The sequence below is a fragment of the Anser cygnoides genome, chromosome 7, assembly GCF_040182565.1.
Source record: "Anser cygnoides isolate HZ-2024a breed goose chromosome 7, Taihu_goose_T2T_genome, whole genome shotgun sequence".
In the NCBI taxonomy this organism is placed as follows: Eukaryota; Metazoa; Chordata; class Aves; order Anseriformes; family Anatidae; genus Anser; species Anser cygnoides.
Window position 1 is genome coordinate 10,684,034 of NC_089879.1, and position 263,430 is coordinate 10,947,463.

Genomic DNA, 263,430 nt, shown 5'->3' on the forward strand with positions numbered 1-263,430 from the left:
CCTGGTCTACGAACATCCACAATTTTCATAAATCAGCCTCCAGTCCCTTGTCCTTTCCTCTCCCAATCAGTAGGAAACGCTAATTGGCACACACCGACCAGCACAGCGGACAAAGGAGGCAGCTATTCCCACCGAAATCAGCGGGAACACTTCTGTGCACTTCAAAGGGCAGAGAAGGATGTCCCAAGCAAGCACGTCCATTTTACAGTCTCATCGATGCCAATCTTTTGACCTGCGAGTGGAATCAGTGAATCAGAGCACGGACGGGCCCGCCGCCGGGCTGTGCTGGCCCAAGCCAGCGGTGTTGTCTTTGGCCGGCTCCACAAAGGCAGGAAGCGAGGGACCCGCGCGCAGCGGCTGCAGGTTGCTGCGGGCCTCGCACGGAGCGAGGGAGGCTCGGAGTGGAAGCGGGCTACCTGAGGGACCACCAGCTTCCTACCGCAGGTTGCCTCAGAGGAAAAAGGAAACAGCGCTGGAACAATGCAGCCGGGGGCTTTACGTAACTGTCCGAGAGGGGCCGTTACTGGAAGGTGAAGTTAGCTGCAGACCCCAGAGGGGCTGGGGTCCTGTGGCAGACAGGCCCGTGGTGCAGGAAGCTCGGGGCCGGCCGCACCAAGCCAGAGCGGAGAGGCGCAGCTGGCCGAAAGCTGCTTTCACACTCATTTTCCTTCTGACTCGTGACTTATTGGGTTCATCCGCGACTTTCCTCACAGTCCCTGGAGCAGGAGGCCGAAGAGAGCTCCCGGAATTTCAGAACAATTAAACACAACTAAACAAGTCCCCGCCGAGGCCGGGTCAGCAGGGTGCAGGCGTTCACCACAGACCCAACGCACAGCCCGGGGCGGGCAGGGCGCGGAGGCCACCCCGTAACGCCTACAAGGACCAGGCGGGGCCGGGGACGCGCACGCACACTGGGCGGCCAGGTCAACCTCGGGGCACTACCCCAGGGCCTTGCTGCCGGCATTTCTGCCCGCACCGCAAAGAACTACATTTCCCAGCATGCACTTCCCCAGACCCTCCCCGCGGAGGACTACGACTCCCAGCACACACTGAGGGTGAGGGCGCTCAGGCAGAGCGCGGCGCCGCGCGGTGCGCGCAGGGATTTGTAGTTCTCCGTGCGGCGGGGCCGCCATGCCGGAGGGGAAGGCTGCGTTCCGCGAGGTGCTGCCCAAGCAAGGTAGGGGCGGCGGGCGCGGCTCGGCTCGGCTCGGCCCGGCCCGGCCCGGCCCCAGCGCGCTGCCCGCCGCCGCTCACCGCCTGCCTGTCCCCACCCCGCAGGGCAGCTCTCGGCGGAGGACGTCCCCGCCATGGTGCTGTGCAAGCCCAAGGTGCTGCCCCTCAAGTCGGTGGCGCTGGAGAAGCTGGAGGAGCTGCAGCGGGCCGCGGCCGAGGCGGCCGGGAGGGCCCCCGGGGGGGCGCCGGGCACGCAGCGCTAGCGCCGGGAGCCGCCGAGCCCCCAGGTAGGGCCCGAGGGACAGGGGCTGGGGGGGGGGGGGGCGGCGAGCTGCGGCCTCCCGGGGCTCCTCGGCACTGGGGACAGGGCTGAAAGGGGGGCGGTGTCAAGTCTTACCCTTGGGACACTTCACTGTTAGGTATCCGGGGCATAGCCCTGTCCTACGCAAGCCCCTTCTGTTTTATAAACATTTTTTTAAGTTATTACCCTTAATTTAATCGCTTAGTCACTGCTCTTTTGCATATTCTAACTAGTAGTGTGATAGGTGTACACCTTAACCACACACCCGTCGGAGATTTGAGCAGTTCAGTTTTAAAAAGACGTTTTAAAAAAAAGAAGGCAGAAAGCAGAGCTTCACAAAAAATATTTTTAATATGTTTTTACCAGAGCGTTTCACTTTTCCAGTTACATAGAAAAAAAACATATCGACCGGTTTGGTACATGGTGGCTGGAACATCTAAAACCGACCTGCGTTTTGCCCCAGAACAGGTGAATTTGTCCCATGACCCAACTCCATTTTCTCGGGCTCTTTACAACAAAGAAATAGCTATTTTTTCCTCCCAAAGCACAGTTATTTCTTCAGCAGCAATGAACATGGGATCACAGCAGCTTAACTTGACCCTTCTATAAAGCTTTGTACAAACCAGTGATTTCATGACGAAGACACTGTCCTTGAAAGAAAGAGCGGCAGGCAAACATCGATGCAAACATGGAATGATTAGGTCAGAAACGTGGCACACTTATAAGAAGGTAGCTTATCTGAAGGCACCACCACAGCGGAGTGGCCAGTTGTTCTACTATATGCCCCCCCCCAAAAAAGTTCTTTCTGAAATTTATAAAACTATTTTTAAAAAAATGATTTGTACCCAAAAGATGTGTTTTTAAAAAAATATGAACTGTGCTAAGCAACTCTTAGAATTCTGGTATACAATATATGTGCGTACATATATACATACACACCAAAAAGCACGCGTGTCTGTATATATATAGATATCTCTCTCTTTTCCCTTTAAACTTCAGGCTTCAGGAGTCAGTTCCCACATTCAGTAGCTTTCTAGTTTAAGCCGGCCTCCATCTCCTTCGCTCACAAAACGCTTCCTGCCCCTGTAAGAAAGTACAAAGTATATTTTCAGGACGTTTACAGTAGCGTAATTTCTTTTTCTCATCTATCACTGTGAAGAATCTTCTCTTGATCTTGGGAGTCAAATACAAGGTGTAAAAGATTCAGCAAGATAAAGCTGACGATCACCCTTCAACTGCTGAAAATTCATCTGCATCTTACATCTCGGTTCATTTCTAGGAAGCTTTTCAAAATTTGCATTGTCAAGTACTTTCTGCTTTGCTTACCTTTTTATATTTATTTTTGTAATTCATACTTGCAAAAGATGCTGGCTTGAAAGCCTAGAATTGGCATTTTTCTACCCAAAACTGAAGTACGGGAGCCAAAAATGCCTCTCAGTATATTCATGAGAATTGAAGTATAATCAAGCTTTTGCTGCAGCGATGACTTTCAACCCTCCTACTCCCCAAGCCCACAAAACAGTTGGTATCAGGATACAGACTAACTCAGTATTAAGCCTGAAGTCCACATGTGGAGGCTGCTTTTAATAAAGTCACTAAACCTTCAAAACCTGATTGTTTTGCAAGCTGCCAAGATGCTTTAAGAAGGCTAACGGAACACCCAGACTGGAAAAGATCTAACAAGCAATATTCCCAATGTGTGAAATTGTGAATCATAGTTTTAACATCAAATTTAAATTTTTTACACACATTTCTCACAGGAAATGAAGCTGACCAGTAAGGAGAGAAAAGAATACTGATGCCCTGCAGTTCAAACAAACACTAACAAAACAAAAAGCACGATACAAAGCCCATGATGGGCAGATAGTAAAGGATCAGGTACGTGGGGCTTACGCCACATAAGTATGCCGGTTCCTTTTGAACAAAAAATTGGTTGTCTACTCCTAACTCTGTTAATGCTGTTTAGTACGTTTAAACTATTTTTCAAGCTTTTTTTTTTCCTTCCAGCTTTGCCTGCATGGATCGTTGACATCTGACTCTTGCGTCTCGGTGATGCACTGCTCTCTGCCCAGGAAATCAGCAAAGCTGAGAGGAGAGGCGGGCCTTTGTCCTCCGCAGAGCAGACAGGCATGGTGCCTGGGATTCAACAGAGGCCCTACTTTGCTCAAATATTTATCCCAGCCTCCAAATAAAAGGTTTCACATTAGTGCAGCTTTTTAATAAATGGTTTCCCAGTCCAACCCTTTCTGTTCTTCCATCTTTCCTAGTTTCGGGTTCCAATCTCTAGTACCCGAGTCATGAAGATCCTGCTTTCTGTTACCTACAGCGGGGATAAAAAGCAGGATCTCCAGTAAAACACGTACCTTGAAGGACAAAGGTCTCTCAGTGGTTTGGAGATGATTCCAGCCTGAAAGCATTCCTCTACAAACCGCTCCAGCACAGAATAGGAGTGTGGCACATCCAGGTTAATGTCGGGGATTTCACAGTAAACTCGTTCGTAGCCCTGCGGTGCAAGAACACAAATAATCACCTGGTTATTCTATGATTACATTATTTTAAAACACCCTTTTGCACTCAGAGAATGATTTTTATGTAATTTCACGTATCTTCAGAGTTTCAACAAACTGAAAGCAGAGCGCCTGCGAATTAGTGGCAAAGCAAGGTATAATACCAACCAATACCACGGTATTATGTAACTACCCATCTATATAAATACACTAGCTGAATTTTTAAGCTTCTTAAGAAGTCATGCATTCTGTACTATCTGGATTTCTGTGATAGCCAGGCTGCTTTTGCACGGGTAGTAACAGAAGGAAGAAAATATACTTCTTGATTGTGAAGTATACTGGATAAGAAAAGTAATTGTAAAAACATGTAGCTACATTACTACATGCTAAATGATTACTTTTTTTTAATCATTTAATTGCATAAAATCAGTTGAAAATCTTTGAGTGAGGATTCAAATATTCTGTACTCCACAGCTGTACAGAGAACTGCTGCTCAGGACTGCTTTGTACTCCTTCCAATACATGAGAAATATGTATGTGGAAAGTGACATGGTCTGTGTGAGATAATGGCATTATCAGTATGGGATACAGAGCGACTGTGGAGGGAGGGGAGGAAAAAAAGCAGAGTCAGCAATAGACTATAAATACTTATTAAAAGTGGGTAAAAACTAAGCAAGTTTTTTAAGACCTTGCCCAGTATTCTGTAAATGCCACACTTACTCTTTTCATTTGGTCCACGGTGATGACAGAAGATCTCCAGAGAGATTTCAACAAATCCAGCATCATTTTAAAGGTCTTCTCTCCAGTTGACTCCAAAACCATCACAATTGCCTAAAACAAATCATGTAAGCATTTTAACTAAAATGAAAATAGTGGTTCAAGTATACATGTAAGCACATGAAGTACAAAATGCAACGAACGCGGTACTGTGCATTTTCTGGGGAGACAAGTCCATTTGTTACAAGCAGGCACAATTCCAGTATATTATTATTTTAAAAGAAAGACTGATGAAAAGTTATTTGCACAAAGGTAAAAGGTATGAAAAAAACAGAAAGGACTAGACAGAGTGAAGAATATTTCCTGGTTTGAGAGGTACGTGGCTGTACCCATATAGTTGCTGCAGCACAGATGAATTTTGTATCTGTGATTTTTGTACCTAGGACTTCAGAGGAAAATGTACAACTTTACAATTTACCAGTCTCCACAAACCCCATCAACCAAGAGGTATCTGTTTTCCTGTCCTAAAAGGATTTTCTGAAAGGTGTCAATTTATTGAAAAGTAAATGTTGTAGCTTGTGGGCGTTTCGCCTTACTGGTAAACAACCACTTCCCAGTTTGGCAGGTAAGTACAATTCAGAACAGTCACCTTCCACATAAAATAAAGATCCTTCTCTCATATAGTCTGGTTCTAAAACATCTTAAAGCTATTTTACAGATGTACTAGAAGGAACAATTCCACCCTAAAGAGAAAACTTCATACCTTAACAGAAATAGGGAACACCCATTAGAATACTCAGATGTCTAAAATCTGTTGTAAGTACGCAATTAAAACAAATCAAAACCAATACAAACTACGGCTTTTTGCTGCTATGCCTCAGCAGAAAATAAGCTGACCTCTTATTTTTCAGAGATCTGTAATAATCTGAACACAACAAACAAAATTTAACTCTGGATCTTCCCAGAGGGACCAGCAACTTACTTCTTGCACAACATACACACAAATGAGCGCATAAACCATTAGCTTTACATGAAATAATTTAGTTATTTAAATAACATCAGAACTTGCAACCTCAGCTTCAAATTCCAGTTACGTTATATGCATGCCCGCATCAAAACAAAATCTCTTGGCTTTACTGGCAGTCCTCAAAGAGACTGATTTCTCCTTACTTCATACACAAGTTCATGGTGAAAATGGGGTACTTCCAGTTCCTGAAGGCAACGTTCAGCTTCCAGTACATCTCCGGAAAGCAAATACTCTTTCAGCAGCATATCAATCTATTGAATTTTAAAACAAAACAAAAACAACACTAATTAGATACAAGATCTAAAAGCTGTCAACTGTTTTGATGATGATCTGTTTTTTCATGCTCTATAATCAACCTGGCAGCAAGTTAGTTCCTGAAACTTGCAGCTAGTGTTTTTATAGATGTAATTAAATTGAGACCTGAAACACAACGTAAGCCAAATACCTGCCCATAGCGTAATACAGATATGCAAGCACATTGTGTTGCAAGATAGCTATGGAAATTTATCTTCTCCCCTGAGCCCGTCATCTGCTACACTCACAACCTAGAAATTACAATGTGACTGTTTCCTTTAAACCTCCCTGCTTCATAGCACAGACCACCAAGCTTCCCTGTTTCTGCCTCCTCCCTCATTTTTGAGTTATTACTGTGCTTTTAATCACTGATGCCAAAAAGATAGGTTTAGCCAGTTTCATGTTGGTTCCTCTATTACTTCACCATTTTGTACTGTAAACTCCTAAAAGGTAAGTGCTTAAAATTTTGCTTAAAGTCAGAATAAGTGTAATCTTGCAAGCAAGAATATTAACTAGTGTGTTCCCACCACTGACCACTACGGACATCCATTTCCATCCACAAAGTGATCTACATCAGTTTTTAAAACCTACTTTTTATAAAAAAAAATAAAAAACAACATTGGAGACATCATTTTGCTATGGGCTATATGCATCTCTTTGCTCCATCCCAAACAACGTAAGCTTAGACAAACAGTAAACTCTGGAGAGAAGTGTTGTAGAAATGAGTTACCTCTTTAACAAGGTGTTTCACAGACTGCTGACCACCTCCTGACCCCCACACGTTGTCTATACGCTTTCCACCCTTTGTCACACTCAGCAACACAGTGGCTCGGTCCAGAGCCGCTCTAGAAAGAGAGATTCAATTTTTAGTAAAGTTTCATAATAAATCTCTAAAAGACATCCGTAGCATCTACACCCTCACTCCCTGCCATTCTTCTCTGACCAAAGTGATCCTATCCCTGGGAAAAGGTCAGGTTCAGTAACTTCACATGGCCTTCTGGATGAAGAAACCAGCAAGAGAACCCTTCCTGTGCTCTCCTTCTGCCACCCTTACGCTTTTGGTTATGCTGTGCCCCAGACAGGGAACAATCCTGCACTGGTAGTACATCTGTGTCATCAATGCAGAACCTGAAACAGTCTCATAGAAAAGAACTTAATAGTTTCTTTTGTAGAGAGGAATTGTATCTGGGCTCCTCCAAAAATGCAGGTTAGCATGTGTATCTCAAAACAAGAGGCTTGAGTTGCTTCCATGCTGAAAAGTGGCTTTTGTACTGAAATGTTTTCTGTCTAAAGAATTGTCAAACCTTTGGAATTTAAGCCAATACAGCACTTCAGAAGGCAAATACGTAGTTGCAAAGATGTTGTGAACTAGGGAAGCTTGTCGGTTCATTGAGAAAAAACAATGGAAAAAAAAGCTCCAGTTAAGCACCATTAGAAGTTGTATGAGTTTAGCATCTCAGTAGCAAGCCTGAAAGCCACTTATGGGGAAAAAATTAAAAATGCATGCCTAGTTATTAAAATGCCCCTCTTTGCTCAGAGATTGCTCCTTCAAACTTCTTACCCTGAAACTGAAAACAATTCCATTTCTTGATAAATAAAATGTTACAGAGGAAGTCTAGGAAAGCACTACACAAACTTAAACCATTTTTGAGGCAAAACACTTGATCTTGTGTATTTCACCATGTATTTACAGCAGCTGTCCTGATGCTATTAGTCTTTAGTTGCATTAAAGCTTTTTCTCTATGTAAGACATAACCTTCTACAGTCACTTCTAGTTTCAGCTCGGGTTATCCCCCCCAAAACATAAGCCAGACAACAAACCTGACAAGTTGAACTCCAATGTATCAAATATAGTTTTAAGGCACTTTCATTATTTCTCTTCTGACCTCAGCAATTCTGGATTTTGTTGTTGCAGATGTGGGTTTTTGATAGTTTGAAATTAGAAAAGCCATTACAGAACCACATGGTTCATCCTGAAGCCCCGTATTCCTGATTTCCTTCTTAGGCATTTGGAATAGAAAAAACTGTTGCTACAGAAAGCAAGAAACTTACCGAGCTTGGATGCAATCCACAGTGCCTTTGTAGCCATCTATGTAAGTACTGCTTAAAATCCCATCTCCGACAGCTCTAGCAATAAACTGCCCCACCAACTATAAAAAAACAGAAGCATTTTTTAAATAAACCTTGAATTTCAAAACAGTTTTAAGTAGAAAGTTATGACACACATTTGGTTTTCAGATTTTATTTAAATGAGACAGCTCAAAGTAAAAAAAACCAGCCTGGGAAACTGGATAGGGGATTACATACAACAGGGTAATCTGTATCTATAGCTGTTTTTAAAACTGCAGAGCCTTGTTTCAATTTTCTTTATCAATTTTAGCCATAATTTAAAAGGAAAAGGTTTTGACTACTACCACAAAAATTTGCAGATATACCTGGGGTGCCCTGGGAGAATCCAACACCAATTCAGGTAGATCTTTAAGCAGTCTGTCAAATGATTTTTCCACATCAGTTTTGCTTACTACTGTCCCGCAAAGGTCGGAGATAAGCTTAGATGTCATTTCCCTGTGACTAGCCTTCCCCTCTAGCGCCAAGGAAACAGCCAGCACTGGCACGCTGTATTTCATTTCACCGAGGTTTAGATCCTTCAGCATCTCCTGAATAAGATTTGAAAAACAAAACAGATTAACATTTCATCATTTTAATATTAAATATATATTATCAACAAATATGTATACACACGTACGCTTCTGCGTATGTAATAAATATAACTGCTTAGCTATTTTTACTGCACATTTCTTGCCAACACTCATTTACAGCTGGCAGTTGGATTCCCTTGTACACTACAGGTTTGCCCCCTAAAGTAAATAAAGGCATGTGACATACCGAAACCTCGTTAGTATCTCCGTGTTCAAAATATTCCTGTATGATTGGTGTTAGAGTTTTTTCAAACGCTCTTTCATCCAGAGGTAGAACAACTGTTTCGTAGACACAGTTCTCCTATTTCGAAAGAAACAAAAGCATAAACTCTCCTGTAAACAGTAGTCACTTCTTAAATCTTCAGCAGCGTTAATAGTATCAAAAAACACCTTCTACATCCCTAATGCTTTAGTCTTTAGGTAGTAAATATTCTACCAGAAAACATCAGATTATGTCTGATTAAGTGTGGATAAGGCTGGCTAAATGTCACGTTTCTTATATTTTGAATTTACTGTTCAATGACAGAAAATAGTTCAAACTCTGTCACTGGATTTCTGCTGACACCACACGAACACAGAGATCAAGTACTATGTACTCAAGAGAGGGTGACAGAAACTCCTGCTAAAGCCCAGCTGAGTTATCTGTGCTGCAACAGAAGATTTAACTTCTAGCAGCCTTCCCTGCAATGGCACTTCTGTCCCTGACAGCACAACAACAAGCCTGCCTGTTTTCCCTCTTCCCTGGAGGGACTTTGTGATCAAACAGGTGATAGCATGACAGAGAAAGGCATTTTCAGAACATTTGTGAGTGAAGATATTCCCTAAAGAGAAAAAGGAATCACACAGCAGCTGCCTCCTGTATAATCTGGTCCTGAAGGGTTCTAGCACTGCCAGATCTCCCCACCGCAATTCAGTTCCTCACAGACTACAGAAGTAATACTCAGAGCAATACTAGAGATCAAAGCAATACTTGAAAAAAAAAAAAAAAAAAAAAAAAAAAAAAAAGCTTCCAACTAATATTTATCAAAAGAAGTTTTCCATGGTCAAGAATTCCAGCAGAAGGCCAAAAGCCTGTTTTCCTATCGCATCAGATTATGTTTACAAAAAGCTAAGTATGCAGGTATTCCTTGGAATATTAATTCTTTATAAAACTTCATTTTATGAAATCATCGTGTTCATTTTCAATAGCCACATCTGCTAATGTCAGTGTTGAATTGCAGGAAGAAATGATTCTGAAAACAGGTTCTGACATACCGAGATAGCATCGCCTCAGCAGCTATGGCTACAGCAAGCAACCTCTGCTCAAAGGATTCCTCCATCACTCTGGGGATGTTACACACACCTTACTTATAGTCTCACAAATGTATTCGTCACAGAGACCTCAGTAATCCCTGCCTGTAACCTGTGTTTCTCTTCCTCAGCGATTTAACTTGATACAGCACTATTTGCCCAACGAGCTTTCCATTTTTCTCCCCTGATAATATGGCTGTAAGGCACACTGTTCCACAATATATCCTAAACAAATACGAAGCAGATGCAAGAAATGGGTATGTTGGGAATATTAGGAAGAGAAATATAAGGAAGAGAAAAATCCCTAACGGATACTGTCACGGACTAAACTCCTACCTTAAAAATCAGTGTGGCATTTTTAACATGGTGCTTGCTTGCAATTTAAAGCAGCGTTGCAACATTCACCTCCATGGGAACAAGCAGTGAAAGAACACACCTGGGAAAACCATGCTGCCTCGTCAGACACAGAAGGAAGGCTTAGGTGTAAAATCTATAATGTTACACTGCCACACATCTACATCAGACACCTTTAGCTAGCCAATAATCCATTACTGAACATAAAAACGAGCATTTAGTACAGCCAGTCCAACACCCGCATCACTTGTGAGGTTAAACATTCATTAATATAAGCATCACAGCAATTGTAATTAATAAAGGAAATCAAAACAAGCATTGTGCAAGGAAATTATTTGCCCTACCTGGTCATCATCATAATTAGGATCCTTAATATCTACTTCTTCTACATCATACACTTGACCTGGTGTTCCCCAAACTCCTTTACCACCTGCTCCACCTGGCGAAATAGAGGACAGTAAGCAAGGACAGCCCGTTTACATGCAGTAATTTCACTTCAACCCAACATTCCTTCACTCGACTTGTGCTTGTGGCCACCTCCTGACTCCAGCCACATTTGTTGAAAAGGGCAGAAGTGTCTCTCTGACACGTTCCCACTTCAGCAACTAGTCTTTTCATTACTTCCCAGTAAGACACTAGAAGAATAAAACCGCGTAAGAATTACTGAAGTTTGAAACAACTGTACTTTTGAATATAGCCATGCTTTCAGTTTACATTAGTAACAGTCTTGTGGACCACCTCAACCCCAAATAGTTCAAGTTTGTCTTCAATTTACTATTAAAAGATACCGAACTCAAAGACCCAAGTTATTTAATGATACACAGAAATTTTTGACATAAGATTCCACCTACTATTAGCTCCTATCACCACCTACTAATTAAAAGAGCAAATGCCTGCACAGACTGTGGGCTATGAGTATGGTTCTCAATGACAACAAAATCCCTATGTTCTTGACAGAATCGTCATCACAGCGCTGTCTTCACTAAGCTACACCAACCTTTCTTTGGCAGACCCCTTCCCTTTCCGGACCGGGACCGCCTATCCAGGAGTTTCCCCTTTGGGCTCGTTGGAATGACAACTCCAGTCTTCTGTGTCTCTCCATTCTCGCTGACAGAGTCTCCTCGCCCAGAATCTCTAGAAGAATTTTTCCTCAACCGTCTCTTGGCTTTAGCGTTTATTTTGGCTTCAGTAATTGAAGTTGCAGGAATCCAATTTCCATTGATTTCAGTCTTTCGTTCGTCAGACCCACCATTTTCTTCATCACCGGAAAACGGAGCATCACTTAGATTCTCAAGTTCTTAAAAAGGAAACAAAGTGGAAATTTTGTTACTGTTTTAAACTGTTTTACGTTAAAATACCAAAACGTTGCATTTAAAATGGATTACAGCATTAATAGCACTCATATTCAACAGGCAAACGGTGGTGTTTTATTTAAATATATCCACACATCACAGTAATAAGGAGTTCCTTATCCCCCTCCACATACTATCCACAATCTAAACAGAGCATATGTCAAGAGACAGACAGCAAATGAATAAACCATTTATAAACAGGTAAACCGCAAAGAGTTCCACCCTTGTTAAACAATCTATCAGAATTCCTTAGCGCAGATCTAGGTGCCCAGTTATCACCCCACCCACTCATCGCCTGACTTGGAAACAAACAGAACTGCCAGTGCAGTAAATTCTGTACGAACTCAGCAATGTTAACAGAATAATCACCGAAGTGAAATTAATTTCCTACATCATCAAGCGACATTCCTCTCATTCAAGGAATTTCAAACAGAGCTTACCATCTGGAAAAACCAATGATTTACACTTGAAAGAATACAAGAATGAGATCACTGACTTCTGTTTTTAAAGGTATGAAAAAAGTGCAGTTTAATACAAAATTTGGAGAGGTTGGTAACAAAAACTCAGAATAAAGTATTTTGAAACAATGTGATCTCTCTTCTTTAGGGATTGTTCCTTACTGTGGGGTAGGTCAAGACTTTTTCTAAAAATTACCATGTTTTTTTCCCAGTACAATCATATGTAATAGGTAACTAGCCTTGTTTCCTTTTAAAACACCCTCTGTACAATGAAAAAAGCCCTCTCGCAACTTAAGGATCCAAAAATATCTCAGAGCATTGAGAGGTGCAATAATTTCACTGAATTTCACAATTTTCTGAAGTTAGATACAAATTTTAAATGTGCATTAAAGTCTTACATTTCAGAGAGTTAGACTCTCCCCCACATGAACTCTATGGTTCAGCAGAATGTTTTGTTTTCTGCAAAAGCCCCTGTAATATTTTCTTCCCTCTCTTCTTCCTTCTTTTCTTGCAGTCAGTTGAGTCTCACAGCCACAACCTACAGCCCCAACCCCAGGATGTACACTGATGAGGCACATAGAAGAAGCTGCTTTGCCAGCTGTGCCAAACCTGCTTTACAGAAAAGTTCGCAGCCCTAAACCCAGAACATGAAGAATATTTTAAACTTCTATTTGAACGTAGCCAAATACATTAGTTTACCATTCCAATACATTCTAATTCAAAACGTTCATTTGACAATAGTTCTCAGAACAGTATTTTTTTTCAATTCAAAACAAGCTCATGAAAATGTTTTGAAAGCAAAGTGCACTAATAAAATATTTCCAACCTCAAAGTATTTACTCATATCAAAGAGGACACTGCACTACAAAATGAAGAAATCCTGATGCAACTGCCTCCTTCATGATCAAAGAAACAACATTTAGATATTAGTGCTCACAGATGTGAATGCTATAGCTGAACAATAATGCAGTCATTCCCATATAAGCTTCATCTTTCCACTCATTACTCCCACAAAAGCATTCCCTTTATGCTTGCAGCAAGCTAAAAAAAGAAAAGCATCCATTACGTACAGAAAAGAATTCCCACAACAAGCATTCTCAGCTTTATAATATTTTAATACCACAATGAAAGATTTGCATAAAGCTAGCAGAGGGCAAAAAAGCAAAACTGAACAGGTTTCCTTCCTTCTATTCCCCAGGGAGATCTCGTCAGCAGAACCAGCTCGTCTCAGATAACTGAATTAAGATTCTGCACCATGCCCAGTCTCCCATGAATTTCTCCAGTTTAGACCTGCAACCAGGCTATACAGGATCTACACTCTTCAACGACCACTTATTTCTCCCTGTTTTCAAAGAAAATGGTCAACAAGTAATTAACACAAGTCAATCATGACTTTGACTACTAAGGAACGAGGTGGAGACTATAGTGTAGCCTCTACACAGTCCCAATCTCAGGTTCAAGTCCAAATTTAATCATCCCCAGGAAACGTCCAACCCATAAGACTCAGTATTTCACACTGCATTACTGATTTCTTACTACATTTTTTTTTATTTTTATGTAACACCATGTAAGTTCCATCTGTAGCCTCTTTCTCCACAATACTATGACCTACTGGCCCTCTGCTATTAGTCACCTAGTTAGGTTAAAAAAAAAAAAGATTAAAGTTAAACTAGCTTTGAACAATTTTATAAAATAAAACTCTTTCATTAGAAGTACACAAAAAATGACGTGGATCTTTTCAATGTCTCATTTTTACATCACATATACAAGCAGGAACAGCATCCTATAAACTTTAAGACTTTGCTTACCATATATTAAAAAGTTATCCAAATTGATCTAATTAACCTCCTATTAAGCCTAGCAGGCATAGTTGAAACCTGTGCTTTTATGGCACTACTACTAGACAAAAAGAACGTTCAGCAAATACTTACCTACCTACAAGTTTCATTTGACCAAATTAGATCAATTTAGCTATCTCACAGCTTCCCATCTATTATCCAAATGTCATTCTAAAATGCTGAGAAGCAATGCATCTTATGCAGTGAACTAATTCAGGCTTAAAGTAAGAGTTCATATGGAGAATGCTGCCACTTCCACTGCATTACATACCATCTATAATATATATATATATTTTTTCTGAAAAACATTAAAAACCTACAAAACCAATTGATATAACAAGGTTGGCGCAGATCATCACAACTTTGGAAGGTACATAAAACAACATGAAACTGCATTACTTTGACTAAGCATGATAAAATGTGCTTACAATATGGACAAAGCTGTCAATTTCAAGGCAGTTTCACACCTGCACTACCGAAAAATCAGATGACAGAGTCGAAAGTCACTATTTACTAACTTATGGGAGAAATGTTACATTCGTTACTATTTTCAGAGAAGCTTCAAAATAAACACAATCAAGCAGGATACTGTAACGTATACTTGAAAGAAATACACTTTTAAAAAAAACTTCAACACATATTCTGTAAATATGTGATGAAGTTTTTTTCTTAACGCAGTAGTGTTAAAAATTAACAGGCAATATGATTTACAACAGAGAACACTTTAGGTCAGCTAAGCAAATATAAGTAAAAGGTACTGAACCTATTACTTACCTGTTGTGTTAACATAAACGTGCTCCTTTTCTATTTCCATAGCTGCTTAACAGAACTGACTGTGAAATGTAAGGTCTCAAAGCTTTCCCTTCAGGGCCTAAACAGAAAAGGAGAAGCCCAGGTGAAGAAAAGCACTAGACTAAATCCGAAAGGAGTACAGAGCTGTAAAGGCTTCACTCACAAAATATGTTGAAGTTATACCTAACTACCAGTAGCCACTAAAAAACTCCTGAGAAGGTAGAAGATGTAACATGAGACAGCACCACCCTCAAACACATCTATCTAAGCCTTTATGTCTCAGCAGTTGTCAGTTTTGCTGCTTATATAGGAGGAACCAGGATAAAAACCGTTATGTTAAGGGTAGAAGCCCTCTGTATGCAGCCTTTTTAAGTTGATAAGTCACCTCTATCAACCTAGCACCGTCCACTTCTGCAGGGCAGTTATCTACACAAGCATGCAATATCAATGTAATAATTGCATCCATAAGAGAAGTGTTCTTCAGGTTGAACTATACTGATAAAATGGTACCACTTTATCAAGTTCAGACAAATCCTTAAAAAACAAGATATTTTTTGTTCCTCCCCTCAAGGACACAGTCTTTATATTTGAATGTATGTGTGTACGTACAACTGCCAAGCTTTCGTATGTTTCTGTGCCAATCAGCAAGGGGTAAGTTTGAACATTTCACCTTTTTTGTTACTCTCTCTTTTCCCAGCAGCTGCTGTTCCACAAACCACCACAGGTCACTGTGAAAGAGCTCATCCATCTTCCCCTTACATACACAAAATTAAAGCAGCCTCACAACTCCCCATACACTTTTTTTACCTCCGAGATTTTCACAAATCACTTTGTAGCGCTGTGACTATTACCGGCATGTGTCTGTCCCATGAGAATACTTTCTCATCTGTCGCTGCCCTGAAAACAGCTTACCGTTGAGTGGCAAGATTGTGACACCAAACGGCATCGCTCCCTTCCGCTTTTCTTCTTTCCTTGTTTTCCCCTCTTATGCCCGCTTTCCTACCACAGACCTATTAACTGCAAATGATTCATCACAGAGCGCTGACAGGAAAGGAACTAAAGGGTTAGGGCACAGAGTATCAAACTGCCGTGACCTTGTTATTTCCTAACGTCCATCCCAACAGTTAATTTAATGCAATACACAGTCCTCCCTGTCCCCACACCATTTTTAATCATTGAACATCCCGAATATCCCGCGTTGGAAGGGACCCACAAGGATCATCGAGTCCAACCCCTGGCACCACACAGGTCCACCCAAAAATTCAGACCATGGAATTTTTGCTTAACGTTTGCTTAATCCAGACACGTTTGCTTAATGCTTTAAGGCAACGTTTCTCCGAGTTACCTCAAGCAGTCATCCAGCAGCTCCCGAGCGTTCCCAGGTGCCGCTGGCCGCAAGCCTTGCTGCGTGGGTCCCGGTGCAATGGGTCTACACGAACCGGCCGGCGAGGGCAGCTGGATGCCTCCCAGCGGGACGTCCCATCAGCTGGCGCACCTCTTTGAAAAAAAAAGCAGACAAAAGCCCGTATTTAGCACCAGTTAAGAGAAAGGCATCACTTATAACAGAGCTCTAGGTTGTAGGTGGGATGACACGTTTCCGTTACAGAGCCCTGGCTGGAATTCCCCACACAGGGCAGCAGGACGCGCACCACCACACGGCGCTCACCTCAGCGGAGCCCCCCGGGGCCCGCCGGGCCGGGCGCCTCCCCTCAGCCCTCAGCCCGGAGCGGGACCGTTAGGGGCGGGGCGGGGCGGGGCGGGGCTGGGCTCGGCTCGGTTCGGCTCAGTTCGGCTCCGCTCGGCTCGGCCGGGCCCCGCCCCCCGGCCCCGCTTGTTTTGGTTTTCTTCCCCCCAGCGACACGGCCGCGAGCGGCGCCGCCGATTGGCTGGCTCCCGCCCGCCGCCTCGGCCAATCAGCGGGCGGGACTGGCTGGGGAGATGGGGGGGGGGGGGTTCGGCCCGCTGGGCAGAGAAGGGAGATGAGGGGGGCGAGACCATGTGGGGCGGGGGGAGCGGGACGGAGCCATTAGGGCGGGGAGAGGGGACGCTGCTGGGCACTGCGGCCTGTGCCTACACACTTACAGTCGTACACCACTACAGCCCTACACCCTTACAGTCCTACACCACTACAGCCCTACACCCCACAGCCCTACACCCCTACAGCCTTCACCCAGCCCTAAACCTGCACCTTCCTGCGTTATGTGCAGGTTTTACATGGAGGCAGCCTCTCACAGCCCGTCCCCCCCCAAGACCCACACAGGGCCCCGCTGGGGGGTTTCTGCCTTGTAGGTTTTTCAGCCTCCACAGAGAATCCCCCTCCGTTCATACCCTACGAGCTGGCTTTTACGCTGTTTTTACATAAATGCCCTATGAGCTGAGTTTTACGGGGTTGTTACATACTATTCCAGAGGAATTCTGCTCGAAATCGGTGTGGTTTTGAGTGAGTTAAAAGCCAGGCTTCCCTTGTGTAAGAGGCTCTGAATTCATTTGTTGGCCCAGCTCCACATGAATCATCAGAAGTAGGGTTAAGAATCAAAACAACAGTGATCTGGTAAAAGAGCGTGCGGCGTGATTGCTGTGTTTCTAGTGATAAACGCTGCTCCCACCGGGCAAATGACAGGAAGAAAATCTTTCTTGTTCCTGAAGGCTCCAGGTTCTAGGCATTTTTTTCCAGGCATTTTCAAGTCAGGACAGTTTCACATGCTCACACAAGGCTTTTTTCATAAGCAACCCAGAAGCAGCCTCCAACTATGTTGTTCCCCCCGTCAATCAAAAAATAATTTCTAGTTTGCTCTTTCACCCTAACCGAGTAGTGCATACCACTACAGCTCGGAAATCTGGAAAATAATTTCTATCCATTAGCCAAGATCAGGGAATTCAGCTTTCCCTGCAGCAAGACAGGAGAGGAACTTGAAAGAGATTGTGCAGGTAGGAGAAAGGAGGTGGCAGAGAAAGCATTCTGAGACAGCGACAAGAAGGTGCCACAAAACACATCAGTGCACCATGGCAATTGCTACTACCTGGTGTAAAGCATTGCAGAAAACTTGGGGGAGGATTTTTCTGGTTAAATTTTGAACTGGGTCACTTCCAAGAGACCCAAAAGGGTGATTAAAGCAAAAGAAGATGAACACTCCTGAACCAACCAGCACACCTCCAGACGAGAAAACAGCGTGGTTTTCCTTTCTTCTGCTGCATGTCACTATTAGCAGCCCAGTTATCAACCACTGAAAATCTCGTCTAGATTTGACTGTCCATACTTTCTGATTTCTACGACACTGTGACATGAAAACAACTGATGTGCATGCAAGATTATTTGTATTTTCCCACTGTTATCTACCAGCCTACTAAAAGATATCACCATTTTGCCTTCCTAGCCTCAAAACCTTAATATTGAACAGACAGAGCCAATCACATACGAATCTCTGAGCTGCAGAGAGCTGCTTGCTCCCTCCCTGCCTCCATCCCCCAGCTGTATTAATAGCCAACATACCTCCCAAATCCCCCTCGAAACAAGACGGCAGAAAACCCTCCCTCCTGCCCATGCATCGCTCAGACCAAACCCAGTTTTTCTTAGGAAAAAAAAAAAAAAAAAAAAGAAAACAGAACAAAAAAGCCTTTCTGAGCATCTGTGGGCAGCCCACAGCTGCGACGCGAGGTTACCTGTGCTAGGAGCTCTGCCACACCGTGTCACACCGTGTCACACCGTGTCACGCCGTGCCACACTGTGTCACGCTGCGTGGGGAGCCGCTGGGAGCCCCTGCTGCCCTCCACCTGGAGCAGAGTGCTGGAAGAGAGGCGAGCAGGTCACTTCCCAGCTCTCTTCCTCCCTTAGCGCCTGCTGGGTTGTTTTCAAACTCTCCCCTCCCTTTCTTGCTCGCTGGCCAAGCCCTCCCATAACACCCAGGGGAGGAAACCATTGGCTGAAGTTCCCCAAAACGCGTGGAGCAGCCCTTCCCCAGCCCGGGTCCGGAGCACACGCACCCGCGTGGGCGTGCTGCCGGCCTTTGCTTTTCATCCCGCCGTGGCTCGCGTTGGCCATCGGCCCTCCCGCGCCGCAGAGAGCAGCAGAAGGCTGAGAGGTTGCCTTTGGTTAAACGCATCGCAGGGCATTTTCTTTGCGCTCGCCACTGCGGATTTCTGAGAGTTTTACTTTCTGTTCTAAGTGTTTTCAAAAGGCAGCGTCTGCGATCTCTGAACCTCAGCGGTTCTGTTTGATCACAATCTAGTCTGTTGCAGTGTCACTTAAAATATAGATTTCTATCCATAACGCAGACAGCAAAAATGTATCTGCTAACTCAATCCGCTCTGTTCAGTTCCCTGTCTCTTGGCCTTCTGGTTTCTTTGCCTTCAATGCACTTTTTATTTTGTGTCTTCTGCATGGGCTTCAAGGTGCCTTCATAAAATGAACTGCAAGCACAGCACTCCCATTCCTCACCAGTCAGCGTCAGCTCTGGGTTGAAAGGCTGCTAAAGCACGCCTTCGCTTTTTTAGTGCTCAGTAATTAGATTTGCTTTTGAATATCCTCCTGCAGCCCCGTGTGTGAGCTGGGACAGGGCTGCCCTGCATCTGCAGCACCTGCTGGGGACGGGCACCTCTGGGAGGTGCAGGGGAATACGCTCACGTTTGTCTGAGTGTGGAAACTCAAGAGTCACTAGCTGAGATGTCTTTGGACAAACACTTTCCCAAACCACAGCTTGCCTGTGTATCGTGACTTGTGCACCCTGACAGTGCCCAAAACCCATCCCTGTTCGTGTTTCTGAGTGCACCCTCCTGGCATACACGCTAGGTTTGGGTTTGCATTGTAAAACTGTTTCAGGCATGTCTCCTCTGTGTTACAGTTGTCATCTGTTCATTCTTGCCTTAACAAAGATGATCATGCCTCTGAAAAGACACTTTACAAGTAAGGGCTGAACTTGTGAAATGTGCAGAAAAAGGGAGCCCTTGATTTGCCTGTAAAGACTTCCAGACAGTGAGTTCATTTAAAAGCTAACAACCAGAAACATGTAATACTGTCCTTACCTCAGCATAATTTTCCTTTTTTTACTGGTTTACTGTGGGAGAAAATCTTAGGGAGCCACTTATTACAACAAGGTGTGTTATTGTCTTGTAATTATTATTTGACAAGCTGAGGTCTTGTGATTAATAAATCACGTGCCCGCTTTCTGTGTGTGTATAATCACATGCTCCATATTTATATTGTCAGAGGGTTACAAAATATTTACCTATGTGCATAGGACTGGCAGGAACTTCTGGGCTACCATGTCCCATATCACAGGCACCATGTGATATAATCCTTCTCACAAACTTATCAAGTTCCGTCTTCAGAACAATTTAATATTTTGCATGCATGACTGCAACTGGCAGGCTGTTCCTCCCAGATTGTCAAATGGCTAGTAACAATCATCTGTTCAAAATGTCTGATGACTCCTTTTGCTCATTTATTATCTACCAGTACTGACCGTTAGTACCACTAGGTCTTCCCTTTCCCTTCCTGGGAGATACTTTCATGATGTATTGACAGAGGGAAATCCTCTTGCACTGCAAAATCAAGGAAAATAGCCTCTCGTTGAGTACACCTGTGCTTTCACTGCAGCCTGGGCTGTGCCTTTCCCATTGTATTCTAGGATTGCATTGCTTTCTTCACATTTCCACCACTCTGGCAACTCAGTTATTCTGTGATCAAAGTCTGAGCTGCCAGTTTGCTTGTAGGAAAGGGTTTGGTCATCTGTGCCTACGACCTTCCCTTTCTGCTGATTTCTCTCCTTGTAGCTGACTACTTTTTTTCTGTATAATACCTCAGGCCTCTTTTGTCCTGAGGTTGCTTCGTATTTTCTGTCATCAGCAATTTCACTAGTTCTCCAGCAACGTTTGTGCCAAGCTCATTTACAAGAGCACTTTGCCAGATCTCCAGGAGTGATGTTTAACACCCCCCGGTAACTTCCCTCTAGCCTGGCAGTCTTGCACTCTTCTCATGGCAGGTCTTTACTGAATTTACACCTTGTGCTAAAATCTCTTCTCCCTTTTTTTTTAGGACTTTCCACATTGCACCATAAGGACTGTGTAATTTAAGCCCAGATGGATGAGATCCACCCTAGTTCCCTCACTAAACAAATGCCTTACCTTACCCAAGAAAGATAAATGGGTTTGATAAACCCATTTAATCTCACGGCATTTACCTCCCTCTCTTTACCTATCCTTTCCTTCACACTTTGCTCAGAAGCTTTTCATATACTATTAAGCTGAAACGTTCGTGCCTGTTCTTGTCCAGATCGGTTCACTTCATACACGCAGGCCGTGTGCTCGCTCCGCTCCGGTCCCTGACTGGAGGAATCTGCTGAAGACGCTGGGGCCAGTTCTTCAGGAGCTCTGGCATGTGGATGAGCCCGTTCCTCTGCCTTCGGTGCAGGAGGGAGCCCGGAGATTTGCTTCTATCCTGGCTGTGAACATTTCCACGGCCCCATCCCATTCTCCTTCTCAGCTGCAGCCACGTGGTTAACATCCTCACCATCAGTGAAAGTTCATATGAACTCAGGTTTTGCACACACCTAACATGAATTAAACTCTATCCCAGTCTCACTGCAGAGTAACTGCACTTTTTCCTCCTTCCCTGTTTTCATCAACCATGTGAAACCAGGAAAAATGCTTTATTAATATCCTTTAGAAGACCAAACACTGCCTGACGTATGAGACATAGCTTTTATAACCAATCAGTTATTTTACCTTTTCAAAATGATTCCTTGTAATGACTGGTTATTCTCAATATTATTTCTGAGGCTGACATTCATTTAACTGCAGCATCTGCTTGCAAGTTTTTCCCCTTGCCTGGGTTTTATCCCCAGTGAAGTTATGCCTGATTAACTGGAGTTTTATTCCCAGTCCTGGAGTCTCATCCCAGTAACACTGAGACATGTAAATCCCCAAGCTCCTAAGAAAAGCTGATAATATTGATTAGTTACTGCTATTTGTTTAAATACACCTTAGAAATCTGTCAAGCTTGCCTTGATCACAGGGACATAATACTTTAAGCAGGATATTGTTTGTCATTAAAAAGCCTGAAGCATCTCAAGTCTTTCAGGAAAAAAAAAAAATAAAAATTGACAAAAGTGGATTTTTTTCTGGTATTTCCAGGGTAAATATCAGCAAAACAGAATGGAAGAGCAGAAGTAGATTTGTTGCCCTTTTTAGAGATTTTTTTTACCTTAAAAATATAACTGCAGGTGAGCTTTCGTGGTAGTTCACCCAAGAGGTATTTTACCTCAGCAGGGCCAGGAGACTGAGCCAAGCCTGGCAGCTGAGGCCGACCTGTCTCTCACCACATCTCCTCTCTCCCTTTCTCTTCGATCCCTCCTCCTTGTTCCCTCCATGCTGACACGCTATCCCAAAGTCCTGACACTGAACAGAAAGTCAGAGAAGGGACAGCGTACAAGGGCTTGACTCTTTCAGCTGAGTTGCTGCGAGGCACGTGGGTTTGGCACCCGGTGCGTCCCTCTCAGCACAGCTAGCTCGGCCAGCCAAGGAGAGGAACACTTTGGAAATGTATTTCTGATCTCCTGGCGGGTGCCTGAACGTATATCCTGGCTGCTCAGCAGCCTTGGACCACCTGGTCAGGAGGCAGCCTGCGCTGCCACACCTTTGCTGCAGTCAGCGCAGTGCTGATATAAGCAGAACCGCTTCTGGGTGCCTCCGGTTCCTGCAGAGCTCGTTCTGGGCCATCCAGCCTGAAGCGGCTCTGGAGAAGACAGCCATAAAGGAAAGTCCTTTTTATGGCCAGCAGGCTTCCAGGGAACATCCTGGCGACAGGGGCTGTGGTGGTGGCATTCACCGCACCACACCTCGCCCTGCAGGGCCTGCACTAGGGGCTGTGGCTGCTGGCTGCACCTCAGCAAGCCAGCCGGCGGCCCCAAGCACGAGAGCCCCTCGGTGTGAGGCTCCTTCGTGAGGAGCACAGCTCAAGCATGGCAGTGCTGCTCCCAGCCGGGCAACCCCTGACTGAGCTGTGCTGACCCTCGGGGGGCTCCCCCAGCTCTGCACCCCCAGGAGAAGGCCCGGCACAGAAAGGGAGAGGTGTGGCCTCGTGCTGGGGCATGAGCAGCGGTGGAGTCAGCAGTTCGGGGCCGAGTTCCCACCTCTGACGCCGACTTACTGCATGACCTAAGGCGAGTCACTTAGCTGCTTTCCTTCATTTCCTGACTCTGCTGAATGCCAGGGATAATAAGTAACTTTGTGAGTGCTGCGAAGCTTTGAAATCTTTAGATGAAAAGACGCTGTATAATTGCAAAGCATTTTTAATAATGCTAATCATTCGCTTCACTCTGCTTTGCCCGTCAGTCTCAGGCTGAAGCACTGCAGAAGTCACCAGCGTGCAGGCAGCGAGCATCAGGCTTGGCTGGAGCAGGGGATTTATTTCCCTGAGCTCAGCTCCATTCTGCCCTCACGCTGGGCCAAACGGGAATCTGCCCTGAGCCCGGGACCTGACAAAAAGCCCCCAGCTCCGAGCGGTGCCTGCTCCTGGCAGACAGGAGCTCTCTGGAAGGCAGGAGAATCTGGGGGAAGGGATTTAAACAGCTGTGTTGACAACACAGACAATAGGGATCTGATTCAAGCTGAGGGGGGCTACGTGAAAGGAGGCACGAAGCTGCAATCAAAGCAGCAGTGAAGAGGAAAGAGAGGGGAGAAAGGAAGATCGCTCAGGCCGAAATGTGCCCGGTTTGGGAGCAGCCGCAGCCACGTGTCCCAGAAGTGCCCGGCCAGCACGTCCTGCCCTGCATCCCGGGGAGGGCTTCTTGTACTCTGAATGCACCCTGCCAGGGGTGCCGGGGCCTTCTGGGGAGAGACCTGGAGTGGGGAAATCAACCCAGAGGTTTACAAAGGGAGCTCTTTGGTGACGCACTGCAGATAAAAAGAGATGAGGTTGTCGTCTCAGCTCGGCCTGCAGAGCTTGCATGTAACCATGAGGTTATTTTTATTTGACTCACTAACGCAACAGGAGCTGATGCCTGCAACTCGCTGCAGTCCAACGCCTCCTCTCCCCAACAGAGGAGACTCTGTGCGCTGCTGGCAACTCCTGTGATTTTATCCCAATTTTTAACCTTTGGGGACTGTATTGTAAAATCCCAGCTCCTTGAAAAAAGGGAACTGCAGCTTCCATTTATAAAGTTTGTGCTCAGTGTTGTGGGTGAAAGATTTTAAAATATGAAACCAGTGTGACTTAAATGCTCCAAAATACGGAAGTGAATAAAGATCCTAAAGTTCACTGGCTAATAATAATTAAAAAAAAAAAAAGTTGGGAAAAGAAGTAGTTGGTAGCTGGCAAATAATTTCTTCTTGGGAAATGGGGCAAGGCTCGGGCTGAGTGCTGGCTTTTCAGGACTTGGGGTTGCCCATATGCCTTTGAACTTTGTGGCCATTCATAAATCCTTACATAACAGCAGCCGCAACGCGCTGGAGCTCCAGAAATGCTGACATGAGAAAACTGGTGGGAAAAAGATTATTTTAGCAACCTATGATAATGCACATTGAAGCACTAATCTTTAAAGACCAAAGACCCAGAGCCCTAACAGCACAGATCCCCTCAGAAAGGAGTCTTTTTGCTCCAGGAACTCGTTTTGCACCACAGTAAATCTCTTGTAGGTAAAGAGGAATTCAAAGGCTCCACAAGATCATAGAAGGGCATTGAATGAGACTGAATACATCTTGGTCCCTTGCACTTCAGGAAAATGATTCTTCTTGTTTCAGTGGGTGGTCTTTGCTGAAAGCCTCCAGGACCAAATAACAGCAGATGTGAGTTTCAAAAACCTCATAAGCACTGCTCTGCTTTGTACTGCCTGCATCCTCAGGCATGTTCACACAATCACCAGCAATCAAGATACCACAGCAGAGCTAGTTAGTCTGTACCAGCTGACCCACACCAGCTCCTGGTGCACACACACCTCGCCTGCTCCTTCTGAGGTAACATCCACTTGCTTAGACCACCTGCAGGGTGGTTTAAGCAAACATAATTCATGTCCCACTTTGCTTGGTTGACAAAGAGTAACTCATGAAAGTGAGTTCATGTCATTCCTTGCCATGGCGTGAACATGCCCAGAGTGCAAAGAGATGGAGCAGCTCTGAGGAAGAACATGACTGAATGGTATTTCTGATGGGTTTCTTTCACTTCATGTTTCATGGTGTTTTTTTGTTTGTTTGTTTTTTTCTCATTTTACTGGGTTGCTTGAGCCCAGTGCTTTCTCACACTGCTAGGCACTGCTCACCTTCAACGCTGTTGTGAATGGGTATTTACTTAACATTAAGTCCCAGGTGGCTATTCAACCAGGCTCTCACTGCTACTTTTGAGATCAGAGTCTGCAGAGGAGGTTTGGGAAAAGACGTGCTGATGCCTGAAGAGTGGCAGCTCGTGAATGAGAGGCAGCATCTGCCTTTGCAGGAGGACAAAAGCAGAGCAGCAGGTGACACACAGCCTGCGAACGAGCAGCCACAGAGACATCAGCCTGCTGGTGGGAAGTATCCATGAACCTCGGGCCTACCAACGTCTTTCAGACCTCTTGGCTCCATTTCATGCTCAGCTTGGTGTTAGCCACACAAGGCACTGCCAGGTTTTTGTCCGCCCCTGCAGCAACAGGACCTGCACAAGAGGGAATGGCCGAAAGCTTTTTCCTATTCTGCTGCGCTACAGCTCCCCTCGCCCTCACACCCACACCCCAGCCTGACCTGTGAGAGAAGAGGAAAGAGAAGGCTTCTGGGATCATTTACAGCTTCCTGGCTGCCTTGTTGACCTGCTGGCCATCTAATATCTAGCATATTGTGCCTAACTGCGTTAATCTTTCCCAATTTCATTCAGATGGAAATAGGCCCTGGAGTAGCCCAGCCGGAGCAGTGCCGATCCCCATTAGCACCAGGACAGACCTGGGCTGCTCTTCCTGGCGGTCTCAGTGCGCTTCCACTCAGCCAGACCTGTGGTGGGCATGCCTGTGTAAGGTCTGCCTTGTTTCCCTGCACTTTTTGGCCGGGGCACCTCAGGTAGCACAGAAACCAGCCCCCTCAGCCAGCTCTCCAGCACAGCGGGTCCCTGTGTTAGGGCAGGTAACAGCAAACAGGGCAGATAAGGAGGTTAGAAACAGCTTGGGCACACACCGAAAAGTTATGACTTGTTATTGTAACGTTAGCAAAGTACATCTGATTGCCAACTGCTTAATGCTAAAGTCCAGGCAAGGCAGCACAAGCCTCGCTCTTGCACATACACACACACACACACGTGCGTGCACCCTGTGCCCTATAACGTGCCCACCTCTTGGGGCCAGGCGTGCTACGAAGCACTCGCTCATAGCACTGCTGCGGAACTGGTTTGAGCATCGCAGTAGTGATGCAAACAGGCAAATTTCTCCTAATTTCCCACCACAGGTGTGCAAAACATTGCCTGGCTACGCCCCCTGAGCTCAAGGTGAAAGTTTGCTGCCAAGAACACGTCGCTATCTGCCACAGATAACCCAGCTGCAATGCAAACACAGCCCAGCCAGAGAAGAAACCCACAAACAAAACAGGCTTCCTGTGTCCTCTTAAAGACACAAAGGCTGTGTTTGAGGAAGGTGGAACTAATAAGCATGTTCTCAAACAAGGCTCAGAAATAAGGGGAGGACAGCTTATAAACAGGATCCCTCATTTCCAAGGCACTAGGAAGAAACCGGGCTGGAAAAGCTGCCTCCCGTCGGGGCTGTGCTGCTGGTGCTCACTGTCTTACCTGAAGGAACATTGGCCAAGGCCCTGCCTGGCAATTATTTAAACATTTAACAGGCTCGATTCAGCCTGCCCTATGGAGCTTTCTAGTTCACAAAAAGCTTTTGGACATGCCCACTCATTTAGATTTGACCCAGTTAATTAAAAATTGATGTACGCTCCCATTTCGGTTTAAAAGAAGCTTACTTCAGGTAGCTAAATGCTGCTCCTGGCAGACAGCTGTTCAGCCAGCGTAAGCCCGAAGTCAGAGCTCACTGGCTTTAATCACCACAAGTATCTGGTTAGAAATCTCCCCCCGCAGTAGGCGGATGCAATTGTGTGCAGATGAACCCCAAAAGCATCCACAGCGTGCCAGGTGGGTCCTGCTGGCCCCGCAGCTCCCCTGCCTGCTTCCAGGCCCCGGGCAGGGCCCTCCAGAGCCTCTGTTATCAATAAAAGGGGACAGGTGGGAAGAGCTGGACACTGCTGGTTTCAGTACAGCCTCTGGGGAGCCGTGTTTCCACAGGGCTGGGAATTCATTAGGCCAGAGCGAGATGGCGCGCTGCATAAAGTTGCCACGCACTGTAGCTTGGCGGAGGGTGAGCAGCAGGGCCGTGAGAAACACCAGGGGATTCCTGCTGTCCACACCAGTATGGCCAGTATGACTATGTGTAGCCCTGTCCCTCTGGTGAAAAGGTTGATGCTTACGGGTTTTCCTTTTGTGTAAGGAAAAGGATGCTTTTTGTTTCACCGCTGCATTACTCAATTCCACTAAGGACAGCCCAGCTGGGGTAGGGAAGACCCCCAGGCTTTGCCCAGTCCCCACCTTCTCCACAGCGGGGGCACTTTTCCCCCAGGAATACATACTCACGCTCCCGTGGCCTCGTGGTGCGGCATTGCATCAGACACGCCGAACAGATGGGGAGTGCTCACTGTATTGACAGAGATAAGCGAGGGCTGGCGGAGTCGGAGGTAGGCAAGCAAGCAAAGGCAAACCTGTTCCTTCAGGCTGCCCTCGCTGCCACCTGCACAAACACGGCGGAGTCCCAGGCTGCACCGGCACGGCAGGCAGGGGAAGGGAGGCTGTGCCCCTGGCAGCATCCCAGCCCCTGCATCCCAGCCCCGTGGCCGCTCACAGCGAGGTGGCTCCTGCCCTCCGAGACCACCTCCGCACGGCGAGTGCAGCAGCGAGCCTGCCGCCAGCCCAGCCCCGCGTCTGTGCAGGCAGCGTGGCTCCAGCTCCCTTATTCTGGGAGGGTGCCCATGTTCGGATGGCCCTGACCTCCTCAGCTCTGCTAATCAAGGAGGACAGCCGGGTTACGGGCCAGATATCAAAGGGAGACCCGTCACAGCCTTGTGTCAAAAGGCTGAGCTGGTATTTGGGTGTGTGCTGCTGTTCATCTTTTGTTGTCTTTCACACCTGCGTTCCCCTTTCCGCCAAGAAAAGTGCACGTGACAAAATCTGGATGGGAAACTCATTACATTTTGAACTCCACAAGCTGGATTGTTTTTTTTTGTTGTTGTTGTTAGGGATATATGATGCCAAAATAACATGACATCGATTTTCCTGATTTTTAGAGCAAGATAGAGTTGTAGCTGTCATGAGATGGTATCGAAATCACGAGTTTGAAAGTTTCAGTACATCCGGGGCAGAAGAACTGAAACCATTTGTGCTTAAAATACATTACACGTGTGCCTCAGCTGCAAAACACTTACTTCAAAGAGACTAAAGTGCTGATTTAACAAATGGGAGAGTCAGAAAACCCGAGTGCCAGTCTTTTTGCCCATGACCCATTTCCACAGCTGTTCTGGGGCAGTGTGCTGAAAAGAGGAAAAATCGGCAAAGGGAGAGCAAGGGAGGGAAGGGAAACAGACAAACGGGGGATTTGAGGTGGAGACAAGGTGGGGAGGGGATGCTTAGCTTTGCTGGGGACAGTAATTCTGTATAGTACTCAGAAGGACGAGAAGGCAATCTGGATAGAGACAGAAAAGCCAGTGGGGACAGCCAGCTTGCCTAGTTCATTTGGAAATAAAAAGGGAAGTGAAGATAGATCTAGAGGGCCAAAAGCAGTAGTAACAATTAATAACAGTTACAGAGTGAAAGGCCAAGATGTGTTCACTTCACCTTCAGCACCAGATGACTGCAGTCACCCACAATCTGTGTGGCAGGAACTACCTGGTAAGAATCACAGCTTCCAGTAATTATATTGGAAAGCAAACATTTTGGCCTCCTGCTTTCATCTTACCTCCCAAACTATCTTTTATTCATTTTGGTTCTTAATCGATCCCCTGGGGAGCTAGAAGCATGTCATTGCTGGGACAACTGCCCACCACTGCTTATGCTTTTAATTCTCTTTATTAAAATCTTTCTTTTTAAGAAACACAAATTGAAACACTTTGCAATCAGTTACACAGATTAGTTAATATTGGTGACAGTTCCTACATAATTAAACAAGTACTAACAAATTCCAACTGTTTACAAGCCAAAACTTAAATTAACAAGATTATATAAGCTCAATAAATAATACATCTGGTCCAGTTCAAGTATAATTCAATAAATCACAGCCTTAATCCTTAGAGAATAGAAAAACCCTGAATATAACCAGCCTAACACTAATTTAGTGTTAAAGCCAATATGAAACTGTCTAATCTTATGGGGCAAATGTTTGTTTATTTTACGTTTTACTTCAAAAAAGTAAATTGCAGATTGATATTAAAGACTATTTGAGATCAATACAGATTTCGCAAAGATGAAAAGCATAGTCCCTATTCAAAAAGTGCAATCTTTGGTTGAGATGTGTTGAAATGGTTTGTATATATTAAGGAAGCTCTTTTTTAAATATCAATAATTTTTTGGCTAGACCTGAGCCTGCTTTGTGCTATATATATATATATACGTATATATATGTATTAATAAACAGCGTGGATTATAGTGATGATGAATTATGCCAACTAAAAAATAGTAAAGATTTTAAATATAAGAAACCAAAAGAAACAACACATTTTTACACACGCTGAGAAAGGAAAGTGTCTGCCTACAGTGTCCCTCTTCCTCAGCAGAATAGGTAGTAGAGAGAAGTTGAGGAGCTGAGTGCCTGCCAGCATTGCGTGATGGCCTCTTGAAGAGGGAAGGAGATTATCTCTGAGATCTCAAAGCGAATCAGGCTGAAAATTGATCACTGGGGTCGCTAGGCATTAGTTGAGAGTTGGGGTTGCTTTTAACTGCTTTAAAGCATTGCATTCTAGGGAGAAAAAGGACTTTCTCAGAAGGGAAACTGAGAAGAGAAACATTTGGCTGTACCCTGGATATTACAGACTGCTGCTGTGTCAGGACAGTGCCCCGAGGAACGGGGCAGCCAAACCACCTCTACAAACGCCTGGGTTAGGTCACATCTGCGGGGCTGGGCGCTGCACCTGCATCGCCCTCTTGTCATCTCCCTCCAGCAGAGGGAACTACGTAGGGCAGGGATCCCATCTTGCCTCTGGAGCCTCCTCCTTCTGCAGCTGCAAACAAGCGCCTGGACCACGACCCAAAGCAGGTATCTGGTGAGCCTTGGTCAGGATTCCAGCTTCTGAAGCCCTAAACAGGGACTGAAATGTAAGCGAGCACATCTCAGTCAGGGATTGAGGGATACTGAGCGCCGCTCTCTCAGGAAGGAGTTCTGCGTGCCTAATGCAGCTGGCTAGGAGAAAGGAGGAGGTTAAATATGCAAGCTATGAATAATGGGAGTGAGCCTGATTCAGAATTAGAGGAGGGGGGAAGTAGTTTGAGCTACCTCCTGTAAATCCCAAGATAACCCCCGGGCAAACACTCATTTTAATAATTCTGCTGCTGCCAGTCAAAAGCTCATCGTTGCCTATTGCTTTCTCTGTCTGCCTGTATCCACCTGCCGTCTGTTTTCTGAAGGTCTGATTTAAAGCTTTCTGGCCTGGGAAAGTCTTTGTTGTGGATTTGTGTTGTGCCCATAATAAAGGCAGTGGACCTGTAGCTTCTACTGCAATACAAACAAAGAATAATAACAGTGATACTTTTCTCATTTGAGGTTACCTGGGGATAAAGTTGCTGGAGGCACATGGCTTTGATATAGTCTCGGCTACGTCTCACATCCAATTAAGCTTAACCACATGGTCTAATAAGCTCCCATTAGGCCGGTGAGAGCCCCAGTTTGATAGCAGGGTTAGCTTCAAAGATTTGATGCTTGCATTTGGAGTGATTTCCTTCCCTTGTGCTCAGATTGTGCTGAAGGGCATGAAGGGAACTTCATATTCAGATGATACATGACCAGCTCGAGAGCTGTGCTTTGGAAGACGGTTGCACAATCTTTACTGCCATTTTCGTAATCTTATAGCTTGCTATATAAGCTCTTGCCCTAACAGCCCTGTGCTCAGATTTCACTGCAATGTGCAAAACAAACAGTCAAAGGCAAAGCCCAGCCCTTGAAGGAAAAATACCTTGTTTGCAATTTTATTTATTTTTTAACATAGGGGAAAACAAAAGAGCTATTTTAAATGACAGATGGACCCAAATCTTAAAATACTTGAAGTATGGACAAAGGAGGATTTATGCTGCAATGCTTTTCATTTCCCCTCTACTTTTGGATAGGCCACATCTGAATGTGGGATGCAAAGAATCCCTCAACTTGTAAGAAACAGGAATTCCAAATATGACATCTGAATCCACCTCTGGTAAAAACAGCAGAAAGCACAGACCATGAAATGGAAGAGGGCTTCAGGCAATAATGACAGGCACCTCTCAGACACCTTGCCTGGCCACAGGGCACTTCAGAAAGCGAACATGACTGCTGGCACAAGAAATAATGGAACAAATACTTTGGTGGAAGCAGTTTTGGCAATTTGGCCACTCTGCAATATTTTGCAACATTCTTAGGGATGGTAGGAACCTTCTGGGAAACTGTTTCCTCTGCGCAACATCTCAACAGGATATCTAGCACCAGCAACTGTTACAGAACGTACCGTGATGAATATTAGAGTAAGGCAAAGAACGGAAACATGTCTGCAAATCCCCATCTGTCTAAATTGCGTGGTGCATTTTATAAAAGCATAACTCTGGGATCAATTCTGGCAATGGTTTGCATACGTATTCACTTTACAACACAAAGCCCCATTGAAATGAACCAGAAACTCGTACAGTGCATTTCAAAGGGACTTTGCAAAATACTAAGCAACAACTGTGCAGAAACAATAGCTCATAATAATTTCAGAGCTGCTGGTGCATCCTGTGTTCTCAGCACAGCACTGTGAGCCATCAGTTGTTGAATTCACCTTAAAAATTCAGGGAAATAAAATACAAAAACAATATTAAAAGTCTGGCATCTCTCCATGAAAACCAGGAACATTCAACATTGCCAAGCTGAGGAAAAGCAGGTTTGAAAGAAAACAGAAAGACCCTAAAAGTCATTGAATAAAATGTCTAAAAGTGACGTGGTCCAAACACACAGCACTTCAAAAATCCTTTTGTGAGAGTTTCAAGTCTGCAAGACTCGAAGTTGGCACCCTTTAGAATTATCAAAAAGAAGAGTCTCAAACACAACAGTACCTGGAGAACATCCTGATCACACCATGGAAAATGCTGAAAACCAGAGCAGGTTAGCTGTCAGCACGCACATTTGAACTGCTCTCGCTGTGCTGGGTTCAGGCTCTAAGGTCCCTGGGCAGAGACTGCGGCTCCCTCTGCATTCATACAACACAGTCAGTGCTTAACAACACAAATACCTATCACTTCAGCAAGCTCTAAGACACACGGAGATGGATGCTGATGGGGTTTACATTATGCCATCTACGGATTAGTTTTAGCACAATGGCTTTAGATATCCTATGCAAATCCTGCTCACTGGGTTAATGAGTAAAATGGCTGAAGATATTTTAAGCAACATTAAAGCCTATTTATAGTCACATCTCCTTTCCTTCCAGCGTCCACTGGAGGATGCTGAGTGCTTCTAAATACTCCGCCTGACCTGATGTGTCACATCAGAATTAAAACTTGAAGAATCCCTGAGAATTCTGATTTAATCTAGGAAACCACTCCCAGCATGCAGAGTGTGAGAAAGAATTGCTCCACTTGTTACAGATATGCCAGTTTTGCTTCACCGTGGGAAACAGTTTCAGGCATTTTGGTTTTTAATGGCACTCTGGGCATAGATGCATGGAACATGCTCTTTATTTCCCCTCCTCTGTACAGTGCAAATTGACAGTTATATCAGAGAAATTAAAAAAAAAAAAATCAGCATTCACTCATTATAGCTCTTCCAGTTCATCCGCATCATAACTTTTTCTTTGCAAAATGAGGAACAATTCCAGTGTCATCCTGAAGCAGATGGCTGCCTTCTTCCTTCATTTTCAGGCTCTCTTCTGCAAGCTGTGATAGATATTTCTGCAATCAGATCAGAAACAAAGCATCTTTACCAAAACTGAAAATATTCAACACAGGATGCTTTACTCCTTTTCAGAACTCGTACACTCTCCTGGCACCTCACAATGGAAGAAAACACATAGAAGCCCCTCTTTGGTGAAAATTGAAGCCAGGAAAAATAGCTGTACCAGGCAAACTACCTTAATGAGATATTCTCTACTACATAGAGAGCCTCAAAAGTTGTGTGATTTACTCTGTGCCACAAGGGGAGTTGGTGAAAGAGCCAGGAGGACCACAGCTCCCCATCAGCGAGTGAAGCTAGACCTCACCTTTTCTCCTTACAAGCAAACTCGCTGCTCACTGCTCCTGTATGGTATAGCGCAGGAACTAATTCCACTGAGTCGACAAAAGTATTCTAGTGTAAGGCTGTTGTGTCAGAAAGTAGATGTGGTTTCTGAGTCATAAGTAAAAGCATATATATTACATTTTCAGCACATCCAGTTCAGACATATACCTTGTACACAAGAACATTTATATTAAGGGATGAATCAAATCAATAGCAATTAACAAAACTTAGCAGTCTGGCTAGAGTATTTACATTTATTGTACGGCTCTAAGACAAAGCATTTCACCATTATATACAGACAAGGCCAGTGAGGCCTCCAGCCTTTGGGAAGTGCTCTTAGTAGAGGTGCACATAAAATGGAAGATGAACTGATGTAGGTATGAAAATGGTGCTCAAAGTATTTATTCAAGGTCAACAGACCTAGAAATAGATGGAAGAAACTTCTTCATCAACAGCTAGTTTAGACAGACACCTGTATAATAATGTAGAGATGGTCTTATTACACATACCACATGCAAGAATAACTGCCCTGCACATTTTTATGAATGTAAACCTCTCTTTTCTAGCTTATTATTCCTTTGGGCTTGTTTCAAAAAGATGCTGGCATGCATGTCACTGGAAAACCTTATCTAGTTGCAAGATTCCTCCAGAGTTAAGTTCACTCTTGGTCATCCATGGAGAAGAGATGGAATGGGAAATGGGTGTAAAGAAATGAGGGGCTGTGTTAGGACTGCCAGGTTGTCTCACATAAATACAAGATTTGGATTTAAAAAGTACATCTGAAAGGGAATCAGTAAAGGCAGAGTAGGCATACCTGTAACAAAATGATGACTGCATCCCTGTTAACCTGAATAGAGAGATTTGGCAGTGGAAATTTTACAACTCTTAATTGTGGTCCCTGGGTACAAAATTCCATGTGGCAGAAGGCCAGAGTAAACGTTACAGGAATATACAGAGATATAGGATCCATAAAGATGGGGAGAAGTGATCCGTTCATCATGAACTGTAATAAATCACTAACGCTTGTCGTTGGATCAGATAACCCACACATTTTTGGTTTTTAATGATTGCCCACCAAAATAAGACTGAGATTTAGCCACCACCTTTAGTTGATGTTAATGTCAGCTATCACGACTAACATGAACACCAGTTTTGAAGCTCACAAAGCAGACATTCAAATTCATTTATAGGAAAATGAGAGTCAACAAAAATATATTTTTTTCTAAATACAAGTTTTGATGAATATTGCATAAAGCCTGCGGAAAACAGGATAAAATGCTGCACCGAGTTGCCAAAGGTAGCTTACACCAGATGAATCTGACAGCTTTGTGTGGTAGTTGTGGGAGGGAAGGACAAATGGTAGATCTTTTGGACATGGAAACTGTGGTGGATCTGTAAATATAAATACCACCTGGGAAATTATTTATTAAGCTGAAGAGAATGGAAAATTACAAAAAGTCTGCAAGGCGGATGAAGAAACTGAAAGGTTTTCCAGTGATTGGTGTTCTTCAAGGGATAACATGCTCAGGTGAAGGTGACTATTTTATTCATCACCTAAGTGAGGCTTTTGAAGAAAACTGTTAGACAAACTACTCAGTTTTGTGTTCACATCCGAACACACATTCTGGATGTGTCTCCAAATAGATCATGTGAAAGATGACGTGTAGCAAATAACTGCAAAAGACTCATAGTCATGAAAGAATTTGGGACAATGTTATTCCTCATGGAGGCACAACAACAGACAGACAGTGGGCAGCTGCAGCACCACAGCTTCAGATACAGTTACTGTCCCTAGTTCTCATATCGGTGGATACGCTCATTAAATTGCACCATCCTAGAAGACTGACATTTCTTGCAGAGTGCATAAATTAACAGTACTGCAATTAGAACAGTTCTAGAAATACAGAGCAATTATTTAAAATTTGCTGAGTTTCCATTTGAGAGGGCAAAAGTTGGATGGTTATTTATCAGACACTTACTTCCTCCATTTAATAAGATAAGAGGTACAGCTCTAGAGAACAATATGTTTTCATTACCATGTTTGACAGATTTAATTTTAACAGCTTTTGCGGTCTCTGTGCTTTATCTCAAGTCAGTGTTAGATATCTACCACAGTGCTCATGGGAAATGTCTTACAGGGGAGAAAATGTGTGGTGTGTTTGGTTTTTTTTTCATGCTGGTTCAGTTTTAATGGACATATTTTCTCTATGACTTTGACAAAATAACTTTGAAAATGAAAAAAATGCCTCTCCTTCCCATGAGGCTAGTTACCAAGGGCTGAAGTTGAAGGGCTGAAACTTTCTTGAAGCATGAGTTTTTTTGGGACAGACTTACACGGGACACATGGCCTGCACTGAGTGGTGCTACCTTTGGTGAATCCTTCTGGATTTTCTTGTACGAAGCAAAAAAAAGGCATGCAAACTGGGCACCAGTTCGTCAAGCTTACACTTGGAGAGTCTAACATTAGCAAGCATAGCAGCTCTGCAGGCACAGTCTGTGAAAGCCAGAGGCCTTTGTATGATTACAGCTGAGTAACTTCAGGAAAGTCAAGAAGAAAATTCTCCCAGAGAAATGATTTGACTCTGAGCGTGACTTACAAAAAACTGTTCTCAGAAAAGCTGATGTCTACTAGCCAGTTAGGGAGAGATGGGTGTTACTTGAAGAGAAGCAGTGCTCCAGGAAGTAAGACAGAAGGAATAGAAAAAGAAGGAGCAGCCTTGTTCTTTCATGCCTTTGACTGGGAGTGTGAGAATGTCAACAGCATTCTGATAAAAGCGTCTCCTGCAGTACATGTACCCTACACACAGGCATGGACTCAAGGGGATGTGAGATAAGGTCACCTCCTCCAAGGAGCTCTCAGCACTGGGCAGTTGATGCTCGTGCTGTTATGACTGATACTATCAACCATGCATCTGAGAAGTGATAAAGGTGGGGTCTTCTGATTTAATGGCAAGCACCCACGGTCTCTTTGTGCTATTATCAAGTGCTGAAACCACGCAAGTGATTACATGCTTCTGCAGATCCTTATAGAAATTATTCAGTAGCGGTGTTCTGCGTGGCTGAGCCCCTGTGCTGTTCTGCAGCATAGCAAGGTGATTTCAGCAGGTCACAGGAAATGCCTCGCAGAGCCTGTGCGTCACAGACTACTGCTTGCTGAAACATGCTGCAGAAATATATGCTCATGCAAAGTAGGAATGGCAACTTTATTAAACAAGTGGCATATTTAGTGCTCCTTAAACTAAGAAATAATAAAGGTTGTTGCTGGGCTCACTCCCAGTGATGCAAATGTCTGGGTCCTTCAAGAACAGACAGCTAAAGGTCTGAGTTCTTTCCTGTGCTGGTGACAAGGACCAAATATGGATTAGAAGATAAAATTGTCACCTGGCCCCAACTTATTTATGATCCAGAAGTAGATTGCAGAGATATGGCATGAGAAATTAGTGTGCTAACATTTGGAACTACTGAAAAGTTTTGTTTATCTAAACTTCACTTTGTCTGAATTCTATCTACAGCACAAAAATCAGTTTTTTGGTAGCATCATTATCTTATACACGGTCCACCCCACGAGCTAGCTATTAGCTAGTTTCAAGCATGTTTTTACCTGGAGATTTTTGTAGTGAACGGTACTTCTGCAGTGATTTGTCTTTGCTGTCTCTTCATTTGTGTAGAAGAGTCCACAGAGCTTGCAGTAAAAGCCAGTCCTAGGCACCACGAATTCCACACCTATTGAGAGATTCTGAATTACATTAAAATGTCAGTTGAAACCCTTCCCCTCCAGCATAAATTTGCTTTCAAAGAAAAAAAAAAAAAAAAAAAAGGTGCTGCTTAGTTAAATAACATGGTTATGAAGACTGATCCTGGATTCACTTCTCTGATTTACCTAATTTTGCAATACTGAGCTGCAGTCTAAAATCTTGTGCATTGCAAATGCACTTTGCACTTCTTCTTTCAGAAATATTATACATATGTAAAAATGTACCTTCTCTCACATAATATTGACTGGAAACTTCACTGTGTAACCTCACGGCTGGAAGAGCTATACTAGTTATTAGCAGCAAAATTCGCACTTGCATTATGCAAATTACTCTTAAAAGTGTACCTCTCCCAGGTGTTTTCCTCATGATCAGTGCGTACACAGTAAAGCCAATACTTCTGTTTACACTTAAAGTATAAAAAAAAAAAATACTTTTATAACAAATACTTTTAAATTGCTAAGTATTATTCATACCATATGTCTTAAGAGTTAAACTCTCTAACTCCTGGACAATTCCCTGAATGATCCTTCTACCCAAGTCTCACCAACTTCCTTATGAGGGCAAACATCCCTGCTGGGGCTCCCAGCAGGCTAGTTTATGCTTCTTCTTGATTACTGCAGAGATTCCCTGCATCAGTCAGGCTCAGGTTTGAGACAAAGAAGTCCACAGGAACTTATTTCATCAGTGACATTAACAGCTATTTTTTTAGCCATTCATGTGGAAAGAAATTAGCAATGGACTGTAATGAAGTCCGTTTCTTTCAACAGCTACCTCTCTGTTGTATACCCTGTTCCTTCACTCTCCTCACATCTGTTCTGAGAAATAAATATAGCAAGTAGCCTTAAAGTGACATCTTGTTGTAAGCTCTAGGAATTGCAGTGGGTGGCATCTCAGGCCAACCTCAGCCTGGGCGCCCAAACGTACCCAGGGGAATGCTGAGTTCGGTGAAGACGTCCTCCTGTTCCCAGCCTGGCGGAGAGTGCCTTCTTCTAGGCTCTACTTCTGGGTACTCGAGAGATCTCATTTCCAGGTACCTAGAATTTGCTTAACGAATGAATAAATGTATTGAATGAAAACACTTTATTAGTATAAAAAGACACTTGCTGACTTCTTGGAAACACATTCTGGATGGAGCTATGAATGAAGCAAAATGGATAAAATGCATTTCCATTGAAATAAGAGCCTACTCGGTACATCCCCTGCAGCTGACAGTCACTCCTATTTCACCCAGTAGGCCATTTTTTTCTATTTCTAACTTCATGTTTGTTATTGTTTTTCTTTTCATATTTTAATCTCTAAATAGATCCGTAATATTACACAAGCAATAAGCACAAGCATGGCCAGGCTGCAGCTCCGTAACCACCTACGGTATTGCACGGCCAGTGATGGAGCTGCGGGACCTGCTGAGAGCAGCTCCCAAACGGCCTCAGGAGCTGCATGGGCAGAGCAAACCCTCCTCAATAGGACCCCTACGGCACTGCTGCCATCTTCTTCCTGGAGCCACTCTTCTCCCATCCTCAGCTCCCCAAGGGATGATTTCTGCTTTATGACTCTGGGCCATTTGAAGATTTCAGTTCCTGGCCAGGGAGGGGCTGATTGGTCCCTGCTGATCAGCCTAAATGGACACAGGCAGGAGATGAAAGTATGGAAAACAGCGGGTTGGTTTGCTGAGGTGGATAAAGCTAGTTAAAAGAGCAGATGCTCTCCCTTCCCAACATGTGAACTTCTTTTATTAGAAAAAGACTTTATTTATTTATTTATTTTCCCACAGAGCATCAGAATTTCAGGTACACTGGTGTGATTCCTATTCTTCAGTTCTTACATCAAAGAACTGGTTCCCTTACCCTGACACCATTTCCACTGCGCTGCAAATTTTGCCCAGATAAGGGATGTATTTTCTCATAAAACAAAGGGATTTTTGCCCAAACCAAACCCTTCCTGCCTTTCAAGTCTGCAGTTCAGAGATCTGCAATTTCTGGCTATGAAAATGATATTTTCTTCATTGTTTTAAATACATCTATTACATGGTTTAAAAGAAAATAATATGAAATCCTGGCTGGTTGGCTTTCAAGTTAACTTTAAGACCATCCCAGGGCCTTTGTGGCAACTTTAGTCGCACTGGAGTTGATTTCTGGCCTTCTGAGCTGGCAGCTGCATTTGCAGAGAGCCTAGAGCCTTGCACTGCAGATCCCAGATACCAAGTCCATGGCAGAAACATAGGGCACACAAACTCCCCTGGAGTTTCCAGGCTCCGCTGGCAAGTTGGAAGCTGAGATGCTGAAAACGTCAAAGCAACTATGCTACTGGACCTGGATGCCTGTGAAGTGGGTGGCCAGGGGAGCCAATCTCACAGTCCCCAGTCACAGGGAGTTCACATGGGAGCATTATCTCTGAATACACGAAGCCTGGAAAGCTGTTTTCAGGACAGACAGGTAAGTATTGAAAACTGAGCAAGTTTCAGATCTGTTCTGGAGGAAGAAGTTAGTTCAAGATCAGACATTCACATTAAAGGTTCCAACATTTTCTGGTAGAAAATGGCACTCCTAAAACTTCCTGCAACTTCTGTTCACCAGGCTTTCTCCACCACATGAGCTCCAGCAGCAACCAAAAAAGAGCATTCCTGGCCTGCATGGTCTATGCTTTCCACTTCCACTCATTATGCACAACCCATCCTCTCGAGTTTCATTTGAAAGTGTGACAAGGAACTGAACTCAATTTCAGACACTCGGGATCTCTTTTTTCCCTGACAGTAAAATATTAATAGACAGCTATGATTACATTTATTGGCACCATCTCACAGCAGTCCTATCAGATATATTAAAGGCAGCATGCGTTAGATAACGGGAGATGATAAGGCAAGTCCTGACAAAAGGCACGCAGGGACTGAGAAGTAACAATTTGCAGATAATTTCCATGTTACTAATGCCACCGTACAGTGTGTAAGAATACCCACCTTGTCCAGGAGCCAGCTAGACACTACAGATACTTTTCTGTTGACCTTCAGAGGCTGTCACTCATTTCATTGACAATTCAAAATAAATTTAGCAGGGCACCGAAAGGGTTCAGCTAAACTCATGTGAACCTTGACATGACAATTATAGCAGCTTATGCCTTTCAGAAAGCTTGCAAGCTGCTTATCATATTTCCTTTACACTATTCAGCTAAGAGCCTCTAATGGTTTAGCTTGGCGAAAGGCACTGGAGTTCTTTTACTGAGCTGCTCCAAGGACAAGTCTTGATACTATTAGCAACATTTACTCTTGTTAGCAATAAATTTCAGTCTACTGTCAGAGAAAACATGCAAAGCTCTCTGCAGGCTGAAAAGGAAAAAAAAAAAAAAAAAAAAGAAACAGTAGTTACCCTCTGGACACTCTTGGCTTCCATGTCTTGTTTCTTCACTAGCATTTTTAACAAGCATTTCCATAACTTCTCTGCTCTCAGCTCCTTGTGATTCCATCTGCTTGTAATTATCTATAAATGTATCCGGGAGCTGGAGACCCTCTTCTTTCAGCTGAACAGAAGGTATATGGTGATCTTCAGGCTCTAAATGAGTGTCAGAGGTTTTATCATTTTTTTCTTCCTTCTGCTGCTGATCCTTAGCAGGTTGGTCTTCTTGCGACTCCTCTGGCTTCTGCTCAGGGTCCAGATTTAGGCTTGATGCTTCAGTTACAGCATCATCATTGTCATCCTCCTCCTCTTCATCCTGACAGACACTAGAAGCTACACTACCCTTTGCTGATCTGAAGTTTGTTTCTAAAGCTTTATGGGCAAATTTGTCTTCACTCCTGGTTAAGTGGCCATGATCATTTTTCAGTTCTAACATGGTTGTCATACAGGGACACATTTCTGAAGCAGCTTTACTTTTTTGATCAACAGGTACAATTTCTTCAAGCTCAGTTATATCAGGCTCCATAATTAAATCATCTTCTCCCACTTCATCTACTGTCACTAATTCCTCCATGTTAGCAGGATACCAGGTCTCGCCTTCTATCTCACTTCCACTCTCCCAGTCTTGGTCCTGTCACAAAGATGTAAAAAATTTGAGATCAGTGATTACAGATCAACACTGATAAACAGTGGGCTTTGAACTTCAGTAACAAGGAAAAGCTTTGATCTGACCACGTCTAACCCACTTTGAGGTTTAGTTTCAATGAATGACATGCATTGGTGCTATGATTTTAAACCTTATGCACGAGAACAAGTAATATTTTTATAACAATCATATAAACTTCACTTTTGGAAGATCCTGTAACTGCCTTCGTCATTAAAGTCTCCACTTCTTGCTTTTCTGTAGGCAGCAGAACAAGGCACAACATGTCATACTTTATTATGTGACTGACAGCTGTGGGATCCCCAAGGAAACTAACCTCGCCCTTTCTCTAACTCTGTCCCAGGGCAGACAGAAATAAGCACTACAGTGAGAATATACTGAACCCTAGTCTAGCCACTGTGGCTTTGACTTTGCTAGATTAGGTCCTTTAAAATTCCTACAATGACTGAGAAAACATGTCTATGTTTTGTAGTCATTTCCTTCCACCAGCAAGAGCCCTCTGCCAGGGACTGTGTTGACAGAGGTTGGCTTCGACTTTGAGAAAAATAAGTTTTACTGTTATACTCCAATGTTTATAATCTGAAGTACCTCATATACACAGTTGTAGACATTTAGGATGATCACAATTATAACATATTTGTTCTTTTCAATACATACTTGGTGCAGTTTAGATTTCAACTCTCAGAATCATCGTGAGCACATAATCTATTAATAATCTGTATTCTCCTCCTGTTTGGTCATTCCCACACTTCCCCTCCTAGAATCCTAAAACAGCAAGAAAACTCTGGGAGTTGACGCTGTTCTTGCCAGGAGATCAGTTTTCTGCAGCAACAGATATCAATAGCTTCCATATCTGACCATCAACCCATGACCCTACAGATATGAAGCTGGAGGAATTCCAAGGACATTGCTGTCTCCGACCGCGATGCTGCAGTAGGGGTGCTGTAAAGACACTATTTAATTAAAAACAGAAATAATTAAAGAGGCTACTATCCATAATCCGTCTAAGACCAATACTCTGAAAAGTTTTCATCATTAGTTCCCTCCTTCTCCACTGACTGACTGCATCTCCTATTTTTGGGCACAGTTCACAAAGTTACATGGTTCACTTGGGCATACATTACAGCTGTCAGTGCCAAGGGCTATGCATGTGAAGCAATGTACATGGGCAAAGAGCAACTAAAAAAAGAGTTCTGGAGACTTCAGGAAAAGGTCAAGATAAGGCAAAGTAATTTAGACACCCATTCTACAGCCCCTCTACACGCCCTTCCATGGGACTTTTAATATTTCAGTTGAACATGCTACCACACCTGGGGTTTCACTTATTTTATCATGGAAGCTGCCACCAACATGTCACCAACCTTCTCTTTTCTTGCGTTTTCCAGAATCTCTCCAGATTCTCTTCTTTGTTTATTAGTTGAAGGTGAGCTCTTCTCTGGACTTTGCTCCTCTTTTCCAAGCTAAAATAAATACAACATATACACATATAGCAATACACAGTGGTGCTCTATTATGTTTCTATTTTGGCTTTAGGGAAGCAAAGTCACTCACAAGGTCACATTCTTTATTTCTAAAGTTAATGCAAGTCAACTGGACTGTGGGAAAAGGCCCAAGAATTTGATTCCATTTGCAAAGCTGCACAAACAAGAATTACGAAAAAAAAAATTGAAACGAAATTAGAGATATGTAATTTATATCATAGAGTTAGCAAGAAGACAGGTTGGGGAGAATGTGAATTCATTAAAATTTCCAGTCTCTCCCCCCGTTCTCTACTCACATCTGTTATGTTGAGTCAGAGGTGGTAAGGAGAGCAGCAGTGTTAAAACCCTACAAAAGACCTTAACTGTTTTGTTTATTGACGCAGGATCCGTCAAGAGTGTGACTGTTTGCACTGTTCACACTTTGGAAGAACAAAACCACAGTATTACCTGGCACTTAGTCAAACAGGGGTGGAGCAAAAATATGAGCTCGAGAGCATTCAAACCTATTTCTTCCTTTTAAAACACATTATCAGCAGCAGTCCCTGGAGAAATGTGCCTTTTACAAAGCCAGTTTAAAATGAACAGAAAAATATGCAGAGGGGTGTGCAGCACTGATGATTCAGGAAGCTGTCTGACATTTCCGTAAGTGAAAGAAATCTCCCAAGGAACCATCCATCACGGTGAAATGTCGGCCCCAGGAGAAAGATGACAAAAGGCGGTTACAGAGACACATATCTATGGCATGAGCTAGTGCTGCCGACCGTTACAGAGACTCGCTGAGTTACAAGATCTAGACATCTCCACCAACCTTGCCCCCACACAAGAAGAACAAATGCAAGGTCAACTAAAAACAGCCAGAGACAGCCCTGGCAGCGCAGTCACTAGCCAGAGAGGGACCCCTGGTCAGCAAAGCAGCTCCGCAGCCGCCTGTGCCAGCGTCCCCGTGGGCGGATGGAGGCCGGGTATCACCAGGGGGCTGGGGGAGGCAGGGTGGCCGAGAGCCAGAAATAAGATCCCTACAGGGAGGGGATATGAGCATGGGCTGTTCTGAGACGAGCGAGGCATCCTGATCTGTTCCCTCTCTATTCTTTCCCAGCTGAGAATCAAACCCACAAACTCTGCCACTTCACCGACCGGCAGTATTTCTCCAGCGATCCCATAGCTTTACAGGTGAGCTGATCCAGTGGTTCTGCCACGGGAGGAGATTCCTGCCAGCACATTGAAGGGAGTGGTGTGAATTACCCCTGCCACAGCTGAGGGCAGGAACACAGATTTAACAAACACCAATTGCTTTACTGAGCTGACCGAAGGAAAACATTCCTCATGAGAAGTTCATTCCCCGTTTTTGCAGTATAGCAACTTGCAGCAACAGCAGCATAACAATATATACTGTGCATCCCTGCAACATACTACTTAATTCCCAGATAACTTGATCCACATCACACGCAGCAGGAAGGAGGTAATGGTGCTGAAAGAGCAGCTGGGGCGGGGGCAAGTCACAGATTTGGGAAAGAGAACAGTAGGCCAATTGCCCCTGCATGTGCAACCTGCATGCAGACAGCAGATACTCCTCTGGTTTTGTTTTAGTTGCCTGTAACTCCTCCCATCACTGGTTACCCAGAGGTTCTGTGCAGGACAGCAGAAGATGATGTGCAGATATTTAACACTGCAATGGTGTAATAGAGTTGCACAGATCTGGCCAAAGACATGGATGAGGTGACCTCCCAAGATCTCTTCTAGGGCTATATTCCCTAAGCTCATCATGGCAAAACACTGTATATCACCAGCACCACACCCAAAACAAGTGACCTAAAATATTTCAGAAAATACATCACATCATCATTTACCTTCTTCTTACATGCAGTTTTGCATCTCTATTTACCTTATTCTCCACGGGTTTGGTTTCCTTCAAGTCACCGCCTTCAGCAGCAGCATCTTCTTCTTGGTCTTTTTCCGCTTTCTTCACTTTATTCTTCTCGCTTTGTTTCTGCCTGGAGCCCTCAGAGGCTTTGCTATGCTTCTGTTCAGCCATCTCCTCCCTAGCAGCGTCCTCACTGTAAGAATGCCTGCGTTCCCTTAACTTTGCCTCTTCCTTTCTCTTAGATCTGCCAGGCAACTCCTGCAGCTGCCTCTGAAACTTGTCAGATTTTGACTTAGAGGCTTTTCGGTAATAGTCATCTTCCCTACTCTTGTAGCCAGATATAAGGTGAAGAGAGCCAGGAGAACCACTCCTTAAATATTTTTCTCTGTGCCCTCTGCCTCCTTCAATCCGTTCATCCAAATCAAACTTGTCCAGCTGTCGGGAATAATGTTTCCTCTCGTGTACCCACGTGTCAGTCCTATCCCTCTTCTCATCCCCATTCTCTCGCCATTCTCTGCTGTCTCTTTCCTCGTCCCGTCGGGAATACGGGGACTGATCCCACGACTCTCTTCCATTTCCCCAGTCGGTCCTGCCGGTCCCCATCGGGCTGTGGGGTGAACTGCAGGAAGTAAAGCTGGGAGTGTGGGATCGGGGTGACAAGGAACGGCTTATGGGGCTGCGAGAGCGGGGCCTTTCCGTGCCATACCTGCTGCAGAAGGAAAAGGCAGCTGTAACTGGCTGACCCACCGTGGTCCGCTGAGCTCTTGTGCACTGCAAACACACGGGGGCTACCCCTGCGTGCCTGAGACCTCAGGTCTGTCACAGACGTGTACTGCACAGCTGCAGACACAGCAAACAGGGGAAAAGGCAGTGCCGTATCCGCAGAGTTGAACCGAGCCCCCACAGATCTGCCAAAAATATGTTAATTCATTCTTTACAATATCTCACAGGGGTTTTTATGTTAAAAGCTTATCATATGTTAACACCCTTACAACGACCCTAGTGTTAGCATCCTTACTACTCACTGCTTTAGGTCATCTCTGAGACAAAAATGAAAATGATCACCTGTTTAAAATAGGTGTTTTAAGACTGAGTCCTCTCCATTTTTTAATTTTTTTTTTAATTTTAATTTTTATTTTTTTTTCTGGAAGGTCAAGAAAAGTACTAATGAAGTCAGTCAGATCAGGAATATACCAAAATAAACTTCCTCCTCTCTCCAGGTCTCACAGCAACCTCAGCCTTTATGCTTTTCACTCAAGGGTGAGGAGAGGGGAATGGCTTCATTTGTAAGTTCTTTGCATGCCAAGCCTATTTTCTGAGTCATTATCATCAGTAGTAATGAGTTAATTTATTTTCCTAACAGTCTGTTTCAATCTGGTCTCATTACATAGGTTCTGCACCTACTATCGTACCATTTTTACAGTGATTTGAAATGAAATCCAAAATAGGAAAGCAAATGAGATAAGAGAGGGAAGCACACAGACTATGCTTATTCTACCTGCTGGTTTTCAGACTTATCCAGGTCCCAGTTCCAAACTCTACAGAAACTTTACCTGTCTGCCTCACGCAGCAGGTCTCTCTCCCTCTGCGAGTGGATGTCCTGGATGATAGCAGCCACGTTCTTACCTGGTTTCTAAATAAGACAAAGACACTGTTTAGCATGTTACACCGCTCTCCAAGCTATTATACGTGATTTGTCCTTTCAGAAACAGCATTCATGCATCATTCCATTTCACCACTAATGAGAAATACTTGTTCAGTGGTCTGGTTACAGTCTTTTCTGCAACTGGTATCTCAATAAGCATGATCAAAGCAGTCAAATGATACAAACGGAAAATTTGCTCCGTTATGTTGTAGCACTGTCTCCTCATACTTGGCTTCTGGAAAGTCGGCTTTGAAAACTAGCTTGTACTTCCCTGATACACATTTGCTATGGAGTATTTTCTAGAAGTGGATGCAAGACAAACCAGACAGCTTTTCTAACACCTGAACTAAATAGATGCATCAGCCTGTCCCTGCCCACCTAGGAATGACCTGCCATTCTGGAGTATGGCTCTGAAAGACTATGTTTAGACACAAGAGCTTCAGAAAAGCTAAGTGCAAGAACAACGTGTGCAGGAAGTGCTGATTACTTGAGGTTCAAGATCATCTACAGAAGGTGCACTACTCCAGGCTGGAGCGTGTGCAATTCATCAAACACTTGGAGCATGCACAGCTGAGCAACATAATCATGCAGGAACTCAGAGCAGTTCGTAGTGGTAAATAGCTCATGCATATTCCCCCTTTCCTGATGTACTTTTGTTCGTCTGTTTGTTTTTAACAAAGAGAAGGGTCTTTTGCTCATGCAGGGAAAAACAATTCCATAACCTGAGAGATTGCCATTGGAACTGCTGAAAACCTTCCTGAAGTCTAGGCAAACTCCCACACTCTCCTGGGTAAGTCCAGTTCAGCCTCTGTGTGTAGCTGTGCAGTCCCCACCACCTCACTTCTTGGTGCCTCACAATACCACAGCAAAAAAGAGCACCCTGATTTATGGGCTTCTGACAATTCCTTCAAGCTTCCCATATCTATTAAACACATGCAGGATAGAAACTTTTCCAAAGGTCAAACCAGACCATCTGAGCTATTCTTTTTCCCTTAATGCTCATAAAAGGCCTCTTAACTTGGAACACTGCACTTATTTTATAAAATAACTTTGTGCTGTGTTGGATAATATGATATAAAGCTTTTCAGCTTTGCACCATTGGTTCCAGTCCAAGTCTTCATGAATGTTTTTCCCTTAGCATTACAGCAGAACATAAGTTCCTGCCACTACGCTCTCAAGAGTACTGATTTTTTTTGGAGATCGCTCAGGTGTCTACATCAAAGGTATCACACCCTGCAAAAAGTACAAGGACCAAATATTGCTCTGTTCTATGTAAATAATAATAATAACAACATAAATGACAATAGATCTTATTTCTAAGTGAGGTCATCCTCAAGAAAGAAAGAAAAACTAATCAGTGTGATGTTTATCCCTGCCATTGTTGCTCAGTATAGAGAATGTATTACGGTTCAAGCAAGCAACCAGGGAAAAGCACTGCCTCAAGCTTAATGCCTGTCTAAAAGGATGGCACCTCTTATTTTTGCTGACATGTGGTACCTTACAACAGGGCTGTGCTTTAGACCTTTGTTAAATCAAGCACTGTGGGGAGCCTGCTCAGAAGGAACCTTGGAAAGGATGTATGAAATAATGATATGAGAGAACAAGAGGAAATGTGATCTTCCCAAGGAATTACAATTTAGAACAACAGCAAACAGCTAAGTATAAACAATCTTTAACATACATTCATTAATTTCTCTCTCTTCATTTCTTTTTTCCATAATTTTAAAATGTTAACTAGAAATCAGCAATCAGCAAAGGTTTTTTGATGTATTCTCATGAACATGCTATGGAAACCCAGGAAATCTGATCGGGAATCTGATCTTACCTTCAGCTGCAATTCCTTGTATCTTTTAGACATCCTAATAAGTAACTTGTCATCATTTATCATAGCAGGTTTTTCTTTGTAGTACTGCACCATGGCTTGTGCTGCTTCACTGTAAGCCATTTCCAGAAAGGCCTAGCACAAATGGGGAGAGCTTTAAAATCTACTACAGAATTAAAAAACAAAGTATAAGACAGAAAAGGCAGCACAACAACTTTCATTTGGATTCTTCTCATGCAAAATATCCTGATAGTACAGAAGTGGGTAGCTCTCCAGCCCTGTAGCTGACATAGCAATTGTCAGGCCATTCATTGTTTTTAACAAAAAATAATAGCTTCAACCCAGCTATGAAAGCTGATAGGCAACTTTAGAAGCCACATTAAAAAAAAAAAAAAAAAAAAAAAAAAACAAGTGACTGGAATCCAATCTTTCTTGATACATGAAAAAAAACACCTTTTCCCCACTGCCTCACTGGTGCTTCTTCAGCTGCTGACAGGATGCAGAACTGCAATGCTGCAGCAGGCAGGCACTGCTCCTGAGACTGCCAGCTCTGTCTTGCAAAGTGCAAGGGAGCTAATCAAAAGCAGAATATCAGGGCATGACCGGCCAAAACAAAGTAAAAAAATATATATTTATTTTTTAAGAAAGAAGAGCAATGTTTTCTAGCACTTCAATTTGCATGAAAATTGCATTTGATGTGACTGTGATCTAACTGGCCAAGGAGAAAACTCCCAGCTGTGTACTGAGCACATTTTGTAACGTTACCATCCCACACACTGCTCACTGGCGTGGCTTCCACATCCAACTGCACTGTCTGCTATAGTTATGTGAGAGAAGATATCCCAGTCTTCCAAGTCTACCACTGGTAGACGTAATCTCGTGGATTCTAAAATCACCCTGAAGACAGAGCTCTACTGCAATACGGAGCAGATTACAAGGGAGAGAGGTGTTGGTGCCCCGTAAGGGCACAGCCTCCCTTTAGCACGTCAGTACGTCTTTGTGTCCATTTACATCACTGCTGGTGACTCCGCACGCACAGTACCTGGTTAGTGGATTTCATGAGGATATAGTTGGTGACCTTCCCAAATGGAAGGCCCAGGTTAATGACATCATTCTCTGTGCAGCTTCCCTCGGGGAGGTTGCAGATGTGAACAACTCGACCCAATGTAGATTTTCTCTGGGGAAACTGGAAAAAAACCCAACTCAAAACCAAGTTTTTATCTTAGATATTCCAGCTATTAGATTAGACCTTACATTTCTGAAAAAAAAGTAATATGAAATGTTCTGTTCTGCGTACCTGTTATAAAAGACAAATATCCTTATTTAAAGACATACTTTAACATCCAGGTTTAAACATTTCCCTTCCCATTCATATTTTTAACTGAAGTGTGACTTGCGATGGAGTCCCCATCTCTGGATATGACAAAGTCCAGAGATTACTAGAAGAAATGCTCTTCCAGTAGAAAGAATTCTCTTCTAGACAGAGTTCAAACAGGATTAGTGATGTTGCTGCAGAAGGTAAGTTGCCACCTCAAACCTCATAGAGTCAGCGACTTCACGTCCCTGGCGCATCGCAGCAGCAGAGAGCCAGGCTACATGCACAGGACACTGGACTTTACCCAGCACCAGAGAGAGTTTGGAGTACTCAGAGATGGAGGGAGTGTCTGCCACGGGGAGGTCTCAGACCCTCCAAAAAGCTCCCTGTGAGCCTGGTACCTGTCTGGTTCACCACCACAACCCCCACGGCTCTTCTGCCAAGTCGCACAGCCTTCCTTTGTCCTGCAGCTTTCTGTCCAGTGACAGCGCCTTCCCCACACGCATATATTGTTGCTGAGTAAAAGGCCCTTAACAAATAATTTGCCAGCAATGCACAAAAAAAATAATATTTTCAATGACTCAGTGAACACCTGCTGTCTGTGGTGCCTACAGATTGAAACAGATGCTCCCTGCAGTCCCCTCTGGATTGACAGATATTAGAAATCAGTTTAGGTGACTGCAGAGGAGTTCAGGATAGCACGGGCTGAATTCAAACCCTTCTTCTGCCCTCATGGAACGGATTGAGTTGGGGGTAAAAGCAACCCCATTCAATTTGCAGGAGGACACAACAGGTGTACCTCAGGCTGGAAAACCTACTATTTTCCCTTCCCATTACAACAACACCCAGTAGGAGGGACATTTCTCTTGGGAGTGTGCTGACCACTGGATGTGCAAAGAGGCAGAGGTCCCAAATTGGCTGGCACAGACGCACGCTACTTGTGCAGTGTCACTTCCCGAGGGTGGAAGTCTATTTTGGAGTGCTGGGGCAGTTCCCAAAGAGCTGCCCATCTCCCTGACATGGAAAGCAGGGTCTACGCTCCTTGTGCAAGCAGACATCAGTGTATACTGAGAGTAAAACATAATTTACCCCAGCTAATGATATGCAAACATTGCTCACACAGGATTACGTCCTCCCAGACTACTTCCCTGTTTATAACTTCTGCTGTTAGGGTTTTATTGAAGAAGTAACTCTACCTTCAGTTAAAATTGTGCCATTCAAGGGAAGATGCAAATCATGTAATCTTGTGGGATCAAGTTCACCAGAGCCATCACAAATGTTTGGCTTGTCAGCAACTTCACAAGTTACAGAGCTAATGTTATCTTATTTACACCTTCATCCCATTACCTTCCCTCCAGGCTTTACCACTTAACTGTTTGTGTATTTTTGCTGCAATAAGACCCTACATCATGCAGTGGTCTGCTCTTTAGCTTGTATCTCACAGAGACTGCCCAGGTGCATAAGGTAAATCAGACAAGTGCCACAGTCCAGCTGAAAAGTATTTTCTCTGGCAAAAAAATAAAGCAGACCTGACCCTGATAAAGATGGAGCAACTCAGTTCCACCTGAATAGAAAAGGAGTGATGGCTGAGTGCACCTGGCAAGGCAGCATGTAGCATGCAACAGGAGAATACAACCTACAACTAGCAGGGGAAAAAGAAACCTTCTGACAGCAAAGGAGCACCTCAAGTCACCTGGCACCTCCTGTTTGTTTTGTCAGATCTGTTAAGAGACTGTCTGTTAAGCAGATATAGGTCTAGAAAGATTTAGCTGTTCCCTACCTACGTGCCAGGGCCCAGGTTCAGACATGCACTCAGCAGTACATTAAATCAGATGACTGTGAGATGTTACCACCTCCCCCAAATTGGCAATGGCTTGAATTGAAATGCTACATCATAAATCTACTACAATTCATGATTAAGAAGTGGTCAGACACTCATACCAGGAGTGGATGGGCTGTACCGGGCAATAATCTTGACAGCTGATTGAAGTTAAATAGGATCCATTCATTAAGTGAACTGTAAAACACAGCCAGAAAAGGAATACACGCCTTCTATATCCACACCCGGGAAGTTAAAGTAGCTGTTGTGCATCAAGCGTGGAGTGTAAGACTTTAAGTTAACTTTCTTTGCAGCTGATGTCTACAGGGGTTTACTAACGGAGTTGGACAACTACTAAAAAACCAATTTGCTCAACATATAACTTGTTGAATAAATTATTTGATGTGTAACAGTGAAAAACACTTCAGTTTCCAATATTATTTCACCAAACGAATTTACTTATTTTTATTATATCTTTTTTTTTTTCCCCTGTTTTGGGGATTTCTTACTTTTCAAATTCTTTATCCCTTTCTTGAGCTTTTCATGAATCTTTTCTAAAGATAATAAGAAACTGGCAGTCCTGTCCCTCCACTGCTAATGGCTCTCCAGGGCTGAGGGAAGACTTGTTGCACTGTATTTGCCTTTTGAAGAGGGATAGAGTTATTTACAGACAGACAGCATGTATCAAGCTCTTCCAGAAATCTGAACACTTTGTTTATGATTACATGCAGGGTCAAGTATAATCTCCCACTGCTCAGTTAAATGGCAGCAGCTTAGTTGAAAATGAATACTGCTGTGCAAAGGTGTAGTAAATTATAAATCACCTGAGTTGTGGGGCGAATGACAGCTGGTAAACTCAAACTTAACACCTCTAATATAGCTCCCTGTCCACCTTATGAGCTTCTGAAGAAAAAGGGATTTACAGTGCCCAAGGAAAGTGAAGTTATTGGTTCTTATCTCTCTCCTAGTACTGCAGGTCATTCAGAAGAAGGACTTCTGCAGGCAGCTTAGATGACAAATAGTGACAGATTCTGAGGAGAAACGATACTGGTATTAGCAGTAATTTCATTTGTTGCGAGGTTGACAGACATGATGAAAAGGAACATTCCTCCACAGCCGCTGCTACTCCACCTCTGACCTTGGAGGCAGGCATCACAAGCAGCTCCACTCTTTGCTGCCCTGCACACATGGTGTCTGCGACGGGCAGAGGCTAAAATCTCTTCCAATAACTCCTGTCATAGCAAAACCCCACAGCAGAAAATTGATTGGATTAAACGAATCTGGGTGATGTTTCTGTAAGCAATGCCTGATGTGAGCTGGAGTGGCACAGGGACACAACTCAGCCTGGCTTTCTGGAGAGTCTGAGACCACATCAGGATATAAACACAAAAGCTAACAAGGTGAAAACCTGAACCCCTGGATTACTGCTGCTATTCAATGAATGTCCTAATATTAGTTTTTGATGTTTCCAACTCTAATCATAGCTTTCTTATATATTTTGAGCTTCACTGTAACCCTAACAACTTTGTATATTCATACTGCATATGATTTGCTTTTCTTGCCTTCTTTTAAAACCTTTTTTTATTTTTTTTATATATTTTTTTTCTTCTCCATTTTAAGAACTACTTAGAACTACTTCTAATGTTAGCTTTTTTTTTTTTTTCCCTGGCACTTTTTGCTTATTAGAATGGTTATTCAGTTGCACACTAGAGGAATACAACTGGGAACCCGTGATGAGTGCTGGGGTAACTAATAAACTGAAACCACAGAAGGTTGCACACTGAAGCAAACTTGCTGAAATGTTACCAGTGGCAGCAGATGATATAAATAGTACACTAAAATAAACTGAGAAAAAGCTAGTCCAGTACAATGAATTGAATTGGGACCCCTAGGTGAATAAGTGCTAGTGAAGCTGCAGCCACTGTTTTTGCCACCACTGCTACCTGGGAGAAGGAGCCCAGCAAGGAAGAGGCAGAGTGATTGCTACAGATAAATATCTGGAGAGGCTTCTCACTGGAATTGATACATAGAATAAGTAAAAAATAATCCTACTCTTCATTCCTAGCTGAAGCTGATTTTCCTGTGTCAAAAATGCTCAGAATATGGGTGAAAAAAATTATGGGATACACACAGAACAGTCCATCACCCTCCCCAGATCTGTCTATCAAGCAAACAACTTTTAGCACTGAGAAAAAAAATCTACAGTCGACTTCCGATTTGACCAAAATCAAAGGCATAAGAGAGCTGCTGGAAGGTTTAAATAACAGACTCAATGTTCACATCATTGCCTGAACTGACACATTTTAAATCCCAGTAAGTGGCTTCTACAAGAATCTCAGCAAGGAGATCAGTTTGCTTAGATACTCACTCTTACCCCTGATGGAAGAGAAGAAAATGTAGGACCTGGCTGGCCAAAGGATCTTGCTGACGTTGTGATAAAAGATGAGCCGACATTTGGAGGATAATCTAAATAATGGATTACACACATTTTGTGAAAATCTTGACTCATATTATCATCTTGACTCAGTAAGCAATGCCCCATTTACATAACAATTCATTTCATAGTTTCTACACCAAATTATACACTGCTTCACATTGTACTGTGAAAACAACTAATTGAACGAAAAATAAATTGACATTTTGAAAGATAATCTTGCCTTTTAAGTCTCTCTGTATACAACATCTAAAAACTATTTTCCTTGGAAACTTGTATCATATGTCATTTGAAATGTCCACTTTTCCCCAAACACTGACTTCCCCTTTCATTAAAAAAAAAAAAGTTTTAAAATTATTGCACATACAACCATTCACCTTCAATACTAGATGGATTGAAAACTGCTGCATTATTTGGTGATAAATGTAATGTTCCATCTGCTGAACTTAACACACACCGGATACCAGTGCTGGAAAAGAAAAAAACAACTTTAGGAGCATGCATGATGTGCCATAAATATTAAAGCATTATTATTAGACAGTAAATTCCTGGTGTAAAGCCACTGAAGTAAGGGATACTCTATTAGAAATTCAGTTGGAAGACTGTCTGTGAAACAATACTTACTTATCTGAAAAAGCCATACATTTTTGGATGTGAAGACTTCCCTTAATGTGCTGATCCCAGTCCTATGTTGAAACAAAGAGATGATGAGCACAGGAAAAATCCTGAAACAAATCTACAAGAAATTGCTTCTCCATTCCATTTACCTTATTCTAAAATCAATACTGAAATGCTGAAGATCAAAGTGTATGATACTGTATCCAAGTGCATTTTTATCCAATACATTTACTGATTTGTTATTTGTAGGTTAAATTACCTACCAGTTGCTTTACACATGGACAGCTTCTCTGTATTAGTTTTTAAATCTAGTATGTTTATTTCTATTAAATCAATTTATTATATCTGAAAAGCTTATCCTGAAAGGCTCTGAGCATCCTCAACTCCTGCAATGTCCATGAAGAGCGTACTCAGCACACAGAGCAGCCAAGATAGCGATTATTCGTTTCAGTAGATGAGCAATACTTGTAAGAGAAGTGCATTTAGTTATTTACACTTCTATGAACCAAATGAGGCAGTGCATTAAACACCAATGAACAGATCAACTAAAACTCATTGCAATGACATCTACCCACACTTATTAAATGTTAAAGAAAAAAAGAAATGCCCAGCATGCCCTAGATGGGGGATAGTTCAGACCAATCCTGTAGCTGCAGTAGCCATAGCAAACCCTCTTGCGAGCAGCTGCTCAAAGACTAAAAGAGAAACACGAAAAAGCAAATGCATTCAAATATCCCAAAGCCACAAGGCATGTACATATCAGCTACTATTTCATCTGCTGGCCACTGTTCCTGTTGTAATATTTTTGTCAGGCCACCATCAGCATGAAAACACATGCCTTTGCCATTAGGTGCTGGTCCTGCGATGTGATGGAAAAGGCCACAACAACTTGTGGAGCTGGGCTCACCAGGCAAAAACAACCTCAGGCAGAGCCCATGGGCAGCAGTGGGCTACGTACATAGCTGTCTCCAGAGCTGACCTATAACGTGATCTAGCACACAGGCTTGCTGGACAACCAGGAAGTCTCTGCTCAAGGGTCGGTTTGAATTGAAGGCTCCTCTGACAGTATAAACATGGCCAAGAAAAGCTGGCTGGGCCCATGACAGATAAGAACTGGCAGCACGGTCTGTACCTGAAATGCTGGGTAGCTTCTTGCTCCCAGGCCAAAGCCACTGGGACAATGAGATCTAAATTTTCCTTAGAGCTACTAGAAGGTGGAGGACATCCCAAAAGAGAAACTAGCAAAGTCATTTTATGAAAAAGTGCTATTTTGTTTAATCAAGTTTCCACATAGCTTTTATCAGGAAGGCTTTGGGATCAAAAACACAAAGAGAAAGAGAGCCAGACAAAACTGCAGATGTGCAATTACAGTACTGGGAGGAGAAGAGGGGAGCGAAGGGGGGAAATCAGGTTCAAGCTCCTCCTCCCCTTGAATTGCACCCATCAGAGATGAGCAACAACTTGAGCCTGGATCTGGCATTTCTCACGCCGGGACTATAATCTCCCAGTGACAGACTGCTGCGCACGCACATGTGCTCCCCCTCACATTTTCACAGTGAAATGCGGAACAAAAACAGTTCCTGAAACCCCAGTAATTTCCACAAAACAGATTTACGATGCTGCAAGCCAGGCCTATGAAACTCTGTCTGTATTCCTCTCCGGGTACCTCCACAGCGATTGAGGCTGACTTGGCTGACGGACACAGCTACGCCTAGAGCTGGACAGGCAGCCAGATAAATCACCAGACAGACACACAGACAGACAGGGCACCCCTTCAAACACCGCGTGTCCGAGCCATGCCCCTGCGTGCAATAAAACCACTCACCTTCAGATCAAAGATCTTCTTGTCGCAGAGGGCGCAGACATGGGGGAAGTGGAGGGGGGCCGCGCCGTGGAAGTCGTTCAGCTCGTGGGGCTGCAGCGGCCGCATGGGCAGCTCGGGCGCGCCGGCGCTCAGCTCCTCATTCTGCCTCACCCGGGGGCTGCCGAAGCTCTGCTTGCTATTGTTGAGCCTGCCGAACGCCGGGGCCGCGGCCGCGCTAAACTTTGTGTCAGGTGTCGGTTCTTCGGGGTTGTACAGCTCGTTTCTTATTTCATACGGCTGCTGGCTTGCTGATGGCCACATGCTGTCGCTGGGCAGGAGGTCAGGCTTGTTTTGGCCGGAGAAATTAGGGATATTTTCCCACTGGTTGCTTGTACCAGTGCCATGCAAGATGGGGCCGGGATCTCCCTTTGGATGAGCACTGGTGTGCGGGTCGCTGGGGAAGGACGGCGCCGCCCCGAAGGCCTCCTTCTGGAACCCCGCCGGCGCCTCGTGCTTCAGCGGGCCGGCAGCGCTGAACGGCACCTCATAGCGAGCCCCGGCTGCCGAGGGGAAGCCATGCTGGCCAGGCGGATCCCCCTCCGAGGTGTAGGCTTGTGGGGCGGCGACATTTTGCTTGTTGTACTCATAAAACCCCCCCGCTGCTGCGGCGGCTGCAGCGGAGGGTCCCGCCTTGTTGAGACCCACGACCACGGGCTGCTGGCCAGAGGTGGGAGCCATGACGCCTCCGAAGGGACTCATGACGATGGTGTTGGGGGCCTGGGCCTGCACGGGCCCCAGGCCGCCCCCCGGCGTGGCCAAGGCAGGGCTCTGTGCAGGGAAGGCGATGCCGCCGGAGGGGAACCTCGCGCTAGCGATGCCGGGCCCCGGCGGAGGGCCCCCGGCCGTGTGTCCCGGCGGGGCGTTCATCACGGAGGGGTGCCTCAGCTGGTTGAAGAGCGGCTGGGACATGGCCACTTTGGAGAGCACCTGGTTGAGGACGGTGGCGGCGGCCGGGTTGTTGGTGACGGCGGTCTGAGCCAACTTCAGCCGGTGCAGCGTGAGCTGCGCCTGGAGCTGGGCCAGCTGCAGGCTGGCCGGCGAGGGGAGCAGGGGGCTCGGGGTGCCGACGGAGAATGGGCTCTTCTCCAGGAGCTTGGCAGCGCTGCAAGGGGTCAGGACATGGGTTAGCTGAATTCACCCGAAATCGAGCTGCTCTTGCCTCCTGCTACAGCCTGGCATGGGGCAAGCAGTCACTCAGATTTACTCGTCTAAACCCAGGGAGAGCAAGGTGGTGGCTGGCAATGCAGCCATAACCCATCGTCTTTGCTTAAACCTCTGCTGCCAGGTCCGTTTCAATCAAAAAGTTATGAGGAAGACAAGTATATCAGAGATCTCTCTTGAAAACCCTCATTTCATTCCTCACTGACTCTCTGGATCAAACCTTCAGCTCACTTTAAGTATCCATGGGATTCACACCCATAATGCAAACCAGGAGCAGAGGCAACATAAGCTATCCCAGACCATCCCCGAAACTCTGTTCCCTCCCACCCCCCTGCCCTTTTCATGCAATTTTCAACCTCCCAGTGGTGTTTGTGGATTTTGTGGTGTTACTGTTATGCTCAGTAGGACCCAGCACCACCTCTTCCCACAGAGCAGGGAGAAGTGAAGAAAAGGACATCAGATGGGACATAAAGCCAACCCGATAAGTACTACACAGCTAGCAAAGCTGGTGGCATCAAGGAAGATGCAATACATAACACATTTTTTTAAAATTATTTACAACTCTCATTTAATTACATGGCAGCCTGTTCTGTAACAAAATACATAGCTTCCCTGTTGGGCAGATGGGAATGTACAGGAGGAAAAAAAACATATGATTTGCTGGAAAGTCAGAGCAGAAACAAATGTTGGGAATGTGAAGAAAAATCTTTGCATCAGAGCTTGTGCAGCTACTTCAAAAGCCATAAAATCAGAAATGGCAGCAACAAGGACTATGAACAAACCATCCTAAAGAGAATTCATAGTTCAACTGGAATGTAAGGCAAAATTTCTGCAGCGTCAGCTGGTGAAAATCAAGGTCTTTATACTTTCTAGAAATTACAGGTGCATTGAGTGTTGTCCCTTAAGCCTTGTACATAGGATAAATAAAATGATAACTAAATTGTTATGCTTGAATTCCAGAACTAAGAAAATAGGAGATGATACTTTCAGGCATACGGTGGTTCCTGGTGTTGGGAAACACCTTTGGGAGATCTCCCCAGCTCACACCACCACCAGCAACCCTCTCCCTGCCACATGAAACCCTGTCAACAGAAAACAGGAGAAAAAATCATCCCAAATGGGTAAAGACTAGCGAATTCATAAACAAGTAAAATGTTATAATGGAAAATATTAGGCAACACTAGCTTCCAGGCAGCTGTACCCACCCTGCTTTTACTGCCCCCCTGCATCCTTCTGGTATACTTCCAGCATCACCCGTGGCAGAGCCAGCCTGGTGTGTGTGTGCGCGTAAACTGTCCGGTGGCCACGCTCCCCCTGTAAGTCATGCTGCCTGCACTTGGATACCAGCAGCCATTTTCACACCCATACCAGAAAAAATGTTAGCCCTCACTTCTTACACCAGCAGGAGCCCCTGCTCACAGATGGCACAGCTACTCAACACATTACAAATGGCTGCTCATTCTGAAAATGAGAGCGGAGAGCACTCCAACAACAGGGATGTGGTCCAAAGCTCAATTAATTTATATTGTAAAAATGTATTGAGTTTCAATTTAGGCCTTTCAAAGCAGCAGGAGCTACGCATCAACCGCCATGCAACACTCACTGTTAATAATTGGCCAATTTGCTAAACTGCATGGATGAAGCTGTACTTAATGATAAATGTCTTGTCAGCATGCTACATTTGAAAACCACAAATTAGGAAAACATCTGCTTAAATCCAAAGTATGACTAAGAGAAAATGAATGGGTTTCATATTTAACATTTAACTTCCACTAGCAACTGCACGGCACATCTGTCTCCAAAAATACAAAACGCTGTTTGGATAAGTGCATCATTATGTCATGACGAGATTCCCTGCCAGCACAAGCTGACACCAGCGCGCTTCAGTGCTGAGGTGCCTTTTGTTTTCCTGCACGGTTTCCATCCCTCGCTCTCGGACTTGCATTTATAATACAGTTTGCTGTAAATTTGGTTATGGATGAAAGTCAGCGTGCAACTCCAGTCAAAACAACACAGAGGTTCGCAGAACCCCCAGCCTGCAAGCTGAGGACCCACAGAAGCTGCTGAGAAGCCCCACAGGGGCTCAGCGAGCGGAGGATCCCACACCAGCATGCGTGCTGGAATTAAGGCTGGGGAACGTGGCGCAGCCCTGTGCCCGGGCTGTGTCTTCTGTGCCTCCAGCATCTGGACCGTCCTGGTTTACGATGTGCTGCGCGGCACTCACCACAGTCAGAGCTACTGTTTCATTTTATAGCTGCTTGTACCTTTTGTACGTTAAGCAAGCTGTAAAATGTTTTCAAAAGTTTTATAGAGCATGCAAATAAGAACTGCCTGGTGGCCCTAAAAGAAAAAGAAGAGCCAGCATGTAATGTTGGCCGTGGATGAATGCTGTTCCCAGCAGCCTAATTGTGCCATGCTGCAAGCCCGTGCAGCAGTGTGCACATCCCAACAGCTGCAGCCACTTGCAAGCTCTCGCAGTTACCTGCGGGATGTGGGCACAGGTCCCTCCCAGGGGAACCACAACTCTTACACTGTTGCTGCAAGCCCTGAAGCTCCCTTAGAGTTGCTGTTCTCCTCGTATTTTGTCTGACTATATCTGCCTGCCTTGTATGTCCCCACAACCCACCCCAGCACATAAGCAGTGCCCTGCCACAGCACCTCCAGTTGGGAATGCCCAGCAGTTTGCTGCCTCCCCAGCCCTGAAATCATTTCTGGGCAGCGGGGGCAGGCAGAGCAGGGGTGCCCAGCACAGCTGCACAGCAGGACAGCCTCCAGCCAGCTCGGGCTGAAAGATTTAGGGCTGAGGAGCAGGGCAGCACCCACCCCACTGCCCATACCCGCTGGGTTCAGACCCTGCCCATGGGCTGGCGGTGGGGAGCCAGGGACTGCAAGGAGCTGCCTTACCTGGAGAAAAGCAAATGCTGTAAGGAGAAGCTGCAGCCCCTGAGCCATTTGCAGGGGGACAGAATTAGCGAGGAGGGTCATTCCCATGCACTGATAGGTTTGGGAACGGCAACAGCTTCAAAATTCAGCTGTCTGGTTTGCATTTCCAGATTTCAGGGTGCTTCAGGTTGCAGGCTTTATCCTCGCACAGTAGAAACTGAATATTTTATCATCTAATCAAGCCAAAGAATGAAGGGCATGGTCATGGGGCAGTGGGAAAAACAGATATGCAGATGGGAGGTTGGGAAGAGGGCTGTGTGTAAAGCATCTCTTAGAATAGCATCCACATTTAAAGATTTCTGTTCTGTTATGAAATACAGGCTGTAAGAGATATGCAGGAGAAGCATGCGGAGCTTTAAAAATCTTTCCCTTTCTGTTCTACAATCATTCTATTATATACTTGATAACATCACTTTGCAAATAATCCTGTTACATATTTACTAAACCATTGGAAACTGCAAGCATCAAGTGAAGATGGGGCTCAGCTAAGGCATTTTGTGGGGCCATCCACCTCTCATACACACACACGTCCCACCCCAGCTCGTCCTCAGGTTACCAAAATGCAGCCCTGGCTGCTCGTGGGGGGTCCTGCCGCAAGATGATTCAAAGCAGCTGAATGAACTTCTTGCTCTCCACTGAGTGCTCAGGGAATTAGCCCGCATCAGCCAAAGTTAGCTTGATCCCTTGCAAAACATTCCTGATTGTAAGGTCATACTGTAAAAAGTAAACAGGAGTTGTTCTCTTCGTTAATTTATTTAACATTAAGTGCACAGCTGGGCTACACAAGTGCCTCTGCTGCACAGCTAGGAAAGCCAGAGATGATCTTTCTTTTCTAAAATATCTCACAGCCAGGAGCACTGCTGTAAAGTTTCCACGAAGAAAGCCGTAAACCAGGCAAGTTTTCCCCCAGCTCTAGGAGCTAGGAGTTGAAGAGGTGCTTCACCTACTGCAGTATTCGTAACGAAATTGCAAATGTTGGCAAGACCCCATTGCTATAAATAAATTCTGCCCATCTGCTGCCCCTGTAATCCTTATTATGTTTTTAGCATCCAAGAACATTGAGCAACACACGGTGTCGGAGGTAAGGTATCTAGACTGCTGGATTATTTGAGTAATCCTGGCTACAGGAGTGATGAAAAGGCCGAGCACGAAACACATCTATTAGAACAGGCTGACAACCCACAGCTAGATTTCTATGATTTTCAAATGACAAAATTAAGGATGTTAAAGTGCTGCCTGGCACCTTCCAAAACAAAGGAATAATTTTTTAAAATACAAACTAATAAAGTTATGATCTTAGTTACAGCTATGTATTTAGGAAGTATTTAAACTGAGAAATATTTGAACTGCTGCATAGGGAATGAATTTGAATTCTTCAAAAAATGACTAATTCAGAGCTGTGCAGATTTTTTCTTGCGTTTGCCATGAAACTTGCACATCTAAGGTTTTGCATTCCTTCTGCCATGACACTTGCCTTTATGCATAATTATATCTACTTGTCAACATTTTTGATAGATATAGTTGTTAATATTTTTCACTGCGGAATAATTTGAAACATGTATTTTTTCTATTATTGTGTTGATTTCAGAATTAAAATGGTGCAGGATCTGAAGATATCTAACTGTTCTAAATGTATGCCTAATCTTCGTTAGCCTAGTATTAGATTTAAAGCACGTTTGCAACAGCATGCTGTTTTTCATCCATTCAAACTCTTTCCGAATCAATTTTTCTTACAGTTAGAAAACTGAATTTTTAATCTGGGACTCCTGGACACATCAAAGAGCACCATTTTCTAATTATTCAAACACAAAATCAATTATATTCTGTTATGCAGATGTGTGAACATCCCTTTCCTGCAATGTATCATTTATTCAAAACACACAGGGCTGCCTTCTTTAAACTCACCCAAAGCAATTGCTGCTGCACTAAAAGAGCAAAACAAAAAAACTTAAAAAAATCAATTGCTATATGTGTGAAGCTGAAAAATATTAGGGGCAAACCTAGCCTTCAATTAAAAAATGCACAATTTGACTTCTGTGATATTATATGTTTGTATCTGAGGACAGAATTTAGCCCCTTGAATTCAATGGAATTGCAAAGCAGTATTTCAAATGCCAGTAAAAGTAAAGACAAAGCTTAGCAATCTCAACAGCATATGTTAATTATTAAAATAACTAATTATTATAACAATATTTTATGTTGTTTTGTGGATCCCACTAAGAACACAGGGCTTAAGTTCATTTTTTTCTTGTTGAATAAAACCAACACATCAATAAAGTCTGGTACACTGGTTAAAAAGTGGACACGGGTACATTTTTCTATGCCGTCGATTGCATCTGGCTGATACTAAATTTCTCTCTCTGTGTCTCCATAAGAAGTTTTTTTTTGTTGTTTGTTTGTTTTTTAAGTGAAATTACTTTCTTGGTCATAAAAGCTTCAAAAATCTGCTGAAAGGAGAAAAACCCTCCACTTTTAGAATTTAAGTTCTGAAATCATCTGCAGCAGAATTTTTTTTTGCTGAGTTCCTGTTATAGTTGATTAAAAAAATATCGTGTTTCCCAGTAAGTTCAGCTAATGATAGGGAGCACTAAAACCCTAAGCTACTTTAATACGTTTATAAGCTACAAGTAAAACCCTTCTTATCCCAAATAATGACTTTTAAAGTCCTCCATTATACTGCTGAGGGACTAAAATAAAACTCTGGCCAATGTATACATGCACTGTGCCAAGAGAGTTTTGCATATGTTTGGCAGTGGTAAACTCTATTATCTGGACAAGCATCTGACCTAACAGTTAGCTGGAAGATGAAATGTAAAATGTTACCACAGAGCTGCTAAGCTCGAGGTTTACAAAGCTGGGAGTTAAGTGCCTGACTCCTACCAAGAGTCCTTTGGACTCGTTTGAAATTTTCACCCAAAACGTCCCCTGTGTTTGTTTATATGCAGAGAAGTCAGGCAGTTCCACTGGTAAAGGGACACGATACAGGGGCAAACACAGCAGCTACATCTTGAGTAATGGTTGTGATCATGGATGAGATCTTAAGAGGACGGCTAAACTAACTCCTGAGGTGGCATCAGGCTGAATTCAACGACTCTTGACGTGCTCATTCAATCTACTCTTGGGAACCTTCCTTGGAGGAGACCTCACAACCTCCAGGGACAATTCGTTGCCCGACTCCTCTTACTCTTAGGAAGCTCCTCTTAAAATCTACAGCAGCTCTCTGCTCAGTCATCCAACGCACACCAAGAAGGGTTTCTCCTGCTTTCCTGCAGCCACCGTCATGCCTTCCCTATGTCCACCCCAACTCCTTTCTTTGCACATCTCCCGTATTACACTCGTTTGCAATTCCCAGTGCAATTGCTTTCCCTCCTAACAGCACAGCACAGCTCGTTCCTGAAGAGCTGTTGCCCACGTGGGAACCAGAGATAGCTGTTTGGAGGGATCACTGAAACTTGGCTGGTCTTACTTTCCACACAGGGATGGCCAGCTCAGTCCTTTCTCCTTTTTACAGTCCAGTGGATTTTTCATATCAGCATTTCACATCACCCTCACCAATATTGCATCCAGGTTATGCCAGATCCGGTTTGTTGGGATTACTCTGGATTCCTGTGCTGCCTCTAGAGCACTTGTAAATCCTCTCCTCTTGGCAATAGCTGCAGATATAATGGGTGTTTTGTTCACCCAAGTCATTAATGAAAGTGTCAGACAGACTAAAGACAGTTCCCAAGAAGGGAACCCTGATGCGTTTTGCCTTCTTCTCTCCAAACACTAGTAATGAAGGGACCTCTCTTCCACCTGGCTGGTCTGCTGTGTGTGCTGAAGGTACCACATGGTATTCATGGCTTTTTTTTTTAAAAAAAAAAAAACAAAACAACTGCCCTATTTGCAGTTTCAAGAAAAAAAAAAAGCTGGATCTCTAGTGATTTCTTATTGACAACTCATGCTCTATATTTCTGGGAGAGACGTCTTCCATTACTGTTTAAAATCAACTATACATTCTGGTTTCTCTTCTGTTGGATTTAGACACTTTCAAATGCCAAAGCCAATGCCATAGACAACAATCCACACTCGCAACATGAGAACAAAACCAGGTGTCCTTGAATTTTGCAGTGTCCTTCATGCTTCCTCTCTCCTTTATTGCATACTGTTACTCGGTACACATTTCACCCTGAGAATGTGTCTTCTATTGTGTGGAAGTCCAGTTTGTATATTGGGCATATTTCTGCTTTCCTTCCTGCAACACATCTCTCCATAAATATTTAATTCAGGAAAGTTCAACAACTTTCAAATAAAAGACGTACGGAACTAGCACATCGACCACCTAAACCCAAGGTTACAGGGAAGGATTTTCAGAAGCCGGGCAAGTTATTGTTCCAGAACATTTAAATGGTGTCTGGTTTTGATGACATGCCACAGTAAGTCAAGGGCTCTGAGGATTAGTGTGCACACAGGAACACTGCTTTACATTTTAAACTTCTGTATTGGGCCATACAAATTCGCTTAGCTACACTGCAGCCGTCTATCTGCAAGCGCTTCCCAAGTAAACGTAATTCTTTGTGCATTGAACTCAAAGGAAATTTGTTTAAAAACTTCGTTTTAAATATGTGCTAAAAATTGTCAGAAATAGCTATAGTAGCAGATCGGTGCCCCCCGCAACACACTGCAAAGCTCTGACCTGGCACAGAAGCTGTGCCACAGCTTTATAAACTTTGCGGGCAAGCTGCACGGGTCTGGCAGGAACAGGCTGCCTTCGCCTGCCTCCCCAGTGCCTTTCCTGCAACAATCCTCATCTTCTAGGCTTCAAACACCCTCATGGTGCAAAGTCCCCAGGCCAGACGCTCACAGCAGTGCCCCCGTAAGAAGGGGAACTGGGGTTTCCCCATAACTTCAGCAGGCAGGTGCCTGTGCCGTGCCCGAGCCCCCATCGGCTCCCACCCAAGGAGAAGTGCAGAGCCTGGGGCTTGTTGGAGGGTGAGGCGCAGGGAAGCCTTTGGGGAGTGGAAAAGCAGGATAAAAAATGGTAACGCAGACCCACAGAGCTAGTGGAGAGGCCGGGACAGGGGTTAGTGTTGGCAGAAACGGGTTAACGGGGTGAGCGGCTCCAGCAGCACCCAAGCTAGGGGCAGCAGCGCCCGCTGCTTCCCCATGGCTCAGGGCTCCCAGCGGCGCTCCGAGCTGCCCTTGCAAGCAGGAGAAACGATCTGGAAAGCTCCTTGTAATTAAAGGGAAAAAATGAAAAATCAGCCTCAAAAAAAAAAAAAAATCAAGTCAGAAACTGTTCAAAGGCTTTTTACACAGGCACAAAGGACAAATGCCCAACAGGAAAATAGTCCTTGGCATATAGTACTTACTAGAAAAGATATTACAGTAATATCTCACCGTACCTTCTGCTAATGTGTTTTCCACAGGGTATTGTTAACCACTACAAAAATAATAAGTTTGGGCATATCAATATCTCACACTGCCTGGAGGCAAAGCAGTTTTCATTTGTATGTAGAAAGTAGGAAGCGTAATGTGGTAGGCAGATAATTTCTCATTTGAATAACCTGTATCTATTTCACAGTAATATAAGACAATATAAAAGCCCTTTTACAGAAGGAATGTCTTCGGTTTGTAGACAAGAAAATGACATATAACTGCTGAAATGCTGAAGTACTAAGAAGGGTTTTTACTTCAAAGTAATTTCATTTGTGTTCAGAGAAAGGATAGTCATTTGTGGGAAAAAATAAAATATTACGACTCACCTTTTCATGCATTTATTATATATTTTATATATATTATTCTAATGATATGTTTGAAAAGTTCAATGAAAAAAATTATTAGTAAATTATGTCTCTAATTAAGTCTCTGGAGCAGCGGTCAGCTCTCCTAATGAGAGCAGCACAGGCTACAGAAATCACACGCAAATCTGAGCTCTCCTGTTTGCACCGTAGGCCAGCCGAAAAGCGACAGCCTGCGACTAAAAGTCACACCGGAGCACTACAATCGCTTCGTAATTATTCTGTTACCACCACCTCCTCCAGAAGCTGTCTGAACACTGCGTGGCACTGAGCACCGCAGCACCAGGCTGCCCAAGGAGGAACGCTGCAAGAACTCTCATCTGAAGCGTCCAACGTGATTTACTTTACCACAGATATTTCCTTTCCTACTTAAAGGAGGAAATCTACAGTAATAAGGGAGGTTTTCATTTATTTACTAATCAGAATTCTGAATAGAAAAGCAGAACCTCTGCGGATTTCCTAAAATAAATATCACTCAGGTACATACTCGGGCCTATTTTGCAGTTTCCCAGTTTACAATTTTTAAAACACGTGTCAGAAATTCCTGTTGTTTATATACCCACAAGCATTACTGACACATATTCTTTATACACGAACCTTATGAAACACAGAGACACACACAGACCTAACTCAGCTGTTACTGAAGCGAGCTGCAAAGCCTTTCCTGATTTCGGAGTAGCCAGAGCAATGCTTCTGTGTCCCCTCTTGGTTATATTCAATTTGAACAAAACATCAAAGAATGCCCTCTTTTCATGAGCTCTTTGAAATCAGACTGTAATGCTAGGCCCTAATGTTCGTACTGTTACACGCAAGTAACACGCGGCACAGTTTGGCCTGCAAGCTTTCGTTATCTGTTTTGCACCGAACGTTGTTTGCCTTTTCTTTAACGCGTCCAAATTTCTGCGCTAAAGAAATTTTAATGTGAATCTTTTAATGTGAATCTTTATTTATTTTTCTTACATTAAAAAGCAACAGTTGGTATGAATCAGACCTGAGTGTGTTCCTTCTGGCAGAAAACAGCCTGTGCCAGAAGTGCTGGAACTCTCTGGCTTTGAGAAGTTTAATTTATTGTCCTGAATAATAAACTGCCATTCAATCAACCCTCTGAAAGAAAACATAAAACAGGCCAGCGCTTAAATCTTGAACAAGGACCAAAAGAGCTTTCCACAAAGGAAGCAAAATTGGGGTAGGCATCTTATATTAAATAACGTCAGTTATTGTATTCTCCCTTTTTGTCTGCCTTCAGCATTAATTAGGAGTAACTGACAGTCAATGTGCTTCGAGCGCTGCACGGTAAAATTGATTAGTATACTAGGACGGAAAATAGGAATCGGTTTTTGATGAAAAATATCAGGTTTCAGAGCACCGCATGTGGCAGCTGTGAGGAAAGAAAAAGTGTGAAGATATTAACCCGTCCACTACACTCAGCTGGTCATTTGCCCAGCTCCACTGACAAAACTGTCAATACAAACAGCCAGCCTCTGCTCTTTGGGTAAGCAGGGAATTATTCCCATTAGTGTGCTGATTTTGTCTATTTTTACTTCGCTGCATGTGCTCTGCTCAGTAGCTGCAGTCTGTATGACTAATCAGCCTGTATGACTAAGGTAAAACAGGTTCTAATTCATTCTGCTGGCCTGCACATGAGATGTCACACCTTGTGCTCACTGATGTATCTTTTAATCTCGTAACACTCAGGGGCTTGGACTCAGTTTTGTTTCCAGTCTGAAAAGATGCCCAAGAAAGTTGTGATCGCTACTCGCTAAATAAATAAGTAAATAAATAAATAAATGTGCTGATTTTCATTAAAATTATCTTATTCATCTCCAAGCTTTTATTTTTTGAAAATAAAAGCTGTCTTGATGTATGATGTAGCAATTAAAAATAATAATAATAATGCCATTAACAATATAGCTCTGATTCTTTCTTCTTTCTAATCCAAGGAACTCTGTCCGCAAACTAATGAACACATTTCCAAATTCAACCATCTTTAGAATACTTTGGTATTTTGACTTCCTTTAACTTTTGGAAATAACTTCTGCCCACTGGTCGTAAATGACATTAACGTAATTCTGCTTTTTGTCTACTCGCAGTGACTTTGAGGCTTATTACAGGGTGGTTAACCATGGAAAATCAATAGGATCCAATTCAGCATGGAATGTCTTTTAAAGGATAAAAGCTCTGGTGTTACGAAAAGCTAAGCAGTACGAGCTACTGCACGAAACAGATCAAATCATTAATTTGAAATCAAAGTTAGCCGTCGCAGCCAGAGCTACGTACGCCTGCCTGTTTCGCTTTGTTACGGAAGGCGCCGTGCTTTAAAACTGAGTTTTAAAGGTGACTACGAGCCCACGCTCGGCTTGGCAAATTAGCGTACATCTTACCTTTCTGCGACATGTAAGGCTGCGGGCGGCAGCGCGCGGGTGCGGAGGAAGCGGGGCCGGGAGCCGATGTCCGCGTTACGCACATGCCTCCCGATAACATCCCATTGACATTCTACCTGCTCCCTGCGTGCCGTCTAGTTACAAGCTTCCTTCCAGAAAGTCACAACTTTAGGAATGAAAAAAAAAAAAAAAAAAAAAGAAAAGGGAAAGCCAACCCAGCCCAAATGGAGGACTGGAAGGCGGTCACGTGGCTGCCGGGAACCATTCTTGTTGCATTACACGCAGCAAGTGTGGATGGCAAACAATATCAGTTGATGTTTATGCCATATGGTCCCGGTCTCTCCACATTTCAGCACCAAAACCCTGTTTCAGCACACTGTAAAGCCATGGGATCCTACCGGGGAGAGGGTCACAGTCTAATTAGGCGAACTGCGGAAAAAATGAGCTACGCTAACGAACAGTGAGAGGGACTGGCTGCTACAGCACAAGCCCTTGCTCCGGAAAGCAATGAGCGTTATCCAGATAAAGTTTTAACACGAAATTGCAATTTCTAAAGATGCACACTCCATACTTTGTGTTTTAACCCCCGAGCGATTTGCGGGAAGACTTGCTGCCTCCCAAGGGCAGCGGAGGCTTTGAGGAAAGGCAGTACTGGTCTTTGGGATAACGTTATTGCTAAAATCAGCTGTCTGCCTTCTCAGAAACAGCCAACAGAAACTCAGTAAAGGAAATTCATGGCTGAGTGCTAATCCGCTGCCCCCACCACACATGAAGGCTGACCTGTGCCACACGCTCCGCTGCGATTAAAGCCGGGCGAGAGGCAGCGCAGGACCTCACAGCCTTCCTGCGGGGCTGGGCAAGGCGGCTCGGCCGGTCCCTGCCCGCTGCCGTCCCTGCCACGTTAAACCAAAGCATTTCAAGAATGAGTTTTCACCTTTCTAAACCTAAATATTTCAGAGTTTACTTCTGGATGTCAAAATTACTGATCCTTCCCGTATTTCACGTTATTCAAGGATTAACAGAAAATGCAAAGATTGGATACAAAAAGCGCTATTGTTCTGCCTCTGCTTTTAACACACCACAGCACACACTTCGGTTAAGAAGCTAGAGGTGCGTAGCCCCTGTAGCCAGTCAGGCCTCCCTCTTTACGGCTGTTCAGCTAGCTGCTCAACTAACCTCGGACACGGCAAAAGCTTACTAAACTTGCTTGGTACAATTAATAGCATTAGTCTTGGGAACACTTAGCAGTCGCAGGGGCTTTCTGTACGGTCCATCTGCAGAAGAAACCACTGCAAGACTTCACACTTGCACGAAGGGACAAAGGGGAGCCCCCAGGGTTCTCTGTCCAGGCTTTCTAATTCCCTTTCTGTCCTCCCTTCTTCCTTCAGGTGCCACATCAGAGCGCTCTCCCCAGCTCTCCAGAGGAGAAAACTGCTGTACGAGTTTCTGGCCTTTCTCCAAATGAAAAAGCCATATCTTTAAGAGATGGCAAAGCCTGTGACTGAAGGGGGGAAGGCACCTAACAGGTGGTCCAAGGGTGTTCCTTCCCACATGCGACTCCCATCAGGAAGCAGCGGAAAATTCGAGGGAAGGAGAAGGAATTAGCAAAACCTACGGGGCTTTTCTAAAGCCTGCTGCATCTCCCCTCCACAACAGGCGCCCTCACGCTGTCCTCTGCATCTGTGTTACATTAAACAGAATGAGGAAACACAAACCAACTCGCACTCGAAGCTGAACTCTCCATTTCATGCAAACCGCAGGACAGCCACGTGAAACACATATGGCAAGCTCAGCCTGGGAACGGCGGCGAGACCTTTCCGGCCGGGCGCGGAGCTAATCCTTGCGCTGCCTGCATATGGCTCGGCACCGGGCCCTGCCCGGGTCAGCAGGAGGGCTTGCCTGTTTTCCACCCAGCCAGGGCAGCAAACAACGAAGGAGAGCGAGGCGAGTAACACGGGCGACTCGATTTCAGAAAACGCTGCCTAGCAGGCAGGCTGCACGCTCTCTGATCTCTCCAGAGAGGGCAAAGATTCACTCCCTCCTCTCTCTTAGTTTTCCCTAACCTGCATTTTCGTCTGTCATCGGGTACTTGTGTTTCGCTTCACACCCAGGGAAAGAACTTGCCCCAAACCAACAATGTTCCAGGCAATTGGGCACATCTCATTCCTGTGGCATGCCCTTGCCCCCTCTATCTGCTGAGCTGGGAGAAAAAGAACTAAAAAAAAAAAAAAGTAATTAAAAAAAAATATATATATAAATTTATTCTGGTCTTTCCCCTACAGAAAGACCAGAATAAATTAGGTAACATGCATTATAACACGCCTTTCCAGTCCCTTTGCTACCTTAACTAAAAGCAACCAAAAATAAACGTTACTTGTGGAAGCAAATCCCATTGAGAGAGAAATGTGAGACTGTGAAGTCCCTCAGCTGGTTACGTTTCAGCTGGGAGCCTCTCCATTGTTCTCAGATAGGAACAACGTGCTGGCCTCGATGCCCGCAGTGTGGGCACACGCATGGGCTCCCACCTGCCCAGCGCCCTCTGGTAAGGTGATAGCGTCCTTCCAGGCGCTGGGGAGACTAGAAAGGCTCACTGGCTGCCCCTGAATATTAGTGAAGGTATGGAAAAAAAAAAAAATCATTCAGACCATTTGTATCACGAAAAAAAATAATGCAAGAATGAAGTAATGCAGCTGAGAACAAATTTTAGCCGAGCAGATGGCACACATAGTGTGAAACCATCAAGTCAAAGGCAATAATACATCTGATGAAGAGCTGTGAGCACTGCAGTGCAGCTTTTCAGGAAATTTTGCTCTCTAACACTCTACTTAAGGGGTTGTTTTTGGCACAACTTTCTAATTCAGAGGTCAATCTCTTCATATAAATTCCTTAGCATAACCTCTAGACTCTGATATCTTAATGGATTTAAAAATCTCTCTTTTTTAAAAAAATTGAGCACACACACCAAAGAATCAAATTCTGCCCTTGTCTATGGAGTTTCTGGATCGCAGTATTAACGTTACACAAACCCATCAGTACGTCATTTGGAAAACATCCTGAAAAGTCAGATGCATCGATGTAAGCCAAGCGGGGTTGTGACGGATCGATTTGAATATTTAAACAGCAGAATTCAAAAAAAAAAAAAAATGGAAAGAGAACTCCAGATATGGGAGCATCCCCACTCAGAGAAGATTACTGAACAAACAACCCATCCCGAAGCCTGGATGGAGCACGAGCCTGCAAACCTCTTGGCATAAGCCGCCACCTCCGGGTTGGGTAGGAGGCAGCTTCCCTCTGGACTCCACACAAACGCGCTGTGTAGCCCTGCTTTCTGTCACACCCCAAGGAACGGGGTGCTGGCAAACACAACTGCGCTTGGATCCCCTGTAAGAATTTCTAACAATCAAATAAGCTCTTCTAAAGAAGCTTGTTAAATCCATCCCAAGTTTTAAAATTTAATATTAACGGAGCGGTATTTTCTTCCCTCAAGAAAGAAGACATAAAGAAACCGTCTTCGTATTTCATGCAGAAAATTTCACATACTTTTTTTTTGCTTTTACCAGTCACACTCCTCCTGAGCTCCTACTCTTCTCCATACAGCAATATTTGAAAAAGGTGATTAAAAAGCCAACCCAGCTACGATCTTCTTTGCAGCCAGCATCACAGCCCGATTTGGTCAGGACAGCAAACCGGCTTCCTTAACGGGACTGGAAACAGACTTCATTCACAGCTTGAGACAGACAGGAACACTGAAGGTCTGTCTTCTCATCTTATCTAATAAAGACTGAAAATACCCCACAGAAGTACTGTGACTCCAAAATTTTTGGGTGCTTAGACATCGACATTTTTGAAGGACCACAAGCAAAGCCACCCGGAATTCAGAAATACATTTCAAAATGACCAAGAAATCAATCAAACCTTGTCATGGTCTTCTATGTTTATGGGTGCGGCTGCTGTTGGGTAGATAATAAAACAGGCCCGTATCAGAACTGCTAACTTATTTTTAAGTTAGTTGCTTGGACGTCTGCAAAGAGGAAAGCTTCAGAGACTGGCAACAGCAGATAGCTGCTGATAAAAATTATCCAGGCTGCAGCGTGCTGCTGCTGCCAGGGTCAGCCACTGTTCTCCAGCCTCAGAGCTGTAAAATCCAGTTTAGTGAGGGTCGAGGCACCCCCTCAGCGTAACTGGATGAGACATCTGCGTCATCCTGCACTTCTAAGGGCTTGCTCCCATGTGCAGGCAGAGGATAGTTACCTGCTTTTATGCTCTTTTTCCTTCATGTTCTTTTTCCTTCTTTTCTCTCATTCCTACTGCTTTTTGTACTGCAGCCCATGGCGAATGCAGTGGTTCATTATCACACGGGGAAACAATCCTCTAGGGATGAGTGTGGCTCAGTACATGAGATTACCAGAGCCCAGCCCTTCGGTAGCTCTGTAGGGCGTGCAGAGCTACGCTAAAAAGGTCTTTTCCTGTCTTGTATGTCCGTGTCGGCGGGTGTGATGGAGACAGCCAGTCCCGAGTGCCATCTGCCACCCTACATGTGAGCATCACATTCTGCTGCCCCTCCGCATGCCTGGCTGGATTAGCTGATGTCAACAAGATAGTGTCACCCTTCCCTACAAGGGCACGCGCGGGGCCGCCAGCTCCGTACGCATGGAGGCCGGGGGGGGGGACCGGGGGCACGGGACGGGCAGAGCACACACTTCGGCTCTTGGGAGGCAATGCCAACCAACTTCTGACTTGAACCAGGATCTGGGAACGGGGCCAGCACCTTCCCCTGGGGCAGAGCAGTCAGACGCAGCGAGCGTCCTGGATAAAAACCCGTTGTGAGCAAGGTGAACGATGGCCCAGCGCCTGCGTGCTGCCGGCCTTCGGGGCTCCTCATCTCCCGTTCTCTCCAGGCTTTGCACAGCTGGTGGGCTGAGTGCTGTGGCTCTCGAGCTTCAGAAAGCAATGCTGGAAAGGAAAGGCTCAAAGAGCTGCCCAGCCTGGAGCATCTCGGGTTCTGTATGTGGTGCGTTTATCACAGGCACCGCGGAGGCAGTAGGGAACAAAAACAGAGCATAGCGGGTGCTTCCCCTGTCCCGGGCACAGCACCATCCCGCTGGGGAAGGCTGCAGGTCTGGAGCATGAGCGAGGACATGCTGACAGCCCTCCTGATCCAAGGAGGGAAGGGAACAAGGAACACCAGGTCTACAAACAGATCACACAGCGAGAGGAACGACATATTGAAAAAGAAGCCAAAGGCAGGCTCAAAGCTGCTCAGAGGTGGTAAGTCTGGGGCTGAGCAGAAAGTGAAAACGCCAACTAGAATGCAAGCAGGGTGACCGGTTAGAATGTGTGTTCTTCCTCCTGAAATGCCCACCTTAAGGGAAAAAACAACAACAACGAAAAAAAAAATGAAGTATTTTCACATAAAGCAGCAGAATACAAAGGTGAAATGCTGCATGAAAATCACAAGAATAAGGTTAAGGTTTAAATATCAATGCTAACACATAGGATGAGCCATTTTAATAACATCCCTACCCCGCTTCTGTGAAGGAAAACATGCTGATACAGGCTGGGAAATCTGAGCAGGAGCTCATGTGATGCAGACTTCTGACATTCCCCCAGACGTGACTAAGCTTAAACAAGTGGCATTATCTGGTGCGCTTGAAAGCAAGACAGGAACAACATGATCGTGCAGCTTTTTTTGGTACCACACAAAACGTTCCTGTCTGGATGGGGTTTGGGAAGTAAAGGATATTAGGAACAAGTCAAAATTTGCCTGTGGTTTTCATGATCTTGGCAGTCTGAACATAGAACGAGAGTGCTGAGAGTTAACATGAATGTAGAGAACAGCAGATCCATGAAAATGTCTATAATTGAGCTGACATGATACACCACTACAAAAATAACCATTACAGAAAACACAAACGTAGCTAGAAATAGAGCCTGAAGGGGCCACTCCTAGCCAATTTGGAAACTTTTACATCATTACAAATATAGTGATTCTTTAAGTCTGCTGCCTCTAAATGGAGAATTAAACTGTTGGTCATCACAAGTGCTATTTTCAGTCATAAAGCTGTACACATGAGTGTTATATTAACTAAATAAAAGAATAAAAGGCGATACAAAGTCATGATGTGAAGCTCAGATGCTGTGGCTCTGATGTGCGTGCAGAGCTCAGGAACACCGAGCTCAAGCAGCCCCCGTGCGAGCACAAGCGAAAGGCTCACAGCGCAATGCACACAGCTGCTGTACAGCAGTTTCTCTTATCCTTAGCATCTAGTTAGCTTTGTACTCCACTCACGGGGGCTTTGAAAAGAAAAGAAACCCTTGAGATGACAAATGAAGACTTCTGCTTTTGAAGAAATTTATCCAAAGGTTACCATGTAAAAACAGAAGGTCAGGTCTAAGCTCTGCGAATCAGAATAACTAATTTAACAACAAAGCAATGCCACCAGCTGACTCTTTACTGACAAGTCCTTCAAAAAAAACCCTCAGTTGTTTCATTACTAACTGCAATAGTAGTAACTACCTTCCCAAAAGTTGATTGCTTTTTTATTGCTGCCCTTCTAAAAAAGAAAAAATATCTATATATCTATATAGATACATAGAGATACATAGATTTTTTTTCAGAACATATGTCTGGCCTTAAAGAAAGCCTCTTCAAATACAAACTGATTCATCTTTCCATATAAAGACACTTAAACTTGTCGTTTCAAATCTTTCTTACCATTTAGCTCAGCAATTAATTGAGATGCTCACTGGCTGATACTGCCACCCAATGGCTTTTTGGTTTCTAACAGCTGGAAGAAAAAAAAAAAAGAACAGAAAATAATAATAATAATAAAAAAAAATCAGATGCTTATTATTGCTGTGGAACCAGTTCTGCCTCTGCTATGGGAACAGAAAGTGCCTGGGCAGGGCACTTCCACTAAAAAGATCTTATGAAAAATGAATATATATGAAACATTAAAATAGTCGTTTGAGGAAGATGGAAAAGTGGGAAGTTCTCAGAATTCCACCTGAATATTCGCACCAGCACCTCGAACAAGAAATACAGGCGAGTGACCCACTGGGTGCAACCTACAGGCTGCAGGCTGGGCACGGCCACGTGCTGCTGGGGATGCCCAGGGCCGAGCAGCAGCCTTCTCCTCCTCCGTGTGCCCGAGCTGCTGACCAGCAACCAGAGATGCCACCAGGCAATTTTCTTTCCCCGACATTCAAGAACCAAGCAAGATTTTCAGATGGAGAACCCGAGCGCTCAGTTTACCCAGCAGGAACACACTTATTCGCAGGTGTGGTGACAGGCCCTGGTGCCGCACGTGGGAAGCTGGGTGGCTAATGCCACCCCAACCTGCCAGGGGGCTGTGCGCCCGGCTCAGCTCAGCATTACCTGGCACACAGCAAACGCTGGCTGGCCCTCGCGAGGATTAGTGAGGGACAGGGATCAAATAGGTAACCTTGCAGCCTCTGAAAACGTATCTGTGTAGAGAATTCAAAAGGTTCCTCAACAAGAGAAGCAAAGGTGTTAAGAGAAAGACCAAGAAATACAAAATTTTGTCGCAGTTCATGCAGTGAAATCCACGAGAGATTTCTTTGCCTGCAGGATTAGTGCCTGTAACATAGCTCTGTCCACATGGATGCAATTACCTTCCTGCACAAGCCAGTTAGAGATAAATTAATTACTTAGAGGCTGAAAACACTGGCTCTGCTTCCAAGGATTTTATCACCAAGCCGAGAGTTCCCACTGTGAGTGCTTACGACAGCAGGAGGAAGGAAAAGGAGGCGCTTCCTGCAGAGGTGGGACCCCGAGCCCAGGGCACCCCGTGTCCTCCCAGCACAGCGGGTCCGTGCCGGGACCCAGCCTCCCAGCACGTGCTGGAGCCGTCTTTAGCCACGTCCCGGTGCCCGGGGGACACCACGTGTAACACACCCGTGGCAGAGAAAGCACAGTGCAAGGAAGGAGCTGGGTTTGTCACATCCAGCCTGGCACACGCTCACTGTTTTGTGTAACGAGGGTGTTGCCCTCTTCGTTTCCCTTTCCAGCCCTGAGCAGCGCTAAAAACATCTCCCTGCCTTGGGTCGAGACAGCCCCGTGTGTGTGGGCACTATTTCTGCTGGAATTGGGGGGGGGGGGGGCACCAGGGCTGCACCCACCAGGACAAACCCCAAACACCGACCTCAAACTGCTCCTGACTCAGCCAAGCACCAGCTCCATCAGCAGCACGGGCCAAAACCCCAAAGGCGGGCTGAAACCTGCAGGGAGCAGGACTGCAGCAAGGAAAACAAAGAATTAGGTTTTTCTCCAAAAGGTCACAGAGGGCGGTAGATATACGATGCTGTATTATTAAGTATGCTACAAGGCCCCACTGATTTTTTACTTTAATGTAATAATTTAATTCACAAAGCACTGTACTGTGTGGTAACCTGTTCTTTTTGTCCCTTTGTTGTTATCAAACAAACATCCTGCTTTGCTTTCTTAGTCTGCATCTGGTCATGATGAAAAACATTTTCATGAGCATTTGATGCGTCATAAGCAGTGGTAAAATAATTCCCTCCAATATAGCTGCAATTTATTTTCCACATAGAAAGCGTAAAAAATCACAAATTTTTGTAATACAGAATTACAAAGTACAAAATTGCAAATTTTTGTAATAGGAATTACAAAAAAATACGGTTAAAAATGCTGATTTTCCTTTTAGAAAAATTTTGTATATATTTTGTTCTGTATTCAGAGCAGTGTAAGACATAAACAAGGAAAACACCAAGAGAACAGGGAGCTACGACTGGTTTCTGCTGGGTGTGCATGCAAGGTGGGCATCTTTCTCCGCAGACAATTACTATGTGAATGGAGATGGAACAACCACTAGATGGGGATGTCCAACTTCAGAATGTTAGAAACCCAATAGGAGCCTCATGGTCAGCCTGTGCAATAAAACTTTCTCAAACTATCAAAACCAAAAAACCAAACAAAAAATAAAAAATAAAACCATTCTTGCATTCTCTCCATCTTTCTCTCGACCAAGCTAAGGACAGATGAACTGACTCATGAGGCCCTGGGCAACCTGATCCAGTGGTTGGCATCCCTGCCCATGGCAGGGGGTTGGAACTCGATGATCTTTAAGGTCCCTTCCAACCCAAGACATTCTATGATTCTACGAAGACAGGTGGAAAATGATATCAGGTCAATGTATGTATTCCCAAACTGATATTAAAATAGTTTCAATAAATATACAGAGCAGAGAGAATGCTGCTGCATCTCCCCCTGACCTCCTAGCAGTTTCTCACACTTCTGACCACCTATCTCCCTTCTCTGACAAGGCATCTTTTGGGCCTTCCCTTGCTTTTGGTCTTCCTCCCATCTGTCTGCCCTCTTCTCTACCCTGCCACCCTTACACATCCTCTCCTTTCCCATCCAGCATCTGGCTATCACATTTTGCTACTTCTCTATCCACAGCCTTTTCCTTTCAAGCTACAGCTAGAACTTAACCCGCATCACCTGTCTCAATTAATGGGACACCCATCCCTTCATATCGTTTGCATGGCCCCAACCCCTTCAACCCATAACAGAGTTGCAGCACATATGTCCCCCCCTCTTCTAATAGCTGAGTAATTCCCGGGGCGTGAAGGATACGATCTTAGTCCTCACCTTCAAACCCTTCACAGCATTGGCAACGCTCTTTTCTTTCTCACTTTATCAGCTTGGGATTCCACCTGCTCCTCTCAAGTACAAGTGCATTGAAATTCAAGGACCCTTTTCCCTCCATCTCAAATTCCCTCAACTAATATTTCCCTTCTCCCCAGTGTCAGAAAGCAAATGGCCAAATAATCATGAACAGAGAAGCAGAGCTGTGGGGAACCACTCCGAGATACTCAAAGATATTTCAGACATCATTTCAAAATTGTAGCATATGTCAAGAGAAGGATGCGTATGAAGTCAACCTCCTCCCATGTGCTCACCTTTATATACTGGTGGCCTCAGCTTGTAACTGCAAGAGAATTTGATTACAGCTTGCAGGCAATGCAGACAATGTCATGCAGGAATGATACCATCTGAACACGGTTACTTGCTTTAAAAGAGCACTTGGGAAGTTCTTAAGTGTACAGAAAGCTGTTGTGAACAAATCCACAGCAGACACCTGGGGAACCCTGTAAAAAGTTGCAAACAAAACATAGTCTATTCCCTTGAAAGTAACAGTCCATCTCCTTTAAAAATGCCAATGAATATAAGAGCAAAAAATGGTTAACAAAAATAAGAAAAAATGGTTATAAAGGTTTCCCTAGGCCTCATGTGCAAAATCTAGGATTTATTTCTAAAGCTGCGTTTCAGTTAAAATTTAATGTCTAATGTTTTGTCATAGCTTTCAACTAGAAAATAAAAGTAAATACAGAAAGCATTGCAGGCTGAATTCTTGCCCTACCACTTGCCTTGGCAGAAGACGAAATACTTATCGATCTCAGCAGTACAGGCTCAGCCTCTGCTGGGAATTTGCTGTAACATATCTGAGATCTGAGGAGACACCACTGATGCTCACACAGGAGCCTCAGTGCATTTACAATACAAAATTCAGTCCAAAATTTGCACATGAACAAGCGCACAGTGATAGACTAAAACCAACTAAAGCCATCATGATTCTTCGAGAATTACATAGAACTAATTCAGGTGTATCTTCTGATTTATGATTAAGATATACGTACATCAAGAAAGACTTCCTCATTTTAATTGAATTCTCAAGTATGTATTCAAAATAAACTCCAAGACAAGGTCACTATAAACTGCTGAAGACCCAAGGAGGATGCTTACTTTGCTCCCCCAGCTCGTTTTCAGCTACAGGTACCGTGTGCAGTCAGAGAGCTCCCACACCTCCCGAGCTGCAGGATCTGGTAAACCTCAGACAGGCTCATTGCGGCCCCTCTCGCGCTGTGTCTCTGACTCTAAAAGGACATTTCACCATTTGCACCGGCATCCTGTGCAGTCGATTATGCTGTGGAATTCCTTCCCGTCAGGCATGAAGAAAATAATTCAGCGCATTATGCTCGAGCATACCAGCATCTGGGTGGGCACTCCAATTTATTAAAAGAATAACTATATGTGAGCATCAGAAAAGATTTTAACTACAGCTCCATGAAAGATCCTGCGCAGAGATCTCTTGAGGAGCTGCGGACAATACTCCCAAAAGGAAACCCGAGCCCATCCTCGGAATTACAACATCATCCACTACAGCAAGGAAGCATAAAACAGCTCATTAGCAGCCCTATCAAGTAGCGGACCTAAAGCCAGCTCCAAAGTTGCCCACACCTGTCTGCCTATAGTGCCTGCCAAAAAGCCAAATTCCACCGAGGGAAGAATCCTCGTCCCACTTATACATCTGGATGCTGCGACACCCGATATGCTCCGGGGGACCCGCAGGTATGACGGCAGCGGGGCTCACAGCAAGGGAGACGAGAGGAGCAGAAGGGCTCTCGTGCTGTAAGAACCCCCTCCCACAGGAACGCGTTTCACACCACTCTTTTGAATGTGAAAACCCAAATGCCATTAGAAGTATCTGTCACTTTGGAGAAGCATTAGGAGTAGTCCAGCAAAAATTATTCCATGTCCTGGAACAACTATTTCTGGTACGTCTTGTTCATGTATAACCTGAAAGCACAAGAGCCCTGCCATTATCTTAGGAACTTATTTACTGTTGGCGTCCCGAGTTGTTCTTTTGATAGACTAGGAGCGAAATATTTTAATAATGTAATAGTTACTCTATAGTTTCCCCCTAAACCCTAATGCCACAGCTAAAAGCCTTAACAATGATAAAGCTGAACAGACCTCCTAACACTGAGCCAGAAAATCCGCCTTTTCACACACCATCATTCACCACGATCTGAATACTTCATTAGTCTCCCAGGATCTGTTTTGTAGAAGTAGTGGGATTTTCATTAACATGCTTTATATATGCTTTTATAACGTGCTTTTTTCCAGACTACAAATAGCACAACCACATCACACAACACTACAAACGATGGGCATGGCTTCAGCTAGAAAACGGACATTTTATCCCTGTGGAAATGTTCTCTAACCACAGTGAACTGCTAGAGCCATGATAATACAAGATCACTGAAGGGGTAAGAGGAGAGAAATGCAATTTTCTTTTTCTACAGAATTTAAAAAGTTACCTCTCTGTAACAGAGTCTTGGAAAAGTGAGAAAGAAATCCTCTTTAACACTAGGGATGTATTTGTGTTCCTTCCTGCTATAGTTAGCATTATTGCTATCAGAATTTACTGCAGCTTTACAGGAACTCATCTAGCAAAAGGAAGGAAAAAGCCAGGAAGCTGAGCACAGAGTACAACAGGTGTAAGGGGAAGGTGTAAGGGGAAGGTATAAGGAGGAAGGCAGCTGACTCGGGAGTAGGGCAGGAATTCAGCAGTCCGAAGGGCTGGTTCCTGATCCATGTGAAAAAAACTGCGGCCTCAGCTGGAGATAAAAGTGCTCAGAAGCCTGGTCAGTTATGTACTAAGTAGAGATTTGTGTTGCAGTAACAGGTCGCATATCATGGCAAAAAGTGCATGAGATAAGTTCAAAAGGCTCCTTGTTACACGTAGGAGGGCAGTAGCTGATAGGAACCTACTTTCAAGGCTTCACCTCCCTACTACAGCATTGAAACACCTCGCTTTTCCCCTACTGTGTTTTACCATTTATCTTGAACAGAAATTTTAAGGTATCCCTACTTCTGGGGAAAAGGCTATAAAAAAATCTGGTAAAAGGTAACATCCACAGCAGGCTTTTTAAGATAGTTACCTACCTTATGAAGATAATAATAATCAGATCCATTGCCAACAGCCGCAGGTTCTTCTAGCACGTGAAGGACCGTACCCTTACACAAACCCAGAGCATCAGCAGCTCCAACTCAGTGCTGGAGGATGCAGGGCTGCACCCAGCCTCTGGACATGCAGACTGCCCCATCTAACGCACCAGCTCCTGCCCTGCGCCATCACCCGTCCATCACAGAAGCAGAACTTGAAAACCCCGCAGGCTGTTGGGATAACAACTTAAGTCCTAACCAATACCCCCCTCCAAAACAATATATACTTTTTTTTTTTTTTTCTAATGCGTTATGCATAACCAGTGCCCAGCTGCACAGTAGATGGCAGTAAATCTTCACTTGTCACTGTTACAGACCCTCCGGCTTCACTCCAGAATTGAAAGAATTTGTGAATACATTTATGGCATTCTCCAGCATGCTGTAGGAGTAAACTCAGCTCAGCTACACTCGTCTTTAGCTTTCTCATCAACCTTTTCCATAGGTATATGCACACGTATGACATTATTATTTCACACATGGCTCATTCTCAAAGCTCTTTTATTATGAAAAAGCAGTGGGATGTACAGGCAGCTTCGCACTATCAGATGAAGACTGGCTTATTTCAGTGTAATATAATCCAAAAATGTATGAAACTTAAAACAGAGAATTCTTAATCACAGCTGTAAATGTGTTGACACATAGAGGGTGAGGAAGGGAAAAACATACTTGGCGTTGCTGACAGTGTGTCAAAGAGTATTACCAGAAAGGGAAGCAAGCTACAGCACATGATTTGGACAACACCTTGGGACACAGGATTTTATCTCAATTTAGATTTTCTTCCTCAGAAAAACATCCTCCTGCTGCTGAGCCCTTGAAAAGCTCTGAATCTCCCTTCTTGAGCTCTTAAATGCTCATCATTTAAGCATTAAGAAAGCTTTAAAATGCTCCACATCCCAGTTCTTGTAAGGTACATTGCTAAATCATGTTTCATCTATGGATATCAGCTCCCAGCAATTTAGAGGTCACGTGAAGCCATAACAATTGAGATAAGAAAATTATTTTCATAAAGGGTTTGATCCAGAACACTGACTGGAAGAAGTGTTTCCAGTTCCCTGACTGGTCTTTGGATCAGGTCCAAGGTGAGCAAAGGTTTGCCAGAGTAGCATTTTGATCACATTTAACAACGCTTAAGTGGCCATAATTTCAGTGAAATTGTACCATTCACAGCAGCGAGGAAGTCAGTCCCGTAAGTGCCTTCTCTTCACTATGAAGCACACGAATGAAGCTCATCTCTAAACACACTGTTATGCCTTGTGGTGTTACAGAGGCTCATAAAAAGAAATGAGGAAGCACAAAACAATCTCTTTTTATATAATACTAATTAAATTAGATTAATATTGTACTAACTTGTAACAGCACAGAGAAATCTGTTTCATATCACATCTTTCTTCCAGACAGCATTCCAAAATAATTTTGCTGCCAGCTCTCACACTCCAAAAAATGACTTAAAAACCACCTTGCGACCATCTGTACAAGTCTCATAACTTCCATCCAGCACTTGAGCACCAGCCCTCTGGGAATTTCGTGCTAGCATTCACGATCAGTATTTTGGCATCCGCACAGTGCAGCGTGGAAGTGTGAAATCTTCACGACTCAAAGCCTGACCAGAAATGTCTTCTGACCATGCTTCATTTATATAAAAGTCAAACTGCTACTGCAGTTCTGTTTCTCATGAGCAGCAGTTGAATTGCTTGCAAGGAGCAATTTGCCTGCAATCGCCTCTGCATTGCTCCAGGGTGCTGGATGGTTCAGGACAGTGATTTCTGCCATGACTAGCAAACAGTGCTGCCCTTGTGCCCCCTCTGTTAAGCGTGGGACTTGCATTGCAGTGAGGGAAAATGCTTACGGAACAATACATCTTCTCTTCAGCTGAACAATGTCATAGACTCGTTTGTTGTCGTTTTGGTTTTTGTTTTTGCCTTTTTTTTTCCTTGTAATTCTGAAGTATTCTGTACATGTATTTGACCTTTTCTACTTTTCAAAAGGCCCAACAGGAACTTATAGCAACAATTAACTGCAGAAATAAAAAGGAAAGAAAAAGGTATCTCTTAACAGCAAAATGGTAGCTGCCATGCAGATGGGCTGGATGCAGTGTAATATCTGGTCAAGCATGATTTGCTTGAACCCAGAAAAAAAAAAAAGTTAGGAAAAAATTATTAAGAAACAGAGAAAAGCCATACATTTTGACAACCCACCTGATGTCAGCCAGGGCAACTGCAGAAGGTCCTATAACAAGAAGTCTATCTTTGGAGCGGTGAAAGAGCTGAGCCCACTTAAAGTTGATATCAAGAGTATGCGTACAGATTAAGCGAACACTAGAAATGTTCTACCCAGAATAAAAGTTTTAAATACTGCTTGTTATTTTAAGAGATTTTCTTTTCCTTATTATTTTTCAATGTTCACAAAAGTGAGCAACTGAAATTAGGACAAGTACTTCTAAGAAGCTGCAGAGGTAGAGCAGAAATGGCAAAAAGGCACCCACAATGAAATATACACATGTACATAGGTGTACCTAAATATAAACCACAGATACAACACGCAGATTAAGAGACACATAGGCAAACTACATTAAGATGACTGTATTCTCAAAACGATGCTTATGTGCAGAACATGTGGTGTAGTTGCGGACAACATAGCACTGGTTACCTACGATAGCTTGACCCATTTTGAGGGACAAGACTTTGTAAAACCGTGATGTTCTCTGAAGGTCAGGGCATTTGCACCTTCACTGTCTACACCTGCTCCATTTATGACCTAAGTCACCCATTGCCACCCTGTTAGAACCTATACCACCTTCTCATCCTTTAGATGCTCATAGCATTGTCACGAGGAAGAAGAGGAGCTTGCTTGAAGCCTACAAGTTATGTCCTTATTAAGAAGGGGGGCGTGCCAAAGATTTTAAAGTTTTCAAGAAGCCGAACAAGAACATCGAGGTGGTACCTATGAAAGGTCTCGGAGCTCTGAATTCCACCTTACCTGTTTGGCTAACCAATAGCAAACACTTCACCTCTCATTCCCTGGGCCAAGCCCACCGGTTTCCCGCTGCTTCACATCTACATCCTTGCCAAAAGCTCAAACTCCTCCATATCACCGGGACAATTTCAGCCCAAGACTCCTGCTCAGCCCAGCGTAACTTACTTTACTTGAAGTAAAGAGAAACCTTGCTGATTGCGATCTGATATTTAACAGCTTATGAACACACATTCCCCTTCACAAAAATTGAAACTAAAACCCAATCAGACTCACATATTTAAGATTTCATTGCTGAATTTTTATAACCCCTCCCCCCAAGATATTTCAATATCTTCCAAGCAGCATTACCAACCACGATTAGAGCTAAAAACTTGCCAAAGAAAAAACTGTGATATGCTTTAATAGAAGACCCTGTGGTTATTTGCTTACCCACTAATTCTCCCAGGGCAATGAAACGTGTTTTCATGTTCAGTGGGCTAATCACGGGTTTAAGCCAGTGGTATAACTCAAATAACCACTTCTGTTGCTTCCAGTATAAAGCAGCACTGAAATTCTGTGGTGGATTCAGGCTTTGTCCCAAGTCAATGAAGTCCTGTGGTATGGTATTATATTTATACACTTACTCCTGAACAGCATTTGCTCCACTCTTATTGTAGGATAAAGTGTTCAGGAAAAGAAAGCAAGAATCCTAGCGGTGACATGTACGCACACTCAGTATAGAGGAGCTAATCTTCCAGCATGAACAAAATGAGCTAGATAAGCATCTCTTCACACTCCATTAAGTTATAAGCCTCCTCAATATCAAAGTCAACATATGACAGCTGAGTCGTATACAGTATTTATGTGATGTCCACTTGTTCAATACAAGTGCCCTTACAGAACCTAAAGATCTTCACCCAGAGAGGAAATTATAGACAAGTCTCCGATACTGAGGCAGTGAACACACATGATCCAGACAAACTCACAGACTTGTGACCTTTCTAATTACACCCCATTGGGAGCAGCTCACTGGTCTGTGGACAATTCTATTTTTGGCAACAACAAATCACTGCAAGTTAGCTTCTGTCTGAGAGTCTGGAAGCCGGCATACCTGAACTGTCAAATATCTCCGCATTCCTCACCCAACGCTTGCTTTGCTTTAGCAAGACAGACAAATCCGTGCCATCCCCGACCTGTCCAGGCTTTAATTCTGACACAGGTATTGGCAACACAACAGGACGCTACGGCGTGGCATGAAGAGGCACTCTGCAGTTCTGGCTGCTGGTCATTAGGCTGTTCCAATGACTTTAAAAGGAAGAGAAACGGGATTTCATAGAAAATCTTTGCTCACGAACTGGAAATCAAAATAGGGGATGAAGGAAAGCAGTTAGGGATAATGAGAGATTTACACCACTTTTTGCTGTTTCTCCCGTTCTCACCTTTTCACTGCCTCCCTGACAGAGAAATGCAATTTAGGTTTCCTGTCTCTCCCTGGAAAATACTTATTCAGACTTTTTCTTCTCCTTGCAAGTTTTGGTTCAGCCCTGACCCTCTACCTCATTGCCTTTTCCTCCTCTCCTCTGCTGGTACTACACAAAAATCATGGTTTTGTGAAGTTTAAGGCTGGGAAGAGCCACCAGGTCGCCCTGCATTACCCTGTGTGCCACGGCATGGGGTGCTTCCCCCAGCTACCCCAGTAATGTGTGCTCGCCTAAAAGCAAGACTGCCTGAGCAACGCTGCAGTCTTGATCTAACTTAGTCAAGAGGCAGAGAATTAATTGAGTTGTCTCCTTTTGGTTTGGTTTCAGTGGCTAATTTCCTTTACTGTTAATGTGGAATTGTATTTGGACCCTAATTTATATATCCATTTCCGAACTTACTATTACAGATTTGGCATTAGAATGTTTCGTGCTAACAAGGACCCAACTTGCTACACAAACGGAAGTTGCAGTCCTATTGTTATGTAACATGGCAGTATTCTTTATGGCACTAGTGAACAGCAACTTTACTCCAAACTTTGTGAAAATACTGAATAAGACTGTTTCCAAATCTCTGGTATCCCACCAAAAAGACCCCTTTTGAAGGAAATTCCCTACAGCTTTCAGACTTTTTTTAACCCAGCAATTTAAATATCACTCTAACACTGTTTTTTGGTTTTTTTTTTTTTTGTTTTTTCCCTAAAAATCAAAAGACTGGGAGTTATGAAGCAAAATACCTTGCAAAAATTAAATTTTACAATCTATCTACTGACCTTTATCAAACAAAACTAAAAATCTCAAAGAAAAAAAAACATTCAGCAAACTCCTTTTAACAGAAGTTTATGCTGACTGAAATAATTATATTTCTACCTTTGAAGCTTGCTTGCTTGTTTTAGTCTTTATGAATGGAATTCATCTTAAAAATTCTTGTTATTTTGTCCCATGTTGGCATTGAACAAGCTGCACTACAGCTACATGGACCATCCCAGTCACCGTTTTTCAGTGGTTAGCGCTTCTTCAGTGGTCTGGATTTATTCCCACTTTCCATGATTTTTGAAACTAACAGGAGGACAATCACCTTAGGGTACTTTTGGATCCAACTCTCAGGATTCCCCAGTGCAGCTAACCAGACTGGTTAATTCTCAGTGCAGTTCTACTAAAATAAACATTATCGTATCCTCATTAAATAATGACTTCAGCTTCACATGATACAACTAGGTTATCCTGCTATTTCTATTTCCAAATAGAAAAATGAAGTATTTATTAGAAAGTGAAGTATTTAATAACTAGTTGTAGTTTTACATCAATTCTAGCCACTTTAGTCTTTAACTGGTACTGGGTCTCCCTCTTCACTAGCATCATTCTTCTCCATTTAAATTCTACCATCAACCTCAGTTTTAATTCTTTCATTTTTACCTTCACTACCAGAATGCCTTGTTGATTTTTCAGTTATTGAGGGGAATGAATGCAGTGATACTTTGCAAGTGCTTCTAAACAAAAACAAAATCCCAGTTTAATTTACACATTTCTCTTTTTTTTTCTTCTCAATCAACTTTGATCTCAAATTTTCCCCAGAGTGACAAAGTTTCACCCTTCTGAAGCACCAGATCAGCAAGTTGCCCATATAAACCAGCATATGGCTCTTCGGAGCGAAGTAGGTCACGCTCACCGGTCCCTAGGCAACCACCAAATCTCATTCCCTTGATCAATTCATCTGTATCCCTGCTCATGACGTCTGAAATAGATTCAGCTGGTGTTGCGTGCACTGGTTTTTGTATTAAAAGATTGTCCATTTTTAGCAATGCTAAGTGTGCTCCAATTGGCTGCATCAGATCTCTGGTATATTGAATGGCCTATTTTTAAATATTCCATATCTGTTTTTATTTTCCTCCCACATACTGCCGCACAATGGGCTAGTTCCCACCAGTCTCTGGTTTTATTCAGTGATCTGTAATGGATTATTTTCCAGAACTTGATTATCAGATTAATCCTCATGCAGTCAAAACTCAGTGGCTATGAGTTACTCATTCATTCCTTAATGCTGTAACACATAGCATCATTTCTTCATTTTTTGTGCTCACCCTTTCTAAAACTATGGATGGCCATGGGAGCGGAGAGGGAAGTTACAGAACGCGCCCTGTAGCAAACTCCTTACACCACACACACAAACAAGCAGTGTGTTTGGAAGTCTGAGGAATGAATGGGCACTGTACTGAAAGGCGAGGACAGAGCCCTAGCTTAGGCAGATGTAAACTGGCCACCTTCAGGCCTGGGCAAGCTTCCCTTAGGAGCTGCATCTACTGCTCAAAGCCACCGTTCAATCTAGATAACTGGATGCAGTTCAATCTAGATAACTGGATGCAGCAGTGGTTCAACTACTGAAGTATCCCATGAGTTTTACGACCCTGGTGACACAGACAATTTCCCCGAGGTTTCAGCAACGCACAGCCTTTCTTAAAATTGCCAAAAATATCGTCTCTCTCCTGCTCGTCTTCCACAGGCCCCTCAGTGCTATGTGAGCAATTTCTCTTCCAAGTATTTTGTAATAAGGGATAAATTTGTTCACAGCAAGCTGAGCTCAGCTCGTACATTCAACTTAGCAATGGGGCATAATCTTATAAATTAAATGCAGATTCAGTGCCTTCCTCCTATTTACTTCTTGTAGTGTCCAAACAGGCTTCATCTTCCAGTTTGTGAGGTACAGGCTGCCACATGGAGAGAGCTCTTCATCTCCCTGGATCGTGGCCCAGAGTTGTAGCTGGAAAAATCCCTGCAGTCTAAGGCAACCTTAAGGATCTTTCCCCTACATGCCTACCTGCAGGGCATGGCTTTCTTGCGCGCATCTGCAAAGCCAGAGCCATGACCACATTTACACCCTCCCAGGGACTTGTTTCTGCTGCACTATCACGGAACGAATTTTGTTGGCTTATAAGGAAGCAGTTTATCAGCTGCCTCCTGTTTTTCTTCCTTTCTCCTGACAACTGTCTTTTGGAAGGAGATCAAAACTAAGAACAACAGCAGGATTTTATTCTTAGCTACTTCTGCAGACAACATATGTGGATAGGAGTAGAAAGGTAAGAAGGCCCAGCCTGCGAACCTAAAGTTAGGTGATGATCGGGAGGCTAGAGCAGGCTACCAGAACTAAGGGATGGCTGTTGACTGTACCAGTATGTTATAGAAAAGCAGGCAAATATAAAGAAATTAAACATGCATTTTCCTACTGACATAGTCCATACTTTGATTTAAAACTGGTGGAAAGCAAAAATTGAACAAAATACATGGAATGTAAAGGAAAATGAGAAAAATATATCTTTTTAAAATGCTCTTGCAGATGAGGGATGGGTATGAATCAACATTTTCCTGTTCATGGCTGGAACACAGTGTCACTTATGGACACCTATATTAAAAGAAACAGAGGAATAAGGGAAAACTTTATTCCTATTGATTAAAATCAAAGCACTCCGAGAAGTATTTTTTCAATATTGCAATACTGTGCACAATACTGCTGTCATAATCTTTTTGTGTGGTTCACATTCACACAGCACATGTCCTGCAATACCTTAAAACAATTTAAAAATTATAGGAGCATGTATCACGCTGAGCAGAAATATGATTTGATTTTGGAGAAAACAGCACCAGGCTATCCTGGTGATCTTCAGGATGAGCAGGAACACTTGCCTGGGATGAAGGGAAACTTAGGGCATTTCCAATACCTCAGGAGAGAACTGTGATCCACCAAGCACAACCACTGACAAATCCCTGCAGCCAGTCCATCTCATGGGACGAGGTGACTGTCATCCCGGACAAGCAACATTGAGTGACAACAGATTTTTCATGCACATACTCAGCCATGCAGTCAACAAGAGGTGAACTAAATATCTGCTTGCTTTTCACTGTGGAAGCAGGCTGAAGCTGTTTAAGAAAGACAGAAACAAAAGAGAAATGTATCCAGACTTCACACCTCGATGCGATTGCCACACCAATTGCAGCTTATCTTAATAACAGCATCTTTGCACTAGCCCTCCTGAGCAACAAAGCCAAGAAACCTAACAATAACAGGCATTTAGGGAAAGCTGTTTTCATTCCCTCGTATCCCACTAGTTCCAGGGACCAGGGGTTTGGGGCCTTGACTTTGCTGTGCGACTGGTGTTCACATAGCTGCAGCCTTAAAACCTGCTGGGCATGACCGCCTGCAGACACAGCAGATTTCCATCTGTCTTCATCATCAAGCTGTGGCTGTCAATCCCACCAGCTTCACGGGAAACCCTGGTGTTACCAATCAGCTTAGCCTACCGTGCACACGCCACGCAGCTATAAACCATAAAATTATTGTTTTTACAAGGGCACCGGATTTCAAATTGCCCTGCCCCCGATTCAAGGAAAGTGAGGCCATTGGACAAAAAGAAATAAATATGCAGATGGATAAAATGACGTGCATCGGCGTCTTGGGATGAATCTGAACGCTGAACCTACGACATTTATACGAGCAGAAAAGAGAAAAGGCATTTTATACCTCTTGCAGCCTGATGCATGCGAGAACTGTCCTTGGAGGAGCAGTTGGTGACATGATCCCTACCGCCAGCAGTGGCAGCAGCATCGTCTGTGGGTACAGAGACACAACAGGTGGGAGAGGCAGACGAGACAAGTTTTCTTTTAGGTGTATGAAGTTTGTATTTCATTCATGCTATTTGTGAAATGGAATAACATCAGCAAGTAGTCATGAGGCCACAAGTTAGGAAATTACATCATATATTTGGCAATAACTGCAGGATATAAATAACCTGGAACATCAAACCTTTCACAGAAACAGATGCAAAAAGGGATTCGCTTGCCCCTGGGCAATTCACAGTGTGTAACATTTACACGTGGATGGGCAAGCTGTTTTTAGCTTCCCAGGAGTCAAGAAAGACTTAGCAGAACTGCATTGCACATTCCCACAAGAAGGGCAGCAGGTGATTGTTACAGGCTGCAGAGCACAGCAGATAATTTGGAACAGTCAAAAAGCATAAATCCAAGCAAGAATGTAAGGAACCTATTTCTTTCTCTCTATTCTCCTGCTCAAAGTAGTTATAGGAACATAAATTATTCTGAGCACTATAATCGAGTATAAGTAACCCCTATCAAATATTCTCTATAGTCAATCGTACAACAGAAACGATAAAAATACACAACATAAACATATTAGTTCAACACCTGGAGCCTGATCCTGCAGAGGTAAAAGCACACAAATAATTTTATTCATGCAACCTGTCTTAAAGGCCCTTGCTAGAATAGCTGTACATACATGCTTTCAGAACAGGGCATAGTAAAGCGTATGGAGTCCATATTAAATTACATTAACTCTATACAAACTAACATTTATTGCCTCTTCTGCTTTTATGACATAATGACATAACTCTGTGGATAAACGCAAGCACGGATTACTGAAATCCACAGGGCATTGCACCACATACTTGTCAACAGCGACTGGCATCCCGTAGTGTTCGTTAAAAGGGACAGCATGGATACATTTTTCCTGGGCTCTGGAACGATCTCAGCGTAAAGCTGCAGCTACATAACCTTCACAATAAGGCACCCGGAGGAGACAAGGGCCAGACGTTGTGGTGAACTTTAATGCATAATAAAGAATGCAAAAGAAGAAAAAAAATGCAGTTTAGGAATACTCTCAACTCTTCCCCATGCTGAATTTTAGAAACCTTTCTTCTTTTCCACTCCCAGCATGGGATGAGTGACAGCCTTGGCGCGCTGAATAAAGATGCGAGATCATCCCACTCCTTTGCAAACCTCCCTACTTGCCTGTGGAGAGTACCTTCCAGGCAAGCAAGGCGGCCAATTCCAGACCAAAAAACTTCATACTGCCTTAGTGCCAAGTAGCCAAGGCAAAAACGTCAAAAATGTTTTGGTAAGTCTACAGAAATGCACACAGAACTAATTCCTTGCTGTCCTGCTCCTATCTGTCTTGCAATATCACGAGAGGTTGAGTAATCACTTCAGCCTGCACTTCCCTCATTAAAGATACATGCTGTTGGTCTTCCTCCCCCTAAATTAACCTTCGGTGCTTCAGTCATCTGCAAAGTCCTTTCTTTATTCAAGAACTCCAAGGTGCTTTAGTTATTTTGCTTAAATACATTTTACAGTTTCGGATTGTCAAGTATTGAGTGTACTTTTTACGGGTGAGCCAAGAAAAGGACGGCAAAGAAATCAAGTGCATCCACCATAAGCAGAGCCATGACACTGGTATTTTCTTTAAAAAAATAAATAAATCAGGTGAGCACCCTTGCTTACCCAGCGGGAGGTTTACCCACACGTTTCAGTAAGCCCTCTGTAAGGTGAAGTAAAGGTGCTCCATTACAGATGTAAAATTATCTAGGCATTAATTGAAACAAATACACCAGGCAGGTAACTGCAGCTTCTGGAAACATCCCTGAAAACAAGATCCACTTGCCTATCCCAGGGCTGGTTGCATTTCTTCAGCCTTCAGCTACAATTAATAACCATGTGCAGAAGCTCTAAGATTTCGAAGAGTTAATTGAAATCATGATCACATAAAAACAATTATCCTGCAGCATAAAAATAATTTACTGAGAAACAATTTAAACTAGATGACAGTCTCATGGATTGAGATTTTACAGATGCTATAGGGAAGCAAATTGCTTCCTTGCTTCCAGCACTGCCATTATTTTAAGATAGAAATATAAACAAATCTTTATAGCGTTACCCATCAGCCTTCACACACGGCTGCCGCAATCACTCCTCCCCTAGACTTCTTTTTATTTTCCATAATTATTTTACTTATTTTGATCTTCCCCTCTTACTCATTCTCTGCTTGTGGTACAGACAGTAAAACACAAATGTTATTTAAGTACAGAAATCCTTAAAGGAGATTTCACTGGGGTTAGTGGCTATTTTTAGCCAAGCCAGCACAGAGATGCACTGAAGTGTTTACTAGCTTGAACATAGGTCATAAAGCCTGCATTTGTCATTACCAAAGACCACCTGCAGTTTAGATAATTTATTATCAGTGACAACTGTTTATCACTGTTCAACAGACAAATAAATTTAACCCTTCTCTGTCAGTCATATAGCCTCTGAGAGAACAGCCCGGCAGAACTTTGTGGTGCCTCTCCAGTATGTCTTTTAATCCCTATGCCTACAGAAACACGCAGCGGCGTCGCTGGCTGCAGATTTACAAGCTCTCCACGCAGCTCAAACCTTCAAGGGAAGCACCGACTGCACACGTACAGCCAACCCTCCCAGAAAACCTCCCAGAGACACTCGGAGTTACCCAGAAAACAAACCAAGCCCATCTGCAGAAGACGGATGGAAGGAAGTCAAGAAGCCAGGCCTGAGGACCGAGCACGTTACTGAATATCCACTGCTTCACGTTTCGGCAATTCAGTATTATTTCCTCTCGTATTAACCCTGCAGATTATTTTAAATCCCCGAGGAATGTTCAAATATGAAGCGCAAAGCCATTTATTTTGCACACTGTTTTCAAATATCTCCTACTGCCTTTATAACTCGTCGTGTTTGTATCAGTTTGCTGTTGTCCATCACCGTCTCCCTGTGCCCCTACTGCAAACCCTTGAACTTCCAAAAGACATCTCCTGGCCCACCGTCTCCCTTCCTGACTGCTTTCAGCAGACTGAGGGAGGTTGTAAAAGGTAACAAGGTCTTAATTCAAGAGGTTTGGTCAAATGCGAGAGTTTGGTCATAGGTAGCGATTTACAGGATCAGGGCTCGCCTTCTCTACAGCTGGTCTTTGCTGCTCTATTAGAGCAGCCCAGAAGAGCTGTGCTGTGGTTCACTCTAGTAACAAGCACAAAAGATGGAGAAAGGAATTGTGTGTTTTGTCAAATCAAGGTCATTTTCTCACCTCTGAGTCCTTGATTCCTTTTCAATAAAAACATTGGGCACAAAACCACTGGGCACGGCCGTGCCAGCAGTTTCCCCAGTGTTTCCTGCCAGAGCACTACGCTATGGTCTGCACTCTCCAACTTCAGGCTTCTGGTCCTCCACCACCAAGCAGCAAATCTGGCGAGCCCTGCCTGCAGATAGGGCTATGGGCACTGCTCAGTTGAGTCTCCAGCAAAAAGCTGGGCAGCCCAGGACCCGTCTCACACTTGCTGGGACAGGACCCTGAAGCACTGACCACAGCCAGGGCTCAGCTCCTGGCTCTGTGGCTGGAAGCTGGAAGCCCTGGGACCCTGGCACGTGCTGCCAAAGCTGTCAGGAGCTGCAGCTTCTCTGCAGAGAGCTCCTCCACCCGCACCCCCCTGAGCCAAGGGGTCAAAGCAACTCGAAGATCTCAGCAGCACAACAATAACAGACGCAGAGGTTTTCAAGCAGGAGGCTCCCCCCTTGGATGATTTGCAAGGAAAGAATGACCAGTCAGGAATTTTATATCGTAAATGCTTGTGAGCAAAATGCCTCTCAGTTCAGATCACAAAATAGAGGCTGCAATTTGTCATAAATGGACGCTGCTTAAAAAAGCAAGCTGACACGTTCTGCACTGGCTCTATCTTCTAAATGATTTCAGGTTCTGTGCCAAATCCAGCACATTACATTAATCTTGTCCTGGAACAGAACATGGGAGAAATTATTTATAACATATATTCACATACACACACCCCACTCTAAATGATCTAAAGTTTGCACATATTAGTAGCTGGGACAATAAATACATTAACAGCTTATTGTCTCCCTTCTCTACGAAGACTACTGTTCTCTACTCATTAGCAAGCACTTTGGATTGCGCAACAACATAATTATGCATCATTCTTACATTATTTTGTGCTATGGGGATCTTGTGCTACATCCTGAATTTGTTAAAAATCTTTACAGGGAATTAAATTTCAGGGTGTCACATTCAATTGCTTATTGGTACTGTTAAATATCTTTAAAATCCACATTACAGTCAACTTGGCTTGAATAGAAGAGGACTTCGAGAGGGGAAAAAAAAATAAAAAAATAAAAAAAATATTTCATTTGTTAATAATTCTACAATTCTTATGCTACTGAGCCACATGAAACACAAACTTCAGTCTGTTTGCAAATGTGACTGAGCAAAATATATGTAACTGAACTTAAGGATGTCATATTTACTGCTGAAATATGCTGAAACACTTCAACTGATTTCCACAGTAGTAGATAAAAGCAAAAGCACTTTGCATTCCAGCACACTCGAACAACTTGCTGAAGAGCATCGCCATGATCTCCAGAAAGCTTCAACACTAAGCAGGGTACAGAAGAGGTGAACAAAGACAAGATGTCAGGATGCCTTGAGGTATGCCTTCACAAAATAAACAGAGGTAACTCATAAGAGAGATTAAATGCTAACAGGCTTTCAAAGATACTTTAAAAGAAAAGATAAGGCACTATGAGTTAATTTTGTTAGAATTTACTAGTCAGCACAATTTTATTTAATCAGCATAATGAATTTCATTCATTGCAATAAACGTTCACTTACTGATGAACAGAACTTGTGTCATATCTACCAACAATGGTCAGCTCTTCAGAGGAAGGCTAAAGGCTTCACAGCTGTCTGATAAATATTCTAAAAGACACCAGTCCCGATACCGAGGAACTGGGACTGGCTGGTTATAAATGGCATTCAACTGGCTACTGTACATCTCCTTGGACTAGCCAGCTCTCACGATGTCTGCAAGGCTAGAAGCCTTTTTGGCAGTATGATCTGGGCACACGTCGGGTGATCTATAGCCCTGCACATCGGATTCCCACCTCTGTTGTCCCACCAACTTTTTTTTTTCCAAGCTGTCAGCCTTGCTCTGCTAAAGATGAATGGGCGCTGCACTATGCAGGTGAGCATCCAGAGCTCTGCTGCTTTTGGGGTGTGCTCAGAACAACAGTGCAATTCCCACATGCTCATATTAAAAAAAAAAAAAAAATCTGCAGAAATTAAGAAAAGCTTCTATGGTAGGAGCATGTTATATTTTGAGAGGTATGACGAGGAAATATCCCTAAACATAGAAGGCTAATCCTCTCATTTAGTGAGACCTCAGATTTCAGGACAGTTCAAGAAAGGTACTGACTGTAGAGTCTTTAGAAAACTGAACAACAGAATGGAGCTCTTCAGCCCAAGGGCAGCAGAGTTAGTGCTCTGGTATAATATAAAGGGACTAAGTTATGGGCTTACAATATATTTTCTGAAGATTAGTGTATTTCCTTCTTAAAGGGATCATGTCATGAGCTCAGTCTCATTTCTTCTAGTCATCAATATCTTTTTGCACTGCCATTTGTATATTCCTAATTTTCTGATTCCTAGGGAAGACATCACATTGGGTTTTGGTGCACCCTTTTTAGCTTGCTGTATAACTTACTGGCTAGCGTATGCCCCAGGGAATGAAAGACAGAATTTATCTGACGTTCCTACATTACTGCCCTGGAGCAGGCACTCCAGCACAGAAGATTTTCAGATTATCAAGAGGGGGTAAGAGGAATGTCGCAGCCTCTGCTAGTCTATGTAGGGTCATTTATCAAAAAGACAGCTGGTATAAGATTGCTACGCTCCCTTCCTCTGAAGCAACAAAAGGTATTTAAAAATGTTTTTAAGTGGTTATGTTGAAGCTTATTTTCCAAAATTCAACAGAAGTTAAGTATTTAATTCCCCAACCTGAGGAAGGTGTTCTCTTTAGGCTGAAATAGCTTCATAAGCATGGTATTCTCTCGCCCCTCAGTCTCCACGTATGCCAGGACACGTTTCTGTGAGGTATAATGTATGCTGCTCGTGGAGCACTGACAGAAGACCAGAATCAAGGTTTATTGCCAAACCCAAATATTGGGCTGCTTCTTGAGAGAAACTGGAGTCTGTTTCATTGAAGTCAAGGAGACTTCTCCCCTATTCTGGCAGGGGGGACGTCTGGGATATCTCACTTTGACGAGCAGCAGAACAGTTAAACACTGCAGAAGAAAAGCAACCCGTTGGCTTGAGGACTAGAAGAGTTCCCAGTTTTGTAGCTCAGAATGCACGGGGGCAGACAGTTGCAAAAACATCGATGAAACTTTAGATCGTAGCCTTCTTGCTAACAAGAAATTGTGGGGTTCTTGCCTAAAAGTGAATGAACAGCTCCCGCAAGAAAAAAATAATATAATCTGCATTAGAAGACAAGCAGCAAGGTAAATCAGTCTGAAAGTTTAACTCCTAAGATACTTCTGTGGTTGGCACAGGTAAAACATCAGAAAAGACGCATGAAGGAGAATGGCTGGGGCGGCTATCCACATCCCCAGAGCTCAGCAATGTTGTAGGACATGTTTAAACCAAGCCCCTCCGAGGACTGCAGGATCCACACGGCACGGGGCACACATGGTGTACAGCGCGGCGTTATCCGAGCAGCGGAGCTGAACAAGGAAAACATCTGCATTTCCTCCTGTTTACATAGCTACAATATCTCCTTCACGAAGGAATGAGGTGCCCCGTCCACATTAGAGCTAGCGCTGGCAGCGCGCAGTTTTCCTCAGGAAGGCATTTTTCTCCAAGAACAAAAGCTGCTTTGAGAGCTGAACTTGAAGCTATCCTGCTCACAATGCACTTCAGTGACGTTTTGTGGTTTTTAGGAAAAAAAAAAAAAAAAGTTCTGCTACAGTTTTTCTGACTGCCAGTTGTTCATTAAAGCAATATTTACACATTTTCCTTGGGTTTTCTGTGGTGGAGACCCCCCAGAATGTGGACAAAACTGACTGCACGTAGATAAGTACAGCTCGACATGACAGCCCTGACAAAAATAACACTTAGCCAACAAGCGGGCACCCGCAGCACAAATACATGTTACACGTGGGTTTACCGGTTTCGTTGTGCATGACTTGGCCGTGTAACACATATTTCGCATCAGCTTCTGCCCTGACTTTGCTCACATCAAGCCCTTGTAAGAAGATCAACAAGCTCTTCGGAGGATATGAAATTACTGACAGAACAGAGCCTACACAAGCCATGATTTAATTCAGCCAAGTGTCCTTAGCTGGCCACCTTTTCCTAGAGTATTTCCAGTTTCCACAAACTTTCTGAAAAGCAAGAGACGGATATTTAAGGGTCAGCAACAATTTTGTTAGAGTTTCACGCCGTTTACTTTTATTTATCCTTTTTTTTTTTCCCTGTAAGGTTTCCATGTGACAGAACAGTTATTCTGGAACTGATACCACTGAAATCCATGACTTTGCATACATTACCCACTATGGTACAGCATAGAGATATTTCAGGCTAGCTTAAAATAAACTGGCTGGAGCACAAGAAATGGGTCCAGACGTAGCAACACGGAGCTCTGCCATGGCTTCGTCTATCCCGACAAGGACCAAAAGCAACTGGCACCGCGTGCAGATACTCTAGGCTTGGATCTGTGCCCATTTCTGAGCTCAGCTTCGTGTGCAGACTCTGTCATTCTTACCCCATCTTGGAGCAGGGATTTTATTCAACTTTAACAACATCTCTGCAGAAAAAGTTCAGGCTCCTGCTCCCCGTGTCCTCAGCGTACAGCCACTTGTCACCAGCCCTTGCAGCAACACCCACATGAACATCAAAAAGGGGAATTAGCTGCGCCACAGCAGCAGCTGTGGTATCATCCGCGGAGAACAGGAGGCTAAAGCCCTCCTCGTAACCCTATGGGTACAAGGAACAGCCCTATGGAGATGCTACACTGGAAGGGCAGGCATCCACATCGCTGCTGCACTAGGCATAGGTCACAGTATTTTTAAAAGGAATAAGGTTCTTGTGTAGCCCAAAGGTGATTTCCTACTGGGGAAGAAGGAGAAAGGGGAAAAAAAATGCATGATTTTTCTTGACATCTTTCTGGCATATGAAATTTCCTTCTTAGGCTATCCGGTCCTTCTATGATATAAAAATTATAACAACTGGGAAAACAGCGAAATGATGACATAAGATTAAAAACACAAATTAGGCATCTGAGAAAGAAATATATTTTAAAATCATATTAATTGCTTTGAATTTTTAAAAGTGTTTTGCAACACCTTCAATATCTTCACCTTTTTAGCCACCATAAAAATATGCAAAATGTTCTGAAAATTGCAAAAATCAAAGAGGATCAGACATGAAATTCCTGATTATGTAGGAAGAAAGTGTCTGAAGAGTTAAAAAGCTGAATGTTTAGTTTACTTCAAAGAGAAGCCTATACTCAATTGCTCATCAGGTTTAACTCTTCTCAGCTTCAGGGATCCATTTTTTTCTGGTTTTAAAGCACCCCCTAAGCATTGCCCCCACAACACCACCTAAACAAATGACACACTTGTACAAATAGGGCGTATTTTATGATCTGCAAGACCAGGATTTCCTGAAGTGTGTTCAAAAAAGAGACCATATGGGAGAGGATTTCTTTCCACACGCACGACCTAATTTAATTTTCAGTTGCTTCTGTATTTTAATAATTTGTATGCTTCAGTTCGATTTCTATTCCACTCCCTTCCCCACTCAAGAAAGGAATCTAGAAATATAAAGGATAAGTCCAGGAAAAACTCACGATTTATTACAGAGGCTTACTTAAAAGAAAAAACAGCCGCAGTGGATTAATGTATTTCCTTTCCCACAGCTTTTTCGCTTAAACCATAACTGTGCATATTTACTGCAACTTTTCCATCTGCCAGTGGCATTGTGCTGACACATCCAGGCTGCAAGGGCTGACAGCAGGGAGACAGGACACACCGTTCCTCTCAAGTCTGGTGAGGAGAGACACTTAAAGACATTGCTGACCATCAACAGTAACCCAAGTCGTTGTTATTCCAGCCATTTACGCCAACCATGAATCATGTTTTTAACAGAAAATGTTTATGAACAAAAAAAACAGAATGGCTTCTTGTCAAAAGCTTAACCCAAGGGCTATAAGCAGATATGCTCTCTTCTTAGAAGTCCTGCATAACCTGTGTGGTGGAAGAAGAAACAGCTCATGTAGACATTCGTTTTCTCTTTTATGAAAAACGGTACAACCAAGGAGAAGGGACTACCTTCTTTACAAGGTCAAATTGAGTCCACATCACTGCCAGAGTTTATCCTTTGAACCTGATCCTTTTGGCAGAGATTATATATAACACACACATTTGACAATATAGAAGTGTTACTGATAGGTAAGTTATGTGAACGACATGACACATTATATTCACCTTTAAGTTCATCCTTGGAGTCCAGAGAAATCAACCAGCCACTTTGTCACTCCAACGCCCCTAAAGCGACAAGTCCGCTGACTGCAGCCACGTTGCCCTAATTCTTCCGACAGCTTGGTGACCTCTTTACGGCCCTTTCTCTCTCCATCCCAGCACCAGCCTGAGCAAACGTAGCTCTTCCCCAAATCAAAAAAAAAAAAAAGTATATAAAAGCATGTAAGTTGCTTCCACCTAGTTAAGTTGCAGAAATTATAACGTTTCTCTTCTTTTTTTGGATTACAGGTCTACGTTATTTTTCTTAGATGCCACTCAACTAGTAATAAGCAAGACGACTGCAATTCAGCAACTGACTTTGGAAGCCCAGTGGTTTTCAGCAGGGTTTCATCCCTTATAGCTCTTTCATATTTCCGTTCTAGCACTTTCTACATGAATTACAGAGAAGCCCCAAATGAGAATGCGACAGACCGAGATGTGCCAGATCAGAACAAAACACGACCATTTTAGCATCTTGAGGAAGCTACTGAAACCTTTGTCATCCTGAAAGACTGAAACAGAGAGGGCCTCAGTCTACTGGGAAGTACGGTGAGCCTGGCCCCTTGAATGCTACTGCTGCAGCAAACAGCAGCAACACAGCCAGGAATGGAAACGTAAATCCAAGCAGCTCCCATACGATGCAGAATGTTGACTCCTTCTAGAGGTTCAGGGAATTTGGTCTGCCTTTGTTGAGGCCAACAACCAGGCTTTGTGATACAGATGCTTATTCACTAGGAACCCAGACCAGACCTATCAGTTTCCTCTGCAGGAGTCACCAAACACGCTCAAATTCAGACACCATCAACAGGGCTTTACCCTCAAAGCTGTGCCTAGAACACAAAAGGTCTTTCCCTACCCCCAACACCAAGAAGCATTCAAACAGGTGATTTTTCCTTAGAGTCGACTATTACCATTAATGATCCCCACATCAATGTTCTTCATGCCCATTTACAAAAGAAAATAAAAAAGCAAGCCTTCTTAACCCTCTGCTATAAAACTCATTCATTACCTCTTACACAAAGAAGATTCCCATGTGAAGCACACTAGTCTCATCTGTCATCAGGATGTAAAAAAAAAAAAAAAAAAAAGTCTTCTGTTCTTGATAGGCTAGAAGGTAAGAAAATGACTTTTGGTCAAGAGCGTCAGATGATACAGCAATCTCATCAAGGCATCTCATAAGAAATATCACCCATTGCTCTCCATAAACACAAGCCTGGTTTGCCTATATTCAGTTACAAGCAGAGAAGGATAATTAAAGAGTTCATGATATGGAAGGGCTAAAGCATGTGTAATCTTATTTATGTTCCCTGCACCTGTGTTTTCTATGGTTTAAATTATAATACTGATCTTTTAAACTGCACTCAGGGAGTATCCCAGTTCATTCACATGAGGGAGAGTAATATGTTCTATTTTTAATCAATACATTAATGAAAATGGATGCAACATATTGTATAGCTTTACCAGTAGCCAGATATATATTGACAAATTACTATTAAATTGTTTGCTGCTGTCTCGAGGCAATCCGAGCATGCTCAGAACTTCTCTGCGTGGCTGTTTCACTTGGCCGTGTTACTCCTTTCCTTTGTTCTCTCCATGTGTATTGTCTCCTCTGTTGTGCCTCAACTTGCATTACTTAATTCCCACTATTATGGGAACCTCTTGTAGCTCATCTTTCAAGCCGGACTGTAAACTCTACCCGCTTAATCCAGGACCACATTTTCCAACACCCGGAGCAATGAAACCACACAATCCTTGTTAAAACCCCTCTAATCCTTAACAAAGTCTTTGAGGTAGAGGCAAGCACTTCTCTCGGATCTGCACAACGGCACCGAGACCCCTCAGCCGCCCTGCAGCCCAGGCGATAGCAGTAGCGAGCCCAGGAGCACTGGCCATGAGGCTGCGGGCATGCGGCACCGGCAGCCCTGCGCGCCCTGGGCTGGCTGCCCACCCTCCTGGCTGGCAGCCGGCCCCACGAGTGACAACGCAGCACATCCATGGCAAGGTGGGTAACACGGCAGGTTGATTCCAAGCGCCCGTGCTTTTTTCCAGCGCCGACAGATCTCTCCTGCCCTCAATACCGTGGGAAAGGGCGTCCACAGCCTCACGCTTTCACTTAGTTCTTACACTTTCAGTTATTGCATTATAATAGCAGATTATTGCATTATCTGTAATTTCAGCCTCCCTCTATGCCAGTCATTAATCTTCACAGATAACCAGATATTTCCCAAATATTTTGGTCCTACATATCCCAGGGAAAATAAAATAAAATAAATAAAAATCTGTTTGGATATAAAAATCAAAAGGAATCCGAGACAAAGTCTATTTTTTTTCAGAGCAGCCAATTAGGTTCAAGTCTCAAAATCCAAAAATCATAATCTCCAAGAAAAAAAATAATCATCATCATCTACAGAAGAAAGATGAGATTGTATGATGTACGGAAGGGATTCCTGATGTACGTGACAGCTTTGTATTTCCATTTGGTATTAAAGGGTATGTAAAAGACTACCATATTTTCATGTGGAGAACACCTTCCCTGAACTAAAACAACAAAAATGATTCCATAAAGGATAGAGATGGCTTTATAGATGAAAAAATGAAGCCCTTTCTAGAACTCTAACTCATGCAAAAGAAAAAATTAAGTTTCGATCATTTCAAAATTTTAAATGCAACATTAAAATGCAGTAAGATTTAATCGGTTGACTTGTGTATTATAGTATGTGGATTGATTATAATTAACAATATTTATGTAATATACCTTTTGTATATACCCCAAAATGACAAATGCATCAAAGAACTGACATGAAAGGCTCACATTCTTCCAATGGCTGTAGTATACTGACATTTAATTATAACATCAAAACGCTTTTGCATTTGTTCTCTGTACCCTTTGGACAGCACAGAACGCTGCTTACTGAGTACAGTGAGGATTTCAGGAAAATTTCCTTCATTGCCAGCATTAATATTAATATTTTAACTTCAAAGAAACAGAAATTATGTAACACTGTAACCACCCTCACATATTCATGAAATGCCTTGTTTGAGTGATTCATTGTTTTTGCTTACCCCATTCTTGGTCTTTCATCTTTCCCATACTTTTGTTACACTCTGCCTCTCAGGAGTACAGAAATGTACTTAAAAGTTGCTTGAAAAATTACTTTGGAAATATAAACTTTGACTGAAAAGGATTTAAAATTGCCAATTGAAGCTTGGCACTAGAGGTTACTATTTTTCAAAAACAATTTTTAACATAAACAATTTCCTTTTGCTCACAAATAATGAGATGGCTTTTATATTATGCAAGATGTTTCCACTCTAACAGCCCACATCCACAGAAATGTTCACTGTGACTTTTTCCAGCAAGCCAACAGAGCAGTGGCTTCTAACAGCGTGCAACTCGAATGCCCCAGAAGAGCAATACAGAAATTCAGATTTCTCTAAGGGTTAACGGATTGCCAGCCATACAGCAACAGAAAATAGCTTTAAGTTATAGCAAATATGATTACTGTTTCCCAAGTAACTGGGAAAATTTCAGTTACATGCAGTTCGTTTAACTGTTACTCTTTTTTTTTTTTTTCTTCCCCTCCTTTAGCAGATACTTTATTTCACAGGAGAAAAAAAAATACAGCGCATACCCTGTTTTAGATTATGGAGGATTACACAGCTTTACGACTGACAGAAGAAATTGAAGACAACCTGTGATCCAGATTAAAAGTTCTTGTCACCAGGATTTTCCTCCCACCACCTAATTTCAGAATCTTTTCCATTTAAAACATTCCCTGTTTGTTAAATTTAAAGTAACTATTCAGTTTTATCTTTGTTTGAAATTATGAAGTAGATATATCCAGTGATACATTTTCAGTATTTCGAAGACTTCTCTGTTAAAAAGGATGTAACCAACCCCGCTGACATTAGCTCTATTTTAGTTTGTTGCAATTTAAAGACTTTCTAAGGAGACAGTTTTGTAAGAGATGAAACAATCATCCTTCTTAGTAATTGAGGATTACTTCTGAAAGAATCATATTTTACAAGTTCACATCATTCAAACCAGTGCTCCTGAGAAAACAGCAGAACTTCAGCTGACCAAAACAAACAAAGAAAACAACCCATGAACATCCTCAACTTTCGCTATTTGCCATAAAAACAAAACAAGAATTAAAGCACTCAGCTGCCTCTTCATCTGCACTGCATATCCTCCAAAATACGCAATTTATTTCAGTATTGAAAACATCAAACGCTTTGAAAATTCAGTTTGAAACGCTCAGTCGTGCTATCACAAATGATGAGTGAACACACAAGGCGGTCGTTACCATACTCACCTACTAGTTTCAAGAACATATAATTACAAATCCGTCTGTCAACCTTCCCACTACAGAGCTCTCCTGTGAGGTTTAAAATTCCAGAAATATAGATGACAGTAATTACATTTTTTTTGTACAGCTACTTTCTAAAATATATTACAAAATGTATTTTGAACAATCTTTATTTCTATCTTTATTTCTACTACACATATTAATACACAGCTAATTGGGCCACTGCTTCAAATACTTTTTTAAAATAGAAAGCAGAACTTTTATACCATGCCTAGACACATTTTTATTATTGCTGTTCCTGATTTCTATGAGTTTTAGAGTCAGCACATGGTAGCCCACCATTGTTTCCCCACTGCAAACAAAGACACCCAACAAATCGTTTTGACATGACATGCAGTGACAGAACAAAACTCTGAACAAACGAAACTTCTTTGAAATTGTTGACAAAATTCACCAAGTGACGACATCTTTAGTTGAAAACGAGATAGATGAATAATCAAAAAGAAAAGTCAAGAAACAATTTTCCTTCCACAAACTGCCCACCAAAATGCTTATTCTCCTTTTTATTAGTTAGCCAATGACCTGAGTAAGTGGTGAATTACATTCTGCTAAAAGCTGGTTGATAGTGTGACATACCTGGGCTGTTTTCACTTCACGTTGATCAGTGGGAACATTTTTAGGTTCTACTTAAAACGCTCAGCTATCTGTGCCCCTTCAGGCACAGAATGAACCTGTTACACAACCTGTTTGTGTGTTCTACGTTCTCTATCTTACTGGACAATCATACTAGTGAAATCAGCTTAACAAGAAGTTAATTTACAAAAATAAAGGCATAAATAATAATGCACTTCCTTACAAAATTTTGAGTGGATACTGAAAGGAACTAAAAATTACTTTTTTTTTTGGTAACTTAAAAATAAAATAAAAACAGAAATTATTTGTTGAAATGATTTTATTATTTTCTAAAGGAGAATTACTAGGTTCAGATTTTAGGGGCCAGGTCCTCCAGTGGAAAATGTGTCCCAGCACCGCGCTCCCACACAACTCAGGAACCTGGCCCCTAAAGCATTTAATCTGTCAGAAATGAGCTCCAGAGGGAAGCGTCAAATGCTGGGTCTGGTAATTCCAGGTGTTCTCCAAACCATGTTAGCGTCACAGATGTAGTGGATTTTTACCCTTCCCCACATCCTGTTTTAAAAAGCAGATGTGGGGCTCCTGGGACCCTGACAGACAACTCTTTGTTCACACTTGATTGGAGGGCGTCCAAGCATTCTTGTTAAAGAAAACAGTGGTTTTGTGTCTCAATTGTGCTACGAAGGAAAAATCACTAATTCCAAGGGCTCTTAAGGGGGCCAAGGTTACCAACACCTCCCTGGACTCTTTTCAGGTTATTTTTGTTTTGTTTCTCTCTTAAGCCCAAAATGTTAATGTAAACGAATTTCCATGAATATCATAGCTCTAGGACTTAAAGTCCATTGACAAGAATTTGTTAGGCTTGGGCTTCAAACTATCCCACATCAGTTATTCATACAGGAAGATTTGAAACTAGATGCAACAGGATTATTTTCCTGCTCAATGAAGCCAAAATTTCTATTTGACCTTTATTAATTACATTAGGAATTCAGTATTTACAGATTCTATGGATTGTTTAACAAAGCTTAATATTGGACATTAGCATTTATTATGCTTAGATATCAGCATGGGATTCCCTGACACATTTCCTCAAGCAAGAATCAGAGAAAGAACTGTTAATGCTGAAAAGAAAAACTTCAGGCTACAGCAGTACTTAGGAATAACAAACAATGGTTTTTGCATCTTTGTGTGCAAGCATGATTGTCAGAGCTGAACAGGAGTCTCTAAAAATGTAATTTTTTTACAGCCACACTCTGAAATATGATGAAGAGAGAGCAGGGAATATAAAATGTATTTGCATGTTCCTGGAAAGAAAAAAATTCATGCTCCCTGCTACTCTTTGCAGGTAACAAGACAGAAGATATTATTGGTGTACTAAGATTTCTTACACTGCATAATTTGATTAGTTATATGCCTATAACATATATGCAGTGGGAAGAAAGGTACCTGTAAAGAACCATTCCAGAGCAAATTATTCCGAAGGAAGGTCATTATTTCCTGATTTTATTAGTATGCCTCAACAACGACTTCGGAGTATTTTTAAAATATAAATAATCCTCACCTGTCCCAACAAGGAGACATTTGATATATTGTACAAATGAGTAGCTTACAGCTAAACTCCTTCTCACGCTTGCTTAAGTGCTATCTGCAGCGGGTCATGGCACAATTGGGAAGTTTAGCTCACAGTTTAGCAATTCCGGTCTTTGATACACATTGCTGCATCAGCAACATGACCGCTAGATTTCCTTTGCCATTCCACTTACCAAGAAACATTATATTTAAACCACACTGAGGAAAATCTGCTACAAAAACCCACAACGCCGCTGCTATGCTATAGCTTTCACTCCAGCTAAAGTCAAGACAGAAAATTGCGGCTCATTGTGTTAGAACAGTAACTCTGAGCGAAAGGACAGCCAGATACTACTCAAGGAACCGATTGCGTTCAGCACAGCTCTAATGCCCTGCTGACCCGTGGTATCTGCGTGATACATGAAAAGCCTGAGAGCTGCGGTTTTGGTAAATGTAAAAAGTCACCATGACAAGCTTTAACATACAAAATGCAAAGTGTTGCAAAGGTTAAGCTATGTCTCCTACAGAAATAGAGACTTTTTAAATCCTCGAAGATAGGTCATTTAAGGAAGAAATCCCAACTCTAACTGGAAAAGCACAGAGGATCTGACTGGGACCAAAGAAGCTCATTCTGCAATGTATTTCTTTTTTTCTGATTTTTCAGTTCTCCCCTACGCTTTCAGAGAGAGAGAGATTTTTCAAGACAGATGAATGACACTAAGAGAAGATGAATTCCCTCCATATGGCAAGCCTACAGATCCAAAACCAACATGCTATCCACTGTATAACAGATCATACGCTTTTTAACAGGTAAATGTTCTCATATTTACTTATCTAGCCCTGGGAATCACTGGGGATTAATCTATGCTTAAAATCCATACAATCGGAGAGTACTTCAGAGCAGCCTATGCTGTTAAATTCACACACTTTTTACAAGAGCACTTAAATTTACGTAGCCAGACTTACAAACTCCCAAAACAAGTACTGACCAAGCTGCATGATCCTGATTATTTTATTTAACAAAACAAGTAGGACTGCTTGTATTTAATACAGGCGTAATGCTAACAGGGAGGACTGCAACAGAAACAATTTATCAGAATAGTAATTCATGGGATAGAGTGTCAACATTTTCCTGAATGATACGAAGAGCTTTGTCCTTCCAGGAACAACAAGGGGGTGATTAGGCTAAGATTTATTCTGTGGTTTTAAAATAATTCCTGTTTTTCAAATGAGTTGGTAACTGAGAAATTGTCTATACTGATTTGAATAAGTACTAAAATCAAGGAATATCTTCAGCTCTTCTTACTACTTTTTAATCTTACTCAGTACCAACACGCAGCACTTGTTTTTATTTGCTACAGAAATATTCTGAGTATTCTTTTGACAGATTTCACAAAATTATTTCCAGCCTTTTAAAACCAGTTTACACTAAACCATGTGAGAGAGACGCTGCAAACCACTGAAACCGAAGCAGGCAGCAGTTAACGCCTTGACGATATCCAGGGGAGACCTCATAAATGAGCTGCTGCACTGCACAAACTGCCAGTGGGGCGACGCTGCTGTCACCAACCAAGAATTTATATTGAAAGATGAAAGAATTCCACAGTTTTTCTTTGTCCGAGGCAGTATTTACTCCTCATGCAGAGCTTTGCACCCGCTGCCCGAGATGATACAGATACATATGTTAAATGCTATCTTGTGCCAGGTTACACTAATGCAAGCTCAAATGCATATTATTTATCCAATTAATTTTTTCAGGTATAATTCACCACCATTGCTGTTAACACAATGATAGTTCATGTCAGTAGGCATAAAAATACCACTTTAGGTGGCACAAAAAACCTCAGTAACCACTGAACAAAATGAAAATTTCAGGTTTGCATGAGAAAAAAATATTCATTTCACACAGTATGATTAAGCTGAAGAAAGAGAATCACCTTAAAAATTTTAATAAGTGCATTTTTACACACTGCCTGACTACACAAAAGAACATTTTTTTTTTTGATAATACATATGTAAATTCAAGCATTTTCACTTCATCCTCCAAAGTCCTGCTTAAATTTTGCAAACGTGTTTTTAGGTAGGGAACCTTTTACTAGTTAAACGCCTCTATTGAATAAATTAATTCTTCTCTTTCCTGTTGACTTCTCCCTCCCCAATAAAAGTTGTTACTATACGAAAAAGACTGAAAACAGAGAGAAAATTACCATTTTGACAAAGCCATCAATCATATTTACCCTAAGTATTGCTCTAATAGAAAGCTATGCACAACTCTGAAATAGTTGTGTTTTTTTAAGTCATTACTCATAATTTCTCCTACTAAATTCTGCATTATTTCTGCAGATTTCTTAAATTTTCATAGTTAATTTGTTCACATTAATTTCTTCTCGTTTTAAATTCAATACAAATGAAGCCAATTAAAGCCTACACTTTGTTAGTTATGCAATTCTGCATTATTAGCCCACGAACACAGACAGAGTAGTAACTACTGTTAAACTGCTTTGCTCTTTTGACATTGCAAGGTCCACAAACTTGGGGCAGAGGGGAAGTGTCAAGATAAAACATTAAGCAGTTAAAGCAAAAATCAATTTAAGGACGTGAATGAATCTGGCTACTGCCAGACTCCAAAGACCACGCACCTCTTCACGGTTTGAATACTTCGCACAGAATTTGACATCCCCCCTCTGTTCTTAATTTTCCTTTATAATATTTATATATATAACTACATATATTGTATATTATTATATTACATATTGTGTATATATTATTTTTCTTTATATTATGTGTATAATTGAGTGTCAGCTGCTTATCTAAGAGTAAATCTAAAAAAGCACATGAATAACTGTTTCTTAAATAAGTGTAACGTTCTTTAAAAACAAAAAAAAAAATCATTTAATCAAAAAATTCCCAAAGGCACCAGAAAAAAAATACTTTTTCTAAAAGTTTACCTGCTAAAAATAAATAAATGAAGATGTATATATAATAGTTAATATCTGCAATTTGTTTATGCTTATTTAACCCTAATTTATGCATTTCATACATCTCTCTAACAAAGCTATCTTGAAGGTGACACAGTTTTCTATGAATTCCTGGTCTCTCTGATAGTGTTCTTCCCCAGTCTTGTCCCATACCCCTGTGTCTGACTGAGCCTTGCTAGCAACTTTAATGAGCATCCTTAAAAATAGAAAAGGAATTTCCATGACTTCTCCTATCTAGGTATTTTAAATACCAACACTATCAAGCAGTCACTCCAGGACCCAGGAAGGATAAGGATATGTTGTCAACAAAAGGAAAAAAAAGAGATAAAGTCTTTGGAGTCCACCCCCTGACCTGACAAAATCCAGGACTCGATACTGGTCTCCAGGTCAAAAATAGACCGTCTGAGAGCAGCAGAGAACACTTGCACAGTTATCACAGAGTTACTTGTTTTGCAGACCATATTAAGCACTTCATATAATGGCATCTGAATCTGCTGCAACATATTTGAGAACAACTTCTCTGAACCAAGTTTGAGAAAAAAACACGTTTGTCAAGGGCAATAGGAACAAGAAAAATAAATCCTACCTTGAGGTCCTTTCTCTTGTTTCTGTGCATTATCCTTTCAACAGAAGTAGATCTTTTCCTTACAAAGACCACCAGCATTACACTCACAGCAAGAATTTAAAAAAAAAAAAAAAGAGACCTTCATCTGCCTTTTGCTAATCTCCACAATATTACACATTATAAACATAAATACTTCTTACAGAAGATCTAGTAGCCACACATAGCAGTAAGATGTCCTCTTCATTTTTATGAACTTATAAAAGAAATATTAACTATTAAATTTTACTTGAAGTAATTATTATAAACCCATATCATGTTAAATGAATACGCTACCTTTTCTGATTCATTATCTTTGCTTTTGAGTTTTTCCTCTTACTGATAAGAATTCAGCAATTCCCCATGTTCTTGCTGAGCACTCACATAGGTTAGCAAGGTTCGACTGCGTGCGTTGTTCGAGCCAGTATAGCTTAAATCTCAGCCAGCCAGGAAGCCAGGCAGATAAGCGCTGGCCTATTGAAAGTTTATCTTTTGAAAGGGAACAAGGTGCTTGAACTTAAGGCAAGAATAGTCTGTAAGTTAACATTTTGTTACAGCCCACAGGTTAAAATATACATATAGTAAATGCATTGACGATAAGATAATAACTAGATGCTATTAATTAATAATTATTTCATTTCAGCAACCAAGTATTAGATCCACTCTTTTTCTATTGCATAATTTCAGAATTTCATAACACAATTAAAGACGCCAGCTTCTGATATATTCAATTTCATCAGTAGAAAGCAGCTATGCTTTTTAGCTGAGACAGAGTTCTTTTCAAAACAGTAGAACAAAGGTGTTTTTTGTTCGTTTGTTTGTTTTCCTTTTAGGGCTATCTTACATAGGAAGCCCCTTTTCAAGAAAAATTTTTTGTTTTATTTAAAAATGGGATGTTTTATTTCTGGATTCTATAAAACAAGTACACACTAGATTTTTTGAATAAAAAAATCCCAAACCCAGGAAAAATAAAGAAAAACCAAGAAAACAGAAACTAAGTTCTAAAAATGCCCTCTGAAGTTGCAATCATTTTAGGAATTCTGCATTGTGACTAGAACACATGACTGCATACATTTTCACCAAAAAGAGTCGAAGAATGATTTTTAAAAGCATACAAGAAAAAAATAATCAACCATTTGTATTTTACTCTAAATACTAAAAGAAAATCCTACCAACAACCTTCATAAACTTCATAAATAACTAATATTTAACTTTCCAACCCTTCATGTATAGTAGGATTCCAAGGTAATAAAAAATGATAACATAAGTTTCAAGAAATCAAAGGGTAAAAATAATCTACATACAGTTACTGAAAGGACACGTATTATTTGGTATTAATTAGCTAGCCACATTTGACAAAGTATCAGTATAGAACAGAATAAAACCCCTTATTAAATCAGCAGTTGAAATTAGAATTATTCCACAAAATTTTTTCCCAAACGTACATTCCCTCTTATTTAAAATATTTGTCTTTGCAAATTTAAATGAATTTGTTATTTCTAAGCCTGGTTAAAAATAAAAAAATAAATTGCTGAACATTAAAAAAAAGTCTTTTTTTTTTTTTTTCCTGTAAGTGCTCTGAAAAATAACTCAAAATAACATTGTGGAATTCAGGCATGCCTAAATAGCTTTTGTGTTATATATGTTTAGCTTGCAAGCAATGATGAATTTGACCTGCCAGTTTCCCAAAGAGACTTACTTTGCCAGGAAAACAAACTCCTGCTTTTAGAAGATCATGTGTTTTGTTTGTGTGCCATTGGAAAAAAGAAACAAATCTTCTTGATGAGACACAGACAAAACATGTTTTCCTTCTGTATATATATAATATATAAACAAGAATGGAAAAGAAGAATTTAAAATAAGAATAAGCCATTATCTCTCAGAAAATAACAGCTACTTGAACTAATTTAAATTTCTGTGTTTAACATGTCTGGAGTATAAGCACAAAAATAGCATATTTTTGCAAGTGCCTTCAAGAGCAGAAGTACACTGATAAGAACAAATGTGAGGCATGTGTTTAATATATCAGAAAATATCTAATTACAGTAAAATTATCTGATGTGCAACAGTATGTTAATGTTGGCCAATAAATAATATGACAGATAACACTCATGAAAGCGATTACCCATTTTGCTTGTCCCATCCACACTGCTGCTTTCTGCAGCTGTCATTCCCTACCTAACCAGCTCACAGGACTCTCTGCACAGAGCAAGACAGCCAGCTCGTTATTGCCTCGAGTTTAACGACTACTCATGGAAAAGCTAGGCAATACAATTTGGTAATCTGTTCTGAGTTCTGTAAGAAAAAATACATATGTATGTATATAGATTTTTTTCTGCAATTAGCATAAGAGACTAAACAGATCGTGGGGTTTCTGGTTTTGTTTTTGTTTTTTGTTTTGTTTTTGTTTTTGTTTTTTTTTGTTTAGACACTGAAGACCTATATATTCCATGCACTTTTGCTCCCACCCTATCCCCTGCAATTTGGCTCTTTTTCAGGACAGAACAAGCAGATGGGTATCAACTAATACATCCATTTGTCACTTGACTGCTTCATAAAAACTTCCGCCTTTAAACAGAAAAAGTGACTAAGGAAAATAAGCAATTTATGCAGGACTGGTTCATAGTTTTCTGTGTATCTTTCCAATAAAAATTGTTTGACATAGCTGATTTAAATAAACACTGTTCTAAGGAAACAACCACAAAATACAGTGATTAAAGCACTACTGAATAATATAAAAATTGCCTAACTAGGATTTATTAGAAACTGAGGGCTGAGGTGAGAAGATCAATGCAATAATTAAGTATTTTAAAGAATGATCTGCAACATTAAAAAAAATCTTATATGCACCTAAAAAATTTTTAAACTAATATTGCTAAAATGATCTCATGCTATTCCTGCAACTGGAAAGTTACATGAAAATATTTTAACTATATTATGCATAAATAATTTACTTCTAGACAGACAGTTTTTACACTTACAGATAAATTTTCTCTCACAATGAACAGAAGATTGTAAATATCACAAACCACATGAGGAATAATATCTTTTAAAGACTGTGTTTCAATCGACTGCCTTTCATGCTGGCTCAGCCACTTTAAGCTGTGATGGATTTTTAAAAGCTGTTCCAATATATCAAAATCAGCCTCGGAATATCTTAACAAAATTCTCAAGTTTCTATGACTAATAGTGTATCACAGACTTGATAGTTACAGGCTAAACACAACCCTGACCTTTTGCGCTTATGGCTACGAGACCTGTGGTATGCCCGCTGAGCTATATGGCTACGAGACCTGCAGCGTGCATACTGAGCTAACAAAATCTACATTTACAGCAGTGCTGTCATGCCAAAAATCCCTCGGGGCAGGATTTTGGCTTGCCTTATACTATTTCTTTAAAATATAGGGTCACTGCTCCTAACCTGCAAGGTAATGTCCCCCACCTTCATCAACAAACTCAATGCTTTTACAGTAGAGACCACATAGTGCCAGAAAGCTGCTTGTAATAAAGGATTTTCAGGCCTCTTATAAATGTTACACTTCCAGAACAAAAAGTCCTCTCTGCCAGCTCTGGGCTCTCTCAGACAGCCAAAAGCTGAAATTCATTCCCATTGTCTTAACCCAGGTCAGTGGGTTGGCTTTCTGAGCAGAAACCTCTCCAGGAGTCAAAGCTGCTGCGACTCTGTACATTATTTCTTACCAATGGGACAAAGTGATGGATATTTCTTCTTTGTATTACATACACAGGGTTTAGCTGGTGAGGAGGAAGCAACCAATTCTTACACAAAAAGGTGAAAACCTTGACTTGGTAGAGGAGAAACTAGGAATCTGGCAGATCAGGATACAAGAGGACATCCGGAAGGCTAGCAAGATTTTGTGTGTGAGAAAACCTGAAGGAAAAGTTGCTGAGGAATAGGGGAGGAAAGGGAGAAGGACTGGGGAAAGAAAGGTGTGAAAATGCCATCCTTTCAGGACTTTTTCCTCTGCTCTGTCCTAATCGCTGGAGAGCCCATTTTCTACACAGCCTTTGCAGAAGACACAGAGAAAGAGGCAAAGAGGCTACGTAACACCGAGCGTTGCAGCCCTTCCCATGGACTTGGAGGAACAGTAAATGAAAAATGAAATTAGCTCTCAGCTATTCTTCTATTTCCAAAAGCCACCATCATTAATTTTGTTTCACACGACAAGGCATGCAAATCAGAACGACAAAGCACATTCATCACCAGCAATGCTGCATCCAGCAAAGACAGCTTGAGTCAATAAAGAAGCCTGGGCTGAGCGACTGTGAACAACAAACGCTCCTTACGGGCAGCCAAACCGAAGATCATCAGGAAACTGTAAAATGAGACGTCCACCATGCAAACCTCTCCTCGTTCCCTCCTCCCATACAAGGGGATGTTTTGGTACTGAACTGTGGAATTCCCCAGAGACACGATAAAGGAAAAATTAAAACATCCACCAGCCCAGTAATGCTGTGCGTGATAAAAACCACACGAGGAAGTCATCGGGTAAAACAAGCAAGCATGGCACAACCATTGAAACTAGGATTATGTTAGAAGCTGCTCTTCTTTCCAGAGTGTTTTTCAGCTCCTTTTGCAGGCCTCCTTGCCTGAATGCCTACAGACAGAGCAGAAGGTGCCAGATCAGTGATCTGCGGCCTACCGATGGCAGCCTACGGGCAGCTGCTCCCTAGATGATGAGACCACTGCAAGATATTAAATCCATTTCAGGAAGTTTTCTCATCCTTTCCAGAAGCTAGTTAATACCGTGTATTTATGTATCTCTTACTCTTCTCTGCAACCCATTTTTCCTGGGCTTAATCAAAGGGTAGGATAGCCTGAAGAAGTGCCTACAAAACCCACTCCACAGGACAACTGCCAGTGCATTGAAACCTCCTACCACAGTCCTAATCTCCCTTAAAGACTTCTTGGATGTGGGTTCAAGTGAGAAAATCTACACAGCTAGATGTCAGGATGCACCAGGAGCTTTCATTCCCCTTGTACTCCTCAAATCCTGCCTCTGCACAGCAAGACTGCACCTGTCCCAGTGCAGTACCCCTGACGCCTTCAATTAATGCTGAGAAAATCCTGAGCTAAGTGCCTACTTAAATTTGATGGGTTTGGCATTCAAATGATGGTCTGTGAGCCTAATAAAAGCACCAGTTAGTAAACAACATTATTGCATGAACATCAGCAGAATTATGAGCAACTGCAAGCTGCAATTAAGTTGAATTTAGCCACCATGCCCACACAACTAGCGATGTAGTTGTTTCAGATCAATGCAAACAACCACCAATAAATATTCCCATTGCTTCTCCAAAGAACAAGAATGGGAATTACTGAGTGCCGCTAGAGAAATTTATAGTTGAACAGATGCAAACTACCTTACAGCCCTTAGGAAAATGGAATTCATTCACCAAAGCATAGTTTGAGCTAGCTAATCCAAGTCGCATATCTAGTTTTTGCAGAGCTTTGAGAAGCAATCAATCTTCTGGTATTCACCAACGTGATTTGTTAATCTGCAGTTTTCATAATGTAGTAAGGAACATTTGAATTAACAAGTTATTTTCTAATAGTCTCTTGGTTACTTATTGGGTGTGACGGAATATGTGGTGTGGTGAAACTGGACAGTATAGGTTACGTCACGTTCTGCCATCTGGAAAACATTACAAGATAATCACTAATACTGTGAAGCCTCCTGAATCCGTTCTTCATATATAATATAGCCATTTGAGCTCTGAAGAATGATTTGTAAAATATGTTACTGTAATCCTAAGTAGGATATTGTTTTAAATAAAACCCATATCTAAGTACAAATTTAAATTTCAGCTTACATCCTTAACCAATTACGTACCGATGCAAATCTCCACTGATAAATCGTCTTGCTAAATCCATTCTTGCAGTGGATTAGTTAGCTCAGAGAAACGATACTGGGATATAGTTTTTCAGGACCAGCAAGGTGATTTGAAGACTCCCCAGTGGTTAGCAACTTCTATTCAGTATGCAGTAGGATTCAAGTGCTGGCCCTTGATGGCAGCACAGCAATTTAAGGTCACCGTCCCAGACCGCTCAGTGAGTGGTCCCTGTGCTGGTAGGGGCAGAAAGGACTGCTCGCGGGCAGCTGCTGAAGGCAAACGCTACCTAGAGAATGTACCAGGGAGCAACTCAACAGCCAAACCCTGTGTTTTGTATAGTCATAATCACCTGTAATATTGCCCGCTCTCCCCAGGAGGAATGCCCAGCATCGCCTGTTATTTCTGGCGCATGATGAGCATGCTGCGGAGCTCGCTCCCGCCGCAAGAGAAGCCGGACGTGCCCTTTGCCAGCAAGGGACTAGCACCACTTCTGTCATGTGAAGCAAAGTTTATACAACAGCACTTAGATCCATTTCTGTGGAACTTGCTCCATGGCTGAAAGCCAGCATGGGTCAACAACCCGCAGCAGTTTCATATCACAGTGGATCCCTTCACAGACAGCCCAGGGCTGACAGATCCCACCGTGCTCCTCGCAGCATTTTTTTTCCAGGAAGACAAAGACAAGCCCCTGACGAAGCAATCTGCATACAGCTCAGCAAATGAGACCTCTGGGCTGGCTTTCCCATACAGCATTCCCATTTTACTTTCAAGCCTCCAGTATCCCTAAGGCGATACGCCACAGGGGTATTACCCACACCTCAAGAAAATATTTAGGTATGTATGTGTGTGCGTGTGTATATATATATATATATATGCACACACACACACACTATAACTATATATCTCTAAATATATAAATATATATCTATAAATATAGATATAAAGCCATGCTCACATAACACTCTCAGCAGCTAAACTCTGCCACAATCCCAAATGTTCAAACAATCAGGTCATGCTAACCTAATCACAAACTATGAATGTGATAAAAATCATAGAAGGAGTACCTGACAGAAATTGCCATAAAAGTGACATCATGCAATAGGCCACGCAACAATCTGAAATCTCAGCCAACAGAAAAGCCAAAGGATCAGGGGGAATTTGGAACAGTTCTGGTTTTCCTGTTTTTAAAATGTCTTAAAACTATGAAGTCAGTTTCCATCATATCAACATTCATGCTTTGACCTAGACTGCCCCAAAAATGTGGTAAGAAACCAACGGACCTTTCGGACAATGTCATTTGTTGTACACAACATTGTTCTAACACAGCTCTTGCATGACTGGAGGACACACCAGCTGTGTGGGAGGCCAAAATGGAGAACTAATTTGTTGGAAAAGCTTAGCAATAATAATAGCTAAAGTTGTGAATGTTCTCTAAAATAGGAGTGAGTTAAATAAATAAAACTGTATATAAGCACACAAACACACACGCACCAAAAGACATACGTGCACATAAAAATAAAAGTTTATATATTACATATATCTATCAATACTGCTGGGATGCTTTCTATTCCACCTGCACAATATGCCACACAACAAATTACTTCCCTCTGGTTTTCCTCAGTTGTTCTCACATCAGGTGACAGAAATCTCTGTAGGAGTTTTGTATGCTTCAGTGAACACCGCTTTCTTACCTAGCTCTTTAGTTTTATTATCCACTCAAATACACACATTTCATGTATCATATTTGAAATTAAAAAAAAAAAAAGAAAAAGAAGAAAAAGATTATTCTCTGAATAAAATCTACCATTAAAACTATCTAAATCAACATTTTGAAGAACATGAGATTTTTATAGTCTAGATTTAAAATAAAATGTTTAGCCCAACAAATAAATAAAAAATCTGTTTATCTGAGCTCTACAGCATTCAAACAAATGTATAAATGCTCAAACTGCTAAAAAAAAAAAAAAAGAGAGAGAAACACTTTTTAAGTTCTGTAGTAATGTAATCCAATCTATCAAACAGGATGTTAGAGAATTTAGAATTTGCTTTAAAATGAGACAAAGCTGGTAGGATATTTTTAAACCAGCATAGCAATCATATAATGGCTCACTTGGCCCTGTTGAGAAATGCAGCTTTCAGGACGTTTAAAAGTACAACAAGCTTTTCTACTAGATTTGCACTATACCATAAACTTCTCCTCTCCCTTTCAGTACTCTGATCAATTCTAAATGTAATTGCTGTGCTGATCTTCAGCTTACTTTTACAGATGAGCACTACTAAATCAAAAGCTGTCCAAATTTCCTTCTCTGGATTAATATATACATAATGGCTGCTTGCCCATGGCTGGAAATCCTTCTGATCACTTAATGCTGTCAGGTGCCTCATTTCTAATGGTGAAAACATAATCTAAGCTTCCAGAGGACAAATTCTTCAGGCTCCATTTCAAGTGCAGAAGTATTTGAACACAGATAAAACCCACTGATCTGGTCAAGATTCAGGCACATACGCAAGCACACTGAAGCAATGGGGCTTCAGTGAAATAGTACTATACCAATGCTCATTTACAAGAAATAAAAATATTTTTTAAGAATGGAATATTGAAAGCTAAATAGCAGCAAATATAGACAAAGATGACAGCAGAAAAAGTTTTGGGGGTACTGCCAGGGTAATGTTTCTGATGTTGAACTACAGTCTGCAGTAGGAAAAAAGAAAATCTATGAATGTAACTAGCCCTATGAAAACCACACTGTTTAGGTGAACTTCACGTCCATATTTAACTCCAAAAATGCAACATTTCACTCATGAAAGAATTAGGCCACTCGCTTGTATGTTAGAGGCCTATATGTTTCTTTACCAGAGGTAAAACACTCACAAATCTCTGCTGACAAGTTTTCAATCTGAAATCAAAACCAGGCAACAAGGCAGGATGGCACAAACAGAGGGGTAGTGGCCAACCAAGCCAGGAGGATTTACACAAGAGATGTTTTTCCAAGAGTTTTCTGGAGAGGGCACAGAGGGGGTGGAAGCTTGGAACAAATTCACGGGTGGGATGTTCCAAGCCCAGAGACTGGCATGCAAAGAGTCCAAGAGACCACAGCTCCAAGTCTGGGTTACTTAACATCACTGTCTGGCTGCCCAACTATACTGCCACTGAACGCCACGAATAGCAACGTGGTTCTCACCAGCAACACAAATGTGCTGTCATCCAACACCCAAGCATAAGAAATCTCGGGTATTTCTGGTAAGTGAGGAGTGAGATACGTGGAAGTACACCAATCAGGTCAGCAGCACGTGGAAATTGCCTGGGGAGATGGAACCACACTTACTGCCGTCCCTAAGCACCAGCCACCCTAAAGACAGTCCGCAGCAAACAGTTTACTCACTCATCTGTCAGAGGCGGGACTAAATACAGACTCCCATATGCACACTCCAGGAGTATTAGGACATTAATGGAAATGTCTTTAAAAGCTTATCGACTCGCCCAGCTTCAGATCAGTACAAGACAAAACACAGGTGACATGATATGAAGGAGCTTGAGCACTACGTGACCAGCACATAGGAAACCACAGGGAAGACTCGAGGATGTCTGACACCACAGCTGCTCCAGCTGACAAAAGCAAAGAAATCAGGAAACGATGGAGATGTATGGACCTGTAAGCATTGTGCAAAATAGAAAATGACAGGCAATCGCCAGCTCCAAAAGAAAATTCAAAGAAACATGTGCCTTTTTCATCGTGAAAGGGGCCAGTTCTGAAGAAGTACCACTACCTTTGGTGCAAGAGAAACGCAGGCACAGCCTGTGCTTCAAACACCTGATAGCCAGGGAAATCCAGGAGCAGATGCCACAGGGAACAGACAGACAGACGCCCTTTTCCCTTTGTACCTCTCAGCACAGTGTTAACGGGACGGTGGCACTGCGCAGGGAGATGATTTGAAGGAGGAAAGCACACCCTCTGCAGGCTAAAAGTAAGTGTCTGGAGAACATTATTTCTGCGAGCAAAGAGCACTCTGATTTCAACAAAGATATTTGATACGCATTTTTCGTAGATTCGCTGAAACACAGGAAGATGAATTCAGTATATCCAAATCAGCAGAAGACTGGCAAATCCATGATTTATAAGCAGTTCCCCTGCATTTCATGCACTGGGGTCACACCAGCCCTTCTATTCAAACACGAAAGAAAAGGCATAGAAACAAAATAGATAATTAAAAAAAAAAAAAAAAAGCTTCCATAGAACAAAAGACGGAGAAAAAAACAACAAAACATTTTCAGCAGTTACATCATTTTGTATTATTATGGTCAAATGAAAATTATTATTTTTAATATACTTTTTTTTTTTTTTTTTTTAACTGGGATTCTTCATGATATTTTCCAGAAGAAAATCATGGAACAGATACAGGAGAATATCATTTAGTTGTCTTTTTTTTTTTTTTTTGAAACAGATACAAATGGGTTTTAAACACTTACCATGAAACTTCCATCACCGTAAATAACTATAGAACTACAAATTAAGCATAAAATTAATTAAACATTAACAAAAGAAAAATATACACTTTTCCAGTGTGTCCATAGAAATGATGAATATAATTTTAGCTCAGCAATTTGAGAAGAGAATATTTTGAATAAGTAGGTAATTAAGTTAAGAGAGGCCTAAAGAAAGATTTCACACTCACATTCATATGCTGAAGCGGTTTAAAAATAGAGAGTAAGAACTGCCTGACTTCACCTTTTAATTTTAGCTGGGTGATGAGCTGGTCCCAAAGACAGAAAGGCACAGCAGGATTTTTTCTCTGCAAAGTGCCCTTCGTATTTTTATGTGAAGGAAATGCAGTCTGTTCTATTAATAACCTGCTATAGCTCTAGATAAGTCTAGGCACCCTTTCCATCAGGAAAAAAGTTCTGTTTTGAGCGTACAAGGGATTCGGAGCAACGAAGACGTATACACAAGTTGGAGAACCCTCCAATTGCCCCGGCCACTTCACAGACACCTCTCGCAATTACTAAAATTGTAAGCACACCACTTTTCTCTCATGAGGAAGAAAAAGCAAATGACTGAGTTTGCACCTTGAGGTAATTTTAACTTCATTCTCATTTTAATTAATATCTGGAAAAGCAAACGTTGATACCAACTAGTCCAAAAGTGCACTGCAGAAAGAGGGGGGAGTTGCTTGACGTAATGCCACCATAATGCCTAGATTCTCCCAAAGAAGCGGGGAAAAAGCACATAGGATTTTTTCCCCACATAAAGAAAGATCGATTCTTCTTCTGGATATGCCTCCCTCACGCTTTGCGCTTTCCTGACCTCTCTCTGATTAACCTATCTCAAACACCGGCTTCCCAACAGCAACCCTCAGGCCGCTCAGCATTGTTTCAGCCTGGCAGGTTCTTGCAGTGGGGCAGGCTGAAACCCCTCCTGGTCAATAGCACTGCACGGGGAACTTTTCTGTCCTGCAGGGAACGGTGGAAATGGAAACAGTATTGGACGACAAGCATTCAAATTATTTTGCCAATTTATTCTTGCCAAAGTGACAGCTATCCAAGTGGAGGTCCCCAATACCCTCAGCTGTGTTAGAAGCACCACCGTAAGCAAGATTAATTGTGCTTTAATGAGGGTAGCAGCCTTACCGCTGAAGCCTAAGTAGGGTCCTAAGTTAACACTGCCGTGAAAACAACTCTTCTAAACTGTCCTCTTGCCTCCCTCACATGTATTCAGAGCAACAATGAGCAGGAGGATCCTAGATTTCTTTGTCCCCAGTGCAACTACGCTCAATCTTTAATTACAGATTCGTGTTAGGCTCTGTCTGTAAACTTGCTGCATGTATAAATACTGGTTCCTGATTCACTCCAGCAACTCCCATGAATAAGCACTTGCAAGTTTCTTTGCCGTGTGGATGCACTGAGAGTTGGTGAAAGCTCGCATCAGCATCCTGCTGGTCAGCAGCCACTGAGCGAGGACACGCTGCCATCCTGAGCTGCAGCCCCTGATCTCGGTAAGCCATTTGCCTGAAAGCACAGGAGGGCCACGCTGGCCTCTAATGACCACTTCCCACTCATTCACTTCTTACAAAAAAGAGCACACTTGTGCAGGTGAGCCTAAGGAGATATTTCTTTGTAACCACATTCCCAGTATCTTTTGGTTTGAATCTTAAAAGCACTGTGTTATTTTCCACAACCCAGCACCATTCCCAAGTCACATCAGAAGTTCCATATGGTTCTGAAAACTTTTTCCATTATGAGATACAGATGAAGGGTGCTGTCTTTTCTTCCAGCTGGAACATGCTCTGCATTTCATTTGTACAGATGCAATTAGCTCATTTATCACTCTGAGCATTTCTAGTTCAATTGTCGGATACCAGAACTGGCACCAAGCGCACCCTATCCCTGCCACAGGAGTGACATTGCACTTGACATCTTGCATCAAATGACATTAAAGCACTTGAAAGTAAGGATTGGAGATGACCAATTCTGCTTCTTTTATTGAAGATCCTTAGTCAAAAATACCTCCTTACAGGAAGGCTGTCAGCTGACATTTTTACTGTCTCCGGCATAAGTTCAACACAAAGTTTGTAGAGCGAGGTCATCACTCACTGTACGGCTATTTATAGTTACTTACTCTACCCTTATCCTAACAAGACCCTAATCAACAAAGCTTCTGATGACTTTTGTTTGAAGGATCTTTAAATGCGAATGAAATGTCTGTCTTGCTTTAAAAATAATTATTTGAAAATTCAACTACTTCTTCTTCCTTCCCTTTTCATATGTAATTCAGATAATGTTTCTCTTTCACCTTCCTGTGTAAAGATGGGTTCTAGGGAAGAAAGACTGGTTTACGTAGCAAAGGATAAAGAGGTGCATGACCATCCAGTATCTAATTTATCCTAGCCTCTTCTATAAAGAGAAAAAATAGCTGTTTGAAAGTCTGCCTACGATCACTCCCCTTCCTACCACACAGCCCCCTTCTCCCTTCAGCAAGGTAACACACCAGGCTCCACCAGATGGAAAGTGCGTCCTTGACAAAGCAGTTCAGATTTCCAAAAGAAACACGCACAATTTTTATACATTGCCCAAACAATCAGCCAAATTGGAGTTTGTTTCCAGAGCCCCTGCAGCAGGATCCAAATCCAAAGAATGATCAGAACCTCTCCTCTGGCTTTATTAGGCTGCCACGTGGGGCCCATGTGTGCAAGGGGCATTCTTTAGGGCTTAACATAGACAATATAACCATTATAGCACTGGTTTTAAGGTATGTTTATAGGCCTAAAGGGGTCGTGGTCTCCAAGCCAGGCTTCCAGCTGCTGCAATAGCATCATCACCACCGAAACCCCCTACCCAAAAGAAACGCCTGCTGCTCTCACTGCTGCCGCCCATGCTGGAGAAAAGAGTTCTTTTCTTAGCGAGGTGCTTACCCCGAGAACTGCCAGCTTTGCTACAGCTAAATAAATAAAATTACCTCAGAGATTTTAAATTCAGAGCTGTGTCTGTCTCAGAGTTACAAGCTACTCTGTCATATTTAAGCTTGAAGCAGCTTTTTTCCTGCCTCCCTTGGTCGTTCTGCTGTTTCTTACAAGCAGGGGCAGGCAGCAGGGGGTGAGAAGCGATGTACTCCAGGTCTCCTCAAATTCCTGAAATGTCTGGTGTCAGAACAGGGGCCCATTTATCACAAGTCACACCCTTGGGAGCTCTCTGCCTTGTCCACTGGGAGAGCAGCAGCAAGCCCTCCTCCCGCACCGTGCTGTTTGCACAAACTGCCAACGGGGAGTAAAGCGTAGACACGGAGCTGATAGAGTGGTGTGCTTCTGGTGAGGGCTCCCTGGCATCCAGTTAAGAGGTGAGAAAACTAAATATAACAAACTTAAAACTACAATTATTGTAGGGGAGCCTGCCAGAGCTGCTCTGAAGCTCCTAATGGTCTGTCGGGGATTTATGGATCAGCTGTGAAAATTTACTCGCAGCTAAAACTTGCCAATCAAGTCTTCGGCTTTGGAACACTGCTACCAACTTTCTCACAATACAGCTTGGAAGTGGAGAAGCAACCAAAGCAAAACAGGCGGTTTTAATGTTTTGAAGAGGGACATACAAAAGAAAAGTCTGTTATACTGAACAGATCAACAAGAAAAGTGGGAGGAATTTCTCTTCTGCATGTTTCTGTCTTAGTATAAAAGGGCCTTCTATCATACAGAGCAGGGGAGGACAAACAGAGCAGTGCCAAGAACTGAGAAATGCACAGTAAGAGGCAGTATGCTGCACAGGAAGGCTCCAAATGGCCCTGACTTGCAGTTCGAAAGAGGCTGAGCTGCCACATAAGCCCACAACTGTGAAGTTTTACACTCCAAAGTATTGCTTTTTAAACACCTCAGCTTATTAACATGCTGTTAGAAAGCATACAGGAGTATGGGTCGATACTCCTCCCTACACAGCACCATGCTCTCTTTTAAAGCTTCAATGCTAGAACACAAGCTATCTATTTTATTTATTTATTGGCTTCCGATGTATCAGGTGTTTCCTATCAGTGCTCGTTGTTCGTGACTCTTCTGTGCAAGACTCCCAAAGACCTGGCAAAGCAGTAAGCATTCATGAAGCCTTGGAGACTTAGATGATGAGATCTGATCCTCTAAAGCCTACACACAAAAATAATCCTCATGCGTACGAATGCTTTGCAAGCCCAGTCTCATAGTATACGCACTATATCCAAAGAGGAGTTTAAGTCTTATTTACCACTGCCAAACAAACTGGATTGACTGCTTAAGAAATTTATGTAATATATAAGATGGGTGTTGCTTTTCTTTGCACCATTTAAACAAAATGAAATAAACTTCTAGTCCCTGAAAATTTATATTTTACCTTTTTTATTTGGTAAAGGAAATTCAATCCTTTAATACTTTGCAATGTAAAAAAAAAAAAGTGATTCACTTAAATTTTATTGTCAAGTATGAAGTAGTTTGTCAGCACTTTTTACTTCTCCAGGAGCTGGAAAACAAAAGATTGAAATAACATCCAACACAGTACAGAAGACACAAGAGCTGACTTGGATTCAAGTACCGCTGAACTTTTTGTTTGCACCACTTCATCCATGAACCTCTTTGCCCATAGTGCTGACAGAGGTATCTACAAACACCATCCCAGTCAGCCACTGCTTTCCTGCATTACTTACAAATACGTTCACCTCCAGATACATCAGCGACTCTCCCAAGCATAATCCCCATCAGGACAGCCTGAGGCAAACCTCTTGGGCCATTTCAAGGAGTCAATGGAAAGATGTCAGCAAAAGGGTAAGCCCTGCCTGTACGGGGAGGAGGTGTTGCTGCAGAATAGAATAGTGACCTTGAATGAAGTGGCAAATAAAGAGAAGAGCCCAAGGTTTGGTTGTTGGTTGGCAGGACGGTAGAAAGCTGTAGGTGACCTTACAAGAATGTGCCATGAGCAGGGCACAAATGGATGGCACAGAGCACATGGATAGCAGGGGTGTGAACATTAAGATGTGTTAATGGAAGAGCTTGGAAGATAAGAGGAGCCTGGGGCAGAAAAATACCTCACCCTAGTTTGCTAATAGTTCTGTCTGAGGTTTTAGGAGACAAGTGCCACATTTTCTTCAGATCCCATCCTCACACTGAGTTGCACATAATCGCTGACAGAATTTTTATGTGAGGCAGTAGAGGAGATCCAGAACTGCAAACAATGCAAATGGACATAATACAAAAATACAAACATCCTCTGTGGGGACTGGAGGAAACTCCTCTGTACCAGAAGTTTTCTGCCCCCACTCTAGTTCCAGGCAGAACAGAAAGCAGGGTGACAAGCATTCGGGATCCTGTGAGACATTATATGGCATTTTGTTCTCAAGAAGTAATTTGTGGATTTTATTTTACACATTAAAAAAGAGGCCAAGAAGAGAACAAAAACACTGGTCAGTGTAATGAGCTTTGTGTGTCACCAACCTAATAAATGTACTTAACACATGTTCCCCTAAGGGAAGGGCACGTTAATCAGCAAAGACAGAAATTTTTTACTGCAGAAACAGACTGTGGTCAATTTACTGCTGCTTTCCAATGCAAAAGCCCACAGAAGAGTATTTATTATCTCAATAAAGGAAACCTCAGATGTAACCTGGGCTGTCAAGGCACTTGTTGGAGAAGTACTTAAAGCCTATTTCTTAAAACAAATATTCAAATGTATGTAAAAATACAAGAGCAACTCCTGCACGTCTCCAAATTTCTGTGTGAGAAGCGGCCCTACCTCGCAGGTGCCATCACCACACACATCTCTCCCCTCCAAGAAAAAAAGCCACAAGACATAAAACTTTACTTTTTGATTGAACCAAATTCAAAACACTTTACATTGTCCAAATTCCAATATTTTGCAGCATGCTGTACAGAAAACCAGGAGATTTATGGCAAGCTGAGGACAGCTACGACTAGAGAACACCACACGCTTTTGGTGTCAAGAGCCTCAAGAGCCACTAAGCCAGGCAAGGGACCAGGTGATCAGAAGTCAGCCAGGGAGCTCACTTGTAGCCTGCCCACAACACATTTTCTCCATCCATCCTGGCTGGCAGAAGACTCAAGGAAATTACTGGAGGGAACAGGAGTTAAACATTTCCTTTTCCAAACCTTGTCTTTTCCTAGTAGGAAGTATATCCAAGACAGTGAAGCAGAATCCCCACTCTTCTTAAAGTAGTCACCGTCATTAACATTCCATGTAACACTGTCTACTTTTAGAGTTAACTCCACACGGGAGATGGACTGCACTTTACAACTCTTATAGCAGTAGTTTTACATCACCCAGAGTTAGGCAGGGATCACAGCATCTTTGGAGTCTTCTGCAGGAGCTGGTGAGACACCTGCACATCCTTAAACTGAGATGGCAGGTGACAAAACCAAGCAGCACCATTTGGTGACACGGCACAACTCCACCCCAGCCCCACTCATACCCAGTTCATCTCCCAGTGTGGACTTGCAGAAAATGAACAAATCTGGCTTCCTTGGAGCTCCTCAGATGCACAGGATAAAATATACAGTTTGTGGTATCAGGATAGTATCAATTAAAGTCACATTTCACAAGTTTGTGTTAAAAAGAATTAAAGCAGCAAGCCTGCCACAATAATAATTGCCTCTGTGCACTGATAACGAAACACTGATCCTTTAACAACACAAGCCTCTGTCCCCTTGCAACAGAATACACAATGCTTTTATTTTGCATTTGTTCCAAAGAGGCAAAATGCACTTGTAAAGTAGGCTAGGCTCGTGTTGCCAGAACAGGACAGATATTAAACTTCTCCAAAACCCAAAGGCGCAGGTTTTCTGGTTTCACCCAGCGTGCAAAGTGACAGCTTTGCAGTGACGGGTCATTAGTGTGACAAAGAGAAAGGAGCGGGATACAGAGGGGCAGAGGCTAACAGAGCGATTACATCCTTAAACCAACTGTACTAGGTTACAAAGAATGGTGCTGGGTGTATGTGTGCGTGTATGCAGGGGAATAAAGTCAGTCAGGTAACGTGTCTAGCTGCAAATCAGGTCAGAAGAGTTAGATTTAAAAAAAAAAATCAAGACAGCATAATCTTCAGAAAGAGCACTTTCTATTTGAAGAATGGAATTTTAAAGTGACTAAAATTAGTATTTCACACAAATAACCCATTTCTTAAAGAAATTTCTGCAGCCCTCTATGAAATATAAATATACCTTTAAAGATTTTGTTCCCATTTTGGCAGTCCCCAGAAAGGACCAGAACTAGAAGGCACTGAGGCTTTTACCCATCTCCATTCTCCTTTCCTCCAAACGGGCTTTTAGCGGAGTCACCACAGAGCAGCATTAGCTCAGCTCCCTGCCTGCAGATTTGAGTGAATAAAGAGGAAAAACCAAAGAACCCATTTCCCAGTCTTCCCATTGATGGGAGCAGTAGTATTAAGTTTCCAATAAAAGAGCGAGATCCAGGCAACTTAGTTACAGTAAGGAGGACTCCACTGCCATGTGTTGTGTTCCTCAAACTGCTTACTATTCTGCTTCTCATCAACTAGGGATTAGTTCACTTCTTACTTAACTTGGTACTGCTGCTGCTATCTTAGCCTCCACTAAAATATGTGAAATAATTTTGACATTTCTGGGCAACTAAAAATTTATTGATAATTGATAATAAAAGCCAGACTATACAGAAATGTTTGCATGCAAGGCACTTCTTTTAATTCTTTTTTTTTTTCTGATCCCTCTCTACTTTGTACCTCTGTGCTCCCTCTTCAATCTTTACATGCATTTTATTGCGTTCCTCGCCCAACAGGCTGTTGGTTTAAAAAAATGATTTAAAAAAAAAATCAAAAGATTTCAGGACAAAACCAAAGCAAAACATTTTTAGTCATTTTTGTTTAAACTGTAATACCTACAGAATTAATTCATCTTTGATCTTTAGGTCACACCTGATATAAGGGACGTGGTGGGGCTGTTACTGGTTCATCCCCCTACTCTTCCTCCCTCTCCCCTCAAAAAAAGGGTATTTTACATGAGAATCAGAAATGTTAAGAAAAATAAATCTTAAGATAAATGAGACATTTTTGTTACCTGATGTTGAAGACAGTTACCATCCCTGACGCTACTTTCTACTTTTTGTGAGCAACTGAACTTAAACATGCAGCATCTCCAGGTGCCCTCCCCAAACACATTTCAAGTCCCAATTTTACTGTCAGGTGAGGTATAGGAAGAGACTCAATAATTACACAGCAAGTAGACAGAAAAATCAGAGGAAAAACGAGGTTCCCTCACTGTCTGTTTCCTGACATACAGAGACAATGAATGGGAAACGCCAAGGGAAGTTCAATAACACGGGTTTAGTTCCCACATTCTCTAGCGAGTCCCACACCACCCATATTGTGCTGGCTGCTGGGTTCCGCTCCTTGCCCTTGTTTTGTTAACACCTCTCAGCTCACACAGCTACAGAACTCGGTTCTGTTTTCACTGCCATCCAGAGAAGTTAGTTGTTACAACACAAACTCATCTGAGTTTTCAGGGCTCTGCTGGGCAACTCAGATTTTGGAGATGTGCTTTAGAAGGCAAGTAAACACAGAAAGCCTGGATCAATAGCAGCAAGAAGAGAAACAGTAAAACCAGTGTTTCTCTATTGTCCTCTTGTTAAGTATCCATTTTGCCTTTGCCATATACGCCAAACTATTTGCCATGGCTAATGCATATAATGGTAGCACATGTCATATTTTATCTCTCCTGAGAGACCTTGAGTTGGTAAAAAAAAAAATGAAAACCCCACACTTTACACTAAACAGACAAAGAAAAATCAAAAAGCACCTGCTTAAAAATAATTAAAAAAAAAAAAAGACTTATTCTTTCCAACAAGTTTCCTCCTTGCTGCTATAGGAAATAAAAGACTCAAAGCATTCAGCACCAGCCTGCTTACTTCTGTCTGCCCCCAGAACTGGCACAAACTGATGACGACTCCAGCACAGATGTTGGAAATTCCATCCTCCTTCCAGAGGAGCTCAAAATCTCTGGGACACAACCCCTTAGAAAAAAAATAATATATATATTAACTTTGGTTTTTAACCCCACTGTTTTTAGATGCCTTATTCAACGTGTAAAATAAACGTATAGTCCTATATCAACACGGGGAGCTCAGAAGTGCTCTGTTTCGACTGAGCATGTATTACCCATGACAAATCATTAGAAATGAAAGCACACAGCTAGCCATTAAAACGTACAAAGAGATTGCATTTCAATAGTCAGGCCTCCTATAATTACAGAGGTTGCTTGTGCAAACTTTCACAGAAAGCAGTCATCATGAAACATCTTTATACTTAGACCACAACCACCACTTGTTTTTTTCTCTCTTATTTCCAGACAGCTGCTCCATCAGCCTGCAGTGAACCACACACCTGGAATTATTGGTGGGAGTGTCCATGCACAGCAGTCAATCTAACAACAGGTGATAAAATTTGTCAGACTCTGAGATGTTGTGTAAATATTGCATTGAGTAATATCACCTCCAAGTTATAAACAAAAAACTTTGCTTGTAAGAGCAGACCTACCTGTAGGGAAGGAAAAAATACATAAATAAAAATAAAAAGTAGTTTAAAATAAATAAATAAAACCTTTCTGTGCAGAGCAGGTATTTGAGGATTTTTCGGAGGTTTCCCATACTTGTTTCACTTGCCAGTGCTGTAGGCCGTACCCTGCATTTCTACTCCTTCCACACCACCACAGTGGAAATAGACAATGAACATTAACCAACATTACAATGGTGTTGGTTACAATTAGAATTGTCCTTTTCAGTCCTTCTCAGTCTTCTTCTTTATTTTATATGCGAGCATATGTTTTTATCAGTCATCACCCAGAGTGTGCAAATTCAGGTTTTCCCTTCCCCACCAGCTTATCATTCTCAGCCCTACAACATAAGGGCTTTGGAATGCTTTTACTTCTGGAAAATTTGAATTATTTTCCCATCAAACATCACAACCACCTACTCAGATAAAAAGTTTTAACTGCTCTATAAATCTTATGATTGGACCTTTCGTATCAACCACAATGACATTTTCACTTGGGGGGGAAATACATACATACAGGATCGTTCATTTTAGATATTATTGTATTTGGACAGGACTCAGACAGGAACATCAAGGGATTCCGTTATGTTTTAATATCAAAATTACATTAGAAATGTTTAAACAACCAGTTGTTTTGCAGTACAATAAAACAGCACACACGCTATCTGCGTTGCGCGAGTTCAGCCAATGGAGCTGCTACCAAAGACATTTCCGATCTCCCGGTTTGCTAAATTTCAATCCCTATTCAACGCTCAGTGTTCACAGTGAAATTTCTCCAGCTGCCCACATAAGAAGTCATTTTTTAAATGACGTAGGTCTTCACCTAACATCTGTAAAAGCTTCTAAAGTATTCTGGGGGGTGGAGAGAGAAGGAATCTGGGGAGCTTTGTAAGTTTAAATGGTATAATGAAAAATAGAAGCGGTGAAAGATTCAGTTAACCAACACGCAGTGTTCTGAACCATACCACTCAGAATTACCATTCTGTAACTCTACGCTTGTTTACCGCAGCTCACAAAGCAAAAAGACAACAATTGGGCTTTTGTTTTGTATTAAAAAAAAAAAAAAAAAAAGGGAAGCAGTCAAGAAAATCTAAATCCTCGGGAAGACGTTGGTATTTTCTTTCCTAGTAATGAAACCACCATGACTTCATCTTGTGCTGAGACAGAAGGATCATTGCTTTCCTTAGCCTCTTCAAGTATCTTATGGTGCCAGCCATTACAACTATCCCAGCATACTGCAAATAAATTCAGAACAGCAGTTTAAGACGAGCCCTGATATGTCCCTGCCTAATAACCACCAAATGCACTGAATATCCAATTCGGATTATAAAACACCAAGTTATTACCAGTAAAGCAAAATACAATTTGCCTGCGTTTCCAAATAAAACCAGGGCAGAGACGTAATTTTAAGGTAAACAGAGGCGCACGCTGGATTATGTCACGCGGTTACAAAACAGCGCGATCAAGTTGCAGGACCTTAGATGGAGACGCTCAACGTGTGCCATTCTGTGTCACATCACCACGACAAAGAACAGTTATAGGACACGGGACCCCTCTCCAATCTTTTCCCTGAAGGTAAGCTCAAAAAGAAACTAATTTCAAGTTCCCCCTACCTAGAATTAGGCAGTAGGCGTGACTGGCGAAAATGGGATGGATGCCTTCGTAGATATCGTGCGCCGCAGGAGAAAATTAATCCTGAAGCAGTCTTGACAGATTCACCTGACCTGCACCCACGTGAAGTCCTGAGAAACATGAAATAACGCGGGCCAACACCGGAGAGCACAGCTCAAGCTTTCAGGCTGATTTTGCACGAGCACAAGTTACCTTCTGGTTGCACTACAACCCGCACGCAGCTCGCCAGCTACCCAGCCGAATTAGGAAGCCACCATTACTGTTTCAGTTTCAACGTGAACTTCCAAGTCTGTATACCCGAACGGGAATAAAAACACGGATAATGAGGATTGTTAACAGATTAAGTTACAAAGCTTGTCTGAAAAACATCCCCCCTAATAAAAAAAAATAATAAATAAATAAAAGGAAAGCTAAGCTCCGAGAAAGCGTAAAGGCCACCCTGCACGGCGGCTTTACCAGCGCAGTTTCCTACGTGTTTACAGACGCTAACGCAGCTCCCGAGTTAAAACAAGCCCGCCGCAAAGCCGCAGCTCTGCTCGCCCCGCTATTTGTACGGCCGTGCGCTGGGCAAGTCCTCAGGGACGGGGCCGAAAGCGCTCCCTGCAGCCGCTCCGGGGCTGCTTTCGCCGCCGGGCCGGCCGAGGAGGCGACCCCGGCCTCCCGGTGCCCCCTCGCAGCCCCGCTGGGAGCCTCCTCCGAGGGTTTAGGGTTAGGGGGAAACGGGGTGCGGGGCTGCCCGGGACCAGCACGGCTCGGGTCGTGCCGCCGCTTGCGCTTCCCGTGCCCCGATCGGTTCGCCTCCCGGTTCTCCTTTGCCCCAGAAAGCACGGCTCGCCCCCCACCCCCCCCCCCCAAAAAAAAAAGTCCTTTTATTTTCCGTCCCCCTCCGGAGGGAGAAGGGATGCCGCCGGTGCCCTGCCCTCCGAGGAGCGGGGGTTCGGGGACAGCCGGGCAGAGGCGCGGCACGGCGACACCCCCCTGGCCCCCCAGGGACCCGCGGGGGGCGAAGGAAACTTCCCCGAGCGCGCTCCCGACCCCCCCCCGGGACCCGCAGCGGCTTTGGGGGCGCCGGGTGCCGCCGTGGGAGCGGGGCCGGCGCCGGGCCCTTGGGGGGGGGACACCCCGCAGCGCTGCCATCCCCCGGCCGAGCCGAGCCGAGCCGTGCCGTGCCGGGCCGGGGGGCTGAGGCTGGCGGCGGCGGGGCCGGGCCGACCCCCGTCCGGGCGGCTGTCACTCTGGGAGCGGAGGGGAGGGGGGGGGAGAGGCAAAAAGGAGGGAGGGAGGAAAAGAGGGAGGGAAGGAGAGCGCCCCGTGCCCGCCCTGCCCTCCCGTCCCCTCCCCGGCTCTTACTTGTGGAGGAGCTGGGGCAGGCTGGGCGGCGGCGGCATCCCTCTGCCGGGGCCCCGGCCGGGGGCCGCGCTCCGGGCATCGCTGCGGGCATCGCTCCCCGGCCGGGCGGCGCCGCGGGGGGCCGGGGCCTGGCTCATGGCAGCGGCGGGGACCATGCGGCGGGGGGGGCGCCCGGGAGGCGAGGACGGGGGGCCCGGAGGCGGCCGCGCTCCCCCCGCCGGGCTGCAGGAGGAGGAGGAGGAGGAGGAGGAGGAGGGCCGGGAGCCCCCTGCGGCTGTGCCCGCCCTGCGGGAGGGCTGCCGACAGCGGCCGGGGGCGGCCGGCGCCGTGCGGGGCCTCGGTGCTGCTGGCGGGGCTGGGGGCGGGCGGCGGCGCCCCCTCCCCTGGCCCGGCCCGGCCCGGCCCAGCACGGCCCCCCCCGGCGGAGCCCGGCCGCGCCCGCCCGCCCCACCTGGGCCCGGCCCCTGCCGCCCCCTCCTTCCGTCTGTCCGGCTGTGTGGCCGTGTGTCCGTCCGGCACCTGCCGGGGCCCTAAAGGCAGAGCGCCCCGCGTTTTAACACGCCCCGGCGGGGGGGGTTTCCTGCACCGACTGCTCCTGCTCCCCTTCCCAAGGCCGGGGGGGTGGGAAAAGTGTGCATGTGGCGGTAATCCCCCGGCGGTAGCACCTCTGCAGCAATGCCATCAGTCATGTCCCCGGCACGGCGCCGGAGGGGAGGCTGTGCCCCAGCCCCGCAGCCGGCCCAGGGCAGAGATCGCGGTGCTGGTTCCAGCCGGGGCTGGGCGCGTCCCTCCGGGTCTCCTCGTCCTGCTCGGGGAGGGCCGAGCATCGGGGCTGAGCGCCTCGACGCCTCCTCCTGCATCGCCTCGGGGTGCCGGGCACCCTGCCCCCGGCAGGCAGCCGCCAGGGGAAAGCAGAAACGTCCGGGTTTTTTTGGAAAATTTAATCTGAATTGAAGGAAAAGACAGGCGCGGGGGGCTCGGGGCCTCCTCCCCCCTGCACCTGGCGGAGTCACTTAGAGGCGCGCTGCCTTGTAAATGGGCACAAAATCCTGCCGCCAGGGACTGCAAAACTTACACTTCTTCGCGTTCAACACGTACTTCGCCCTTAGCTCACGGGTGGGAAGCACTAACCGGGTGCAAGGCAGGGGAGAAGCGGGCTGTATTTCAACGGTTCCGTTATTTAGGAGGAACGCGACGCCCAATGAACCTGCTAAAGAGGAACGGCGATCAGCACGTGCTTATACACATGCATTTGCACACACAATGCTCCGACAAATACGTTCTGAGGAGTTTTGTAACGTCACTCGTTTTCGGGTTCAGCTAGGGCCGAGGGATGGCCAGCACGCTGTAACCAGCAGATCTTCCAGCGAAAGAAAGGTACGGTCCTGCAGGCAGGTGGGGCAAGGCACGGATACCAGTTTAGCCAGCAGTGCTATCCTTGCTTGAGGTTTAAAGTGAGGTCTCAAGCATCCGCTGATCATCCGCAGAAAAAGTGGCTTTGTGAGAATTCCCTTCGTGCCAGAGCAGCAGAGGAAGCCCTGAAGAGCCCCAGCCACAGCCCCTCTCCGCTGCCCGTAATTATTTGAGGAAGTGAAGGATGGTGACTCATGGCTCGGAGGGCAGCAAGAGCACAGCTATGACACCAATGCACGGCCGTGGATTAGAAGGTGGATAGTCACAAGAACGTGTTACTTCGCACAGACAGTTATAGATTACATCACTTGTAAAAATGGATCGAGTGTGTTTTACTAGCACTACTGTTCCTGCATTCAGTGCATACAGTGAAGAACTTGGCACTCAGAATGAGCGTTGGGTCCAGAAACTGTGCAAAGATTTGCTCCAGTCACTCTTTAAAGTCACAATCCTCATTCCTACATGTCTGCTTTTTGTCAAGCTTTTGTCTTTTGCTGTCACACCGTGGTGTTTCACCTGGCACAAGCTGGTCTGGCAGGAGCACTGTCTCCTTGCCCCCAGCTGGTCCCTGCTTACCTGAACGCAGCTGCACGAGGCTCCCTCGGACACGCAGGGCATTAACTCGTTGTCTTAATTGCAAATAAATGAGTGGGTGTGTCATTGCTCAGGAGCAGGCAGAGAGTTACTAAGGTTAGTGGGATCTTTCATGCAAGAAATCAGCACAACAGTTTCTGTCCAAGCCTTGCAATATTTCGATAGCACTGCCGTAAGGGAGAGCAGTAGCTGGACAGTGGAATTGAATCACAGAATTGAACAAGTGCAAAGTGCTGCACAAGTGGTTTGCATTCTCCTAATGTGCACCACAGTTAACTATGCATCTGGAGAAAACGTATCTGTAGGTTTTTACCCTCAGCTAGAGGTCCTTTCTATACCAGTGAAACTGTCAACAAATGGTGACTTTGGCAATGAACTGGCTTTCACATTGCTGCTAATTAATGAAAATAAATACCTGTGATTTTAGATTAAAACTGCTGATTTTGTCAACATGTGTTAATAAGCACTCATGAAAAAAAAAATAAACAACATTGCTAGCTATTAATTTGGGCTGAGATGAAGATAGTTACTGTGTCCTCAAACACAATTAAAACAAAAGCCACCTTTTACAATGCCTTTTTTGGTTTTTCAGATACAGCACTCTGCACGCTAAAACTGATCTCCTGATCTAACTGCTGCTCTAACTTGCATTACTATAAATCAGAAGCAGCACTCTGGTGTGCATGAACTCAGAGTCAGACTATTTATTTTTTAGGAGGGTAGATTAACAAAGGCGTGGGTAGGAAAGAGAAAGGGGCCATAAAGTAGAAAATTGATGGAGCCAGGCACACACGGGATACGCTGTCCCCAAATAGTTCAGCGTCAAATAACAAAAATAGCTATAACTTCATTGCCTTAAGAGCTTGATTAACTGTAGGGTTAGACAGTAGCAAGGAAACACGTCTAAGAATAAAAGATTATATCAAGTCAATGTGCCCATTAGTCTAAGTAAGACTTTTATTTGGTTCGTGCCTGAACCTGGCTGTTTCTCTGCAACCTGCAATTTAATCCCCTGTGACTATAACACCCTAAATGTAATCCTCTGTGAAATCAATATATAACCAACTCTCCATTATTAGGGGAAGGGGGGCTGGGGAGAATTGGAAAAAATGGATAATACAAGTACTTAGGGGCCTTAGTTGGGTCTTGAAGAAACATGGTCCTTTCCGTAAGAGTTGTGCACTAGCAGATAAGTCCTGCACGGCCAAGCTGGGAAGCACAGAACCAGTTTAGGTACCACTGCAAGCATAGCATGGCTTATTCACAAACTGGGTAATGAAGCTAGAAATAATTGACAATAGACCCTGTGTTTTTTTACTGATTGTTTTTTTGTTTGTTTTGTTTTTGCTGTTACTACAGAAAAAATACGTTTTAATTAATGTTTATAAAGTATTTTGAAGTGATCTGGACAGTGTTATGATAGTACCACAAGCAGAAAAAAAAATCATTAAAATACATAAATGATTTCATGAAGAATAAGACATTGGTTCTTAAATAGGATTGAAGTAAGAGATGTATCCAGTTGCAGGAATAAAAGACTTCATCTAGGAAGAATGGTAACATCGTACTCCTTAACACACTGCAGAGGGAGGCAGGAAGGCACTCTCTTACTTGATTCCCAAAGCTGATGAAGAAAAGTACCTAAAAATTTCCAGAAAATGAATGAAAAACACTTCAGATCTGGCAGATGAAGATTATTAGGACTTTTTTTTTTTTTTTTAATTACACTAAACCCTATTTTCAGAGCCTGCTGTACATTTGCCTGTTGTTCTCTCCGATCGTTGTCTGGATAGAGAAACTGAAGACTGCAGCAGAGCTTTCCAGCGTCTGGGTATGTGAAATCTGTCTTCTGGGTAAGTCACTGTTCGCTTTTACGAGCTTTTGCTATCAGCTTCTCCTAAACGGTTTTAGCCAGTGCCACTTTTCACTTGCTCCTCTTCAATGATTTTCTTTTCACGGGATGTGAATGGAAACAGGTGGCCACAACTGGTAGCTCTTTTGCAGTAACTCTTGCTTGGCTTTTTCCTGCACCTGCGCGGGCTCCACTGCCCATGACAGCATCAGTGGAAGGGTGATGTTCAGACACACTCGGGGTACATTTACAAAGGACCAGGTAAGATTTAGCTCAGAACTGCAAGTTGCTGTATAAGCAAACAAACAAACAACAAATAATCTGACATTTGAAAGGACCAGAAACAGTTTCCTAATGATTTAAAAAGAAAATATAAGGAAGATCTAGTGCTTAAAAAATAATGGGCTACAGAGCTGATGTTTTTGTAGGTGAACAACATCATCTGAAGCATTTACCTAAACATATTAGATTAGAAGGAGAGTTATCACTCCATGAACAATGAGAAAATGAAGCTTGTGACACACTGAGAAAGACGACCTTGTTCCAGATCTGCAAAATGAGAAAGAACTCCTGGGCTGGACTGGCCACTGAAGTGTGCCTTCAAGATTCAAGCAGATCAGGATGCAAAAAGATAACCTTTAGAGACAAGCTAGCGGACACAACCATGGATAGCTGAGGCTTTTCAACATGCCAGGGGCAGCCAGCTAATGTAAGGCGAATACTGTAAATTTCAGTACTGAAGCAGAACAAGGCTAAATAAATTAACATCATCCTTTGCATTCACTGTGAAAAGCTGTGTACCCCCCCCCCCCAGCACCTCAAGCCCGTGACAGTGTAATCCTCAATTCACATATTGTAAATTTAGAAAAGATTGGAATGTGCAACTGATCATACCTAGGATGTTTACACATGCTGTTTGATCCCAAAATACTGGCTTATGTCATTAATGGCTTGTGTCATGCTCCTTTCTAGCTTGAGAAATGGCAAATGTTTACCATTTTAACTACATTAGCCAACCGCTTAAAGAAAAGTGAAAAGCAAGCAAAGAAAACATAACGGGCATTGTAAACATGAAATTTAAATTTCTTTGAGGAACAACTGTGCTCTTAAAAAAATCCTTCATGCTAGTTTTGGGTCTTGAGATAACCAAAACACGCATATTAATAACCCAACTTATCTTTCCATGCCTTCACTGTAACATATTCCATTTCATATCATGACATAACCGGTCTGCTTCCAGTCATCCTCACTTCTCATTCTCATCTAATACAACCCAAGAAGCATGACAGAATTTACAATATTTGCTTATTTATTTGCTTACCCCACCCCTTTTTAATGCATGCGTGCTTATATTGAGGATTTGTTCTTCTCATGCCCAAATCTGTCGACAACAACAAATTGCTAGCACCCCTTTATTATTAATGGACATAGCCGTAATGAATATATTTAGTACCAATTTTACTTCAGTCACTTTTACTTTTTTAAAAAATGTTTTAGATTAGAAATAGTATTAAGCCCTCAAAAAGCTTATTTTTTCAGATCTTTATGTACAAAGAGAGCCTTCTGAAATTTTATATGAAGGCAAACAATTTCTAAGAGTAGAAAATAAGTAGTTCTGTACCGAAACATTACTCATCCTATGCGACTATAACTGATGTTTGGCTATACTGATTTTATCATCATCTAGAGATGGACCCTTATTAACCAAGCAAAGGTTCATCATTCTAAGAGTCCTGGATGAATTGTTGTGCAAGTCATTTTAGAATCCAAACCAAATACATCTCCACTTATAGAAGAACTTTGTTCTTGCTAGTTGTTGTACAGTGCTACTGATGCTGAACATTGGCAGGGACTAAGCTGAACATTTAAAGTATCTAGGTTTTTAAAACAAGAAAGACTGACCAGCTATAAAAATAAATAAATAAATAAATAAAACCTAAACAAAAAAAACAACAAACTCATGAGGTATGGTTCACATGGGTTTTGTGCTTGGCTTGCAGTCTCCAGCACTAAAAAAAAAAAAAAAATAATTTTTCTGATGGATTTTTTTTTTCTCAGATCCACATATAAGAAACATCTGGCAACTGATGTAGTAGTCACATCTACATTCTGCTTTGGTGTCCTCAAAGCCCAGTGTGTGATGGGCAATAGGAAAAGGTACATATCACCGAAAGTAGCCAGAAAAAAGACATAACCCTGTCAGAAGGCTGGTCTGGGCTAAGATGACAGACACACACAGTGTTCTGGTCTGTGGCAAACATCTATTTCTGGGGCTTCTCACTTGCAAAAGATGTTCTGCAGGACCGCGTTTCTGACAGGCCACTTGTCTGAGGCCCGCCTGCTGGTGTGACCTACCTAAGGTGCTCTGAGTCCGGGAAGGTGCAAAGCTGGGGCAGTGGGAACACCAGAGCTGCACTGCCTCCTGACGGACCAAGGGAGAGCTTTCTCCCTCTTGTCTGCTGACAAATTGCACAGCTGTGGTGTTACATGTCAGCACTTGCATTGCGGATCTCCAGAGACAAACCAGGAATGTTCTGCATGCCAGGCAGTGGCGCTGAGCCATTACATTGAGACAACCTTCTTGAGGGGACCATGGGCCCTGGGTGAACAAGACGAGTGGGGAATCCAGCGATGCTCTGGGCTGCAGCCTTGTAAAGAGACGCAGCCGACTGCAATGAGACCGGCTATACAGTTTAAAGAGAAGACATCATGTAAAAATGTGCTAAGTCCATATGGCGTTTGATGTGTAGAAACTATGCTGATTTCAAACAACTTGCATGGTGTTGTTTGAAAGGTAAGGTAGATGAGACTATAAGTCCTTGAAGTCTAAGGTATGCTTACATCAACATTTTTGGTGATCCTGAAGTTGTTTGATGATATTTATCATCATCTGGAGTGTTTCCAGTGGAAAACATGATCTTGCTGACCTGGAATCTAACTCGGCTCCTGCGACCTATATATTCAGAGGAAGAGTCAACAGACAACTTCACATTGATACTCAATGCAGAGAAGCAAAGGGCTGGAGTTACCTGAAATGAGCTGCTCACCCTTTGAGGTCATCTTCTAAAATTAACCTTTCATCAGGATATAAACCAACTTATAGCCCCTGCTTGTTTCACTGAATTACCAGTTGTTTTCCTTTTCCCAAATCCTTCCACTTTAGAAAAGCTAAAAGGGCTTTTAAAGTTATGTTCCTGCTGGGAATGTGGAGAATCTCTGAGAGACTGTAGAAACAGATTTTGTAAATAATTATTTACTGAAGGAACTGAAAAATCGCAAAGCAGTCTTGAGAGACAGACAATTATGGAGAAGAAAAACAACCATCAGTAAGTTTAAATGACAGATTCAGATTCATTTACTGAAACATCTGACATCTGTGATGGGTTAATAATAGCAATAAATTTTTTGACTTGATTCCTGGAGGATTTCTTTGTTACTTCTCAAGCTAGTAGGAAGTTTACCTTTTTGTGTGTGTGTCAGCATCTTGTGAGAAAGGACATAGAAAAGGAACAGCAAGGACAACTATTGGGATAAAGAGAAACGTGAATTGAAGAGAAATAACTCATGGTCACAGTTAACAGCAGAATCTTTACTATCTCAGAAAATATTTTCAAAAGAAGACTAGTGAACCACTGTAGATGAGGTTACAGGAAGATGGATGCACAACTTCTTGGAAAACTTCTCTCTCAGCTGGTGCAAGTGGTTTGCTGTCAAACTGGAAGGGCACACCATTTGGGAACCTGTAAGGGTTAAGTCCTGTTCCTACATTGTTCTGTTATTTGATGGTACAGGTAACGATATAGATGACACACTGGAAATCTACTTGTGGGGTAAGGTGCTATGGGCAAACTGAGGCAGAGGAAGAGTTTTCAGATCAAATCCCATGTTTTCCAGACTCTTTCTCTGATCTCTTCAAATCAGTTCAGCAATGACAGGTGCTAAATCCTACACTCAGGACGAGAAAATATTGTCTGAGAAAGTACAGAATAGGAATGACTAGAGAGAGAACAGTTGTTTTGAATAGTACCTATGGAGTATTACAGAGGATCAAAGCTGAACATAAGTCAACAATAACATGCTGTTGCAAAGAAGGCATTCATCAGCCTGAGCTGTACAAATAGGAGTTTGGTCTGCCCATGACGTAATCAGCACCAAGAAAAATAAGAAAATGAGGCCTCAGTAAGAACACGACATCCAGTCTGGCAGCTGAACTTTAAGTAGTAAGTGGATTGAGCCATTCAGAAAAAAGGACAGGGATAGTTAAAAGCCTACAAAAGGATAGGCACAAAAAAGGATGATGGAAATGGTATTGTTCGGTCTAGAAAGGAGATGACTGAAGACGGACATAAAAATAACCTTTAAAGAAGAATAGGATAAATTGTTTCCCGTATCCAGGGAGGAGATGATGGAAAAAAAGCAGACTTAAATTACACCCTTCAGTCAGGAAACGTCCTTACCCGACAATACTTATGAAATTATTTCTGACTTCCAGAAATAGAGTCATAGAATGGTTGGGGTTGGAAAAGACCTTAAAGATCACCTGGTTCCAAACCCCTTGCCACTCGACCAGGTTGCTCAAAGCCCCATCCAGCCTGGCCTTGAACGCTTCCGAGAATGGGACTTCCACAGCTTCTTTGGGCAACCTGTTCCAGTGCCTCACCACACTCACAGTAAAGAATTTCTTCCTTGTGTCCAATCTAAATCTACCTTCTGTTATGTGGGACGGTATAAAATGCTTTGGCATTAGAATGCAAAGTTATAAAGCCAAGAAAACTAACAGTAAGTCTCCTTGAACCAAACCACACACCATCCATTTTAGACAATGAAAGCTCCTTCAGCTTTAGTAGTTTATAAGGAAATTAATTAGGTTGTATTACAAGTATGTTAACTTTTCCCTTTTTAATTAGACACCTGCAAGAGAAAAAACAATAAAATAAAAAAAAATCTTTTAAAATTCTACCTTCCCTCTTCCTTTTCCCCCTTTCTACTTGTTTATGCCTAGAGGACTCGAAAGTTCAGTTTTGTTTTTTTTTTTCCATTAAGAAGATCAATTGGAAAAAAAAAAACACACCATGAACAACAAAAAAAAAAACAGCTCCAGGCAAACTCATCAAGCAGTTCATGTTGAACTTGGCACATGAGAAAGGTAACATTTCTGAAAGAATAATTCATCTTCATTTTTCTCAAAGTCACAGTTGTATCCTTACACTCTCAGTTTCAAAAGAAAAACTAAAAGAGAGACATTACAAGGAGGTCACATGCTCAAGAGGAGCAACAAAACTGCTCAAGACCTCCGTGACACAAATGAAAGTCCGATGTTAAGAACACAGACAGAGAAGGTAAGATAGACCCCGAAGGAAAAAGTTAATCCTGAATAGTTTCAGTTTGACAAAACTGTAAGTAACTACAAACGGGTTTTTAGTAAAGAGAAATGTCAGGAAAGTTCAAGCTCCTCCTCTGTCTCTTCAGAGCATGGATTTGAACTGCATGCTCCCATCTCTCCAGATGAGAGACAGCCTTCTGTGTTTCTAGAACTGCTCTCTTTTTTTTTCACGTTGAAACTACTTTAGCTAATGTAAACATGGAAAAGGCAAAGCAGCAGAATTCAATTCATATACATCTCACCTCTCCCTGGGACTCACTTCTGGTGGTCAGGTAAGAGATTATTTTTCCTACTCTTTGGTTTAGAATGAATATATAAGGGTAAAGCAACTTATTTCAACCCCCCAAATATTCCCATACTAGTTGGGTTTTGCGTCAAGGTGACACCACATGGAGCTTGAGTTTTGTTTTGGCCAATGACCAGAAGCAGTTGTTTGGCTGCTGCATTTGCTTCCAGGGGATCTTTTGGAATGTCTCCAGCTACAATGTCTGTCCTTTCCTAGACACAATTACAGGACAATATGTTCTTTGGTTCACATTGTGAAAAACAACTTTCTCAGCTTGCCATTAAGAATTTCAAGCAGTTCTATAGTGTGGAGAAGAGACATGAAGAAGGCAGGAGGTCCAGCTACTCTTCCTGTATTCATTTTTGGAGGGCATATTGTGGACAGGGAGAAACAATAATAACAATAATAATAGTAATAATAACAAAAAAGTTCTTCGGTATGTAACCAAGCCCGCAGACCTCTTCAGTATGAATGGGTGATAAATGTCTGCCCAGTGTGACTTATATCACACACCCTACCTGCTTCTGCATCAACAGCAAGCAGACAAAGCAGCCACAGACCCTTCCCAGAAGACCCGGGGTCCAAACGGCACACGGGATTTGTAGTCACGAACTAAGGCAGCCCATCTAATGCTGGCTGCAGCACGCAAAGCTGCAGGCATCTCGTATCCCAGAGAGCTGGGAATGATGTTAGGAGATAAAATCACCGTTAATCTTTTTCCTGGCCCAGGTACCTGAGGCTCAGTGGAATCATCACCAGAGACACGTTCAAGTTAGGCAGTGAGCTCCCTAGAAATACTGCTTCATTGGCACAGATCGTGGTGTTCAAGCTGTCTATTAAACACTGCTGTCTGATAGCATAGATTTTATCCTCTCTTCCTTGACTGCATTAGGAAATCTCCTCTGCTCTGTTCTTGATGTAGGCAGGAAAAGCCAAAAGCCCTAATTAACTTTTGATTGAACTTTCAGTAACTTAAATATCTAGGGCTTGCAGCCATTAACACAGCCTGGAAGCCAACACTTGTTAGATATGTTAACATAAGCTGGCACCAGCCTCACTAGAAAGCCTCAGGCAACCCAGGAAAATATCAGTAAACTTTTAGCTATCAGCAAAATCCTCTCTAAAGAGGCAATCAAAAAAAAAAATATATATGTTCAGAAACTGATGGCTCCATCTCCCTGTCTTTTTTGGCTAAAAGCTTGGAAAACATTGCAATGTCTATGTTGCATTTCTGTAAAAGCTTCATTTTCCTGGTAGTTCTTCTGCCTTATTAGTCCTATGTAAAATAAGTTTATCATCTGAACAATCTCCTGTGCTTTCACATACAACCTGTCTCAGCCATCAGAGATTTAGCTGGCAGTGATCGATACCCAGGCAAGACGCAGCCTATGCTGACTGTGCCCAGAGCTGCTAGCACTCATCCTGGCTTCCCAAAGCACCGCTGCTGCTGCTGTTCATGCCCAATGCCTCTGCCTGAGCAGCGAGGAAGCATTGCAGCAGAGATGCCACCCTGAATGTGGGATCCAGAAAGGACTGGCGATTACAGCAAAGGACCACAGGGTGATGTAAGGATGGATATATGTTTTAAACCGGGATGGACGGCTAAAGCCAACAAGGCACTGGCCAGCCCCTGTAGCTTGCAGAGCCTTCCTGACAGCACCAAAAGCACTGCCAGAGTTTGTGAGAGTTAGAGCAGCCGGGAGGACCCCAGCCCAGCGGCTCTGAGGGTGCAGCACTCCCCAGGAGCTTCTGTCGCTTCAGGGAAGTGGCCCCAGGTACATGGATTACAGACACCTCTGCTGTTCCCCAGGCAGTTAGAAGAGACCCCCCCCTTCCTTAGGGAGCATCCATAGAAAGGTATGGCTGGATGATAACCCATAGTAAACGATACTATAAATTGCTTAACAGTAACATATCGTTCCACTGAGGTATCTGCTTCATTATTCCAGCTGGTGGTGAGTTTATGCTCTGAAACATGAGGATTCGTGGCCCCTGACATTTTATCCAAGCTGGTCTTACCACAGATGCTGTTCTTATAGTCATAAGTGCCTAATCCTCATTTTCAAAATGTTTTTAAATTGACTTGACATCGTCCTAGGATAGGTTAAACATAAGTTATTATTTGTGTTATTAGCAGCTCATAACCCACTTCTGAAAAAAGCCCTAAAGCGTGAGGCTGCCTGGACAGCCTTTGGCACTCTCCTCCCTTTGAGCAATCTCATTACAGTATCTGGCCGTGGCCCTGAGTGACTTGCCCTGAGCCATTCAAGAAATTTGTGGTAAATCTGGGTATTGAAACGAGCTCTCCCAAGGGCTCACCCAAAGCTTATTTAAGTCAACAGAAGTCTTTCCAATTGATTTCAATTAACTTTTGAGCAGGTTCCGAGTCCCGGGGCACTGCCTTTGCCATGACAGCATGCTTTTTATACCGCTCATTTTATACACCTATCAGATTTCTTCCAACAATTCTTTCCAAATTAAATTGCCTTAGGGTGTAAGGGAACATTTCAGAGAGATGAGGGACAGTAAGCTATCCCATTCTTATTGAAAAATCAATGCAGCTTGGATACCTAATGCAAATTTGTGCCATTTAACATGTTCCCATTAATCAATCTAGTCTGTTCTGTACTGCCTTTCCCTATTTTTCTCTCTTTCCTGTCAATCTTTTTATATTTTTTCTGTTGCAGAATGGGAAGATGACAGGAGATCCTAGCACAGCTGGACACTAGGCAACTCTGAGAGACTGGTACAAACGAGTACCTCTAAGAGTGCGATCCCCAAAAAAAGGATTTATTAAAAACAGACGAAATTGGGTATTAGGTTAGTTGAGATGTGCTCCTCCATATTTATCCTCTGATTTCAGTAGTACATAAAAAACCTGGAGTGCTGCCATGACAAACTAGGCCTATCATTTTCCAGTGGCTTTAATATGGGTCAAAACATTTAATCAACAAATATTAATTTATTTTAGTATTCTCTGGGGAGTCCCAGGGTGACTTTAACGTAGAGCTCCTTCTAGCTATTTAAACAAAGAAGAAGAAGTGGAAGGACATCCGCTGTGATTTATTTTCTCTGGATGATCAGTGGGGAAATTGGATACGCATGACACACATTCATTTAGTCCTCACTTCCCTTTGATGATTAGGGCTGAATTTTCATTCTGGTGTATGGGGATTTGTGTGTGTCACTCCAAACAACAAGTGCCATACATCTAAGTCCAAACTTAAATTTCCAAGAGTGAAATTCAGAGATACAAAACTCTAGTGTAAGTGGCAAAAACAGAATATTATAATAACATGCAAGTAATATTTATGTTATAAAGTTGAAGCATGAGCCTCACAGAGGCTTGACTGAGTCTGTAGTTAAGATCTTTGCCCCAGATTTAAAAAAAAAAAAATTTGAAAAATATTGAAAAAATGTGGAGGTATCAACTTAATTAAATCTGTAACAACTGATTAACCATTTCAAAACTTCTGTTACTTGGTCCTTTGTACACTGTTGCAAATAACCTCAATAATGAGGTGTGACCAATTGTTTTATTGTGTGAGCATTGCGGCCTTAGCAGAGGAAGGCTGAAGAGGCATAGCTGTAGCTCAAACTGATCTCAGTGAAATGCTAGGTCTGTGTAGCCAAACTATGGAAATTAATTTGTTTTTAACCTTTATTTATTAATAAAACTCTTTTTACAGACTGTGATAAGACTGAAATGTGAGCATCTGTTTCTCAGAAAAAGCCCCTTTTTCCTTCCAAGACTACCTGACATTAACTAGCAGAAATGAGTTCTCCGAGCAAAAGCTAATGGAAGGATGAAATAAAGCTTTGTAATGGATTATGAAGCTTTGCAATTGCTGCTGGCAACCCCAGCGGTGATTTGAAAGGCTACTACTATGGCGTAATATTTTCCAGTTTTCATGTAGTCCCAATGTTAAGTGATACAAGCAATAAAGCTCCCCCTTTCCTTCCCCTGTAAGACTATTCCATACATCACATTGTGAGCAAGTTTTATTTTTGGACTGTGATGAACATCTCACAGGATCAGGCCAGTAGCAAGGCCCCGAGCACGTGGTAGCGATAGCATCACATGGATTCAAAAACAACTGCCTTCTACCACTGCAGCGCTTGGCACGCTCATTGAAATGACCGCAGAATTAAAACCAAAACAACCAACCAAGTAAACCAGTACTATCAGACTGCAGTACAAAGCCCAAAGAAATATAATCTTGACTAAATAATCACACTGCACTCAGATACTAAACATCTGGTGGATCTATTTTAAAAATAGACGTGTGTCACCCCCAGACAGGTCTCGGCACTAGAGTGGGGATTCAGTCCCAAGGAATCAGATACGAGTGTTCGCACACACACGCACTAAGAGAATGGGAAAGACTGACCTTGAATGCGCTGAGCTGCTTCTGGCAAAAGATAAGTGGCAACAGCAAGCGGCTGAAGCTGTACTTCTAGGAGGCAGCAACCTCAGAGCTGCTTCTGCTCCTTTGCAGATAACCATCCTTGAGCCATCTCAGGAGAGGGTGCTAGTACGCGGAATCTGAAACACCTCAGTCTTCTATATACATACGCTTACACATAAATCTGGAGAAAGATTTTAAAAAAAAATTTGAAATGTAATTCTTTGTTACCCACGGTTTATATCTGTCCACTTAAGAAAACAGAACAAATCTAAGCTGGAACAATGCTGTGGCTCTTTTTCAACTGGGCAGCTTAAAACAAAATGCTTGAGGGAAGTGAGATAAGAGCAAAGGTTTTAAATAGGCAATGTCATGCATTAGGAGTGAAACTGAGAAAACATTATCTTCTGGTACTCCTCAGCAGAGTTCAAATTTCTTTATTTCAGGCATTAGTGTTACAAAACCTTTGCAAAGGAAGCTCCAGAGAATCTCTGTGCCAACAGGAGGCCTGGACTGCAATACACCAAGAAAATGTAAGTCCAATAATCCTCACAAAAAATTTCCATGCTGGAGCATTTAATATTGTAATTTCCAGCACACATGGATAAACCCCTGCTGGAAGGATAACTCAAAACAAAACCATTCCCACTGGACAGGTTGTTTCAGCTCTGATTCCACATAATAGATTGCATAATACACGTGGGGAAGTTGTTTTTTCAGCATCTTCACTGAATATTCCAGAAGAATTCAAATGGAAACCCTAATAATAACAACACCCAGTGCACAAAGGCAAGAGATGGGCAGGCCTACAAATTCACAACAAACACACTGTCGAGCTGGAATTCTTCCTCTCAGGCTTCCCTCAACCCATCCTTTCCCTCCCACCTCTCCCAAATAGTTTTCTTGACAGGCTAGACAGAAGGTGAGTGACCTTTTCCTCTGACTTCTGCTGCTATAAATGGGACTCCTTTAAAGAAACAATAAATGACTAGTCTTAAAACCATTTGAAATCATCTATGATAATCTTTTTCATTAAGGCAGTTTCTGGTGCTGTTACAGGGATGTTGATTTTAGTGGAAAGTTTAAAACAAACAGAATACATAATTCCCAAATCTGTAAGTCATCTCAGATATACGTCAACAAGGATCCCATCAATGAACATGATTTATGGACCATGGATACTGTTAAAACCTTACCATAGAGAGCTATTAACCCCCATGAGTTTTATTGGGCTTCAAAATTATTTTTAAAAGAGCTGAGCTTTTAGGTCATAGATTATATATGAAATTTTGGAAACGATTTTGGACGTTTAACAAACAGTTATTTAACATCCTATACATTTTTCTTTCTGATTTCTTACTCTCTTTTTTTCTGCAAATCCTACAATTAGATGGGTAAACCAGCACATTTTGTATGGATTATTGCACCGGTAGGGGTTGAAAGCGCTTGGCCTACAGCCTTGTATCTCATTGCATGCCCAAGACCTCCGATAATCCTTCAGAAATACACTGTCTTGAATCTTGTTGCTTCATTGGAGGCACAGTTTCTCTGTCTGGTTTCCAAAAATCTTTCAAGGCATCCAATAGCTGCATTGTAAGCCACTCAAATCACAGGTGGTGAAGGACTGACAAACCAGCCTTAAGTAAACTTACGCATGTTTGCCTGCAGCTTTCTGATTTTTGACTGAAATTACTTTACTTCTTTTGGGGTCCTTTCCCCAGTACCTATGACCCAAATCAATGTATATAAGTTAAAGAAGGGTTGAACTTTCCATGGAACATTAAGTTCCATTGAGTTATTAACATTCAGACACTTCCACAACGTCAGTCTGTGCTCCTTCACCTTGTGTCCACACCTGATTCTATGGAAAACACATTTCTCCTACCTTCTTAATTTTTTTTTTTTAAGTAATTGTTAAAATATTTCAATACCATTTTTCCAAAGATCAGTAACAGTAGACTGTAGATCAAGCCTGCAAAAAGTATATAATTGATTTCATAAATAAAAATTATTAAAGTTCTCACACCTGTGTGGACTTAAACTGGGAAACAATAGGTAAGCATCCTGAAGAATTTAACTCAAAACCGACTGGTTATAAAACATATTTCAATTTCTTACAAAAGCCTCATATCACTGCTCTATATCTATCAATCTGACTGAAAGATGAGGCAAAATGAGGGATCAGCTCTTGTGGTAGAGTGAACCCACCATTACAAAGGTCTTTGGAAACAGGCATGTTTTAGCCATCTCTGACCCAGCTTGCACTTAGGTCTCTCATTCCTGAATGAGCACTTGAAGTACTGTTTTTCCCAATTCTGTTCTCAAAAATGGGTTTGTAATTTTCCTAAATCCCAAGTTCACACATAGAAAACTCAAAGAGAGAAATACATATTTTCAAGGTCTTATTAAAAAACAAACGAAAAAAGAAAACCTGAAAAGTATTTTTCCAATTCTTTGTTAGGACAGGATTGTTATTTGCATAAATATCTCATCTGAGTGGTTTTAAGCAAGATAATTTATTTTAAACTGAGAATTCACTTAATTAATTGCAACAGTGAAATTACTACTACTACAAAAACCAAGCTCCAACACTTCTGAGCCTGTAACACATGTAGCACAGACAGTGGAATTAACTTACTGTGTATCCCAGAAAGTTCAACTTACATCTCTGTCACAGTTTACAGCTCCAGCTTTTATACCCTTATCCAGGCATAATGCCACTCTCTTTTGCAGTAAAGTGACATGAAGGCAGCTGTTAGCATTATAGCCACATGTGACAATTTCCAATAAATTTCAAAATTAAATAAGCCCCTTTCCAGTGATCCTTTGATGTCATCTAATTTTCTGCCAGTTGGTAAAGTCAGAGAGACAGAAGTCTCAAAGTAATCCGAATTTTATGGTTCCCAACTTCAATTCCCTGCAAGGAGCAAACCATTTTCTGCTTCAGTCTTTGAGGGCTTATTAAGACAGAGGAACTATTATAACAACAATGAAGAGAATGTTTGATTTTTGTGTCAACTCATAAGCCTGTCTCAGTTGTCGAAACCAAGATCCCTTATGCTGCGGTATACACTGAGAACTGAACAAAAGCCACCCAATCTCACAGACTCATTAACACTTCAAGAACAAGAAGAATATTGTCTTTTCCCTAGGTTACTCCTTACTGAGAGCCACCCTGTAAAGTCATACAGAGATCATACAGAGAGAGGACTGAGGGTTTTTAAGTTTAACCCCAGCAGAAGAAACTGAGGCTATGTCTGTGCTGCTTTTGTTCAGAGGAGCAAGGCTCCCCCATGGCAGATTTACTCACTCTCTATGCTACAAGTGCCTCTGAATGTACACTTTGGGTCATGTGTCAGGGGGTAGAGTGGACTCAACTGCAGCTGCTTTGTGTGCCAAGGTGGGCAAGCACAAGGACTCGCTTGCCTTTGACCACTCTAAGGCCAGCCTTTCGGTGCGGCACAGACAAGGCCTCATCCCAGAGCAGGAATCTCACCTGTCAGTAGGCAACCACAGCTGAGCCTAGGCAGGCTCTGATCCTTAAAGGAAGATGGCTTCTTCTGAAGGGCTGGGAGCTGGTATTTCTGTTTGTGGTTATCATCCTTCAGCATCAACCTCTTCAGCTGCTTCACCTTCAGACAGGACTGCTTGGACCTACAAGACAAACCTCTGAATTCTGCAGCCAAAACAGGTGCGAAAACACGTACTTGAAATTAGCCAACTGAAGAAGACAGATGAAATCTAATGACCCTTTGAAGCTGTTGGGTTAAATAATATTGTGCATAAAATTTACATAGCACCACTCCTAATTTTTCCTGTCAGAGGTAATCCTGACCTACTTCCACAGGGGCATTACCTGTTCCCAGACATCCTACACCTGCTCTGTTGTCAGATGCTGTGTTTTGCTTTCCATGGGTGGGAATTTCCCCTTCTTCCTCATTGCTGGTCTACTCCATTAATTCTCATTCCATCATCCCTTCCTTTACCTCAGTATCATCTCTTCCTAAAATGTTAATGCAAATCTCGTGATGTTCTGTAGCATCTTTTAGCTCTAAATGATGGAGTCATATCCCTGCAGGAAAATTCCAGGTTTTAATTAAAAAGAAGTTCTTAATCTTCCTGTGTACACACAACTGCTTCACAGTACGGTTTGCATGCAACTTTAAAGGCCAGAACAGAGGCAGCAAATAAAAAGAACCAATGGTCTTCTGTTTAAAAATAAACAAAGCGCCATAGTCTTATTTTTTCTTTATTTTTTAATAAACTTGACTCGTCATTTTGTAACATGACTGGCAAAACTGCTAAAATCCCTTCCCTGTGGAATGGCACGCTTATTTACTGCTGTTGGCAGTCATCACAGGGATACAAGTCTGCCAGTCTTGCACTCGTGCTAAAGACCTAGATGTTTACGAAAATCTTCTCAAAGATTCCCCAAGCGCTCATGGAGATCTTTACCACTGCAAGCTGTTACATAAAGTCTTTTGTATCTATGCACTTAAACCAAAACCCAATAAACTCAGTAATTCTGAATTGGAATTCCCATTAATCTCAGAAGACCTTGGATCATGTTATTCAGTTACTAATGCTACCTAGGTTTATAGGGGTAAACCTTCATATATATTTGGCTGCTAACACTTATGCCTCTATCAAAGATTTTTGTTTCAGGCAGGGGACAAAATGGGATGAGCCAAGACAAATTTACTTGACTTTCTATTTCTGTTCCACCAAAGCTTCCATCTGTCTCAGTGATATCTTAAATGTGTCTATACCGAACATTTTCAGACCCGTGTTTAATTCATTTAATTTCACGTGTCCTCTGACATTTGTGGTGCAAGTTGGCAAGTGTCCCATTTATGCTTTGAGAAACTACCCTAACTCCCTAACTTTAGGCCTAAATAAAGTACTCTTCAAATATTAACTACTATTAACTGAAGGAAGTTCCTATTGCTGTGTTCTTAATGTTACTGTAAGTGGATCCCTCCTCCTTGCATGGCATCTCAGACCTCTGGGTGCATAACATACTGGAGAATTACCCTAGAAAACGAGGACTGAGCCATCAAGGACTGAGCAGTGAAGGTCGCAGACCTGGGTTCCAGACCTTGACCTTGACTGACTGAGCGATGGTGCCAACATACCAGAAAAGTGGAGAGTGGGGGGAAGGGTCAGCAGACATTGGAGACAGATGGCCTAATTCATCATCCACCAGAAATAAATTAAAAAAAAAAAAAAAAATCTGTTCCGAGCATTGTACACACAGCGATGATTGTAAATTCCACAACTGTGGAGACCTGCCAAGCCATTATACACATACCAGTACAGCAGCCTCTGTGCATAGCTCCAGAAAGGTGAAGTCAGGAGAAGATACAAAGCATAAAGGGTGTTCAGCTCTCAGGAAATTGGTTCATAAAACGATTATCCAAGCCCTGGTGGAACGAAAAGCATGTAGAAGTGAAGGACTGACAGGATATTACAGTTTATACATAAGCAATGCCTTTATGCAATACATAATTTAGTTATCCATGGATGTGATTCTAGATATTATAGCTAATCAGCTTCTTTCAACACCATTTATTTGTTTTTACTCTTAGTGGTTTCCCAGTTGAAGCTGCTAGATTGCGTGTCTTGCTAAATAAAGTTCGGTAGTCACCAAGCAGAGTACCTCACAGGAACTGGCAATGCTCTGTGATGCTGCTCAGAAGGGACAGCACACAGGCCAAAACGAGTTTTTCCCCAGATAGTATTATTTGGTTTCTCTGCAAAGAGAAACAAGGACCAGACTAGATGCTGCCTTGGATTTTTTTAGCACCTAGAAATTCACAGAGAGCAAGAAAACAGTTGCATCAGTAAGGTTAGTAGCACAGGCTGAGTGCTTTAAGTGGCCTTGTGAGTACAACTTGCCCAGAGATGAAGACAACAGCAGCCATTGAATTGCTGAATGTCACCAAGCAAGTGCCAGAGAGCTTGCTCATGGCCTTTGTCCAGCCCTTTAGCTCTCTTTCCACACAGGCCAACATCTATGCACTACACAACAAAGAGTTATTAATACAATCTCCGCAGTCAGCCAGCGTATAAACCCACACGTAGATCCTAGGGCTCCGCTCAGGGTTTTCATAGGAGCACATGGTGTAGATAACTCCATTTATTGTGTCACTGATCAGAAATTGCAATCTACTGAGCAGCCCTCTTCTTGTTTTGCTGCCAGGTGACCTTGAAAGGATCAGACAGGAGAAGGGATACGCTCTGTGTAAGCAGCCTGCATAAGCAAACACGCTTGACAATCAAAGCGTCCTTATCAGACTGCCAGTGTCTGAGTGATCCTGGGTTGCTCACTAGAAGCTGGTGGCATGTCGAGAGAACCAGCACAGCACACCCTCCTGCCACCTCAGAGCCCCCGTGGGCTTCCCATAATGAAGCCACGTCTCTTGAACTCTGATGGGGTTGAGATAAAAAGAACACCCGGAAAGTGCTGGGAACCTCCTCTCCAGTTTTATCACACCAGCTGTTTCCATCCATGCTTTGCCCTCGTCTCACTGCACATTCCAGAGATCAGCCCAAGCGACCTCACTCAGCAACTCAAAAGCAGGGAGGACTCAGACAACAAAGCAGAAACTGTGCTGAATATCATTTGCCAGCCCCCGTTCTGACAGGGGATGTTTTACTCACTGTTCGAAGAACTACCCTGCATCCAGAGTGTCCCAGCCTCCTGAGGAAGGAGAAGAGGAGGAGGGAGGGAGAGAGGACTCTCATTTTCCCTTGCTTATTCCAGCTACCCACCTTGAACATCTGATCTAGGTGTGATTCTCTTACATTTCTTATGTAGTAGATGGAGATAGGCTGGTTCCTGCCCCAAGAGGAAACTCCACATGTGACTCACAGTAGTACAGCCCCAGTTGTTTTACTTCCCCAGCTCTTTTGAAGTAAGGAGCAACACTGTGTTGGTTCCCTTCTTTTATTTACCCTGAAATTTGCAAGAGACCTTTTACAGATTTAACCTAGAAACAGACCTTTGTGCATTTCTTTTTCATATATTTTGTAAATACAGTAAGTAGCCACCAAGCAATGGGAACACAATTTATTCCCAAATAAACAGTGTTGCAACCTACAGCTATGCTTGAGAGATCTGGCTACTCAGTGTTCAGAAGCTGAACTTCTAAAACTGATCACACATGCGCTTACTTATAAGCACAGACACCCCCACCCCACCCCAAGTTCATGCAATACTACGGCTTTGTGAGGGTCTGCATCCAGCTGGTAGGATTTTGTTGGGGTGATCTGAACAATGAAGGTCAAGGATACATTTTTGTTCTTAGTTAAAAAAAAAAAAGTCTGAGTTGTTTTGGATAGAGGAAGAATTTCATCGTGCTCCAAGCTCCAGCAGCACCTGCCTACAACCTTTAATGGTATCAATTGCAATTAAAAGTACTCTCGCTCAACCACACACTCTGCCTGGAACGGTTATTTATGTAAATCACAGTATAGACAGATGCTGTAACATCCAGGGCCATGCAACAAGCATCTTGCCGATACCTCCTCGAGGACATGGTTGCAGGAGTGGATTCTAAATGCTGATCCTGCCTGCTGTAAATCTTATTTCTAGACTGGTGGGAACTGTCAGGCATCAGAATGTGAGAATGTGCATGTCATTTCTCACGTCTTTACATTTCCACCCAGAGAAAGAAAGCTATTCCAAGTGAAAGACATAGCTATAAGAAACTCTGAGTTCTTTGCTTCAGGAAATACAAATTTTGAGGTATTTCTGAAGAATAATTTAGTTCTCCTATAAGTGAAGTGCAACATGAAGCTGCTGCTGATTCAATAGCACTGAAAACTGATGCTAGCTCCGCATGATGATAAAAAGTCACAGGCTAAATGTATCATGTTTGAACATAGTTAACACTTAGCTCAAACTGCAGCAACAGAGGAATCCAAGGACTACTGAACAGGGGCTTTAACTGTTATTGCTGCATTACCAAGAAATACCTGGGCAAAATAAGCAGGGAGAGGAGATACCAAAATTATTAAGCTGAACTTGAGACAATCAAGGTTAACAATAGCCACAGGGGATGCCCCATCAAAATGTAGCAAAAAAAAAAGAGACAATGGGGGAAGGAAAGAGAAAAAACGACAGTGAAAGAAGAGCTATGCAGAATAACTGGAAATTAGGATCTCAGCCAAACTAGCTTCTCTACATTTCATCTCACTGTAATAGGGAGAAGAGAGACATCATGCCAGAATTGAGGTGAAAAATGCTTCCAATTAAAATAATCCCCAAATGTAGTCATACTTGTACTAAAATGAAATATGCTTTTGCTTTTCTATAAAAACAAATCCGCTCTCTCATAAGCTTCTTTGAAAAATAAGATAGTATCAGTAGTGAAATAAATTTAAATGCACATGTGAAAGATCTAGATTTTGTTACTAGGAATGCTTTTATTGCCAGTTAGGGAGATAGTAAAAGCATCCATTGTGTCTAATGAGGAATGAAAGCAGATGCTGGAAATAAAGTCCTTTCCAGGGTCTAAGGTTACCTTTCCCTAGGAAAATATTTTGAAACAGTATCTGAAGACTCTCAGCTTGTAAAATCAGCAGGTCTCCATTAACAGTCAATGAAAAAAAAAAAGTGCTTTCCCAGGTGAAAAGCTGTTGTCTATTACAACCTGGTGCTCTACAATCAGAGCTTTTTCAGCTGTGTTCTTGCATGCCTATCAATAAACATGCTCAGGTGGGAGCAGCTGAGAGGATCCCCACAGTCACCAACTTGAGCAGTCAGGGTTACTCACTCCATCCATACCTCCGGTCTGACAGAAGCATTTTGACAGAATCATTGTCCCCTCTGTTCTTCCTTGCCTCAGGGATGATCACCTTCTGTGCTCACAGGTTCAGCTACAAGGAGAGAATGATTACTCCACCAGAAGTTTTCTAAAAACAATTATTAGTCATTTCTCATGGCATGTATTTACACTTCCATGACAGTTTTTCAGAACTTCTTTTTTACTGCACCTATACAGTGCTGAGAGGTGTTTGTTTCTTTCTTTCTTTCTTTCTTGTTGGCAGTGGGTGGTTTGACTTTTTTTTTTAGATAAATTTAGTCATAATTCTACCTATCAAGAACATTTCAGAAAATTATATATTTTTAATTAAAATTGTGATTTATTCCCATTTTCCTACATTCTTGTGCATATAAAACCACTTTTTGTATTTCTCTATTTGTTTAGGGTCCTTGCGTCCAATATAATAATCTCTGGAATTCAGAAAACTTCATAAAAAAATGTTGGATTCTGTCCTCAACTTTAATAAGAGGGCAAATCTCGTTTTGTTATTTAGTCCAGTTTGACTCCATCTGCTGCCCAAAGCTAGAAACTACATCTTGTAACCTTTACCTAAGATACTAAAAATATGAAACTCAAAGGCATTAATTCTGCAAAGCACTTGAACATTTGCTAGAGATCAGAACTCTCCTAAGACACCAGAAATGATCAGATTCAGCTGATGATGAAATTTCACATATTGGCAATTAAGAAAATGAGCAGCCAAACACACATATACTGGAGTTATTCAGCAATTACATTACAGCATTGGTATTTCCCAGATGACTTTCAAGTTTGTCGTAAAGGACACAGTCCCATTTAGACATCCAGGCAAAAACAGTTATGCGTTATTGGAAGGACAAATAATAACCAGGAAAAAAAGAAAAAAAGAAAAAAAAAGCAACGTTCATATTTCTGGATTTTCATCGGTGTTTTTCTCCCAGCACACATACAACAGAAGCTGCTCTCCTGATACTGACACAGAAGTCAACCAGGAGCCCTATGATGCCATGTTCCTGAGAAGCATCTACCAGAGCTACTACACAGATCCTGCAGCCAACATACCCGAGCCCAGGCTCCCTGGGCACAGAGTAGGTGCACCATAAGGCATCCAGGTATTCTACAAGTTGTGGGGTGCCCTACAGCCCAAAGCAGATATAGTTTCACTGAACTCTGCCTTTTCCGATGGAAAACCTGGATGCCTTTGAAGAAACTGATGGATACGATAACACTCACCAAAGGTTACTTTTCAGACCCCAGGAAGAATTTATAGCATGAGCCACCACAACAGAACACAAGTGCATGTACCTTGGAAGCCTATCACTTCAATGACTGCATTTTGCAATGGCTGTGTTACATCTCCAAATTCATGTAGCAAGCAGAAACAAATCATTACAGGAAGACAGCAAAGAACTTATTTTTCTGCCACTCCTGACCTTAACTATTGCCAAAAACAGGCTGGGAAATCTCAAATCCCCCTTTGTGTTGTGTGTACTGCAAACGTATCAGACAATTCTTCCTCCTTTAAGGACTTCCCTTTAAAAATACAGCAAGGGATAAGGCTCTGTGTTTTTTTTCAGTTCTCTCATGCCTTTTTTTCCCTGATGTAGTGAGCTAGTATGTATTTTGCCTGCCTTATTAGTCCCTGTTTCAGACCCTTCAATTCTGACTTGTTTTATATACACTTAGCAACCCAAGTTCACTGTAGGATGTTAGTAGCTGGAAGTTTGTTTTTTTTGTGTGTGTTTTTTCCCCCCCCAGCATCTCCTATTCTACTTCTGTGCATAGTAGCATTACTAATAACACTCAGTGAAGTCTCAATAAATCTCCCGTTATGTGCAAGCAGTAGTTCTAAACCTTAGTCTTTAGCATGTAACAAATTGAGACAATAGCTAAAGGCTTGTCTAGTCTTAGCTCACATAGCATCAACCCTCTGTTTCCACCAGCTTGCCAATTACCCATTTTCCTACTGTGCTTGGTAACAAACTTGGTTAATAGACTCAACCCAGCGGTAAACTTCTAACATAGCTGAAGCTACTGAGGTTATTCAGTTACATTTAGGCTCTATGACACTGAACAGTGTACAGTGAACAGAAGCTCTACTAATCTATTTCCCCTTTAATGAGATTATAATTCGATAAACTTCTCAATCAGAGGGATTTAGGCTGTCATTTTTCAATAAGCACAGCAATTATATTCATTACCTCTGAACTGCATATCTTCCAAAATTCAAACAACCGTCAAGCCATTGCACTCACTGGCAAGCCTAACGAGTTAAGAGAGAGCAGCCTACTACCACCACAGGAAAGTTCTGTACCTGGTGGTCATAGGTCACAGGTATTTAACATCCCAGGTATTTAACATCCAGGTGCATGCAATCACTAACTTCAGTTAAAAATCTGTTTGACCTGGCTCTTTAAGTACCCCTCAGGATTTTGAGCTCACTTGTTTCACCTGCAAGTAAATTTAAGAATGCTTTGTTCTGTAATCAATATAAACACATATTAAGAGCTCTCTACCTTGAGGATTAATTTCAAATTCTTCAGGGTTATCAGACAGAAGCCTAATCACATGCTGAAAGCTTAAGGAGGCTGGGTAAAAGTTACTTTGGCTTCAAGAGTTTGTTTCAGGTTTTGTACCCTCTCTTCTTTTCACTGCGAGATATCTACTACACAGCTAATGACTCCAAAGCAAAGCTTACCCTAAGCCCTATGTCAGGTACAATCTATTCTACCTTCTGGCTTCTGAAATTTACTACCAGTAGTGATTTCCTACTTGATTATCAGTCCCAGGGAGAAGTCACTCCATACCAACTTTTCTACTCTTACCCTGCTTTGTACTGTAAGTATATGCATGCCCCAGCTCAGGAAACTTGCATTCAGTTCACGCACTCCGCTCCTGCACTTCACGTAGAGCAAGCAGCATCAACTGGTTCTCAGTGGGCAGCAGGGACACCAAGCAGCTGATGAAAACCTACCCGACAGCTTTAGTCTTCTGTTTCACTGAAGTGCCCTACAGAGTAAGCGCAGCATTACAAGTTCACAGTTTCTCACTGTACTATTTATATGCCATTCAAGGTATTTTATTTATAGGTGAATAGAGCTATGTTATTGCAACATTTTTTTTTTTTTTAATACAAGTACTTTGTAATCTTAAATAAGAAATACATGGCTCAGAGAAAAGCCTCAAGTTTTCCAGAATAGCACACCATGTTATACAACAACCCTTTGTCAGACGCCTCATGGTTTGATTTGTGACTGACAGGCTAGCTCAGGTTACGCTGGTCCTTCAGGTTGACAGAATGTGGAAGAACTGTAACAGGGAGGAAAGCATGGGGTGGAGTAGTGTCTTGGTATTACTCTGGGGTCTTTTCAGATTTCAGTATCTTCTGATACTGAGCTTTTTTAGTTCAATAACCAGAACACTATGAATTTGGACAAAGATCAGGGGTTAGTTTCTGCTGGCACTTGCAGTGTGAAGAAAATGGAAAAAGAAAAGTACAGCTCACTTGAAAAAAAGTTTGTTGTCTCATACTTCTGAAATGAACAGCTCCAATATGACCAACAGTATTTACTTTGTCTCAGCAGAACTCTGAAGACAGACAACATACACCATACACTTGCATACAAGTTACAGCAATAAAACCAATCATTTTAATTGAAGCCATTAAGAAAACAGGTGAGGCAGTATAAATGATAAAGTTATACCTAGGAAGGAAGAGCTAGCACTTTCTAAAAAGCTTTAAAACAGCAACAGCCACTTTACAAAAGATTTCAGGGAAGAGAAAGTTTTGTAAACTACAGGTACTGTATAAAGGTAACATTAACAATTATCTTATAAAATACAGCAGAGACAAAATGGATACTCAAGCTCCTTTGAAACTAAGCCTTTTGGGGTCTTGGTTAAAACGTATGTTCAAAAACTATTTTGAAACAAGGACTAAATGCTTCATATTTTTAATTTACAGTTCCGTGGCATAAACATCGCACTATACACATCTTCCAAACAAGCAGTAAATACAATTTTGTTTAACCATGCGTGGTGTCATCTTCTACAAAGTCTTTGGCCATTTCTGCTGTGATCACATCAATATGACTAACCTGGTGGAACAAGAAGAAATATAATTATAAGTAGCTGCCTACAGAATAAAACAGCCTTATTTACAAAAGCTCCAGTTGACTCAGCAATAAGCTTACAATGAATTTCTAGTCTCCTTTTAAAGAGACAGATATTTAAACTTGGAAGGAGAAAACTCCAACACTAGACTGTGATATTTCAGTGTTGCATTTCTAGTTATAAGACAGATTCCCTTCCAGTTCTTATTGTAATGCACAAATGCACAGGTTAATAACGTTCTCAGTAAACACCATAATTAGAAATTGTTTACCTTGTTTCTGAATTTTACACCATAGAACTTGTCAGCTGACTCTAGCAGTTCAGGCCTAAAAGTTGTTGTAATAAACTGAGCGTGTTCTGCTAGTTCCATAATCATATCTAAAAAAGAACATAAGATTATTTATTAATGTCATCTTTCTACTAAAGTAGGGTATGTCTTCATACGAGACAGGCAGAAGTTTGCTGTTCCTTATTTAAAGTGAACATTTGGTTAATATGAAAAACATTCAAGAAAGGACCAATGCCAGGTTTAAGTATCATCATTAATTTCAGTCTTACCTCTGATAAATTCAACCATTCAGCAAGAATCACTGGGTATTAAACTTCTATAATAGAAAACAGATAAAGCACTTTTCCAAATCAATGTGGTGAGCTAAACATTCATTTTTCAAACTACTTTATTTCAAAACCAGGACTAGTTCTACCACGCTAAAGCATAGTAAGGAGACTCTTTAGAAGCTGTAATGCCAATACAGAGCTTCTACCCAAAACCTGAGTCCGCAAAAGTTTTGGAAAGCACAAAGTTAAATTCTAACGTGTTGGGATATTTGAAAGTGTGCCTTCGTGGTTAAAAAAGCTTTCACCCGAGATAGCAAGTAGTAGAAGACAGACAGTCATTTCAAACACACGAAAGATGAGTACAAGGTAGATAGTTACCTGAAACAGCTTTTCTGTGTTGAGCATCCAAGGCTTGGTCAATTTCATCGAACAAGTAAAATGGGGCTGGATCACATTTCTGGATAGCAAATATCAGGGCTAGAGCTACTAGGGATTTCTGTCCACCTGAAAGTTGCTGCATTTCTCTCATTTCACCCTGCTTCCCTGTGAATGATACCTAGAGGAAAACAATGCAACAGGAAGATGAACAGGACTAATTAAATGTTACTTTTTTAAAAATGGGAAAACTGTCATTTAAAAGAATACTCAAAGTACTGAAACGCAAACACTTCTCCTTACCCTTATGCCAACTCCAGTGAACTGGTCTACAGACGGAACACTGCTCTGTGATCCAGATCCCCTTTCACTCTCCGTACTGCCTTCACCTTCATCCTGGGACTGACTGCCTTCCACATCTCCTTTCTTCATCACTAATGTGGCCTTGCCACCAGGGACTAACTTCTGGAATACTTCACTGAAATTTTTTGACACCTTAAAGGAAACAATCATTTTTGTATCATGAAATCAAGCGCAAACAACAGCTGTTCTTACATGCTCTCAGACAGTATTTGTTTCAAAAATGGGAAGATCCACATTCAAACTTAAGCACTAGTTAACAGGATACAACACTTGGTCTAAAAACATGGCCTAAGCCAACTGCTTTTGTAGTACGATATTTTTCACTTTTTTTTCTTCAACAAGATGGTAGAATTCAAATGGAAAACAGCAAAAGCTGTTTGATAAGCGATTTACTTCAGTAAGCTTCAGATAAGATGTCAGTTAAGCAAATGATGTGTAGGAGAAGCCTTCACACACTTTGCACTTATGATCCTTTAATAGCATTAGGGAAGGCTTAACTAAAATCTAGAGAATGTATCACTAGACCTTCCCCAGAAAGGGCTGTACATAGTACAGTCAACAGAAAGGAAGCATTTAAAAGGTTTAAAAAGCAGCTAGAATGTCAACATAGTCAACAGCAGCTACTTAAAATGCCAGCTTTTTTCTTTTTTCAGCATTAAACCCACAAAACAAATAACGTGATGCTGTCTTTTATTACTATGTAACAGCCACGCTTAGCGTATGTTTCTTCTCATATAGCTGAGGGGACTATTTCAACTAGTCTTTGCTACTGTTGTCATCTTGTTACCTGTTTGAAAGTCAGCTGAATAGCCTCGTATTTCCTAAGCTCAAGCACATTCATCAGCTCCATGATGGATTTGTAGCCCCTGTCCAGTTCCTCTTGTCTTTTTATCAGTTTTTCCTTCTGCTCTGAGAAATTTACAAACTGGTCTAAAGCTTTTTTATTAACATGACTGTACTTCTTCAATTCTGTATTGCACTGCTCCAGCTTGCGGAATAACTGTGTATGGAAAAACAAAGTTATTTGCAATTCTAGCCACATTTGACACTCAAGATGTAGATGAAACTAGTATTTTGGATCAGTACCTTTTTTTGCCCCCCCCCAATAGCATGAAACCAACCACATTTATTACCTGCTTTAAACTTAGTGTCTGATACTTTTCAAAAGCCTCCTGTGGAAGAGAACCCAGTTCTCGGATTTTCTTCATGCATTCTTCCTTCTTCTTGAGGAGCATCCCTTGCCTGTTAGTCATTTTTTCAAGTTCTTTTGTGTCATGGTTAATGGCATCCATATGCTCCTTCTCCATGTTCTTCCAGCGCTCCATGCTCTTCTGCAGCTCTTTAATTCCTGCTTCTGTTTTGTCAATGGAATTATCCAGATCTGAGATATTGGGGAAAAGCACAAAGTGGTAAGTCTACATACCTGCATAAAATCCGTAATTATCCATCCAACGATTTAAGAAAAAGAGACAATTTAAAGAAAGATCTATTATGAAATGAACAGAAAATTAACTTGAAGACAAAAAGTTAAGATTCCCTCTTCCCTTCCACCATAAATATACAGCTTAAACACAAAGGCTGTTATTGTTAAAGTCTAGAAAGACAAGCAAAAATGAGTGTGAACCACACAGATACTATTTCCCATTTGACAGTAACTTAGTTTTAGACTATTAGGGCAAAATTCAAAAATAACTGTAGAAGATCACGACTTGTACAAAGGTTGCCTCAAAAGCACTACACCCTGAAGCCAAAATTCTGTTATCACTGACACCTACTTGTTGGTACTACAGTGTGCAATTGCAGACACTCAACTTGTTTGATTTGCACAAAATCTTGCTTCATTTAACTTTTGAATCATGTTCCAAAAAGTCTGTTGCACACTATGCAACTACTATAGCCTACTCAAAATGTATCATTACTTCTCATATTACAATATGTATGAACTTTCAAAACACTGGAGATTTTTCTTTGAGTAAGTAGCGTTACCAACCATCTGACCGTGCCAGAGTATCTTTCACTCGTTTGTTGATAGCCTCAAGTTCTGATGTTGTAGCTGTAAGAACTGTGCCACCTTCTGTTTCTCGTAGTTCATTCAGTTCCTACAGAACAAAGTAAATACCATCAAGCTTCCGTATCGCAAGGGAACAAAAGTGTAAGCCAGATAACCAACTTATCTTCCACTATTCTACATGTAACTTAAAATATTTTAGTACAGCTTTAGAGAACAGTTAAATCTTTATACTTAAATCTTTAACCAGATCATCATTATGATAGCTCTGTTCTATATATACTGTGCCTACACATAGGCAGTATATATAGACAGGATTTTTTTTGGTCAGCATCTCACATGTTCCTCAAATAGTACACTGAGATTTAAGTAAAACACGCAACTCAGCTTGGATTAAGGGAAGCAAGAAATACCACTAATTACAGAGAGAGATGAATACATATTTATCTAATCATTAATACATCAAAGCTCTGGAAATAAACAAAAATAGACTGCAAAAATGCACTGAAAACAAAATCCTTACTTGTTCCACTTGGTCTAAGCGTTTTCTCAGATTTTCATTGAGATATGTTTCAACTCTTGTGATAATGCCTTCTAGCTTAATCCTCTCATTCAAAAGCTGTCTGTTTTCCTGAAAAAAAAAAAAAGTATATTCGTTGTCTCAACTGACTCTTAATTCATTTTTCCCTTGTTAAAAATTAAAACAAACCCATTCTTCACAGAATTCTGCGTATGAGAATATTTCACATCTTTGGATTGTCACTCTAATTTTAGCAGGTAGAAATAACCGAAACTGTACGTTGTAAAATTCACCCAGCATTTAAGGAAAACATACAAATATACTTAGCAGATGAGAAAACTCCAGATGTACCAACCCCCACCTGGCAGAACACTACTCAGTTACAATACACTCAGCACTAGTGACTTTTCACACAAAAGGACCAAAATAAGTTTTTATTGGGAAGGTACCACAGTCAATGACAAGACATTTTCATTTCTCCTCTTACTTGCTGTAGTTGTCGAATTTCGTCATTAAGAGCATCCACACGTTTCTGATCTTCAAGACTGAGTTGAGACAACAAATCGGTCCCCAGTTCTGCTTTTAGCGATTCTCTAGTTGATTCCATAGCGTGTAAACTTGCCTCCAAGCTCTGTAAGCTGCGTTGCTATGGAACAGGTATTAGACAGAATAATTCCTCAGAGCAGCCCACAGATTTATGAATTTCACTTTTCTATTTATGTAAATATTTACTGTGACCATCTCTAATCATCTTTTCATATTTCAATTATGATGTTAACCAGAGAGGAATGCAAATTTATCAATCACATCAACGAAACAATAATATAAAACCAGTAATGACATTCAATATCATTTTACTGTACCTTAGGCATAAATGTCTTTTCAGACTGCTGCCTCTTCTCCTTCAACATTTTCATTTCTGATAAAATACTGTCTCGAGAGGCTTTGAACTTTCTCTGCTGCGTCTCAATTTGCTGCATTTGGTTCATTAGCTGGTCAATTTCATTATTAATCCATACAGTGGGCTAAGGAAAATTCCATCTTAAATGCATTTCGTATCTACTAGTAACTTTAGTTTTTACTCGCTTTGCCATATTCATCTGAACTCACAAAACAAATTAAAATATTCAGTTGCACAGAAGCAATCAAGAACTATCAGCAAACTTAACTTCATGACCCTTATCAACGCCAAGAACAAACCATAAAGCTTGATTTTCCCATTACTTTTCCAACACAGCACTCAGAAGATACACATTTAAACTTGTAAGGAAAACCTTGGATCTTGAAAAATATAGAAGTACAGATGTAACAATGCAATTAACCCTTACTCAAATCTGAGGCAAAGAGTAATTTTTATGGCAACTGTCATACAGGTCAAAAGGATTTAATGAACTCAAAAACAGAAGAAAATTGCATAAACCACTTCTGCCCCCAAATTCTAGGTACTAGACCTCAAGATGATGCTACAGCATTAACGAGCTTCCAGAAAAAGGTGACAGTTATTTGACTTTTCATATAAACAGACTAAAAGACCAGGACTGTCAAACAACTCCCTGCTTGATTATAGTATAGTGCTCTCCACACCACCATCCCCAACATATGCTGGCTATGTTATGTAGCAATTCAGGACACAAGTACTAAAAATATAGCACAAGTCGGAAGAGGCAGTGAAGGTTACCACAGGTAACAAGAATACCTGGTTATAGCGGTTACTATAACAAAGGAGTAGAAAGTATCATAGTGTTTAACCTCATCTCTAAGCTTGAAAGACCAGGACAAAACATTAATGGTGACATTTTAACAAAGCTCCCTTGTTCTGAAGCCTACAGTGACCAGCCTCTGAGAAGCAAAATACTGGACAAGATGCATGACAGGCACTCCTGTATCAAATCCACATGTGCTCCTGTTCCCTTCAAAGCAAGCAAGTCCTGACTGTATTAAGGTCAGTTAATACTGAGTCATGGATGACAGCTTAGAAGCACTCAATGCTTCAATTACCATGTTTCGGTTATATTTCCCTGGTACAGAAATGTTACCAACAGCAGTTGTATAGAAAACTATTTCTTAACTATTTGCATTGAGCTAAGAATTAGTTTTTTAAAAAATGCAATCCTGACACGAAAACAACTGTTGTATTTTAGAATCTGTTATTTTCACTGGTGATACCAATTTCCACATGCAGGGCTTCTGTTTGTTTCTACTTTGACTTTTGTTATTAAAATCCATACAATAACACACAGAACCAGGTTGCACAAGCAGACATAACAAATGCCACCACTGATACATAACATTTACAAAAGTCAATCTGTTTCTCATCCATTACTGCAACTGCAAAATGAAAGCAGTCATCACACAACCTTTCCCAAGAAAAACAAAAGGATATTTTCAATGTTTCTGCGCAAGTTTTCATTGAGTTTTGCTTCAAGTTCACCAAGTTCTTCTTCTGCCTTTCTAACATCTTTTTGCAATTCTAGCCGGGACTTTCTTGTGTCATAATAACCTCCAGTCAAAGCACCACGATGGCTGACTTGATCACCTAAACAGCAAAACAGAATGAGACTATAAATTGCACATCATATATTCTCCATATTATTTAGAGAGGTTTTTATAATACAACTTTGCAGAAAAACTGGAACATTTCAAACAACCTGAAGAAATGCTGCATTAGCGTCATGCATCAGTGTCAAGGATTACATTACTTGAAAAATATTATGTGAAGTATTTATTATAAGTTAAACGTTTGTTTTGGTATTCAACTGAAAGTATTTCATTCCTCAAGACCAACAGATTGCTATTATTGCCCTAAAAAAAAAAAGCTAGTGCTTAAAATTAAATAAGAAACCATGCAGCTTACAAGAAAGTGTTTATATAAGGAGAAAATGTAAATGCCTAGAACTACCAGCTTTAAAAGTCTTAGACTTATTGGGCAGGGGGGACAAACAATAAGAGTGCATGGAGTCTGCCCTCCAGGAGTAGGCAATTATCAAGAGGTATAAATAATTTTAGAGAACATAACATGCACCTGGCATGTGGAATAGTCCACCTTGCACTTACCAGTAATTAAACCCATGCATTCACACCCTCAAAGCTATTTCAAGTTGGTGGAATACACCAGAAATATTCCAGGGAACACATGACTGCTAAATTTGAAAGAATATGCCTATAAACCTAACCTGCTTTGCAATTCTCAGGATGGAAATACATAGCTACTAACTTTTAGATCATAAGATAATTCAGGGACTTGTGAAGATATTCTATATTTTCAGTATTCTGCCAACTGCAGCGTTGTATATATCAGTCAGGTATATTATTTAGAATAACATTATTTTGACAACACTAATAGACTATGATTAATGAACCTCAACACTTGCATTTTTCCAATAAATAACTTATAAAATTGCAACATTTACCTTCCAGAGTAATACAGTCCATGGTGAAAGCTCTGGCCAGCTGGGTAGATACTTCCATGCTACGGCAAATTAGAGTCTTTCCAAATACATGTTTGAAAGCTTTGTCAAATCTTGGATTGTATCTCAGTTTACTGATCATAGGAATGGCATCCTGAAGTTACAGTTATTTTAATGAGAAGAGTGCAGTAATATAAATACGGCAAGCAAATTGCAACTAATTCAAGCACATTTCAAGAGAGCCCTAGAAATAAAAGCTACATCAAGAGTAAAAATGCAATACAATCTGCCTTATAACACCGTATTCTTTAAAGTTAAGCCTATCTCTAAATCACTGAAGATGAATGTTTGTCTTCACAATCAGATTTCTAGAATGAAGACTTCTGGAGCTCTGCATATCATGATACAGAGAACTGTCAAACCCTGAACTCAAAGCACAATATTGTGAACGATTACTTCAGAAATAGGTAAAAAGATGACACACTGACTGAACATTCAGGACGAATACTGTATGGAAATCAAGTGCAGTATTTTGCAATTTTAGTCTTCAACAGCTAGGCTCGAGCATTAGGTCAACTATGAGTCTGCTGGGAATCTTATCTGAGTATTAAATTACTACAGAAACAAGCTTAATATGTATCATTTATTGGCAGCAAAAGAAATCCTCCTCCAAAAAAGAGAGACCTGTCTGCAGAGAACAGGTTACAAACATTAATACAGTTAATTATTACTAGTAAAGCCCTCCCAAAATTTCTAGCACGCTAGAAATCTGATTCTTTTGTTTGCTTTTTCCTATATTTATCCAAGGAAAAAAGGAAAGTAGCAATTTTTAAATAACTTACTCTACCATGATTATTGTAGGAAGTCATTATATTTAAACAATTAATTCACTAAGTTTTGAATGTGAGCAGATTCTTCCTTGAAATGCTTGAGTTACTTTTTAAGTAGTTGTCACTGAAGGTCTTTTTTAAATATAAAAGCACAAATCATTTCAAATAACTGAGAAAGTGTCCACAGCTGTGACAGGACACTATCCTCCTATTCAACTTTCATCCATGGCAGGCTTTCAAATTAAAGAATTAAAATTTAATAATCTGTGCAATTAGTTGTCAGGTTATAGGAACACTCTTCCTTTTATTAACACCTATGTACTCAGAAAGGGAAATTCAACTTCGAAAAAGAAATACCTGGCAAAAAAAGTGTTTTGCTATCAAAGGGTTTTTGATACTGGGAAGTGATACATTAGTTGCAGTATTTAATTGCAAACATTCAGCACCGAAGAATATAATGGGCAATAGGCCCACACAGTTCAAACAACAAAGGCTTATATTTACGGAAAAAATAGAGGAAGGCTCGAAATGAACACTCACATTAGTCTCAGGATAAGCAGTATCTCGAACATCCAGCTTGTTCAAAGGGAGGAAAGTAACTTCACCAGGAAGGTTCATTTTGTTAAATTCCATTAAGATTTTTGTACTGACTTCATCAGAATCCACGATGTGATAAAACAACCTAATTAACAAGTCCAAGAAACAAGCAAAAGCATGACGGTGCTAGAAGCATAAATATATTTGTACGTGAACACTAAGCAGGCAGGTAATGTCACATATCACTCACTGTACAGCCACACTGCACTTGCTCCAGTTCATTTTTGTGCCTTAAGACTAAGTAAGCAGATGGCATTAGTTTTATTAGAACAAGATCACTGAAGATTTTTACATTCTACTATCCAGTCACAAAAGCAGCTCACTTACATGTTGAAACTGTGCACATAGTACACAGCTTTTTTTTTTTTGGTTCACCTGTAAACCTCTGTCCTCCATACCACTTCAATTCACCCACTACTCAGCTTTCTTTGCATGAGTTTACAGAGTTTGTCTCAACCCTCAGTACACAAACGAGAAAAGACGACTACATCTATAACCCTGTGCATGACAGACTAGCATCAGAAGGACTGAAATGTGATCTCTCCTTTGCAAGCTGAATTAGTTTGCTTATTATTGCTTTTTTCCAAACCTCAGGTGACCGCAGGATTCAGGGAGAGCCATGAAGTACTTTAAAAAAATAAAAATTCTCACATACACAGGTGTTTCAGATGACGGGCAGCATTTCAAATTTTTGAACAAGTATTAGCATGAACTGGACCAGGGACTGATTACATACAAAAAAGATGAATTAATTCAGAACTTGAGATGGTGCCAATGGACACTCCTGGAATATATTACTTAAAGACTCACTGAACACACCTTTTTCTGGTGTCTAAACTGGCAACTGCTACTTAAAAGCTATCCTTGCCCATGCGATTTTCTAGCATAAGTGAAATAACTCCTATTGTTATCAGTGAAACATCAGCATTACTTACTGTAGAATGCTCTACAGTGGACAGCTTCTGGCAAGTATCTGGAGCATGGGTCTTGGGCCTTGCCTCCCTGCTCCCCACAAACTCCCTCCCACCCTGGAAGAAGTTTAAGAGGCTAGGATCAAGTTTTTAAAATAGGCAGAATTCTTCTTAGTTCCTTCTTGATGTTTTAAATGATGCTATGTAACAGAGTTTGAAAAGAGGAAGACCAAAGCTCGAGATTACAAGGAGAGCAAAAAAACTCTCAAAAAAAAAAGCGGGAAGGAGCACCAGATTTGATTGCAACACTGCAGCTGCATAGACGTAAGTAACACTGAAGAGTAATTACCTGTTCCCCGCAGTAACTTCAACACAAGTGTAGAAAGCTGGTTCACATTCAAAGTTGTTCATCACAATGCCATGATAGCCATTTAGAACATGCTGGTTTATGCCTTTTCGACGGAAGTGCTCCAAAACCTTGTTTATGCTGTCTATACCATTCAAAATGGCCTGTTAAAGCATAATTCATTATTACATTGCAATTACAAAAGCTAGAAAACACATCCATTTTATCTTCACCTTCTAGAAAAAGGTAACCTCCTTTCTCAAACTCCTGCTGACTAATCAGGAGTTGCTGCTTTAAAGTAAGATACCTAAATAGTTAAGCATACCACATCTTAGGGTCTGTTTCCTTTTTTTTAAAAAAGGAATATATGTATCAAAAGTATTGAGAAGTATTCCATATCTACCTGGTCTCCTCACCTCTCCTCTGTTATCTTAAGCTTACAAAACTAATAAACTAATTTCAAAATACTTCTGGAGCTAGAAATATTTGGAAAAAACAGCCTACAGATACAATTTATCCACCTTAGTTATTTGGTTAGTCTTACCATCATAGCTATCTTTAGGAGGTTACTCTGACTTTTCCATTAGGATGGGAAAGAAAAGCTTCCACATGGAATTATCACAAAGCATCTTACCTTTCCCGTTGCTGCTCTGAGAAGCTGCTGTTTCTTTTCTAAGTCCTCCCGCTTTGCAGCAAGAGCTTGTTGCTCTGCATTCTCCTCTCTCCATAGATAACTGCATACATAAAGCATAAGTATTTTAAAAGTGAATGAAATTTTTAATTTTTATTTTTTTAAATCTAAAGACTGCTAATTGAATGGGAAGGCTAAGTGCAGAAGTTCAGACATGGCTATACTTAAAAACATACCTACATGCCATGTGAACAACTACACAGTTGGGGTCCTTCACATTAAGTGAGATTCAGACATATTTCAATTAATTACTAACTTTCTTTCGCTCTGTAGTTCATCCTTTTTATTTTTCACTTCATAGTACTTTCTGTCCAGTTCTTCAACACGAGCCTTCACTTCATTAAGATCCTGGTCCAGTTTCTAACACAAAGAAAAGATCACTATGAAACTACAGCTCTTTTCAGGTAAAATTCCACCCCCACCCCCCATCAAATTCAATACTAACAATTACTACTTAGAATTCAGAAACAATTCTTACAAAGCTTTTCACAAAACAAATAGTTACAAACTATAAAAGCACTAAGAATAAAAGCGTCTTTGGCAGCAAGTGAGCAGCAGCAAGTTGAAGTGATCAAACAGACTGCAAAGGAGGCACAAACTGCACATATGTGTGTTATACAATGAAACAGCTCACTAGGTCATTGCACTAAACTATATCAAAACAGTAACTATCATACACAACCATGTGTAGCCATGTTCTGAAGTAACACTTCTGATAAGAACATACATACTAGTCTTGCATATCATGCCATGCTGATATTAGTCAAAATTTTAGCCTGCTTTCCAGCAGTATTTGTGCTTTACCACAGCTGCCATCAAAAGCATGCTGTTGAAGCAAATGCACAGACCTCCGCCCATTCCTCATTGTAACACCTGCCATTCTCAAAGCAGCTTGGGGCTAGCATGCAGATTACATTTTCATAGTTATCTACATCCAGAAGGACCAGCTACTCTCTCAGTAACAGAAGTTTTTCCAAACCAACTTTGTAAGTTCCCCATGGAGTTTCACCCAAGACACCTTATGTAACTCCTTTAGCTTGAGCATAAATCAACCTTCCCTCCGGAGAAGAAAAGCGAGACACTTTTATTAAAGGAATCAAGAACACTTCAAATTTAACACCTTCACTTCTATCTAATAATTCCTATTGAGCCATACAATAATGTTACAATCAGTGGTAAATGTTACTTGTTTCAAAAATCAACTCAGAATCATTACTTACACTACATGGGTGATGCCTACATCAGGTATTTTACCAGAACACTATTCTTTTTAAACTATATTCCTAGATCTTTTTTCAGACTGACCCTTGATTTCAGTAGATATATTACACAAAGACAACAAATGTCCCTCAGCACACACAGGGTGACAGCATTAGCAATGGATGCTCTCTTACCCTAAGTGAAAGATTACCCCAAATTTCACTCCTGCAGCTCCTAGCAAAAGTGATGTTTTTGGAGTGCACTGCTGTATTTGCAGTTACAGCTGTTTCTGAATGCACGGGAACTAAAATCTGAAAGTTATGCAGATAATACTGAAAGCTTAACCTTCTGCCACTGATAGGGACCCAACTGCTAACCAGCTGCAGTTGTGATGCAAAGGTAAAGAAAGCATTGGCAGCGGAGTTTGAAAGATACTGTTCTCTTGTCTTCCCTGAAGAGGGAAAACACCCAACCTCTATGAAAACATAAATTGTTATCCATATGGAATGGCCACATTCATCATAAACAAGAGCAAAGCAGATTATGTCTCTGAAAACTCAGGCCAAACACTTTGTGGGGAAAAAAAAACAAAGAAAGTAAATGTAAACAAAGTTTGAGGCAGTGTTGAGGGGAATTCAGAGTTTATCTGCAGGCATTTCCAAAAACAGATTTTTAAAAGACTACACCCCATCAGAAAAGCCTGTATTCATTGTAATTATACTTACACTGTACTGTTCCAAATTTTTCTCCTTATTTGCCTCTGTATCCTCCAAATCCTTGTGTATAGCTGCAATCTGCCGCTTCTTGTCGTTGATGGCTTGATCTAGAGACTTCAGTTCTTTCTTTATCCACTTATCCCTTTCTTCTTTGGATGTGAACTGGCTTCCCCGACCTTGTTTTGCATAAAGATCTGTTCTTTCCTGCGTAGCCTGTGCAAGTCTATTTTGAGAAGGGGAACACATGCTGTATTATGAAGAACTCTTGAATATATGAAGAAAAAGCACTGAGAATTACCATAAGAAATTTCCAGAACTGTCACACCATGCTCTAAAGATTAAGCACCAAATCAGTAACAAAAAGAGAAGGATCACATTGTACACAATAAAACCACGCAAAAGACTTCATAAAACAGCAAGTCCGTAAAATTCCACAAAATGGTGAAGGCTGAAAATTAAGTTCACTGAATACTGACTTCCCCCAGCCTTAACACCCAACACTAAAGGAGGCTTCTTTACACAAGGACAGACACCCCTTTCTGAAATATTAAGTACAACTCTGAACATATCACACATGGCTGTTCTGCTAGTTATCTTGGTTCTTTCTAAAATGCTTTGAGTTCCCATTGTAGAACATCACAGACCTAGCAATTCCTCTCTCTTCTTTTTCTTTTACACTGTTGAATTTTGGCTCCGTTTCTGCTAATTCTTTCTGTTTCTCCTCAATTTTCTCAAGAAGCTTTTGCCTCTCTTTTAACAGTCTTTTCTGAAAGTAAAACAAAGCAATATTTAAAGTGAGGTAGTATCAAAAACTCTGTATCATTAGATAAATACATAATTCTGAAGAATAATTTAAGCAATGGAATTTTGCAGTCTTACAAGTATCTCTGATACCACATTGTTTCAACAGTTAAGTGAATTCAGTTACAATTAGGAAGAAGACATGCCAAAAACTTAAGATACCTGTTCTGCAAAGCTTACAAAGTAATGAAAGGCTACAGCCGAAAAACAAAACTTAGAATGTAAAGCTAAAATGTCTTCAAGGTACAAATATACTACCTTGCACCAACCACCTTTTATTCACTCATTATAGTTACGTACCCTTTGTTCACTGTTGCCAGCTAATTCATCCTGCAGGTCTTTAGCCTTAAGCTCTAGTTTAGTCCTCTGTTTAATCTGCTCCTGTCTTTCAGCACTAAGTTGTTCTTTCTCTTCTTTCATTGCAGAAATCTTTGTCTTCAGCTCACGAACTTGCCGTTCTATTTCCTATGCAAATTTAAGTATGTAGAATTTTAAACACTATATGCACATTTCAGTATCTAAGTTACGAGCATTAGGTAGATTAAGGTACACCAAGAAATACAATAAATTTCTCCCATTTCCAAATAGGATGAAGGCATAGGTTAGAAATTAATTTTTAACTTTACTGGTTAAAGCTCTAAGTGTAAGAGCTCTTTTCATTTGTAGTCAAATAACTCTGGAGTCTGTGTCTAAATTCAGACTTAGATAAAATGTTTACATACACAAGAAAAATAAAGAATCTAACGGAAAGGAAAAAGACACCCCTCGTTTTAAGTATTTTTACCTCCATTTTATCTCTAGCATCTTGCTGTGCATCTCTCAGCTGCCTGGACTTCTCTCCACTTGTCTCTCTCTTAGCAGAAAGCTGCAGAGAAAGCAGCTTAATTAGCAAAACTGTTTTAGTAAACTTCCAGTTTCAGAAAGACAAGCATAATTTGTTGAATTAGCAAAGGACATGGACAGGATTTTATTGAGGAACATAAGCAGAAATCAGCAAAAAGCAAAACAGCTCACATTAAATTTTGTAGTAGACAATGTATTTTACCTCATCGAGCTTAGCTCTGGTTTCATTAAGCTCCTGATTATAAATTGTATATTCTAATGCTCTCCTCATTTTATCCCATTTCTGGTACTGAGCCAGCTCTTCTTTCTCCTCTTCAAGGGTATGAAGTCGTTCTTCAATGTATTTCAACAACTCATTGATCTTCTCTCGCTTGCCCTCTTTAGAAAACAAAAGACAGAAGTTCAGTTAAACACTTCAACCTCTTCCAGTGATTAACTATTTGTCAGCAGTTATGAACACAAAAAGGAGAACCAGTGTCCAGGAGATTTTTACCTGTTTCTTTCATTAGTGAAATACTCTCTTCTTTACGTTCATCGTACACTCTGGTACCAGCTACTTCTCTTAGTAATTTCAGTCTCTGAGAGTCAGGAGCTGTGGCCATCTGGTTGATCTGAAAATTCAAGATCTATAATTTCAATATCCTGCTCTAGACATATGGCTTAGTCAACAGATCAAAGACTGTACTTTGCTTTTTTTTTTTTTGCTGTGCCTGCTTGCACAAGGTTTTGGGAATATCTCTACCATGCCGCTTAAAAGGAAATTACTTTAGAATTGCTAGTATTCCATTTGTAATTCATTTTGTTGTTTTTCAAATGCTACCGGTTCTTACTAGAACTCAGGAGCTCCAATGTTATGTAAACCACAAAAACCTTAACAACCTCAAAAATATATTTAGAAGAGCTAAATCTCAGGCCTTTATTCCTGCTGCTAAATCAGCTAGTTTAAACACCTCCATAAAAAACACACTAAAAACGGGGAGGGGGAGAGGCTGTTAAATGTTAAAACAATTCAGTTCATGGAACACTCATTAAAGCCAAAACACACAAAGCCAAGGTAGAACTCATTTTCCTTCAATACAATTTGAGAAGTTGCATTATTTCAAAAGTAGGTAACTGTTTCCAATTTGTATTACACTAAAATCTAGTACTAGTATTTTGACTTTGTGCTTGCTCTAAGAGTCACATGCACCAATCTCCATTACAAAACAGTGATTTTCCAGCTGAAGTCCATTTTTTAAAAACACACATTCAGCTGTGTAGAAGAATTTATGTTACTAAACATTTGAGAGGCTGTACTTCTGGGTCAGTGTTGGAAAGGAATTCGAAGGTGGCTTTGCGCTGTTTCACATGTCCCTGAATTAGAGAAAATGAGGAAATAAGCGGTAGAAACAAAAACTTAAGCAAGGTCGAGATAAATTAACTTGGACGCAGTGTTAAAGATGAGCTTTGGGCAGTGGCCAATTGCTGGCTGGCTTTGAGGCGCATCTGAGGGTCTCTGATCAATGGGGTTACAGGAAAAGTGTATGTAGTGGAGAAAAAAGGGCAGTAAAGGCTTTCTGTTCAAGAGCCATCAGCAGTCCATGTCTTTCATCCCTTCAGGTCACCATTTTTGCCATCCAGTCTTCCTCAAAGTCTCCTGCATTCCCCTTTTGAGTAGTCTTTTCAGTAACCTTTTGGAGCTGGCAGTTATCACTGTCTCCATCATGTCCCACTGCTGTGAGCCATTAGAAGTCGTTCCTGTCCTTTGTCTCTAGATCTGATATTCTTTGCTACATTCTTGGGTCTTGAAAGCCATCTAATCTGGGTGCCATTAACACAGGTCACACTGTGAGCCCTTTCCAGGCTTTCCGGTTCCACACATTTCCCCTCACCCACAATTCACAGTGTTTTTAGCATATTAACAATTTTCTACAGTCAGCACCTCACCTTGAAGCCCAGAAATACATGAACTTACACCAATACAGTTACATGAATTAAGTTTATTTTGCATGGAATTGCAAAGGTGATTGTATCATTTCTAAATATCAACATTTACTGCATTAAAGCATTTTTTTCATTTTAAAATCAACATGCACTACTCCAACACCTGCAATGATGCATCTAGAAGAATTGTTTCAAACTAAAACAGATTTAAGTTATTGCAGCAGAAAACCAAACCTAACATTTGCCAACCAGGATACATAGTATTTTTGATAGTAATTTCTTTCACTTTCTGTAAAAGAATCTTACCTTTCCTTGTTTGACAATATAGTATGGGTTACTGCGAGAAAATCCAGCACTTTCCAGAAGATTCATTACGTCATTTTTCCTGAAACGTTATTGTGAATTTATTAAAAACACAGCAAAAGTGACAGTGAAGTATCAGAACAACATATCACTTACTATGATCACTGTATGCAATGTACGCTCTCTTCAAAAAACCGTAAGATAATACCTAATTCTAAGGTGAAATTGGGATAGAAAAGGAAACCAGCTAAAATCCTATAGCTCTGGAAAAAAGATGAACACCTGGCTACACAGAGGTGGCAAATACAGGTACATATCACACAGAAGGATAATAAACAACCTTAAGTCTAGTGGCTGTTATTAAAAAAAAGAAAGAGGCAGGCCTGAAAAATACTATATAAGCAGTTAAGCAGGATATTAATGAATGAATTAAATTGTAAATTCAAAGAAGTCTGCTGTCTATTACACAAGGACTGATGTCCTTAATGTCAAACTACTGGTACTCAGTGTTATACAACGAAATCAGTATCGTTCATGGAACTCATGAGAAATTGCTTCAGACTAGAGATGCAAATGTTTACTATGACTACGTAAGTTTACAGAAATACTGCTCAGCTCATTCAGCTAAGGCAAAGAAGTACCTACGTCACCATTTTCTTGTCTAAGAAATATTGGTCCTTCTTGGCTCCAATGACTCTGCGAAGTGAGACTTCCTCTTTATCAATCTTAAGAAAACAAAGACAAGTAAATTTAACTGTTTGCAGTAGGTATAACTAATCCAGAACATTTACTGCACTTTTTACAGGAACTAATTCAAAAGCAGCTCTCATACTAACTATTTTTTAATAATACTGAGAACTGGAGTCTGAAATGATCATCTATTTCTGAAGCATTTAACTTACCGGTAATCTGTTGTCCGAATTGTCAAATATAATTTCCACAAAAGCTGAAATAACACGAGGGCCCGTACCTTCCTACAAAAGGAGATATTTTGGTTAGATAATTCCCTCTTTAGAAGGATTTTGAGCTCATTTATCTTCCCTTCTCCCTGACAATTACAATTCCCCTCTATTTCCATGGATCTGAAAGGGAAGAGCATCTATGTAAGTTCCTGTACGTATATTTTTAGTTCTGAAAATCTTAGATAGATATTCACAGGCATGCATTAAATTAACTACCTATATATAAAGATAATGTATTACTTTGTAATAAGTTCCCTTTTACCAAAGTAAAAAAGTAAACTAACATGTTTAAGAATGCTTCCAAAATAACTGGTTTAAAATATTTACATCCCAGCAATTGACCATTTTTATAGTAAAACTGAAATGCATTTATTCTGATGTCTTATTATCATACACCTCACTTACATGCAACAAAGCCAATCTCTGCTCTGGGCGAAGATGACTGAACTCATCACTGAGGACAAACTGAATTGCTGTAATAAAAAACAGAGGATTTATTCTGTCCTTTAGAGAGAGATTCAGCAGTTCCTAATGTAAAACATACCATTGCACATTACTGTCATACCACTACTAATATCTTAGTGTTCTTTTCACAAAGAAAAAAAACATCTGCTGGATTTCATTCATCACTCAGCCTGCTGTACACTAGAATTTCTCAGAAGAAATTGCATTGTCACCACCGTACTAGTTCATTGAATAAGCAATTAACAATGCTGAACAACCTAGGATTCACACGCTTTTCTCTACAAATACATAGTACACAAGCCTGGGTAAAAACGCTAAAATACTGAACACTTGACAATTCATATACACTGACATCAAAGTCCACTGGCATCTCTACCTTGACTCTCTTCTCCATTGATGCTTCCACACCACATAATCATACGTTAAAAGTTTGCGTGTTCAAGTAAGCTTTGCCATAAATTTAGCCAGTAAGAATGTGTAAAGTAACTGCAAATATTACAATCAGTTTTCAAGGCAGGTGATACTTAGAATCAGTTTCCTCCTGTAAATACTTTTCTGCCATTTAAAAAAATCTTAGAAGACTCTTAAGAGAAATTGAATAGTGATGATAAACCTGAAGGTAACTAATAAGTGCATTAAGACCTTTCTTTTCATCACTGTCATATAACGATCTATCTGCTGGTACCATAAAAGCTGGTCAAAGAAACTCTCTAAGACTCAATTTGGAGTTTTAGAAAGCAGGCATTTTTTAATTGTGGCACCGGATGCATGGGGGATCACTTCACCTAGTGCGCGTGCTGAACTGTCCAGGCTACAGGGGTTATAATCAATCAAAACAAACATATCGATCAGGTTTCCAAGAAATAATTCTCACATTCATACTATTTCCCATCATTTGTTAAAATGTGGGAATGTTCCTCACATACACGCATGTTTCCACTGGTGGTCTTCCAGGGGTCTCTGGTGGTCGTCAGTAATCTTCCTCACTACGTTCACTGCTTGAACCCAGTTCTTGTGCATGCTCCAGCCATCTCCTTCTTTCTTATCTTGTTGTTCCAATTTACCCACCCATACTAAACTAAGCCATTTACATATCCAAAGATGTACATACCATGAGTTCCTCACCTATTCTTTACAGGCCTCTGGGCCTAGATTATCCTGCCCTCTTTCCTTCCCCTGTCCTGTGTTACAATTATGTATGGTCTTACAGATAAGGCTGATCTCCTTTAGTAAGGTAGCATTATACATAAAAAGTTTCTAGTCTTCCTTCTAACTAAACATAGTAAAATATTTCAAATTTTATTCTATTATTCTATCAGGGAGAGAACCATACGTCCTTCTGACTCGCTATCATGCCACTCCTTGTTAAGGAGTTCTTCAAGGAGTTCAAATTGGTAAACCAATTTATGGAAAAAAAAACCACAAACACCCTTATATCACCACCATCCCAACGATATTATATAAAGAAGTTCACCCTTACCATAAAAGAAGTTGCTTTTTCCAGATCCATTTCTTCCCACTGAAGATTAAAACACAAAGTTTATTACTACAAATTGAAATCAATTAACGTGGCAACATATGTTAAATTTTGCACATAAATATTCAAGAACAGAACCCAAACATAACACAGCCAGACAAAACAAAATCTCAAGGGAATGAGATAAATTTAGTAGATGGATCACTTCGTTACTCTCTACAAACAAGACTGAGCAATCCTTTCCCCACTCAATCACAATGACAAATTACAACGCTATTCTATACAAGTAGAATAATGGTTAAGCCAATCCTATGTAGTCCCATCCTTTTATTTTTTTAATACTGGTCTCCTGGTGGAATCAACCAGTAGATGCTGGTCCCAGCATCAATCTTTTATATTTAACAAGAAAAATTACATTCTTGCACACTCAGGTTGACTCAGGTTGGGTTAAGTATTCTCCACTTGCTAATCCAGCAATGTTTTGTTTTTAAAAGATTGGAAGTACCATTTATACTTCAAAGCAAAAGTTTCAAAAACATTCTGAAGTGCTTTAGCAAGGGTCAATGTTTTGTCTTTAAGATCGGCATCTACTGGGTCAACTTCAGAACTGCTCGCCTTCCAGCAACGAGCATCCTAGGCTTTTCATCCCTTCCTGCCTGAATGATCTCTACATTAACTACCACACTGCCTCCAAAGCCCTCTAGATTCACATTTCACAAAAATAATTGCTATGTTTTGTGATAGGTTTTTTTTGGTTTTGTTTTTTTAATTAAATCAAGCAATAGTGAAACTAGATTCTCCAGCACCCCCCCCCTTTTTTTTTTTTTTAAGAACACTCATATCTAGATAAAGTTTTAGCTCTTACTGAAGTAACATTACTTAATACAACATGCTATTCAAGTCATATCTAGTTTATCAGTTCTCAGAGTAAAGCCTACCTACTACATTTCTACGTCCAAAATTAACTGTTTTCTATTGGGTCAGCAGTCTCAAAGTTGCTGCATCATCAGTAAACTCAGTAAAAATGAGAAAGCAGGAACAGACGTCCATGTACAAAAATAGGAAGAGACGTGAGAACGGTGCAGAACAACATGCTCTTAGATTAGATATTACATAAAAAACAACATTGTGAAGTTTGTGTCGCGCTTTTTGAAGATCCACATTCCAGAAATTCAACCTTCCAAAGCTGGAAGAAAGATTATCTTTACTGTTTTTTCTCTGCAGCAGTTTATGGTAGCTAGTGTGCTTACTTAAAAGTTACCACACGTACACAAAAAAAAAAAATATCCTGTACAAGGTCTCTGCTCTTGGTCCTAGCAAGCACAGCCTTTAGAGGAGGACTGCCTAATACAGAGATCATAGGCCTGAATGAACAATTCACTCAGTTGCTGAAGACCTATACTGTTGTCACAGCAAAAATTGAATGGTTGAGTTCTTTGCTGTAAATTGAATGCTCCTTGTGACAGGTTACAGATAAATGTAAACAAGTTTCCAACACAGAAAATATAAATAAATTAATCAAAGGTGGGAAGAATATTAAAAACTGTTAGCGACTAATTTGATCAACATCTGAAACAGCAATGCAACTCGAGTTAGTGTTAGAAGAGAGGCATCAGAACTTACCAATGACATTATGTTTTGAGCTGAATGGATCCACAATGGTTTGGTCCCTGTAGCTTCGAAAGCCTTGAATGATCACCTAACAAGAAAAATGAGAGACTTACCTCTGTTCTTAAGCACTTTTTAAACTTTAAGATTTTAGAGTGCTTACATCAATATTATAATACACTTGATTCCTCTCCCTCCCTCTGCCCTCCCCTTTAACTTTCCAACTCCAGATCAGCATCTTGCCCCTCAACTAAGTATCACTATGATGTAGGGAAAAAAATCTGTCCCTAAGAGATGCTGGCACCTATCTAGGTCAAAGCACAGCAAATGAGAGAGTTCTAAGAGTATTTTTGTAACAATCTAAAACTGCACAAGAAAATGTATTTGGATCAAATATTACGTACAGGAAAGAAACCCCCAACATATCAAGTACTTATCGTACCAGGGCCAGATTTACAGTTAATTTTATAACACTCTCCACATATAGCATAAGAAATCTACCTGCAAGTTCTTTAAGTAGAGGAATTACACACCGTAAACACTATTGGATTCTACCTATTTCATATGCAAGATGGTCTTATTTTTGTTTTAATGTGCCTAAAGACAGAAAAGTAAAATAAAGAAGTCTTGGTTCTGGGTAATTCACTTCCTAAATAAACACATACAACCTACACAACCAATTTAGCTAGGGAGCTACACAGCGAGCAGGGATCTAGAAGCACATCAAGTTTCAACCATTCTAGCAGTGATTTGAGGTTTGTCAGTCCAAATATGCACAGTACAGTGTCAGCATCTCTACTTCGATTCCCCATAGCAGCAAAACTGATCCAGCTTCCAGCACATCTCAGCATTAATCAACCCTTTCCAAACATCAAAAGCTGTGCTGGAAGACTATACATGGGCTTTCCTCTGCTCAGTAAGACATCAGAAGGACACCGAACACCTGAAGTTTTGACACTTGCTGATCTTTTAGCAAGAACGTTTACAGAAGGACCAGAACTGACATTTTATCTCTGTGCCCTTCCCCCAGCTTTTCCCCACCAGAAGCAAGATCGTGTTAAAAATAATGCCATCGATGTTTCATCACCATAACTAATACAAAGGAGGAATTACTTGTTGGGAAGACAGCAGGATGTGTTACAAAGTATTTCTCAACAGTGTAACTGCTGAAGTTTAGACAGCAAAATGAAATTTTGTAAACACGTTGCATTCAGATCTAAATCTAAAGCACCTGTATTGGAAGCAACTAAGGATTTCAGGATTTAGTAGATCAAACTATAGAAAGAAAGTTGAAGACAATGTAGTAGCTGAAGACATCCCAATCACAACATCTGTTAACATGGGACCCCACCCCTCACCCTACAAAAAACAGTCCGTTCTATCTACCAAATGGGACATTTTCACAATAGTAAGCTCTGCTTTATTACCCTTGGCTTTCAACAAGGAAAGCAGCCACAGAAAATCCTACTCAGGTCTGGGCCAAAACAACTACATTGACTCATTCTGGTTTATAATTAAAAAAATAAAAAAATAAAGTTAAGATGTTTGTAAACAATGTTGCTTCCCAATTCACCAGACTTCGGGGAAAAAACAGAACTAGCAAAAGTTTGGTCTCTACTATTTTTCTAGCTTTTCCTATACTACCATAAAAACACCCCGACTGGAATAATTCATCTTTATTCTCACAGAAACTTGAAAGCCTCTACAAAGAGCTAAAGACAACCAATCGTTATTTCTTGGACATTACTACAGAGGTACAAACTTTTCCCACCCACATCCCCAGGCAACGCTTCAAATACAGGTGGGCTCTGAATACCATTTTCCCCTACTACATAGCTTTTTTTCTAGATGGCTTCTCACTTTATCCACCCTACGCATCCTGAAGCCTCAGAACTTCTTTACTGGCTTGCATAGCCTCAACTTGAGACCTAAATCATTTTAAAGCTCAGTAATGATTTTGGGAAGCTGTAAGGTAAGAGATATTGGCAAAGTCACCCCTCAATAGCTTCACGCTCTACACGTTATACATCTCTTCTATGGCTCCTAGGACATTATTGCTAATGGGCCACCTAAATTCCCCCTCCCCATGAAACTCCTTTTCCCTGCTTTGACTTATTTTGGACTTCTTACTACAACTCTATACATCTTCACTAGTGTTTAGGATTTTTGCAATTCAAGTCTGTAGATAATTCTTATTCAAAGTCTTTAAAGCAACACGCATCATATACCAATTGTTCATTTAAAGAAATGTTTATTGAAATGAACATATATAAGTAGTGGTAAGAAAGCGGCCAAAAAAGTCAACCATGATATGCATCGTTACATACTACTGCAGTTATATACTAACTGCGGTAATATTAACGATAACCATAACCTTACAAACTAGCAGAAGTCCATGCAAGGACGTTCCTTTTATCTGAACTTTAGCTGTAGAGGGCTCTTCAAGGCTGATGCACACAGGTAGTGGTCCATGCCCGGGGCCCCAGGGCTCCTCCCCAGTACAAACGGTAACTACTGTTCCTCCCAGGGGAAGGGGCAGAGAGAAGCACTTGGAATTTAGACACGTTTTCCTCAATGCACCCACAACAGAGTTTAAAAAAATAAACGGCTAACAGCTGAAGGACACCTGACAGCCTTTCGCGTACGAGCCCGGTGCGGGTGCAAGCCCACAGCCCGAGGCCGCCCGCAGGGCCGGCACACCGACGCTGCCCGGCCGCAGGGTCCCCGGGGAGCCCTCAGGCCGGCCCCGGGCCCAGCCCTCCCCCAGCACCGAACGAAGCGGCCAGGGCAAAGCCCTCAGCGCCCGAGCCAGGCCCGGGCGGGCGTTCTGAACTCCGCAGCCTTACCTGCTTGATGTACATGGCCGCGAAAGGTGCGGGAGGCGCCCGCCCGGCTGCCCACACCGCCTCGAACCGGCACAAGCGCCCGGCGCCTCCCCGCGCCGCCACCGCCCCTCAGCCCCCGGCCGCCCCGCTCCGCGCAGCGCCCCGCTCGCCCCGCACACAAACAAAATGGCGGCGGGGCCTCCCCCGGCCCGGCCCGGCGCGAACCACTGGGCACCCGAGGGAGGGGGAGAGAGGGGAGGGGAGAGCGCCGCTGGGCGGCCGGAGAAGGGATCGCGCAAGACACGCCGAAAGAACACTTTTTAAATTTCTTATAAATGTCTTCTTGGCCTTTCAGGGCTTTATGGAGGGGAAGAAGACCGATACCGCCCCCTTCACGTTAAGGATCCCCCCGGAGAGTTGGGAAAAATGGTTCCTCCCGCCGAGGGGCGGGTTGGGCGCCAAAGGCAAGTGTGAGCGAGCGGCCGAGCGCGGCACGGCGGGGGGGCGCGGGGCGGGGGCGAGAGGGGCGGCGGGGGGGGGCCTGCAGGGGGCGCCTGAGGCGATGGGGACCGGGGCCGAGGGCCAAGTCCAAGTGTTCACACAGGACGTACAACAAATGCTTGAGCTTCACCCGTAGCTTGTATCAAACACCTCACACACCAACCCGCCCAAACCTCGGCACCCCCCACAGGGCACTTTGCCCGTTTTCCCGTTGTTTCCACTCATTTTTTTTCCACCCCGTGCCCCTGGGGGTCTGTGAGCCCGGGTGCTGTCACGACCACAACATCGGCACGGCTGTCCCAAGAGACAGCAACTTCAGCTCCCTCAGAGCCGCAGAATTCCTGTGCTCGTCCTCTTCACACTAATAAAAATTAGATTTAAGCAGGACGGCCTGGTTCCTGCCTCTCCCAGAGCAACAGGCGGATGGATTGCTTCCCCCGGCGAACATGACAATCTGCCCGTCCCAGCCATCCGTAACCGCCACCTAATGAAATGGCCTTAGCAAAGGCCCATCGGGAGGCTGTTGGGATGGATTTCAGCAGCACCTTTAAGGAAATGGCTCGTTGTTTCCTCCACAAATACAGAGCTTAAAAACCTAAAGCCCGTAGATGGGTCCGCAAACAAACCTGCAAAGAAAATCCCTGCCCGGCTGTTCTGCCTTTACTACCAAACAGCTTGGTTCAATGGCACGTGGGGGGAAGGATTTTTCGCCATTTGCATTCCCCAAATTCCCATCGCTTTAGGATTTCACAGAGTTTGCCATCACTCATGAGCCTTGCCGCTCGTTTTGGGGCTGCTTCGTGCATGAGAGCTTTCCCGGGGAGCAGTGAGGTGCAGGACGGCAAGGAGGAGGCCTACAGGGCCCCATTTTGTCTCACACAGCCCATACACCTGGTTAAAACAATTCCTCCAAGCCATTTTTGTGTTAGTATTTGCATGTAAATATTGTGTGATGGTTCACTCGTTCCAGATGGACTGGTAACTATCAAACCAACAGAGTGAGGCACCCAGGCAGATCTGCTTTTAGAGGCATAGGATGCCGTGAGTCATGTTTTCCAGCTGCCTTTTGCAGTTTAGAAACTTATTTTCACTTAATCTTAGACTCCCAGAGCTCAGACTTAGTCTTTTCCCCATAAAGAGGGGATTCAGAATCACCAGGTGGCCACCAGCTAAGGGAGATTTTGCCTTTTCTCTTGCTTGATGCATTGACGTTATTGTGACTGGCAACACCAAATCCTTTTGAAAATCTTGGTGCCAGTCAGAGCCCCAGGAACCAACCTCCCATGACCCCCCAGGCCACTTCTAGTGCCCCAAAAGCGTGCTCGTGGCACGGTGCAACAAGAAGTGCAGCAGCCTCTATATTAAGAGCAGACACAAAGACCCCAGATCTTTATTATCCGTGTGTTCATTTCCTCTGTGCAACATGCTCGTGCAGTTTGGAGGTGACTTAACTGTATGTAAGATGTGCACAGACACCAGGTTACCTTTATTTAAAGCAATAAAATTGCATCTCACTGATATTTCATCAAAAGATGCCCCCAGTAATGTGGTATTGAAAAAATAATGATTTTATTCATAAGGGATTAAGTAGGAAATGGTAGCCTAGTTCACAGACCACTTCAAATACACCTGTAGGTCCCTGCATACAGGTTTTGTCACATACCATTTGTCTCTGTACAGATTTGCATTTGAGGCAGGAGAGTGGTGGGGTGGGGTGGGATGGGGTGGAGGAGGCATTAACTTTTTTGTTGTTCTTTTAGTTTTGTAGCCCATGCTGCAAATAAACACCCAACCCAAGGGCAGTGCAGGTCGTGCAGGTTGCCTTTATCCTGCCAAACTGCTGCTGCTGATGTAGGAGTGCTGGAAGCTGGCAGCCAGGAAAGCAGTGCACTCTATTCAGTACCTGCAAACATGTAATCAGCGCTTGCTACGCGTGGAGTTTAGTTCGCATCGATAGGTTCTGCAGAGCTTTTCTCTATGGCCCTGTTTTATAAGCAGTGTTTTTCGATAAATATGCCAGAACTAAACATTAGCATTAGAAAGGGGAATAGTGGGAACAAGCTTCAATTCATTCAGGCTTCATCAGCATAAAATGTACGTCAGGTATTTCTTTCATGAGGCTTAATGGAACATGTAGATGGAATTTCAAGTCTGTAGAACTTTTATAATTTTTTTCCATCTTCTCAAATAGCTAAATTTCTTTTTAAAATATTCTAAAGAGAATGTGGGGGGTGGGAGGGGAGGGAGATTAAACTCTCCTATTACAGTTGCAGTTGTGAACCAACACATGTAGAGACTGCTTTCATTCATTACAGAGGTTTTTATTGCCAGGTTTAGGTGACTGGAGGAACTGATAGGCGCATCCATCACTTGTGCTTCATCACGCAGAGTCAGCAGCGAGTGGCAGGGAAGGCAGCAGAGCACTCCCAGGGCCACTTCTCCTCACCACTGCTCCTGCAGCAGCATCTTGTGGGCAAATTGGAACCCGGGTCTGGTTGTGTTAGACACTGCAGAGCCATGTCCCACAGACCTTTTTCTCTCTCGCTCTTTTTTGCCTCCGGTGCTGATGTCGTGGCAAGGCAGTGGACAGATGGGCCAGAAAGCATCGCGGCTATAGATGTATGTGACAGCAGTGCCAGCACTGTCACTGGCACCCAGTTCTGGGCTGCTGCTGGGTCTCCGCCGAGCAGTGCTGCTCAGCCAGAGTGCCGCTTGCTGCCCACACAGGCAGTGCAGGCAGTGGCTGTAATGCTGCCTGTGACTCGGGACTGTCCGGGTGCCACCAGCCATCACTCCTGTGGGAGCACAGAACAGGACCAGCTCATTCGCCCCTTCCAGCCCCGCTCTGGGTCAGCACGCATTTGTTTTTTTCTATTCACTTTAAACAACTCACAGCAGTCAGGCAGTTTCTTTTCAAAGAAGAATGTTTCTCTTGCTCTTTATGATCTGTTCGGTGCTTAAAGGTAAATAATTGTAGTTGGCTATTGGATATTGATCCATAAGTTCATTCATCCGACAACCTTTTAACAAAGCAAACGCTCTTCAAGAAGAGTGGCAGGGTACAGAGCTGCGGTGGGGCCACATGGGGCAGGCAGCGGATGCCTTGGGGGCTGCAGGGAGAGACGAGGCTGCCTCAGGAGACGAGCCCAGAGGCACGAGAAGCCCTGAGTGCTGGGAAGTTGGGATGTGGGGTGAGGGGGACCTGGCAACCCGCACCACCCCTCTTGCAAGCAGCTTTTGCAGCCCCATGGCTGTTACAGACCACATGAGGTTTTGCACGATTTTGGCTGAACTCTCTGTCCACACGCAGCAAAGCAGTGCACATCCAAACCGACGTGGTGCATGTTATCCCCCGCCGGGATGTCACTCCTCCTTTTCCCAGCAGGGCAGGTGAGCCGCTGTCCTCACGCCTGTGACCGAGCTGCAGCAACCTCACCTGGCACCAGGGGGCCTCCTACAAGTGTGACATTCCTCCCGTCCTTTGCGAAGGAAAGCAAAGATAACTTCCTGCTTTATCACACACACGAGCTGGAAGGTTTCACTGCCGCAGCTTTTCACAGCCTGGTCCTCGTACTGGGCATCTTTTAATTTGTTTTCCAGCTCTCCCAGGAAGCATCTCACACCACGACCTCACAGGCCTCTGTTGGAGGCAAAGAGCGCATCCTTGTCTTGTACGAGTCCCTTGGCTGCTCTGCTCAAAACAGCTGACATAAAGCTCCTGGCGGCAGCAGGTTGCACGAAACCAACGGCACCTCGCCTGGGCTGCTTCGGTCTGCAGAGACTTCCGTGGCAGGGGCTGCGGAAAGGGGCCACAGAAAGGGCTCATTTGTGTGCTCCTTCGCGGAGAGGTCTGAAGAGAAGGAAAGGAGAAGAGAAAGCAAGTAAACAAGATGGGAACACTGTCTGGGAAAGGCTCGGCAGCTCCTCCTGCTGCCTGAGATCCCCACTTGGCCAGATGACCTTCCCCAGGGTGCCGCAAGCTTCGAGTGGGCCAGCGGCCGGTTATGCAGAAGCCTTCCACTTTCCCCTTCCTCCAGATTTCCCCACACGCATGCAGCTGGAGCATCTCCCCATCAGATGTCACACAAGTCCAGAAAAGCAAGCACCCCTCGCAGCTGGGTTTGGTAATCCCAGCTGTCAGGAGCCACTTTCACACTTGGTAGCACACAGAAGAGCACACTGCCCTTCTCCCCGCTCCCCACCAGTGGCCCCCGATCAATTCTCTCCACCATATCCACCCGCGTATGTCGAGCTGCCGGCCAGAAAACCAGCTGCTCTTCACGGCTGGATTTAGGAAGCCGAGCCATGGCAATGCTTTAGCACTCGGTAGCACAGCGCAGATTTCTCGCCACCCACCCGGGGCTGCCTTTGTCTGCTTCCTGGCAGAGCGGCGGGCGCACCCCGTGGTGGTGGGCTGACAGCGCTGCCCGCTCCCTTTTGGCTTTAACCACGTACAACGTTATAGCCTGGGGGGAAACAAAAGCAAACTCTTTCTTGTGATATGGAACATATGGCCCCACAACCACAGAATACAATAAATACATCACGGTAACAAGATTTTGTGCTCAGGACATCCTTTGTCAGGGGTCTAATGCGCACTGCAAACACATGAAAAAAGCCTTATGCCTTTCTCAGAATGAGATCAATATCATTATCCCCGGTGCGAGGCAGGATGCAGAGACATATGGATAAGCCTGCAAGAAACGCTTAGAGAGAAATTCAGGTCCACTCTAGCAGCAAAATGCTCCTTGCGTGAGCAGAGCCACATCAGCAAAGCTCTGCTTTGTACCAGCAGAGCAGAAATATCCTCTGCAGGAGAAATGAGCTGTGCTGGGGAAAATGCAGTTTTGCTGCTACAGTCCTTTTATGTATACTCAAGGGATCCATCTGGTCAGCTCGGTCACTTCAGGTCTCACTCACTTCCTTCACGCTTCTGACAAATGTAACTGTGCCAGCAGAAGTGCCCAGAGCTGGCTACATCTCTTGCCCTCAAAGCAGGGGGCAGAGCCCACAACCCGCCCCGAGCGCCTCGCCCCCGGGCTCCCGTTAGCCGCAGTAATTACACAGGGCAGCAGCGGCAGTGCCAGGGAGACCACAGGCTGGAAGCATCTCTAGGAGATGTGGTGCACGGATCTGCCCCGTCCCTGTTAGAAATCTGCTTCATCTTGGCAAGCCTCTGTGGGCTCGACCGGATAGCAGCTCCCGGTCACGCTGGCACTCATGTCGATCGATTTTCCGGCTAACTTGACTTAACGTGACCGGAGGCATCCGAGCAGATAGCATACACCCGTTGTTCCCGTTTGAGTCCTGGAGACCTCATATTCCATTTCAACGCAGCAGCAATTTTAGTTCCAATTAGAACAAACAGTTCCTTAAAATACAGATTTAAAATAAAGATTCACCCAGAGCCCGATCCAACACCCTTCGTGTCCGGGAGCCATCCTCCCCACTGAAGTCAGTAGGCTCTGGATGGGGGCCTGCAGGCAGCTCGCGATGTATGGCCGATTTAATAATGAGAGATGACTCACTATCAAACGCTGTCTGCTTTACAAAGGAGTCTCAGAAATGGAGTATCTGTGCGCCAGAAATAAACCCCTATTCATAAAGGGAGCAAAGAGAGAGCGTGCCCATGAACAACTACATTATCAGCTCACTTGGGAGAATTAAGCCCGGTCTAATGAATGCTTACTCATGTGAGTAACTTTACTAACATGAGTAACTCGATAAAACCCAGTCTGGAAAATGGTTGTGCCAAAGATGTCTGAGGTCTTTTTCAGTTTGCCTATCATTTCTGACCATCCAAGCGTCCCAACAGGGAGCTGCACTGAGGCAGGGTCCCTGTGTCACCAGCTGCGCGTGGCCCTGGGCTGCCAGCTGCTGTTGGATTTATGCCTCAGGTGTTCCCCACTTCTCACATACACCAGATCCACTGGGTCCCACGGATCCCGTGCACACTCATCTCCTACAGATGCTTTTCCTAGCCTGGGACCCGTAGTGATATATGCAGCAATCCACGGCACAGACACGAGCGTCCTTATGGCAATGCTGTCCCCTTGCGTCTTTGTGCTTCCTCCTCCCTTTTCACGTACCACAGTCGCTTCTGGACTCAAAGCGCTGTCTCTGATTTTGTGTGCTGTTGGTACAGCTCCCAGTACAACCGGTCCTGCTAGGATTCCCAGGAGCTACAAATAACAGCCAGGGACTTCCACAGGGGAAGCTAGTACTTGAAAGGGATATCTAGGGGCCATAAATCCTCCTTAATAGCTAGACAATGCTAAAAGAAGTGCTGAGCATTTCAACTCTAGCCACAGAAGCCATTTCTCTTGGTAACCTTTACATTCCCTGCGAGTGCTCATGGGCAGGAGGGATGCAGCACGAGTGCCAGCAGAAAAATGGATCCATTTGATCCATTTGGGAAGCTTTAAAATCACCTAGATGGCAGAGTACTTGGAATTTTGAAGCTGAAATAATCGGATTGAAATGACTCCGTAGTTTATAATGTGACTGTAAAACAAAGTAGGGCTTTACAACTGAGGCCCCGGTATCAGAGCTTCATTTGATTTTCTCTGATGACTCAACCTATTTCACAAGCTATTTTCATATTCCTTATTTAGAGAACTTACTCATGTCTCGGTAAAAGCCTATGATGTGATAAAGCCGAGGAACCATAATGTGTGGTGCTGGTAACACCTCCCACGCCAAAAAAAATCCTACTTCCATATTTATGTGGCTCTTCAAATTGGTTCCTGCCGTTTTCTCCCCGGAGAGTGAGCTGGCATCTCCTCTGCAATTAGCACAAAGCCGTGAAAAGTGGAGCCGGGGGGTCGGACCCATCCCGCCTTACTTTTGCCGTGTTACCGGTCACATTTGGTCCTCTGACTTCCCAGCAAGGAAAGTGTTGTTTTTAACATACAAACAACAACGCTTGCGGAATGCTCTGTTCATTCAGGCTCTGTTTCCTGAAAAAGCAGCTCGTCGCCACAAAGTATGGGGGTCAGAGCAGCGCTGGCCCCGGAGCTCAGGGACGGGGCATGGGCACCCCGGTACATGCTGGGCAGGTGAGCCCGACCCATCACACCCAGGTACAAGCCGGTGCTGTACCCTCAGTCTGCACGGCCAGCGGTGAAGGATGGCCACAAACCCTGCGTTTTGGTGCTTTGGAAGCACAGACACTGCCTCGAGGCAGCTCCTGCCTTTTGGAGGGTTCTCTGTAAGCAGCACAGGCTGCAAATCCCACCAGCAAACGCCTGGCTTAAAAGAAGATTCAGGGACACTTAAGGACAGCGCCCACCCGCCCACCCCCGCCCCAGATCTCTTCGCAATCTGATTTGCAGCCACGTAAAGACATTTATTCTTCGTGGCAGCTTTTCGAGGGGTTTGTTTGTCTCGGAGGCAGAAAGGAGAGGCAGCCTGTGCAAAGCAGAGACAGGGGCTGAGCAATGGCACTCGCACTTGCAACATGACTGCTCTTTGCCAGGCTGAAAGCACGGGACCAAAGGCTGCGTGGCACAAATGTTGTTCAATACATACCCACGCCAGGAGCTCAGACAGCCCCCAGCTGGTGCTGAGGGGCCCAGGAACATCAGGGGAGCGAGACACATCCCAGCGCAGCCCTGACCGAGCACTTCTGAGGGCAACAGACCCCACAAAATCCCCATTTCTATGACATTTCCTCTCATCTTCTTTGTATTCAGGTGTCATGAGATATAAGCTCTAATCAAAGTTTTGCCTGAGGGTGCAGCATTTGTGGCATCTTCCCCTCACCTACATTTTCCAGTGTCTAAAATCATCCTGTTTTGGTCTTCCCCTTGCTGCTACAGCTACTCAGGTCATTATTTTCCACCAGAACCATCAGAGGTTTGTCTGTGAGATCCCCACTCCCGCCGAGCTGGCTGGCAGAGGGCACAGGCACACCGAACCAGCCGGTTCAGCCACCGCCACCATCAGCCCCCGTCCTTCAGTTTGTCCTTCCCACACACCTGGGCTTGTGCCCATCTGACTGATCTGAGCTTCCACCCCTGGGAGCGAGCTACAGGCCCACCCGGGCTACAAAATCCCCCAGATCTCTCCATCCTATTCACCCCGGTGAACTTGCCCAGCATAAAACCCCATCAGGGCCATTCCTTTCCCTAAGGGTGGTGGGAGCCTGTCGCGTGCTGGTGTTCAGGACGTGGAAAACCAGGGCTCCTGCCCTGCCTGCGCAGGTTCAGTCCCACATCTCACCTCCCAGGTAGGAGCCATCCTGCTTTGTCAGCTGTGCCCAGCCACGACGACAGCCCCACGTCAGGCTCCTGCAGGGCTCTGGCTCCCCGTCCCTGCTGAAGTGCAGCCGAGCAGCTCCCTCTGCCAACAACACCCACCAACACGCCGTGTACAGCCCAGGATCACAGCCCCTCTCCAAAACCGGAGCAGCTGCCTTCCCTCTCTGCTAAATACCTGGCTCCTCCGCCTGGCCCTGATCTCCAGCTGCTGTGCTCAGCTCCGCCAGGCAGCAGACCCCGGTTAACCCCGTCAGCCCTGCCTGGGCAGAACACCATCGGCTCTGTGGAGGGCTTGTGTCTCCTCAGAAACAGCCTGGTCCCACCACAGAAGATACCTTACACCGGTTTAGTGAGAGCTGTTGGCTGATCTCTGTCAAGGTTGCAGGTCTCCTCCGTGCTCAGGATATGGCTCCCTTCGCTAGGCCTTGCGGCCTTTCTGCTCCGGAGCTCGTGCCTTTGCACTGCAACCGGTCCTGGCGTTTCCTGAGAGCACTTTCCCGAGCTCCCTGAGGGGGGCAATCAGCTCTCCTAGAGAATTAATTGATCTGCTCTTACCTTACCTCACCCCTCTCGCCTCCCCAGCTGCTGGCTCCCGTGCTCAGGTTTCCCAAGGAAACAAAGGAAAGCCAAGGCTCCTCTCTGGTGACAGCTTCTCACCTGAGATTTGCTTCCCCGGGGAGGATGTTACAAATGGATTAACCCCACAGGGCACAGGCGATTTATAACCCACCCAAAGCTTTGGCATTCTCAACCCAAAAACTTGGGAATGCAGCTCTTAGATGTGCCACAGCAAGGAGCCAGAGAGAGCTGAAGAGCTTCCAGTTGAGGCGAGGTGTGAAACGGCTTGGAGATGTTGGCGTTCAAACACCTTTTTATTAATGAAAACCACTACAAACACCTCCTGCAGCGGGTGAGCGCGGTGGACTGCCCTTCATGCCCTGTGCCTGGAGTGACACCAGGGGGTGGCTGGTGGCCCCCATGCCAGTTTGTCGCCGCCCTGGGGCGCAGCGTCCCCGCCACCTGTGCTGGGCAGGAAGTGGGGGCCGCGCCAACTGCAGGCTTTCGTCTGCAGCGAGACGGCACGGCTTATATAAAAGATGCATGAATCAAAACAGAAGCGCCTGCCCAGCCGCTGGGAAGTGACGCCACCATGAGTCATGTCATTTTGTTCAAAAAAAATCCTCCTCCTCACCGTCTCCCCCCTTTAGGCTTGCACCTTGGGGCGCTTCATCACTTGACCCAGCACTGCCTGCCCTCCCCACACCACCTTTGGGCAAGCTTCTTTCTCGGCTGGCCTTTTGGCACAAGCACTCCTGCAGCTCCAGCTCGCTCCAAGGATGACAGACATCTTGCTTTTCCTCACAGTTTTTTTTTTTTTATTATTATTTTTACACTCCATAAAAAGTTGCAGGCTTTCCTTCACATTCACGAGATCTTCTGGAAATTATTGCCATTTCCCATACGTATTACATATAAAAAAAATAAAAAGGTCAACAGACAGAGCAGCTCCTTCCGAGCTTCCTGCAGACAAACTCAATGCAAGAGAAACCAGTTTTCACAGAGGAAGGCTGGCTGGAGGTGACCACACACACTAAGCAAGCCACATAACACTGAACAAGACCACTTTACCACGCACAACACACGTCAGAAACACTTGGGAGGGACCAAAAAAGCCAAGCTTTTCCTTTTTTTGGTGTAAAAAATCCAGTAGTTACAGTGTCATCTGATGGGAAGTAACTTGGATGAGGGTTGCAGACATTCAAGTATTCTAGGGCTGTTCTTAACGGGTGGGAATATAATAGCTCAGCAGGGTAACCTGATAGTTTAAGTTCCTTGCTTCAGTTAAAAGCATGTCCAGTACAAAGGCAAACACAGAAGTACGGGAAATGCCACACCTGAACGGATCCATGGTCCAGTTTGGTCTCCAGTTACACTGCGGACAATACCTGGCACTGCAGAGACTGGAACAGGAGAGGGGATTTTCACCTGGTTGTGCAAGAGGGGCCAGGCAGGGAGCCCCTGCCCACCCGGCGCATTGCTCCCTGAAACGTGACGCTAAGAGGGAGAGGGGAGCTGGGGAAGCAGCAGCACGCTCTTCACTCCCACCACCCCTGCAGATGCCAAGGTGGGGCTTTTCGGTTTGCTTTCTTCCCCACAGCTGCTGTTTATTGCTTGAAAACTTAAGGTTCTTCTCAAAAACAAAAAGGGAAGGAGGTGGGAACTGGGAACATACAAAATGGACTTCTCATTGCTTCCCAAGAACCTGGAAATACAGTAGTGGCTGCACACTCTGGATAAAAACCTAGAAAAGCACTTTTTTCTTTTTCCATTTTTTTTTTTTTTTAAAAAAAGGACATTAAAAGTTCAGAAAGCCTGCCACACGTAGAGCATCAGCGTCTCAGTCAGCATACACGTATGGGAAGTTTCACCCACAATGACTGCTCTGTCTTAGTCTAAGTCGGTGAGGTTTCTCTATTGCACGTTCATGAAATGTTCTTGTCGGGGTCACAGTTAGGATCAGAGGACTGCACCAGCTCCGGGCTCCCCGGGGCGGTGGGGCTCTCAGCAGGATGAAGATGCTGTCATCGGGCTGAGTTTCAGCTGGTGGACGGGAGAGTGGATGGGCACAGAACTCAACACTGAGGTAGGAAAGGCGAAACACGAGCCTTCAAAATTTTTGCCTAACGTCAGTTCTTCTGCAAAAAAAGACGCGGCTTCTCTTTTGCACGAGGCGACAGGTGGGCTGGGGGTGGAAGACAAGATCTCTGACTCATATTGTAGTAACTGTCCCATGAAACCAAAGTTTGGCGAGATCAGGCTCCGGCGCTGCTTGATGTAATCAAAGGCCTCCTCCAGGCGGAGCTTCTTCGTTTTCATGAGATACGCCATGCAGATGGTAGGAGAGCGTGAAATCCCCGCTTCGCAGTGCACCAGGATCTTGCCCCCCGTTCGTCTGACATAATCTGGGGAAAAAAGAAAGTCATTGCAGACATCAGCTGTCATTGGGGTTGGAGAGGACGCTGTGACACCGGCCCGAAGCTGACAGCGGAGCATGGCACGCAGCCACTCCGTCAGCACAGCAGCCCTGCTTCTGTTGGGCACTGAGGGTGACTTGGAGACAGAAAGGAGGGGGACAAAACCCAGCCCGAGATGGAGCTGAGCTGCTGCTGCTTCTGATCTGTGCATCCCGGTTTGGTTCTGTCTCCATTTTTAACAAAGTCCTTCCCACGTGCCTATTTCTGCTTTGGTTTAATTCACTTTTCAGAGAGCTGAGGGACAGTGTGGCTATCTGGGCTGCGCTTGGGTTTGCTGTTCCTGTGTTTTCTGCCTGTGGCCCAAAGCACTGACCCGAGGCCAGCCTGGCCAGGCCCTCCACCACCAGGTATTTCAAAGGCAAGAAAGGAGCTGGCTTCCTCTCATCAGCTTCACTAGAAAAATAGGGCTTTTCTTTAAAGTTCTTTAAAGCCCCAACCTGACCCCCTGCTTGGCCGGTTAGCAGCAAGCAGCTGTGCCCAGAGGTACCCTTGGTGGTACCCCTGGGTGGGGAGGCTGCGCCTGCTCCCTGGGGCCCTCGCCACAAAGCACAAAAGGACTGGTAGGCAGCTGCTAAGTCCAAGCATCCCTTAACCAGGCTGTAATTAAGTCAGGATATAAAAGGCTTATGCAAAGCACCCATTTTACACAACAGGGAGCCACTGTGGTTACTCACACAACACAATGATTGTTATTAGATTAAAGAGAATGTGCTTAAAATAAGCCCTTTCCACACTAAAACAAAGTTCAAAAATAGGCATCCTCTGGTCTCTTGCCTTGAGCAAGATGTTCAAGCTCCAATTTATGGAGAAATGCGCCAAGTGTGGTGCTCACTGCGTGGCACTGAAACAGAGCCGAGCAGGTTATCATTTCCCTGTCTTGGACTGTCTGCTGGGGGGCCAGTGCCACCACGGCCAGTTATACTTCGCTACTGTACAAAATAGGGAAGACACAGATTTGAGTCATTCCCAGCAACTCCACCACACACTTTTATAAAAGTGAAAACCGAAACCACCCTCAAAAAACTTTGGGAAACTTCCAAGTGACTCAACTACTATCAGAAAGTGCTGGGGATGGGACGGAAAAGTGAATTAACATTTCCCTGAAAATTGTGAGAAGTCCTTTACCAGGAAGAGAAAGGTCTTGGAGGGCACCCTGACATTGTTTTTTTTTTTTTTTTTCCCCCCTCCTGCCTGCAGTGTCAAAGAGCTCAAATTCAGATGGGTGATGAGTCTCAAGTCCGTAACTGGGGTTTTATTCTGTTTCCTCTGACACACTCCTGGAGAACAACAGCCCTGTTTTCAACACGATCCCCACCCAGGCTCAGGCTGCTCCACCCCACAAATCGCACTGTGGTCCTGACGGACCAGCCTCCCCTTCGCTGTGCCACTCACCTACCCCAGCCTGGTACAGAACTGGGAAGGGATGGCCCTTGAGTTTTCCAAAAGCCTTTTTTTCTTCCCCACTGGGGTATTTAAAGGGCGAGATAGTGATATAATTACAAGGAGAAATAGGAACAGGTCCGTGATAAGGGGAGATGCTGGATTTCTAAGATCCTGACTCGGGGGGGGTGTCCCAGCACAGCAAGGTAATAAGCTAACCATGCATTCACCTGGCTTTTACAGGGCCTGAAAAACATGTATTTTTCTTTTTTCATCTCCACAAAAAATCAATAGACTTCAGTGTTACTCAGCTGTACTAATTTGCTCCCCTGTAATGCTGAAGTTACACCTAAGCTTGCTTTGAAAAGAAAAAGCTAAGCAGCTCACTCGCCTGGTGGCAGTGGGGAGGGGGCATTTTCCTTCCTCAGCCTCCCAAAAAAACCTTGCTCTGAGTGTCCCTTCCCTGCTGAAACCTCTCTGCCAGGACAGATGCTGGGGAGGGAGCTTAAACTTTTATAGTGACATCTGTGAACATACAGAAAGAGTCCTCCAGTGTGTATTGTAAAATAAATGAACACATAGGAAGATACGGACATGTGTTAGAAATGCATCTTTAAAAGAGTAGGAAAAGCGTGCTTTCCCTGCCACTTTGGTCTTTGCTTTGCAGCCTGCTTATTTGTCCTTGAGAACTTGAAATGCAGCGATGTAAGTCGGACACTTACCGATGAAGTCGATGGCTTCCTGGAAGTGCGAGCTGATGTCGGCCGTGTGGCTGTCCTCCACCGGGATCCACTTGTAGCAGTACTGGTCCTTGAAGGGCTCCGAGCTTTTCCTGGAGACGTTGAGCAGGGCCGTGATGTGCAGGTTGGCGAGAAACTCGCACTTGGAGGCGTGGTAGGCACTACCAAGGTAGAGAAAAGGCAGGATTTCCACCGGGCCACCCTGGAAGAGAAGGAGCAGAAACACGTGAGCGACACCGCCTTCCCACGGGTATTTTGAGGCCTGATATCACAAAGAGAAAGGCAAGGGAGCCTGAGTGGGTGCCCGCTCCCTCCCCCCGATGGTTTTAGACCCCGGTGTCGCTGCCCAGTGAATCATTGCCATGGCACAGCCCACACAGGAAGGAGGTTTTCATTTTCGTGTCCACATCTGCGAGGCACGAAGCCGGAGCCAGCCCACTCACGCAAGAGGTTTCTGGCTTTCGTCAGAGCGCTGCCCCTCAGGAGGGGCCCGAAGCGCTTTCATATGCGGGGCCCGTGTGTGAGGCGGGGAGGTAGGAGGAGGAGGCTGCCAGAGCTCAGCGTGGGGCTCGGCCGCTCTGCTCACACCTCCCGAGCCCCGTAGCAAAGCAAAACCCCAGCGGGACACCCCGTCCCCAGCAGCACCGCGGGGCTCGGGCTGGGGACACCCCCTCCCCTGCGTCACCGGTGCCACACAGGGCCACCCACCCGAGATGTAATCTTGGTTCCTCCTTCCCCAGAAGGAGAGGAGGCCGGGTGACAACACCGCCAGCAGAAAGCCACCACCTGACACAGACGTGTCAGCGGGGCCAGGGCGGCAGGTAACTTTCCATGATGCGCCAGCGCTGCCGCCAGCTCCTGGGGGCGAGAAATCACCTTTCCAGCCCCCCCGAGCCACCCAGCCCAGCCGGTGCCACACGCTGGGGACAGCCAGGAGCCACCTACATGGTGGGGTGGAGGCTGGGACCCCCCCAGAAGGCACACGGGGGCGGCTGTGTGGCAGGGGCCTGGTGCGGAAGCAGCCCGACCGCAGGGTGACATCTCGAAGCACACGTCTTCCCCGGCCCCGGGGGCGGGTGCGGGGGCATGGGGACTTCCCCCCACCAAAACCCCACGGGGCCCCGCTCCCCAACACCGGCTGCCGGGGCCTCCGGTGCTGCTTTGCCTGCCCGAGAGCCCCAGCAGCTCCACTGTGTGCCTGGGGCTGCCTGGCCATGGGATAAATAGGCCCTAAACGCAGCTGTGGGGCTTCACAGGTTTTTATTTATTTATTTATTTATTTAACCTCCTGCTGTTGCCTAAATGTGAAGCCAGGTGGAGGCAATGCTGACCAGCAGCGCACATTTATGTGGACAGTGACAACCTGTTGACAGCCTGTGCCAGCACCGGTGAGACACGTGGGACGTCACCTCCCTAGCCAGCCTCTAGAGCCATTACAACTGCTTTTCCGATCAAAACACGGCAACTTCTTGGAAGAACACAAATATTACCAAACCCCGTGCACCACAGCGGCTTGTACACCTCTGCCTTTGGGGCATATAAGGCTTATGAAGTCCAAGGAGCCAGGGAACAGAAGCACCAAGCCCGGTGGCACAAGATGACCCGAAGGGGAGGTGACCCCGCGGCGGCACACACCTGGTCGTAGGCAGGCTTCTGGTTGGCGCTCTGCTTCTCACAGTGGCTGGCGAGGTTTTTCTCCGCATCGTTCCTCTCGGGGGAAATGAGCTTTCCATCCACGCAGCACTCAGGATATTGCGAGTTAAAGGTTTCATATCCCCCTAGGGAAGGGGAAAAAAAAAAAAAAGAATTGCGGATGTTTGCACTTCCAAAAAAGTGGTTTAATTAAAGTGGAGGAGAAACAAAGCTTGGGCACTGGTAATGAAGTGGGACAGAGCCACGCTGCCATTGCACGCGGTTGATTAGGAGAAGCCTATCCCCGGGGAAGCGGGGCTGTTTAAGAGACTTCAGGCGCCCAAGGAAAACCTCCGATACCACTGACAATGATTAACTTGCTAAAAGCCGATGGGTAGAGATTAAAACTGTTAGCGAGTGTAAATCTGTTGAGCCTAGGAAACATTAACCCCAGTGCGGCAGGGCCTGGGCTCCCTCCCCCCCACCAACACACGAGCACCGCTGCCAGCGTCAGAGAGGGAGCTCTGCCGAATTCGGCCTCTCCGGAGCTGTTATTGCCGCATGCGTTGGGGCAGCACAAGTGTTTTATTTGCATTTTTGAACGGACGCAGGCACACGATGCTCGCAGCCGTGCCATTAATCACCGCCATGCACGAGACAGCGGGTTAATGAAGACAGTCCCACTGAAACCAATCTGTTAAATAACTGCTGTAAAACTTAATGAAATCCTGTGACAGCATCTGACAACTGAATAGCCCCACATGAGCTATTCCGCATGGTTAAATACTGCATTCGTTACATTCAGTGCACTGCTAATGAAAAGGAATTAATCCTATTATTACACTGTTACTCAAAGTTTGTCGTCAGCTAAATCATTGCCTGCTTCCAGGCTAGGAATAGGCTGCACAGGAGCACACGACCTCCAAAATGAATGCAAGTCTGGTAGCAGAAACAGCCTGCAAATGTCACTTGTGCCGCGTGTCTGCCACCTGTGATTTTTTTCAGGACAAAAGCGAACGGCAAAGCTCCTGAACAGGTAAATTCAGTAATCCTTTAGAGCACGGCCCTCGAGCAAACAAGGCTCTGCGAGCAAACCCTGCGATCCGCTTCGTTAACCTGCGACTGTTTCGCCCCGACAGGCGGCATCAGCACGGGTGCCCCGTTTCAAGGAGCGGTTTCCCAACAGGGGAAGCGCTGCAGATCCCGGCACCCGCCGGGCCTCGGCCACCCCGTGTGGTCCCGGGGCTGCCCCCCGCAGCTCCCCCTGACATTTCAGCCCCGCACCGCCGGTGTCTCACACATTTGCAATGCCTGAGCAGATGTGTGCTGAAATTCGTGACGTGCGGCTGTCGCCCACTCAGTCGCGCCGTGGGGTCCTTGTGTTGCAAGAGCACGGCACGATCCAAAGCCCACTGGGTGTAATGAAAGTCTGCTTTCCATGACGGGGGCCAGGAGGGTGACTTGGCAGTCACTTGGCACTCAGCAACACCTGCACCTTTCCTCCCACTCCCCCGGCCCCAGCCAAATTCAGCCAGCGCGAGGCAGCGGGTCGAGCAGCAGTGTGACCGTGGAGACTGTGAAGAGGGGGGCTGATGAAATGATATCCCTAACAACTGGTGGTGGAAAAGCCAAACACAAGCAGCTCTCCAGCCTTTCTCAAACCAGGGTGCACTTTTAAATCCTCTTGTTTTACATAGCTGACCTTATCTTCCCCCTGCCCCCAGCCACTGCCATCACATCGGAAAAATATGTACGGTTCACGGAAATAGTCGTGATCCTCCTTTACTCCCCATGTTGTTGTTTTTATTCCTGAATGAACACAGGCCTGCCTGAGCCAAATCAGCGTGTGTGTTCAAACAGCCACGCATCTCATGTCTCTGGGGCAGCTCATGCATGCAGTTGGTGAATGGTTAATTACAAGCCTTGGGGATCAGGATATTTGCAGGCCATTCTTACAGTGAGTCATCTTCTCATCCCATCCTCCAGCAATCTCCTCTCTTCCCCCTCCCCACTCAACCTAGCTTCCCTGAGGTCATTTCTGCAAATACTAGATTGCTCATCGCAGAGAGCTGTGCTGTGCTTCATTTTTAATCAATAAATAACAGAATCCTTGTCAGCACCAGGGGGCTATACATTATTTTATCTTTCTGCGAGCTCTTCACCCACCACACGCAATCACTCTCGCCCTGCTGGGGCCGAGCTCACCCAGAACAAAACTGCACCTCCACAGATGAGAGATGACACACTCAGCCCCTAAAAGCCAGAAAGCGAGGGAGGGAAGGGGCCAGCACCCAGCTCAGCACCCATTTGCCCTGTGCTTGCTGCCCTGCCTGGGGCCAGACCCAGGACTCTTGGTGGGGCCTCGCTCACCCCACCACTGCTTCGGAGGTGAGACCACCGCAGCCCTCAAGTAGCCAACACCTCCTCCTGCCTTTCCCACAGGGGAGAACAGGAATATAACGGGGAACCTCGAGGAGCTTTCCCCCAGTGGTTTTACAGCCCATTATTAGCAAAGCTAAGACAGACGCACACGAGGCAGCAAAGCCACTGCTTCGGAGCCCGAAGGTCCCTGCTGTGAGCACTGCCCGGTGCTGCAGGGTGACTTATTTCCCCAGTGTCACAGAAATCTTCCCCGCACCACAACAGCTTCCTGGGGGTCCGTGGCCCCAGTGAATCAGCAGAGTTGCCCACTGAGTCACACCGGATCTGAAAGGGAGCTGTGGGCTTCACGGGCCTGAGCCTGTTACCCGGAGGACTTCACAGCAGGGTGAAAAGGGGGAAACCTCCTCCTCCTCCTCCACTAGGTAAGGGGAAACGCTTTCAGCCTCAAGTCGACAGACTTTCAAGAAAGAGGCTTTGCAATACACAAGAGATGCAAAGCAGAGCCCACGCAGAACTCCGCCCCAGATACACTGCCCACAGCCACAGCCACCACTTCAAAGCGTGGGGCTAGTGCATGAGGAGGGGAGGGTGATCTTGTGGCTACACGAACAGGCTGAGAGTCAGCAGAGATTAATTCAGTCCCTGGTATGCCACAGACTTCCTAGCGTGACCCTGGAGATGTTTCTTCATCCTGACTTTAATGGGGTCCCTAAGGATTTGCCTGGCCCCACACAGCGCAAGCATCCCTGCCCCGGGGCAGCAGGTTTGGTGCTTTTGGGGCGACTGCAGCAGGCTGGCGGTGCTCGGGTATAGCCAGGGTCATGGCAAAGTGCACTGAGAGTCTCCCTCCCCTTTGGTATCAGGCAATACCTGTGCTGGAGATGCCTGTACCCTAGCAGGGATGTCCTCTGGGCACTACTCATTATATAAGGCACAAACTGGGGGGGGACACAAAAAAACCCTACTTTGATAAAAGGTTTAATAAAAGCCTGTCAATCCTGGCCGGTGAGGACACGCGGACAGAGTCTGAGAAACCCCAAATGGCCTGATTTTCTCCTCCAGCCGTGCCCCCTGCTACTGTTCGGGGGCTCCCAGGGAAGTCCCCCCCCCGGCCGGCACCGCCGCCAGAGGGAACTGGGGGGGGGGGGCGAGGGCTTGGAACCGGGGAGGGCAAAAGGACAAAGGCGCTGCCGAGCCGCATGGGGGGGGGGGGACGGGCAGGAGAAAGGGCAGGCTACTCTGCTTTATTATTATTGTTTTATTATCCCCGGTTTACACGAAAGGAAAACAAAAACCGCAATCAAAGGGCTATCACGCACGTGGGGGGGGGGGCGGTACTGCCGGCCCCACAAAGCCCCGGGGTTTCGGTGGGGGCAGCGGCCCCGGGTGGTGCCGTTTCCCACGCAGCCCCTCGCCCTCTCGTTGTTCTCCCCCCCCCCCCCCCCCAACTTTTCGTCCTCCTTCCCTGCTGCTCTTCGCTACTCATCAGTCTTAAAGGCGATGGGGGGGGGGGGGGGGGGGGGGGGGGGGCGGAAAGGCAGCTCGGCTCAGCCGGCAGAGCCTATCCGGGATTTATCTACAATGGGTGGAAAAGCGATGAAATCCCGGCGTTACCCCCGCTGCCCTCCTCCAGTAAGCAGTTTAACCGCCCGGGCAGCGGGCGAGGAGAGGGGAAGGGAGCCCCCGGGGGTCGCCGCTGTCCCGGAGGGCTCCGGGGCCGGACCCTCACCGCCCCCCCCCCCCCCCCCGGCCCCTGCCCTCCCGATCCGCGCCGCCCCCCCCCTCGCCCCTCACCTTTCAAGAAGCAGACCCTGGCCCCGGCCTCGGGGAGGCTGGAGAGCAAGGCGTTGAGGACGATCTGCGCCGTGCTGTCCTTCTTCAGCTTCTGCCAGTGCCCCGTGCCCTGGTCCAGCACCACCACGGCCGCCAGGCGGGACGCCCCCGGCGCCCCCCCGTCTCCCCCCCGCAGCAGCCGGGCTCGGGCCGCCTCGTCGGGCACCACGAAGTGGAGGGGCACGGCCCCGCCGCGGGCCCTGCGCATCACCACCGAGTTGAGGTTGACGTTGAGCGAGCCGCGGAGGCAGGAGGCCGAGTAGGACAGGTAGGGGCGGCAGTCCAGCACCAGGCAGCGGGAGGGCTCCTTCCGCAGGAGCTTCCGCAGCTGCCGGCAGTCGAGGGACGTGACTTTCATAGCGCCCGGGAGCCTAACAGCCGGGGAGCCGCGGGGCCGTGCCGGCGGGGCCGCTCCGCATGGACGGGACGGGCGGACGGGCGGACAGACGGACGGACAGGGGATGGAGGCGCCGCGCCGAGCCCCGCGCAGGGAATCCCAGCCGCCGCCGCCGGGCATTTATATGAATGGGAGGCCGGGCCCTGACGGCACTGCCCATATAAGGGGAGTGACGCGCCCGCTTTCCTTATATGGGCATCTCCCGCCCCGCGCCACGCCCCCCGGCGGGGTTTCCCCTCCCCGCCAGGGCGGCGGGCGGGGGCTGCGGGCGGCGTTAGTCAGGCGGGGGGGGGGGGGGGGGGGGGGGGGGGGGCGGTAGGCAGAGGAAGCTGAAAAACGCCGCAAAAATCCTCCCGTCATCGGGCCCGGCCTCCTCGCCCCCGTGCTGAGAGCCGGGGGGCGAGGAGGAGGGGGGAGGAGAGAGGAAGAAAAAGAAAAAAAGGGGGAAAAAAAAGGGAAAAAAAGAGAAAAAAAGAGAAAAAGAAAAAAAAAAAGAGAAGAAAAAGGGGGGGAAAAAAGGGAAAAAAGGGAGAAGAAAAAGGGGAAAAAAGGGGGGAAAAAGGGGAAAAAGGGAAAAAAGGGAAAAAAGGGAGAAAAAAGAGAAAAAAAGGGAAAAAAGAGGAAAAAAAATGAAATAGAAAAAGAAAGAAGGGCAGCGCTAGGGCAGGTTTCTCTCCCCAGGCTGCCAAAAGGGGTTTCCGTTCCCTTTATTCTCCCCCGGCCCCGCCGATGTCTGCCTGGCTGTGGGGGCACCGCCAACGCCAGGCCGGCGGCTGGGTGAGCGGCACGGGATGCCCAGGGCTCGTCCCCGGGGTGCTGGAGCCTTGCAGGGTTGCAGCCTGGCAGCGAAGGGGGTCACAGCTCGATGGGGGCTTCTGCAGAGGGAGCGAGCGCCACGGGAGGGCTGCTCAGGAACGCGGGGCCACCTGCAGGAGGAGAAGTGTTTGGGGGCGTCACGGCTCCTGCCTCGCAGCAGATGTACAGGCTGCGGGACCGTGGGTCAGGGGACCCGCAAACGAACAACATGACGGACCTCAGGCTGCCACTGCGGCCAGGAGTCACCCCGCTGAGATCCACGGGAATTGGGAAATTTGGAACTTGCCCTTTCCGTGTAGCTAAGTTTTCAAAGTGGCGAAAGGGAGAAGCGTCAATCGCTGGAAGAAGTTGGGCAAAAGGATGAGCTCCAGCCAAGCTCGTGACAGCCAGGAGAGATTCCAGCGGGGCTGTCTAAGAGCAGGCTGTTATTTATTCTGATGGTGCCCTGCAAGTATGCACACCTCACCGGCAGGCAGGAAGCGCCAGCCCTGCCTCAAATAGCCCGCAGCTGAAGCAGAGAGGCAGGAGAGACCGTGCAAGGAGAACGCTCGAGCTGATCGAAAGAATAGCAGCACCCCGTTTCGAAGCACCTCCTCTTCTTCCTCTTTCAAGCCCCGTGCAGCCCCAGGCTCGCTCCTCCTAACCCGACCCCCCCCCCGCTCTGCTCTGAGTCAATCGGGTATGAGACGGAATGAAAATAGAGCGGCTTGCGGGTAGGTGCAGATGTTCGCAGGGCGGCCCGGCGTGGGTGTCGGCTTCACCTGGCCTCACGGCGGCCCTGCTCTGACCTTTCTGCACCCGCCGTGGGGACAGCTGGGCATCGCCTCCGGGTGGATTTGGTTGCTGGATGTCCCCGTGTATCAACGTGCTCCTCGCCACGAGAAGCGTTGCCAACACCGTGCCAAAGCCCTCACCTTCACATCGCACCACGGGCCGGCCAACTCCCCCCCGGAGCTTTTTTAGCACAGGTGGGGGATCTGGCACCCAACAGGGGAGGTTTGCTCCCGCTCACACAAGAAGGAGCCCCCAGCACGGCGCGAACACAACCTGCGCTTCCTCCCTCCCTGGAGGAAGGAGGGGGCCAGCGCGGTCACACGAGAGCATCATTTCCTCTCAGGAAACCCAAGCGCACAGGGAGGGGTGGGAAGGAGAGCTTTTTTTTCCCCCCCGCACTCCCTGTGGCTGAAACACCAGGCTGAAGCTGGGGGGTGAGTTTTACCAGCCCAGAAAATAAACTCCCCGGGGAAGACTTGCTGCTTGGCCTGCAGTGGTGACAGGGGGTATGCTTACCACGGGATGTGACCTGCAGCTGACCTTCCTCCTTTTACACACCTCACTCCGAGCATCCAAACAACTGCCTTTCAGTAGATTACAGCTTTGCTTTTGTTTCTTAATGGAGTGAGTCATGGCCACCTTTTTATTAGAAGAAAATAACCGTGCTAACAGCAGCAGCACCGACGCTTCCTCCCGCTGCAGGGTGCCGGGCGCCCAGTCCCTGACTCCTCTGCCCACCAGCTCCGTGCCCCGGTGTACTGGGGAAGGATGAGCCATCGGGCCCGACGCTGCCGGGGCTGCAGACGGGCACGGATGTGTTTCCCCGCTGGAACTGTTCCTGAGGTTGTCAGGGGCTCCCAGCAAGAGGGCAGAAAGGGGCTGGGTTCTTGTAAACGGAGGAGGCCGAGCGGCTTCCAGCACCTCTGCTTTGGGTAGGAAACCGCTCTCCTCCGCGCAGCACCCCACATCGTCCCCACTCGGGTCTTTCTGCTCCTCCTCCCGCTTCCCTTTGATACTCTCCCAGGCTCTCTCGTCCTTTGTCTCGGGCTTTTATCGGGGCTTTCAGATCAGCTGGTCCTTTCCTTTTCTTTCAGGCTGTGTTTCCCCTAACCTAGTTCATTCTTCCCCTCTGCCCTCCTGGCTCATTGTTCCTGCTCAGTCTGGCTGCAGGCAAGGGGCTTTCTCACCAGGCCTGGGCCCCTGCCCCAGCTGAAATCACTCATCCACGGAATGGCAGCCGGTGGGCACCGCTAAAGAGCAAAATGCTGCTTTTTGGAGGGACTAAAATTCAAAAGGAGCTTTAAAATGGGGGCTTTAAAAATAAACAAACGCTATTTCTTTGCAAGCGAACGAGACAGGATTGACCAAGCCCTGGAACTCTAGGCTGGTACAGAGAGAGTACCCCAAATATCGCGGTGTCCCAGTCTGGGGCAAGAGCTGCATCACATCCCTGCCAGGGCACAATCCTGCACCCGCGTCCCTTGTTGGTTGTGAAATGTAAGAAATTGCTTGGATGAACAAAGCGCAGTACAAGGCAGCAGAGAGGATGGGTTGGCATTTCTTTAATGTTACTAAGTTTTCCATAACATCAGTTTCTAATTTGGAGCGGCTGATGTCAAAACACTCGCAGCACAAGCAGTGAGATAAGTCTGTGCTGGTAGATGGGAGCTGGAGGACAGGTTAAGTCGTATCCAGGCCCAAGGACAGCTGAGCAGTGCCAACAGGAGTTTGCAAAGCTGAGATCCCATCCGGGTCATGATTTGCTCACCTTTGACAAATTCCAACAAAAGAACTTATCCACCCTGGCTAAATTTCTCCCAGTCTCAACAGAACAACCCATGGTCAAAATCTGCCTCTAGAAGGTGAAATGTGCTGTCAGATACAGACACACGGCAAACATCCCCCTCACTTTACGATGTGATCTGCTGTTGAACTGGAACACCTTTTTCCCTAGAAAACCTGTAAAAAAATTACTGCTTGGGCATTTTCAATAAAAAGAGTTCATGTATATTTTACTTTAAATCTACAGTCTCTAACAGATCTGTAATCGTAACTGACTATTCCCAAAGAATTAGATAAAAACTACACAATTAGGAAGACCCAATTGGATTTTGGTTTACCATGCCCCTAACATCTCTCGGACCTGGTTTATCTTCCCAGCTGTGCTGCTGTAAAGCAGACCAGAGCCGAACAGTGCATCGGCTCGATGGGGGTTGTCTGCACTCAGCACTTCTGAAAATCAGGCTGGAAGTAAATGTTGGGCTTACGTCTGCTTTCCACCTGCCTCATGCCTACGTGACTCCCCCACAGCTGCAAGCTGCTCTCAGCAGCCACTACCAGGGGTGCAAGAGGAATACAGCGAGCCCCACGTCTCACTTTAGGAGCCACTGCTCTTCTGTTCCGCTGCCTGATTAGTTTCGCCTGCTCACCGATGGACAGATGATTTTTAAAGCTGGGATTCCAGCCATCTGCATGGCAAGCCTGAATTTCTCCTCTTACCTGACATGGCATCAGAGCCACACCAATGGAGCACTCACAGGAACCAGTTACGAGCATAAAGACCTTCTTCCTATCTGCCCCCACATGCCATCCCTGGGGTAGCCGCAGTAGTTGCTTACACGGGAAAATTATTTCTGTAGCTAGCTGCCTTTAATGTCAGACAAAGCCCTTTTGTTCTTTTATCAACTCGCCAGTTCTCATTTGTTCTTTCCTCTTCCTGCTGCTGCTTCCCTGCACGCATTTCTCCTTCTTGTCCCGTCTGTTCCCTTTCCCTGGAGGTGTTTCCCAGGAACCTGCTCCTCTTCCACGCTGCCAGGCCCCCCGGCCACCCATCAGCAGCCCGCCTGGGCTCTCACCCACATCTCCTGCCGGTCCTGCCCACCTGTCCCAGCTCAGACCCTGCAGATCCCAGTCCTCGTGTGTGGCCACTGCTTGCTCAGAGTGCAGGGAGCAGTCAAGTGGCACACAATATCCCCAGATGCGCAGCGTAATTGGCTATTTGGAAGAGCGTATCTTGGAGAAACGCCGGGTGCTTTGGTCCCGATCTTTTGGAAGCTAATCTTATCATTGCTAAATCTGATTCTCTCTGCCTTGGTCTTTCTGACTGACTCATTTCTTAAGCACCAGGTTGTTGCCTAGAGGGTATAATCACATAAATATAAGCCAGCGCACAGCGCGTGTTACTATGCCCACTCCACCGAGAAGGAGTACAGCTCCTGGGTACAGGAATGACTTTTCAAGCTCAAAGTGGAGCAGCTCATGCTTTTAGCCTAGAATATTTTGGAGCCATTTCAGTGGGCTACTTAGAAATAAGCAAACAAAATCATCATATCCAGTAAAAAACGTTACACCTCGGTTTTCTATAGTGCTGCCAGTAGCAGAAAAAAACCCAACCCCCAACCCTCAGGGCCCACCCAGCCCCTGCTGTCCTCAGGGTCCTGGCACAGCGCAGGCAGGGCGCCCGTCACCACTCCAGCACAATCACAGCATTGGGTGTCCCAGGCTGGGAGGCTCCTTACACCACCTTTGCAAAGAGAAAACAAACACGAAGCAGACCTAAGCCTTGGCTGGCTGGCTGGCGAAGACCAAAGTGACAGCAGCCACCGATAGCCGCGAAGGGGAAGGACCTCCCCTTGCACCGGGGGCACCACAAGCGCAGGTTAAGCTGAAGCTCGGGGACAAGGGATGTTTCTGGGAGGCGAGGACACAGGCAGTGGCAGCGCTGGCTGTGCTTCTCCACCTCCCAGGGCTCCAAGAATAGGCTGAACAACCGCCTGCCCGGAAAGACACAGGGCTGATCCTGCCCCGGGGTAGGGCCGGGTGACCTTTCGAGGAGTCTTCCTACAAATCCTTGTTTTACAGGCTTGTGTGGAGCAGTGTGTGACTTGGTAGCTCTCCCAAAATCTGCTAAATGACAAAGGTAACAAGACTTAATAACTTGATTAATATCCTGTGTCACTTCTGTTCAGCGTCCATCCTGCTGAAGCTGCTCTGTGACTACTTCGAGCGTTGTCTCCCTCCGCTGACGTCGAATCATCCAGAGAAGGAAAAAAAAACATTGATTTTTTTTTTTTTTTCCAAAATAGTCCCAGTGAAGTGAACTTGTGAAGGAGAGGAAATCATTTACATCTCACGTTCATTTCTCCTAGGCTCCCACTTGCTTAACCTCATTTAAACTTTGTATCAGCTTATGACATCCGGTGAAAGTACACTGCAGCTTATTAAAATTTAAAGCTGTTACTCCAAGGGAAAACACTGAAAGCTCTTTTACAGATTAGCCAAGCCGGCAGGATGTGGCTTCCACACTGTATCGTTTTGATGGCATGGCCCTCCTGAGCATCTTTATGAAAGAAAACTTCCCCATCGCTGTCAGCTCGCTGCAGATTTCATTCCCCTCGCGGAAGCGCTCTGTGCTGGTAAGGATGTGCTCTGCCACAGCACTGCTGGCGCTTTGTGGGCAAAATAAGAAAGAGGGTTCATACGCTAACCCTGTAGAATATGGAGTCCCAGAGCTAGGAAAAAAAAAAAAAAAAAAAAAAAAACAAGGAAACCTTGAAGAAAAAAGGGTGGCTTGTATACATAACTATATTGAAGCTGAAGTAAATGTGGAAGTGAATAATAACGAGTATGCCATTCACTTAAAACCAGGGGAGTTAAAAGACCGAGCGACAACCCGCCGTGCTGTGCTCACCGTGTCCCGCAGGACGTGAGGCCTGCAGGACCCGGAGGAGCGGCGAGCGATAACGCTACCGCCCCACGCAGCGGAACAGTCGGCGCCTTGCCTCCTCTTAAATCAAACCGGTGTTGGAAACCCTTCCCAACGCAGCGCTGCTCACAGGACGAGGCCTCGCCGCAGTTTCCTACCGCCGACAGAAGCCGGCGGGGTGACACGGCCGGCCGATTTCCCCCGCAGATGCGGCAGGCGGCCCCACGCAGGATCTCCTGCCGCACGCGCCGCCCGCGGGCTGCAGGCCCAGCCAGCCCTCGGGGGAGCGGGCAGAGCCGTGCCCTTAGCTCCTGGTGCTGGGGGAAACTTCCCCAGCTAGCTCCTTCGGCCGCAGAGGGGCCGCGGTCCCTCCCTCGGCCTCACGCGTGCTGACAGGGGAGAGCCCTGGCCGCCTGTGGCCTCGGGGGGTCGGAGGAGGCCCAAGCATCAACTAGAAAAGGGGGCTGACAGATTTATTAAGACTCCTGTTTAATTCGTACACAGCAAAGCCTTTCCCTAACCCTTCACAAGTTCCAGCACCCCCAGGAGACGCGGCCGCAGCAGCAGGGTGGTTCGGGGAGGGCCACAACGCCGCCCGGACCTCGGCAGCGCTGCTCTGGGAATCGGGACGTCAGACGCATATTGTACTGGCTGAATCCCCGACAGCTTCTGCTTGTTTACAACACGTTTCTTATCCACCAGGAAGGGGAAAAGCTATTTGCTTGGGCTGATTTGGAAAGGTCTTGGGCACCTGAGCCTGAGAGAGACACTACAAAACAGTTTTCCCTTTGAGAGGTCAGTCCCAGAGGAACCAGTCACTGCACCGCCGTGGCGTGCTCATCGCACCACTTTTATCCTCACAGCCCCAGGAACAAACTAAGGTCTCCTAAAGCTTTTCCAGGAATAAAACACATGATATTGCGAGCCTGCTTAGGGCTGTGCTTGGCACTGCACCTAGCCGTGAATTCAGTGATAGGACCCCCTTTCTTTCCTGCTCCTGCACGGATCGCAGCAGCCCCCTCCATCGCACCGTGCGCTCCACCAGAAATGCCAGCAGTCCATATCGGTTTCCCACCAAGAAACACACGTGTGGTGCAACGCCTCTGAGCACAAACCTGCACGGAAAGCAAGGGAGGGCAGCCAGGGATGTGGAAGGGACAGAGCTTCCTGGGGTTTCCCTCCATCCTGTCCCTCATTCTGGTGGGAAGACACAGGGAGAGGAGCGTGGTCGAGCAGCAGCAGGGTGAGACAGTCACAGCTGGGCTTGTGCTTCCCATATGGTGGCATCATCTGGCGACTCTACCTTGTCGCAAGGTCGGCACGCCAGGACCGCCTGCGCATTTTCCATCCATGTGTTCAAAGAGGGGAGAAGCCACAGGAGAGCTATTTGCATGGGTTAGCAATACCCCGAGTCGTTCCCAGGCCAAGCGTCTGCTCTCCCTCCTCACCCCGGCCTGCCCAAGCCACCCCGGTGGCCCAGAGCTCCTCAGAGGGGCCGCGAGCAGAGGTACAAGTCCTCCCCTGCCTAGGGCAGACCTACAAGAGGTTTGTCATGAGGAACATATTTCACCGTGCGATTTCCTGGTTGCCCCAGGTTGCACTGTCATTCCCAGGGGCTCAGCCCGACCAGCTTCGGACCCCTTCGCCAGGGGTGGATGCGATCACTGCCCCCAGCAGCGGCAGGTAGCATCCTTCCCTAAAATAAGCGCTCACCCCCGCACTGCTCATCCCACACCACAGGGACTGGTGTTGGGAGCTCGCTGCAGGCTGGCCCTGAACAACAGGGCATTGTCCCTCCCCGCAGGAAGCCCAGCCTCATGATGCAGAGCAGGACAAAGGCTCGATTTTACCCTGCAAAAGTGCTGGAAACCAGGAAGGGGCCTGAGGCAGCCGTGCTCCCAGGCTGGTACACTTGGGGTTTGATGCAGCCGGGCTGTGGGTGAAGGGGGGAGAGCAGTGACACACAGCAATGAGCCCCGGGACAGGGTGGACGGGGATGGCGTGGGCGCCCCGCTGTTCCCATCCTTTCTGTTTCCTGTGGGATGCACCAACAGGGAATCGTGCTAGATGCTCTGCAGCCAGACACGAACATGCTCATTTGGGGGTTTTAATATTTAAGTTAAGGGCTCCTTTCAAAGCCACCCTGTTGTGCAACAGTGGGGAAAAAAGGGGGTTGAAATTAAGATGGTAAGGGAAAAATTGTGGTGGTGTCTGCACGAAAGTGGGACCAGGGAGCAACAGATCACTGCACACATATCGGGGAGAGAGGAGCTCGGGCAGGCAGCGATGGGGACCACACACACATCTCACCTGGAGCTGGTCTTGAAACTGCTGTGAGAAATGCCTTCTTCCAGCCAGAAATGGGACAGCTTTCCGGCTCACCAGATAATGATAACTGAGGCTGATCCTGATGTCCTCCAGGCTGCTGTACCTGGACACAAGCACACAGACATGCAAACCACCCCCTGCCAACCAAAACCAAAAAAAAAAACCAAACAAAAAAAAACCACACCACCAAGCAACCACCAAACCCAATTCACTTAACTGAGGCTGGGATTCAGCAGCACCCATTTTTCACAGCAGGCAATTTTATCCACTTATCCACTTTCTATTCCCTGCAAATTCAGTAGCGGGCAGGATGCATTTTCCCACCCCAGCCATGACTGGCAGGACTGTTACAGCACACGATTACGGCTGTGCCTTGCAGCCGTCAGCCTGTATCAGCTCACGCTGGGCACGCGGAGAAGCCCCAGAGCCCGTCACGCTGCCTGCCCCGCGGAGGCGAGCAGGGGAGGCAGGCACTGATGGGACCCACCGGGCTCCCTGCGGGAGGTGGCCACGCGCCCAGGCAGCAGCTCAGCCTCCCCGGAGATGCTCATTAAGGGCTTTGCTGCAGGTGCTTCCCTCCCTCGCATCCAGGCAGCTCGGGCACCCATGTGAGACAAACCAGAGGAATGACTGACGTGAGTTTTGACCCTGCCATGTGGGATTACGAGACGGTGCACTGCTGTCATGTCAAACGCCATCCCATTAGCTCTCCAGCAAGCGCAGGTCAGTGGGAGACAAAGCCCATTAGCGAGCAGTTGTGCTGATATTTCCTTGCTGTTAGCTGCTAATAGCTCCAGCTTGCAGCTGTCTCTCTGCCACCACACAACAAACACGTACGGGAAATCTCTTTCAGCTCCTTAAACTTTTTTCTTCCATGCATTTAGAACAGAGCTCGAGACAGGCTGTGGAAGCAGAGACAGAGCTGATGTCAGACCTACATTTTGGTTAGAGCAGGCTTCTGTCTGTGTGATTAATTGCAAGGTTGTTTTAGCTGAAACACGCATTGCAAAGGATTTATAAAAAGAACTGGAATTCAGCTCACACGGAGACACTTTCTATTGCTCTCACGCAGGAGGACCGGGATTGCATCCGTACAGCAGGCTGCCGGACAGCTGCTGCTGCAAAACTGAAAAATGCTCTGGCTGTGGGGTGCCGTGGGCCTGATTTCTGCCAGGTTCCTCCTAACAATGCAGTCCCAGCATGGTTAGCTACACAGCGCGTATTCCTCAAAAGGAATTTTCTATTTTTGTTTCCTTCCTCCAGCAGGGGATTCCCTCTAAATTAACTGCAGGAGAAAACTTGCTACAGAATCGGAGGCAGAGGAGGAGGAGAGTGCTGAGGTCAAGCCTTTCGAGTCGGAAGGGTTATTGCTCACCAGCTAGTGTTTTGTCCACCGCTTCCCTGGAGAAAATAAGCTGCAGACCTGTAGAAAGTTGTGTTGGATTGCTAGAATTTAAACTTGAAATACTCTCACTCAGCTGTCCCTCTTCCACTGGACATGGTGGGCGAGGCCAGCACAAAAAGGCAGCGAGGGGAATCACAAGTCAAACAAGTTCATGGGAGAAACGAGCCTCACAATTTTAGCAGTAAGGACGCCAAATCTCTGGAACAAGCTACCAAAGGAAGTGGTGGAGCTTCCCTCTCCTGATGTCTTCAAGCCAAGAAATGCTGTAGTCAAGTACAAGTTGTGGGGTTTGGCCTGGGAATAACTGGACCGGGTAGTCATACCTTAAAGGCCATGAAACCGCATACACGATCCAAAGGCGCAGGGATCACATGGGAGTCCCATGTTCAGGCACACTGGCAACTCACTGCATTGTACCTACAAATAACCCGTGTTTTTAATAGTTTAGACTTGCCCTTTTATTACTGTGAAATGAGTAGGCGGAAGGAGCACATCCTTTAATGGGGAAGATGCTGTGCTCCCTTGGGAACACAGCTCCTTCGTGGGTATAGCTATGTAAAAGCTGACAAGGACATCCTCCTGCGTACTTGCAGCACCAGTTGTAAGCTAGCTGAATATTTTTAGGATAAACTCGAAAGATGTCATCAAAGCAGCCGATTCTTGAAAGGCCAAGTGCAAAAGGAAGGTGTACGGGAACACTCGGCGCCTGCGCTGAACCCACACAAAGACCCGAGCGTTTACAAAGGAGAAATGGAGAAGGGGGAGCGGAGCTGCCTGGTGGGGCTGGGTGCTGGGGGGCGGCAGTGACCCTCCACCTCCTGCTCCCCCACCTCCCTGCACCCGGTGGAGCAGCAGGGTGCTTCTGCCAGCCCTGCCCACGTCTCCAGCCCTCCTGGTGGGAATGGGGGTCCCACGGGCACAGGGTGGGACTTTTCAAGCAGTGGAAAGTGCCAGGGAGAGCCAGAGATGACACGATAAGAAAAGCAGGGTGTCATCATGTGCCTGATCCTGCAATCACGCTCTCAGACAGCAATTCCCACCGCTTTCATCAGGGTCTCCGGCGGGAGGAGGAACGCCGGATCTGGCCCGGCGTGTGCGATGCTATCAGCGGTTCATTGTCACGGAGCTGGGAATTACTGCCAGCGCGTTAACACCCCTGGCCACCCACACTTTTATTCCACACCACCACACACGCACAGAGCCGCCCCTCGCTGCTACACCTGGCACAAATCACCAGGCCACAGAGCCTGGCGCAGGGCCCCCTGCCCTGGGCACCCCCTTGCCATCCGAGAGGGGTCGGCCAGCAGGCAGAGCAGCCAGGCTCCCCCCCATTTTTTTGATTTCAGGCGTGATGCAACCCCGCAGTGGGGTGAGGGTGCAGGATTTCATCACACGCCTGCTCAGCCCCACGCTTTCTGCCCCCCAGCCCCAAGGGAGCAGCGTGCCCGAAACACCAGCGGCAGCAGGCCTGGCAGCGCCCGACACCCGCAGCTCTCAGGGCTGTGCAGGCCTGGGCTCGGATCCTTGTGTTTTTTTTTGACAACACAGGCCTGGAAAGACGCTGCGTGCCCCTCTGTCACTGGGGACCTCCAGCCCCCATCACCTCCCCGGTCTGCTCCTATCCCCCGTGAGAAAACGCTCGCCACACGTTAATCCACCTTCGCCTTCTCCCCTTGCTCTCCCCCGCGGCAGACTCCCTCCTGGATCTGATAAGAGCCTCACCCTCATTACAGCAATTAATTAGCTGGAGCAGCACAGCCCCGAAGATCCCCAAACCTAGTAGGCCTGACGTTCCCTGTCAGTAATTCCTGTATCAGGAGTCAGGCTTTGCTGGGACCTGGGTTTTGCTGTAGCGTGTGATTCTCCACTGCTGGCGTCCTCCCCTGCCCGCTGGTCCTCCAGGGATGTATCTAGAAACGAGCTTTGGGCCCCTCCGCACTGCACTGGTGTCTCTCCAGAAGAGCCTTTAAAGCAGTGAGGACAGCCTGCGCACCTCCCTGAGGGTCTGGCCGCCTGCGTGTCCCAGTTTCATAAAGAACTGAGAAAATCAGGGGAGCGAAACCAGAGATGAGTCAACACTTGCGGAATAGGACCCAGGGGAGGCGAGCTGGGGAGCTGGCGCTGAGAGGAGGCACGGCCGGGTGGGCGAGGGCCGGGGAGAAAGGGCAGGGCGAGGAGCTGGCTGGCAGGGGCCGAGCCTCTCACCTGGAGGCTGCTGGATGGAGATGGACTGAGGAGAGGTGGGCACAGCCCGGGCTGCTGGGGCTGGGAGGGTGCAGGCAGCCAACAGAAGCTGGAAACAAGGAACAAGACCATGGGCTGCCTCTCGACCTCGGCATCCGAAGTGGAGAGCACAGCAAAGCCAACAAGCTTGTCTGATGGGTCTTTTGTTGTTTTTTTTTTTTTTTTTCTGGCACCCCCAAAATGATGGGAAGAGAGAACAGCCCTGGGGCTTTCACAACTCAAAGACCAACGCAAAGCGCAGCGGTGCTGCAATGGCCTCGTGGCCAGAGAATCCGTGAGGCCTTGTCTGCTTGCAAGGGTTTGGGTGAATGAAGGGGGGAACATCGGGTGCCAATGTGGGGGACCCCTGGGTGGGGGCCATGTCGCTGCCTTCCCCCTGCTCCCCAGATCCCATGGGAAGCCTAATTCAGGCCAGAACCGAGCTAGATGATGCCAGGTCCTTCCTCCCCATCCCAACCTCCTCCACTTCTCCTCGCGGTGGGAGCTTCGCCCCTTTCTCTGCTCTTACGTGACCCCCATGTGTGTCCCCAGGTTGGGCCGCGTCGCCGGCAAGCTGCAAGCACCCAGCCCAGGCCCCGTGGCTCTAATTGGCAACAGATGAAGCCAGACTACTTCCTGAGAGACAAGAGTTTTAACAATCCCTAAAGCCTCTTAGGCAGCAGCAATATCCTAAATGGGAGCTTTATTCTCCCCACCGCTCAACAGAGCCTGCATTCAGATATGAAATGCTGAAATTCTCACTCGGGAGCCCTGTTTGGCTCTGGGAACCCTCCCCGCAGGCCCAGGGTGTCTGCAGAAATAATGTCACAGGGATGAGCCGCAGGGCATGGGGGGGGGGACAGGACAACCCCAAGCAGAGAGCTGCCGGTGTGACTCGGAGGTCCCACCGCACCTGATCCTCCCTGACCACGAGGACCCGGCCGTGCAGGGGTGGCTGGCCCCTTCCTCAGCATCCCTGCTCCCAGGGCCTGTGCCCAGATCCCCAAAGGGGCGGCCATCGGTGAGCCAGGACGTTTTGCTGTCTAGGAAGTCAGACACTTCCCTAAAACTGCAGAACAAGTAGCAAGGCAACGCAGCCCACCTGCCACCGACGGGGCAGCAGGAACGACGCTGGCTTCACTGCAGCCTCCCTGTGCCATGCCACGCGTCTCCCCCACCCCCAGCCAGCCCACACAGCCCCTGCCACTGCAGGGCAAGCCGGTGGCTGCCAGGGCTTCCCGTGAGCTCCTGAGCTCCTCGTGAGCTCCTCGCATCTTGCTGACCCCGGCGGTGGCCGGCAGCCAGCTGCCAGCACCGAATCCGGCTCCGGCCTCGCAGCGAAGCCAGCACGGCCTTACCGCCGCGGGAGTTAAAAGGAAAGGGGGAAAAAAAAATAATAATGAAAAAGCCGCCTGGCCAGTCTAACTGCATTTGGTTGATCTGATTTCAGGCGTCTGCTAAGACACAGCATGCTTATTTATCGTAATCAGCTTAGCGCACAAGGACAGCGTTAACTAGGCTTTACTGGATTAAAACCTGCCAACTAATTCCTAGCGCCTCACCGGCCAGCGCGAGTGGGCTGAGCCCCCGTGCTTTGTTCAAACCATGTTAGCTGGCGTCAGATGGAGGGGAGCACCTGGGGAAGGTGGAAGGCTACAAAGGCCCTATTGATCCGCGAGCATTACCAGCAGTCTCGCAGAGAAAAGGTTCAGGAAACGAAGGGGCTCGCAGCCCCAGCGCGGACAGGTTAACTCAGAGCAGAGCCCTCAAAGCACCGAGCACCGACTGCGCCCGGACAAGTTCCCTCTCACTCCAGCTGCTCGCAGCTCTTTCTGAAATCACCAGCAACAGGGCTTAACGCCGGTTGCAAAATCCAAGCTAAACAGGAATCCGCAGATAAAACACGTTGTTAAACCGGACTGGAGGTGCTAATACAGATGGATATATTGAGAGGCTGGGGGATAACGCAATGTTTATGTTAGAAGTCCCAAGGAGCAAATGTTAACCACGGTGGAGCCACATCAGATAACACTGGAGTGAGCAGGAAAATGGAATTTCACCTAAACCTACAGAATAAAATGTAATAATGAAGTTATGCTCGCCAAAATAAATAAATAAGATTTCCCACAGAGGAGTAAGGCTGGAAACCTCAGTGTCCAGGAGAACACCCCAGGGCAAGCCCAAGTCCCTCTGGCACCCAGACCATGGGGTATCACACATGCTGCAGCCACTCAGCTAAGACTAGTCCTTCTGGAGTCCCCATAAAGCACAAGGCATGGATTGAACTATTTAAGGTGCTCTAAAGGTGATTGCTCTATAGGGAATTGCTCCACATTACAGCAAACTTCTGCTGGTCATTTACCAAAAGATCACTTGAGACAAGTTTCTTACTAGGACCTGCCATATCTACGTCAATCCTAAGTGCTACAAACACTTGCTTATCCAACAGCCCAACACATGCGAAGCTGGATGCCTTCCTGCCATCGAACCCACATGTGTTATCTCCTCCATCCTTCTCGGGGAAGCAGTGGCCAGACCATGAAGTGGAAGAGGCTGAGTTGCTCAGAGTCGTGCTGAAGCCTTGTTCAACCTTCTCACCATCCCACCTCCACGTGTGCGCTGCTCTGGGGTCCTGGGAGCCTGTATTTAACCACGAGACCCCAGTGACCCAGCTGGCAGGGCCAGGCCCAGTTTTCCACCACGCGCGAGGTGCTCTCCCAGCCCAGCTCCTGCGGTCCTGCAGGCAGCCTCAAGGCAGCTGCTTTGATGAGAGGCACATGCAAACCATGTCCCCTGCAGGCTTCGACATGAGAAGGGAACCAGAGCCCCGGTGTAGTCTCTTTACATGGCAACCCCACGCTGGGGGACAAGGGGAAGTAGTTGACTGGGGTGTTTGCATAGCGCAGATACTGGTGCACTGCTGCATTTCACAACCCAGTGCAGGCAGAGCCAGGAGCCAGCCGTAAGCTTCCCCTCCCTCCAGCTGAGCCTCCACCTCCTAAAATCGGGGCTGAGCTTTGATTTCCCAGCAACGCCCACACCTTTGCGTGGAGGCAGGTGCTGGTGCTCACCGGGTGGACAGGAGCTGCTGCAGCTGCGCTGGTTCGGCCGCGGCTCCTGCCCACACCCCGTAACGCAATGCCTGCTGGCTTCCCCCGCGGGCCCGCTCCCTGCGCTGCAGAACCCCCAGATCCCAGAAGGGAGAAGCGGGTACAGATGGGCTAGAGCAAAACGGCCAAAAAGCAGGCCCAGGAATCACTGAACCACTGCAAGGACCTGCAAGGTGACCCAAGGTTTCCCCACCAACGTTCCTGTTCAGCCAGCTCAATTCTCCCGTCGGTCAGCGCGGCTTCTCTCGGCGTGGACACACCCCAGAAGGAGGTGTAGGAAGTAGGAGATGGGAGGATCACAGCCAGGCACTAAGCCTTCACATTGCACCAGCTCCATCAGCCCAAACTGGCAGGTTGCACATTCCAGGCCGAGTTCTTGGCAGCGGTTGCAGGGGGCCACCTCCAGCACCCAGCATTTATCTCCCAGCTCCCTGCCGGGGCCGGGCTCCATTCGGTGGGCCTCTGTCCCGGCAGATAAAGGACACGCTTTGCTGCTGCCTCCTCATTTGCACACCAGAAACGTGCAGGGGTAAAGCCTCCGACTGCTGCCTCTGCTGGGGCAGGGAGGGATGGGGAGGCCTGCCCTCTCCCTCCAGCTGGTTAGGACACATGGTCTTCTCCTCTCCTTGTATCTCATTTTCCCTACCTGTGCAGAGGGGCAGGGATGCTCAGAGCACAAGCCTCTTGGCATTGCAAAATGCTTCTTGTGCAAAGCCCAAGCATGGTGTAGGAGCGTTTATTGCACCTTGGAAGCAGTGCATGGTACCAGACGCTTAAAGCACAAGAACCACCTGTGGACTTTCGGTACCGGGGCACAGTAAAGTCACACCCCAAGACTGGGCTCCTGCATGCACTGGTCCTACAGAGGTGTGGGAAGGATTCATCACCTAGACATGCACCAGGCTGAGGATTGTTATGATTAATCTTTCCCTCATGTGGAAGTATTAAGGGACTGCAGCCTTTGGCCAGACTGGCAGGAAGCCATATACTGGGTAAACAGACCCAAAAGACCATTTCTGTCTCAAGGTGTTTATAACCTGGGATGCTCTGCAGAAATCCTATACGCAGCAGTGGAGAATCCAAGGAGATGGCGTAGGAGTTAAACATGAACATAGAAAATATTCTGGGCTGTTGCCAAGCTGACTTTGCATACCATTGCAAAGAATTTGTGGGTGATAAAGCTAATGGTAGTTTGTAATGCCTGTGTAGGATGCATCCAGCATCCTTCCCAAGCTGGGGCGGCGCAGTCCAGGATTCCCAGTGCATTCACAATACGAAGCTCTACTTCACCCTCCAGCAAAGCCTGGTTAGCATCCACCTCTCGCAGAACATGCCCAGCCAGCTCTGCCCTCGCACGGAGGCTGTGTGACCCCTGTCCCCAGCAGCCCACGGCGAGCACGCAGCCACCCTTCCCACCCAGGAGCTACCTCGGGGCACTGGGACAGCACAGTGGTGCTCATTTAACAGCCAGCTGCTTCCCACCAGCCCCAGCACAGTGAAAATACCGAGCCAGCCCTGCACAGGGGAGCAGAGAGAACTGAGCGCCCCTCAGCCCACACACCGCAGCAGGAGGACGAGAGGTGTCCTGCACGGCCTTGCCAGCCCCTGTTGACGCCACCACCACTTGAGCCACACGGATAAAACAGGGATGCCAGAAATCAGCACATACAGCAGTGAAAATGCAGATGGAAAGCTTTCTTCATCTGCAGCATCTTCTGGGGTTGTTACAGTGCTAGGCATAGCAGGGCTCCGTTGTTGTTAGGTTCCTCTTGGTGTACTCTCTTAAAAACAATCCCTTAATTACATCCTAAGTTGGAAAGTAGAGAGGAGGGGTTCAAAATAGGAAAATCCAAACCACTTCTGCTTCTCAGTTGCAGAGAAACTCTTGAAACCCTCTTTGGGCTCTAAAAAGCTGACCGACCCAGCTGGTGCGCTGCCCACCCCTCACACCAGCCTCTCGCTCACGTGGCAGCGCAGGTGGCCGGGCTCCCATCCCTCCTCCTGCACACAGATTCTCGGCATCGAGCAGCCCAGCCTAAAACCCAGTCAGTCACTCCATCACTACGGGGAGCTTTGTGTTTATTTATTTATTTCACTAGGCAGTGATTCATGAGAATAGTTCTGTTACCTGGTGCATAATATTTGCAGAGGGTGGACTGGCTGTCAGAGCAGGGCTTCGCTCCTCAATCTGCTTTCAGCTTAGTATAAAATTTATCTGCTAATGAGCAAGCTACTTTTTAACCTCTCCTTTGTTTATCTACTTATTTATTTTTGATGGTTTAGATCATCTTGCACTATCTGCTTCTCTATAATGGGGCTGGGCTGTGGTCTGCGGAAACTGCTTTCCCTTTTCAAAGGCAAAGTGGAATCGGGACCACAAATTAACGCCCCTCCCTTCTTAAAAGGTCATAAAGCTTCTTAGTTCTGCTCCTTGGTGAGCTGGGTGCTGTTTGCTGTAAAAAAAATTAAAAAAAACAAACATAAAATGAGCACAGGCAGAGGATGGATAGGTGAAAGGGTACTAAAAATCAGTGAAGTGGCTTTTAATAGCTAAGAATTAGCTTGGGAGGGCTGTGTAAGATCGCTTGTCCCCTGTGCAACGGACCAAACCTCTCCTGAGCAGAGATTTTAGCAGTGCTCCAAACATCCTCTCTTCAGAGGAAGCCCTGTTCATTAATATCCTAAAGGGCATAAAAGCCTTTTGCTTGTCTTTCGGTGGGGTGGAGAGCAGAAGTTGTTTCAGTTGTATAAGCAGGATCCCAAGATAGCTGTTTTTTCCATAAGGAAATACGTGAGCTCAAAGCTTTTATTTTTAATCCAGAAGGAGCCTAAGACTATATAACACCATGGAAGATGAGAACAGCCACCCTGGGGAGAACAGAGGTCCCTCCAGCCCAGTGTCCTGCCTCCAACAGCTGCCCACAGGGAATTCCTGAGGGAACGTATGGAGCTACACACGGCGACGTCTAACAGCCCTTGGTAGATATTCTTGAAGTTGTCTCACCAGTTTGTACCCGCTGGCCTCCAGGACCAGACCAGGTTTCCACAGCTCAGGCACAGGTTGTGTGAAAAAGCTCCTCTCTGTTTGCCTTGAACTTGCTCCTCGGCAATACCGCCAGCACCCCCGCTGCACAAGGAGCCAGAAGCACCCAGTCCCAGCGCACCTCTTCCAGAGCTCTCACAGCACCTTCTCCCATCTCTGTCGCTGGTCTGGGCTGCAGAGGCCTGGTCCATGCGGGACCTGCTCCATAACCACCCACAGAGGGATCCAACCATTTATCCCCACCTTCTTGTTTTGCCTCTTTTCACTACTTCTTTACCCAGGAGAGGATATTTTCCCTTATCCCCTACATGGGGTTGAGAGGTGCTGTGGCTGGCAAGGGGAGCGGCTGCTCTGGGCTGCAGGAGCCAGCTAACAACTGGTAAAGAGGTAAGAGAGCAAGGGCAGAGGAGCTCTCTTCAGCTGCTGCCTTCAGTAGGAACTGAAACAGGTCAATACAGAGAAACTAATGAAAAATCCCACCCTTCATTAACATTTGCTTATGATATTGGCTCATCCTGAGTCATGACATAACTCTACCTGGTAACCCACATATTGTACACAGGTTACGTTTGCACTGCAATCAAAGAAATAATCGGTGAGATGTTTGCTGCAACCAGACATTATATAATAGCTGTGGCTAGTCTTACTGGCTACATGGGTCCAATAATTTAATATTTTCATGCTGATAACATAAGAGCAACAGGAAACAGGCAAGCAAAAAAAAAAAACCCACAGAAATCCCGTCAACAAAATCCTTTCCAAATAAAGTTGCACTGATGCTGCTCTTCTACCTCAACACCTCCTCCTGGGTATCTCACTCAGGAACCCAGAGCACGTGCTGGGAGCATCTCTGACCAGACTTCAAAAGCACTGAGGGGCAGAGAGGCAAAGCAGGCTGTCCAGTCAGGGCTTGTAAAGCACTTTCCAGATTAAGAAACAAATACAGAAATTTTAAGTTTGGGTTAAGCTCACCGAAAGGCTCCATCATTAGGCTGGGATTCATCTTCTGCTCTTGTTTGCTTGATATTTATGAGTTTGGCTTTCTCCAGTTCTCCAAGCTCCTAAGCAGAGGTACCTCAGAGACTGACTTATCCCATCTTAAGAGAGCAGCTAAGAGGATAAGGTGGGCTGGCTTTTATAGCCGCTTCCCTCCTTTAACTACAGGAGGAATTAAACCACTAGTTTACACCTCACGATTGGGTGATTAATGTTAGGTGAGGAGAATCTCATCGCTAGGTGCCCACATCTGTGTCTTAGGTGTGAGTTGAGTACCGAGAACTTCTGGTAGCAGGACTTTGGTTTTAATATGATTTTGGAAATGTTCCTGTAACTGTGTCTTAACCTTGTTTGTGGCAAGAGGCAGGAAGCAGCAGAGCGATGTTCCCTCCCAGCTCTGCCCAGGAACTGCTGCTGTGTGTTTCAGCCCGTGGTGTGAGCTCCTGACGCCTCGGGATGCTCGAGCACCACCAGGCCTCGGGTCTCAGAGTGTCTCCGCAGGCCTCAGCCCGAGTCCTTCTGCAAGCAGGGAAGAGTTGTGCATTTTGGGGCCTCCTCCGCCTCAGTTTGGGTATCCCCAGCAATGGCCAAACACCTCCAGGCCCATGTTGCAGCATCCGACCACCTGTGTTGTATGAAACACCTACACCTGCTGGGGGGGCTGCCAGACACATGGTAACTCTTGGGCCCGACACATGAGATCACTTCGTGTCCCTCTGTTTAAAAACCTAATGATTTTAGGGCTGAGACACGTGCTAATCGAAAACTGCTGGGCAGACTAAAACCTTCACATTGCATCTTTTGCCCACCCAAGTGTCCTGAGAAAACACTCTGCCTGCTAACTACGGGCACACACGCAGGAGCGCTGGGCTTGGTTTTGCTGTGTTATCACAACGCTGTACCTGGCAGGGCGAGCCGAGGGGTCAGGGCTGCGGCTCAGTAAACAGGAATGAAACTGGGAAATCTCGAAGACAACTGTAGAGAGGAGTTTTTCCACTCAAAGTTGGATCTATTATTGTAATGAGCGTTGCATCCTGCGACAGGAAGGTGGAAAAATAACAGGAAGGATTCCAAGGAGAAGAGGACAAACCTGCAGTCAGAGAGAGCTGGGCAAAGAAAGTCTTTGCAAGCTCATCAGCTTTGACTGAAAAATGGTTTTCAGCTCACCCTGCGTAATGAGATTTGTGTGCTGTTCAGAGCAATCATTAGATAAGGCAGTTAACTGGCTCTGTTATGTATTATGCTACAGGTGCAAGGTCTGGCATCCCACATAATTGATGCATAGATCTACATTTAGTTTATCATCATTTTTTACATCAGCTTTCTAAACGAAAAGAAGAGCCTTGTGGTTGCCCTGGGCTGGGCTGCGAAGCCAGAGTCACTTGGCTTTGGTGCTGATCCCTCGGCCAGGGGACGGGCTGGGGGCTGGCCAGCCTGCAGAAAGGGCTCGTGGCTCACACAGCTGGGCAGTGCTGTGCCCAGCTGCAATGAGCCGGGTCCAGTATTCAGGAGAAGAAAACAAGCCCAGCACTAGGAAACAGATACGGACTGCCTACTAGCTAACCCTCTGAGGGTATGTGGGGCACCTTCCCCTAGTGGTCCCTGGACTCTCCTCAGCCTTGTGGCCCCCCATAGCCACACCCAAGACTATCCTGAGGAAGACTGGGGACAGAAGCCTTTAAGAGATCCATGCCCTTGGGGCTTATTTGGACACGTGCACCCCAGGAGCTGTTTTACAGCAACCCAGGACCTTGCCCGTGCTGGCATTGCTCGCTGCATCCCCGCTTGCTGCATCCCACACACAGAGGGAGGCGTCCCCCTCCATGCAGCCTGCCACCCCAGCTGTGCCTTGCTTTGCCCAACGATGCCTGTGTTGCCTTGTGCCCGCAGCACAGGCCAGCCCCGGCTCGGGGCGGTGTGTCACAGCGTCCCACTGACCGTGGCTCACCTGCCCTGGCAGAGTGACCCACACCGCTCCAGTCTGTAAGTCGTGCAGCTCAACGCAATCCCCAACCCATAATTAACGCCGCTGCCGGGTGGGGCGTGGGGTGGAACTGCCGGGAGAGCGAAGAAAATCAGGACACTGAAACCAGGCTGGTGCCCTTCAGCACCACGGGTCCCTGCGAGCAGTGGGTGGCCAAACGGAGCTGGGCAGCTGCTGGCGGGGAGTTCCCCTTCCTCTTCCAAAGGGATCCCCCTTTTTGCTCTGCATGTGTGCAAGAAATAAGGCACAAGGTGTTTTTTTTTTTTCACTTGCATCACCCGTCCGCCTTTAAGGCAGCATTTTTATGCTCCCTTTAGAAAGGAGAGAATGAGAACTCTGGTCCTGTACCGGCACTCTCGGTGTTGGAAGAAGGTGACACCACGCAGGCACTGCCCTGCCAGGCTGAGAGCAAATGCTCATTTCCATTTTCACGGCAGAGAAGGGCTCTCTCAAAGCAGCATTAGACACAGCACCAGGCATATATTAAACGGCTTTAATTGAGTTCATCTTCTGCAGAGAGGCCTGAAGGAGCCTCTCATTTCCTCTGTAAATAATCACGGGGAGTTTGCCGAGGTCTCACCAGGCTGCGCATGGCTGTGGCTCCAGCCACCCCTGTGTTTCCATCCCGGAGCACTCAGGAGGGATCATTTAGCATGATGGCATTTGCAAAGACAAAGCCCTGCTTCCTGTTGCAGTGGCACATTCAGAAAGTGTTTGACTTATGGGAGGAAGGGGAAGGAGACCTGCTGCTCTCTGCCCTCCATAGCTGCGCAGCTGGGCTGAGACGGGACAGGGCTGTGGCTTCTGCGATGGACCAGGCTCACCTTAACTCTGCTCATTTCCCTTAACTCTGCTCACTTCCCAGTCCCTTGCAGAAGCTGGGGAGAAGAGAGCACTCAGGTGTTCAGTTTGTAGATGCGTTGACATTTAAAGCAGGTTCTCCACTGATTCTGTAGAGCTTATTTTCCCCTTGTCAAATTAGAAAAAAAATAAAAATAAAAAAGTGGAAAAAAAAAAACTCATCACTGTAAAGAAGCAAAATTTACCTTTTCCACCTTGCCAAGAAATCAGATACAAATGAGTTGGGATGCGGCTTTGCTGCCAGTTAAGTGTGGCAGCAGATGCCACACACAGCAGAATCTGGCTTTGGTTCACAGGCTATCATGTCACCTGTCTTCAACTTCCTCTGCTATGTTGGAACCACTGCAGCTTCGCGAGCGGCAGAGTAACGTATGCAGGACCTTGTGTAGGTGCTGGTCTAAAATCAGTGGAGGTTTGTTGGTGCTGCTGCTCCTCGGGCAATAATGGAAGCTGTTGTTGGCAGTGGAGCAGCTTGCTTCATCTTCAAAAGCCACATTTCAGGAGTGCCAAAATGCAGGGGATCGGTGAGGCAAGGCAGGGTGTAAATTCAGACTTGAGACCCTGTGAAGAACAGCAGCCAGAGAAGTCCAGGGGAAATGACTGAGCTGTGGGATGTGTTAGTGGTGCTCAGTTTGTGTTTGTGTGCACCGAACTGTCCCCTTCAAATCCAACACCATGATGGCCCAGGAGAGTTTGGATATATACTAAGGGGCATACGTTTCCCAAGTTATTGAGTCTTTCCTGTTTGCAACTTGTCTTCTTGCAAAAGGGAAATCATTCCTAGATTACCTATGAAATTAGTTGTTGTCCTATTGCTGCTCCAGAAATAAAGTAGTCGTGGAGTAAAGCAAGAGTCCTGAGCAGCAAGTTTGAGAGCCTGGAGCAGAAGTCAAAACAAAATATCAGCAGAAGGATTCTCCTTAAAACAAGGGCACTGATTTTGCTCCCTGGGGAAAAGTATTCCTCTGTAATAATAATAAAAAAAAATACTGCTTACATTTTTATGGCTTCTGCAAAGCTGACTCACCTCTGATACCTACGTGATAGAGTAGAAATGTAATTTCCCATCCTGAATGAGGCTTCACCCCAGACATTCCCAAAGCGTTTGGTTATTTTTTTGTGCAGGCTCTGAAGGGTGGTGGTGAAAGGCTGGAGCCTGACCTGGCAGCACTTCTGGAGAGCCAGCCATGGACACCAGCAGCTGAGAACCACACTGTACGTCTTGGACACATTAGATACACTGAACCATTAAAACCCAGCATGTTGCTTTCTTAGGCACCTGCTCCCGTTCCTGTACTCTTTTCCATAGTGTAAGGCAAGTGTGAGGCCAGAAAATTTGGAGGACAGCTAACCTGACCCATTTGGAGTTCTCTGAATTCCTCCACCAGTCTCATTTTGAAATCCAAACTGTGTTGGTTACATCTAGCACTGATGATGCAAGTGATAAGTTGCCACTTTGAGCAACCTACAAGTTTTGCTAGAAGATCTAGCAAATTGCCAGATGCTGTCCTGGACGGGGCCTTTTTTTTTTTTTTTTTTTTTTTTTTTTTTAATGTTGTCTGAGGATACCAGACCAGTGTTAACATAGGGAAAATGTCACATTAGCACAACAGTGCTCCATTCACACATTATGGGCCAGGCTAGCTGGACCAGGACCAGGTCACATAGAAACAGCCCACCCTGTAGCCCTGTGAGATTTTCCCCAGGAACAACCATCCCGTTCCAAGGGCGTGCAGATTTCTGCGAGGGCTGGGGCTTCCTCACCAGCACTGGGCAAAATTCTGCGTGGAAACCTTCCTCCCAGGCAGGGAACTGCAAGTGAGCTGGGGGGAGACGGTGGTTTCTGAAGCAGGGTGTTGTACCTGTGTCAGGGACAGGCTGTTCCAAGGGCAGCCAATCTGTCCGGCCTTACTTAAAAATGTACCCAGGGCCATAGCCAGGCATCCTGTCTCTGACAGCAGCCACTGACAGATGCCTAAGGAAGATATAAACCCCAGGAAAGCCTGTAGTGACACTTCCCCAGAAATACCAGACACTTCCTGACCCAAAGATAGTGCCTCTGCGTTTAATAGCTCTCAGTGGATTTTTCATTCGGCACTGTGTGCAAGACAAGTTGTGTGGAGAAAAGCATCTTCTATTGCTTGGTCTGAAAAATGCTACCTGATATTTTCATCCGATTCTCCTTAATATAACAACTGCTCCCTCTTTGCCATTCTTGTGCCACCCAGAAGTGACAGAGCTGTGTCACACACCCCTCTGGTGTGACAGGTCCTGGCGCCCCTTCCCAGCTGGTCCGACTTTCCTACGCCTCTTCGTACAGAAGCTGCTCTGAGCAGTCTCTGCCTTTGCCAGTTCGGCTCTAAACCAACAGGTAAGCCAACCAAAACCTTCACCAACCCAAGAGCCACCTGGTGTATCTCAGCCGTGAGGAGGGAGATGGCTCCAGGAGTGGTTCGGGCCCAAGACGACAGCAGCTTCTTTGGTTGTGTTACAAGCCAGGATGGCACCGACCAGCCTCCTATTGGCAATCTTACAAAAGAATTGGGCTTAAATATAGAAGGGAGTGAGCAGCTGGGCCAGGAGAAATGCTTCTCCTCCTTCTGTGCTCTCAGATCTGGTAAACTCTGGAGGAGACGTCCCAAGGAAGCCAAGGAGAGACCGTGGCTGACCTTGCCTTGCACCAGGCCCACAAAGCAGGAGGGGATACACTATAGACCAGTGCTTCCCAAACCAGTTTTGGTAAGGCTGGGCACAGCAAGGTCTGTGTAACCACATATCCCACTGAATATTGAGAATGTTTGTCTGTGATGACTACAAATGAGGTCTCTGATACAGAAGCTCATGAAGGTCAAGCTCTAAAAAAAATCTACCAATTTTCTACAATAGAAAATGAAGGAGATGGACGAAGTCACCAATGTCTGGAATCACAGACGGCCCCAAGCATCCCCCAGAAGAAAAGAGCCCTGTCTGTCATAAGCCAGGCAATAGGTGATCCAGATGCAGGCAACCATCTTTTGTTTCTTCTGACTTTAAAAACATTGAGTCAGGTTTCAAATCAGCATAACTTCTTGCCATCTCTTTTTGTAGTGAGTGGAGATACAATCACTCAGCACCAGAACAATGACACAGAAACCTGCAGCAATCGTATGTGTAATAACAAATTGATACTGGAGCTGCCTCCTACAAAAGCTGTCTGCTGTTAGTCATTTCTCCATCCACCTCCTGTGATCAGCCCCAGCTCTGCTACCCCTTCCATAGCTCCTTTCCCTGGCATGTCCCGGACATGGCCTCAAAACATCCGTCTGTGCTCTCAGGAAGCTGCAGAACCAGGGCAAAGCATGTCTTGTTGCTGAGCCCGCTCTGTGTGCACGTGTTATTTTTAAACCATCGTGCAAAAGGATGCAGTTCCATCAGCCAGGGCGTGTTGGAGCTTCTTCGAGACAAGGCTTTGCATTTCAAAAGGCAGAAAATGTGGCATGTGCTACTGCTGTTGCTGTGGCAATACCCTTGTGTAGTGTGTGCTGTAGCATCAAGTCACACGATAAATAAACACACAGCTACAACACAAATTAAACTAGCCCAGAGCAGCTTTTATTTAGATGGTGGAAATTTTCTTAAATTAAATGTTTTCTTTCAATATTGCTATGCGGAGGCAGAGTATGCTTGTTGAAGCTGCGATTGACTTAGCTGCTCTCTCTGCTGCTCTGCAGGGCTGGATCACCATCTGGACCATCTAGACCCAGAAGAACCAGGCTTCTGCTTGCACTAGCATGAAGGAACTGACTTAGTTCCCATGCTTGTGCTCTTGTGGCACTAGACTCTGGCAACCCTCTGTGGTGTTGGGACTCAACAGGTGGCACACACAGCATCACACCACACCGCTAAATATTTGTGCTCAGTGCTCGTGGACTTACCTCGACCCTTCCCTCCCAGAACAGGACACCCATGGTTCTTCTCTCTGCAGCAGCTCTTTGAACTCCCATTTCATTTCACCATGAAGTGTCTGAGGTCACCAGACACATCCAACCCCAAGGCGGCCAGCAGCTGCTTACCTTTAGGATATGCCAGTCTTGCTTTGCATGTATCAGATGAGACCCTCAATAAATCTCCCTGGCAAGACCACTCCATCACAGAGGCACTTCCTAAAGTCCAGGGACTGAGCAGGAAGGAGGATGTTGCACCAATAAGGAAGGCGAATTCTCTTCCACGGGGAGAAAGCAATGGGGTCGAGATCCTTACACTCCTTACGCTTCCTTCCCTAAGCTCACAAATGGCACTGGTTTCCTCTCACAGCATCACTGGTCTCCCACCAGCCCTGCTCTTCCTCCTCTGAAATACTCCCATGCTATCTCTAAACAGCCATCTTATCCTGAATGGCATCCAAAACCTTTTTCCTTTCCTTCCCTTCCCTTCCTTTCCTTTCCACTTCCCATCAGCCTCTTCATTTCAGCCCCCGTCTCTTCATTACTTTTGCATTTGCTCTGCCTAGCACAGGGATTTTCAAGGATGCCACACAGCACAAGATGTGTCTTTGCAGCAAGTGAAATCCCCAAGGCACATCTGGGTGTCACAGCTACACAAGCAGGTGCCATGGATAATGCAACAACAACCCATTAAGTCACTCACCCACAGGTGTGTGTGTGCATTGATTTGCATCCTTGCTTTGTATTTTACAGGCAAAAAGACAAACAGGCTCTTCTTTACTAATACTTCCTAAAAAGAGTCCTAAACAACAGCCTCAGCCTGCCTCCTTCCTGCTAGCACAGGCATTAGATCATCAGCCTCGTCCTGCCAATAATTGTGAACTGCCCACAACCCCCTGCTGAAACAGGTTGGAGAGCTTCAGGACCTAAATCCTCCTCTGGGGTTTTGAACAAGTTTCACAAGACGGTTCAAAGATTCAGCAGCTGGAACAGTGATACGATGTCATGCGTTGCAGATGAAGTGCTAATACTTGTCCATAATGGATTTGCTGGGATATATTTCATGTTTCCTCCACCTGTTCCCTCTCTCTGGTGGAGTCCTTGCTTCCCTGGGGTTTTGTCTTCATAACTTAGGATGTCTGCTTGCGAGGAAGCAGAGCTGACAGTGCCTGTGGTTGACCTCATTCCTTTGTACCTTACACTGAAACCTCATGTCATCCCAGAAGAGAGCAGGGATACCGTGTCAGCTTTCCCTGTCGACGGTGATAAGTACCCACAGCAATGCACAAGCTGGTCCCCTGTATGGAAGCTATCCCACACGCATTTCCCAATCATCATGGGAAAAACAGCACAGGCACCACCAGGAACAGGAGATGCTCCGAGGCACTGACCGTACACCTTCTGTGGCAAGTGTCAGACGCCCCGGGAGCACTTCGGCAGTGACTCATGCCTTGGAAAGGTCAGGCGCAGCAGAGGGCATCTGCCCCATCACCTCCTGACACCGGAGCTAGGCAGGTCTCGGGGCAGGACGCGTGGTCTGGGGAGAAAGAAAACAGGCACAGCCTCCTTTAATACTGTTATGCCAGCTAGCTAATTAATAGTTAGTTGATTGCACTCTTAAAAGAAGTACAGTTAAAGGAGGACACGCAGCGTATATCGTCTTTGCCTTAAAAGATGGTTGTAAACAAATGTACATATTACACAAAGCAGGACTTGGCTTGCCACGTTATGTAATTACTCGGACCAGCTGGCAGGAAGAAATCATAACCAACATCGAGCTCGGGCTCCACTGCCCAGATAGGATTTCTCTTTTCAGCCCCGCGTGCTCAGTCCTGGTCCTGGCGTTTTGTCTACATACTCAAAGTGATGTGACTTTCCTGCCAAGCGTATAAGGACCTCCTAGAAGTTTACAGTTAGGAGGAGAGAAGAAGAACGGTCTGCACTGCAGACAGCTTGAGGGGGCAGGCGATGAAAGTTTAAATAAAAGGTTAAATGCTAAGAGCTCAGGACACCTGAGTCCTCTTTCCTGCTTGGGCCGCAAATCTCCTGAGCAAGCTTGGTTTCTGGCCTCAGTGGGTTCTTTTTATTGTTGTTTGTTGCTTTGTTTTTTTATGTAAGAACACACACAAAAAAAATCTGATACTTTGTCCAAATTGTCCACGTACCGCTAAAAACTATATGGGATCTGATATTCCTTAGATTAACTCCAGTGACAGGCTGGTACTTTAAACCATATGTAGGGACTTAAGGCCATATTTAAAACAAACGAACAAACAAAAAAAAACAGCGAAGGCATGTAAGTGGTGTGACAAAGTGCGTCTGTGGTCAAGCAGAGATTTAGCTCCATGCATCTAGCTAACGCACAACTTACTTCTGAAAAGATCTGTCTGTGCCTTCGTCTCCTAAGTATCAAACAGGGGAGAAAGGACTCCACATCTCGCAGGCATGAGGCAAAGCCAACCACGACAGGTTATCCACTGTTCAGGTTCTGCGGTGATGCATAAAGGACCGGGGACTGGTAGCACTATCAAGAATCGCAAATCGGTGGTTAAAATGACTGTTAAAATCAAAATAAACCACATTACAAGGAGGGATAACCCTCTTCAAAGCTCAGTGGCGTAAAAGCCTGGATTGCCATGATGGCTGCGACAGAAACGTTTTGGGGCCTGCTCATTACGGCAACCAGCAGTGAAATGAAAGCCAAGATTGCTCCCACCTTAGAGGGAGGGCCTGTGAACTTCAGGTCACTTAGTCCGACCTCCTGTAAGGTATGAGCTTTGATATTTCACCAGTGTTTCCTCTCAAGCCTCATAGCTTGAGCTTGGCTAAAGCGCAGCCTCCAGAAAGTCTCAGCCTGGTGGGCCAAGGGAGGACCTGCCACCAGTGCCAAAGGCCAGGCCCCTCCGTGCGAGTGAGGGCCACCACACTTGTCATGGGCGGAGGAGGCGATGGCCTCCGCTTTCAGAGGAAGCTGCCTGCCGCGTTTGTCAGCCCTGCTCGCCTCCGCGCCTCCGCTGCCTTTGTCACGGCCACGTCAGGGCAGGCCATCAGGCGGACGTGTGGGGCCTCCCGAGCGCGCAGCCCACAGCACCAGGAGCACGGCAGGAGCAGAGAGCGCACCACAAGCCTCAGGTCCCGTGGCTTTGGTGAGAGCAGGGTACAGTAGGTGGCACATTGCCGCGGCACGAACAGAAAGCGAGAGCCAGGCTGCACAGCACGGCTGATGTCACGACTTACCAACACGGAGTTCAAGGAATCCCCCTCGCTCGCCGCGGCAGGAACAGAAAGCGAGAGCCAGGCTGCGCAGCGTGGCTGATGTCACGACTTTCCAACACGGGGTTCGAGGAATCCCCCTCGCTCACCCCGGCAGTGTCCCCCTTGCCAGTTCCTTCCCCTGCTTCTTCCCCCATCCCCAAATTGCTTCCTCTGCTGCAGCCAGCGTAAGCAGTGGTGGGGCCAGGCTCTGGAGCTGCTCAGGCTTTGCGCACACAAAACCTAGCCAAACCCAAGCCACAACCTGTTTTTTTTTTTTAGCAGGGCTATTTTCAACCCCAACGGCACACAGAAAATGAAACGACACGTCATGGTGGAGCCGATCCCACAGCCTGCTGCAGCCGATAGCGGGAAAGGCTCTTCCTCCCCCTGGTCTTGCTCATCCCTGTCTGCATCCCCGGCTCCAGGATGAAGTGTCCATTGCCTCCCTTGCGTTGGCTTTGGGGCTTGTAAGACTCCCTTCAGCTCACTCATCTAGCAGATAACGATCTCTCTTAACTTGCTAGGTGGGTTTATTTGTTATTGTTTTTTTGGTCTTTTTTATTATTTATTTATTTCTGGGAAGCTGTGTGTACCTGCGTTAAACCAACCTTTGTAACCTCCCAAAAATCCTTCCAGTGATTGCACTGACGGGGGTCACAGCAGAGGCCACCACAGCACTCAGCAGCAGATGGGCAGGAAGGGGAGCAGGGCTCGGGGCCAGGGGACCCTCTCACACCAGCTTCATCTCCCAAAGGAAACGGGGTCGAACAGTGGCCTGGATGCAGCACGAGCTGTAATGATCCCAGCCGAGCTTTTGTTTTCTGCAGCAAATGAGATGTGCTTCACTCTTAACAACAGAAGGAAAAACAGCCAGACCTAGAAAAAGCACAGACAATATAGCAAAGCTAGGTGATTTCTATTAAAAAAAAAAAAAAAAAAAAAAACTTAAATTTGTGCTCAAATATGTGCATTTAGGTGCTGCATGTGGCATGCCTGGTAAGTCAGTGATTCTCTAGTGACCTTTGCCAACCTTCAAATTTTCCATGGGGTCAGCATATCTCTGCACGAAGCCAATGGGTCTGTCAGCTAAACAATTTAATTAGGCTCCATCGACCAGTTGTGAAGACCACAGCTCAGAAACAATTGTAAAAGGTAGGCAGCAAGTCACTCTGAAAAAAAAAACGTAGCTTTTTTATTTTTTAAAACTGCCACAGAGTGAGGTTAATGGGGAAAAGGCTTGGAAATCTTAATGCTTGGGAGCAGAGTTGAAAAAATGGCCAGGATGATCCACAGAGAGACTTGCAATGCTGTGAGGAAAGGGGACCTGCATTTTTCACAGTTCTCAGTGCAGCAGTAAAATAAAGAGGTTTTTAGAAATGTAAAGGATAAAGTTCATGACACGTCAGTGCAATAACTGACAAGGCTCGGTGCTTTTTGCAGCTTGCTCCATCAGCAAGAGGAGTTTTGCACACACGGAGCTGGGATTTGTGCCCTGGCCATTTTGCACAGGGGAAGCACCAGCTGCCCTGATTTTCCTGTGGCAGCTCCATCGCCTACAAATAACGCGTGGCCCAGCTGGGTGGCCAGAGCAATTATGTCTCCCAGTTGTCTGATTTTCCCTCTGGGTTATTTCTGAGCTGGAAAGCCAAAAATACACAGCCCCTGCAATACGTTCACATGGTTGCCACATTTCTGCTCGCCCCAGCAGAGCACGTGGTGTGTACCTGTGTTGGAGCACCATTAGTGGGATGGCCTGGGCATGCGACCACCCCGTGGGTACCGCTCTGGGATGCCCACCAGTGCACGCTGCAATCTGCTGTAGGTGCTCCTGGGTGTTTGGGTCCTGCAAGAAAAGCTGTAATTAGCTGTCTAGACAAAAACCCTAACTTCCCGCAGGGTCTTGAAATTTGATTCTTATGTTGGCTTCTTTTGTACTGCAAGAGTCCACGTGCCCACCTCCCCCAAACACCACAATGCTTTTTCTGTTATAAAATTGAAACGCCCCTGCAAAACCCTGACGTTATCTTGCTTTAACCTCATCGATAATTGTTGAATAATTAAAAAATCAACCTGAAGAATGTTGAGTGCTCCTTTCTCTGTCCTCTTCCTCCTGTTTACACAACACATTGATAAAATCATTAGTAGTCATTTAACATCTGATTTGCATGTTTGTTGTTGCTGTTGCTGTAATATTTTTGCCTTTTAAAATTCCAGAACTTGGCTTTTCAAGAGTGGCGGAGGTTGTGTGGGAGAGAAGTTTGCATCCTTGCCAGGGCCCCAAGGATATGTTTTATATCTGGACTGCTTAAAATCTCCCTCACCATCAAGACTCATGTTGCAGCTACCACCATTTCTACTTTGTTGTTGCATACAACCTTCTATTTTTATTATCATGTATGACCTTAGTTGAGCAATATCACTCTAAAGCAGAGAGTGCTTTCTTTCTTTTCCTACTGGAAAACTGCACTTAGTAATTTTACTGCAAAGGTCTTTCCTGCACTTGAAATCTGTGAACTGGGACCACATTTCTTACCTGACCCAGAATTTCACTGTGTGGCCAATAACAAAATAAGAGGAGAGGATATAGGACTCAAACACTGTGACTCTGAGGAGCTCCTGTTTGCTCTTTATTCCAGGTGCCTGGATGGTGCAGTGGCCTACTTGCCAGAGACATAGCCTGATCATCTGATGACAAAATGGGTTTTATTTCATATAGTGATACCAATTATTTTCAAGCTCTGTGACAGACCTTGCTGACCCAACCACAACCCAGAGAGGAGAGGAACTCTTGGAAAGGAACTGCATCACAGAAAAGCTGCACAAACTCCAGAAAGCCCCTCAGGAACCTTACTGAAAGTCTTCTAAAAGCCTGGTACAAGCAGAGACCCTTCCCAGGAATCCCTTCAGGACAGCAATCTTTCTTAGGAGGATTACACTAAACCACTTACTCAGCTATACCAGACTTCGTGGTACAGCACTGTGCCAGTCCTCACCCAGGAGATAAACACCTCCTGGAACGGGAAGCCGGTGCGATGTGAGTACTCTGTGTGTAATCAAATCTGCAGTAAAACAATACTGCCAATGCCTTTTAAGTCCTGTTATAGATCAATCTTGCAGCTGCTTCTCAAGCAGAGATGTTAACTCAGGTGACTGGCTTGCATCTGAACAAGACACAGTCAGACACCCACAGAAGACCAGCTCAAGAGCTCTCTGAAACAAATCCAGCTGCACGGCCAGCATTCACAGCAGAGGTCCTCTGCCACTGTCACTTCTTGGCACATGACAGGCTGAAAGGTCCCAGCTATGCTATCGCAAGCAGCGTTACCCTGACAATGTGGAGATCCCATCCCTTTTCATCGTAGTGGGGTCTAGTCGTTTTCAGCCAAGCCTGAAAAATCTCACCCTTCATTTTATTATTCAAAACATTTTCAGTTTTGTGGAGGAGGGTTTGCTGATATTTCAGAAAGGAGAAGACAACTGCTTCGTGATCTTGTAACTAGGGAGCAAATGAGAGCTCGTCACCAAATGGGAAAGGATTGTGAGGGAGTTGCACACTTCCCACCTAACTGCTGTGTTTTTTGCATTACAATCCAGTAACTCAAACAAGGCTTCTGCCACAGATCTTGTATCACCCTCATATCTTGTGATAATAAGGTGTTTTCCAGAAAACTCATCTTCTTGGGAGTCAGAGCAATATCTAAGATCCTCATGAGCTAATAGCAAGAGTAAAAGCATAGGCTTCGAGTTCACAGGACTGAAAAATGTAGGTAGGCAGCAGGAAGACTCAGAATTCAGAAACACGCCACCCATCAAAAAACACCCATCTTGAAATTTTGGCTTTTTGTTGTTGTTTTTAGAGGGCATAGCCATGGGCTTTTTATTGCTTGGGCTCCATCCCCCATCACAGTGAGCAGTGTTACAACGAGCAGTAATCAACTTCCCTGCACGCTGCCTTGAGAAAGAAAATGGGTGATTGTCCCATTGGGGGAAATTAGCCTCTAAAGGTAATGCTTCCAGTTCCTTACATTGTAAGGCCAGGCGCAACCACAGAACCAAGCAGCTGTTCTGGTCAAGCTACGCTTGAGGTGTGTGGGTGGCAGCAGAGCAGAGCCCGCTCGCTTCTTAGGTTAACGTCAGAGCTTTGCCTGAGCAGCAGTCACAGGCTCTTTCTCAGGCAGCGGCACCTCCTTTGGAGAAATCCTGCCCAACTCTGAACCTTGTTCCTTGCAGCATGCTCCGTTTTGCTTTGCAGTGCCTCCAAAAACTGAGTGTCCAGAAAAGAGCTGTCAGAAATAGGCACCGGAATCTGGGCCCTCCATCCAGCATTTACACTGTTTTCTGTTAGAAAACAGGGCTTCAGAAGACCAACAGGGTGCCTAAAATATTTATATTTGAAGCAACAGAAATGAAATAAAAACCCCAGTTGTAGATAGTTCTTTGTCAAGTTCACTATCAGTGCTGAATATGCTCTTTTCTAGGGAGTTATTTTTGTCTCATGGAAAATTTAAGAGAAGAAACATGAGGCCTGTTAAATAAAGCTTTTCTATCCAATTGTGAAATTGTCTGTGATTTCTTCTAGTGATGTAAAGCCATGCTGGACTGGTTCCAAACTCCATTATAAGGAGACAATTGTTAACACTCACCTTGGAAGTAATTCATATTATCTAAGAGTTTAATTGTAAAATGCATGAAATGATAATATGCTAAACTTAAGGGTACTTAATTTGCTGCTGAAAGCTGTTAATAGGATAGGGTTTGTGTCACCTTATCGATCTCTGTTTACATAATAACACTGAGTAGACAAGCTCAAGGAAAGGACCACATTTCCTTTGATAAGTGCTGTGCCAACTACTTCCCAACAGCCTGACAACAGGGAGGAAGGGAATGGAGTTGCTCCCTTTGATTCAGAGGTGTAGGTTGTGCAAAGGTCTCCTTTTCATTTAAGATAGAAGGTTTGCAGGCTATATCCTCCCCTTTGATATTCTCCCTCGAGGGAGAGCGCCCATCTGAGCAGAGAAGACCAGGGTTCCATCTTCTCCTTAGCCCTGGCCACATGCCCTTCCTGTTGGCATTGCTCTGTCTCTCCAGAAACGAAGCACATAGGAAATTAATTATTTTTTTCCTCATAACATTACTTCTTTGCCAGCCCAGTTTCCCAAACCACCTCACTTTCCAGCCTCACCAATGCTATTGTTGGCTCCAAGGAGGGAAGAGCACTAGAGCAGCCTTGGCATACCTCTGCCTGAAGATGATGCGAAGCTGGTGTCTCATTGCTGAGTGTGAAGGCTGTGCCCATGTTGGGTACTCAGACACCCCAGGATGGAGATGAGGAGCTCCTCAGGAGGAAGGACCGCATTGCCTTGCATGCACGGGTGAGCCAAGCACACAAATCAGATGCCAGTGTTGCTCCAGCTAGCAAACAGTGGGGAGAGAGCTGGTCAGTCACTTCTAACTGAGCAGTGGGGGATGTAAGAAAAAACTGCAGGGGAAGTCCATTCATTCGCACACATTGATTCTCTCTCTCCCCCCTCCCTCTCCCGAGAAAGTAAATGCCACATCTTTTGTATTTCTTAAAATATCCCTTGTTAACGTAATGAGGCCATTGACAGTAACCTCAAGTCAGCATCTTATGGTGATTCTGACAATTCAGCAGCATCCTCGCTGCTCCAAGGAATTGGAAAACACAAGCAGTGCGGAAAACATAAACATCAGCGTGCAGAGCAAACACATCTGATGTACCAGCGCAGCAACAAAGAGCCTCCAGAGACTGCAGGGAGAGCACCTATTTGTCGGGGAGAGCAAACCCAGGGGACGTAATGAACAGGCAAAGCATGGCTCGGCTTCTTGGGATTCAGAAAGTAATTAAAGGAGGCACAAGTCAGCAGAGCAGAATATTACACTGTGACTTCATTACAGTCATCAGCACTCACCCCCTGCTGAGAAGCCTTCTCTTTCCCTCTCCCCCCGCCCCTGGCACATTTTATTACCAAAACCCAGAGTCATCGCACATAATGGAGAAGTTCATTTTAAAACTTTCTCAAAACGCAACTTGGAAGCTTAGACTTTCTACGCGTGAAGCGTAGAGGAAATAAAGAAAATCAAGTAAGAAGGAGGTTACTCAGACAGTGAGATGAAATGAAACTACAGCTGCAAAACTTGATGGATTTTTATGGCTGGGGAAGCCCACAGCATAGGCAGTGTCATGAAACCCACCACCGCATGGTTAAGTCAGTACACATCTGCCACCAGCTCTACCGAAACCAGGCCAGATATCTGGCACTAATACAGATCTGTCCTGAGTTCAGAAAAAAAAAAAAAAAAAAAACTGTTTATTTTAAACATCAATAAAGAAAAACTTGTCTACAGTAGGTTGCTACAATATACTGATTGGAGTGGCACATACCTGACATTAAAGGATATGCAGGGCTAAAGGCTGGCTTTCAAGCAAGCACGGTTGTGTACGCTCACATCTCAGGGTCCTTGGAGGTGGATTTGTGGTAGGAGACCTTGTTCTCTCTCATTTGCTTTTTAATTTTTGTTTGTAGCTAGATATCCTGTGTGTGGCCAAGAGCAAACAGAAATTGTCATGAAAAGGAGCGATCTCAGGGCATTTCTCAGCAGGCAGGGTACCTGGGCATTGCAGCAGTGTGTTGGCAATGCTGCAGCAACCAGAATATTAGGGGAATTTTCCAGAATGATGTAGTATGGAGAACAGCAGGCTTGTCTATGTCGCCTTGCAAGGCCAGCACCACATGGCCCAGTGCATCATCCCAGACAGGGCCAGACCCTCTTTGTAAGCTTACATTTCCAGAAAGGAGGAAGAGATCAAAGCCGTGGGAGTACTTTTAAATACCAGAAGAACTGTCTCGCTCTGTTCTGCTGAATGAGAGAGAGACTTCATTGGAGAATAAACTGCTTTTATGTCAAGACAGTAACCTTGCACCGCCTCCACCCCATTCCCAGCCATACTGACCTTCATTACACCTTGACTCTTTTAGCACATCTGGCTATAAATTAGGACAAATGGTTTACGCCCTTTCCTTCTCCTGTAACAGCAGTGCATTATAGCAGGGCTGTTGGCACACAAAAGCTTTTGCCCTTTCTGTTTCCCTCCCTTGATAATGAGCCATCTATTAAGTAGGCAGATGCAGTTTTAGCTGGTGATATCTTATGTAATTATGTGGGTGAACAACAGAGACAGAGAGAACAGAAGATGGTGGAAGCGAGGAAAAGCAAAACCAGCACAATTCCCAGAGCCCTCACCAGTGCCCTTCCCTTTCCTTGCACCCCTGCTGCTGGAGCCTACTAGGAAAGATTTGCTCCCCACAACTCCCAAGCAGCTCTTTTCCATGACTCCAGTTTATCAAATTCACTTTAAGTAAACTTCAAATCCAGCTTATCCCACCAGTGTCAAGTTCTCACATCAACAAGCTTGGGCCTGGGCCCCCAGAGGAACAGGGTTTTCTTTGGGATGCGTGTGCCTCGCCAGTCTCCCACTAGCTGCCAGCCAGGTCATATCTTTCCACTTGCTTGATTTCTTTGGTATAACACTCACCGGCTATTTGCTTGCCATTCCTTAGCCTGCACCAACCTGGACTTCCTGATGCTCTCCTGTCAGAACTGCTGTGACCAAGGCTGCCTTCCTTCCTCGGCCAGTAAATTTGCAAAGAAGTCTTCTGAACAGAAAAGCAGTAATGCATGTACCATACAGAGAACATCAAGCCTGTAGTAAACCGAAAAATCTAAAAACTTTTCCCAGACTTTGGGGAAGTACGGATAGAGCAAACAGTCACAGGTGGCAGCTGGACTTGAGTCCCAAATAACGCTTTACCTCAGTCCAGATCTGTGGTTTGTTCTGCAGGGGCGTGCAAAACTTCCCCAGGTCTTGTAGCCCTCTGATTTGAAAGGTAAGTTTGGACTTGTGATGAAAATAAAAGGTTTTGGTTTAAATTTGGGGCAAACAGTTATTGATCTTACCGTTTTATTTTGTTAGTTTTACTCTAGTTACTCACCCATCCCTGCCCTAAAGCTGACATAAGCTTGGTTCACAGACCTCCCCTGTGGGATCCACTTGCAGTTGCCGCCTCCTCCGCCCTCCTTACATCTTACCTAATGATAATTACCAGGGGACTGGGACATTTAATTTGCCTGACAGCAGCACCCACCTCAAGGAATGAAATAACGCTTTGAGGCTGGACACAAATGTACTTAACACAAAGATACCACAGTTTACCCCACGTGACAGTCATTGCAAAGCCCGTGCACAACATGAGGAAACAGAGGTAGGAGAAAAAAGTCCCCTATGGGGTGAGGCTGTCTATTAACCCAGTAACTGGTAGGTTTTCCATGAAAGATATTTTAGGACTACAGTGCATGGCTGGGAAGAAGTACTGCTATTTTTATATTGCAGATTGGAAATGTAGGCACAGATATGATAAATGATTTGCACAAGGTTGCACAAGACCTTGGTGGCAGAGCCACAGACCCTCTCTCTTTTGCATCTACTTCTTGATGCTTTACCTACAAGACTTGCCCTCTTACTGGAAGCCTGTGAAGCCATAGAAAGTTCAGAGAGGGAGGATTTGCCTGCACAGGCATGCCAGGAGCGCTTCACCCAGACTTTCAGACAGAAGTTGGAGATCCTATGTGGACATGCTGTCTCTGGCCTGAGACTATATCTGAGCCCACAGCCCCAAGAAAATTGGTGCTCTCCTGGGATACTCAACCAGGGAGCTCTTATACTGCCTTCTCTTCTACAGCAAAAGTAGGTACTCTCACTTCCCTGTTGCGTAGCCACAGACAGCCTTTACATCGAAGGAGGCCACGTCTCCCTGTTCTCCTCATTTTTATTTCATGCTGGTGAAAAACACCGGCCTGATCATCCTGGCCTGTACTTACCCGCATGCTGGAGCGAGGAGACCTCTCCTTCACCTTGCCTGGCCAGCGCACCTGTACCAGGATGTTCTGGGAGCAGTTTGAAGGCTGGAGGGGCAGTTTAGTTTCCATTGTTCACTCCCATATTGGTCTCTCAGTCAAAAATGCACAGAAAAGCCTGCCAAGTAGAAGAGGTCAGGGAGCCAGGCGAGCGCTTGTCTAACCAGGTTTGCTGTGACACTGCACTTGTAACCCACAGGCCAGTGAACACATTGCTGCTGCTGGTGCAGGGGTGGTTTTCCTCTTGCCAAACTGATCTCGGTTTATGTTGGTAATCTTTGTGCTGAATCTGCATTTAGTAACATGCTGCAGCGTCTTTGCTTCTAATTTCTTGCACGGTTGACTCCTTTGCCTACTGTACTAGAAGCTAATCCATGCCCAAAACGTGAAAGAGAATCATGCAGAAGGCAGAATGACACTGGGCAAATTAGCTCAGGATCCTGTAAATAAAGACCACACGTGAATGAATATTCACAAAAGGTTTTGAATCAATGTATTATGGACAACTTTAATCAGCCTTGCAATGCTAGAATACCTTAAGGTCAGGTTTTGGAAAAAGTTTAAATAGGTACACAATACAGAAATGAATGTTTGCTGATCTTTAAAAGGGATAGGCTATAAATATCTTTTAAGACCCATGAAAGCATTCAATGAAGACATCAAATTATATTTATCCCTCAAACTCACCACAAAATGGTTACAGACTTTCTTTTTTTTTCTTTTTTTTTTTTCCTCCTTTGAAAAACAATAGGAAACAAACTGGTTTATCTTACCATACCTGCTGTAAATACCTTTATGGCACGGTAATTGCTAAGTGCATTGTGTTGAACAATTCGTTACTTTGTTAGAGGAACATTTGTCATGCCCTTTAGAGATGGCAGAAGAAAATTCCCCTGTGACCTTTGGAAAATGAAATCAGTGTCATTACTCAGAAGTCAAAGTTGGTAAGTTTGTTTTTAAACTTAGAAAGGGTTTCCCATGCCTCCCGAAAAAAAGACACAATTTGCACTTCCACAGAAATGGAGCCAACCTAACTTATTCCAGCCCTTTTAGGCCATTAATGATTTGTGCCTAACTAGCTAGTAGGTGATTCACCGATTAAAGCACTGCGGGCTCCCTGTCCTGTGCGCAGCCCTGTGCCTGTCATCGCAGAAGTACAGGGCATAACACCGTGGGCTGCCTGTACTGGAGGGAAGATCATGAGCCCGATTGTGTGATACAAACAAAGGCAGAGCCATTATCAGACGCTGCCTCGCCAGGCTGCATGAAAAAACCGCCTCTGCACAATTGCATAATGCCCTCGGATGTTCCCAGCAGTGCCACGGCAGGCCCACGGGGCTGGCGCTCGGACAGGGAGGAAGCTGGATCTCCTCCCTCCCTCCCTCCCTTCCAGCATGGGAAAGCTCAGGAGAGCTGTTGTGTAGGCAAAAAACCCTCACTTATCTCCTGGGAAAGAGCCGTGCTGCTCTGGAGCGACGTCTGACGCACAGAGCTGCGGTGATGGATCAGAGGGAGCCCAGCACCGCGGCAAGCACACGCTGCGTGTGTCACATCCCCTTCCCGAGCCTGCGCTCGTCTCGTTCGCTGGGACAGGAGGTGCACGTACCCCGGTTTTGATCAGTTCCTACGCATTACGATAGGAAACTGTTTAAGTGAAGAGGCAAACAGTGTAAATACAAAGCTGCTGTATATGTAAAGCCCCATCTCGCACGCTGAGTGTGAGAGGCGCACTCTAACAATGCAGTAAAGCGATGCGGTGCCCTGTCCTTTGCTGTTCACAGGGCGGGGAGTATCTGCACCCACACCATGCAGGGATGGGAAGGAAAGGGGGGATAGACCCAGGAACTGTCAGACTGCAGCATGTGGCTGAAATCTCCAAGCAGCTGAAATTCCCACCAGAACAGCAAATGGCGACTTTCCCAGCTGTCTTTCAGTGGGCACGACTTCACCACGAGTGAACTTGGCCGTGGTCAGCAGCGTGTGTGACCTACCCGGTTTCATTTCACTTGCCTGGGAGCCCATCTGCTTGGGATGCCTCCTCCTCTGCTGCTACCGGTGGCACCAGAGACTTACAAGGCAGCAGGGAGCATTTCCTAGTATCGGTGGGGTGTAGCTTTCCAGCGTGACGGATTGTGCTATCAACTGTGGCAAAAGGGAAGAGCACAAGTGGGCAGGGGAGGGAGAGCGCTTCAAGGCCTGGAGTTGAATGGCAAGTGATATTAAATAGTTCTATGTATGCAAAACAAATGTTTGAAGCTTGCAGGGATATTGCTACAGACGTCGCAGTGTTCATTAGAAACGGGGAAAGCTGTTTGGACAAATGGAGCCTACACAGAAAAAAAAGAGATCTATGTAAACAAGATAGAAAGGAGCTGGGAGCTATGGAGTTAGAGTTGGAGGAGTGTTTTAAACTAAAGACTGGGGGGAAGGAAGAAATATAGAAGAACACTCAGTTTGGTTGAAGCTTTTACATCTCTGTGTTAAGAAAAAAAGGTAAGACAGTGCAACGGAGTTGAAGTGGGAAACAGAGAAGACAAGTCTCTATAAATGAAGCCCCAATTAAGTGAGCCCCTTAAGCAAGCCCCTTCGTACTGCTGTATCTGTATGTGATTCACCAGGTATGACAGAGCAACTCATTTTCAGGCAACTTAAATGTCTCATTTTTGAGCAATTAGAGAATCTGCAGGAAGAGGATAAATTATACTCCAGTTCATCCCATCTGGCAGGCAGAATCTGTTGTAAGACGTAGCTAAGGAAGAATCACCTCTTCTTGTCAAAAATATGTCAAACACAATGTTTACCTTTAAGAAGGGGAACCACATAAAATGAGGAAATTCATTGAAGTGAGAAGCTAAAAACAGTAGAGCACCTGAAGATGATATAATGTTGTTTAAAGATGCTGTACAGCAGGCCCGGCATCAAATAAAAATACGCAAAGGGAAAGAAAAAGTAAGCTAGTGCGATTAAAGCCTGTAACACTGCTGAGGTGTAAAAAGAAAAATGGAGGGTTAAGGAAGATGGAAAAGAACATGCAGTCTGACAAAGTGGATATGAAACTATAATGAAGTACAAGCAAATGAGAAACAACTTGCTAAGGGCATAAAACTGAATGATGAGAATTTTTCAAGCACAGCAAAAGCAGGAGGCCTGCTGGAGACATGGTGGCATGCATGGATGATCCATATGTAAAACGAGTAAGATAAGGCCATAGCAGAAAATCAAAATGAATTCCTCGTGTTGGTGTTCCTGGAGGAACTTCCACACTGGTTTACTCTTTAAGGAGGAATGGTTTTAAGGTAGAGTTTCACTACTCCTCTAGCTAGAGCAGGCTGAGGCATCAAATAAAAGTGTGATTTCCTCCTCTTTAGTAAGGGTCCCCTGCCCCCTTCCTTGCGTTGGCACTGGTCTTTGCCTGATCCCACGGTGGGTCGGCTCTGGCAGCCTCAAAGAGTCACTGAGAGTAGGGGGAATGCTGCCCACAGCCTGGGGTCCCGGGAGGCACAGCCAGGCTCCCCAGCCAGAGCCCCCACCTCGGTGTTACCAGCCTCTGGCTTTCCTGAGGAGAAGTATGATGAGGGACCTCCAGGACCGGGGGATGTGGAGTGAAAAGCCAGCAGCTGGAAGCTCAGCTCAACATGCAGCAACAACATGAGGTTCTGAAGGAGCTGTGATTGGGGCTGAGACCTTGGACAGTAATAAACGTGTTTCTGGGTCTCCTCTTTGCCAGAAAATGGGCATGTGCTGGAGGAACTCCAGGACTATGCCATAAACATACCTGGGTGCAGAGCTGCATGCAGGAGCCAACAAATCTCCCCTCAGCGACCACAGAACCAGCGCAACCCGTCAGGTTTCCTCACCACACTGTGCCTGGTAGCACTCAGCGGGCACGAGGTGCAACGTGTCGAGGATGAGAATAAGACATTTATGAGTTGTATGGTTCAGAGACAAAGCAGCTGGATGTTCGTCAGCCCACTGGAATGATTCATGGAGGTTGGTAAGGGCTGGTATTCTTTACCTGATACAAAACTGACACAAAGCAAAACATTTACTCTTCGTGCCTCACTGAACCCCTATATAAATTAAGATAACGACCACCTCACGAGGTTGCTTCAAGAATTAACTGATATGGCCAAAGCCCTGACATTCTTAGGTGCACATACAAATTATTTAAACAGCTTTTAAGCAGTTCTCTTTTAAATGTGAAACAGACACTGTTACGTCAAGGTCCCTTCAATTGGATATGTGACCAAGATGAAAGAGAGGGTCTGGAGCTGATCATCTTCAAAGTGAGAGCACCTGGGGTGGCTGCTCAGCGTGGATGCCAATCACCAGACAGGCACTGTAAATTCAAAACATTCCAGCTGGTGATTTGTTACACCAACCTTTTTCATCTGAGCTAGATCAGGCAGTGAATCAATATGGCACAGACTTCCTGCGATGGACAGAGCCATGCTGCAGTCATTAACGTAGGGGCACACTGGAGTTGTGTCCTCCTTTCTCAACATTTCTGCTTATTCAATAATTAAGTAATTTAAAAACTTTCAATGTTCCCATAACCATCTCCCACAAGCAATTACATTTAACCATGTATCGTCAGGTCTTAGTTCCACAAGCAGTTTTTTTTATGACCATTTCTATTTTTTAACGGTTGCTCTCCAAAACTTTATCTGGAACTATGTCATGCTGTACGAAGCAGAAAGGGAGACTTTTAACTTTATCCAGACCCAAGAATAGGGTTCTCTGAAACCAAGCATAGCCAGCAATACAAATAGATTACTTTCACAATATCTGACATGCTAACACTAATTAAAACAAAATTTAATGAGCCCTTGAAGATTACCTCTTTTCCCTAAATTCGGTTATTTGGGATTTCCTAATCACATGGCTCTTACACTTGATTGAAAATTCCTCTTCTTCTAAAAGCGTCAGCATAGTCTAAGGGCACTAGAGACTTCTCAGGGAGATGTGGTTGGAAAACCTCTCCTATCTGTCCCAGCCAAGCTCCCGAGCCACAAATGGAGGTCAGGCAAGGTCAGTGTCCAGATTCTTCTTAGGGAAGATGGAAATCTTGGCAAATGCTTTGGATGCACTGGGTACTTTATTCCTTACATCCTACCTGAAATATCACATGATCCACTCATGCCATATGGTCTAACAAACAAGCTTAAGGTTTAGGCTGTTGTTGTTTTTTAAATCAGACCTTAGGTCACTTACCATTAGGCTTTAGGCACTTTGAAGCTCAGGCATGTAATTAAATCCAGTTAAATAAAGGCTAAAACTCATCTTGCTTTTACACCATCTTGAATGCTGACCTGAAATAAGCTGATGTCGTGTTTGCACTTTTCAGCACTCCACAGTGGAGATCAAAACCATCCCATTTCTCACATTGGGATTAATAAGTGACTCCCAGCTTATCGAACTTTTCAGCTTCCATGATACCAATACATCCAACACTCTACTTTCCAAATATTTTAGCCACTTGCAAGGTTGCCATTACCGCGGTCTCAGACCAGTCTCACAGTCTCAAATGCCTCCATACCCACCGCATCTCTGTGGCCAACAGCTGCACTTCGGCCAAGTGCATAAACAGGGATCTCAGGGCCAGAGAGGAGAACACAAGTCCCACACAGCTTCCAGCACTTGGGAGTCCCCAGCAGCCAGCTCAGTCACTGCACCAACTTTTCTTTCCCATTTTCCCTCTAGTAAAAGGTATGGTCTAAATCCCATGTACATCTACGAGCGTCTTACCACAAGACTTCGTAGACCTTCTACTGCCTTCAGCAAACTTGGCTCAAACCTAATTGCTCCTGCCAACCTTCCTGTGTTCCTGGGCTTCGCAGGGTAACTGTTAAGGACAGAAATAAATCCTTTGTTTACTCTGGAAACTGGAGAGCTGCTTTAACCTCTGGCTAAAAACAGGTGCATTTTCCTATCAAGTTCGTGAGTCACTCATCCCAGCACAGACTGGTGAGCTTGGAAAGCCCAGTGGTCACAGAACAACAGGAAAGGATGACTTTTTAATTGAAAGGTGGCAAATTTCATCATCCGGCTTTCCTGGGTGGCTTTTTTTCTTTTTAAGTCATGTTAAATCATTGGTTTAACACAGCTCAGGCCTGTTCCTCGTAAATTCCTTTTCTGTGTGGTATTTCAGCATCATATCCAGTTTGGGATGGAAAACACTACTATTGTTAGACTCCTAGGGGAAATAGCAGGTGTAATGTGTGACTACATAAACAGTGTAGGCAATTAATACCACTGTAATATATTTTGTGTTTGGTCCAGCATAATCAGACCTTTCAGCACAGGGACTTGTATTTTTATTTTATTATTTTATTTTTCTGTGAAAACAAGGTGTTCTCTTTCTGCAGAACTGTTTTCACAGAAAACAGTATTGTTTCTCACATACCGCATGGCCAGAACAGCCAAGGAATTCTTAAAAGGTGACCTTCAAAGGTGACTTCTTTCTGTTGAACTAAAAAAAAAAAAAAAATAAGCAATACCTTTCCCCTCCAATTTTAACACTAGAAATTCAGGTCTGATTGCCCTGTTTTTCCACAACTGAAGGCTCACGGAAACATCCACAGGAGTTGCTCTGGGGATATTTCTCCACTGCACAGTTAACTAACATTCTGACTCAAACCAAACTCAGTGGCTCTTGTTATACACAGAGGAGAAATGTCTGACCTGGCCAAGGTGTGCTCCCAGGCCAGGCCAGCTTACCTAGCTGGCTGCTGAGGGCAGGTAGGACTGGAGCCCACCTGTTTTGCACTGTGATTGCAGACAAGAAAATTAAATAACAAAAAAATCACGAGTTTTGTTGGTTCTCCAGTGCACCTCTCCTAGTTTCCCTGCGGGAGCCAAATAGAATCCTACAGCCTCTGAGCACAAGAAAAATGTGGCTCCGTGGCCAGAAACACTGCATCAACAAGGTCACAGAAACATGGGCAGGTCTGTGCTTGAGGATGGGCCAGGTTAACTGTGCAGTGAAAATGAAGTCTGGGGGGGGGGAAATTGATTTTTGCATTAAATCTCTGACAGTTTTGATAGTGCCTCACTTAGTTAGGCGTCTTTGAAATAAAGAAGAGAGTCACCTGGTCCCTGAACGGCAGGGATGTTCAAATGAGTTCGCTCTGCACGTCGGTGTCCTCTGAGGAAGATCAGCAAATGAGTGGTGAAGGAAAGGCTTGATGTTTTTGGGACTCAAGATGAAGTTGGTAAATGTATCTGCAGCTTAATGGAGAAAGACATATATAAATCCCTCCCAACAGAGCTATAGAGAGAAGCATGCACTGAGCATCCCCCCTTAACAAAAATCAGTCTTCAAAGGCTTTTTTCTTTGCTTTATCTCAAAGCACAAATATTTCCAGTTCCTGTCCATCCCCACCCCATTCCACCCACCTCCTCCCACCTTGCCCCGCTTCAGGTCGCTTTGAGTGACACCAGCACCACTTAGGAAAACAACAGAAAGTCAATTACCCACCCACATCACTGCGGGGTTAATTTTTAACCTCTTCCAGCTGCACATTCAGCCGGCTTGCTAAGACTCTTCCTCCAGCCGGGGATCAAGTGAGAGCTTTCCGTTCCTGCGGGCAGGACTCGGAGGCTCCCGCGGGAAGGCCACGTCCTCACCTCACAGCCCGAGCCCCAGCAGGTCGAGAGCAGGAGGCCTGCAGAAGCCACACGTCCCTGGAGGGCTGAGGGGAGAGATGTGGGAGGGATGATGAGATAAGTGCAATGCACGCACCTGAGAAAAGTGATGCAAATTTGGGTCGCTGTGAGGCTTTTTGGCCTACAGGAAGGGTGCCAGTGTCGCAGCAAGAGGCACTTAGGTGCATGTGTGCCCACCTGGTTATGGCAGGAGTTAACGGCAATGATGAAGAAAAATTTACACCTTGATAAGAAACATTTTGAAAAAGTGTGTGATGTTTTGCCAAGGCTCTTTCTGTAGTTACATCCACGGACTCTTCAGTTATATTGAAAAGCAGTTTTCTGTTAGTGCAGAGTTGACAGAAGAGGTACGACCAGTTCTGTGAAACGCCCCCCATTTAGAAAGGCCCGGAGTGCAAATAATTGTTACATAGGTGCAGCTTGAAACAGAACAGGACCAGAAAAGCACGATGAAAGAAGAGTTCAAAACAACAGTGCTGGTGATGCCTGTGCAGGCAGGCCTCAGCCTCCGGCCCTGCTTCCAGTGGCCAGTCTCTTGCATGAGAGGAACCCTCACAGACAGATAAGGCTGGAAGGGGAGATTTTAACAATTAACCTATCTAAACAATAATCCCGGCACTGCCACCCCAAGTTGTATGAGCAGTCGAGAGCAAAATTCAGTCGTGAGAGAAACAGAAGCGGTAGCGGAACTGCGCTCAGTGGCCATATGTTTAACTTAAAATTAATTACTCCAATCCCAGCTGTTCTCTATACCACCAGTAAGGAAACCAGTTATGTTTTTATGTGTACCCGTTTATAAAAAATTGAATAGTGCTACTATTGAAAATACCTTCACCTCAGTGACGATTTAATCAAGGCTTCCCCATTCTCCCCCTCACTCCTGAACCCTGTGGGATTAGACCACCTTTAGGGCAGCCACTGCAACATGCCGTGCAAGCACAAACACAATTATTTCTGGTTTTCTGCTTAGAGGCCAGTTTCCTCAGAAGCTAGCTCAGTCTGCTCTGGGTCTGATTCACTCCAGGCGCCATGAACCAGATGTGAGAATCCACTTCTGCTTTCACCACCCTCGTTGTTAAACCAGCACGGTCTCTCCTGACAGCAGAGGAAAGGGACCAGTCAAAAGCAGGGTGAAAAATGATCTTCCTGCCCTGCCAGCACTGCAGGCTGAAAGCTCCAAAGAATGGGAAGGTGATATTTCAGTACGTTTTCACAGCACAGAGGGAAAGGAGGTCAATAATAGAGGGAAATGTACCCTGCAGCTCTTATGGTACCCGTCCTTTAACATGCCTGCATTTCTGGGCCACCCAATAATAGCACAACATCGATGAATGGAAGGCTGGGAATAGGATGGACAGCGCGTGGAGAAAGCAGTGACGACAAAGGGAAAGCTGACAGAGGAGGAGGCAGGGACTGATTGCTATGAGAAGATGAGGAGCATGCAATTAGCTCCAACATCAGCTGTCCACGTGCAGGCGAAGGACAGAAACGGGCAGGCTGGCCAGGGCTTTTACATAAGGGCTGATTTAACAGGATTCTCCGCCTTTTGCAGAATCTGGTCCTTCCGAGGGCCACAGGGTGAGGCCATGATGTAAGGGAGCACTTTGCAGTCAGAGAGGGAAACTCCAGCAGTGGGGAATCCTCTCCCTGAGGAGAAGCAGCACGGCCTCTCTCTGCATGCCCACAGCTGCTTTCTCCTGGGAAGTAAATTGCTAGTAAATAAACCACCACGTGTCACGGCTCGGTTTGGTTTTTTTCAACCTTTTCAAGCATTTGGCAGCTATGAAGAGGGATGGAAGGGTCTGGTTTTGGTTAGGAATTAGTGAAAATCTCGCAGTTGTTGTTTATGTGTTGGGTTTTAAGTAGTCGGCGCCGCTGTGCACGGCCATAGGCGGGCCCCAAGCAACTCAACCACTGCAGGGGATAGTGGGTTGCAAAAAATCCCTTGTGCATTCCCAAAACGGCCACCAGCTGATCTGGTCCCTAGGTGACTAATAACGGTTTGGAGCGATTTGACACTTGGTGACTTTACTGGAAAGTTAATTTATTTTTCTTTATTTTTCCCAGCATAAAGAGGTTCCCCCCCCTTTGTTGGGTTCCAGAGAAATAAAGAGGAAACTCAAAGTAACATTTTGCTTCAAAGCTGCAAATGTCACAGCGACACTGGCAGGAGGGAAGTGGGGAATTTCATTCAACGTGTGCTGAAATGTCCCAGCTAACTAGATCACGCTCAGATCTGGCATCTCAAATACACCCTGCAACAGAGGCCCAAGAGCAGAGAATGCAAACACACTCTGAAGAGAAGAAGTTTAGGCTAGTCTTTAATAAAACATAATGTGAGCTAGGCTTCAGCGCACCGTGCTCTTGTTCAGCTTCACTAATTAGCCTTTCTGGGTTGTTTGTCTGTCTCTAAAATGTTATTTCCCCGGTCTCTGGTCGAGGCCTATTAGGCCTGCTCCCCAGGCTTCATGGAAGCACTATCAGCCTTCAAAACCTCCCGCATTCCTCTTTCCTGCTCAGTTCCTGCACCGCGTCACCCTGCAGCAGCCCAGAGGCGTCAATTAGAGAACGATCCCAGGGCACTCACACCATGCCGTCGGAAAGCCACCGCGCAAAGTCCCTGTCACTTCCTCACACAGCTTCCTTGGCACTTGTTCCTACAATTCCCATTTTGCTGGAAGGGAGGAGCAGGAAAACAACTGTGACCTGTGCTTCTCCAGGACATGCTTGCAGCGCAGCAGCTCTTTCTGACAGATTAATAAAAGGCACTGGCAGAAAGGAGCCTGCTAGTCCAGTTCCACCGGTCACCCGGTGACAGGAGCAATTGATCTCAAATGCAAACACGGGGTTACGAAATGAGTAAGAGGCAGTTGTCCTTGAAAAAGGTTTGCAACCAGAAAACTGCATTTTGGCTTTTCTTAGTAACGAGTTCTGAAAACAGAAAGAAATTTGTCAGCTGAATCATCCGGAGGTGCTTAGTCTGCAAGTTTCTTGAAACACAATAGTGAAGGCTGAGATTTTGAAAAGTTGGAGTCGAGTTAAAGAAGAGGGATACAACCGGGCTGGCCCCTTCTTCCTCCCCTGCGCTAAGCATCCTTACTTGGCTTATCAGCAGAGATACAGAAACATAACAGAGGGAATTCGGGAAGCTCAGAAACATTCATTTTTTTTTTCTATTACATTCTGAATTTTTCAACATGAGTCTTTTCAAGTGGGATGAAGAGAAAATTCTGCTCTTTTTTGGCTTTTTCCGTATGAAACAAACAACCAAAAAAGCCACCCACAAAGCATAACACCACAAGCCATACAAGTCATGGTTTCAAAGTGAGCATTTCATGTAAACCTAATTCCTGGCTTTGTGAAATTGCTCCTGAGAAAAGCTCTAACCCACAAATAACTCTATTACAACATTTTCAGGCCTGAAGTTCTCAGGATTCATACTGCTTTTGGGAATTTACATTCTCCCCCTCCCTCACTTACTACTCTGCTTCAGCAAATATTTCAGGGAAGTGTTCAAATGCAAGTAAAAGTCCGCCCTCAGTGCCGACTATAATTTTGAAGTACACGGTATTGAATAGGCAGGGGAGGAGAATCTATCCTGATTTTTTATGGCTTTGTCCTCAGTCACAAAGACCAGATGGGTAATTTCAAGCAGAATGATTTTTACGTCTGAATGGGAAACACAGAGAGCAAACACGCACAAAAGCCAAGCCTCCTACGTAGCAGGTCCCTCCTATGGCAAGCCTCAGAACTCAGCACAAAAAGCATCCCTGCCCCTGCAGACCCCTCGGAGACAGAAAGCCTCAGAACACCAGGATGGCTCGTAAAAAGACCTGGCATAGTTAAATGCACCAAATTTATAAACCAGCCTCTTTCTTCACAGACAATGTAGGACGGGTGAACAGTGAAAGGCAAGGCTCTCTTTCACCCTATTAATATAAACACGACCAATCCTTTTTTTTTCTTGTGCAGGGGATCGTGTGCACATACTTGGTGTGCAAATAAGGCAGTGCAACCTTATTTGTGCTCAGTCTCTTACTGAATGGCTATCATAGGGAATAAACATTTCTACGAGTATATTTTGCTCCACTCTTCAGTATTTCTTCCCACCCCTTTACTCTGACATACTTAATCAATTATTTCTACACTTATTCAATCCTGATGCTAACTGACTCACCTGTACGGATTACCCCATTGTGAAGGGATTACCTGCATTTAATCCCTGTTGCCCTATAGAAACAAATTAGAGCAGCATTTGAAATGCACACAAGTCGACTCAGCCTGTGTGTTTAAATTCCAGCTTCCTTGCTTGTCAAGGTGTCTGCGGCCTCCCTTGCCTTAGTAAGTATCTTCCAATTGCTTCCCCTTCCAAAATTCAAACATGCCATCCAGACCTATACAGCCCTTCACAATCCATCTGTGCCCCACCGTATTCCTTTTTCCTCTGTCTGCTCTCTCACCAGACTCCATGCCCTTCCACTGCAAATACCTCTGAGCATCCTGGCACGCTGAATGCTGATTCAGTTTGTTCCTGCCCCCTCGGTACAACCAGCAGAGCATCCCTGCTCCACGAGCTGCTGCTCTCTGGGCACCCACTGCAACCAGGGCGCAGGGAGGAGACAATCCGTCCACAGTGGCAAGGCCAGGGTGGTTTTGATTGTGAATATTTCTTGCAAATTGGCTTATTTAGGAAATAACGCACAGGCTTGAAACTGTACGACCACAGTCCCCTCTTCTGTACCTTTCTCTTTAATGTATTACATGTCATGTATTAGATTGCAAAATTTTTGATTTCTGCAATGTCTTGAACCCCGCTTTTATACAATTTGACACGAGCTTCCAACGTTGGTTTCAGTCTGACTGACATAATAATAAATAATCTGTAACAAATAAACTGTTTTAAATAATTTAAACAATCAGCGACAAACTGATAAATAAATTTCCATATGCTTTCTGAGTACATATGAAGGATATAGGCTGCATAACAGCATCCCTCGTGACAGCTTGAGAAGAGCAGATTTAATACTCCAAGACTTCTCTGGGTCTAGAAGCAAACAATCTCTCCCCACGGCACCTCCCCGCTCCCCACCCACCAACTCTACTTTCAAAAAATAATGGGCGGTGAGTGAAAATGAAAGGGTTAATTTCTCTCTGTCTGGTTAACCTTTCCAGGCTATTCGGTTTCCTTTCAGACTCCATCCCATCAGAGGCATGTGAGGTGAAGGATAGAATTACAGACTGGGCATGTTTCCTGTACTTAGTGGGTGGATAGAGCACAACTTCCGCACTAATAATGTCAAGGTAATTAGGACATCCTGCAAAACCTGTAACAGGGAAGAAATAACCATTGTTTATTGTCATTTCTGCTGCTGAGGTGGTGGGCTCTCCTCACAACTGTTCTTGCCTTTCATTTTGAGCCATCCTACATTATCAGACATATAGCCAGGCCAAATCCAAGAGCCCTGGGATTTCCAGTACAGCCTTTGGCTAAAATCTGATTTTTATTCAATAATCACCAGAGAAGAGTAAACCAGACCTACAGGTCTGAGTATGTGTGATATTAAATAGCAGTTCAAACTGGGACCAAAACTGGCAAATTTAGCTCATCTGATTACATGTGCATGTATCTTTCATGGAATCATAGAACAGCCCAAGGTGGAAGGGACCCACAAGGATCATTGAGTCCAACTCCTGCCTCCACAGAGGGGCCCCTCAAAGTCAGACCCTATGTCTGAGAGTGTTGTCCAAATGCTTCTTGACCTCCGTCAGTCTCAGTGCTGTGACCACTGCCCTGGGGAGCCTGTCCCAGTGCCCGACCACCCTCTGGGTGCAGAACCTTTCCCTAACCCCCAGCCTGACCCTCCCCTGTCCCACCTCCATGCCGTTCCCCCGGGTCCTGTCGCTGTCCCCAGAGGGAAGTGCAAAGACTTTCGCACCACCCAGTGCAAAGACCTGAAGTTAGACTATCTTATTAATTTTACCCTAATGAAAGGATTGAAGGTGCCAAAGTCAAGCTTCGTTCTCCAGCAAGTTACCTAGATCCCAAAGCTTCAGGCTTCAACTGCCCAGCTGCAGTCTGCTCCTGGAGCCCAGAGAGACTTTGACTTGCCTTGAAGTCCACCCAATAACTCAGCTTCTGCTTCTGGATAGCCCAGACATCTGCCAATGGAAAAGAACCCACCACAGCTTGCAAGAGATGCTGCTCTCCCTCTATAATGTCAGCTATGTTTTTAAATTATTCTGCAATTATTTTATATCAAAGGCTGTGCCCACTAAAACTCAGGCATTTTGGTGTTTGCAGCACAACCTCCCAACCATCCAGCCACCACTGAAGCAGGAAGCACCTCTCCTGAGCAGGCAAGCTCAAGGACACCAGCACTGACCTCCAAGCGGTCACTTAGGGTTATGAAGCCCAGCAGCCCCTTTAGGCTATGTGGGCAACAGAGCGGGGTAAATCATTTCCTACTGCCCCCTTTAGGGTTTCCTACTGCCTCCTTTAAAAAGCTCCTTTCTTTGGGATAGGCTATGGTGGATGCCATTTAGAGGCATGGAGCTCTTCCTCTGCCCATTGGGAAGTCAGATTTTGGAGAGAAGCAACGAGGTTTTCTTGGGGGACAGGGAATGTAGCTGGGAAAAAAAAAAAGTTTGGAACCTGAACCTTTTTTCAGGTCTCCGTTTCACAAGGTTTTTAGCAGCAGACAACTGACCCTGCGTATTTCCTATGAACCACTTCTCATCTCACTAAAACCATGCCCAGGACGATACGGTTGCATGGGCACGAATCTGGGAACCAGCCCCAGCCCAGGTGTCCGCATTCGCTGTGGGGGATGAGTGGGAAATGAGACAACTGCAAGACAATGCGCAAGCCTTCGCCTCTCAGAAAAGATCCTTCGCTCGTCTTTTCTGGCTGCAGTCACCACAGCCTGTGCAGGCACGCAGATGCCAGCACACGCCGTCCCTTACCACAGGAAGCGGCTACGTGGTCAGATGCAGACAGTCATATGGCAGCTCAGCCTGGCCGGGGAGCTGCTGGGCTCCTCAGGCCATTTAGATGCATTAGCAAGGACCATCTCCGTATCACTTAAGCCTTGGCAAGGGAACGTGACTGCGCAGGCATACCCTTGACTGGGGCCACTCTAATTCATGTCTGCGCTGCCCAACCAAATGGGCCTTATGTCCATAACGGAATACAGATAATGATCTGTTAAATTATTGCTCTTTCCTTTCGTAAGATTTCCTGTCTGCTGGGTGCTGATGTTCGTAAGCACCGCAAGGAAAGCAACATCGATTTTTCCTCAGGTGGAGGATTTCAGGATGCCGCGTGTCTCTTGTTTGCTGTGCCAAACATATTTCCGAGCGTCGTGGTTTTGCACACGTTGCGAGCACAGCCTGCATCAATATCCTGAAGGGAACTGTGATTCTTAATTAACGACAGAGTCCCTCCAAAGGTGTCTCAATTAAACTTGTACATAAGGGCAGTATGCTAGGCAATTTCCCATCCCTCTCACGTGGAACAAGCTGTTGCCATCTGCAAAAGATATTGACAATAATGCTGAGCCTAAATTGCTAAGTGCACTGCTGCTGGGCTTGTGGGGAGAGCCACATGTTATACAAGCCTTTTCCGAAGGGGCTTGTGTGTAAGGAAATTCTGCACTCGCTTTTCAGAACTGCCAGGTTATCAAACTGCACTCGTCATTGCCATCAAATTCAGACTGTGAAAGAAAGCTGAGCATTTCAGGTGGGAGGGAGAGGAAGGGAAAGTGGATGTCAGGTCCTGAAATAATTAAAGATGACTCTGAAAGAGTTTAAAAAAATGAGATTGTGAAAATAAGTAACAGCACAACTCAACACAGAATTGCTAGCAATCAGAAGATAATGGTTCTGACCCTCTGACATGACATTGGCGTCTAAAGGCTGGTCTCCACTGAGAATTTGCTAGCATAATTATACTGCTAAAAACACTGGTATAGCTCTGTTTGGACACACTTATTTCAAAATAAGAACATTCATATAGGGTAGAAGTACTGGTGTAACATAAGGTATAATTATAGTGGTAAACTTCCCTGTGCAGACAAACCCTTAGGAAAAAAAGTTTGTCTGGTTCGTTGGGTGCACCGAATTTAGAAGCAACCTCTGAGCACACCCACCCAAAAGGCAGGTCCCACAGCCCGTGCGCTTCTCTATCGACCAGGCCAGAACAAAAAAGCTGAGATATACAGAAAAATCTACCTTTCCACAAAAGTTTGGAAGGAGGAGGTTGGTGGCCAAAGTGACTAAGTAACAGCAATGCCTTTGGTCCAGCTCACTGTTTCCTCTCCGCAGCTCTAACGTGGGAACAAAGTTGTGGGATAACTGGGGGTGGGAGAGATGCAGGCATGGTCGGTCTGGGCAGTGCCTTTCCCTCAGAGACAGAGGATTCAGTACTCCAGACAGCCTGTGCTCCCAGCCTCCTGCAGCAGAGAGGGCCGGAAGAGGTTAACGATCGACCCTAACCCTGCTGCCTGAGAGTGGGCTGAACTGAGGCAGAGGCAGCAGAAATTCCTGCTGACGGGTCCAAAAGGCTCACCTAGCGATAGGCTTAAGCCCTACGCACACTCTGAAGAATGTCCCTGACTGACAATCTTGCTCAGGCCTCTGAAAAGGCAGGGATTTCATTGGGCTGCTCGGCTGTAGGATTTTCCACCCGGTTTTCCTCTGAAAAGGAAGATCTCAGCCCCTGGATTTAGGCGCTGTAATCCTGAAGGTCATCTGTGAGTAGCCCACGACTGTTTCCTGCCTCAGCGCTTTGCTCGGCCCAGCCTGCAGTGACACAAGAGATGGGTTTCAACCACTTCCTTTGCAACGCTGCCTCATAGATCTTCCCACAAGGAATGCCATTTCCCTTTGCTAAGCTTTTCATGTTGTTTCTAGTCATAACCAAGTAGTTATTCTCCCGTCTGACTTACTCAGCCCTTGAGGACGCACAGCTCCTACGAGAGGCAGGTGCCACAAAGCACTCAGAAGGAGCTCAGCATTAGGATGTGAGCCATGAATTGTCACAGGCCTTTAAGTCCCAGGCGTGTTGCACCGAACCCACTACCAAGTACTAATAGCAAGGAAAGAAATGCTGTCTCTGGCCCTGGAGACTTTCCGCTACTTGTTAGTAGCAGGGGACTGTTGAAACAAAGCAGAGGTGTCAGGGCCCGGCCAGAGACCAGAACTGGTTCTGCTCACTGACCTCTCCACCAAGGCCTTCCCTTCCTCCCTCAGCTGGCTTTCGAGCAGAGGAAGGCAGCTGCCCAAGATATGAACTACTTCAAACTTTTGTATAATCTGTTCTCAAAGCTGTGTCTGCCCGCGGGCACTCGGAGATGATGGGTGGGCATAGAGGAGAGGGCCTCTGGCAGAGGGAGCTTTCTGCCTGTGCTCGGAGGGGCTCTGCAGCGTGCACAGAGCTGCTGGAAAAAGGAGTGTGGCAGGACACAGCGAGTGAGAGAGGCCTACAAAATAAAACTTTGTCATAAATCAATAAAATTTTGTCTGGTCATAGTCACTGTGAACACGGTTTTGTGAATTTACCAGTGGAAACCCTTCAGGAGAGAACCGAGTCACCAGAGGGTGACACAGCAAGCTACAGACATCGGCCAGCTGTCACAGAGGAAACAAATTCCCTTTGTCTTACAGCGCCATGCATCCAACATGTTTGCAGCTGGGGTCCTACCTTATGTCAGGAAAGAGCCTCTAGAATGGATGACTGGCACAAGCAAAGAAACTGAGGTGCTTTGCAACGACACAGTTTTAGAGGCCCTCTCACATTTTGCAGGGCTCCATAACATCCCAAAGACATCACGTTGTCTGTGATGCTGTCTGATGGAGGATGCTGTCTGATGGAGGAGAGCAGCTGGAGCACTCCAAACTACACGGGGTCTCACTGAGTGGCTGGGACCACTGTAGGTATAACCTGTGCTGGTGCTCTACTGCCAGATGACACTGGGACTTGCATCAGACAATCAAAGGTCACCAAAACTATGCACATATTTTAATATAATCATTTAACACCCTCAGAACAGAGGTGGATAGAATTCTATACGCAGTTATTACAGCTTTGGATAGCTCCAGTTGGTGAGAAAAGCTTAAAGTGCTCTTACAAAAGCAAATAAAGGAGAAAAAATTTCCCATCACAGATATCAGGCCATGATCACCACAGAACTCAAACCTTGCTTATAAGACACCCTGGATGTCAGGAGCATAGTAGATCTAGCAATTCCTCTTTATCATGCCCCTGGCTCTTCAGAGAAAACAGCAGTCTCACTGACGACATACTGGTCATTGCTGTTGAAACTCTGTGCACAGAGGAGACAAGAAGCAGAGCCATTCCCCACCAGGTGACCCTGTAAGGGACATCCTGCACAGTCATGCTTACAGACCCTACTTCAGCTCAACAGACAACTTTCCGTTATCACCAACCCTACAGGAGCCTCGCTTGCAGTTTGCGGGATGCAGCAAACGGCAGAGATCCCTCCTCCCTCCAGCTCTGCATGGGAGACTCGTGAAGTCATGTCTGCACGGAAAAGCAACCTTTCTTTTTTTCTTTTCTTATTTCACCGTAAAACAATCCCTTGACTTGATCCTAAACCAGTCCCATCCACGTGAGGACACAAGCATGTTCCAGCGCCATCTAGCCACCTGCCGCAGAAACTCACCGCAGCACCTGGAGCACGAAATCCAGCGCAGGAAGAAGGTGTCCCTAAAAGTGCACAAACCTCTTGCCACCAAACCCAATGTCTAAGGTCATGCTGCCAGCTCTGCCCTGATGTAGGACAGTACCTTGGCTTGGTAAGTTTGTGAAAGGCTTTCTGAACCACTTGGCCAGTCACTTCACCGCTGCTTGACTTTCAGATGCCTTTTCTACCAAAAGAAAAAAGAATGAGTGACCTATCAGGGTTTCAACTAACTTTCGTTTCAGGCTTTGTAGTTCCTCTGAAGCAGAAGCAAGAAGTGAAACCTTAGGGTGAGGGTGCAGTGTAAATCCCCAGATAGATCCATTCAGCTGAAAACTGGAGTCTCCATTCAGCTCCATAACGTGACTTGAGCTGCATCACACCTGCACCTTGGTGAGAGAGGAGACCTCGTAAACAAGTCCAAGCAGGAAACCCAACCAGCACTTGAAGATAGGAAGGCTATGACATGCATGGAAGGCGAATCAGTGCTAACACAGACTAGCAGCTTTCATTAAAGGGTTTAATGATCAGTTTAAACCAATCTGAGTCTGCTTCCTTCCTGCCATACATTGCCATCAGCTCTCTTGTGTGGTACTGCTCATCACAGGGTTTGGTGCAGTGCCAGACTGGCCTGATGATCCAGTTGAAAACCAACCCTGAAAATAAAAAGCCTTCATTCAGAGTGGCAGCAAGCTAATCCTCTCCAGCCCAAGTGCAGGAAGATGTGGCCAGATGCTCAGGGGAGGACAGGACTGCTTCTTTAGGCAACAGTGCAGATCTAAAGTATTAATCCATACTCCTAGCACTACAGAGAAATCATTTAATTCATAACTGATGGCTAGAGTATATACTCAGTGTTCCTGCTGAGTACACTTGCCTCACAGGTGAACTTTCATGGGAAACATTAGAAGATGACATAGAAACAAGAAACTGAACTGTAGTAGCAACATAAAGTACCAGCTGTAAAGTTACAGGTCTAAATGCTGACCTTTTTACTGAAAGTTCACTCTGCATCTGTCACATCAAAAAATAGATATTTCACTTGCAAACCAACCTGCTTTGTGTGTACTAAGCATCCCCAGCTTTGACATGACACAAATAAAAAAAAATAAATCAAAGATAGAGTGGATTACTTTTTTAAAAAGTGACTGAGACAAAAACTCTGGGGATTTTATTTATACATGTGTGAGTAAAGTATATATTTAAGTAAAGGCCACTAATTTTTGTGGAAGAAGCTTAGTGATGTCAGGTCTTTCCTTCGCAGCAAACACTATAATGGATGTCAATGTAGGCAGTTTTGTAAGGCTGAGCTCATGTTGAAGCATCAAACATCTCAGAAATGGGTTTCTGAGATTCCAATCTGTGAATGCCTCATTTTGGAGAATGTGGGAGTGGTACCATATTCCACTCGTCTGAGTGGTGTCAGTTTATCTCATGAGTGTTCTGTTCTGAAAAGAAATATCAGTCTCAAGATGCTCCAGCTTGCCTCACTGGTCACCAGAAACTGAATGCAGAAAATTGTATCCTAAAGCTGCATGTCCAGCCAAGACGTACATTTGCTTCCCAAATGAACAGTTCATCCTCGTTAGAAGGGAAAGCTGTAAGTTAAACAGAACAGCTACTTTTTTCTGTCTTTTGAAACCCTAAAGAAATACTTGAAGCACTCACTTCAGAGCCTTGAGCATGATGCCCTCTACCTATAGGGTTCACTCTCCAGAAGCGTAGCACCAGCAGAACGAGAGACATCCTTTCAGCAAAAAAATCAGCCCTGACTGTGTGGTCTGTCCGAGCAGAGAGCATGCTTAGGCAGGAGCCATTCAGGCATTTCCTTTCAGACTGCTAGCACAGATGCCAGTCAGTACAAGGGGCACAGATGGTTTCTTGCCATGTGGAAATGCTGCTCCCAAGGACCTCTGCGGAGGCCGCTTGCTCATTTCACACATCGGTAGGCACTGCCAAGTCATGGGAGAGTGACTGGACATGGCCGGCTTTGCTTGTCCCTAGGGTCACAGTTTCCTAACTGCGGGATGTGGACGAGACTGATTTTAGCAGACCTCCCTCCAGAGAGATAAGGTGACCGCTCAACTCTTACCCGTCGCCCAGCTCACCCCGTCCGGAAGAGTTTTAGGACTGCAATGGCGTGACAATACTTACTTGGCTTATAACCTACTGCACATTTGAGAATTTGGCCTTTTGATTTGTGAATGTTTTTTTTTTTATTTTTATTTGGAAATTATTTTAGTGCAATTTGAAATCTGTGCTTTCCCTAACGCTGGGAAAGCAAAAGGCACAGAGCTTCAGTTCAGGCCTGTCTCTGGTGAGGAAACTACTGACAGGACCCAGCACCTCCAGTTTTTCAGATCTAAACACTGTCAACAAACCTTCTCCCCCCTCACAGACATTATATGGACCTTGATACAGTTGCTTCAGCTGGCACAAACAAGGTGGGAGCTGAATTGCAGGTCTTTCTGTGAAACCCCTCCATCACCTGTGCCTGCATTAACCACAGCAACAAATGGTAGGGCTGGACTCTGCAGCTCTGGATTTTCTGAGGATGTATTTCTGAATAATGTGATATATATATATATATATATATATAAATTTTATATATATATATGCCAGAAGTTATTGAGCTCAGTGCAAGGATAAGTAAGACAAAATTCTGCCTGAAAGCACATTTCCACTCTGAACAGTCACAGATCACCTCTGTGTTATAACCAAGGATAAAAGGATGATAGGGACACTAATGGGGTTGCTTCTGTGAGTGGTGCAAGTCCATGCCACTGGAGGAGAAGGAGGAGAGCTCGACCCCTGATTTTGCCGTGAAGTTTTGAGCCCATCTGGTCTGCAATGCCAAGAGAGACAGGAAATCTCTCCTGGTCACCCATTTTGCTACCAGCCCCCCCAGCTCATCACTTGAGGTAGCAACATGACAAATTAACAAGGGATTCGGTGTCACACGATGAATCAGGTAGAGCCATGAATCAGGTAGAGGTTTATCCAGGAGGGCACTTGTAAACAAGTAAGCTACACCAGAGCAATTCTTTTAGGGCCAATTATTTGAAAGTTACTAAGAAGATCGGTGAACAGATGCAGAGAAAGGCTGACATTTGGGTAGATTCTCTCTATTTAGCAAAGAAAGATACAGAAGAGTTGGCCTGGCAGCAGCTTTTTCAATATAATAACATCACAGTGGCAGGAAATGCATGCTGTTTTCCGGCATTGAATTTCTAATTCTGGCATCTTGCTTCCCTCAAACAATTTTTGTCTTCTATGTAGCTGCACTAAAGCATTATTATCTTTTGAAAGCCCGGCTTGCAGCTTTTTGTGCTATAGTCGAACACGAGCAGTTTTTTGGCTTTGTAAAGAGTAGTATATTATTGCTCTGTCATCAGGGAAAATTGAGAAATTTCTTTAGAGA

At 44.7% G+C, this 263,430-nt stretch overlaps 5 protein-coding genes and 7 long non-coding RNA genes across 28 annotated transcripts; 4 read left to right on the plus strand and 8 right to left on the minus strand.

The window, feature by feature from the left end:
- Positions 1–898: 898 nt before the first annotated feature.
- Positions 899–3,714, plus strand: BBIP1 (BBSome interacting protein 1). Of its 2 annotated transcripts, XR_010832881.1 has the most exons (4): positions 899–1,177; positions 1,279–1,460; positions 3,235–3,352; positions 3,482–3,714. XR_010832881.1 is itself a non-coding variant. In XM_048060589.2 (3 exons), the coding sequence occupies exons 1-2, from the start codon at positions 1,132–1,134 to the stop codon at positions 1,434–1,436; spliced, it is 204 nt and encodes a 67-aa protein (XP_047916546.1). In that variant the 5' UTR covers positions 935–1,131; the 3' UTR covers positions 1,437–1,460; positions 3,482–3,714. The 2 variants fall into 2 exon arrangements, 1 of the variants encoding a protein (XP_047916546.1); XM_048060589.2 differs by lacking the exon at positions 3,235–3,352 and having other exon boundaries at positions 935–1,177.
- On the minus strand, positions 1,807–18,647 carry PDCD4 (programmed cell death 4). Of its 2 annotated transcripts, none has more exons than XM_013174546.3 (13): positions 18,463–18,647; positions 16,148–16,299; positions 14,785–14,881; positions 11,360–11,659; positions 10,707–10,801; positions 8,906–9,019; positions 8,455–8,676; positions 8,072–8,169; positions 6,750–6,864; positions 5,869–5,976; positions 4,702–4,812; positions 3,838–3,977; positions 1,807–2,557 (listed from the first exon to the last, which is right to left on the minus strand). In XM_013174546.3, the coding sequence occupies exons 3-13, from the start codon at positions 14,822–14,824 to the stop codon at positions 2,497–2,499; spliced, it is 1,404 nt and encodes a 467-aa protein (XP_013030000.1). In that variant the 5' UTR covers positions 14,825–14,881; positions 16,148–16,299; positions 18,463–18,647; the 3' UTR covers positions 1,807–2,496. The 2 variants fall into 2 exon arrangements, with proteins under 2 accessions (XP_013030000.1, XP_047916545.1); XM_048060588.2 differs by lacking the exon at positions 18,463–18,647 and adding an exon at positions 16,469–16,624.
- A 10,681-nt stretch (positions 18,648–29,328) lies between these two features.
- Positions 29,329–133,000, minus strand: RBM20 (RNA binding motif protein 20). 9 transcript variants are annotated; one of them, XM_067000659.1, is made up of 14 exons: positions 132,538–132,991; positions 55,853–56,993; positions 54,034–54,095; positions 53,787–53,878; positions 53,344–53,441; positions 48,884–49,027; positions 47,845–47,976; positions 45,928–46,007; positions 44,396–45,080; positions 42,394–42,492; positions 40,342–40,999; positions 37,907–38,026; positions 36,829–36,950; positions 29,329–32,902 (listed from the first exon to the last, which is right to left on the minus strand). In XM_067000659.1, exons 1-14 carry the CDS (start codon positions 132,690–132,692, stop codon positions 32,792–32,794), a joined length of 3,699 nt encoding a protein of 1,232 aa, XP_066856760.1. In that variant the 5' UTR covers positions 132,693–132,991; the 3' UTR covers positions 29,329–32,791. The 9 variants fall into 9 exon arrangements, with proteins under 9 accessions (XP_066856760.1, XP_066856761.1, XP_066856764.1 ...); XM_067000660.1 differs by having other exon boundaries at positions 44,396–45,083; positions 53,350–53,441; positions 132,538–132,990; XM_067000663.1 differs by having other exon boundaries at positions 44,396–45,083; positions 132,538–132,974.
- Positions 104,742–108,231, plus strand: LOC125182395 (uncharacterized). Of its 2 annotated transcripts, XR_007162006.2 has the most exons (3): positions 104,765–106,534; positions 106,752–106,897; positions 107,496–108,231. It is a non-coding gene; the product is annotated as an uncharacterized lncRNA (long non-coding RNA). The 2 variants fall into 2 exon arrangements; XR_010832882.1 differs by having other exon boundaries at positions 104,742–106,897.
- A 164-nt stretch (positions 133,001–133,164) lies between the features above and the next one.
- On the plus strand, positions 133,165–137,614 carry LOC125182393 (uncharacterized). 2 transcript variants are annotated; one of them, XR_007162003.2, is made up of 3 exons: positions 133,165–134,204; positions 136,289–136,397; positions 136,825–137,614. It is a non-coding gene; the product is annotated as an uncharacterized lncRNA (long non-coding RNA). The 2 variants fall into 2 exon arrangements; XR_010832883.1 differs by having other exon boundaries at positions 133,165–133,914.
- Positions 136,390–152,674, minus strand: LOC106031880 (uncharacterized). The gene is made up of 4 exons (XR_010832884.1): positions 151,783–152,674; positions 149,968–150,125; positions 146,457–146,655; positions 136,390–136,685 (listed from the first exon to the last, which is right to left on the minus strand). It is a non-coding gene; the product is annotated as an uncharacterized lncRNA (long non-coding RNA).
- On the plus strand, positions 141,745–146,025 carry LOC136791265 (uncharacterized). The gene is made up of 3 exons (XR_010832885.1): positions 141,745–142,051; positions 144,753–144,885; positions 145,755–146,025. It is a non-coding gene; the product is annotated as an uncharacterized lncRNA (long non-coding RNA).
- A 6,159-nt stretch (positions 152,675–158,833) lies between the features above and the next one.
- SMC3 (structural maintenance of chromosomes 3) lies at positions 158,834–183,312 on the minus strand. The gene is made up of 29 exons (XM_048060580.2): positions 183,145–183,312; positions 180,314–180,389; positions 178,694–178,732; positions 177,154–177,221; positions 176,689–176,760; positions 176,432–176,511; positions 175,790–175,868; positions 174,054–174,171; positions 173,763–173,938; positions 173,502–173,582; positions 173,018–173,182; positions 172,561–172,682; positions 171,926–172,139; positions 170,257–170,360; positions 169,944–170,043; positions 169,313–169,473; positions 167,996–168,137; positions 166,629–166,779; positions 165,602–165,754; positions 164,082–164,233; positions 163,706–163,864; positions 163,222–163,329; positions 162,681–162,789; positions 161,824–162,071; positions 161,478–161,690; positions 160,631–160,822; positions 160,331–160,508; positions 159,666–159,772; positions 158,834–159,378 (listed from the first exon to the last, which is right to left on the minus strand). The coding sequence occupies exons 1-29, from the start codon at positions 183,157–183,159 to the stop codon at positions 159,307–159,309; spliced, it is 3,654 nt and encodes a 1,217-aa protein (XP_047916537.1). The 5' UTR covers positions 183,160–183,312; the 3' UTR covers positions 158,834–159,306.
- Positions 183,313–193,221: 9,909 nt separating this feature from the next.
- On the minus strand, positions 193,222–203,389 carry DUSP5 (dual specificity phosphatase 5). The gene is made up of 4 exons (XM_067000669.1): positions 202,849–203,389; positions 198,676–198,818; positions 197,023–197,242; positions 193,222–194,848 (listed from the first exon to the last, which is right to left on the minus strand). Exons 1-4 carry the CDS (start codon positions 203,243–203,245, stop codon positions 194,448–194,450), a joined length of 1,161 nt encoding a protein of 386 aa, XP_066856770.1. The 5' UTR covers positions 203,246–203,389; the 3' UTR covers positions 193,222–194,447.
- Positions 203,390–219,735: 16,346 nt separating this feature from the next.
- Positions 219,736–223,266, minus strand: LOC106031876 (uncharacterized). 2 transcript variants are annotated; one of them, XR_010832818.1, is made up of 4 exons: positions 222,661–223,266; positions 221,997–222,127; positions 220,774–221,098; positions 219,737–220,452 (listed from the first exon to the last, which is right to left on the minus strand). It is a non-coding gene; the product is annotated as an uncharacterized lncRNA (long non-coding RNA). The 2 variants fall into 2 exon arrangements; XR_010832817.1 differs by having other exon boundaries at positions 219,736–221,098; positions 222,661–223,258.
- A 2,631-nt stretch (positions 223,267–225,897) lies between these two features.
- On the minus strand, positions 225,898–244,135 carry LOC106031875 (uncharacterized). 4 transcript variants are annotated; one of them, XR_010832815.1, is made up of 9 exons: positions 242,420–244,135; positions 241,606–242,081; positions 239,111–239,261; positions 237,944–238,119; positions 234,778–234,817; positions 234,432–234,550; positions 233,316–233,583; positions 231,824–231,976; positions 225,898–230,989 (listed from the first exon to the last, which is right to left on the minus strand). It is a non-coding gene; the product is annotated as an uncharacterized lncRNA (long non-coding RNA). The 4 variants fall into 4 exon arrangements; XR_010832813.1 differs by having other exon boundaries at positions 241,606–244,135; XR_010832814.1 differs by having other exon boundaries at positions 239,511–244,135.
- A 1,767-nt stretch (positions 244,136–245,902) lies between these two features.
- On the minus strand, positions 245,903–249,483 carry LOC125182399 (uncharacterized). The gene is made up of 3 exons (XR_007162045.2): positions 249,122–249,483; positions 248,733–248,871; positions 245,903–248,113 (listed from the first exon to the last, which is right to left on the minus strand). It is a non-coding gene; the product is annotated as an uncharacterized lncRNA (long non-coding RNA).
- Positions 249,484–263,430: the final 13,947 nt, after the last annotated feature.

Bases quoted from the DNA above. Each gene is read 5' to 3' on its own strand.
- BBIP1 (XM_048060589.2), top strand. From the start codon at position 1,132: ATGCCGGAGGGGAAGGCTGCGTTCCGCGAGGTGCTGCCCAAGCAAG. The intron at 1,178-1,278 runs GTAGGGGCGGCG...CCCACCCCGCAG, and splicing joins CGAGGTGCTGCCCAAGCAAG to GGCAGCTCTCGGCGGAGGAC.
- PDCD4 (XM_013174546.3), bottom strand. From the start codon at position 14,824: ATGGAAATAGAAAAGGAGCACGTTTATGTTAACACAACAG. The intron at 5,977-6,749 runs GTAACTCATTTC...AAAATTCAATAG, and splicing joins TGAAACACCTTGTTAAAGAG to ATTGATATGCTGCTGAAAGA. The intron at 4,813-5,868 runs GTAAGGAGAAAT...GATTTGTTTTAG, and splicing joins ACCATGAACTTGTGTATGAA to GCAATTGTGATGGTTTTGGA.
- RBM20 (XM_067000663.1), bottom strand. From the start codon at position 132,692: ATGGTCCCCGCCGCTGCCATGAGCCAGGCCCCGGCCCCCCGCGGCGCC. The intron at 49,028-53,343 runs GTGAGTATCTAA...GTTTTTTTCCAG, and splicing joins CTCTTCCATCAGGGGTAAGA to TTTCCCCAGAGAAAATCTAC. The intron at 47,977-48,883 runs GTACTGTGCGTG...CATTTGTGCTAG, and splicing joins TCATGAAATCCACTAACCAG to GCCTTTCTGGAAATGGCTTA.
- SMC3 (XM_048060580.2), bottom strand. The intron at 173,939-174,053 runs GTAAAAATCTCC...TGTTTTCTAAAG, and splicing joins TTCACTAATGAAAGAAACAG to AGGGCAAGCGAGAGAAGATC. The intron at 170,361-171,925 runs GTAAGTATAATT...TCTTTGTGTTAG, and splicing joins AAAATTTGGAACAGTACAGT to AAACTGGACCAGGATCTTAA.
- DUSP5 (XM_067000669.1), bottom strand. From the start codon at position 203,245: ATGAAAGTCACGTCCCTCGACTGCCGGCAGCTGCGGAAGCTCCTGCGG. The intron at 197,243-198,675 runs GTGTGTGCCGCC...CTTCTCTTCCAG, and splicing joins AGAAGCCTGCCTACGACCAG to GGTGGCCCGGTGGAAATCCT. The intron at 194,849-197,022 runs GTAAGTGTCCGA...TTTTTTCCCCAG, and splicing joins GGAAGCCATCGACTTCATCG to ATTATGTCAGACGAACGGGG.